A 247,768-nucleotide genomic window follows, 5' to 3' on the forward strand; every position below is an offset into this window, starting at 1 on the left:
CACCTAACATTTTATTATAAAAATTCTTACATATACAGGAATGTTGAAAGAATTTTACAGTAAATACTCATGTCTATCATCTAGATTTTACAATTAATATTTTACTATATTTGCTTTATTACCTATCTGTTTACCTCTCTATTCAGCTATTAATCCATCTTATTTTAGATATATTTTAAAATTTAAGAAATTGGTGATTTCCCTTTAATATTTCAGTACATATGTCTCTATCTAGAGTTCAATACTGTACTTGTTTCTCCTTTCTTCTGAAGTAAAATTTACATGACTTGGACAAATGCATTCACAAACTTTTATCAAGATGTAGAGCTTTACAACCACACAGAAAGTTCTCGTGTCTTTTTCTCACAGAGTTGCCAAATTTCACAATTAAAAATAGAGGGTGCCAAATTAAATTTGAATTTCAGTGAGACAATGAATGAATTTTTAACATAATGTTTCAAATATTGTATATGACATACTTATACTAAAAAAAAAAATCTCTGTTGCTCATCTAAAATTCAAATTTAACTGGGAATTATGTATTTGATATGGCAATCAGGAAATTTCTAGTAATTTCTTGCCCCAACTTTCCAGAAGCAACCATTGTTCCATTTTTTTTCCACTACAAATTTTACCTGTTTCAGAACTTCATGTATATTCTTTTCTGGGTGGCTTTTTTTTTTCATTCAGCATAATGCTTTTGAGATACAGCCACATCATTGCATATATCTCAAGTTCTTTTTTATTGTGTAATAATATTCCCTAATATAGCTATAATGCTATTGGTTCAACTATTCTGCACTTTGAGGCTTTTCTCAATTTCTGTCCTTTATGAATAAATTCCTACAAACCAATACATTCTTAGAAACTCACTATGGCTGCCAGTTTTCACAAGGTCTAGACATAGTACAAACTCTAACATACTGAGTAGATACCGTATTATTTAGCTTTACTCACCTCTTCCTCGGTCTCACCTCTTGCCACTCATTTCTTAAGCTCACTACTCTCCAGTCATATTCCTCGCTGTACCCTGGAAGTTCCATGACACTCCCACAATAAGAATTTTATATGCAATTTCCTGTAGTTGGAATATTATTTCTATCTACTCGTTGCCTGGCATATTTTGCTCATGTTGCTCTATGTCCCTGATGGCGAACCTTTTTATAAAAACTGCCGACTTTTGTAGTGCTGGTCAATCTGGTCCCTCCCGCCCACTAGTGGGTGTTCCAGCTTTCATGGTGAGTGGTAGCGGAGCAACCAAACAGTGCCGCAATTGGCCCACCATGAAAGCTGGACTGCCCACTAGTGGGCGGGAGGGACCAGGTTGCAAAGCACTGCAAAAGTGGGTGGTTTTTATAAAAAAAAGTTCGCTATCACAGCTCTATGTACTACAGTGTGACTCTAAGCAAGGTTTCTAACCTCTATGCCACAGAATAATAATAGTTCCTTTTTTTCTGGAGGTTATTTTGAGTGTTAAAATAAATTATCATTTGAAAAGCACTTACCATGGCATCACTGAGTGTTCAGCCAATGTTTGTAATTGATGTTTCAGAGAGCCTCAAATTTTAGAAGCTTATGCTTTATGTATATTGCATTCTAAAGAAGAGGTAATGATTGAAGTAAGAGTAGTAGAGTGGAGGATAAATAAAGGGGAACTAAGCAAACAAGAAGGAAAAAAAAACAGATCAAAATTTATAGTAATAGTACACTCAGTGGGGGTTGGGTTAATGGCAGTGGGAGTTAAAAATGGGAGATAGATTTAGAAAATCTTTATGTTAGAGGCAGAACTGATTGAAAGAATGTCAACAAGTAAAGGAAAAGGTGGTGACATAGATGTCTCTGAGATTTGTGTCTTAAATATCTCTAATATGTTGGTGCCAAAAAACAAGATAAGGAATTTAAGAACAGGAGGAGGTTTGGTGAAAAATAAGTGTTCTTTTAGACATGGTAAATCAAAGATGTTAACTGGATATTGCTAGAAATGTATAGTAAAACCTCAAAAATAAAATATATTCCAAGGATGGAAATCTGAGGTTGATGGTTCAAAACCCTGTGCTTGCTCAGTCAAGGCACAAACGGGAGTTGATGTTTCCTGCTCTTCCTCCTCCTCCTCTCTCTCTCTCTCTCTCTCTCTGTCTCTCTCTGTCTCTCTCTCTCTCTCTCTCTCTCTCTCTCTCTCCCTCTCTCTCTCTCCTCTCTAAATTGAATAAAAATGTCTTTTAAAAAAAGCATGGATTATGTTCTGGAATAAATTATATCTTATATCATGAAGATTAGGCTTTCCTTTCTTATTTAGCAAATTATATTTAATGAAGTGACATTGATCAATAAGAGTACATAGGTTTAACATAAACATCTCTATAGCATTTAAACTGTTGATTCTGTTGTGTACCCATCAGTCAAATAATTGATACAACTTCTCATCTCTCCCTTCCTCTCTGTCTGTCCCTATCTGTCCCTCTCTCTTTTTTTCTCTAAAAAAAAGTAAATAAAGAGATGATTGGATAAAAAAGATGGAATACTACTCAGCTATAAGAAATAATGACATAGTGCCATTTACAACAACATGGATGGACCTTGAGAACATAACACTGAGTGAAACACGTAAATCAGTAAAAGCTCAGAACTAAGTGATTTCACACATAGGTGGGATATAAAACTAAGACTCATGGACATAGATAAAAGCAAAGTGGTTACCAGAGGAAGGTGTTGGGGAGGGTGAAGGTGGGAGAGGGTAGGAGAGGAGAGTAAAGGGGGATAAGTATGTGGTGATGGAGAGTGATTTGACTTTGGGTAATGGGTACACAAAACAATCAACAGTTCAAATACTATAGAGATGTTAATCTGAAACCTATGTACTCTTATTGAACAGTCACCATGTTAAATTTAATTTTCTAAATAAAAAAAGAAAACAGAAACATTAAGTAATGAAACTAAAAAAACCTATCTTAAACGGTGTATAGGAAATAAACAAATATAAATAATCAGGTTACTCATAGTAACCAGAGACATATAGAAATTCATTAATGTTGCCCTGGCCGGTTGGCTCAGTGGTAGAGCGTCGGCCTGGCGTGCAGAAGTCCCGGGTTCGATTCCCGGCCAGGGCACACAGGAGAAGTGCCCATCTGCTTCTCCACCCTTCCCCCTCTCCTTCCTTTCTGTCTCTCTCTTCCCCTCCCGCAGCGAGGCTCCACTGGAGCAAGGATGGCCCGGGTGCTGGGGATGGCTCCTTGACCTCTGCCCCAGGCGCTAGAGTGGCTCTGGTCGCAAAAGAGCGACGCCCCCTGGTGAGCAGAGTGTCGCCCCCTGGTGGGCATGCTGGGTGGATCCCGGTCGGGCGCATGCGGGAGTCTGTCTGACTGTCTATCCCCGTTTCCAGCTTCGGAAAAATACAAAAAAAAAAAAAAAAGAAAAGAAAAAAAGAAATTCATTAATGTAACTATTGACTGGCAACAAATTAGTAACTGGTACAAATAGAATCCATTAAAGAATCCTGAAATAATATATTTTTTCTACTTCACCAAAACACAGGTGATAAGAGCTCATAACAAACAGTAAAAGAGACTTAATTTAAGTTTCTCATTTTTATTCTCCCATGTTCTGAGGCAAATGTGAGTGAACAACAAAAATTCAAGAGAGCAATCACAGAAAAGATTTTTTTCAAAAAGGTGAAAAATTGAATCCAAATAATTCACAAAAGTTAATGTTCCTGGATAAATAAAAGTTGGTTAAAATTGTTAGAAAATAGAAATATTTTACAGTGTTTTTGATTCCAACAACAGAATATCAGATGAACTACAGATTGGCAAGAAGAGACCTCCCACTTACATGCATGTTCATACCAACATCTAGGCAGAGTAAGATTAAAATTTTGATTTAATTAACCAATGCTCTCAAAGTCTGCCCATGATGTCATAAATGGCAATATAAAAAAAAAGTAATAATGTTTGTTTGTTTCTTTGTTTCTTACAGAGACAGAGAGTCAGAGAGAGGGATAGATAGGGACAGACAGACAGGAACAGAGAGAGATGAGAAGCATCAATCATCAGATTTTGTTGTGGCACTTTAGTTGTTCATTGATTGCTTTTTCATAGGTGCCTTGACCGTGGGGCTACAGCAGACCAAGTAACCCCTTGCTCAAGTCAGCAACCTTGGGTCCAAGCTGGTGAGCTTTTGCTCAAACCAGATGAGCCCTCATTCAAACTAGCAACCTCGAGGTCTCGAACATGGGTCCTCTGCATCACAGTCGGATGCTCTATCCAATGTACCACTGCCTGGTCAGGCAAAAAAGTAATAATTAACAAATGCTTCAGAACATGGAGTAGCCCCACAGGACAGAAGCAGATTCATCCTTTCCCAGACTGGTTCTGGTGACATTTGATGTTTAACCAAGCATCAGGTAACACTAAATTTCTTGATATCAGGAGTCATGATATTTCTTTTTAGTACACATTCAGTTATTCCATGCTTTCTATCATCATCCTGGGGTTTCAGACATTTTTTTGTTTTGTTTTGTTTTTAGAAAATTAAATTTAATGGGGTGACATTGATCAATAAGAGTACATAAGTTTCAGGAAAATATTTCTATAGCATTTGAAATGTTGGTTATGTTGTGTACCCATCACCCAAAGTCAAATAATTTTGTCACCGTATATTTGTCCCTCTTTACTCCTCTTATCCCCACCTCCCAGGCCCACAACCCCCTCCCAGTGGTAACTACTTCAGCTTTATCTATGTCTATGAGTCTGTTTTATATTCCACCTATGTGTGAAATCATACAGTTCTCAGTTTTTTCTGATTTACTTATATACAGAGAACTCATTCCTTTCTCACATGCTCTGGATTTCTGATCAAATATTACCTTCTCACACCCTGGCCACCCCATATAAAATGTATTCACATAATTTCCTATTTCTCTGATCCTATGTTACTTTTCTTCAAAATACATATCACCATATTACTATTATTATTATTATTTCTGACAGAGACAGAGAGAGGGACAGATAGGGACAAAAAGACATGAAGGGAGAGAGATGAGAAGCATCAGTTCTTCATTGTGGCATCTTAGTTGTTCGTTGATTGTTTGTTCATTGATTGCTTTCTCATATGTGCCTTGACCTGGGGGCTAAGGCAGAGCAAGTGACCTTGGGCTTCAAGCCAATGACCTGTGAGCTCAAGCTAACAACCACGGGGTCATGTCTATGATCCAACGCTCAAGTCAGAGATTCTGTGCTCAAGCTGGTGAGCCTGCACTCAACTGGGATGAGCCCACGCTCAAGCCAGCAATCCTGCACTCAAGCCAAATGAGCCCATGTTCAAGCTGACCACCTCGACTGCAGGGCTTTGAACCTGGGCCCCCTGCGTCCCAGTCTGATGCTTTATCCACTGTGCCTCCACCTGGTCAGGCCACCATATTAATCACACTCATGTGTGAAAAATGAAGCTAAATAAAACCAGTGGAAGTAGATGAGTTTTTTCATTTAGAAAAAGAAAGGTGCTGAGAAAGAAGAAAATGAGACTGAGTAGAGAAATTTCATAGAACCCCCTTTTATCAGGTATAGATGAGAATTCATTTAAAGTTGTAGGGAACAGGCTATCAGGTAAGTAAGAAATGAACCTAAGGCACATAACTCAAAGGGGCAAAAGATGTTTTATTGAGCCAGATGAGGAGCAGGTAGATTGGAAGGCAGTCACTGATACCCTCTGCAAAACCAGTTGTGGAATAGTGGAGCAGAAACCAGGTGTCAGTACCTTGAGATGTGAAGAGGACAGGCTGAAAAGGTGCAGAGTCAAGATTCTCTTTTTGTGTTACCTGAGCCCCAAGGAATACCTGAAATACTTGTTAAATAAATGAATGAAGACAAGAATATTGTAATACATGAATACAACCTGACCTCTGGTGGCGCAGTGGATAAAGCGTTGACCTGGGAACACTGAGGTTGCAGGTTCAAAACCCTGCACTTGTCTTGTCAAGGCATATATGGGAGTTGATGCTTCCTGCTCCTCCCTCCTTTCTCTCTCTCTCTCTCTCTCACCCTCCCTCCCTCCCTCCCTCCTCTCTAAAAATGAATAAATAAAAATTTAAAAAAAAAAGAATATATAAATACAATTTTCTCCCCTGAGTCAAGATGGCACATAAATTTTGACTGAGGTCATGGGGTTAAAATGGTAAACAAAACACTCCTTTCAATAGCATATGTTGGGTAAAAATACTTCCCTAATCAATAAATAGCAACTTACTGAGCATTCTTTCTTCAGTTACTTACACCGTAACTTGTTTTTAATGAGTCTCTATGACTTTCAATTATTTTGTATAATATTTTAGTTTAACATGCATTCTCAGCTAATGGAGCTTTTAGAAAGGAACCTTGAGGCCCCCATCTCTGTCTCAGTGGGACCTGACCCTTGTATTCTTTGGAACTGAGGGCCTCTTAGTTGTGCTCCATTGATTTAGCTTCCCAGGAGCATAAAGGAGTGCATTCTAAAGTGAACTAATGAAAGGCCTAGTTAGGAAGGTAACATGATATGGAATATGAGAATCCACTCAGCTCTACAACAGAAGGACCACCAAATAGTTATATGAATAAATATATTTCCAGAGGGGTTTGAATTTAAAATTATCATTACATTTCTTGCTTTTCTGAGTGCACAGCAGAGCATATCAAAGTCGCTTGGAGGACTTCTTAAAGCAGATTGCTGAGCCTCACAGTGCCCCATTTCTGATTCAGTAATCTGGGGTAGGTCCAGGTAATTTGCATTTCTAACAAATTCTCAAGTGATCTGCATGCTGCTGAACACACTTCTAAGAACCACTGGTCTATGCAATCTATACGGCATACTTTTATAACTTCTTTTTCTACTTTTCTGTTCTCCTTCACAGAAAGAGATCCAAATTCTCATCTCAGCTGTATGGTCCTGGCTTCTCTCAGTTTCAATTGTGAGAAAACATATTAAAAATAAAACTTTAAAGGCAGAAACAAAGTGATGTTAGGAGCAACCAACCCTGGGTTTCCAGCCTTCTACTTATTTTTAAGAGGAATAAAGGTTTTCTGTTAGTCAATTGGAGGTTTGCGCCTCTGAAAAAAATAAGAGCTCAATGGAATTATACAATATGATACAACTGTCAAACACTAAAACTGATTCTCTTTCCATTGCAAAGCATGCAGTTTCAATTGCAAAACGGGTCTTCATGTGAGTCTCTCAATACTACAAAGGGAAAGTGGAGGTCATAAGATGACAGGAAAAAAACAACACTCACTTGACACACAGCTCTTTTTTCATTTATTATTTTTGTGTTTAAGTCAAAGAGGACACAGCACACCTAGCATCTAAACAATCTAGGTAGGTTGTCATGCTTAAATTGGGTTATTTACATGTAATTATTTTTATTCCTTTGACAAGGAGATGAAGACAAGATTGTATGTATGGTCAGAGCGGACAGGGCAAGTCATGTGAGGAAGTAAATGAGCTTCTCACCTGCTCTACACTTGAGCAATTCCAAACAGGTTAGGACCACGTTGATGAAAGCATTTGTAAGAACAAATTAATATTTGAAGAGGTACCAGCTGTAGATTTTTGCTTATCTTCCAGTTCTAAAATTAAAGATTAAAAGACAAATAAGGCATTCCTGAATAAATAGTTTGGAATAAAATAAACAGTAGTTTTCCCAGAGATTTTATAATATTGATTTCTATAGGACACACTATTCTATTTATTCTTGATTTGCTACTTCTCCCACACAAATAAAGTTAACTAGCTAAGAAAGGCATACTCAGCAAAAATAAAATTCAAATGATAAAAGATTATCAGTGCTTTTATCAAGCATATTATATTGTCTAGGCATTAAGTATTTGGGATGAAGGTAAATTACAGTATAGATTCTATACAAAACTGACTTCTGTCCCCTACAGGGATGGTCAATAGATCAATCAGCAGACATTCACTGAACTACTCAACGGACACCTTAGTTTTTCTGTCCTGCATCCATTTCTCGTGGAAATTAATCTTCCTGAAACACTTTGTTCACTATCTACAATGTTTATTAAGATCTTCTCCAGTTTGGTTTCAGGCAAGTTGTCCAATACATGGCTTAAGTTTCTGTACTTCAAACATCTCTAATCTCATTTTTTTTCCTTTTAACTAGACAAGGGGAGATAGGGAGTCAGATTCTTGCATGTGCCCCAATCACGATCCACCCAGCAACCCCTGCTTGGGGCTGATGCTTGGACCAACCGACCTATTCTTTGTGCTCAGGGCTAATGCTCGAACCAATCGAGCCACTCGCTGGCTGGGAGAGGGGAAGAGAGAGACAGAGAAGGGGGAGAATGGGGAGAGTGAGGAGAAGAGAAACAGATGGTTGCTTCTCATGTGTTCCCTGACCGGGTATCAAACCCAGGATGTTCATACGATGGGCTGACGTTGTCCACTAAGTCAACCAGCCAGGGCCACTAATCTTACCTCTTAATCCACAGAATAGGTAGTCAAAAACTCTGTTAGTCAACGGAGTGTTCTTACCACTACTATTGGAAATAATGGCAGCTTCCAAAGCATTCTATATTTATGCTTCACAAAGAACTCCTGAAGTCAACACAGTTCTCAGAGAATCCAAAACAGACTCACACAACTGGTAGTCTAATTGGTTGATAATGCTACTTAGTTTTATTATGAACCTATTGGGCCATCCTCACAATCCACAATGAGAAATTTCATTACTGTTCCGTTTAGTCACCCACAAAAAAAAAAAACAAAAAAAAAACACACACACAAAAAAAAACTGGAGGCTCATTTAAAAGTTCAAACACTTAAGCAGTTATTAATCTATGCTTGAGAAACTAACAACGTTACAACTCTGGTGATAAATCATTTGGAAGCCACAGTCATATATCATAGAACCTTCATATCCACTTTCAATAGTGATTATAAAGTGCTCAAAGGATACATGGCACTATTCTAATGATAAAGTATTTTAGATTAAGATGAATATGGTACAGAATCTCTACACACCTGACTTCTTTCCCAGTAAAAAAGTTTAGTTTATTAATCAGCAAACATTTCCTGAAATTTCCAATAGACATCTAATTTTTGCCTATCCAATATCAATTTCTCATTCTTCTGGATAATAATAATAATAATAATAATCACCTTTCCTTTTGAGACCCACCCATTCTCCAATATCAGTGTACATATTATGGGAGGGAGAGGGCAACTGAGTCAACTTCAATCCTGAAGACAAAGTCACATAACTTCGGCCCAGCATGTGACCCAAGACAGTCCAATAAAGCCAAACAGTGTCAGCCCCAGGGCTTTCCCTGGATGTATTGAGAAAGGAAAGTTCTCCCTTTACTGCCAGACAACACAATTTAGGGAGCTGCTGCTTAACTAATCCAAAAGAAATAAGGAAAGATAATATATAGAGAAGAATAGATTCCTGATGATAAACTTGGGTGCTTGACCCTGCATGACTAAATATTCTGCTAACCCCATCCCTAGGCCTTCTTTATTATTTGAATAAATGTGTGAGTTGGGTTTCTTTAACTTGCAACCAAATCTTGCTTATAGTTTTGATAAATTATAAGCAACCTAAATCCTGTACCACATTAGGCAAAGTTCCAAAAATGCAGATATCTATCTCTATATATCTATATCTATATCTACAGTATATAACATCCTTGCCTCTAAGGATCTTTTAGCCCCTATTTAGAAAGATGAGACATAAACAAACACACACACACACAAAATAAAATATAAACCTCCACCAAATGATAAGTGCCATGTGAGTGCAGAGAAGGAAGACACCAACATAGACTGCATATTAAGCAAGATTTAAAAATGTAAGACAATGCTAAGGTAGGTTTTGAGGGATGACTAGGATATGGCTGCCTGGAGAGAACATGCAAAGACACTTAGAAAGGGTGAACTATAAGAGCAGAAATTCAAGAATGTACATATTTTATTGGGGAAACAATATCGTATAAACAATTACATAGACTATAAAATGTTGAATTGTGGGATATCAAGAATAAATGCATTAGTCCAGGGCTACAAAATATTCGCAAGTAGTTTTACAATGATAGACATATTATGTTTAGAATTTTAAATCTACTCTGTGTGAGATCATACTGATTAAATAGATTAACTGTTGGAGAGTTTATTTATATGTTTGTGAAAAGATGGTGTTGAATACCAAAATAGCTATGTCATTTCTCTATTTAAAATTTTTTTTAATTCCCATTCACCCACCCATCTCCCTTTGATAACAAAAAGCTTGGTCTCTTTATCTATCAGCCTGTTTCTATTTTGTTTTATTTATTCAATTCTTTTGTTTTTTTAGACTCCACATATAAGTGAAATCATATGGTATTCATCCTTCTCTTTCTGCTGTATTTCACTTAACATAACACCCTCTAGTCACCCCCCCCTTTTTGTTTTGTAGCCATACACTGTCATATTTTAATGATGGGTTATAGACACGGGCTTTTGGCAGCATACTGTAGCAAACATGATTCCACACTTATTCTCTTTTAATCGTAGGATACAAAGGCTTATAGATATATGGCACCGTGCCTGAGAAAGAAAAATGATGGGAATATACATGTACTGTATCTTCTTTTTGGATTTAAGGCAGATATGCTTTTAATGTCATAAGATACATTATAATTTTTTATTTTTTTCAAAATGAGTCATGGCATTTATTAATAAGACATTCAACGTTAGCTCTTTTTGTTCAGCTTCATTAGCATTTGGTAAAGTAAGTTAATTTTTTATTAGATTTCTTAATGTATTATGTTAACATGGGTTCAAGTGTCTCACTGAATGTAACACCCTCAACCTCCAACAACGTGCCCCCATTAAACCCCTTTGTCCTCTGAATCCCTCTGGGATTTCCTGTTCTGTTATCTGTGTCTGTGTGTTATGTATATATAATTTCAATAAACCCTTCACCTTCTCTGATCCTATCCCCTCACTTCCCTTCCCTCTGACTGCTGTCCCTCTGCTCCCTGTGATCCCGCCTCTGCCTCTATTCCACTCCTTAGTTCACCGTGTTCATTCGTTTCTACATGTAAGTGAAATCATATATCTTTTCTTTCTTTGCCTGGCTTATTTTACTTAGCATAATAATCTCCAGGTCCATCTATGCTATCGCAAAAGGCAAGATTCCTTTCTTTTTCACAACTGCATAATATTCTGTTGTGTATATGTACCACAGCCTTTGTATCCACTTGTCCACTGTTGAACACTTGGGCTGTTTCCAGATCATGGCTACTGTAAACAATGCTGCAATAAACATGGGGGTTCATGTCTTCTTTTAAATCAGTGTTTTGGGATTCTTAGGATATATTCCTAAAAGTGGAATACCTGGGTCAAAAGGCAGTTCCATTTTTAATTTTTTGAGGAAACTCCACACTGTTTTCCACACTGGCTGCACAAGTCTGCATTACCACCAGCAGAGCAGGAGGGCTCCCTTTTCTTCACACCCTCACCAGCACTTGTGTGTTGATTTGTTAATGAGAGCCATTCTGACAGGTGTGAGGTATTATCTCATAGTGGTTTTAATTTGCATTTCTCTGATGATAGCAACATTAGACATTTATTCGTATGCCTTTGGCCATTTGCATGTCTTTGGAGAAGTGTCTATTCAGTTTCTTTGCCCATTTTTTTAATTGGATTGTTTATCTTCTTGGTGTTGAGTTTTTGAAATTCTTTATAAATGTTGGTTATTAAACCCTGATCTGACATATCAGCGAATATGTTCTCCCATTTTCTATGTTTTCTTTTTATTTTGTTGATGGTGTCTTTTGCCGTGCAAAAGCTTGCCAGTTGGATATCATCCCATTTGTTTATTTTGTCTTTTATTTTACTTGCCTGTAGAAATACAGAAGCAAAAATATTGCTACGAGTGATATTGGTGAGTTTACTGCCTACGTTTCCTTCCAAGATATTTATGGTATTGCAATTTACATTTAAGTCTTTTATCCACTTTGAGTTTGTTTTTCTGAATGGTGTTAGTTGGTGGTCTAGTTCCTTTTTTTTTTTTTTTTTTTGCATGTTCCTGTCCAATTTTCCCAACACCACCTATTAAAGAGACTGTTGTTACTATAACGTATATAGACTTTTGCTTCCTTTGTCAAATCACTGGGGAAAAGAATTTTTGTTGCATCCACAAAAGCACTTGTTCTTACCTAATTCGAGTGTGCTGATCTCAAATCTGACATTGGTTTTTCTCTATAAGCTACAGATTTTTGCAATTCAAGATTTTAAGTTTTCATCTTGTAAAATTTTCAACATTTAGTTTAACATGTTGAAGTAGAATGTCTTCTTGGGCATCATCTTTGTGAAAATATATTAATTTATATAATGCATTAAATATACTAATACACTAAAAGATATTATTGCATCAGAATTTGTCTACAAATTCAAAATAGAACATATTAAAGCATTTATTTTAATCATAAAATTTGCGCAAAACTTATTTAAATTCTATTCAGGCAAAAATTTGCGTTTGTAGCTCTTGTGTTTGTGTACTTGTTGAGGACAATCTCATTTGATGCTCCAGCAGTGGTCTGCTCATCACTAACAGATCCAAGATTTTCAGGAAACTTAACAAGGTGACTGTTCCGGAAGTGAATCATAATGCTCATTTTACATCCAATGTCGCAGAAAGCCAATAGCATCCTTTGAACTAGAAGTTCATAGTTTTCTGCTTTTTTTGTTGCCAAGGAAGTTCTTTGTAACTGCCACAAAAGACTGCCATGCTGCTTTCTCCTCCTTATTCATCTCCCTGGCAAATTCTTCATCACGTATGAGGGTTCAAATTTGAGGTCCATCGAATACACCTGCTTTTATCTTCTCAAAATACAAGGCAGGAAAAGCAGAAATAATATGTTGAAAGCATTCACTTTCTCTATTCAAAGCCTGAACAAACTGCTTCATTAAGCCAAGTTTGATGTGAAGTGGGGGGAAAATGATTCTGTCTCGATTAACTACAGGTTTATTCACAATACTTTGCATCCCTACTTCCAAAGCTTCACATTTTGGCCACTTCTTCTGTGTCCAGTGTTTCTCCCAAGCTCGGTTGTCCCACAAACACAGAAAGCAAGGATACTTAGTGAAACCTCTCTGTTGTCCTAGCAGGAAATTTACCATTTTAAGATCCACACAAATGATCCAGTTATGCTCCTCAAAGTTTGCCCGGGTGCTGAGGATGGCTCTGTGGCCTCTGCCTCAGGCGCTAGAATGGCTCTGGTTGCAACAGAGCAATGCCCCAGATGGGCAGAGCATCGCCCCCTGGTGGGCATGCCGGGTGGATCCCGGTCGGGTGCATGCAGGAGTCTGTCTGACTGCCTCCCCGTTTCCAACTTCAGAAAAATACAAAAAATAAAAAATAAAAAGCTGAAAGCTAGCCTGACCAGGTGGTGGTACAGTGGATAGAGCACCGGACTAGGATGCAGAGGACCCAGGTTCAAGACCCCAAGGTCGCCAGCTTGAGCATGGGCTCATCTGGTTTGAACAAAACTCACCAGCTTGGACCCAGGGTCACTGGCTTCAGCAACAGATTACTCGGTCTGCTGTAGCCCCACGGTCAAGGCACATATGAGAAAGCAATCAATGAACAACTAAAGTGCCACAACAAAAAACTGATGATAAATGCTTCTCATCTCTCTGTGTTCCCGTCTGTCTGTTCCTATCTCTCTCTCTCTCTCTCTCTCTCTCTCTGACTCTCATTTTGTCTCTGTAAAAAAAAACAAAAACAAAAAAAGCTGAAAGCTATATATGTTTTTCCCATTTTATGTAGTAGAAAACCCTCTCATTCAACAGGCCATTTCTGCCTATGTTCATCTAGAAATAAAGGCCTATCAAAATAAAGTCTTTTGTATACACTTCATTTAGCTCCTGTGTAATAAATGAGGACAAAATGTAGAGCCATGCACCAAGAGAAAAAGGTCAAATAAAGAAAAAGAAACCAAGGAAGCATGTGGAATCATAGTTTGCTTTTTCTAGTTTCTCCATGAGAATAAAACTTTATAATGGAAACAATTAAAAGCATTTTCTATTTCCACTGTGGTTTTAGGCATTGCTCTGTCTGGGTAGCTCAGCCAGTTAGAGCATTGTAACAATATGCCAATGTTGTGGGTTAGATCTCCAGTTAGGACTCATAAAAGAATCAACTAATAAATGTATAAATAAGTGGATTGACAAATCAATTTTTCTCTCTCTCTTTTTCCTTTATCTCTCTCTTTCTCTCTCTAATTACCAAAGAAATTAAATTTAATGGGGTGACTTTGATCCATAGAAACACATAAGATTCAGGTAAATATCTCTATGACATTTGAACTGTCCATTACATTGTGTTCTCATCATTTTCCATCACCATATATTTGGCCTTCTTTACTCCCTTTCCTCTCACTGCACCTTCTTTTCATAACCTCTTCCTTTTTTTCTATGTCAATGATTCTGTTTTATATCACACCTAAATTTGGAATCATATAGCTTTTAGCTTTTACTGATTTACTTATTTTACTCTGTATAATGTTCTAAAGGTCCATCCATGTTTTCTTTTATTTTATTTTATTTTATTTTTTTGTATTTTTCTGAAGCTGGAAACGGGGAGAGACAGACAGACTCCCGCATGCACCCGACCGGGATCCACCCGGCACACCCACCAAGGGCGATGCTCTGCCCACCAGGAGGCAATGCTTTGCCCCTCCGGGGTGTCGCTCTGGGGCAGAGGCCAAGGAGCCATCCCCAGCGCCCGGGCCATCTTTGCTCCAATGGAGCCTTGACTGCAGGAGGGGAAGAGAGAGAAAGAGAGGAAGGGGGGGTGGAGAAGCAAATGGGCGCTTCTCCTATGTGCCCTGGCCGGGAATCGAACCCGGGTCCCCCACACACCAGGCCGACGCTCTACCGCTGAGCCAACCGGCCAGGGCCCATCCATGTTTTCTTAAATGGCTGTATGTCATCATTTCTTATGGCTGAGAAGTATTCCATTGTGTATATGTACCACATCTTCTTTATTCAATCCTCTTTCAAAGGACATTTTGTTTCTATGTCTTGGCCACTGTGGATAATGCTGCAATAAACCTGGGGGTGCATATGTCTCTGGGTGCAGTTTTTTTTGGTAAATAAAAAATCAATAAAGAGATTGCTGGGTTATGTGACAGATTTATTCTTAACGTTTTGAGGAATAGCAGTTTACATTTCCATCAGCAGTGACCATGTAAAACACCATGTTAACAAAACAAAGGACAAAAGTCATATGATTCTGTTAATAGATGCAGAAAAAGTATTCAATAATGTACGACATCCACTTATGATTAAAACACTCAATAAAGTGTGTGTAGAAAGAGAGTACCTCAACCTAATAAAGGCTATATATGACAAACTGTCAGCCAATATCATACGCAATGGTGAAAAACTGATAGCTTTTCTCTAAAATCAGGAATATGACAAGAATGTGTACTCTTACCACCCTTATTCAACTTAGTTCTGGAAGTCCTAGCCAGAACAATCAGGCAAGAGTAAGAAAAAGACATCCATATTTGGAAAGGAGCAAAGGTATCACTTTTTGCAGATGGCATGATTCTATGTATTGAAAACCCCAAAGACTCCACCAAAAAACTATTAGAAACAATAAACCAATCGAGTAAAGTCACAGGATACAAAATCAATATACAAAAGTCCTTAGATTTTTTTATGCACCAACAATAAAACCTCAGAAAATAAATTTTTAAAAATATTCTCTTACAAAAAGTAAAATGCCTAGGAATAAAAAACAAAGTAGGTAAAGAACATATATGCTGAAAACTACAAAGCATTATTAATACAAGTTGAAAAAGACACAATAAAATAGAAAGATGTTTCATATGCATGGATTAGAAGAATCAACAAAGTTAAATTAGCCATACTACCCAATGCAATATACAAACTTAATGCAATCTCCACTAATATCCCAATGTCATTTTTTAGAGAAATAGGACAAAAAAACCTATCAGATTTATATGGAATCACAAAAGACCCTGAATAGCCAAAACAATCCCTAACAATTTTTTTAAAAAATAAAGCCATAGGTATCACACTACCTGACTTCAAATTATACTACAGAGCCATGATAATTAACATAAATATGTTGTTTACAAAAGATAGCATGTTGGTAGTGTTTGAGTTGGCTTTAATTGCAAGCAAGAATATAAAGTGCCTGTGTGCCTCTCTTTCCTGCTCGGGGTTAGTATTATTTAGTTAATTAGAATAATGGGTTTTATTTAACTTTTAAAGGGCTTGTTTTTACCACAGTCCTTTATCAGTTTTGCATTGAATATGTAAATATCATTCTAACTATTTTATATCTTAATTAGTATTTCTGATATATTTCTCAGTGCTATGATTTGTTTCCTGAAAATTTAACTGAAAACAATAAAATGATAGCTTTTCATAATATATTTTTTCTTCTATAGTCACTGGACTCAGTAATATCTGTAGGTATAAAAGACTCTAATATCTTACCTCTTGATATCAATTAAGTATATATTTCCATTTGTGCCACCATCACAATAGTTTTCCTGGTACAACTTATATTCATTTGAAATAAGCATTTAACAAAAAAATAAATGACAATGAGGCAAAAGAAAATGCAAAAGATCAATGAAACAAAGACCTGATTTTTTTTGTACTTTTCTGAAGTGAGAAGTAGGGAGGCAGACAGACAGACTCCTGCATGCACCTGACTGGGATCCACCCAGCATGCCCACCATGGGGAGATGCTCTGCTCATTTGGAGCATTGCTCCATTGCAACCAGAGCCATTCCAGTGCCTGTGGTGGAGGCCATGGAGCCATCTTCAGTGCCTGGGCCAACTTTTGCTCCAATGGAGTCTTGGCTGTGGGAGGGGAAGAGGGAAACAGAGAGAAACTAGAGAGGGAATGGTGGAGAAGCAGATGGGCACTTCTCTTGTGTGCCTTGGCCAGGAATCAAACCCAGAACTTTCACACGTTGGTCCAATGCTCTACCACTGAGCGAATGAGCCAGGGCTGCAAGATCTACCTGATTTTTTTTAAAAGGTGAACAAGATTAACAAACCTTAAACCAGACTCATAAAAAAAAAAAGAGGACTCAAATAAATAAAATTAGAGATGAAAAAAAATGTAACAGCTGACACCACAGAAATTCAAAGAATTATAAGAAAAAACTGCGAGGAACTATATGCTAAACCTTGGTGAAAGAGATAAATTATTATAAACAATCTTCCTAAACACAATCTGAAAGAATCAGAAAACCTAAGCAGACCAATTACAACAAATGAAACTGAAACCATTATCAAAAAAACTCAGCAAACAACAATCCTAGGTTGAATGGTTTCACAGGCAAATTTTACCAAACATTTAAAGAAGATATTACACCTTTCTTTTCAAGTTATTCCAAAATATTTCAGAGGAAGGAAGACTTCCAAGAATATTTTATGCAACAAGCATTATCCCAATTCCAAAACCAAGTGAAAACACTACAAAGAAAGAAAACTACAGTCCAATGTCCTTTATTAACATAAATGCTAAAATTTTCAAAAAAACATTAGCAAACTGGATTCAGCAATACATTAAAAACATCATATATCATGATCACATAAGATTTATTCCAGGGAAGCAAGAATGATTTGATATTTGTAAATCAATTAATGTGATTGATCACATAATTAAAATGAAGAATTAAAAATCACATGATCATATCAATAGATAGGTTAAAAGTATTCAATAAGATCCAGAACCCACTTATGATCAAAATTCTCAGCAAAGTGGAAATACAGGGAACATACCTCAACATAATAAAAGTCATATATACCAAACCAACAGCCAACATTATACACAAAGCCCAAAAATTAAAAATAATCCTCCTAAGGCCTGAAAAATACAGGAGTGTCTCCTTTCATCATTCTTATTCAACATAGTTCAAGAAATTCTAGTCAAAGCAATTAGACAAAAAAATAAATAAATAAAAGGCATCCAAATGGAAAAAGAAGTAATGTTGTTATTATTTGCTGATGACATGATGTTGTACATAGAAAACCCTAAAGTCTCAGTCAAAAAACTACTAGACCTGATAAATAAATTCAGCAAGGTAGCAGGGTATAAAATTAATATTCATAAATAAGTGGCATTTTTATACACCAACAATAAACTGTCTGAAAGAGAAATTAGGAAAACAATCCCCTTTACTATTGCAACAAAAAAAAATAAAGTACCTGGGAGTAAATTTAAACAAGATGGTAAAAGACTTTCATTCAGAAAATTATAAGATTTTGAAAAAAAATCAAGAAAGATACAAACAAGTGAAGCATACACCATGTTCATGAATAGGAAGAATAACCAAAATTTATAAAGAACTTCTAAAACTCAACACCAGAAGGTAAACAATCCAATTAAAAAATGTGCAAAAAAGCTGAATAGACACATATCAATGGCCAATAGGCATATGAAAAAATGTTCAATGTCACTAATGCAAATTAAAACGACAATGATATACCACCTCTCATCTGTCAGAATGGTGCTCATTAACAAATCAACACACAATAAGTGCTGGCGAGGGTGTGAAGAAAAGGGCAATGTTCTGCAGTGCTGGTGGGAATACAGAATTGTGCAGCCACTATGGAAGACAAGGTGATGTTTCCTCAAAAAGTTATAAATGGAACTGCATTTTGACCCATCTATCCCACTTTTAGGAATAAATCCTAAGAATACCAAATCACTGACTCAAAAGAAAATATGCATCCCCATGATTATTTTACCATTGTTTACAATAGCCAAGATCTGAAAACAACTCAAGTGTTCAGCTCAAGTGAACGAGTGGATTAAAAAGCTATGGTACATATACACAATGGAATACTATGTGGCCATGAGAAAAAAAGAAAATATTACCCTTTGCGATGGCATGGATGGACCTGGAGATCATTATGCTAAGTGAAATAAGCCAGGCTGAGAAAGACAAATATCATGTGATCTCACTAATGTGTGGAATCTAATGAACAAAGTGAACTAAGGAACAGAATAGACACAGAGGCAGAGGGACAGTGGTCAGAGAGAAAGGGGATGAAGAGATGGAATCAGAGAAGGTGAAGGGATTAGTAAAACTATATATACAAGGCCCTGGCCGGTTGGCTCAGTGGTAGAGCATCGGCCTGGTGAGCAGGAGTCCCGGGTTTGATTCCCAGCCAGGGCACACAGGAGAAGCACCCAACTGCTTCTCCACCCCTCCCACTTTCCTTCCTCTCTGTCTCTCTCTTCCCCTTCCGCAGCTGAGGCTCCATTGGAGCAAAGTTGGCCCGGGTGCTGAGGATGGCTCCATTGCCTCTGCCTCAGGTGCTAGAATGGCTCTGATCACAACAGAGCAATGCCCCAGATGGGTAGAGCATCGCCCACTGGTGGGCGTGCCAGGTGGATCCCGGTCGGGCGCATGCGGGAGTCTGTCTGACTGCCTCCCTGTTTCCAACTTCAGAAAAATAAAAAAAAAAAAAAAAAAAAAAAAAAACTGTACATAGCTACAGATAACAGCACAGGAAATTTCAGAGGGGTGGTGGAGGGAGTTAGGAAAAGGGGGGAAAGGCAGGTATAATGGGGACACAGAGTGGAAGGTGAGCATGTTATATTGAGTGGGACACTTGATTCCATGTTAACACAATAAATTAAAATTAAATTTTTAAAAAAAAATTGGACTCAGAAAATTATGACATTGCAAAAATGAATCAAGGAAGATAGATACAAGTGGAAACATATAACATGTTCATTGATAGAAAGAATTAACATCATTAAAATGTCTATAGTATTCAAAGCAATCTATAGATTCAATGCAATTCCTATTAAAATACCAATGGCATACTTGAAAGATATAGAACAAATATTCTACAAATTTATATGGAACCAAAAAATAAGCCAAATAGCCTCAGCAATCTTGAAAATGAAGAACAAAGTGGGAGGTATTGCACTTCCTGATATCAAGTTACCATATTATACCATTTTAATCAAAACAGCTTGGTATCAGCATATGAACAGGCATACAGATCAATGGAACAGAACAGAGAACCCAGAAATAAACCCACACCTTTATGGTCAATTGATATTTGACAAAGGACGCAAGAATATAAGATGAAGTAATGACAGTCTCTTTAATAGACGGTGTTGGGAAAACTGCACAGGTACATGCAAAAAAACCCGAACTAGACCACCAACTTATACCATTCACAAAAAATAAACTCAAAGTGGATAAAAGACTTAAATGTAAGTTGTGATACCATAAACATCTTGGAAGGAAACAGGCAGTAAACTCACCAGAATCTCTCGTAGCAATATTTTGGCTGATGTACCTACATGGGCAAGTAAAATAAAAGACAAAATAAACAAATGGGATGATATCCAACCAAAAAGCTTTTGCACAGCTAAAGACACCATCAACAAAATAAAAAGACAACCCAGACAATAGGAGAATATAAACCTGGAGATTATTATGCTAAGTAACATAAGCCAGGCAGAGAAAGACAAATATTATATGACCTATTTATGTATGGAATCTAATAAGTATGGTAAACTGCAGAATGGAATAGAGGCCGACGCAGGTTCACAGGGAGCAGAGGGAAAGTTGTCAGACATTAGGGGGATGAGAAGACGGGATCAGAGAAGATGAAGGGATTAGTGAATTTATATATACATAACATAGATACAGATAACAGGACAGCAAATCCACGAGGGAAAAGGAGGAGGGAGGAGGGAGAAGGGGGTAAATGGGGTTTAATGGGGAGTATGTTGTTTGGGTGGTGAGGGTGTTATATTGAGTGGGACATTTGAATCAATGTTAATACAATAAATTTTAAAATTTAATTAAGAAATAAAATGATATGACAAAAAAAAATGGGCAAAAGCCTGAATAGACAGTTCTCCAAGGATGGCATACAGATGGCCAATAGACAAATGAAATAACGCTCAACATCACTAATCATCACAGATAGAAATTAAAACACTGAAAGATTCTTTTTGTCAAGAAAAGGTCACAGGAGAAGGAATTAGTCTATGATTAGACATGCTTTCATTTTAAAAGCGTATTCTTTTAGCAAAAAGCTTTAAAACATGAAGTGTTATACTAAAATCTAATTTTTCACTTTTCACTATTAACAGTGAAATACAGGAATTAAGAAATAATTCCTAAAAGAATAAACATGGTTATAATTTCTCTAAAAAAAGGTAGTTTTGCAAATATTTTATGTCATTCAGTTCTTCCCCTTTTTTTTGTAGGTGGTGGTTTCTTTTCCAGTGGATATTTTAAGTTTAATATAGTCATGAATCATGACAATATATACCATACATGTGGGTTTCTTTCTGGGCTCTTAATTCTGTTCCATCGGTCTATATGTCTTTTTTATCTGCCAACACCATAATGTTTTGATTATTGTTGTTTTGTAATATAATTTGAAGTCTGGGAGTGTGATGCCTTTAGTTTCATTCTTTTTTTCTCAGGATTATTTTGGCTATCTGGGGTGTTTCATAGTTCCATACAAATCTGGTGATTTTTGTTTTGTTTTTAATGCCATTGAGCCCTGGCTGGTTGGCTCAGCGGTAAAGCATCAGGCCCAGCGTGTGGAAGTGCTGGGTTTGATTCCCAGCCAGGGAACACAGGAGAAGTGCCCACCTGCTTCTCCACCCTTTCCCCTCTCCTTTCTCTCTCTTCCCCTCCCACAGCCAAGGCTTCATTGAAGCAAAGTTGGCCAGGATGCTGAGGATGGCTCCATGGCCATCCTCAGGTGCTAGAATGGCTCGGATTACAGCATGCCCACTGGTGGGCATGCCGTATGGATCCCGGCGGGGCGCATGTGGGAGTCTGTCTGTCTGCCTCCATCCCGCCCCACTTCTCACTTCAGAAAAAAATACAAAAGAAAAATGCTGTTGGAATTTGGTGGAGATTGCATTCAATTTGCATAATATGGGCATTTTAACCATGTTGATTCTTCCAATTCATAAACATCATATATCTTGTGTGTGTGTGTGTGTATGTGTGTGTGTGTTCTGCAGTTTCTTCTAATAATGTCTGTAGTTCATGCATTTGTCCTTCACATCCTGTCTTATGTTTATTTCTAGGTATTTTATTCTTTTTGTTGAAAGTGCCAAAGAATTATTTTTTACATTTATTTTTCTAAAGTTTTTTTGTTAGTATATAGAAATGCAGTGGAGGTTTTTTGCATTGATTTTTGTATCCTGAAACTTTAATGTAGTTTTTTTTTTTTTTTTAAGTGAGAGGTGGAGTCAGGAAGGCAATGAGACAGACTCCCCAGGCACCCTGACCAGGATCCAACCAGCAAGCTCACTAGGGGGCAATGCTCTGTTCATCTGATGCCACTGCCCTGTTGCTCTGCAACTGATCTATTTCAGCACCTGAGACAAGGCCATGGAGCCATCCTCAGAGCCTGGGATCAAATTGCTTGAACCATTCAAGCCATGGCCATGAGAGAGAAGGGGAAAAAGAGAAATAGAGAGAGGGGGGCGGAAGGGGTGGAAAAGCAGAGTGTTGCCTTTCCTGTGTGTCCTGACCCTAAATTGAACCTGGGACTTCCACATGCTGAGCCAATGCTCTACCGCTGAGCCTACTGGTCAGGACCTACTATAGTTTTTATGTTCATTTGTTTCTAAAAGTACTTTGGTGAAGTCTTTAGAATTTTCTATATAATGAAATGTCTTCTGCAAAAAGTGACACTTTTTTCATGCCAAATTGAATGTTTTATTTAACATTCAGAGCTTTATCCAGTTGCTCTGGCTAAGACTCCAGAACAATATTTAATAAAACTGGTCATGGGGTACATCCTTGTCTTGTTCTTGAGCTTAGTGGAAAAACTTTCACGTTTTTTATCATTAAATATAATGTTAGCTGATGTCTTAATTATGTAAATTACTTTCTTTTTATGCCATTTTATTGAGTGTTTTAGTCATAAGTGGATGCTGTATTTTGTCAAATGCTTTTTCTGCATCTTTTGATAGAATCGTATTATTTTTACCCTTTACTTTGTTAATGTGCTAAATTACATTAATCAATTTTTATATGTTCAACCATCCTTGCCTCTGGAATGAATCCCTATTGATCATTATGTAGTATTATTTTAATGTATTGTTGTATTTGATTTGCTAGTATTTTTGTTTAGAGTTTTTGCATCTGTATTCATCAGATATATTGTTCAGTAGTTTTCTTTTTTGTGTTATTCTTGCCAGATTTTGGTATCAGGGTTATGTTGGCCTCATGAAATGTCTCAGGAAGTATTGCCTCTTTAATTTTTTGGAGGAATATGAGAAGGATGGATATCAAATATTTGAATGTTTTTTGGAGTTCACTCATAAGGCCGTCTGGTCCTGAAATTTTACCTTTGGGGTGAGGAGGTTGATAGTTGTTTCAGTTGACTCACTTTTGATCATTTTCTTTTGATTTTCCAGTTCTTTGTGACTCAATTAGGAAGACTATATCTTTCTAGCAACTTATTCATTTCCTCTAGGTTATTAGATTTGTTGGCATATAGTCTTTTATAGTATTCTTGTATGATCCTTTGTATATCTGTAATATTTATGGTAACTCATTCTTTTTATTTCTAATTTTGGTGATTATTTTCTCTTTTTAATTGAGTCTAGCCAGATGTTTGTCAATTTTATTAATCTTTCCAAAATACCAGCTCTTTGTTGCATTAATTTTTTGAATAATCTTTTTGTTCTCAATTTCATTTAATTCTACTCTAATTTTTATTATTTCATTTCTTCTGCTGGCTTTTTTCTTTGTTCTTCTTTTGCTCGTTTTTTAAAATTCAATATTAGATTGTTTACTTGGGACTTTTTCTTGTTTCTTGAAATAGGATTGTAGTAATATAAACTTTTCTCTCTTGCCGCATTTGCTACATCCCAACAGTTTTTGTTGTTGTTGTTGTTTAACTGTTATTCTCATTTGTCTCTATGTATCTTTTTTTTTTTTAAGATTTTATTTATTTTAAAGAGGAAAGAGAGTTAGACTGAAGGGGGTGGAGCAGGTAGCATCAACTCCCATATGTGCCTTGACCAGGCAAGCCCGGGGTTTTGAACAGGCGACCTCAGCATTCTAGGTCAATACTTTATCTACTGTGCCATTACAAGTTAGGCTGTCTCTATGTATCTTTTGATCTCTCCTTTTACTTTTTCTTTGACATGGACTTTTTAATTTATTTATTATTATTATTATTATTATTATTATTATTTTTAGAGACAGAGAGAGAGTCAGAGAGAGGGATAGACTGGGACAGACAGACAGGAACAGAGAGATGAGAAGCATCAATGATTAGTTTTTCATTGCACGTTGCAACACCTTAGTTGTTCATTGATTGCTTTCTCATACATGCCTTGACTGTGGGCCTTCAGCAGACTGAGTAACCCCTTGCTCAAGCCAGCGACTTTGGGCTTAAGCTGGTGAGCTTTTGCTCAAACCAGGTAAGCCCACGCTCAAGCTGGCGACCTCGGGGTCTCAAACCTGGGTCTTCCGCATCCCAGTTCGACGCTCTATCCACTGCGCCACCACCTGGTCAGGCTGACATGGACATTTTAGTAACATGTTGTTTAATCTGCACATATTTTTGCTTATTTTTCCCCACTTCTTTTTGCACAAGATTTCTAATTTCAGACATTGTGTTTGAAGAATATGCTTTGTATAATTTTAATCTTCTTAAATTTGTTAAGGTTAGTTTTGTGTCCCAACATATAATTTATTCTTGAGAATGTTTAATGTACACTAGAGAAGAATGTATAATCAAGTGTTCTAGGATAAAAGGCTCTGTAAATGTCAATTATGTTCATTTGGTCTAGTGGGTCATTTAAGGACAATATTTCTTTATTGATTTACTGGGTGGACAATCTATCCATAGATGTAAATATAGTATATAGATACCCAGTATGATTTTTTTAATTGTCAGTATCTCTCTTTAGTACTGTTAGTAATTGCTTTATATATTTCAGTGCTCCCTGAGTGCATATATATTGAGAAGTGTTATTTCTTCCTGATGTAGTATACTTTTTCATTATAAAATGTCCATATTTGTCTCTTCTTAACTTTTTTATCTTGAAAACTATTTTGTCAGATATAAGTATGGCTACACCTGTGCTTCTGGGGTGCCATTTGCTTAGAGAATAATTTTCCACTCTCTACTTCAAGTTTACATTTGTCTTTGGAGTTTATTTATTTATTTATTTTACAGGGACAGAGAGAGAGTCAGAGAGAGGGATAGACAGGGACAGACAGAGAGGAATAAAGAGAGATGAGAAGCATCAATCATCAGTTTTTCGTTGCGACACCTTAGTTGTTCATTGATTGCTTTCTCATATGTGCCTTGACCGCAGGCCTTCAGCAGACCGAGTAATCCCTTGCTTGAGCCAGCGATCTTGGGTCCAAGCTGGTGAGCTTTTTGCTCAAACCAGATGAGCCTGTACTCAAGCTGGAGAACTTGGGGTCTTGATCCTAGGTCCTCTGCATCCCAGTCCAATGCTCTATCCATTGTGCCACCACCTGGTCAGGCTGTCTTTGGAGTTTAGATGTGTCTCCTGAAGGCAGGGTATGGTTTGGTTTTGTGCTTTTTATCCAATCTGCTAATCTGTGCTCTGTATGTGTGTGAGTTCAGTTCATTTACATTTAGAGTGATTGATGTGTGAGGATTTCCTATAGCCATTTTATATTTTGATTTCTGGTAGCTTTCTGTGTCCACTGTTTATTTCCTCTTGTGTTCCTGTCTGTTGTTTTCATGGGTAATATTATATAATTGTTCCCTTTTTCTTCTTTATTTAAGTCATGCATCTCCATTTTGGTGTGTGTGTGCACGCACGCGCACGTATGTGTGCGGTGTTACCATTAGGTTAATGCAAAAAAAAGGTTTCATATATTGCAGTATTTTTCCTTCTAAATGCATCATATTTTTATTTCTATTTGAAAAGTTAGACCTTTACTCCCTCCCCTTTTATATTTTTGGTGTCACAAATTATTCCTATGTATACTAGGAGTTCATTTCCAAATTAAAATAGGTATTATTTTTTACTCTCTCTTTTTTAATGTTTTTACATCCTTTAAACTTTATGTGATATTTAAGAGTATGATGCCCTAGTTTTTTGTTTTGTTTTGCTTTTTTGTTTTGTTGTTGTTGTTTCTCTGAAGTGAGAAATGGGGACACAGAAAGACAGACTCCTGCATGCACCTGACCATATCCACTTGACAAGTCCACTAGGGGCTGATGCCCTGCCCATCTGGGGTTTTGCTCCATTGCAACTGGAGCCATTCTAGCACCTGAGGTGAAGGCCGTGAAGCCATCCTTAGCACCCAAGCCAACTTTGCTCCAATGGAGCCTTGGCTGCAGGAGGGAAAGAGAGAGATAGAAAGAAAAGAGAAGGGGAAGGGTAGAGAAGCTGATGGGAGCTTCCCCTGTGTGCCCTGGCTAGGAATCGATCCCACGACTTCCACACACTGGGCTGATGCTCTACCACTGAGGTAACTGGCCAGGGCTATGGTACCCTAGTTTTTATGGCTATGTACTATTCCATTGTGTAAATGTACCATGAGTTTTTATACACTTGTCTACTGAAGGACACTTGTGCTGCTTATAAATCTTGGTTATTGTAAATAATGCTGCAATAAACATAGGGTAGAATATATTCTTTCAAATTAGTGACTTGAGATTGCTCAGATAAATTCGCAAAAGTGCAATTGCTAGATTATAGGCAATTTTATTTTTAATTTTTTTCTGGTAACTCCATACTACTTTCCACATTGGCTGCACCAATCTGTATTCCTACCAACAGTGCGCAAGGGTTCTCTTTTCTCCACATCCCCCTCAACACTTGTTTTTGCTGATTTATTAATGATAGCAATTCTGAGTGGTGTGAGGTATTATCTCATTGTGGTTTTAATATGCATTTCTCTGATTAGTGACATTGAGCATCTTTTCATATAAAAATTGGCCATCTGTGTGTCTTTTTTTTGAAAAATGTTTATTCAAGTCCTTTGCCCATTTTTGATTTTATGGTTTTGAGGTATATAACTGCTTTATAAATTTTGTATATTAACCCCTTATCAGATGCATCATTGGCTAATTTCTTCCATGTAGTGCATTTTCTTTTCATTTTGTTGATGGTTTTCCTTTTGTACAGTAATATTTTACCCTGATGTCATTCCATATGTTTATTTTTTTTCTTATGGTTCCCTTGCCTGAGGCAACATATCAGAAAAAAATATTGCAACCATAAATATCCAATATTTTAATGCCAATGTTTTCTTTTAGGAATTATATGCTTTCTAGTCTTATATTTAAGTTTTTAATTCATTTTGAGATTATTCTGTGTATTGTCTAAGAAGGTGGTCCAGTTTCATTTTTACATGTTTTCCCAACACCATTTATTGAATAGACTTTCTTTACCCCATTGTATGTTTTTAAATTTTTTATCAATTGATTGATTAGTTGATTTTAGAGACAGAAAGAGAAAAGAAGAAAGAGGGAGAAGCATCCATTTCTTCTTCTACTTGGTTGTGCATTCGTTGGTCACTTCCTATATGTGCCTTAAGCAAGAAATGTACTTGCAACCTTGGTATCTCAGGACATCACTCTGAGAGACTGAGCTAACTGGCCAGGGGACTCTTGTATGTTCTTGCCAAATTCATCAAATATTAATTAACCATCTAGGCATGGGTTCATTTTTGAACTCTCTGTTCTGTTCCATTGATACATGGTTTTGTTTATATGCCAGTACTATGGTGTTTTGATTACTATGGACTTGTAATATAGTTTGCTGTCAGGTACTATGATTTCTACATTGTACCTTTCCTCAAGAATGCTAGGGCAAATCAGGGTTTTTTGTGATTCCATATAAATTTTTGCTCTAGTTCTTTCAAATACACCATTCTTAATAGGAACTGCATTAAATCTATAGATTTTTGTGTAATATGGACATTTTAATGATGTTAATTCTTACTATACATGAATATGGTATGTTTCCACTTATTTATATTCTTTAAATTCTTTTTTCAGTGTCTTATAAATTTTGAGTAAAGGTATTTTACATCCTTGGTTAAATTTATTTCTAGGCATTTTATTGTTTTTTAAGCTATTGTTAATGGTATTGTTGTTTTAGTTTCCCTTTCCGATAGATCATTAATGATGTATAAAAATACAACTAATTTTTGGATATATATTTTGTATCCTGCTACTTTAATGAATTTATTTATTATTTCTAGTAGTATTTTTGTGGGCTTTTTGTGGTTTTCTATGTACAGTATCATGCCATATACAAATAATGACAGTTTTACTTCTTTATTTCCAATATGGATGCATTTTATTTCTCTTTATCTGGGGCTAGGACTTCCCATACTATGTCAAATAAGAGTGATGGTGGTGAACATTCTGTCTTATTTCTGATCTTAAGGGAGTCAGTTGTAGTTTTTGTTCATTGAATATGTTGGCTGTGGGTTTGTCATATATGGCCTTGTTTAGGCATGTTCCCTGTATTTGCACTTCATTTAGAGTTTTTATCATAAGTTGGTGCTAGATTTTATCAAATGTATTTTCCACATCTATTAATATGATTATGTGATTATTATCCTTCTTTTTGTTTATGTAATGTATCACATGTACGAATTTGAAAATGTTGTACCAACCTTGCATCCTGAGAATAAATCCCACTCGATAATGGTGTATGACATTTTTAGTGTATTGCTGGATCTGGTTTGCCAATATTTTGTGAGGATTTTAGCACCTATAGATATCGGGGATACTGGCTTATAATTTTCTTTTTGTCTAGTTACTTATCTGGGTTTGGAATTGAGATAACTCTGGCCTCATAAAATGAGCTTGAAAGTCTTCCCTCCTCTTAAGTTTTTTTGGAATAGTTTAAAAAGAAGCGGTGTTAATTCTTTGAATGTTTGATAGTAGTCATCAGTGAAGCAACCCAGTACAAAAAAATTTTTTGTTGGGAATTTTTAAATTTTTGCTTCAGTTTCACTAGCTATAATCTGTTTGTTTGGATTCTCTAATTCTTTCTTATACAGTTCTGAAATATTGTATGTTTCTAAGAATTTATCCATTTTGTGCAGATTATCCAATTGCTTAGCATATAGTTGTTCATAATATTTTCTTACAATATCTAGCATATCTTTGGTGTTACTTCTCTTTTATCTCTGATTTTATTTGAGTCTCTCTTTTTTCTTTCTTTTTTTTTTTTTTTTTTTTTTTTTTTGTATTTTTCTGAAGTTGGAAACAGGGAAGATGTCAGACAGACTCCCGCATGTGCCTGACTGGGATCCACCCGGCATGCCCATCAGGGGGCGATGCTCTGCCCATCTGGGGCATTGCTCTGTTGCAATCAGAGCCATTCTAGCGCCTGAGGCAGAGGCCATGGAGCCATCCTCAGCACCCGGGCCAACTTTGCTCCAATGGAGCCTTGGCTGCGGGAGGGGAAGAGAGAGAGACAGAAAGGAAGGAGAGGGGGAGCGGTGGAGAAGCAAATGGGTGCTTCTCCTGTGTGCCCTGGCCGGGAATCGAACCCGGGACTCCTGCTCGCCAGGCCGATGCTCTACCACTGAGCCAACCGGCCAGGGCCCCTCTCTTCTTTTTTTCTTGATGAGTCTAGATAAAGGTTTGTCAATCTTTTTTCTCTTTTCAAAAGACCAGCTTTTGGTTTCATTAATCTTTTGTATTACTTTTTTAGGCTCTCATTTATTTCTACTCTGATCTTTATTATTTCTTTCTCTCTGTTCACTTTTGTCTTAGTTTATTGTTCTTTTTCAAGTTCTTTGATTATCAAGGTTGGTGGTGCCTTTGAGTTCTTGTTTCTTGAGGTAGCCCTGTAATGTTATTAATTTTCCTCTTAAGACTGCTTTTACTGTGTCTTATAGATTTTGTTTTGTTGTCTTCTTGTTTTCATTTGTTTTAAGATATCTTATTTGTTTCTTGATCTAGTTGTTTACTCATTCCTGTTTAGCAACATGTTATTTAACCTCCATGTCTTTGTGCATTTTTCAGTTTTTTTATTTTGATTGATTTCTAGTTTCATACTATTATGTTCAGAGAAGATGCTTGGTGTGGTTTTAATCTCTTTAAATTTTTCAGACTTTTTTGTGTCATAAAAAGTGGAGTATCCTAGAAAATGTTTTATGTGCACTTGAAAAAAACATATTCTGCTGCTTTGGGGTGAAGCACTCTGAAGATAACAATTAAATCCAGCTGTTATGTGACTTTTTTTATTTATTCATTTTAGAGAGGGAGAGAGAAAGAGAGAGGGAGTCAGAAAGAAAGAGAAAAGGGGGAGAATCAGAAATCATCAACTCCCATATGTGCCTTGACATTCAAGCCGAGATTTCAAACTGGCAACCTCAGCATTCCAGGTCCAAGCTTTATCCACTGTGACACCACAGGTCAGGTTGTTATGTATCATTTAAGGCTGCTATTTCCTTGTTGATTTTCTGTCTGGAAGATCTATCCATTTATGTCAATGGGGTGTTAAAAATTCTTTACTATGACTGTATTGCTGCTGATCTCTTCTTTTTGTCCATCAAGATTTGTTTTACATAGTTAGTTGCTTCTACATTGGGTTCATTAATGATTGCAAGCATTATTTCCCCTTGTTGGATTGTTCCCTTTATCATTATATAGTGTCATTCTTTGTCTCTTTCCACAGCCTTTGTTTTAAAGTATATTTTTTACCAGATATAACTATTGCAATCCCAGGTTTTTAACATTTTTTTAATTTCCATTTCTCTGAAATGTCTTTTCTCTCCTTTGTATTTAGTCTGTATGTATCCTTAATTCTGAGGTGGATCTATTGTAGAAAGCATATATATTGGCCTTAGTTGCTTGTAGATTCAGCTACCCTATGACTTTTGATTAGAACATTTAAGCCATTTATATTTAAAGTGATTGTTTATAGGTACATTTTTTGCCATTGTAGTTTTTAAACTATGTTCCTGTTTTTTTCTTTTCTTCTTCTCCTTCTTCTTTCTTCCACTTTTCTTCCTCCTCCTCCTCTTTCTTCTTCTTCTCTTCCTCCTCCTCCAACCCTTCTACCTCTTTTTCTTCTTTCTGCTTCATCTTCTTTGACTTTTTCCTCATCTTATTTTTCTTTTTCTTCTCTTTTTAAAGCAGGCTCTTTAAATTTCTTATAATACTGATTTACCTTTTTCTTCTTAATTTTTCCTTCAATTTTAAATGATAGCCTTATTGAGGAAGACAGTCTTGGTTGTAGTTCCTTGCTTTTCATCACTTTGAATATTTCATGCCAATCCCCTCTGGCCTGAAATCTTTCTGTTGAGAAATCAATTGACAGTCTTATGGGAGAGCCCATGTAGGAAACTGTCTGCTTTTCTCTTGCTGCTTTTATGACTGTCCCTTTGTATTTAACCTTTGCATTTTCAATTATAATGTGTCTTGGTGTGGGCCTCTTTGGGTCCACTTCAGTTTGGACTTTCAGCACTTTCTGGACTTGTGTGTCTTATTCCTTCACCAAGTTGGGAAAAATTTTGGTCATTATTTCTTCAAATCGTTTCTCAATCTTTCACCCTCTCTCTTCTTCTGGTGGAATTATGATACAAATGTTAGTATGCTTCATGTTGTCCCAAAGGTTCCTTAAGCTATTCTCATTTTTTTTAATTCTTTTTTCTCTTTCTGCTTCTCTGATTGGGTGTTTTTTTTTTTTACCTTGTCTTCCAAATTGCTGATTCAACCTTCTGCTTCATCCAACCTACTTTTTATACCATCTAGGGTATTCTTGATGTCAGATATTGTATTCTTTATTTCTGACTAGTTCTTTTTTATGGTTTCTATTTCCCTCTTTTGCTTACTCTTGGTTGAAATTTTACTTTGTTCCTTGAGCATCCATATAACCATTAATTTAAACTCTATATCTGATCAGTTGCTTTTCTCCGCTGTATTTAGCTCTTTTTCTGGAGATTTCTCTTATTTTGTCATTTGAGGCCTGCTTCTTTTTCTCCCCATTTTGGCTGCTTCTTTGTATTTGTTTCTATGTATTAAATAGATCAGCTATGATTCCCAGTCTTCATGTGGTGGCCTAATACAGTGTTCTGTTGGGTCCAGTGGTGCAGTCTCCTTTATCACCTGAGCTGGGTGCTTGAAGAATGTCCCTTGTGTGGGTTATGTGAGCCTTTCCCTATAATTCAATCTTGCTTGCTACTGGGCCATTCTGTGTGGGATTGACCCTCAGGCTGGCTGGCTGTGAGGCTTTTACTCTACTAAAACATGCCTGTGGCTATGTTGGTTCTGACCACAGGAAGCAAAATTTGCCTCAGCCTTCTTTAGTGCCTGACTAAATCTCCCTTTGGATATGCAGCTTGTGAAGCTAATTGATTCATGTGCTGATATTCTAAAGCTGCCCCTGGGTGTGTTTGTTCTCATCATTTTGGGAGGAAACCTGGTGCAGGCCAATGTAAAATATTGCTTGTGACTGACCTTCAGCCACCTCTTTGGAGACTCATGTGATCCACAGTTTCTGGCTGCTCTTGCTGGTCTTAGGTGCATAAAGAAAAGACCAAGCTTCACACCAAGGCCAGCCACTACCAGCACTAAACCCCAGAAAAGATCAGCAAAAGTCCCAAGGCACTCCAAGATCCACCTCTGCTGCCTCCACCTGCTGGCTGCCTGTTAGGCTCAGTCACTGAAAGAGCCTCTGGTGGAATCAAAAGAATAGAGTTAGTGGATCTCCCCTGAGGGGGAGGTGCTGGTCAGGCTTTGGGGAAGGTGGTGCTTCTGGTCACCACCCTAGAGCTACATGTCTCAGTCTGTCCCAGATTTTGCCCCAAAGTCAGTAGAGAAAAATCACTAACAGCGGGATGAATGAGGCCTCTTGAGCCTGGAGGTTGTGTCTGCAGGCAGCTAGGAGAGTGGTTCTATTGAAACTCCCAGAAAGGGAAAGCACCAGTCAGATTTATTGAAAAGTGTTAGAAATAACCTTGACCTCAAAGACAGACAACTGACTCACTGCCACCATCTCTACTCCCTGGCCAAGGCTGCTGACTTTCAAGAAGGGCCTAATCTACAAAGGGTGGAATAAAAGGAATTTCTGAGTTTGGGGCAATTAATTGCCTTCCCCCCCAGGCTGATGTCATGTGAAGAACAGTGCTCCACACAAGAATGATGGTAACTACAGTATTGGAGAATATCTTAGCACAAGGACCCTGGTGGCTGTTTTCCTTCATGTCTTTCCTTGGAGTTGTAAACCTCCAACTCTCCTCACATTACTCTAGTCCTCTCAGCTCTCCCTCTTCTGAAGCCCAGGGTAAATAGCTGTGGACAAGATTTTGTGATTTGGCTCTCTAGGAGTATGCCTATGTCTCTGTGGACTCCTATCTCTTTCTGGCAAACTTTGTTGCTTTTCACTGCCAAATGTTATGTGGGTGCTTCTTCTAGGCTCTGGTGTACTTAGCATGGAGACCAGCTTGAGTTTTAGATCCCACCTTTTCAGGTGGAATTCCCCCACAGCTAAGTTATCCCTCCAGGAACTCAGTTGCTGCTTGTGAGAACAGAGCCAGCCCTTTTCATGTCTCCGCTTTTCTTACCAGTTTTGATGTGGCTCCTTCTGTGAATCCTTGATTAGAAGATTCCTCTTCATTTAGTCTTCAGTTGGATATTCAGGATGATTGCTGTATAATTTAGTTATAACTCCAGCTTAGTCCTGAGAGGGGTAAGTGTAACAATATCAGTCTACTCTGATGCCATCTGGGATCACTTCTCATTAAATTTTTTCATAACTGCAGTCTTGAATATTTTGACACTAAATCATGTTTCTATTTTAATTTATTTTCTGGAGATATTATTTTCTTTCTGAGCTGCCTCATTACCTAGGTTATTCACAATATTTGATGGGTTCCTTTTCTGTCTAGGCATCTATATATGGGTGGCACTTCTTTAGTAGATTGATAAGAAGTCTTTCTATTGTTCTCTAGTAGGTGGTGCTGAAGCATGGTTTTTATTTCTTTGCACTGCTCTGGCTTCAGATCTCTGTGGAGCAGTGGAAGATGTCCTGTTATCTTGGGAGGTGGGCTTCTCTTCTATGATCAGATCCCATAGGTCTCAGGACACCAACTTCATCAGGGCATGTGATAGTGATGAGGTTCAAAGTCTGTGAAATATCTGTGAAATATCAGCACTGTCCCTTGCAGCCAGATATAGCTGGTAGTATAGCTATAATGGATAGGCATGATATGAGCTGGGGAAAGCTGGCTGGTGCTTTTGTGGTTTTGTTCTACTAGTAATGGTGACAGACAGATTTCCGTGACCTCATCTCACTTGTCCATGGGATTATCCACAGTGTCCCTGTTGCTCAGGCAAAAAAAAATATTTATGTGGTTCTAGTTCTCAGGTTTGTGTTCTGCAACCAGGCACATACTGCTACTACAGCTTCTTCTGGGGCTTGCTGCTACCTCTGGAGTGTAATGAGAGGCATTCAGGCTCTAGGGCTTTGTTTTACTAACTGGCAATGGCTATTGTCAGACAACTGTGACCTTACCTCTGTGTTTCAGGGCTGCCCAGGTCACTGGGTTTAGCCACAGCTTATAGTAACCACTGCTGCAGGAATGCTCAGTGAATTTTTCTGTTCTCCAAACTAAAAGAAGTGCCAGCAGCAACCTAATTTCCCCTTTTGACACTCACACTGAGCTCAGGGCTTTGAGCTATCAGTTGTGTCCCTGACACCATCTCAGTTCTTCTCCCTTCCCTCCTTTCCAGTTTGTTCCCACTTATAACCCTTCAGATGTTTTAATGCATGGATCTCTCAGATATACTTGCATGTTGAGCAGGGACTCTTTTGTTAAATCTTAGCTGTTCTATTTGTTGAAATTTCAAGGAGAGAGACCAAGGAGACCTTTAACACTGCCGTTCCTCTTATTTTTATCTTGTATTTCTACTGCTATACCTACACTGATACTTGGCATCCACTCTAATAAATATCTTTCTTTCAGCTTCTCTTCTCTTCAACTTCCAACTAATTCAGCATACTACTACCAAATAATTCCTTCTAAAGTACATATTTATATCATTGACTTGTCCTCACACATTCCATTTTACAAACAGGATCAATTTGACCGAATTATAGAATTTGATCTCAATTTTTAAAATAATATCTCCTTTTCCCACTCTCATCCACAAACTTAATTGATTCACTGCCCCCTGAACATGATTCATTCTCCTACATATCATTTTCTTCTGTGCTTTGTTCTCCATGTATCTAAATTCCACCTATGTTATGTTCTGAACAAATTCCAGCATCTTTCTAGGCACTTTCCAGGCCAGATAACTTATAGTAATCTCACTTTCAACTTTGAAGCCCTAAAGCAATTGGTTTCTACTACTCATTCAATAAAAAGTGTTTACTGCTAGTGTCTTTTACATCTTTACAGTTCATACTTTTGATTTTAAACAACTTGAGACAAACTAGGCTCCTTACTTATTTGCATTGTACTTAACACCCAGAGCCTCCTGCTTATTAAAGCGGGCCCTCAAATATTTATGGAATAACCTAATAATTTTTAAAATCTAGGATGAATGTTCAGAACGACAACTCTTCTGTGCCAGCAATGGTAAGCACCAGTAATGAGTACTACTCTAAAGTTAACTGCTCCATTTAGGAAGTGTAGCCATACATTCAAGTTTACCCAGGATAGTCCTGGTTACCTGCTGTTTATTCAGCTATTAATAATGTCCACTTCCATTTCAGAAGCATCTTGGCTTAGATGACACATTACATGGTCATTTCACCCTGAAGGAAGTTTGGGGTATGTTAATGGCAGAAACTAGAAAGAAAATCCTGCTCATGTTCCAGTCACCCAACCATTTAAGCAGCATTCTTTCTTCTATAGTATGATCCTGATCTTCAACACTACCTCTGCATAATCAATGTCCTTAATGTCCTTTGAATTCCACATAGGTGGTTCAAACATTTTGGTGATACACAACTTTAGATTAATGTACTGAAATTAAATACATTTAACATAAAAAATCATAGCTGAATACAACTGTGACTTTACCCAGCAGTTTAATAACTAAAGATAGAGTTCTCCAAAAAGAAAAGAGAATTCAAGAGTTCCCATCAGAATAGAAGTAATCAACACACAGTGTGTAACTTCATTTATACTATAATTGTTTTATTTTCGGACTAAAATAATAAGAAACATTCATACCACTTTAATTTTTCTGAACACTATATGCATATTATTTTCATAACTGTTTAGAATTAGAAATGAAATGCTTTCCAATCTTCTTAGTGCCCTATGCACACTAAATTGACTAACCACTGCATAACTGTTTCAAAACCTACATTCATTTTTATAGTTAAGTGGCTACAATGATCAATTCATAAATGAATTGAGTGGTATCTAAATAACTTTTTAGTTATTACTGCAAAGTAAGATTCTTTACCTATAAGTAATGAGCTTTAAATGTAATAAATTTTGTTTCATTATTGGCAGTTTGTCATATTAGCGAATTAAAGGTTGCAAGTTTTCATTTATTTTTATAAATTATATCAGCATTTTCACTCATTTTCAGTAAAGCCTACCCAATACGATCTCTTTTGAGAATGTTTTAGATTGCATTACATCATTCAATACAGTGTGGAAAGTCAATGTTTAAAATTATTTCTTCCCTAAGCTCTTCAACTTTAACAGAATCCTGGGAACCCTATTTCAACTAACATTACTATGCGAAATAAAAACTATCATATACATTTGAACACAAGATCAATTAAAAATTTGTAAAGAATTTTATGACACTATTTTGGTTACCTCTAAGTCACTAGTTCAAATATGGCCCAAGTATTTGGTAACAAAAAACAGGATTAATTTTTGATGCTATTATATTAGTAGTTAATACTTGAATATCAATTACATTGATATTATTGATAATTCTGTAATTGCTAAGGACTTTAACATTTGAAAAAAAAGCATCTGGATGAATTATAATAAAGGTTAATATTTGAGATTGAGTAAAATTTTTCATCAACTATTTTCCAACTCTCATTGTTACTTTATAAGATAACAATTGACACAATTTATACATTATCCTGAACAGAAGCAACTATAATTTGATATTTGATTGTGTCTAGTTGTTTCATATCCATTTGTTATCAAGTATCTCCTTTCTTCATCAGTGTCTTCATATTACAAATCCCATCAGAGGCAGAACATAAGATCTCCTTCATCATATAGTATTTGACCTTAAGGTTAAATTCTCTAAGATTAGTTTCTGAAAATAAAATTTTAATAGAAAGGGAAAGATCTAGGAAACTAGTTTTTGTGTAATGTCTCTCTACTTAAGTGGAAATCAGCATAAAACTGGAAATATAGATATAAAAGCAGCTGTTTACCAACCTGGTTAATTTGACTACCATACCAATATAGTTTGTGCATGTTACCAGGGATAAACAACCCCAATAAAATAACATATTTCTGCCTGACCAGGCAGTGGCACAGTGGATAGAGCATCGGACTGGGATGCGGAAGGACCCAGGTCCGAGACACCTGGGTTGCCAGCTTGAGCACGGGCTCATCTGGTTTGAGCAAAAAGCTCACTAGCATGGACCCAAGGTCACTGCCTCGAGCGGGGGGTTACTCAGTCTGCTGAAGGCCCACGGTCAAGGCACATATGAGAAAGCAATCAATGAACAACTATGGTGTCGCAACGAAAAACTGATGATTGATGCTTCTCATCTCTCTCCGTTCCTGTCTGTCTGTCCCTATCTATCCCTCTATCTGACTCTCTCTCTGTCCCTATATAAAAAAAAAAGTACTTTAAAAAGAAAAAAGAAGCCTGACCAGGAGGTGGCGCAGTGGATAGAGCGTCGGATTGGAATGCGGAGGACCCAGGTTCGAGACCCCGAGGTCGCCAGCTTGAGCGCGGGCTCATCTAGTTTGAGCAAAAGCCTACCAGCTTGAACCCAAGGTCGGTGGATCCAGCAAAGGGTTACTCGGTCTGCTGAAGGCCCATGGTCAAGGCACGTATGAGAAAGCAATCAATGAACAACTAAGGTGTCACAATGAAAAACCAATGATTGATGCTTCTCATCTCTCTCTCTGTTCCTGTCTGTCTGTCCCTGTCTATCCCTCTCTCTGACTCACTCTCTGTCTCTGTAAAAAAAAACAAACATATTTCAAAAGCACCTGGTACTTTATATTCCAATCATCTAAATTTTTACTATCAAATTTTTAACAATTTTAAATATCATGTTTATTTAGCATAATTTATCAATTCATACTATTCACTTATTCTAATTCCACTGTTATATACCTTTATTTATTTATTTATTTATTTATTTATATCATTCCTAGTTACAACATGGTTTGAAATTATTTAATTTATATTTAAGTCTTAGAACCTGCAAAACTTTGAAGATAGAGTAGGATTGCCTCTTGTGAAAGTTTCATTTATTTATTTATTTATTTATTTATTTTAGAAAATTAAATTTAACAGTGTGACATTTATCAATAAGAGTACAGTGGCCAAGACATGGAAACAATCAAAGTGTCCCTCAACAGAAGATTGGATAAAGAAGATGTGGTGCATATATATATACAACAGGATACTACTCAGCCATAAGAAATGATGACAGTGTCATTTATGACAACTTAGACCCTGAAAATATTATACTGATTGCAATAAGTAAATCAGAAAAAAATAAGAACTGAATGATTTCACATATAGGTGGGATATAAAACTGAGACTCATGGACATAGATAAGAGTGCAGTGGTTACCAGGGAGAGGGAGATGTGAGGGAGAAAGAAGGAGTTGGGGGAAGGGTGTAAAGAGAGACAAATACAAGGTGATGGAAAATGATTTGGCTTTGTGTGATGGGTATAAAACATAATCAACTGTTCAAATGCTATAGAAATGTTTACTGGAAACCCGTTATATACTTTTGTCACTGTTCGTATACTTACTAAATTTTACTTTGTTTAATTTTTTAAATTATTATTTTTTATCAAATTTATTGAGGCAAATTAGTGAACAAAATTATATAGACTTCAAGTGTACAATTCTACATCATCTGCACATTGCATTTTGCACTCACCATCTAAAGTCTAGTCTCTTTCTATCACCATTTATCACCCATTTATCTCTTCCAGCTGCCCCAAATTTCAGGTAATCATAATATTGTCTGTGTCAATAAGTTCTTAATCCCTTCACCTATTTCACCCAGCCTCTCAGAACCCATCCCTTCTGACAGATGTCAGTTTGTTCTCTGAATCTATTAGTCTGTCCTTATTTTGTTCATCAGATTCCACATATAAGTGAAATCATATGGTATTTGTCAATTTTTTCTATTTTCTTTTCCAAGTGAGAGAAAGGGAGATAGAGAGACAGACTCCCACATGCATCCCAACTGTGATCCACCTGGCAACCCCTATCTGAGACGGACACTGCCTATCTGGAGCCATGCTCATAACCGAGTTATTTTTAGTACCCGACGCAGAGGCTCCACAAAGCCATCCTCAGCACTCAGGCCCAGTGCACTCGAACCAACTGAGCCATGGCTGCAAAAGAGAAGGGTGATGGTGAGGGGTGGAGAAGCAGATGGTCGCTTCTCTTGTGTGTCCTGACTGGGAATCAAACCTGAGACATCCAAATACCAGGGCAACAATCTACCACAGAGCCAACTGGACAGGGATGTATTTGTCTTTCTTTGGTTGATTTTGCTTATCATAATACCCTCGAAGTCTATTTATGCTGTCATGAAAGGTAAGATTTCCCTTTTTATTATGACTGAGTAGTATGCCATTGTGTAAATATACTACAGCTTTTTTATCCTCTCATCTACTGATGGGCACTTGGGCCACTTCCAACTCCAGCACTGTGGTGAACAGAGATGCTTATGCTTTTTCAAATTAATGTATTGGGTTTCTTCAGAAAAAATCCCAGAAGTGGAATTGCTGAATCATAAGACAGTTCCACTGTTGATTTTTTGAGGAACCATATATTTTCCATGGCAGCTGACTAATATGCATTTTCACCAAGAGTGCACAAGGGTTCCTTTTTCTCCACATACTCACCAGCACTTGTATTTGTGGGTTTACTAATGAGAGCCATTCTGACAAGTGTAAAGTGATATCTCACTGTGATTCTAATTTGCATTTATTTGATGATTATTATTAACATTGAGAATTTTTTCATATGTCTATTGGCCACCTGTATGTTCTCCTTGGAGAACTATCTATTCAAGGCCTTCAACAATTTATTAATTGGCTTGTATTTTTCTTTTTTGCTGTTGAGTATTTTATAAATTTTGAATACTGTCCCCTTATCTAATGTATCATTGACAAATACGTCTCCCACACACTGGATTGTCTTGTAATTTGTTGATAGTTTCATTTGCTGGGCAAACACTTTTTAGTTTAATGTAGTCCCATTAGTTTATTTTTTTCTTTTGTTTCCCTTGCCCGAGAAGATGTATCAAATGTATATATTGCTATGTGAGAAGTCAAAGATTTTACTGCCTATAGTATTCTTTTTTTTTTCAAAATTAAATTTAATGAGGTGACATTAATCAGTAAGAGTACATAGGTTTCAAGTGAACATCTCATTAGCATTTGAACTGTTGATTGTGTTGGTACACATCACCCAAAACCAAATCACTCTCTGTCATCACATGCATGTGACTCTTTACTCCCCTCCCCAATCCCTCTCCCAAAAAAACCCTTCCCCTAGAAATCATTCACTTTTATCTATGCCCGTGAGTCTGTTTTCTATCCCACCTATGTGTAAAATCATATAGTTGTTAGCTTTGTCTGATTTACCTATTTCACTCAATATAATGTTCTCGAGGTCTATCCATGTTGTCCTAAATAGCAATATGTCATCATTTCTTATGGCTGTGTAGTATTCCAGTGTATATACGCACCACACTTTCTTTATCCAAATCTCTACCAAAGGACATTTGGTGGTTTCCATGTCTTAGCCATTATGAACAATGCTGTAATGAACATGTGTCTTTGCATACCAATGTTTTTGAGTTTTTTGAGGAGATACCCAATAGAGTAATTGCTGTATCAAATGATAGTTCTTTGTTTTGGGGGGAACCACCATACTATCTTCCATAATGGCTGTACCAGTTTACATTCTCACCAGCAGTGAATGAGAACTCCTGTTCCACCGAAACACTCTCCAACAACTGTATTGCCCATCTTGTTGATAATAGCCAATCTAACAGGTCTGAGTTGTTATCTCATTGTAGTTTTGATTTGCATTTCTCAAATATCTAGTGGAGATGAGCCTTTTTTCATATATCTGTTGAACATTTGTATGTCTTTTTTTTTTTTATGTGCCCTAGGCATGAAACAGCTCTGGCCACCAATACAGGCATCAAGCTAGGATGAACTAGGGCTGAACACCTGCTTTGCCCCTGACTGATATAAGAACAGGACCACCAATCAGGTGCCTCCTTGCCCATTGCCAGGGGCTCATTTGTATGTCTTTTTGGGAGAAGACTCTGTTTAAATGTTCTCTCCATCTTTTAATTGGATTGCTTGCTTCTTTTTTGCTGATCTTTGTCAATTCTTTACATACTTGCATATTAACAACTTAACTAAGCTGTTATTTGTAAATATCATCTTCCATTTGGTTGGCTCACTTTTTGTTTTGTTGTCAGTTTATTTTGCTGTGCAGCTTTTTAGTTTGATATAATCTCATTCATTATTGTTGCCTTTACTTCCCTTCCCTATGGGGTCAAATTCATAAAATTTTTCTCTGCAGCCAAAGTCCATAAGTTTAGTACTTATGTTTTCTCTTATGTGAGTTATTGTTTTATATCTTATATCTATGTCTTTTATCCATTTTTAATCATTTTTATGCAAGGAAACAAACTGTGGTCAAGTTTCCTTCTTTTGCATGTGGTTTTCCAATTTTCCCACCACCATTTATTGAAGAGGCTTTCTTTTCTCCATTGTGTGTTTTTGGTTCCTTTGTCAAAGATGATTTGTCCATATATACATGGTTTTATTTCTGGGCTCTTGATCCTGTTCTATTGGTCTCTGTGTCTGCTTTTCTGCCAATACCAGGCCGTTTTTATTATCGTATCTCTGTAGTTTAATTTGAAGTCAGGTAGTATGATACTTCCAGCTTTATTCTTTTTTCTCGGCAGTGCTTTGGCTATTTGGGATATTTAACCGCTTCATAAAAACCTGGTGATTTTTTCTATTATTTCTTTAAAAAATGACTATGGATTTTTTTATGGGGATTGCATGAAACCTGTATATTGCTTTAGGTAGTGTAGCCATATTGACTATGTTGATTCTTCTGATCCATGAACAGAATATTTTTTCCATTTCACTGTTTCATTTTAATTTCTTCCAATAATGCATAGTAGTTTTCAGTATACAGGTCCTTTACATCCCTTGATAAGTTTATTTCCAGATTTTTTTTTTATTTTTGTTGAAATTATAAAAGGAATTGTTTTTTTGAGTTCATTTTCTGAAGTTTCATTGTTGGCATATAGGAAAGAAGTACATTTTTGCTTATTAATTTTGTATCCTGTGACTTGACTGTATTAGTTTAAAGTTTCTAATACTTTTTGGTGGAGTCTTCGGGGTTTTCTATATATGGCATCATGTCATCTGCAAAAAGTGATACTTTTCCTTTTTGTTTCCTAATTGGGGTGCCTTTTGTTTCTTACTCTCACCTGATTGCTCTGGCTAAAACTTCTAGTACTATGGTGAATAAGAATGGAGAATGTGGCCCTGGACGGTTGGCTCAATGGTAGAGCATCAGCCTGGAGTATGGAAGTCCTGGGTTCAATTCCCAGCCAGGGCACACAGGAGAAGTACCCATCTGCTTCTCCACCCTTCCCCCTCTTTTCTCTCTGTCTCTCTCTGCCCCTCCCTTGCCACAGCCAAGGCTCCATTGGAGCAAAAATGTGGCCTGGGCAATAAGGATGGCTCCATGGCCTCTGCCTCAGGTGCTAGAATAGCTCCGGTTACAGCAGAGCAACGCCCACAATGGGCTGAGCATCACCCTCTAGTGGGGATGCCGGGTGGATCCCTGTTGGGCGCATGCGGGAGTCTGCTGTCCCCGCCTCTCACTTTGGAAAAATAAAATAAATAAAAAAGAATGGAGAATGTAAACATACTTATCTTTTTCCTAATTTTAGAGGAAAAGCTTTAAGTTTTTCACAATTTAGTATGATATTGGCAGATGACTTGTCATATATGGTGTTTAATTTGGTGAGTTACTTTCCTTCTCTACCCATGTTACTGAATATTTTAAATTAATGTTGTATCTAATCAAATACTTTTTCTGTGTCTTTGATAGAATTATATGATTTATGTTCTTTGTTTTGTTGATGTGGTATATTATGTTGATTAATTTACGTATGTTGTGCTCCTGGAATGAATAACACTTGATTGTGATATATTATTTTTTTAATATGTTATTGTATTTTATTTGCTAGTATTTTGTTTAGGACTTTTGCATCTGTGTTCTTTGTATATATTGGTCTGTAGTTTTATTTTTTTGTGTTATCCTTGTCATGTTTTGGTATCAGGCTTATGTTGCCCTCATAAAATGTGTTGGGGAGAATTGGTTCTTCTATTATTGGAAGATTTTGAAAAGAATAGGTGCCACATCTTCCTTAAATGCTTAGTAGAATTCTCTAGAGTAGCCATCTGGTCCTGGACTTTTAATTTTTTGGAGGCTTTTGATAGTTGTTTCTATTCCGTCCCTGCTTATGGGTATCTTTAGGTTTTCCACTTCTTCATGACTCAGTCTAGGAAGATTGTATATTTCTAGGAACTTATCTCTTTCTTCTAGACTGTTAAATTTGGTGTGGCATATTCTTTCATAGTATTCTACTATGATCTTTTGTATATCTATAATGTCTATGGTAATTTCTCTTCTTTTATTTCAGATTTTGTTTTAAATGAGGATTTTTTTTCTAGTGAGTCTAATCAAGGGTTTGTTAATTTTATTGATCTTTTCAAAGAACCAGCTATTTGTTACATTAATTTTGTTATACTTTTTGTTGTTGTTTTCTAATTCATTTACTTCTGCTTTTTTACTATCTTCTTCATTCTATTGACTTTGGGTTGCTTTTGTTCTTTTTTTAATTCTATAAAATGTGGTGTTAGGTTGCTAATTTGCAATGTCTCTTATTTCTTAATATAAGCCTGTAATGGTATAAACATCCCTCTTATTACTGTTTTTGCTTCATCCTAGAAATTTTGACATGTTGTGTTGTCATTCTCATTTGTCTGAGTGTATCTTCTGATCTCTGTTTTTATTTATTTCAACCAGTCATTTTTAAAACTATGTTGTTGAGAGGAAAATCAGAGAACTGGTGGCATGATACTTCTGACTTCTCCCCTTAAAATTTCAACAAATTGAACAACTATAATGCACAGAAGGAACTTCAACTGTGCTTGCAGGCAGGTCTGAAAAATCCACACAATGAATGGACTGAAGGTAAGATGGGTTGGAAAGGGGGGTGGAAGATAAATCACATCCATGGTCGGCTCTAAAGAGAAAGCAAAGGACTGAATTTTTCTCTATTTTCTGGATGCAGGAATAGTTTTATTCTGAGCCAGTAGAGGAAAGAGAAGGGGTAGGGGGGCAGAGGGAAAAGAACTGAACTAAGGTAGGCACAGTCAGATACAGGGTTACCAAGGATAGTCCACATCACTTGGCTTCCAATAAACTTCTGTGGGCCAGTGCTCACCCTGCAGCACAAGCTCCATCAGTCTGTGTGTTGAACCCAAAGTGCCTGGTTCTTGCAGCAAGGCTAGAGTTGCATCAGTGGGCACTGGGAAGTGCCTGAGTCTTGCAGCAAGGCAAGAGCTCCATCAGTGGGTGGTGGGAGGTGCCCGGCTCTCAAGGTAAGGAGCAAGTTCCAACAGTGGGTGCTTAACCCATGATGATCAGCCCCACATGGCACTGGTGCTGTGCACTGGCCACAGCCTGTGCTGATGCTCTACCAGTTCCCCACATTCTGTACTGTGTCAGGGAAAACAAAAGTGAACACCCTTACCCTCCCAAAACCCACCCCCCTCCCCAAGCAGTAAAAAGAGGGGGGAGGCTGGCCCCCCACAGCAGATTCTCTGGGGCTACTCTCTCCTCTGGGAGGTGGAAGTGTCCCACATCCGATTCCCCTGATTTTCTGAGACTTGGAAAAGAATGATGAGAAACCAGAAATTACCACTGCTAAAGCAGTAAATCCAGCCACAAAACAGCACCTACAATATGCCTCACCCACCAATGCAACTGCAGCACTGCCTTCATCACTGGGACAGCAGAGCTCTGCACAAGAATTACACAAAGCCAAAACTTGGCTACAGCAACAGCTTGTTGTTAGGGTTCTTAATACTACTCTCAACTACCATCATATATCATGGAAACGTAAGACAGAAAAATGGTTCAGATACATAATGAAAAATCACCCAAAAAACCCTCAATTACATGAACACCATGAAGTTAAATGACAGAGAATTTAAAATTGAAGTTCTAAAAAAAACTCAATAAGTTGCAAGAAAACAATGATAGGTGATTTAATGAAATCATAAAACGAATTAATGAAAATGAGTACTTCAACAAGGAGGTTGAAACTTTAAAAAAAGAATCAAACAGAGATTAAAAACTCAATACATAAACTGAAGATTGAGGTACCAAATTTAACTATAGAACAGGCCAGATAGAGGAGAGACTCAGTGACATCAAAGACAGGCAACTAGAGATACTAAAGAGAGAAGAGAAGGGAGACTCAAGAATTTTAAAAAATAAGAGAGCTCTACAAGTACTGTCTGACTTCATCAGAAAAAGCAATATAATAATAATGGCTATATGAGAAGAAGAGAGATAAAAGGGAATAGAAAACCTATTTAAACAAATAATTGAGAACTTCCCAAGCCTGTGGAAAAAGAGCATCAAATCCAAGAAGCAAATAGAACACCAAGTTACTTCAACCCAAACAAACCTACTCCAAGGCATATCATAATGAAATTGTCACAAATTAATGACAAAGAAAGAATACTCAAGGCAGTTAGGGAAAAGAAGAATATATCATATAAAGGAAAGACCATTAGGTTATCATCACATTTCTCAGGAGAAATTCTATAAGCCAGGAGACAGTGGACCAAAACATTCAAAGTACTGAAAGAAACAAATTACCAGCCAAGAATACTATAGCCATCAATGCTATTCTTCAAATATGAAGAAGAAATAAAAACTTTTATTGGCAAGCAGACGCTGAGGTAATTTATCATGAGAAAACTCCCATTTCAGGAAATACTAAAGGGGGTTATTCAAACAGACACAAAGAACAATAAAAAACAAAACTACAAGTAAAAGCTACAATAAGGCCTGACCAGGTGGTGGTGCAGTGGATAGAGCGTTGGACTGGGATGCGGAAGACCCAGGTTTGAAACCCTGAGGTACCAGCTTGAGCACGACTCATCTGGTTTGAGCAAAAAGTTCACCAGCTTGGACCAAAGGTCGCTGGCTTGAGCAAGGGGTTACTCTGTCTGCTGAAGGCCTGCGGTCAAGGCACATATAAGAAAGCAATCAATGAACAACTAAGATGTCACAACAAAAAACTGATGATTGATGCTTCTCATCTCTCTCTGTTCCTGTCTGTCTGTTCCTATCTATCCCTCTCTCTGACTCTCTCTTTGTCTCTGTAAAAATAAATTAATTAATTAATTAATTAAATTTAAAAAAAGCTCCAACAAGATCACAAAAACAAGGATATTCTGCAACAATAACATAAAAGGGGAGAGGATAAAGACCACCAGGAGCAAACAAGGATAGAGTACAGAAGCATTCACATGGTTATAGACTCTTGTAAATACGACAATTTTTCTTTCAATAACCTAAAAGTAACCACCCACAAAAGTGCCACTACTAAAACATGTAGCTGGAAAAAAAGAAGAAAAAATAAGGGTAAAGCATAAAATACCACCAAACAAAAACAATTGACAGAAAAACAAAAGAGACGAACCAAATTAGACAAAGACCTATCAGAAAACAATACATAAAACAGAAGAAACTTTCAAATGTCAATAATGACCCTAAATGTAAAAGGATTGAACTCACCAATAAAGAGACACAAAGTAGCAGACTGGGTCAAAAAGCAGAACCCAACAATATGCTGCCTTTAAGAGAAAGATCTAGGCCCTGGCCGGTTGGCTCAGTGGTAGAGTGTCGGCCTGGCGTGCAGAAGTCCCGGGTTCGGTTCCTGGCCAGGGCACACAGGAGAAGCACCCATCTGCTTCTCCACCCCTCCCCCTCCTTCCTCTCTGTCTCTCTCTTCCCCTCCCGCAGCCGAGGTTCCATTGGAGCAAAGATGGCCCGGGCACTGGGGATGGCTCCTTGGCCTCTGCCCCAGGTGCTAGAGTGGCTCTGGTCACAACAGAATGATGCCCCAGAGGGGCAGAGCATCGCCCCCTGGTGGGCAGAGCGTCGCCCCCTGGTGGGCATGCCGGGTGGATCCCAGTCGGGCGCATGCGGGAGTCTGTCTGACTGTTTCTCCCCGTTTCCAGCTTCAGAAAAATACAAAAAAAAAAAAGAAAGAAAGAAAGAAAGAAAGAAAAGAAAAAAAGAGAAAGATCTAAGCTGCAAGGACAAAAGTTGGCTCAAAATAAAAAGATGGAAAAACAACTCTACATTTAAATAATACCCAAGGAAAAGCTGGTATAGCATACTCAGATCTGACAATGCTAACTTCTTCAAGACAACAAAGGTAACCAGCAACAAAGATGGTCATTTCAAATGATAAACGGAACACTGTATCAGGAAGACATAACATTTCTTAACATATATGTACCAAATCAGGGACCACCAAAATATGTAAGACATCTACTAACTGATCTAAAAATAGTAACAAACACATATTTATACTTAGAGATCTCAATAAATAATTAATGGCTCTAGATCAATCATCGAAAGAGAAAATCAATAAAGACATATTGGACTTAAATGACACACTAGACTAGGTGTCCCCAAACTATGGCCCGCAGGCCACATGTGGGCCCCTGAGGCCATTTATCCAGCCCCCCTCCGCACTTCCGGAAGGGGCACCTCTTTCATTGGTGGTCAATGAGAGGAGCACTGTATGTGGCGGCCCTCCAACGGTCTGAAGGACAGTAAACTGGCCCCCTGTGTAAAAAGTTTGGGGACCCCTGCACTAGACCAAATGGATATAATAGACATTTGCAAGGCATTTCTTCCCAGAACATCAGACTACAAAATTTCCTCTAGTGTACATAGAACATTTTCAAGAATAGAACATATTTTGGATCACAAAACTAACATCAACAAATTCAGGAACACTGAGATTATACCAAGCATATTCTATGACCATAAGGATTTAAAATCAGAATTCAATTGTAAAACAGAAGTAAAGAAACCCATAAATATGTGGAAATTAAACAACATACTTCTAAAAAAATGACTGGGTCAAAGAAGAAATGAAAGTAGATATCAAAAGATATGTACAGACTAATGAAAATGACAATACGACATATCAAAATTTCTGGGATGCAGCAAAAGCAGTAATAAGAGGGACGTTTATGTCATTACAGGCTTATATCAAGAAACAAAATATACTAAATAAACAGCTTAACATCACATCTTATGGGACTAGAAAAAAAGAACAAAGGCAACCCAAAATCAGCAGAAGAAAGAAAATAGTAAAAATTGGAGCAGAGATAAATGAAATAAAGAACAGAAAAACTATAGAAAAAAATTAATACAAGAAAGAGCTGGTTCTTAAAAAAAAATCAGTAAAATTCATAAATCCCTGGTTAATTAACATCAGTAAGAAAAAAAGAGAATGGATTCATATAAACAAAACCCAAAACAAAAGAGGAAAAATTACCACAGATATCATAAACATACAAAGGATTATTGTAGAATATTATGAAAAATTATATGGCACTAAATTCAACAATTTTAAAAAATAAAAAAATTCCTAGACCTATACAATCTGAGTCACCAAGAAGTGGAAAGCCTCAATTGTTCTATAAGCAGGAAGAAAATAGAAACAACTATCAAAAACCCCTGAAAAAATAAAAGTCCAGGACCAGAAGGCTACACTAGTGAGTTCTACCAAACATTCAAAAGATTTCGTACCTACTCTTCTCAAAGTTATCCAAAAATAGAAGAAGCAACACTTCCTAACACATTTTATGAAGTCAACATAATTCTCATACCAAAATCTGGCAAGGACATTGCAAAAAAAGAAACCTACAAACCAATATCTCTAATGAATACAGATGCAAAAATCCTAAGCAAAATATTAGCTAATCAAATACAAAAACACATTAAAAAATTAATTCATCATGATCAAGTGGGATTCATCCCAGAAACACAAGGATATAAAACAATTAATGAAATACACCATACCAACAAAACAAAGGACAAAAACCATATGATTCTATCAATAGATGCAGAAAAGGCATTTGATAAGATAGAACATCTGTTTATGTTTAAAACAATAAAATGGGTATAGAAGGAAAACACTTCAACATAACAAAGGCCATATATTATAAAGTATCAGATAATATCATACTAAATGGTGAAAAACTGAATACATTTCCTTTAAAATGAGGAATGAAACAAGGCTGCCTATTCTCTCCATTCCTATTCAACATAGTGCTGGAAGTTTTAGCCAGAACTGCTATCAGACAAGAGATAGAAATAAAAGGCCATCAATCCGATTGGAAAAGAAGAGGTAAATGTTTCACTTTTTGCAGATGACATGATCCTATATATAGAAAAACCCCAAAGACTCCACAGAAAGACTAATAGAAACAATAAACCAATAAAGTAAGGTCACAAAAAACAAAATCAATATACAAAAGTCTACTGATTTCTTATATGCCAACAATGAAACTTCAGAAAATGAAGTAAAAAAAAATAATCCCTTTTACAGTTGAAACAACAACAATAAAAAAGTACATGGGGATAACCTTAACAGAGAATGTAAAGGATCTATATACTGAAAACTATATATAAAGCATTATTAAAGGAAATTGAAAAAGACAAAATGATATGAAAAAATATTCCACATGCATGGATTGGAAGAATCAACATAGTTAAAATGGCCATAATACCCAAAGCAATATACAAATTTAGTGCAACTCCCATAAAAATTTTTATGTCTTTTTTACAAGATATTGAATAAAAATCATCAGGTTTGTATGGAATGATAAAAAACCTTAAATAGCCAAAGCACTCTTAAGAAAAAATAACAAAGCTAGAGTTGTTACAATACTTCAAATTATACTACAGAGCCAATCAAATAACATGGTATTGGCAGAAAAAGACACACAAACCAATGGAATAGAATTGAGAGGCCAAAAATAAAACCACATATATATTATGGTCAAATATTTTTGACAAAGGAGACAAACACACACAAAGGAGAAAACAGAGCTTCTTCAATAAATGGTGCTGGGAAAATTGGAAAGCCACATGCAAAAGAATGAAAATTGACTACAGTTTGTCCCCCTACACAAAAATCAATTCAAAATGGATCAAAGACCTAAATATAAGATCTGAAACAATAAATTACATAGAAAAAGCATAGGCAGCACTAAACTCATGGACCTTAGCCATAGAGAACAATTTATAAATTTGACCCCAAAGGCAAGGGAAGTAAAGGCAAAAATAAATGAATGGGACTATATCAAACTAAAAAGCTTTTGTACAGCATAAGAAACTGACAACAAAACAAACAGCCAACAAAATGGGAGATGATATTTGCAAACAACAGCTCTGATAAGGGTTAAGATCTAAAATATACACAAAAACTCACAAAGCTCAGCGACAAATAAGCAATTCAGTTAAGAAATGGGGAGAGGACATGAATGGACACTTCTTCCAAGAAGACATATAAATGGTCAATAGATATATGAAAAAATGCTCATCTTCACTAGCTATACAAAAAATACAAATCAAAGCTATGGTGAGATACCACCACACACCTGTTAGATTGGCTATTATCAACAAGATAGATAATAAGAAGTGTTGGAGAAGATATGGAGGAAAAGAAACCCTCATTCACTGTTGGTCGGAATGTAAATTGGTACAGCTATTATGGAAAAAAGTATAGTGGGTCCTCAAAAGTTTAAGAATAGAATTAACATATGACCCAGCAATGCCTCTACTGGGTATATACCCCAGAAACTCAAAAACATTGGTATGTGAAGACACATGCTCTCCCTGTTCATCACAGCATTATTTACAATGGCCAAGACATGGAAACAACCAAAGTGTCCCTTGACAGAGGATTGGATAAAGAAGAGGAGATACACATACACACACACACACACACACACACACACACACACAATGGAATACTACTTAGCCATAAGATATGATGACATAGGGTCATTTACAACAACATGGATTGACCTTTAAAACATTATACTGAGTGAAATAAGTAAATCAAAAAAAGCTAAAAACTACGATTTTACACATAAGTGGGATACAAAGCTGACACTCATGGACATAGATAAGAGTGCAGTAGTTGCTAGGGTGGAGGTCAATGTAGGGGAAGGGGAAGAAAGGGTGAAAAGGACAAATATAAGGTGATGCAAAATGATTTGCATTAGTTGATGGATATACAACATAATTGACTAAATAAATGATGGAGTGATGTTTGCCTGAAATCTATGTACCCTTATTTATCTATGTCACCCTGTTATAATTAATTTTCTAAATAAATATATTAAATAAATAAATACATGTATGTTGTTTAATTTCTACATTTTTATAGGTTTATTTACTTCCTTTTTGCAGTTGAATTCTAATTTCAAAGCCTTATGGTCAGAAAGTATGCTTGGTATCATTTCAATCTTCCTGAATTCATTCATGCTAGTTTTGTGGCCCAACATATGGTCCATCCTTGAGAATGTTCCATGCACACTGAAATAGAATGTATAATCTATGCTCTGAAATGAAATGTCCTATAAATGTCTATGATTTGGTCTAGTTTGTCATTTAAGTCTGATATTTCTTTATTGATTTTCTATTTGGATGAGCTATCTAAAGCTGTCAGTGCTGTGTTGAAAGATAAACATTTTTTAAAAATCCCACTCACTAACCCAGAAAATATAATAAGGTTCTTAAGACTAAATTTACCAAGAAGATGCAAGATCTGTTCACCAAAAACTATGACTTTGATGAAAGATATTGAAGAAGACACAAACAAATCAGAACAAATTCCATGTTCATGGATCAGAAGAAACAATAGTGTCAAAATATCCACATTACCTTAAGTCATCTCTAGATTCAGTGCAATCCTTAATAAAATTTCAATGGTGTTTTTACCATATGTAAAAATATCCTAAAATTTACACGAAACCACAAAGGACCCCAAATAGGCAAAGCAATCTTAAGAAAGAACATAGTCAATAAATCACACTTCTTGATTTCACACTGTACTAGAAACACATAGTAATCAAAACTGTATGAGGCCCTGGCCAGTTGGCTCAGTGGTAGAGCGTTGACCTGGCATGCAGGAGTCCCAGGTTTGATTCCTGGCCAGGGCACACAGAAGAAGCGCCCATCTGCTTCTCCACCCCTCCCCCTCTCCGTCCTCTCTGTCTCTCTCTTCCCCTCCCACAGCCAAGGCTCCATTGGAGCAAAGTTGGCCCGAGCGCTGAGGATGGCTCCATGGCCTCTGCCTCAGGCACTAGAATGGCTGTGGTCACAACAGAGCAATGCCCCAGATGGGCAGAGCATCGCCCTCTGGTGGGCATGCCAGGTGGATCCCTATTGGGTGCATGCGGGAGTCTGTTTGACTGCCTCCCCATTTCCAACTTCAGAAAAATACAAAAAACAAACAAATAAACAAAAAACTGTATGATTCTGACATTAAAATGGACACATAGACCAATGGGACAAAAATCAAAAGCCCAGAAATAAACTTACACAAGGGAGCCAAAAACACTGAATGAAGAAAAGGTACTCTCTTCAGTAAGTGATATTAATAAACTGAATAACCATATGCAGAACAATAAAGTTGCACCTCTATTCTACATCAGTGACACACACATACACGAAAAAGATCATAATAGTCTGACTAGGAGGTGGTGCAGTGGATAGGGCGTCGGACTGAGTCGCAGAGGACCCAGATTTGAGACCCAGAGGTCGCCAGCTTGAGTGTGGGCTCATTTGATTTTAGCAAGGCTCACCACCTTGAGCCGAAGGTCACGGGCTTGAGCAAGGGGTCACTCAGTCTGCTGTAGTCCCCTGGTCAAAACACATTTGAGAAAGCAATCAATGAACAACTAAAGTGCCACAATGGAGAATTGATGTTTCTCATCCCTCTCCCTCCCTGTCTGTCTGTCCCTATCAGTTCCTTTCTCTGACTGTGTGTGTATCAGTCACACACACACAAAAAAGATCAAAATATATTAAAAACTTAAATATAAGAGTTTGTTTATAAAACTCCTGGAAGAAAACATAGAAGGGAAATCTTTTTGACATTGATCTTAATATTGATATCCTGGATATGACAGCAAAAGCACATATAAATAAGTGAGGCTACATGAAACTAAAAAATTTTGTACATCAAAAGAAACTCAACAAAATGAAAAGGCAACCTACAGAATGGGAGAAAATAGTTACAAATTATATATTTGATTGAGGTCAATATAAAGAACTCATATAACTCAGTAGTTAGAAAACTAACAGCTTAATTTAAAAAACTGGCAAAAGGACTGAACAAATATTTTTCCAAGGAAAACATACAAATAAACAGCAGGCACATGAAAAGGTGCTGAATATCATTCATCATCAGGGTAATGCAAATTAAAACCATAATGAGATAATACTTCACTTCAGTTAGATAGCTATCCTCAGAAAGACAAGAGATAAATGTTGGAGAGAACATGGAGGAAAGGAAATCTAGTGCACTAGCATGCAAATTGATACAGACAGTATGAAAGCAGTATGCAATTTACTCAAAAATTAAAAATAAAACTAAAAGCATGATCCAGCAATTCTACTTCTGAGTATATAGCCAAAGAAACTGAAATCAAGACCTCATAATGATATCTGCACTTTCATGTTCACTACAGCATTACTTACAATAGCCAAGATATAAAAACAACCTAAGTGTCTGTCAACAAATAAGTGGATAAAGACAATGTGATATTTATACCAGGAACTATTATTCAGCTGTGAAAAAGAAGAAAATCTTTTCATTTATGACAACTTAGATGGATCCTAAAGGTATTATGCTAACTGAAATGAGTCAGATAAAGAAAGAAAAATGTTGTGCAGCATCACTCATATGTGAAATCTAAAATTGACAAACTCAGAGTAACAGTAAAGTAGTGATTACCAGGGGTTGAAATGGGGAAAATATTCAAAAGGTACAAACTTCCAGTATAAGATTAACAAGTTTGGGCACCTAATGTACAATATGATGATTATAACTGAAACGCTTTATCATACATGTTGCTAGGATAGTAGATCCTAAGTGTTTTCACCATGAATATAAAATTTTAACTATGTGATAGGATAGAGGTAGTAGCGAACATTACAGTGGTAATGATTTTGCAGTTTATAAATGTATTTAACCAACATGTTGTATACTCTAATTTACATAATATCATGTGTCAAGTGTATCTCATTAAAGCTAGGAAAAATCATTGTTATTGAAATCAATCCTTATATACAATTCTAGATAGTATAGATTAATTTAGATAAGAACAAAGAATAATAGGTGGTCTTATGCTCATACTTCCACAAAAAGCACAATTTACCTTTGATGGAGAAACAAATTCAACACATTCCAGCCATACGGATAAAAATGACTTTCCACATATTGCACATTTTCTTCCCTTAGAGATTATGTTCCTGACCTGTGGGTACCATTCTATGGCTTGCATTAGGAAAGGATTCTTTTCTGTTAGCTGATTCATTATAAATCTTGATGTTATTTCCTAGATTTAAAAAAGGATATTGTTTCTCAGATAATTTTCAAAATAACTTTTATATTACATTGCTTCTCATTTCAATACATATTTCTAGCTTATTCCTCATAGTTTCTGTTAAATTTCCATAGTCTATATAATAAAATATATTATTAGTAACTGGTATTGTAAGTAAATTTAGTTTTCAACAATATAAGAAAAGTAACTTACTCCCATTTTAATATAACCATGTCTTTTATAAACAGAGATCCAAGTTATAATAAATTTACATTAGATAAACTTTAGTTTAAAATTTTTACCTCTCATTACAATAAGCAGACTGTACAAATATTCTGACTACTCAAAAATTGAATGTATTGTATATATTATACTAATGCCTAAATCCTTATTATTAAAATTGTGAATCATGAACCAGTAAAATTTGCATCACCAAGAAGCTTATTAAAAAGTCAGACCTTCAGATGCACTCCAGACATACTGACTCAGAATCTATAATCAACAAGTTTCCCCAGGTAATCCCCTTTGCATGTTCAAGTTTGAGAAGCATTAGGGTAAATTAACTACTGCCTGAGTAACTGAATAGAGCCATGTTGGTAAAGAATACTAATTTCTGTTAACCAAATCTCTGAATTCAATCTGTTTTAAACCGATCTACATAGGTATGTCGAGAAACTTTACTTAAAGCAATAATAATATTATACCATTAAATAATAAAAGAGGTGGTGAGAACATCATATAAGCTGACTTTCATCATGACTATCAACTTCACCTTCTTAAAGTAGAAAATAAAAAGAAATTACATAATAATTAAAATTATATCTTCACTGATCAAGCAAAAAAACAAAAAATAAACATTTGATTTATTCCATTAAGTGCCCACCACTACCCTGCCATTGTCTGTGCCAGTAGCCTGGAATATTATTCCTATATAAATGTTACACAAGCACTGCATGAATTTTATTATATGTGTGGAACTTTTTTTTTTACTAAAGTAAAAGAATTTCCAGTCATATTAAAGTAGTCCACATCAGGCTCTGAAAAAGAATCTTTGGGAATACACACACATATACACACACACACATGATCTTTTACTCATTCACCCCAATTAAAAACTTTTCAATATAAACACAATCAGGAAATGACATCATAGTAATGGCAGCATGAGAGATAGCCTTCATCTCTCCCCTTGAAACTTCAACAAAATGAACAGCTATAACTCAGTAAAGGAATCCAGCTGGGCTCGCAGTTTTGCTTGAAACATTGGTGCATGCAATCTACTAAAGCCTGTACTCACACAGAGACAGAAAAATACAATATTTCCCCCTCACCCCAGCCTCCCAGATATGTCTCCCACCCCTCATCAATATGAAAAGTAGCAAAGACATATTGCACAGCTGAAAGAGGTGTTCTGTGTCTGGTCCCCTGCTCCATTTGGATGCAGGGAGGAGTACCCAGAAGCCTGAGATTGCCATTGCTAAAGCCCTCACAACTCCCACTCATTATCACGACTGCAGCCCTGCCTCTGCTTTTGCAACAGCAGCTTCTCAGCAGAGTTCAGACTGAGATTTTATAGAACTAAAACTTGTAATCCAGTGATACCTACTGAAAAAAGATAGAAAAACATCTTGTAAATATTTTCATCTAATTTTTTTGTTTTTCTTTAGTTATTTTTTGTGGTGGTTGTATCATTTGTGCTTGATTAATTTTCTTATTTTTATTTCCTCTTTATTGCAATTTTTCTTAAATTTTTTATTTTATTTTATTTTTAAATTTATTTTTATATTTTTGTTGTAATTCTTTGCTTAATTTTTAACAATACACTCTTAAATGCCCTCAAGGCAGAAAAAAGGTATACCATAACTACCCAGAAAAGAGACACAGTTCAGAAAGAAAATGAAAAATTTCCAGAAAGCAATCTCAATCACATGAAAACCTTGAGATTAAACAATAGAGAATTCACAGTGAAGTTGTAAAAATATTCACCGAGATGTGAGAACACACCAACAGAAAATTTAGTGAGCTCAAAAACAAAACAAATACTTCTACAGGAAGATTGAAACTTTAAAAAATGAATAACTCAAACACAGGAAATGCAAAATGAAGTAGCAAGTTTAGCTAATATACAGAATAACCAGCTAAAGAAGAGAATCAGTGACATTAAAGACGGGCAACTAGAGATGATACAGCAGGAAGAAGAGAGAAATTCAAGAATTTTTAAAAACTGAGAGAACTCTACAAGAATTGTATGTCTATCAGACAGAACAATATAAGAATAATGGATATTTTAGAAGAAGAGAAGGGAATGGAGAGGCTATTCAAACAAGTAATTGATGAGAACTTCCCAAACCTATGGAAAGAATTAGCTCCTCGAATTCAAGAAGGAAACAGAATGCTTAGTTACATCAACACAAACAAGTCTTCTCCAAGGCATATTACCAGACTTCAAATTATACTATAAAGCCAAGATAATCAAGACAATATGATATTGACAGAAAAACAGAGATACAGACCAATGTAACAGAATTGAGAGCCCAGAAGTAACACCACATATATAGGGACAATCTTTGACTAAGTAGAAAAAAGCACAAAATGAAGAAAAAATAACCTCTCCAATAAATGGTGCTCAGAAAATTGGAAAGCCACATGCAAAAGAATGAAACTTGACTACAGTTTGTTCCTTTGCACAAAATTAATTTAAAATGGATCAAAGACCTAAATATAAGAGCTGAAAAAAATAAACCACAAAGAAGAAATAAGAGGTACTTGGCTGAAGAGAAAATTCTATGAATTTGACCCCAAAGGCAAGGAAAGTAAAGGCAAAAATAAATGAATGAAATGATATCAAACTAAAAGCTTCTGCACAGCAAAAAAAAACCTGACAAAGCAAAAAGGCAGCCTACCAAATGGGAGATGATTTGCAAACAACAGCTCTAATAAAGGGGTAATATCCAAAGTACATAAAGAACTCACAAAGCTCAGCAACAAACAAGCAAACAATCTAATTTAAAAATGGGAAGAGAACTTGGACACTTTTCCAAAAGGGCATACAAATGGCCAACAGATATATAAAAAGATATTTATCTCTGCTAAGTATTAGGGATATGCAAATCAAAACTACAATGAGATACCCCCTCACACCTGTTAGATTGGCTGTTATCAGAGACAGGTAATAACAAGTGATAGAGAGGCTGTAGAGAAAAAGGAACTCTCATTCACTGCTGGTAGGAATGTAAACTGGTATAGCAATTATGGAAAAAAGTATGGTGGTTTCTCAAAAAACTAAGAACAGAATGACCATATGACCCAGCAATTCCTCTACTGAGTATCTACATCAAAAGCTCAAAAACAATGAATGCAAAGACCCATGTACCCCCATGCTCATCGCAACATTATTCATGGTGGCCAATACATGGAAACAACCAAAATATCCTTTGATAAAGAATAAAAATATGTGGTACATATATACAATAAAAAACTACTCAGCCATAATAAATTATGACATATTGCCATTTATGACAACATAGATGGATCGTGAGAACATTATACTGAGTGAAATAAGTACAAATATTGATCGACTTACGACCTATGCAACTTATGACCATTCAACTTTACAACTACAATAGCTAGCCACGACTGCTTCGCATCTGGCAGCGCAAGCGTTGCCCAGCTGGGCATACAACAGTGCAGACCAGCTTCCAGCAGCACTACCATCTCCATGTGCAACATTTCAACTGTTATCCCAGACTTGGTACAGCAATTTGTGTTTTATATCTTGGATATTTTTCATCAAATCCTTCCCAAGATGTCTACCAAGAGGAAATTGTCTTTGTAAATATTAAACCAGTTGTACTGGTAATGCAGTGTTTAACTTAAATGTGATGAATGTAAAAATAAGAAACAAAATGGTGTAGAGATTATACAAATGGCATAAAATGAACAAAGAAAATTATAATATACGGTGTGTCTGTAAAGTCATGGTGCACTTTTGACCAGTCACAGGAAAGCAACAAAAGACTCTAGAAATGTGAAATCTGCACCAAATAAAAGGAAAACTCTCCCCGTTTCATACCTATTCAGTGCAGTTCGATGTGGGCTCACACACAGATTTTTTAGGGCTCCTTAGGTAGCTATCCCGTGTAGCCTCTACAGACTCGTCACTGACTAATGGCCTACCAGAACGGGGTTTCTCCACCAAACTACCAGTTTCCTTCAACTGCTTATCCCACTGAGTAATGTTATTCCTATGTGGTGGCGCTTTGTTATAAATGCGCCGATAATCACGTTGCACTTTGGTTACAGATTCGAATTTAGCGAGCCACAGAACACACTGAACTTTCCTCTATACCATCCACATCTTTTTTTTTTTTTTTAAACCAAGCTCTGGCCAGTTTTATTACAGAAAAATTTTGCATGATTTACTTTTCACCAGTCTGTTCTGGCATGCTTCTAATGATATCAGAATCACCTGGATCAATGATAGCCAGGGTGCATACTCTGTAGTACTTCCCACACGCTGTGCCCAATTCAATATTATTGCCGCTGTAGTGGTGGACACCAGTCTTGGCCAACATGGCATAGTATTCTATTTCAGATTTCCTCAAGGCTGGGCAGTTGTTGGCGAGGATGACCAGTTTCGCTTTGCCTTGTCTGATCATCTTCAGAGTCTGCTTGTATCCCAGCACGTACTTCCCACTTTTCATAACAAGTTGGAGCCTAGAGTTGATGGACTCCAGCGACTTTTTCATCTTCTTTGCGGCCACCATCTTTCCGCCTTAGGTGCGGGACAGCCCCCAACCTAGAGAAGCCGCCAAGATGGCCGGGGAGGGAGAAAGGGCCATCCACATCTTGACTGGCATGATGATGGGCTGCTCCACTGTATACACAGTGTTACACCATCATCTGCACATAAACACATGCTGCCACATCATCCAACAGAAACTGAGAGGGTTTTCCTTTTATTTGGTGCATATTTCACATTTCTATCGTCTTTTGTTGCTTTCCTGTGACCGGTCAAAAGTGTACCATGACTTTACGGATACACTGTATAAGATTAATGAAAGAAAATTAAGATAAAATATGACTTAAAGATTTTTATAACATCATTTCACAGTACTGTGCATAGAGCCTACTCAACTTACAATCAAATTGTGTTACAACCAGTCTGTTGGAACCAATCGTGGTCGTAAGCTGAGCACTAGCTGTAAATCAGAAAAAGCTAAGAACTGTATGATTTCACACATAGGTGGGATATAAACCTGAGACTCGTAGACATAGATAAAAGTAAAGTGGTTACCTGGGGGATGGAAAGGGGGAGAAACGACAGACAAATATGCAGTGATAGAAAATGATTTTAACTTTGGGTGATGGGCATGCAGGGCAGTCATCATCTTAAAGGCTATAGAGATGTTCATCAAAACCCTAGGTACTATTGTTGATCAGTGTCATCTTGTTAAATTTAATTTCAAAATTTAAAAATCAAAAATTATGCCTGACCTGTGGTGGTGCAGTGGATAAAGCGTCGACCTAGAAATGCTGAGGTTGCCGGTTCAAAACCCTGGGCTTGCCTGGTCAAGGCACATATGGGAGTTGATGCTTCCAGCTCCTCCCCCCTTCTCTCTCTCTGTTTCTCCTCTCTCTCTCTGTCTCTCCCTCTCCTCTCTAAAATGAATAAATAAAAATAAAAAAACTAAAAAAAAAATAAATAAATAAAAATAAAAAATTAAAAATTAAAGACAGCCTGACCTGTAGTGGCGCAGTGGATAAAGTGTTGACCTGGAACGCTGAAGCCGCCGGTTCAAAACCCTGCACTTCTCTGGTCTAAGGCACATATAGGAGCTGAAGCTTCCTGCTCTTCCCCCCTTTTTTCTCTCTTTCTCTTTCTCTCACTCTCTCTCTCTCTCTCTTCTCTAAAATAAATAAATAAGTAAAAAGAAAAAATTAAAGACAAAATCTAATAGATTGCTGTCTTCCTGCTCATTATTACTTTATCCCTTCCACTTAACAATCATCTGAGAAAGCCTACTTTATATGGGTTTCTTAAATGTCAGATCCTTCAAACAGCATAACCTCCTACCCACTTCAGTTTATTCTCCTGGGTGATCACATAACTGAAGTCATCCTTTCTGAAATAAATCACCCTTTCATGCTAATATTACCAGGATTACTAAATTAATGTCTATTATCACCCATATTTTACATATTTACAAATAGCTTAGCTTCTGATTCTGAATAAAATGTTAATTTTTAAGGTAAATTGTTATCTAAAGGAATAAAAGTCTAGATCTCACTATAAAGCTCCAGAAAACTAATGAAAGATTCACTCCACAAAATCACAGATGGTATGAATGTTTGCTGAAATACATGAAACTTATAAAGAGGTCCCAGTTCACATAGTTCACTTTTTAGATTTATGATTTGGAACCAAACATGTTTGCTGTATTAAGTATGTCTCTTAACAACTCTTATATCACCTATTATTGATATTCTTATCCTACTTGTTGTCAATGTGTTACTTGGAAAGATATGTAATTGAAATATAAAGCTATTACTTGGAAATGTGAGTACACATAAAGAATATATATTGGCCATAATAATATTGTCTTTTAGGACACCTCTTAAATGTATATGCAATACAGTCTTTTAGAATATACAATTTAATGCTAACCTAATTCCAGTGTTATTTAATAGTCAAGAAATCTTTTACAAACAAATCATTTTCTGGATTAGTTTACATGCTATTTTGTTAGAATATTTGTTAGCTAAGTATATATAAGTCAGAGATTATTCCTATGTTTAAACTATGATGTTAAAATTAGTTTTATATGTATTCTTCTATTATTCTTTACCTATAAATGTTTAATTTTAAATATAAACCTATCCATATACAGATTATATTTAAAAGTCAAAACCAGGGGTCCCCAAACTATGGCCTGCGGGCCACATGCGGCCCCCTGAGGTCATTTATTCGGTACCCCCGCACTTCCAGAAGGGGCACCTCTTTCATTGGTGGTCAGTGAGAGAAGCACAGAATGTGGATGCAAAGCGCTGCGTCACTCACATACAGTAATACTTTCGGTGATGCGGGATGCACGCGTCATGGCTCCAGAAGCGTGTCATATCACTTGTTAGGGCTAACAGTGACAAATATGGAACTGGGCAGTGACCATCTCATTAGCCAAAAGCAAGCCCATAGTTCCCATTAAAATACTGGTCAGTTTGTTGATTTAAATTTACTTGTCCTTTATTTTAAATATTGTATTTGTTCCCATTTTGTTTTTTTACTTTAAAATGAGATATGTGCAGTGTGCATAGAAACTTGTTCATAGTTCTTTTTATAGTCCGGCCCTCCAATGGTCTGAGGGACAGTGAACTGGCCCCCTGTATAAAAAGTTTGGAAACTGCTGGTCAAAACCAAATATAAGTCCTTAGAAGAAATAATGAATTTGGAACTATTGTATGATCAAGTGATACTCTGTGTCACACTAAAATATAGCATTGACAGCAAAGATAGAGAACAGATGATTGGTTGCCACGGGGAGGAGAGCTGAGGGCGATGTGGAAAAGGTAAAAGGGTTAAAAACTACAAATTGGTAATCACAAAATAGTTCTGGGAAGTAAAGTACAGCATAGGGAATATAGTCAATATTGTAATAATTACATATGGTGTCATACAGTGTTGGGCAGATAAAATATATTATGCTCACTTTGTTAGAGATGGTGCTGCCCACATGGAAGTCTGTCACCCAGGTGATTGCTTGGGATGGGCGTGATTGTATTAATGTGTGTTGGGGGTGGGCGTGGGCAGGCAGGATCCTTGTATCCTGGGGCTTGGTTTTAGGACTAAGCCTTTCCCACCCTTTCTGATATGGGGTGGTGTACTCATGAGGAATCCCATCATGCCTCAGATGAGTGACTTTGTATTAGAGACTTCCCTATTTGTATATTGGATTAAAGGTTTGGATTTCTACACTATAAAGTGGAGCAGACCGGGAGCTTGCTCTCTCGGTTCCTGAGATTAGCATTAGAGAGGAGAGCAGAGAAAGGCCACATGGAGGAGGCCAGGAGAAGCAGCCAAGATGGTGGAGTGCTGTGGGAGAAGCCAGTTTGTGCAGAGAGAAGGAGATGGGAAACAGAGGTGAATAAGGCTGGTGAGCTAGAAACATTTGATTCTAGGAATCTCGGATAAGTCAGTAGCTTTGTGAGCACTGAATGAGTGGTTTTTGGAGCTCAGTGTGTGTTTTTACTTGCCCGCCGGGTACAAGCTAGGATTAAAGCTGATGGCCCACCAGTTCATGACTCTGTTGTTTCATCACCGTCTGTCCGAATCCAATGAGAACCTGCATGAGCCAGACTGCTGTGATGGTGGCTGTGGATACTGGCTTTACAATAGCAGATACTCCTTTCAGCTGGGCTATCATCTTCTGGAGACTGTGGATTGCGACTCCAGCCTGATTCTCCTCATCCTCCAAAGAGGAACTGGAAACACCAGCTCCTGCTGCCAGAATTGAGAATCGGGCCACTGCTGCCTTCTGCTCCGGAGACCTTGCAGCTCCATACCTGGCTGTAAAGCCAGAAGCCAAGGCTACTATCAAAGCAGCCTGGCCCATGCAGGTTCGCATTGGATTCGGATAGTCGGTAAAGAAACAACGGAGCCACAAACTGGTGGGCCATAGTCTTTAATCCTAGCTTGCACCCGGCGGGCAAGTAAAAACACATACTGGGCTCCAAAACCCAATCACATTCAGTGCTCACAAAGCCACTGACTTATCCAAGTTTCCTAGAATCAAAGGTTTCTAGCTCGCCAGCCTTATTCTCCTCAGTTCCCCATCTCCTTCCTTATCCCAGATACAAACTCTGTATAAACTGGCATCTCACTCAGTACTCCGCCATCTTGGCTGCTTTTCCTGGCCTCCTCCACGTAGCCTCCTTCCGCTGCTGGCTCTACTCTCTCTGCTCTCTCATGCTAACCTCAGGAACCAAGAGGGCAAGCCCCCGTTCAGCCCCCATTTTATAGTGTAGAAATCCAAACCTTTAATCCAATATACAAAACAGGGAAGTCTCTAATACAAAGTCACTTCTCTGAAGCATGATTGGATTGTACCACCCCACATCAAAAAGGGTGGGAAAGGCTTAATCCCAAAACTAAGCCCCAGGCTACAAGGATTCTCAACACACATTAATATCACCTGAGCTACGGCCTCACGTGGGCAGCGCCGTCTTTAACAAAGTGAGCATAATATATTTTATCTGCCCAACACTGGCCTCAGCGTCAGCCCCAGCCTCCTGCTGCTGCTGACTCTCCACAATGTCCAGGGTAAGCTGCAACTCACGAACCTGTGATTAACCTTCTCCAGCGTCTGCTCCATTTCCAAAGGAATCTCACGAACCTGGTCGGCCGCCTCCAGTGCTTGCTTCAGCTCCAGGGTTGGCATCTCTTTCTCCCATGTTTCCTCCAGCTCCTTCCACTGCTCAGTTTGCAGGTCCCAGGTAGCCTCTTCCACAGAGCTCTTGGTTTCCTCACATATGGCTATAAAAGTCAGCCAGCCTATGGTCCCCAAAAGGACAGCCATGGGAAACCATAACAGCAGCCAGTCCTTTACTCCACCGCTCAAAAGTGGTGGTGGCTCCTTGCCAATCTGTATTGAATCCTGCCACAAACTACGCCAAATGTAAGGCCAGGAGCCACCATCGTGGCCATTCACATGCAGGTTCCCATTGGATTCAAACAGACAGTAATGAAACAATGGAGCCAAGAACCGCTGGGCCATTACCTTTAATCCTAGCTTGCACCCAGCAGGCAAGTAAAAACACACACTGGGCTCCAAAACCCACTCATTCAGTGCTCACAAAGCTACTGACTTATCTGAGTGTCCTAGAATCAAAGGTTTCTAGCTCACCAGACTTATTCACCTCTGTTCCCCATCTCCTTCCTTCTGCCTGCACAAACTCTGCACAAACTGTCTCCTCACTCAACACTCCGCCATCTTGGCTACTTCTCCTGGCCTCCTCCACATGGCCTCTCTCGGCTCTCTGCTGTCTCCTCTAATACTAATCTCAGGAACTAAGAGAGCATGCTCCCGTTCTGCCCCCCTTCCATAGTGTAGAAATCCAAACCTTTAATCCAATATACAAATAGGGAAGTCTCTAATACAAAGTCACTTATCTGGGGCATAATGGGATTGCACCACCCCACATCAAAAAGGGTGGGAAATGGCCTGACCTGTGGTGGCACAGTGGATAAAGCATCGACCTAGAAATGCTGAGATTGCCGGTTCGAAACCCTGGGCTTGCCTGGTCCAGGCACATATGGGAGTTGATGCTTCCAGCTCCTCCCCCCTTCTCTCTGTCTCTCCTCTCTCTCTCTGTCTCTCCCTCTCCTCTCTAAAATGAATAAATAAATAAATAAACTAATCTTTAAAAAAAAGGGTGGGAAAGGCTTAATCTCAAAACAAAGCCCCAGGCTACAAGGATCCTGCCTGCCCATAGACCATCCCCAACACACATCAATATCACCTGGGTGATGGCTTCTATGTGGGCAGCGCCATCTTTAACAAAGTGAGCATAATATATTTTATCTGCCAAACACCATCTTAAGCAAAAAGGGCAACCAATATCATCACCTGGGCAACGGGTCTCCACATGGGCAGTGCCATCTTTAACAAAGTGAGCATAATATATTTCATCTGCCCAACAACAACCATCTCGAAAAACCAACTCAGGACTAAATGAAAAGTAGTCTATAACCAAGGATTCACAGAAGACACCATATTGAGATTGGTAGGAAGGGTGGAGGTGTGAAAGAGCTGCTCCCATTCCCAAGAGTGAGCAGCAGCTGAGGGTTCTGAGGTACATCTCAGGTAAAGGGGAGATTAGCCCTGAGAAATTTAGGTCCTAAGCCCTAGGCTGGATGCCCCAATCTGGAGGGCCAGAGCCTAGAAGAGGTGCCCACAGCATTTGGCAGTGAAAAGAGGCAAAGTTTTGTCACCAGAAAAAGACTGAAGTTCTAAGACACAGGAACCCTTTCAAATGGTCAGTGCAGAAAATCTGTTCACAGCCACTTATCCTCACGTTGGTCAGATGGAGGGCTGAAAGGACTAGAGTCGCATAAAGAGAGTGTAAAATTGGCAGCCCAGGGAAAGACACTATGGGGAATAGCCACTGGAATCACTGTACTGAATCATTCTCCAATACCACTGATGAGCTCTCCCTTTGGATATGAATATTTTTCTTGGGTGGAACAACCCCTCCTGCAGCGTCAGCCTAGGGTAAAGCAAGTGCCCCACCCTTGGTAATCTCTCTTACCTCACCCTAAGGAGATTGGGCTCCACTGAGAAGTACACAGCCTTAACGAGGAAGCAGGGGGCATGAAGTGACTCTGTTTTCTGGCACTTACACTGGAGTTTTTCCCCACACTCTCCCAAGAGTATGACTGGTGCTTCTGCCTCATGGGAGATTCTGTAGAATCTGTCCAGACTGTGGGAAGACCAAATCTCTGGGTTTCAGAGGCCACACCCACTGAACTGCTAGTGGCCATACTCTACTAAGACCTGTGAAAAAATTAATGATAGACTGATACCTGGGACCATGGGTGAAAGCCACAACCACCACCTTTTCTAATCCCTGAATAGCCCAAGACTCAAGACTTTACCAGAAGTTTTTTTAGTGGTTGTGCCCAACAAGTAGCTAGCAGACAGAGGCAGCAAGAAAACAATCTCAAAGAACCTTGGGCCTTTTGCTGATGCCCCCAGGCCTGGGGCTGTTAAAGCCAATCTAGGGGTGCAGCTTGGTCCTTTCATGTACACATAAGCCCAGCAAGGCAGCCACAAACTCTGGATTGCATATAGCACCAAAAAGTTTACTGAGGGTCAGTGATGAGCAGTTTCTTACACTGGTCTGCACCAGGTTCCCTCATATGAGAGCTAGAGCAAACAAATCCAGTGGCCAGGCACAGACATCAGAGCAAGATCCAACTAACATTACTAATAGCATATTCAAAGGGAAAGCTCATCAGGCATCAAACCCAGCTGAAATAAATTCTGTTTTCTGTGATCAGCACCAGCACAGAAGCTTACATGCATTAGATGAGGTAGAGCCTCACAGTCAGCCAGCATAAGTTCCAGATACCCTGCCCATCTGGGCTAAGCTCCACAGGGGGAAGAGTGTGAGGCTCAGAGCTCATACTTTCAGGGTGTGGGTTCCTTGGAGCCTATTGGTGGGACCAGATGAAAGGCTTAGCCACCTCCTGTGGGAGACCTCACAATCAGCCCAAGTGGAAGTCTCTCTCAGAGACTTCCTTCCAGAGACCACAGGCTACTCAGCAGAAAAAACTTCTACAGTGGAGCTGACAGTTCACCCAATCTGAATCTGCTGCTGAATTTCTGGGGAGAAATAGAACTGGATTTCCAATAATGGCTGAGGGATTAGGCTCTAGAGTAGGGGCCACTTTCCCCATGCCAAGCTCCTGACAAATACAGTCCTCAGAAGGGGGTCTCACTAACATCCTTTTGATCTCAGTTGCTCTAACCCACCATGCTTGCAACCTGTGGAGGGGTTGGTGGGGTGAGACCAGTCTGAGCTCTATAATCTTACTATAGAAGACTCTGCAGGAAATACCAGGCAACTACAAGAAGTGGAGGAGCTGAAAAGTGGAGGAAAATCTTAAGAAACTTGGGTCCTTTCAGGAAGCTGCTTTCAGCTCTAACAGGAGGAAGTCAACCCTTATACACAGGTTCGCCTCTCCTGCACACATCCAGGCACATAAAATGCAGACACCAACAGTGAACAGAATGGTAGCTTCAGACAGGTAGCCCTGAGTGGGTTATAAACAACTTCAAACATCAACACTTACTGGAACCCTACCCCAGAAGACCCAGAAATAACACAATCAGTAGTGAGCTGCAGACCACAGCAACAATAGATTCAACTAGCCACACAAGCAGCAACCCCAAAGGAAGAGTCCAGCAGGCACCAGACTGCTGAGAATAACTATGACCCATAGAACAGACACTGCACAGTGTCTAATGCATATGATCAAGGTTGACCCTTAAAGCCAGACAGCCTGAAGGGTTAACTCCACCCACAAAAGGACAAACAGCATTCAATATATACATACAACAGGAAGGTAAATATTCCCCTCAAGAAACATTCCTAGAGCAATGAGCTCAGGTGGTCTGGACATAAATACCACTGAGCTTACCTTCCTCATAAAGACACCACAACAAATTCCAAAGTCAGAGCAGAGATACCTAATACACAGACAAAATGGGCAGACAAAGAAATATGACCCAAATGAATTAACAAGGAGAAATCCTCAGAAAAAGAACTAAATGAAATGGAAGTAACCAAACTATAAGATGCAGAGTTTAAAATAATGTTTACTACAAGGTTTAAGGAGCTTAGAGTAAGAACGGATGATCAAAATGAGAACTTAAAGAAATAGTAAGCATTAAAAAGAACATAGAAACCAGAAAAAAGAACCAGTCAGATATGGCAAATACAATATCTGAAATGAAGACCACACTAGAAGGATCAACAAGAGGTTGGATGAAGCAAAGGACTGAATCACTGATTTAGAGGACAAGATAAACTTAATTCCAGAAGCAAGCCAAACAGCAACAAGAAAAGAGGCTCAAGAAGACTGAGGAAACTTTCAAATCTCTGCAACATCATGAAGCAAAGGAACATTCAAATCATATGGGTTCCTGAAGGCGCAGAGAAAAAACAAGGAATAGAAAACTTTTTTGAAGACATATTTAGCTAGAAACTTTCTTAACCAAATGAAGGAAAAAGTCACACAAGTTCAAGAAGCAGACACAATCCAATAAAGATGATCGCAGAGACCTACATCAAAACATCATAATTGAAATGCCAAAGATAAGAGACAAAAAAAGAATACTAAAAGTTGCGAGAGAAAAGCAATTAGTTACCTATAAAGGAGCTCCCATAAGGCTGACATCTGTCTTCTCAAAAAAAACATTTCAGGGCAGAAGGGAGTGGCAAGAAACGTTCAAAGTGATGCAAAACAAGAATCTACAACCAAGACTACTCCATTCAGCAAAGTATCACTTAACACAGGGGTCGGGAACCTTTCTGGCTCAGAGAGCCACGAACGCCACATGTTTTAAAATGTAATTCCATGAGAGACATACAATGACCCATGTATGTTACACATTATCCAATAAAGATTAGGTGTTGTCCCGGAGGACAGCTGTGATTGGCTCTAGCCACCCGCAACCATGAACATGAGTGGTAGGAAATGAATGGATTGTAATACATGAGAATGTTTTATATTTTTAACATTATTTTTTTTATTAAAGATTTGTCTGCAAGCCAGATGCAGCCATCAAAAGAGCCACATCTAGCTTGCAAGCCATAAGTTCCCAACCCCTGACTTAACACATTGTTGACCAGCAATTTTATGTACAAGTTATCTCATGTCACCGGTTATTTTTTTATAATTGAGTATGTGTAAAGCCAGTAGCCGCGGCAACCATCACAGCCACCTGGCCCATGCAAGTTCACATTTGATTCGGACAGACGGTAATGAAATAACAGAGCCAAGAACTAGTGGGTCATTACTTTTAATCTTAGTTTGCACCCAGAAGGAGAGAAATACACACAGTGGGAAAACATTTCCCTTTCCATTCAGGGCTCCCAAAGCCACTGACTTATTCAAATATTCTGAGAATCAAAGGTTTCTACCTCACCAGCCTTATTCACCTTTGTTCCCCATCTCCTTTTCTCTACACAAACTCTGCACAAACTGGCTTCTCCTTCAGCACTCCATCCACCATCTTGGCTGCTTCTTCTATGCAATGTTAATTTCAGGAACTGAGAGAGAGAAAGAGAGAGAGAGCGCCTCTGGTCTACTGCCTCATTTTATAGTATAGAAACAAAAACCTTGAAGCCAATATACAAATAAAGAAGTCTCTGATAAAAAGTCACTTATCTGAGGCATATGGGATTCCTCATAAGAGTGCACCACCCCACATCATGCAACAGTCAAGGGTGTGAGGAAAAGCTTAGTTTTGAAAAGATCTTAGTATTAAAAGGGCGAGAAAGGCTTAATCTTAAAACTAAGCCTTATGCTATAAGGAAGGACCTTGCCTGCTTACAGCCTGTCCCCACACCCAATGCAAACTATAAACAAGCAAACACATATATCATATTTTCAAACGTATTTGACTGACAGTATGAAAGTGAAACAATCTAAATAAACCTCAGTATACTTTATTTATACATAATAAATTTAAATGAAACTTTGTACATATCTGCTACATATTATATTTTATACATATTATATATTTTAGTAATTTTTTTTTGGTGTGGTATACTGTATAGCAATCACCTACATGTAATGGTATGCAATATGTTTTGAAATATATCTAGTCTTGCTGTGCTTCTTTTTGAAACAAACTTTACATGTTCTAGTTGGATTGAACACAACAAAGAAAGATTTTACAGTATCCTTGATATGTATGTTCAAACTGCGAGTGGTTAGAAGATAGTTCAAGTTTATAGATGGCTGGACACTGTGATTGTTTTTGTTTACTGTACCTTTGACTTTCGGTCTCAAACCGAAGAAAAGCAGTCCACATGATAATATAGAACCTTGTGCTGTTTTTTGAACTTCCACCCTCCAGGTGAAGAGTCACAAATACAATAGTCCTATATTACCCTGAGTTTCAAAAATTAAAATAGTTAATGTCAAGTGCAAACATGAGTTAACTCATGAGTGGTCAACAATGTATTAAGGAAAAATACAGACCTTCTTTGACAAAAAAAAAAAAGCCAGGGTGGCTCAAGGAGTTCATTTACAAAAATTCAGGATTTCAAGAAATGATAAAGGGCCTGCTATAAAAAGAGAAAAGTAAAAAGAATTCGAGAGAGGATTGTAAGTTTAAAGAATAAAATAGCAATAAAAAATACATGTCAATAACAACCTTAAATGTAAATGGTTTAAATGCTCCAATTAAAAGACATAGGGTAGCTGAATTGATAAGAAAAACATATATTTGTGCTATCTACAAGAGACTTCCCTCAGAATAAAAGATACATTTAGGCTGAAGGTGAAGGGACGGGGGAAAGTATTCCATGCAAATGGAAACAAAAATGAAACTGTAGTAGCAATACTTATATCTGATAAAATATGTAGTCTTTAAAAGAAAGGCTACAGTAAGAGAAAAAGAAGGACATTACATAATGATAAAGGGAGCTATTCAACAGGAGAATATAACCATTGTAAACATGGTTTACACCTAACTACACAAAGCAGATTTTAATGAACAGAAAGGGAGAGACCAACAGCAATACAATAATAATAAGGGAATTTTACACCCCACTGACATCAAAGGGGTGTTATCAGACAGAAAATCAAGAAAGAAACAGTAGCCTTAAATGACATACTAGATCACCTGGAATTAATTAATATCTTCAGAATATTTTACCCCAAAGCAACAAAAGATACATTTTTTTAAGTGTATGTGGTACATTTTCTAAGATAGATCACATTTTAGGACACAAAACAAATCTTAATAAATCTAAGAAGAGTGAAATCATATCAAGCATTTCTGATCACAATGGCATGAAACTAGAAGACAACTACAATAAAAATAAATAAAAAATATTCAAACACTTAGAGGCTAAATAGCATATTCTTAAATAACGAATGGGTTAACAATGAGATCAAGGAAGAAATAAAAAATTTTCTAGAAACAAATAAAAATGAACATACAACAACACGAAATCTATGGGACACAACTAATGCCCTCCTGAGAAGTAAGTTACAGGCATAATTTAAGCAAGAAAAAGCTAAAATAAATAATCTAAACCTGCAATTAAAAGAAATAGAAAAAGAACAATAAGCAGGGCTCACAGGAAGTAGAAGAAAGAAAATAATAGAGAACAGAGCAGAAATAAATGACATACAGGCTAAAAAACAATACAAAAGATCAATGAAGCCAAGAGCTGGTTCTTTGAAAAGGTAACTGCTAATCCATTGGGTTAACTGCTAATCCAGCCCCATCCACAATCCAGAAACTCCTTCAATGAGGCACTACCCCTGTTTCTTTTTCCCTCCAACCCCTTTTTGATGTGATACTGCTGCATGGAGTCTGGGCCCCAGCTACTAAGGTTAACATCATATTTTCAACATTTATTACTCTGTCAGCCATGACAACTTAATTATACTCTCTGTGACTCAGTTTATCTACAAAAGAGAATCAATAATGGTACCTTTCTTTTTATGGTTCCTGGGTGATTAAATTAACTCATTTCTGTTAAGTGCTTAGAACAATGCCTTGCTCATAATAAGCTTAATAGGCATTTGTTTTTGTTATTGTTATTGCTATTTTTATTATTCTGAAATGATTCATTCAAGGAGAACAAACAGATTATAAGGGATTAAACAAATTGATTCCTGTAGTTTTTAAAATCATTTAAAATTAAATTTCAAATAAGATTTTTTTCACACAAGAGTAAAAAATATTACTGTTTGTGGAAATACAGATTAACTCTCTAGAAGCAAATTTGAAAAGACCTAGTTGAACTTTAAAAAATGTCAATTCTGGCCTGACCTGTGGTGGCGCAGTGGATGAGGCATTGACCTAAAAATGCTGAGGTCGCCAGTTCGAAACCCTGGGCTTGCCTGGTCAAGGCACATATGGGAGCTGATGCTTCCAGCTCCTCCCCCCTGTCTCTCTCTCTCCCTCTCTGTCTCCTCTCTAAAATGAATAAATAAAAAAAAAATTAAAAAAAAAAATGTCAATTCTGGTTCACGTCAGAGTAATGGCAGGGTAAGAAGTGATACCGATAAATCTCCCCCAAAACTCAACAAGATCTTCAACCAGAAACAGAAAAACCTATACTTGGAGCTTCCAGATGCTTCGCAATACACCCGAAGGTATGGTCGAGTGAAAAATTGTCTAAATATATAACCAAACCCCGAAGGAATTAGGGAGTAAGAAATGCTCCGCCTTCCTCACTAACCTAAACAGGGCGGCATTCTCTGGTAACTGTGAATATAGAAACTGAGGCGGGCAAAGGGGGTGAATAGATCCAGGCCGCGGCACAAACGGCCGAACCAGGCTATGGCACGGAGATCAAAGCCGAGGAAAATCTGATCCTGTGGCAACCCGGGCAATACAAGCTAACACTCGCGCCAAACCCAAACAAAGAAAGACAAGCGGGGCAGCCATTTTATCCGATCTCCTGGTCGGTGCGCAGGTAGTGGGCGAGAGATTTCTTCCTAAGACCCGGGAGTGGGTGCCCGTGTTACCCCACAGAGAGGCAGAGTCAGAGGCCTTTCTGTGGGCTGAGAGCAGAATCTCTGGGCAGCCCCAGCACCCTGGGAAAGCCGCACACAAGAGGGAGCGAGAACTAATTCCAACGGTGGAAATTTTCCGTGCTGGTGGGGGTTTCACTAAGAGGGAAACGCGGCCGGCCTCATATCCTGGTCTGCGCGCGCAGATACTGAGTGAGAGATTCCTCCGACTGCTTCGGCAGTGTGCACCCGTGTTATCGCACAGAGGGGCAGAGTCAGGGGCCTTTGTGTGGGCCAAAGCGGAATCTTGGGCTGCCCCAGCACCTTGCAAAAGCCGCGCACAGGGACGGAGTGAGAGCCAATTCCAACACTGCAACTTTTCCATGCAGTTGGGGGTTTCACTCAGAGCATGAGACTGCTGGCCGGATATCCTGGTCTGTGCACGCAGATTCTGAGCGACAGTTTCCTCCAAGAGCCCCGGAAGTGGGCACCCGCCTGTGTTACCAGACAGAGTGGCAGAGCCAGAGGTCTTTGAGTGGGTGGAAAGCCCGCCTGATTATGCTAGCAGCTCTGACTGACTGAGCCTTACCCAGAGCCCTGTGCTGAGTGGAAATAGAGTGGGGAGTTGCCAGCTCTTTGAGCCTCTTACTATCCAGGCAGAGGCAGCAGCAACCCCATAGCTGGATTATCAGGCTACTAATTGAGGAAGGAAAGACTAGGAGAAAGGCTCCAGGAACACGGACTCTCTCACTGTCGGAGCCTATAAATGCTAATGAGCCTCGACTGCCAACGAGACTAAAGCACAATACATGACATTGCCATAGAGACTTATCAACTGCAAACCTCTACCTGAGCGTGCCAAAAAGGCAGAACCCGGGGTACAGAGTCACCGACCAGGAAGAGGGACAGAAAAGAAAAAGCAAGAAGGGGAGATGATGTCAGAGTAATGGCGGGGTAGGAAGCGATACCGATAAATCTCCCCCAAAACTCAACAAGATCTTCAACCAGAAACAGAAAAACCTATACTTGGAGCTTCCAGATGCTTCGCAATACACCCAAAGGTATGATTGAGTGAAAAATTGACTAAATATATAACCAAACACCGAAGGAAATAGGGAGTAAGAAATGCTCCGCCTTCCTCACTAACCTAAACAGGGCGGCTTTCTCTGGTAACTGTGAATATAGAAACTGAGGTGGGCAAAGGGGGTGAATAGATCCAGGCCGCCGCGGCACAAACGGCCGAACCAGGCTGTGGCACGGAGATCCAAGCCGAGGAAAATCTGATCCTGTGGCAACCCGGGCAATACAAGCTAACACTCGCGCCAAACCCAAACAAAGAAATACAAGCGGAGCGGCCATTTTACCCGGTCTCCTGGTCGGTGCGCAGTTAGTGGGAGAGAATTTCTTCCTAGGCCCCGAGAGTGGGTGCCCGTGTTGCCCCACGGAGAGGCAGGGTCAGAGGCCTTTCTGTGGGCCGAGGGCAGAGTCTCTGGGCAGCCCCAGCGCCCTGGGAAAGCTACGCATGGGAGAGAGTGAGAACTAATTCCAACGGTGGAGATTTTCCGTGCTGGAGGGTGTTTCACTCAGAGGGAAACACGGCCGGCCTCATATCCTGGTTTGCGCGCGCAGATAAGGAGTGAGCGATTCCTCCGAGTGCCTCGGCAGTGCGCGCCTGTGTTATCGCACAGAGGGGCAGAGTCAGGGGCCTTTGTGTGGGCCAAAGAGGAATCTTGAGCCGCCCCAGCACCTTGCAAAAGCCGCGCACGGGGACGGAGTGAGACTCAATTCCAACGCTGCAACTTTTCCCTGCGGTTGGGGGTTTCACTCAGAGCGTGAGACTGCTGGCCGGATATCCTGGTCGCAGACAGTGAGTGAGAGTTTCCTCCAAGCGCCCCGGAAGTGGGCGCCCGCTTGTGTTACCGGACAGAGTGGCAGAGCCAGAGGTCTTTGAGTGGGTGGAAAGCCCGCCTGATTATGCTAGCAGCTCTGACTGACTGAGCCTTACCCAGAGCCCTGTGCTGAGTGGAAATAGAGTGGGGAGTTGCCAGCTCTTTGAGCCTCTTACTATCCAGGCAGAGGCAGCAGCAACCCCATAGCTGGATTATCAAGCTACTAGTTGAGGAAGGAAAGACTAGGAGAAAGGCTCCAGGAACACGGACTCTCTCACTGTCAGAGCCTATAAATGCCAATGAGCTTCGACTGCCAACGAGACTAAAGCACAATACATGACATTGCCATAGAGACTTATCAACTGCAAACCTCTACCTGAGCGTGCCAAAGGGGCAGAACCCAGGGTACAGAGTCACCGACCAGGAAGAGGGAGAGAAAAGAAAAGGCAAGAAGATAACCTCTCAAAATCAAGAATAATCTGCAGACTTTATAACCTATCCCATTTTATTATATTTGTTCGTTTGTTTCTCTTATCTTCATTCTTGATACTTTTTTTTCCTCCTCCAATTTGGCCGATTAACTCTCTACCGGTCTTACTCTCTCCTCTCCTTGAACTACACTACCCATAAGTGTTACATCTCCCATTATCTTTTCTCTTCTCTTCCTTTCTCTCTATGAGGGTTGCACTCTAAAACCCTTAACTCTCTCTCTCTCTCTCTCTCCTTTCTTTTTTCTTCTTTTAGTGGTTCCCTCTTTTTTTCTCTCTCTCTCTTTCTTTTCTCCCTCTATATTAGTTTCTTCCTTTCTCCTTTACATCTCCTCTCATTCAAACCTCAATAACAAACAAATTATCTTATCTGGGACTCAAACCTATGTTTGTGGCATTTTGGGGGAGGGTTTACTTCACCTTTTTAACTCACTAGCAGTGCTCCCATCCCTGGCTCTCCATATTATCTAGTTCTTGATCCACTAAATACAATACTAATTTTTTAATTTGTCCCCCCATTTTTCCATTTTCCTCTTATTCCTCTCATCATAACTCTTAGACAACCAGCACCTAAAAGCAAATCATTTTATTCTTGACCCAAATTTTTTCCTTATTTGCTTTTTGAGGGTCCATACGCTCTTTTTTTTTCTTTTTTTTTTTTTTTTTTTTTTATTTTTTTTTTTTTTTTTTTTTTTTTTTTTTTTGCCCCTTTATTACTTTTCCCCAATTCAAACACTCCATCACAGGCATTGTTTGTTATAATTGACAGTCCACCACAAGATTTTCTCAAGAAAGAGGGGAGAGGAGAGGAGAGGAAAAAAGGAGGGGGGGGAATAATTACCTTTTTTAAAAAATTTTTATTTTATTTTATTTTTCTTTATTTGATTATTAATTTTTTTTTAAAAAACAACTCTTCGATTTTTTATTTTTTTTATTTTTTTTAACTTTTTATTCTTTATTAAATCTCATTAATGCTATCAACAAAACCACCCTCAGATGCCATTAAGGAAGAGAAAATCGAATATCATGGATACAAAAGAAAGAGAGGTAACACAGCTAGATGAGGAAAAATCTATAGAGAAAAAATTTAATATATTGGAAACCTTGGAGCTAAATGACAGAGAATTCAAGATAGAAATCCTAAAAATCCTCCGAGATATACAAGAAAACACAGAAAGGCAATTTAGGGAGCTCAGAAAACAACTTAATGAACACAAAGAATATATGTCCAAGGAAATTGAAACTATAAAAACAAATCAAACAGAGATGAAAAACTCAATTCACGAGCTGAAAAATGAAGTAACAAGCTTAGCTAATAGAACAGGTCAGATAAAAGAGAGGATTAGTGAAATAGAAGACAAGCAACTTGAGGCACAACAGAGAGAAGAAGAAAGAGACTCAAAAATTAAAAAAAAAATGAGATAGCCCTACAAGAATTATCTGACTCCATCAAAAAGAATAACATAAGAATAATAGGTATATCAGAGGGAGAAGAGAGAGAAAATGGAATGGAGAACATACTCAAACAAATAATAGATGAGAACTTCCCAAGCCTGTGGAAAGAACTAAAGCCTCAAGTTCAAGAAGCAAACAGAACTCCAAGTTTTCTTAACCCCAACAAACCTACTCCAAGGCATATCATAATGAAATTGACACAAACCAACAGCAAAGAAAAAATTCTCAAGGCAGCCAGAGAAAAGAAGAATACAACATATAAAGGAAGGCCCATTAGATTATCATCAGATTTCTCAGCAGAAACTCTACAAGCTAGAAGAGAGTGGACCCCAATATTTAAAGTCCTGAAAAAGAGGAACTTTCAGCCACGAATACTATACCCATCAAAGCTATCCTTCAAATATGAAGGAGAAATAAAAACATTCACAGATACAGAAAAGATGAGGGAATTTATCATCAGAAAACCCCCACTCCAGGAATTACTAAAGGGGGTTCTCCAATCAGATACAAAGAACAAAAAAAAAAACAGAGCCACAAGTAAAAGCTCCAAGAAGAACACAATAAAACCAAATTTAAACTGTGACAACAACAAAAAGAAAGAGGGGGAGAAGATGGAGATTAACAGTAGCAAAGGACGATGGAGTGCAAAAGTACTCACAAAATAGTTCGCTACAATGAACAGGGTAGGGACCCTTTTCATTACTCAAAGGTAACCACCATTGAAAAAACCACCACAGAAGCACATGAGATAAAAAAGATAGCAACAGAGGAAAGATGTATGGAATACAACCAAATAAAAACAAAAGATAGAAAAACGAAAGAGAAGGATCAAACAAGACACAAAACTAACAGAAAGCAAGATATAAAATGGCAATAGGGAACTCACAAGTATCAATAATTACACTAAACGTAAATGGATTAAACTCACCAATAAAAAGGCACAGAGTAGCAGAATGGATTAAAAAAGAAAATCCAACTGTATGCTGCCTACAGGAAAATCATCTAAGTAACAAGGATAAAAACAAATTCAAAGTGAAAGGCTGGAAAACAATACTCCAAGCAAATGATATCCAAAAAAAAGCAGGTGTAGCAATACTCATATCGGATAATGCTGACTACAAGACAGCAAAAGTACTCAGAGACAAAAATGGCCATTTCATAACGGCTAAGGGGACACTGAATCCAGAAGACATAACAATTCTTAATATATATGCACCAAACCAAGGAGCACCAAAATATATAAGACAGCTACTTATTGATCTTAAAACAAAAACTGACAAAAATACAATCATACTTGGAGACCTCAATACACCGCTGACGGCTCTAGATCGGTCATCCAAACAGAGAATCAACAAAGACATAGTGGCCTTAAACAAAACACTAGAGCACTTGGATATGATAGACATCTACAGGACATTTCATTCCAAAGTGACTGAGTATACATTTTTCTTCAATGTACATGGAACATTCTCAAGAATTGACCATATGTTGGGCCACAAAAACAACATCAGCAAATTCAGAAAAATTGAAGTTGTACCAAGCATATTTTCTGATCATAAAGCCTTGAAACTAGAATTCAACTGCAAAAAAGAGGAAAAACATCCCACAAAAATGTGAAAACTAAACAACATACTTTTAAAAAATGAATGGGTCAAAGAAGAAATAAGTGCAGAGATCAAAAGATATATACAGACTAATGAAAATGACAATACGACATATCAGAATCTATGGGATGCAGCAAAAGCAGTGATAAGAGGGAAGTTCATATCGCTTCAGGCACATATGAACAAACAAGAGAGAGCCCAAGTGAACCACTTAACTTCACACCTTAAGGAACTAGAAAAAGAAGAACAAAGACAACCCAAAACCAGCTGAAGAAAGGAGATAATAAAAATCAGAGCAGAAATAAATGAATTAGAGAACAGAAAAACTATAGAAAAAATTAATAGAACAAGGAGCTGGTTCTTTAAAAAGATCAACAAAATTGACAAACCCTTGGCAAGACTTACCAAGGAAAAAAGAGAAAGAACTCATATAAACAAAATCCAAAATGAAAGAGGAGAAATCACCACGGACACCGTAGATATACAAAGAATTATTGTAGAATACTATGAAAAACTTTATGCCACTAAATTCAACAACCTAGAAGAAATGGATAAATTCCTAGAACAATACAACCTTCCTAGACTGAGTCAAGAAGAAGCAGAAAGCCTAAACAGACCTATCAGTAGAGAAGAAATAGAAAAAACCATTAAAAACCTCCCCAAAAAGAAAAGTCCAGGCCCTGACGGCTATACCAGCGAATTTTATCAAACATTCAAAGAAGACTTGGTTCCTATTCTACTCAAAGTCTTCCAAAAAATTGAAGAAGAAGCAATACTTCCAAACACATTTTATGAGGCCAACATAACCCTCATACCAAAACCAGGCAAGGATGGCACAAAAAAAGAAAACTACAGACCAATATCTCTAATGAATACAGATGCTAAAATACTAAACAAAATACTAGCAAATCGAATACAACAACATATTAAAAAATAATACATCATGATCAAGTGGGATTCATCCCAGAATCTCAAGGATTGTTCAACATACGTAAAACGGTTAACGTAATACACCATATCAACAAAACAAAGAACAAAAACCACATGATCTTATCAATAGAGGCAGAAAAGGCTTTCAATAAAATACAACACAATTTTATGTTTAAGACTCTCAACAAAATGGGTATAGAAGGAAAATATCTCAACATGATAAAGGCCATATATATGATAAACCATCAGCTAACATCATTTTAAATGGCACTAAACTGAAGGCTTTTCCCCATAAATCAGGAACAAGACAGGGCTGTCCACTCTCTCCACTCTTATTTAATGTGGTACTAGAGGTTCTAGCCAGAGCAATCAGACAAGACAAAGAAATAAAAGGCATCCATATCGGAAAAGAAGAAGTAAAGGTATCACTTTTTGCAGATGATATGATCCTATACATCGAAAACCCCAAAGAATCCACAAAAAGACTACTAGAAACAATAAGCCAATACAGTAAGGTCGCAGGATACAAAATTAACATACAGAAGTCAATAGCCTTTCTATATGCCAACAATGAAACAATTGAGAACGAACTCAAAAGAATAATCCCCTTCACGATTGCAACAAAACAAAATAAAATACTTAGGAATAAACATAACAAAGAATGTAAAGGACTTATATAATGAAAACTATAAACCATTGTTAAGGGAAATCAAAAAAGATATAATGAGATGGAAGAATATACCTTGTTCTTGGCTAGGAAGAATAAATATAATCAAGATGGCTATATTACCCAAAGCAATATACAAGTTTAATGCAATTCCCATCAAACTTCCAATGACGTTTTTTAAAGAAATAGAGCAAAAAATCATCAGATTTATATGGAACTATAAAAAACCCCGAATAGCCAAAGCAATCCTAAAGAAAAAGAATGAAGCTGGGGGCATTACAATACCTGACTTCAAACTCTATTATAGGGCCACGACAATCAAAACAGCATGGTATTGGCAGAAAAATAGACACTCAGACCAATGGAACAGAATAGAAAGTCCAGAAATAAAACCACATATATATAGTCAAATAATTTTTGATAAAGGGGCCAACAACACACAATGGAGAAAAGAAAGCCTCTCCAATAAATGGTGCTGGGAAAACTGGAAAGCCACATGCAAAAGAATGAAACTGGACTACAGTCTCTGCCCCTGTACAAATATTAACTCAAAATGGATCAAAGATCTAAACATAAGACCTGAAACAATTAAGTACATAGAAGAAGACATAGGTACTCAACTCATGGACCTGGGTTTTAAAGAGCATTTTATGAATTTGACTCCACAGGCAAGAGAAGTGAAGGCAAAAACTAATGAATGGGACTACATCAGACTAAGAAGTTTTTCTCAGCAAGAGAAACTGATAACAAAATAAACAGAAAGCCAACTAAATGGGAAATGATATTTTCAAACAACAGCTTAGATAAGGGCCTAATATCCAAAATATACAAAGAACTCATAAAACTCAACAACAAACAAACAAACAATCCAATAAAAAAATGGGAAGAGGATATGAACAGACACTTCTCCCAGGAAGAAATACAAATGGCCAACTGATATATGAAAAGATGCTCATCTTCTTTAGCTATTAGCGAAATGCAAATCAAAACGGCAATGAGATACCACCTCACACCTGTTCGATTAGCCATTATTAGCAAGACAGGTAATAGCAAATGTTGGAGAGGCTGTGGAGAAAAAGGAATCCTCATACACTGTTGGTGGGAATGTAAAGTAGTACAACCATTATGGAAGAAAGTATAGTGGTTCCTCAAAAAACTGAAAATGGAACTACCTTATGACCCAGCAATCCCTCTACTGGGTATATACCCCAAAAACTCAGAAACATTGATACGTAAAGACACATGCAGCCCCATGTTTATTGCAGCATTGTTCACAGTGGCCAGGACATGGAAACAACCAAAAAGCCCGTCAATAGATGACTGGATAAAGAAGATGTGGCACATATACACTATGGAATACTACTCAGCCATAAGAAATGATGACATCAGAACATGTACAGCAAAATGGTGGGATCTTGATAACATGATACGAAGCGAAATAAGTAAATCAGAAAAAACCAGGAACTGCATTATTCCATACGTAGGTGGGACATAAAAGTGAAACTAAGAGACATTGATAAGAGTGTGGTGGTTATGGGGGGGAGGGGGGAATGGGGAGGGAAAGGGGGAGGGGGGGCACAAAGAAAACAAGATAGAAGGTGACAGAGGACAATCTGACTTTGGGTGATGGGTATGCAACATAATTGAACGACAAGATAACCTGGACTTGTTATCTTTGAATATATGTATCCTGATTTATTGATGTCACCCCATTAAAAAAATAAAATTATTAAAAAAAATGTCAATTCTTTGACCAAGCAATTTCACTCAAAGGGATACTATGGACATAAGAAATTTACTATAAGTCTGACCTCATTGTAGCCTTAGCTATAAAAGCCTCAAAGCCGAAAATTGTTAATAATTAAAACAGCCAAAAGGAGGAAAGTAGTTAAAATTATTGTGGTGTAATATATCAGAATACTGTGCATTCATCAAAAAAATAAAATATAAATTTATTTTTTATTGATTAAAAAGTTATTCACAGGACTGTAAAGGAATAAACAAGTCTCTAAATATACTATAAACAAGTCTTTAAATATACTCTAACTAAACATGCTGCTTCATATGAAGTGATAAAATATCACCTAATATTTTGAGCACTATAGTATGTGGAGTTTAAACTTATCTTTAATTAAAAATAAATACTTCTGGATGCTTGGAAAATACTAGCAAAATAAATGTCAGAGAGAACAGTGGCAATACCTCTGCGTACTGCATTTCTATGTATTTTTAGCGACTTTTCCTTTTTTATTTCTCTAAATGAGCTTGTATTCCTTTTATAATATTCTTTTAATCAGTATGGCATTGAAACTAATTTTAATGTTCTTTGTTGGCCATCTGCAATTTCTAATTCTGTATTAGACATATAAAACCTATGCAACAAAGGAACACGTTATTTACAAAAAAACAAACAAAAAACTAAACCATTCAACAAGATTGGTTGTTTCCTGAACCCACAAAATTCAAATCCAACACAATTCTTAAAAAATCTTAATCCTGCATGTTCACTTATAGACTTAAAAGAACCTGAGAAGTTCAAATTTATGATGGTGACATACTCAAATAGAAGAGAATCTGCAACATTTAACTCATCCAACACCAAAGAACACACAAAGAGAATTCTCAAATATGCTTTCCTACTCCTTCTGGAGGTAGAGGCCATGGATCCATCCTCAGCACCTGGGCCAACTTTGCTCCAATGGAGCCTTGGCTGCGGGAGGGGAAGAGAGAGACAGAGAGGAAGGAGAGGGGGAGGGGTGGAGAGGGGGAGTGGTGGAGAAACAGATGAGTGCTTCTCAATATCACCAACTTATTGACTAGAGTGAACATGATTTCTAGATCATATTCTTTCATCCATTTGGAATGGGGTCAAGTGAAAAGGTGATGAGAGAGGCAAAGGTCTTATTATTTTCTACATTCCTAGATAATAATGAAAAACTACTTGGAAAGCAAAAGTTAAAACAAATTCCTCTGTTCTCTTTTCATGCAACAAAATGTTTCCATTTCTCTGAAATTACTCACTTGGGAAATCATATATGATGACATCAGATTATATAAGACAACCAGAGAGATTCTGTCTAGAATTCATTTGCCAAAAGACTAGGACAGTGGTTCTCAAATGTTTTGAAGTAGGGGCACACTTAAAATCCTACAAATAATTGTAGGCACACTATATACAAATTTCTGAGAAATATGTTATAATAATTAAGTCAAATATTTAAAATATATATATAAAGTCTAAGCATGCTTTTATGGTAATTAAACAAAATAAATACTACAAAATTAAATTTACTGACATTAAAAAACATTTTTATGTTACTTTTTTTTTTTGTATTTTCTGAAGTTGGAAACGGGGAGGCAGTCAGACAGACTCCCGCATGCGCCTGACTGGGATCCACCCAGCATGCCCACCAGATGCTCTGCCCATCTGGGGCGTTGCTCTGTTGCAACCAGAGCCATTCTAGCACCTGAGGTAGAGGCCATGGATCCATCCTCAGCACCTGGGCCAACTTTGCTCCAATGGAGCCTTGGCTGCGGGAGGGGAAGAGAGAGACAGAGAGGAAGGAGAGGGGGAGGGGTGGAGAGGGGGAGTGGTGGAGAAACAGATGAGTGCTTCTCCTGTGTGCCCTGGCCGGGAATCGAACCTGGGACTCCTGCATGCCAGGCCGACACTCTATCACTGAGCCAACTGGCCAGGGCCTTATGTTACATTTTTTGAGTTATGCTTTTTAGAGTTCGTGAAGAAAAGGGGTTAAAAGTTTTTTAAATGGCAAAAAATTCTTTTTATATATATAGATACATTCTTAGTAAAATTTAGTAAATTCGGCAGGTCCTGGCATGGATGTGTTAAGATTTTTCATTCTTGTGTTTATGAGAAACATAAGCCTGATGTGTCCTAGCGATTTCTTCAATGTTTGGGCATATATTTGAAAGGCAAACTCTTATTTCCTCATCAATACATTGAAGAATCTCTCTCTTTTTACTCTTAATTGTGTTGAGTGCAGAAAACCCCTACCATACAGATCATCTTAACTTTACACCAAACAAAGGATAGAAGAAACTTGCCTCCAGTCTTTCTGGGGAACATGGGAGGTGGTGTAAACAATCCAGCACCACAGCTTAACAGCCTTTTGCTACCTAATCAGGCCAGTGAGGTGGGGGGTTGGGCAGACTGTCAACTTATAGCCAGTTCCCTATACTTCTGTCCCCCAAAATTCTAAACTCCAAAAACCCTGTTGGTCTTTTGGTCCCAAACAGGCACATATTTCTCTGGAATACCATAGGGCACACCTGGAATTTTCTAGGGCGCACCAGTGTGCTCTGGTGCACATTTTGAGAACCACTGGACTAGGGTGACATTAATCATTTGCTGATTTAGATGGAATGTTTTTAAAAAAAATTCTTTAAAACTTAAATCAGGGCTTTAGTTTGGAGACCTGTGAGAATCATATAAGGCTCTACCTGTAGACTCCAGATGTCTTCCTGTTTCACAGCAGTAACAGGCTGCTTCAGGAATAGTGGGTTTCCCTCACAGTAGAATTCCCTCAGCTTCAGATGTTGAAACTTTCAAAACAAAATAAAAAACTTAATTTCATGACAAAATAACAAACTTCACTCCTGAGGCTACATCTGCAAACAAAATTAGATTAAAAGTGCTTTATTTAGTAATTATATTCCACATTACTTTTTTAACAGCTGGAAATTTTTAACTACACAGTCCAGGTGTTAGAAGCATAAGAATCTTCACGCTGTCATGAATGGCATCACTCATGACCTTAGAGGTCACTGGTAATATCCCTTATATTATACAGCTGAAAAAATGTTTTCAAGATAATAAAATTTATTAATAATAGAATAAGGGTTAATTAATCAAAAGCTGAAAACATTTTGCAAGTAATATTTGCTAGAAAACCAAGTCTAATAAAAAATAACATTCTAATATACAGCAAAATCCAAGTCTTAAAGACTGTATTATAAATTTTACATTCAATGTGGAAGAGAATCATCAACATGTTCTCATTGTAACCTCTTGTGCACAGTGAGAATTTTTCAAAAGGAAAATATAATTCACAGAATATTCACTCTTCTATGAAGAAAAGCTAACCTCAACTAGAGTCTACAATTTGAGTAGAAAAATTAAAAATTATCTTACATTAATATTATGCCTTGACTCATTTAGGGAACTACTTTTCTAAGCCTTAGTTTTATCTGAAAAAATGATGAAAAAAAGACCTATCTTCAGGTAAAACAGTTCTCTAGAAATTTAAAAAAAAAAAAGTCTTCATTTGTGGCATATTCTGATTTCATGGTATAAATACACTTACACTGGTTGATTCCAGTCACTGAACACAGAATTGAAAAGAAACATGGAAAATCAAATCTTGTGTGCCAGGATAACCTGGCTTTTATACCACCATAACTCACATCTTTAATTTATTTTATTTTTAATAGAAAATTAAATTTAACGAGGTGACATTGATAAATAAGAGTACATAGGTTTCAGGTAAACATTTCTATAGCATTTCAACTGTTGATGGTGTGGTGTACCCATTGCCCCAAATCAACTTGTCCCTCTTTGTTCCTTGTCAATCGACTACTCCAAAATCCCTTCCCCCTGGTAACCACTTCACTTTTATCTATGCCCATGGGTCTGTTTTATATCACTTATGTATGAAATCATATAGTTCTTAGATTTTACTGATTTATTTATTTCACTCAATATAATGTTCTCAAGGTCCATCCACATTGTCATAAATGGCAATTTATCAGCATTTCTTGTGGCTGAGTAGTATTCCATTGTATGTATGTACTACCCCTTCTTTATCCAATCCTCCATTAAAGGACAATTTGATTGTTTCTATGTCTTGGCCACTGTGAATAATGCTGCAATGAACATGAGGGTGTATGTGTCTTTACATACCAGTTTTCAAGTTTTTGGGTAGATCCCAGTAGAGGGATTGCTGGGTTATATGGTAGTTATATTATTAGTTTTTTGAGAAATCTCCATACTTTCTTGCATAATAGCTGTACCAGTTTACATTCCCACCAGCAGTGAATGAGGGTTCCTTTTTCTACACAGCCTCTCCATCTCTTGTTGATAATAGCCAATCTAACATGTGTGAGGTAGTAGTATCTCATTGTAGTTTTAATTTGCAGTCCTCAAATAGCCAGTAAAGATGAGCATCTTTTCATGTATGTTTGCCATTTGTTCAGCCTTTGGGAGAAGTGTCTGTTCAGGTGCTCTCCCCATTTTTTAATTGAATTGTTTGAATATTTGTTGCTGAGCTTTGTCTGTTCTTTATATATTTTGGATATTAACACCTTATTGGAGCTGTTATTTGCAAATATCATCTCCCATTTAGTTGGTTGCCTATTTGTTTTGTTGTCGGTTTCTTTTGCTATGCCAAAGCTTTTTAGTTTGATATTGTCCCATTCATTTATTTTTGTTTTATTACTTTGCCTTTGGAGTCAAATTCATAAATTGCTCTCTATGGTCAAGTTCCATAACTTTAGTACAGGTTTTCTTCTATGTATTTATTGTTTTAGATCTGTGATCCATTTTGAATAATTTTTTGTGCATGGGGAGATATGTGGTCCAGTTTCATTCTTTTGCATGTGACTTTCCAATTTTACCAGCAACGTTTATTGAAGAGGCTCCATTGTGTGTGTTTGTGTCCTTTGTCAAAGATTATTTGTCCATATACATGTGGCTTTATTTCTGGGTCCTTGATTCTGCTCCACTGGTCTTTCTGACTGTTTTTCTTCAAGTACCATGCTGTTTTGATTATCATAGCTCTATAATATAATTTTAAGTCATTCTTTTTCCTAAGGATAGCTTTGGCTATTCAGGGCTTTTTTGGTTCTATACAAACCTGGTAATTTTTTGTTCTATTCCTTTAAAAAAAATGACATTAGGATTTTGATGGGGATTGCGTAAAATTTGTATATCGCTTTGAGTAATATGGCCATTTTAACTATGTTGATTCTTTCAATCCATGAACATGCAATATTATTCCATTTCATTGTCTTTTTCTATTTCTTTCAATGTTTTCTAGATTTCAGTATATAGGGCCTTCACATCTTTTAAGTTTATTGCTAGGTATTTTGTTGTTGTTGTTGCAATTATGAAAGAAATTGTTTTTTTATTCATTTTCTGAAATTTCATCATTGGCATATAGGAAAGCAATACACTGTTGTATATTACTTTTGTATTCTGAGACTGTACTGTAATGGTTTATTGTTTCTAAGAGTTTTGGTGGAGTCTTTGGAATTTTCTATACACAGGATTATGTCATCTGCAAAAAGTAATACCTTTACTTCTTGTTTCCCAATAAGGATAGCTTTTATTTCTTTCTCTTGCCTGATTGTTCTGGCTAAACTTCCAGAACTATGTTGAATGAGAATGGAGAGAGTGGACAGCCTTGTCTTCTTCCTGATTTTAGAGGAAAAGCCTTCATTATTTTTTTCACCATTTAGTATGATATCCACTGATAGTTTGTTTATATATTGCATTTATTATCTTGAGGTGCTTTCCTTCCATACCCATTTTATTGACTGTTTAAAGCATAAGTAAATGTTGTATCTTATTGAATGGCTTTTCTGCATTTATTGATAGGACCATATAATTTTTATTCTTTGTTTGAACCATCTTTGTCCTCCTGGAATGAATGCCACTTGATCATGATATATTATTTTTTAATGTGTTCTTGTATTCTATTTGCTAATATTTTCTTTAAAATTTTTGCATTTCTTTCATTAGAGATATTGATCTGTTATCTTGTGTGTGTGTGTTGCCCTTTCCAGATTTTGATATCAACGTTATGTTGGTCTCATAAAATGTGTCAGGAAGTGTTGCTTCTTCTTCTTTTTTGGGGGAAGACTTTGAGAATAATAGCAACTAAATCTTCTTTGTTTCATAGAATTCACTCATGTAGTCACCTGTTCCCAGACTTTTATTTTGGAGGAGGCTTTTGATAATTGTTTTTATTTCCTCCCTGCTTATAGGTCTATTTAGGCCTTCAACTTCTTTGTGACTCAGTCTAGAAACAGTGAATAGTTCTAGGAATTTATTTACTCTAGAGTGTTCATTTTGGTGGCATATAATCTTTCATCGTATTCTAGTATTATCTTTTGTATTTCAATGATGTCTGTGGTAATTCCTCATTCTATTTCAGAATATTTTTATATGAGTCTTCTTTTTTCCTTAATGAGTCTAGCCAGAGGATTGTCAATTTTATTGATCTTTACAAAAAAGAGACAAAACACCCAGCTCATTGTTTTATTAATTTTTTATACTTATTTTGTTCTCTATTTCATTTAGTTCTGCTCTAATTTTTACTATTTCCTATTTTCTGCTGACTTTGGGTTGCCTTTGTTCTTCTTTTTTTAGTTTTTCATGATGTAATGTTAGGTGTTTACTTGGTATCTCTCTTGTTTCTTGATATAAGCCTGTAATGGATAAACTATTCTCTTATTACTGCTTTCGCTGCATTCCAGATATTTTGATATGTCGTGTTGTCATTTTTTTTTTGTATTTTTCTGAAGCTGGAAACGGGGAGAGACAGTCGGACAGACTTCCGCATGCGCCCGACCGGGATCCACCCGGCACACCCACCAGAGGCGACACTCTGCCCACCTGGGGGCGATGCTCTGCCCCTCCAGGGCATCACTCTGCCACAACCAGAGCCACTCTAGCGCCTGGGGCAGAGGCCAAGGAGCCATCCCCAGCGCCCGGGCCATCTTTGCTCCAATGGAGCCTCAGCTGCGGGACGGGAAGAGAGAGACAGAGAGGAAGGAGGGGGGGTGTGGAGAAGCAAATGGGCGCTTCTCCTATGTGCCCTGGCCAGGAATCGAACCCAGGTCCCCCGCACGCCAGGCCGACGCTCTATCGCTGAGCCAACTGGCCAGGGCCTCGTGTTGTCATTTTTATTTGTCTGTATATATCTTCTGACCTCTGTTTTTATTTCTTCTTTGACCCAGTCATTTTTTAGAAGTATGTTGTTTAATTTCCACATTGTTGTGAGTTTCCTTACTTCCTTTTTGCAGTTGAATTCTAATTTCAAAGCCAACCTTATGGTCAGAAAATATAATTGGCATAATATCAGTTTTCCTGAATTTGTTGATGTTACTTTTGTGGTCCCACATATAATTTATCCTTGAGAACGTTCCATGTACACTAGAAAACAATGTATAACCTTATGTTCTAGAATGAAATGTCTTGTAAATGTCTGTTATGTCCATTTTGCCTAGTGTGTCATTTAATGTTGATATTTCTTTATTGATTTTGTTTGATCTGTCTATAGCCTACCATGATGTGTTGAGATTTCCAAGTATGACTGTGTTTCTGTCTGTTTTTATTTTTACTGCAGTTAGTAGATGTCTCATATATATTGGTGCTTCCTGATTTGGTGCATATATATTAAGAAGTGTTATGTCTTTTTGACACAATGTATCCTTTATCATTATAAAAGGTCTATCTTTGTATCTTGTTAACTTTGTCATCTTGAATTCAGCATTGTCAGATATGAGTATGGCTACACCTTCTTTTCTTTGGGTTTTATTTGCTTGGAGAATTTTTTTCAACCTTTTACCTTGAATCTACTTTTGTCCTTGCAGCTTACATGTGTCTCTTGAAGCCAAGATGGCACTGGGTGTTGCTTTTTGATCCAATCTGCTACTCTGTGCCTCTTTATTGCTGAGTCCAGTTCATTTACAATTACGGTAATTATTGATGCTTAATGATTTCCTATAGCCATTTTATGTTTTGTTTTCTGGTAGCTCTGTGTCTCCTTTAGGTCTTCTCTTTGTGTTTCTGTCCGTTGTTTTTGTTCATGGTATTCCATGCTTCTTTCCCTGCTTCTTCTTTTTTCAAAAGCTATCTGTTTCAGTAGTGTCACTTTTGTGGGTGTTTACTATTAGGTCATTAAGAGAAAAAAATGTCCATATGTACAAGAGTCCTCTGTCTTATGAGTGCTTCTTCACTCCATCCTCTTTTTCCATTGTAGATCTTTATCCTTTTCCCTTTTGTGTTATTGTTATCAGAAATTACCCTTGTTTTTGTTGTAACCTTGTTGGAGCTTTTACTTGTAGTTTTTCTTCCTTGTGTCTAGTTGAATAACTCCACTGAGTATTTCCCACAGTGGGGATTTTCTGGTGATAAATTCCATCACCTTCTGTATGTCTGCAAAAGTTTTTATTTATCCTTCATATTTAAAAGATAGCTTGGAAGGATAAAGTACTCTATCTAGTCTGGTAATTCCTCTCTTTCAGGACTTTGAACATTTAGGTCTACTTTCTCCTGGCTCGTGGTATTTCTGCTGAGAATTCTGATAAAAACCTGGTGAGACTTCCTTTATATGTTATGCTCTTTTTTTCCGTAGCTGCCTTGAGGATTTTTTTTTTGTCACAGAATTTTGACAACTTAATTACAATGTGCCTTGAAGAAATTTTATTTGCATTGAGGTAACTCAGCATTCTGTTTACTCCTTGGTTTTGAGACTCTCTTTCCTTTGGCTTGGGAAATTCTCATCAATTATTTGTTTGATTAGGCTCTCTATTCCCTTCTCCCTCTCTTCTGCTTTTGATATACCATTATTCTTTTATTGTTCCATCTGATGGAGTCAGACGATTCTTATAGAGCTCACTCATTTTTAATTTGTGAATCTCTCTCTTCTTTTCTCCATTGCACCTCTAGTTACCTGTCTGATGTCACTGATTCTCTCGTCTCTTTGGCCTGTTCTTTTAGTTAAACTTGCTACCTGGGTTTTCAATTCATATTTTGAGTTCTTCATCTCAGTTTGGTTCTTTTTGAAAGTTTCCATTTCCTTGGTGAAGTACTCATTTTGTTCATAATTTGTTTTTTGAGCTCATTAAATTTTCTATCATTTTCTTAGAGAATTTCCCCCAGTTTAAGTCCAGGATTTGAAATATAATAAGCAATCACAAAATTAAAAATAATTGATTTATAACATCTTTCCAGGGCATCATGTCATTGATCTCAAATGTCTCAGGAAATTTCTACAACATTGACGACTTAAAATACAGAGCTGAAGACCACGATGGAATTGCCTTTTCTCCTAGCCCCACAACAGATATTCTGACTTCTCTAATTCAGTTCTACCAACAGAGAGCAACCTAGAGAGTTGAATTCCATGGTAGCCCAAACTCAGTGCTGAGTGTGCTGAAATGAATAGACTCTTGTGCTTAATGAAACTTCTGTCATAAAGAATAACATCCTATTGTTCATACCTAAAGTCACAGTTCTTTTTTCTTTCAACACTGATACAAATTTGAACATCTTGGTATACATGAATATCATTAACATATTAGGAACCTCAATTCAAATAAGCCCATGATTCAAAGTCCTACATTTCTCTTTAGGCAGTGGTTCTCAATCTGTGGGTCGTGACCCCCCGCCAGGGTCGTGACCCACAGGTTGAAAACTGCTGTCTTTAAGGGTCATGTCTTTCTACCTTCAAATCCTGTCATTATTCTTCTATCAAATAGGGTAATGCATTGTCTAGTATTGGTCAAATATGTTTGGAAATATGATATATAGGTTTGCTCGCTTATAGTTTGCATTGGGAGTGGGGGACAGGCTGCAAGCAGGCAGGTTATACCCTAAGGCTTAGTTTTAAGACTAAGCCTTTCCCACCCTAAGAGATTTCCTTGTTTGTATATTGGATTAAAGGTTTTGATTTCTACACTATAAAATAGTGCAGAGAAGCCCATGCTGTAGTAAAGCAGAGAAAGGCCATGTGGAGGAGAGGAGGAGTATCCAAGATGGCAGAATGCTGAAGGAGAAGCCAGTTTGTGTAGAGTTTCTGCAGAGAAAAGAAGATGGGGAACAAAGGTGAATAAGGCTGGTGAGGTAGAAACCTTTGATTCTAGGAAACTCAGATAAGTCAGTGGCTTTGGGAGCCCTGAATGAAAAGGGAACAGTTTTCCCACTGTGTGTATTTCTTGCCTGCTGAGTGCAAGCTAGGATTAAAGCTAATGGCCCATCAGTTCTTGGCTGTGTTGTTTCATTACCATCTGTTCAAATCAAATGCAAACCTGCACTAGCCAGGCGGCTGTAATGGTGGCCGTGTATACTGGCATTACATCCAGCTTGCTAATTTATTACATATAATGTATCAGAAATAATTTATCTTAATAATAAATAAATAAATTTACAGCAGGTAAGTTTCAATAACCTGAAGCCACACAATCTCTCAATGTCCACTCTGAATATTCCCCTGAGCAACATTTTTTCATACCTCCTCTCTACATGTACTACTGGGTTTCCTTTTCTTAATAGAATGATATTATCTGCTCTAGTTGTCACTCTGGTAGTGTAATCAGTTACATCCTCTCCTACCAATAAAATGTTTCAACTTTACAGAGTCTTTTCTAACATGCCTACTCAAACAATCAATATTATATGTTTAATTTCAATGGGAAAAATTTTGCCCTTCCTCCCAAATGTGTTTAATGCAACTGAGCAAGGGGGGAGGCATCTATTAGTAAAGACCAGGGATGCTGCTAAACATCCAACAATGCACAGACAACCCCCACAACAAAGAATTACCAGGCCCAGAATAGTATTGAAAGTGGAAAATCCTGGTTTAGAGGCACAATAAACATTCACTGGCATATGTAAACATCCCCCTATGTCATCTGGAGAGAAGATTTTTATTTTTTAAGATGAAGAAGACTTAGCCTGACCAGGCAGTGGTGCAGTGGATAGAGCATCAAACTGGGATGTGGAGGACCCAGGTTCGAGCCCCCAAGGTCGCTAGCTTGGGCACGGGCTCATCTGGCTTGAGCAAAAAGCTCACCAGCTTGGACCCAAGATTGCTGGCTTAAGCAAGGGGTTATTCGGTCTGCTGAAGACCCATGTTCAAGGCACATATGAGAAAGCAATCAATGAACAACTAAGGTGTTGCAACAAAGAACTGATGATTGATGCTTCTCATCTCTCTCTGTTCCTGTCTGTCTGTCACTATCTATCCCTCTCTCTGTCCCTATTAAAAAAAAAAGACTTAAACATGTAGAAGGTAAGTGTCAACACAGAGATTAATGTAGAAGAGAATGAAGGAATACTTGAAAGTAATGATAAGGTAAAGATATTCTTTTTGAATATTAACATATTTGAATTATCTTATCCTCTGTGATCTGGAGAAAGGAGGTGTAAATGTGGGAATAGATAAGTTTGAAGGTGGTGATTGGATGGCTGATGTAGAAGAAGGCCTGAAGGAAGATAATGAAAATTTAAATAAGCTCTAGGTTTTAGAAGAGGAATCTGTTCAGGGACAAGCAAAAACTTATACAGATGTGTTGAGGAACCCACTAGAATCCACACATCTATGGTGGACCTTGTCCATATATTGTGTACCCTTTAGTACGCAGCAGCCTAGATCCAATGTTAAAAACCTGGAGAACAGATATGTCAGAAAGGAAATGGCCACATTGTGTGTACTGAAGTTGAATTGATTTGCATTGCGTCTTTTAGGGTCTAGACTAGATTTTTTAAAGACCAGTACAAAGTTTTACTTTTCTTTTTTTTAAAACTTTATTATTTTTTTTCAATTATAGTTTACATTCAAGGTTATTTTGTATTAGTTTTAGGGATACAGAATAGTGGTTAAACTATTATATTTTTTACAATGTGTTCCCTTGATATATCCAATACCCATCTGGTACAAAGTTTTGATGAACTAGAAGTAAAAGGAGAAATAGAGAGACATGAACGCTCAGTGATTTAAAAGAAAATATATGTCCATAAAGCAATAGGGAGCTGGAACGTAAGAGGAACCAGTGGTCAGGTTGACATACTGGACTTTAATTATTCAAATTTAGAGTAGGCAAATATAATGTTAAGATCAAGACATTACTGTGGAGATGGTTTCTTGAGGTGAAGACTGGGAAAGCTCATTAAAATTAAGGATTCAAGTATCTTTGGTCTTAAATTGTTTGTATTGACCACCTTTACAAAGCAACTTCCTGAATAACGCTCTTAAATATTTGGTAGCTTACTGGACATCTCCAGCTGGAAGTCCCACAATCATCAAATTCTAACATTTGAAACTCAAACTCATGTTTTCCACAAATTTTTCTCTTCTTCATCACTAACATCAAGTCTCCCATCATTTCTTTTCAATTTCACCTGATTAAAACTTCTCTGATCTATCCTTTCTTTCTATCCCACTCACCTTCTCACCATCTCTGCACAATTTCTTCATACTCCCCACCCCACCCACTAACCTCTCTGCCTGGATTAAGACCCTCACCTTCCACAAACTATTGCAAAAGTACTCTAATTGATCTCAGTGAAAACCTTTGCTGCTAAATTGGTCTTTTAAAATGAGAATCTGATCATAATACAACCTTGTTTAAAACTTTACAAAGCTCCTTCTTGTTCACAAGATATATCCAAAACCCTAAATATGCTGTATTTGGCTTTCCTCAGCTGATATTTCAAACCATACATCTGGTAAGTCCTGCCTTCACCCTTATAAACTAGCCAACCTGCAGCACTCAGGGGTCTCATCTCATAGTTATTACTAAAGCTGTGTCCTTCTACTTACTTACCCTATTCCTGGATTATCTCCTCAAGACTAAAATGTCGTCCCTTCAAACTTTTTCAGCCTCTATTAAGTGTTTACCTCTCTCCTCCTTGGGCCTTATATATGCTATGCAAAGTCTACCTTTATCTATTAGGTTTTGTTCTCTTTAAGAACTTTATCCTAAGTGACTATATAATGCAAGATCTAAAATCAATACCTAGTGCATAGCTGATACCCAATAAATAATTTATATTTATATAATATATATGTGACTGTCTTCTCACAAACCCAAGGCACAAAAAGTTCTCCTTACACAGGTCTTCTTCTTCAGATCTGGTCAGTTATTATAACTGGTTTTTAAAGCTTCATGCCTCAAGAACAATGTATAAGTTCAGTAATATAAAAGCCCTCTGCTGCTTTGAAGTAACCTAAAGTAATCAGAAGGAGGCTGAAATTTCACATGAATTCAAAAATAGAACTGATAAATTATGGCAATGAAAAGTACCACTTCAGGCTATCTCAAAACTCACAGGGTTGGTCTTAATTTTGGAATTTCTAAATAAGCTAATGGTCAAGTTGTGTGGAGGGTAATATTTTAAGTGTGGGAGTAATGGCAGCCAAAAAAGGAATTAGTTAACAATTCTAAAGATAGGACATGAAAAACAATTATAACCAATGGGAACTTCAAGAAAATATATAACTTTATATTTAAACAGAATTTTAGAATAAGATTGATGATATCCTCTGAATATAAGAAAGCCAAAAAATCTGTTCTGAAAACTCCTCTGTCACATACCCTGCATGAATGGGAGGGAAACAGAAAGTGATCTAGCATCAGAATCCTTCAGTATCTGCTGGATACTTGTCCCAGGAGAAGACCCTTAAAGGTAACTGAAGATAGAAGACCAAGAGAAGCCTAGAGGACAGGAGATAACTGAATATCCAGGCTCTCAACACACACACACACACACACACACACACACACACACACACACACACACACACTTTCCTCACTCTGGCCAGGTAGAAGCAGCTGAAGGCTCCCAAGTCCAAGACTCTCCCCGCCTTCAATAAGCTGAGCCTTAAAGCTAACGGGACAGTGGCTCCAGCATCTTCTTCAGGCCTCTCAAATGAAAAATCACTGTAAAAAGAGCAACTAATGTGCGAAAGCTTATAAGTATGTCCTCACAATCCCTATCCCATACCTGCTTTAGATACCACTTGAACTACCTGAGAATCAGCAGCTGAACAGGTCTCTGTTTCTATTCTACACTATAAGTGCCACCCCCGCAGGGGTCCCCAAACTTTTTACACAGGGGGCCAGTTCACTGTCCCTCAGACCGTTGGAAGGCCGCCACATACAGTGCTCCTCTCACTGACCACCAATGAAAGAGGCACCCCTTCCGGAAGTGCGGCTGGGGCCAATAAATGGCCTCAGGGCGCCACATGTGGCCCATGAGCCGTAGTTTGGGGACGCCTGCTTTAGAGTGTAAATCAGAATACATCACTTCTCTTGCTCAAAATCATCCAGTGACTATCCTCTCACTCAAAATGGAATGCAAAGTCTTCACACTAGTTGACAAAATTCAGTTATGAGTGAACCCTATACTATGTCTTTTATCTCATCTCCTTGTGGTTACACATATACTGTCTTTCTTTCTCTGTCTCTCTACTCTGGCAACATTAGCTTTCTTCCAAGCATTCTTTATCACTGCTTTTGAACATTTCTCTTCTTTAAATATTTGGTCTCAAATTTATCCATATCATTAAATTTAAGAATAAAATAGAATTATGTTCCATTGGTCTGTGTGTCTATTTTTCTGCCAATACCATGCTGTTTTTGATTATCATGGCTCAGTACTATAATTTGAAGTCGGGTATTGTAACACCTCCAGGTTTTCTCTTTTTACTCAGGAGTGCTTTGGCTATTCAAGCTTTGTTATGGTTCCATACAAATCTGGTGATTTTTTGTTCCATTTCTTTAAAAAATGACATAGGGCTTTTGATGGGGTTTGCATTAAATTTGTACATTGCTTTGGGTAATATGGCCATTTTAACTTTGTTAATTCTTCCAATCCATGAATATGAAATATTTTTTTATTTCATTGTGTCTTTTTCAACTTCCTTTAATAATGCTTTATAGTTTTCAGTATATAGATCCTTTACATTCTTTGTTAAGTTTATCCCCAGATATTATTTTGTTGTTGTTGCTGGAACTGTAAAAGGTTTTTTTTTAATTCATTTTCCAAAGTTTCATTGTTAGCATATATGAAAGCAATAGACTTCTGTATATTGATTTTGTATCTTGTGACCTTACTGTATTGGTTTATCATTTCTATTCGTCTTTCTGTGGAGTCCCTGGGGTTTTCTATATACAGGATCATGTCATCTGCAAAAAGTGAAACATTTACTTCTTCTTTTCTGATATGAATGCCTTTTATTTCTTTCTCCTGTCTGATAGATCTGGGTAAAACTACCAGCACTATATTGAATAGGAATGAAGAGGGTGGGCAGCATTGTCTTGTTCCTGATTTTAGAAATAAAGCTTTCATTTTTTTCACCATTTAGAATTGAGAGCCCAGAAACAAAACCATATATATGGACAAACCATCTTTAACAAGAGCCAAAAACACACAATGGAGAAACAAGCCTTCTCAATAAATGATGCTCAGAAAATTAGAAAGCCACATGCAAAAGAATGAAACTTGACTACAGTTTTTCCTCCTGCACAAATATCAATTCAAATTGGATCAAATACCTAAACACAAGATCGGAAACAATAAATTATGTAGAAGAAAACATAAGCAATAAACTTGTAAACCTTGGCTGTAGAGAGCAATTTATGAATCTGACCCCAAAGGCGAGGGAAGTAAAGGCAAAAATAAATGAATAGGACTATATCAAACTAAAAAGCTTCTGCATAGCAAAAGAAACTGACAACAAAACAAACAGACAACCAACAAAATGGAAGATGGTATTTGCAAACAACAACTCTGATAACGGGTTAATATTCAAAATATTTATATATAAAGAACTAACAAAGCTCAGCAGCACAAACAAGCAAGCAATCCAATTAAAAAACAGGAAGAAGACCTAATGAGACCCTTCTTCCAAGAGGACATACAAATGGCAAATAGACATATGTAAATATGTTCAACTTAAATAGCTATTAGGAAAGTGCAAGTCAAAACTACATTGAGGTACCATCTCACAGCTGTTAGATCAGCTATTATCAACAAGACAGGTAACAACAAGTGTTGGAGAGGCTGTGGAAAGAAAGGATCTCTCATTTACTATTAGTGGGAATGTAAATTAGTAAAACCATTATGGACGAAAGTATGATGGTTCCTCAAAAATTAAGAATAGATTTATCATATGATCCAGCAATCCCATTATTGGGTATCATCTACCCCCAAAAAACTTGAAAACATTGACACATGGACTCCCATATTCATCACAGTACTATTCACAGTGGCCAAGCCATGGAAACAACCAAAATGTCCCTCAGCAGAGGATTGGATAAAGAAGATGGGGTACATATATACAGTGGAATACTACTCAACCATAAGAAATGATGACATATTTTCATTTACAACATGGATGGACTTGAGAACTTTATACTAAGAAAAATAAGTAAATCAGAAAAAGCTAAGAACTATATAATTTCACACAAAAGTGGTATATAAAACTGAGATTCATGGCCATATATAAAAGTGAAGTATTTATCTGGGGGAGAAGCTGGAGGGAAGAGAGAAAATAGCAACAAATATATGGTGATGGAAAATGATATGACTTTGGGTGGTGGGCACACAATGTAATTCACCATTTAAATGCTATTGAGATGTTCAATGAAATCCTATGCATTCTTGTTGATCAATGTCATCCCATTAAATTTAATTTCAAAATTAAAAACATTTTTTTAACTATAGTACCATAATAATTTTTATTCCTTGACATTATGTACAGACAGCTTTATAATCATTATATTACTTAACAACTTTATGAGAATAATGGTATCAACAATTCATTTTATAGACAAAGAAATAGTCACTTGGAGGAGTTATGAATCTTGTTTAAGATAACAAAGTTAGTAAATTAAAAATGAGAATTTCAAATCTATATGACCCCAAAGTCCATGTTCATCATTTCTATACTATTTTGCTTCCTAAAAATCATGGATTGTTGTAAAGTTTACTACCATTACTTACAAACTTACTTTATTTTCACTGATCACAGCAGTATAGAGTCAGCCATGTATTCTTTATATTCATCATTTTCCCCATTAGATGTCCCATCTATCAAATGTGGGAAATGTATTAATTTGGACCAGCTGAACCAAAGCTCGATGAGTTCACAGAATATTTCATTTCAGAGTTTTCACAGAAATTTCAACAATAAGTGCTACCAAGGCAAAACTGACTCAGGTCCTGTCAAAATCTCTCTAAATTAACATAATCTAAGTAGTGGTGTTTTATCAAAATTGTAAGTACAGATTCATTTTATAGAAGAAAAAGCAAATCAATAACCCTATTAATATTATGAATACTAAATGTAGCTTAAGAACATTAATATTTACTAAAATGAAATTCAAAACACTGTGGGATACATGTGAAAAACAGTATTCCTTCTCTGAAAGTTTATAGTTCAATGGCAAAACAGACTTGAAAAGAATTACTCCACTATGTGGTCCAAACAACAATGGTACCATGGAAGATGCAGAAACCAGGTAGATGTTTTGGGAGTCAAGGAAGGCTTCACAAGGCAGAGAGAGTTGAACTAAAACTTTCAAGATAAATAAAATCTTGTAGCATTTACCAGGTCAATATCAACAACATCCAATTCTTATTAAACATTCAAAACTGTAAATTTTTTTTTAAAAAGTTGCTTGGCCAGTCTTCAAAAAACATTAAACATACAATTTCCATATGACCCAGTAATTCTACTATTAGGCATATATCCCAAAGAAGTAAAAACAGGGATTCAAACAAATATTTGTATACCCATGTTCATAGCAGCATTATTCTCAAGAGCCAAATGGTAGATGCAATCCAAGTGTCCATTGACAAATGGATAAACAAAGAAAATGTGGCATATATATATATATATATATATACAATGAAATATTATTCAGTCTTAAAAAGAATGAAAATTCTAGCACAGGCTATAACATAGATAAACTTTGAAGACATTATGCTAAGTGAAATAAGCCAATCACATAAGGACAAGTACTGTATTGATCTACTTATATGAGGTACCTAGCCTAGTCAAATTGGAGATACAGAAGGTAGAATGGTGGTTTCCAGCACTGGGGAGAGGTGAGAATTGAGAGTGAATAATGGTAATAGTTTTAGTTGGAGAAGATGAAAAACTCCTAGAAACAGATGGTCATGATGGTTGTGCGACAACATGAATATATATACTTTGTCATACAACTGTACACTTAAAAATGTTTAAAAGGATACATTTTATGTCATATTTATTTTACCACAATAAGAAAAATCTGTATTTTTTTCTAAAACATAGACATTATACTCATTTTTCATATCTGATACATCTTCGGTGTCAAACAATTGCTCTAAGGCAGGTGTGGCCAACAGTTTTTGCCCCCCAGGCCAGATTAGAAAGAAAACTTTTTTCACGGGCTGGACGAAATATTAGAATTAAAAAATGTTAAATGCAAAAATGATTCATTTAAGTAAACAAAATTTTATTATGTAATTTGTTTATAAATAAATGTTAAGTGAGTGAAAAGAATTTTAACATACAATATTATTTTAATAAAAATATGTATATATTTTAATAAAAATATAATTACATACTGTATAAATATCCAAACTGTATCAAATCAATCAAAACAATATTTAATTAATAGAATGAGCTGGAAGGGGTTATATCGCAAATAAAACAATTATTTTGCTTTACAAACAGCCTGGACACGTTTTCAATTATCAACTGCAGCCATTGTCTATGCTACAATGCCACTTGATTCAGCACACTTGACGACAAAAATAATGGTTTGACCTTGGGTGTACACTGGCAAGCTCTGCTTAAAAGAATGTGGGTTTCACATCGCCACTAAATGTCAAACAGTTTATATCGAGTACAGACGAGTACAAAAGTTGTAAATCTTTATGAAATATTTTTTAAAAATAAAAGAAGTGGCCCTGGCCAGTTGGCTCAGTGGTAGAGCATCGGCCTGGCATGCAAGGGGTCCCGGGTTCGATTCCCGGCCAGGGCACACAGGAGAAGCACCCATCTGCTTCTCCACCCCTCCCCCTCTCCTTCCTCTGTCTCTCTCTTCCCCTCCCTCAGCGAGGCTCCATTGGAGCAAAAGATGGCCCGGGCGCTGGGGATGGCTCCTCGGCCTCTGCCCCAGGCGCTGCAGTGGCTCTGGTCACAACAGAGCAATGCCCCGGAGGGGCAGAGCATCGTCCCCTGGTGGGCAGAGCGTTGCCCCCTGGTGGGCGTGCCGGGTGGATCCCGGTCGGGCGCATGCAGGAGTCTGTCTGACTGTCTCTCCCCGTTTCCAGCTTCGGAAAAATACAAAAAAAATAAAAAAAATAAAAAATAAATAATAAAAGAAGTATCGCAAATCCATTGGACCAATTATTGGAAGTTAACCCTAGATTAGTAACACGCGGAATTCTTTTCCACATATCACTATTTTTTTAAATATTTCGATTTCCAATAATGAAAGACACTTCCACTTCTGAGTAGCTGAGATTTTAAAGTAGCAGAGAATATTAAAAATTTAATCACAGGCTGCATAAACTCATTACACAGGCCGTATCTGGCCCACGGGCCATATGTTGGCCATGCCTGCTCTAAGGGGTAAAAAAGAAAGACTGAAATCTTAATTTGGAGTTGATCAATCAGAAAAAATAATTAATGGACTAACAACTATTTATTGAATATCTTCCAGATTAACAGGTTTCTAATTATTACCTTGTATGTAGAAATATTCACTAGAATATAAAAAGTAAAACTGCCACTTCTTTCCTAAAAGTTATAATTTGCCAAGACCAACTGCTTCTCTGCTATTTGAAATAAAGCAAAATCAAAATTTATTTCCAAATGCAAACACTCCAAAAAAAGTATGTTTTTCATTGTTTATGTCTTAAAAACAATTATATAAAGTTTTACCTCTGGATTTATTACAAGGAATAAAAATGTATGCTCTGGAAAATAATATTTTCAAAAAGTCTAAGGTGACCCAAAACAGTACCTAATAACAAAAAACACTAACCTTAAAAAATATTTTTAAAATTTTTATGACAGTAAACAGAGTTCACTTAGTTCAAACAAGTTCAGTAGGCATAGTACACTAAGAAATGAATGAGAAAGAACAGGTTTTGAAATTCTAAAAAAGAAAAATCATTAAGTCACTTATATAATTCAAGGTTCCAATTACTGTAGATTTTACTGGCTGTCCATATTTTTCTAATCCCATTAGCATAAAGAAAATTATTATTCAATTATAACAGAAGTTGACTCTACTTACTCCTGGTGGAAATATCTGAATAATATTTCCAGCTATGTCAAGGATTCTTAGGTTTATGAGATCACAAAGTCCCTGTGTAAGAAAACAAAAGAGATATTTTTCAAATCTGTAAAATATGTAAAATCATAAATATTTTTTCTAAATTTGAACTTGATGATGTTGACCATTTTTCCTAATTATCTGACCAATATTTCAGAACATCTTCCCCAAGGAGATTACTATGTCCTGGATTTCCAAATTCTTTGAGTTTTCCATTCCCTCTGACCACTCAGGACAACATAACATGATGGCCAAGAGTTAAGCTCTTTGGAGGTTCAAATTTCATGTTATTATGTGACTTCGGGTAAATTTCTTCATCTCTTTGTACTTCAACTTCTCCATTTGTAAGATAAAATTGCTAATGTCGTCAGCTCCTACTTCAATGATTGTTGAATCAATTAAATAAGTTACTAAGTGAGCAGTAGGTAGACAAAAACAAAAAGACAAAACAAAAAGAACCTTTGAGAAACAGAAAACAGATGTAGTCTTAGAAAGTTGTCTCTATTGACAATTCCATATATATTGCTCATAAAAATTAGGGCATATTTCAAAATGAATATGAAGCAATAAAAAAAGCATTTTTTTAATTAAACAAGAACATCAGAAAAGCAAACAACAAGCCAAAGAAAGTTGTTCAATTATGCAAATGAGATGCAAAATCAAATTTTATTTCATTGGTGCAAAGACACTATACAAAAGGCTGAAAGTACTGGAGTATCTGCACATTCCCTGATCCATCTAATTTTTTAGGATTTTGTGTATTTCTTATCTCCCTTTTTCTTAGCACTACACTAAAAGAACCCTTTCCTTTTGAAGAAAAAAATCTGTTGGGATCTCCATCAACATGCCCACTGTGACTGGATGCACATATACATTCATATACACGTGAAGAACAAACACAGAGTTTATAATGTACCAGTAAATGATTCACAATATTTCATTACCAAAACAAATGAATATTTTCTATAATACCTTATCATTTATAATGTGACCAAAAAGAACAATTGTCTGAATCATACTAAATGTGCCAGGATATAAATGATCATAGACATTCCTTACAAAATAATTCAGGATAGGATGTATTAGCATTTCAATTTTTGAAGTCTAAACTCCTTGGGATTTATAAAATTGTAGAAAGACTACTTTTAAGTTACAAAGATATGGATTTGAGTCCCTTCTCTGACCTCTGCAAATTGTGTACAAGTCACATAATCTTTCTTTCTTATTCTAAAGTGGGTATAATAAGAAGACCTACATCATAAAGTTGTTATAAACTCTATGCTTCATGATGACAATCATACTGCTGCTGGTAGAGTTTTTCCCTCAAATAAAGGAGTTATACTTTTAATAATTTTTTTCCTGCAATTTAGAGATATTTTTTACTTGTTTATAAAAATTAGAATTTTTAAATAATTTAAGAATAACAGTTTTGAACTATACTTATTTATAGCCTACTTCCTGGTATATTTTCACAAATCACATTATTGTATGCCAGAATTTTTAAAGACAATATTTCATTGAAAGAAAAATGAAAGAGCAAGAATTAGTCTGATTTTTTATCTCTCAATTTACTGTATGGCATTCATTCCCTTCTGCCAAATTGATTCTAATTTGCATAAGGAAGGGAAGCAAATCCATTGACAGGTCCCTATCAAGAAACAGTATTCTCAAACTGAGAAATTAGAGGAGAGTTTAGTAGTCACTATTTATAAAAGTTTGACAGGAGTTAGGAAAACCTAAACCACAAATGGTAGTTCCCTAAACCCACAAAGTTCCCAAAAGCTATTAACAACAGGAAGTTTTTTACTACCATAGGCCTAAAGAGCCAAGGGGAGATAGTAATAGTCTATTCGAGGATCACCTGCTGGCTATTAGCTGTGGCTTTCCAAAAAGGTGAGCAGGAAACTCATTGTGCCCCATTAGGCAAGGTACCAGAAGAATACCATCTGATAACTCAATCTCCTTCTGTCCTTTCACCTGCTGCTAGTGCCTTTCCTTGGCTATGTCCAGGAAAAAGCCAGAGGACAAGGGGAACTCAGTGAAGCTGATGCAGGTGAGTCTACCAGATGCAGAGTAGGTTGGAAAGAATAAAAGTGAATATGAAGAAAAAAATGAAAGATATATAGCACATATTCCAAAACTAATATGTACTTATATTAATATGTTGTGCAGGATATTGGATTCTAGATATAATATAGGAAGCTCAAATAAATTTTAATTTCAAACAATGAATTTTTTAGTGTAACTATGTCCCATGTAATATTTAGAATGTTCTTATACCAAAAAATTGTTTTTTTGAAATTCAAATTTGAGTATCCTGTATTTGTATTTACTAAACCTGGCAGCCTTAGCTGTGTGATATAATCCAAATTATAACCCTCCTTTGTCACAAAAATTTGGGAACTGGCTACAACTAATGATAAGGAAAGCAAATGATGGTTTGCACTTAGATATCTAAATCTATTCTATAACTCCTCCCAATTGTGTTATAATGAGCGATTTTCCCCCAAAAAAGAAAATGTTGTTCCATGTTTTGCTTACCTCTGGCAAAACTTCAATGTTGTTTCTGACTAGAAGAAGCTTCTGGAGCATCTTCAAGAACTTAATCTCTTCAGGTATGCAAATGAGCTGATTGTAGTTAAGTTGAAGTTCAGAAAGATGCTCAAGAAAACAAAGTTCTTTAGGAATACTGGCTAGCTGGTTATGATTTATACTCAAATGTGTAAGGCTTTTTAATCTAAAAAATAAACAAAGTATATGAATGAAAGTCACAAAAATAAGAAAGTGTATAGTACGGAGACTGATTATCAGAAGCCATGTGTCAATTCATCTTTTTGTAGCATCCGAGCCTTCAGTCAAGTGCTCACAACTACTGTGAATCATGTAAACACAAAAAATCTTTGTTGTAATCAAACACTCAAAAATATTTAATATTCAGATGACTTACATTAAAAGTATTTTATGTAATAAAAACCTAAATTTTAAAGAAATTAAGTTCTACTTTTATTCTTTGTGTGTATGCATTCGCTACATTGAAGAGGAAGCCAGGGGACCAAAGAGGACATATACATACAAAAATGTACACATGCATATGAACATATACATTGATATAGGGATAGGTATATATATATATAGATACTTATTTATAGATTATATATCTTGTATTAAATATTTGTGAACACCACTTAGCTCCTGTGAAAGATGCAAAGATGGATCAAACACAAATTCTGCCTTTATGTATATATCATGGTCTAGAAGGAGATATTATACAGAGCCATAAAATGAGAATAAAAAAGGCCAATGGAGAGAGGGGAAAAGATTAAGGAAATTTGAGTCTATAATTACAGATATGAAACCTAAGATATATCACAAGCATTTTGGAAAAACTGACATTGAACTTGGCCTTCAATAAGAAAACTTGTAAAATCAGGGCAACAAGAGGGCATAGTAAGCTAAGAAAATATCAATATTTTGAATAAAGAAACAGAAAGAAATTAACATTAAATATGTATCTGTGCACTTAATCATCAGCACAGCTCTACAGTTGGAATTATTAACTTTAATTCAAAAATGAGAATAAAGAGGTGGTAAATACCTTGCCCAAATTACCCATCCAGCAGATAACAGTGTCAAGATTCAAATGCAGATGCAGCTGCTAGGGAAGCTAGTTACTAATATAGATAATGCTCACTTCGCAGCACATGTATTAAGATTGGATTGATACAGAGATTAGGATGTCCTCTGCATAAGGATGACATGCAAATTCATGAAGCATAAAGAAAGAAAAATACATATAATAATCTCAAAGCTGAATGTGTTGAGTTTAAAGTAATAACAGAATGAGGTGACATCTTTAGACAGTTAAAATGGGGAACTAGAAGTTAGGTTAGGGGAGTAGCCGGCGTTGACCAAAAGGATTAGGAGAAAAACTGTAAAATGACAGTAGAAGCCATGTGGATAGGTAAGACCGACATGAAATACAACAGCAAAAAGGGGGAGAAGAGAAAGAGGAAGCCAATGGAAAGGCTCTTGAGAAATTTGATCATCTGACAATAAAAAAGCACAATTCAAGATTAATATTAAGTCTCAGAACAAGACTTTATAAAATAGAATGCACACCAATAAAAATAAGAGCACCCAGAGAAGACATGAATAGAGAAACAGAAGATGAACCAGGCTAACAAGGAATTTCTGAAGGGAGAAGAGTATTAAAATTAAAGAGCTAGTCAAGAATCTCAGCAACATGATGGCATGATCGGACCACCAACTCTCTCCCCTTGAAGTCACAAGTTGGATGGCTATAGTTACCTATAGTTCATGAAAGGGCTGAGGTACTGGTCCCACAGGGCAGACAAGATCGGAGAGGAAGAAACAACAATCTGGCCTGCATAGCTGGCACAAACTGAGTATTTGGCCCAGGGACAGGGGCAGAAAAACAATACAAAAAAAACTGCAGCGCTCTAAAGCCTCCCAGAATTGAATAAAGGATTCTAAAGGGAATTCTGCCTATCCCATTCCTCTGTGACCCACACAGCAGCAAGCTAATGGTGAAAGGACAAAAACAAAGAAAAAAATCCAGCCTAAGAGGTTTGTACTCATTGCTGCTAAACCCACAAGGAACAGCAGAACTTGGGCTCTGGGAACTAGCTACCCTCCTACCCAACCATCCTGGCCCCTTGTGGCACATGCTAACGGAAGCACATGAATCAACTTGAAACAGCCCTGCCAACAGCTTCTGACTACAGGAGAGTGGCACAAGGAACACACAGAAGATCCATAGCCTACTTCATCCAATCTACAGGAGTGGTTCCTGAGGCTAAAATGACTGAGTATTGGGGGGGCTGCCCACCTACTGGGGAATACCAAAAAGTTTTGCACAGTTAAGGCGGCACTGTCCCACAGAGATCCAGGCAACACTTCCAATGCAGGTAAGAGAAAACAAAAATTAATACCTCAGGACTAACTACTGGAAAACAAAATAAAGACTTTTATCAACTAAAATTATTTTAAAACATAGCTTTCATTTCAACAAGTGCCAGGGCAGAGAATTAATCCATCTAGTACAATGAATAACCATGATAACAAGGAAATTCAGAAATAAAATGAAAAATCTCTACAAAACAAACTTAAAGACATGTGATTTAAGCGACAGAATATTCAAGATTTCAGTTTTGGAAAACTCAATGAGATACAAGAAAATCAGAAAGGCAAATCAACAAATTCAAAAATAAAATCAGCAAACAAAAGGAGTACTTTATTAAAGAGATTAAAAACTATATTAAAAAAAAGAACCGCCTGACCAGGCAGTGGCGCAGTGGATAGAGCATCGGACTGGGATGCAGAAGACTCAGGTTTGAGGCCCCGAGGTCGCCAGCTTGAGCATGGGCTCATCTGGTTTGAGCAAAAAGCCCACTAGCTTGAACCCAAGGTCGCTGGCTCCAGCAAGGGGTTACTTGGTCTGCTGAAGGCCTGCAGTCAAGGCACGTATGAGAAAGCAATCAATGAACAACTAAGGTGTTGCAACGCGCAATGAAAAACTAATGATTGATGCTTCTCATCTCTCTCCGTTCCTGTCTGTCCCTGTCTATCCCTCTCTCTGACTCACCCTCTGTCTCTGTAAAAAATAAATTAAAAAAAATAAAATAACAACAATAATAAAAAAAAAAGAACCAAACAAACTCTGGAGCTGACGCACTCAATAAAAATGATGAAGAATAAACTAGCAAGCTTAGGAAATAAAACAGACAAGATGGAATAAGGAATTAAAAATATTGCCTGACCAAGTGGTGGCACAGCTGATAAAGCATCAGATTGGGACACAGAGGACCCAGGTTCAAAACCCCAAGGTCAGCGGCTTGGGTGCAGTCTCATCCGGCTTGAGCACAGGCTTACCAGCTTGAGTGCGGGGTCGCTGGCTTGAGCGTGGGATCATAAACATGACCCCATGGTCGCTGGCTTGAGCCCAAAGGTCATTGGCTTTAGCCCAAGGTCACTGGCTTGAGCCCAAGGTCACTGGCTTGAGCAAGGGGTCACTGCTCTGCTGTAGCCCCCTGGTCAAGGCACATATGAGAAAGCAATCAATTAACAACTAAGGAGACTAAGGAGCCACAACAAAGAATTGATGCTTTTCTCATCTCTCTTCCGTCCTGTCTGTCCCTCTCTCTGTCTCTCTCTCTCTCTCTCTCTCTCTCTGTCTCTGTCAGAATAAATAAAAGCATTAAAAATATCAAAAGTAGAAATCTAGAAATGAGACAGAGAGAAAAGGGAGAAATTTGAGTGTAAAAACAAAAAATGAAAGAACTCTATGAGACTATATCAGAAAGAACAATATAGTAATAATGGCTATACCAGAATGAAAGGAGAATGAGAAATGAATAGAGATCTTATTCAAATAATAATTGATGAGAACTTCCCTAACCTATGGAAAGAACTGAATCTGTGAACCCAAGAAGCTAACAGAACACCAAAATACCTAATGATCTCAATCCAAAGAACAATAAAAACAAAGCCTTCTCTAAGGTATAGCATATTGAAACTGTCAAAAATTAACACAAAGAATTCTCAAAGCAGCCAGGGAAAAGAAGTCAGTAGCCTACAAAGGAAATCCCATTAGATTATCATCAGATTTTTCAGTAGAAACTCCCACAAGTTAGAAAAGATTGGAATCAAATATTCAAATTATTGAAACAGATAAATCACCAGCCAAGAATAATTTATCCAGCAAAGTTATCCCTTAGATAAGGAGAAATAAAGGCTTTTCCAGACATACAGAATCTGAGGGAATTTACCCCCATAAGATCTGCATTACAGAATATATTCTACTTGACACAAAAAGAAAAAAAAAGGGTATAAAACTATGAGTAACAAACATGACTAACACAGAGAGACAGGTAATAGCAACCCATCTTTAGAATAGGCTATTAATTAAATACTTAAATGTAACATAAAGGTTAAAGGAGGTAAAAACATTTTTTTTTAAATAAGAAAATAGCTACTACAAGTTGGAAATGAACTCACAGCATAAAAAGGGATAATTTGTGACAATATAAACATAAAAAGGAAGGGAAAATTATTGAACTTGTACAGGGGAATGGAAAAAAATGCAATCAGAAGAAAAAAGACTACTGTATATATGCAACTTTCTTTTACATAAACCAAGTGGGAACCACAAAATAAAATCTAGAACTGAGACACATAACATAAAATATAGAAAAGAGGGAAAAATCATAGAATATTACCAAACTAAAATAACAAAAAGAAACACAAGAAAAAAGAAACAATGGGAGCACAGATCTACCAGAAAACAAAAGATAATATAGCTATAAGAAATCTTCATCTATCAATAAACACTCTAAATGTAAATGCGCTGAACTCAACTATTAAAAGGCATAGAGGAGTTAGTTGGATCAAATACAAAGCCCAAGTGCCTGACCAAGCAGTGGTGCAGTGGACAGAATGTTGACCTGGGATGCTGAGGACGCAGGTTCAAAACCCCTGGATTGCTGGCTTGAGCACGGGCTCACTAGCTTGAGGACAGGGTCATTTGAGCATGGGATTCATGACCCCCAAGGTCACTGGCTTGAGCAAGGGGTCACTGGCTTGGCTGGAGCCCCATGTCAGAGCACATATGAGAAACCAATCAATAAACAACTAAGTTGCTGAAGAATTGATTCTTATCTCTCTCCGTTCCTGTCTGTCTGTCCCTATCTATCCCTCCTCTGTCTGTCTCTCTTGCTAAATAAATAAAGCAAATGCATCTCTAAGCCCTTAAAACTATTTCTTTAAAAAAAAAAAGTCCAAGTATAGTATGCTACCCTGAGCAAACACATCTCAGCTACAAGCACTGTCATAGATTCAAAGTCAGGGGTCCCCAAACTGCAGCCCCCTAAGGCCATTTATCCGGCCCCCGCCGCACTTCCAGAAGGGGCACCTCTTTCATTGGTGGTCAGTGAGAGGAGCATAGTTCCCATTAAAATACTGGTCAATTTGTTGATTTAAATTTACTTGTTCTTTATTTTAAATATTGTATTTGTTCCCGTTTTGTTTTTTTACTTTAAAATAAGATATGTGCAGTGTGCATAGAGATTTGTTCATAGTTTTTTTTATAGTATGACCCTCCAACGGTCTGAGGGACAGTGAACTGGCCCCCTGTGTAAAAAGTTTGGGGACCCCTGTTCAAAATGAAAGGATGAAAAATATTCTCCAAGCAAATGACATTCAAAAAGAAAGCATATGCCCATATTATATCTGACAAAATAGATTTAAAGATCAAAAAGTTAACAGAAGAAAATGATGGACATTTACAATGATAAAGAAGAAAATACAGGGATGGGCAAAAGTAGGTTTATAGTAGTGAGTTTAGTCTTATATTATCACTTACTTATTAGTAATAATAATAACCTGCATGTCTTTTTCCACATGAACACTGTTAACCTATTTTTGCCAACCCTTCTATATCAAGAAGACATTAATACTTATTACTATATATTCTCCCAACCTGAGAACCCTGAAATACATAAAGCAACTGCTGAAGAACTAAAGGTAGAAACTGAAAAAAATACAATTATAGTAGGAGACTAAAATACCACAATAACAGCTATGGGTAGAGCATCAAAACATAAAATCAATAAGGACATAAAGATCTAAAATGACACATTAGACCAAATGAAAATAGTCAATATTTACAAAGCTCTTTATTCCAGAAAAACAGATTATACATTTTGCTCTAGTATCCATAGAATATGTTCAAGGATAGACAGTATGTTGAAAACACAAAATGAGCCATAACAAATTTAAGAAGACTGAAATCATACCAAACATTTTCTCCCTCCACAATGCTTTGACATTGGAAATTAACTGCAAAAAGAAAGCAAGAAAAAAGTACATATATGTGGAGATAAACAACATGCTACTAAACAATGATTGAATCAAAGAAAAATAACTAATCAAAAGATACATAGAGGCCCTGGTCTGTTGGTTCAGTGGTAGAGCATCGGCCTGGCTTGTGGATGTAGTTGTCCTGGGTTCGACTCCCAGTCAGGGCACACAGAAGCGTCCATCTGCTTCTCCACCCCTCCTCCTCTCGCTTCTCTCCCTCTCTCTTCTCTTTCCCTCCTGCAGTCAAGGCTCAATTAGAGCAAGTTGGTCCCGGGGGCTGAAGATGGCTCCATGGCCTCTTCCTCAGGTGCTAAAAAATGGCTCCAGGTTGCAACAGAGCAAGGGCCCCAAATGGGCAGAGCATTGCCCTCTAGTGGATCCCAGGTGGGGTGGAGTATGTTTCTGCCTCCCTCCTCTCACTAAATGAAAAAAAAAAGGATAGAGACAAATGAGAATGACAATATGGCCTATCAAAATATTTGGAATACAGCAAAAGCAGCAAGCAATAAGAGGAAAGTTAATATCATTACAAGCTTACAGCATAAAATAAAACATCTCAAACTTAACATTTCTACTTAGAGAACTAGAAAAAGTAAAACAAACAAAACTCAAAATCAGTAGAAAATAATTAGAGCAGAATTAAACAAACAAAAAAATCAAAAGACAATAGAAAAAATAAGGTAAAAAAATATAAAGCTGGTTATTTGAAAAGAATAATAGAATGGATAAGAATCTGGCTACATCCACTAAAAATAAAAGACAATTCTGAAATAAACAAAATTAGAAATGAAAGAGAAGTTGCAGTGAACACTACAGGAATACAAAGAACTATAGAAGAATACTATAAAAGACTGATATGGCTATCAGGGGGAGGGGAGAATAAAGAGTGACAAATACATATCCTACATAGGTGGGATATAAAACTGAGACTTGTTGACATGGATAAAAATGAAGTGGTTACCTGGGGGAGAGAGTTGGGAGAAGGGAAGTAAAGAGGGACAAATAAACGGTGACTGAAAATGATTTGACGTCCAGGGATGAGCACACAACACAATCAACAGTTCAAATGCTACAGAGATGTTCACCTGAAACCTACGTACTCTTATTGATCAAAATTACCTTATTCAATTTAATTTCAAAATAAAAAATTAAAATTAAAAAATGATTATATATCACAAAATTCAATGACCTGAAAAAAATGAACAAGTTCTTCAAAACCTTTCTAGTCTGAAGCATAAAGTACTAAAAAATCTAAACAGATTAATCAGTTATAAGAACATTGAAAAAAATTATCAAAAACTTTCCAAAAGTAAAAAAGTACAAGACCAAATATCCTTTATAAGAAATTCTACCATTCAAAGAAGCTGTCTCTTTCATAAAATTGATGAAAGGCAATACTTCCTAACTCATTTTATGAGATCAACGTTATCTTGATACCAAAACCTGGCAAGAACAACACACACAAAATTACAAATCAATATCTCTAATGAACACAGATGTAAAACTCCTAAGCAAATAGTAGAAAATCAAACATAACAACAGATTGAAAAGATAATACATCACGACCAAGTGGAGTTCATTGCAGGTGTGCAATCAAGGTTTCACTAATGCAAATCACTTAATGTGATACATCACATTACCAAATAAAAGGTTAAAATTATATGCTCATAACAGTAGATGCAAAAAAAAGCATTTGACAAGATACACATTCACTTACAATTAAAACACAATGGGTCCAAGGGGTCCTATACTGCCCCTTCATTTGGAGTTAACCCTCAAGGACCCCTACCAAGACAACTTTGGCAGATGGATGTTACTCATATACCTTCATTTGGCAAACAGTCATATGTCCACATTACAATAGATACATATTCCGGATCTATAGTAACCTCTGTCAGAACAGGAGAGGCTGCTAAGCATTATTATAGCTCATTGTCTGTATGCATTGTTCTATTATTGGATTTCCTAAACTGGCTAACTGAAAATGCTCCTGCATATGGAGCAAAAGCATTTACTGTATTTTGTCATGCTTACAATCTTTAAAGTTAAGGTATTATTAAAGTGTACTCAGCAAACATTTTAAGGTCAATTTAAAAAAAAAATTTAAAAGAGGGTAGTCATATCCTGGAACTCCTACGGGTCTACCATATCATGCTTTTCACTTAAAAAATAAAATAAAAAAATTTACATTTCTTTTGAATGCTGATGACCAGGAGACACCAAATCTTTTTTGCCTGCAAACTACTACCTTCTTTATTAGATCCAGCTAATAACACTGTTTTGTCTTTTTCCAAATAGCTCCAGATATATGGAAAAGATTTATATAGGCGGATGGGGATCCTCAAACCCCTCAGTGAGATCTTCTGAGCATGGCTTTTAAGATACCTAAAGGCAAAAAAAAGCCCAATAGAGATCAGGGGAACTACCAGCTTTTAGGATACACCCTTAAAGGCTCCAACACCCCAAAGGCATCATAGAATGCCATCTGGGTCCTGCTTCAATAGTGGAAAGGAAGGTCATTGAGCTAAAGCTTGCCAGGCTTACATGCCTCTGCTGTGAGGAAACAGGGACACTGGAAGGTAGGCTTCCCACTCGCTCCTCTAAGGGAGGGTTCAGTCTCTTCCAGCCCTGCTCCAGCCACCTATGACCTAACCTTGCCCAGAATGCTGGGGTTTGCCACTGAAGGCTGAAGGGGCCCAGGGCCGTCGGCCCCATCTACAACACTGTGGACGAGCCTAGGGTATTTCTTCCAAGAAGCAGGTAAACTGATCTCATTTGCACAAGGGCCACTAACTATGTTTTGCCTGAATAGTCAGGTTTTTTATTCTTCCCTCAAAGATCTCTGTTGTGGGTGTTGATAGTCCTATTTTCTGCTGCTTTGCTTAATATATAGTGTTTCCTTTATCCCTCCTACCTCAATGCCCCACTCATATTTCAGGCTGGGACCTACTCCTAATTTAGAGCTCTCTTTCCCCTTTTGCCAACTTCTATTATGAATCTACCTGGATACAGCAGTGTATCCCAAGGTTCTCTTTACCATGCCACAGTCACAGAGCTCCAGGGAAAAGCAACCTGGTCTCATCTCTCCAGGCAGAGAAGAACAGAAGCTCCATATCCACGCATGCTGCAAATGGCTTTTCCAGTCTACCTGAATCATTACCAGCTAGAAGCAGCAGTCATTGGGACTTGGACATGAACTGCAAAGTATAGAATGGTGACAACAATTCCAGTGCCATGAGGACTTTTCCTGGATGTGGACTTTTCTGGACTCCTGCTCCCTGTGACAGCTCCTAACAGACTGAACTGTGGTTGGGTTGCATTTTTCAGGGATTTGGCATGGTGATGGGGCCAACTTGGACTTGGTGAACATGTTAAGGACACTACTCTTTTATGGATTCTTGCTGTATTGGCCAAGAGTTTGCTTAAAGGCTTTTAATCACTGTAAAAAAAAAACCCAGAAGACTGGATAAAGAAGATGGGGCACATATACACCATGGTATACTATTTAGCTAGAAGAAATGATGACATCGGACCACTTACAGCAGAATGGTGGAATCTCGATAACAGTATGCAGAGTGAAATAAGTGAATCAGAAAAAAAACAAGAACTGCAGGATTCCATATATTGGTGGGACATAAAAACGAGACTAAGAGACATGGACAGGAGTGGGGTGGTTATGGAGGGTGGGGGAGGGAAGGAGGAAGAGGGGGAGGTGGAGGGGGAGGGGTACAAAGAAAACTGGATAGAGGGTGACGGAGGACGATCTCTCTTCGGGTAATGGGTATGCAACAGAACTAAATGACAAGATAACCTGGAAATGTTTTCTTTGAATATATGTACCCTGATTTATTGATGTTACCTCATTATAATAAAAATTTATTTATAAAAAAAAAAGGGCCATGAATGCCACATATTTTAAAATGTAATTCCATGAGAGCCATACAACAACCTGTGTACATTACACATTATCCAATAAAAATTTGGTGTTGTCCTAGAAAAAAATAATAATAAAAAAATTTAAAAAAACACAATGAAATGTAAATAAAAGGAAAGGAAAGTACTTCAATATAAAGGCCATATATGACAGACCCTCAGTTAATATTATAGTCAATGTTGAAAACCTGAAATATTTTATTCTAGGATAAGGAACAAGATAAAGATGCCCATTTTTTTACCACTGTTATTCAACATTTTACTGAAATTCCAGAGCAATCAGGACACAGAAAGGAATAAATAGCAACCAAATTGCTAATGAATAAATACAATTGACACTTTTGCAGATATGATACTTTACATAAAAAATCCTAAGAAGCTATAAGGAACAATACAATATATAGTCAAGTTGCAGGATACAAAATCAATGTACAGAAATTCATTGCATTCCTCTACATTTACAATGAAATTTCAGGGAAAAAATTTTAAAAACAATTCCATTTTCAATTATTGTAACAAAATAATAAAATACCTAGAAATAAACTGAACAAGGGAAGTGAAAGAGCTAAACAATGAAAACTACAAGACATTATTGAAAGTTTTTGAAGAGACACTAAGAAAATAAAAGATATTTTGTATTCATGGATTGTAAGTATCCACATAATTAAAATGGCCATATTACCCAAAGCAATATACAGATTTAATGTAATCACTATCAAAATCCCAATGTAATTGTTCAAAGAAATAGAAAAACAATCATATTTGTATGACACTACAAATATTCCAAATAGCAAAAAAATCCTGATAAAAAAAGAACAAAGCTAGAGATATCACACTCCCTGACTTCAACTCATACTACAAAGCTACAACAATCAAAACAGCACAGTATAGCAGAGAAAATAGACACAGAGACAAACCGAACAGAACTGAGAATCCAGAAATAAACCCACATATACATATATGAGTAACTAAAGGAGCCAATAATACATTGTAATTGGGAAAAGAAAGCCTCTTCAATAATGGTTCTGTGAAAATTGGAAAGCCCTTGCAAAAGAATGAAATTAGATTATTAGTCACTGTACACAAAAATTAACTCAAAAGGATCAAAGACCTAAATATAAGACCTGAAACAATAAAATACATAGAAGAAAACATAGGTACAACTTACTAACCTTCATCTCAGAGAAGGTTTTGTGAACTCCATCCCAAAGGCAATGGAAATAAAAGCAATAATAAATAAATGGGACTAAAGAGGTTCTTCACAGCAAAAGAAAGCATCAAAGAAACAAAAGGCAAACAACCAAAGGCGAGAAGATATTAGCAAACAATACTTCATATTAAAAACTAACATCCAAAATATATAAAGAACTTATACAACTCAACAATTTTTTAAAAAATGGGCAGAGGACCTGAACAGACATTTTCCCCACAAGACCTGTAGATGGCCAACAGTTACTTAAAAAGATGTTCAACTTCACTAGGTATACAGGAAATGCAAATCAAAATGCAAAACCACAATGAGGTAACATTTCACACCTGTTAGAATGACTGTTATCAACAGGACAAGAAATAACATGTGTGGGAAAAGTGGGGAAAATGGAACCCTCATGTACAGCTGGTGGGAACATAAATTGTTATAGTCACTATGGCAAACAGCATGGAATTTCCTCAAAAAATTAACAATATAACTATCACATGATCCAGTAATCACTCTTCTAGTTATCTTCACCCAAAATTTAAAACACTTATTTGTAAAGATATATGTAACCTTATGTTCACTGCAGCATTACTCATGGTAAACAAAACTTGGAAACAACTCAAGTATCTCTCTCAATGAATGATTAGATAAAGAAGATTTGGTACATATATACAGTGGAATACTATTTGGCCATAAAAATATGAAATACTATCATTTTGACAACATGGATGAATGTTGACAGTATTATGCGGAGCAAAATAAGTCAGATGGAAAAGAACAAGAATCAAATGATTTTACTCATACATGGGAAATAAACAGAAAGCAACCAATAAAAAAACAAAAAATTCATTGACATAAACAATAGTATGCTGGTTACCAGAGAGGAATGAGGACGAGGAGAGGTTGAAGAGGTAAATAGGGTCAAATATATGGTGATGAGAGGAAAATGAATTTTGGGTATGAGCATACAATGCAATATATAGATGACATATTTTAATATTGTACATTTGAAATCTATATAATCTTATTAATCAATGTTATCCCTTTAAACTTAATGATGAAAAAAATAAAATACAATAAAAAGAAATCAATAAATAAAAGGGGTAATCAAACTTCAAGTGTTAAAGAGAAATCATGCAGATTAACAAACCTAGTAAAATTCTAAGGGTCACAGACTACAAAATCATTATTTAAAAATCTATTTTACTTTTATATTGCATCCACAAACGATTGGAAAATAAATTTTAAAAACTCCATTTACAATAACATCAAAAGAAAAACATAAAATGGCCCTGGTGGCTTGGCTCAGTAGATAGAGCATCTGCCTCAAGTGTGGACATCCCCCGTTCAATCTCCAGTGAGGACACAAATAAGAAGTGACCATTTGAGCCTCTTGCCCTCTCACAGCCAGCAGCTGGTTCAAGCATCGGTCCTGGGCACTGAGGATACCTCCATTGATTTGAGCATCAGCCCCAGATCAGTGGATCTCAACTGAGGTAAATGCAGGAGTTTGTCTCTCTACCTCCCCCTCCTCTCACTTAAAAAACAAACAAACCATAAAACAGTTTAGATTACATTTAAAAAAAGATATTAGAGACCTCTACACTGAAAACTAAATCATAACTCAGAAAGTATAAAGGGGTTCAAATTAAAACTAGAGATAATATATCTTGATTATAGTATATAAAGAAACAATACTTTAAGATGTCAACTCTCACAAAATTCATAGATTCAACTAAGTCAAAATAAAAATTTTGACTGTGCAAAAAATGACTAGTTTTAAAATATATACAGAAATTCAAAGTACCAAAAATTATTATAAAGAAGACAAAGTCAAAGAACTCACATTAACTGATTTCAAAGTCTACAATACACGTACAGTAATCAAGATAGTATGTTTTTGAAAACATGATAGAAAAAATAGATCAGCTGAACAGAATGGAGAGTCCAAATAAACCCAAAAATGGTCACTGACTTTGACAAAGCTTTTAGGACAATTCAATTAACAAAAATCCAATTAAAAAATGGGGAGAAGGGCCCTGGACGGTTGGCTCAGTGGTAGAGCGTCGGCCTGGTGTGCAGGAGTCCTGGGTTCAATTCCCGGCCAGGGCACACTGGAGAAGCACCCATCTGCTTCTCCACCCCTCCCCCTCCTTCCTCTCTGTCTCTCTCTTCCCCTCCTGCAGCCAAAGCTCCATTAGAGCAAAGTTGGCCTGGGCACTGAGGATGGCTCCATGGCCTCTGCCTCAGGCGCTAGAATGGCCCTGGTTGCAACAGAGCAACGCCCTAGATGGGCAGAGCATCGCCCCCTGGTGGGCATGCCAGGTGGATCCCGGTCGGGCGCATGCAGGAGTCTGTCTGACTGCCTCCCCGTTTCCAACTTCAGAAAAAATACAAAAAAAAAAAAAAAAATGGGGAGAGGACCTGAACAGACACTTTTCCCAAGAAGATATAAAAATGCCCAATAGATATATGAAAAGATACTCATCTTCACTAGTTATCTGAGCAATGCAAATCAAAAATAATGAGATACCACCTCACACCTGTTATTTTGCTATTATCAACAACAACAAAAAAAAATTTATATATACACATATATATATATATATATATATATATATATATATATATATTAGAGAGTGTTAGAGAGGGTGTGGAGAAAAAGGAGCCCTCATTCACTGATGATGGGAATGCAAATTAGTACAACCCTTATGGAAGAAAGTATGGTGGGTCCTCAAAAAATTAAGAAGAGAACTACCATATGACCCAGCAATCCTTCTACTGGATATCTACCCCCAAAACTCAAAAACATTAGCATGCAAAGACACATGCACCACTTTGTTCATCACAGCATTATTCACAGTGGTCAAGACATTGAAATAACCGAAGTGTCCCTCGATAGAGAACTGGATAGAGAAGATGTAGTACATATATACATTGAAATACTACTCAGCCATAAGAAATGATGACATAGTGCCATTAATGACAACATGGATGTACCTGAGAACATTATACTAAGTAAAATAAGTAAATCAGAAAAAGTTAATTATAATTTCACACACAGGTGGGATATAAAACTGAGACTCATGGACATAGATTAGGGTGAAGTGGTTACCAGGGGGAGGAAAATATGGGGGAGGGGTGGGGAAAGGGAGTAGAGAGGGACAAATATATAATGACAAAAAATGATTTGACTTTGGTTGATGAGTATACAATATAATCACATTTCAAATGCTATAGAAATGATCATCTGTAACCTATGTACTCTTATTGATCAGTCACCTTGTTAAATTTAATTTTCTAAGTAAAATTTAAAAGAAATTATAGTCTTTCAATAAATGGTGCTTGAATTGGATAAAGTTTAGAGAAAGTTCTTTAGAGAACTTTGGTTATGAAGGAAAAGAAAGAGAATAGAGAGTAGGCAAGAAAGGGCAACAAGTAGACTTTTCCTTAAGGTCTATTTAAGATTAAGAGGCTGAAGAGAAGGGAATTAGGGAGACAAAATTTCTCAGTAAAAAAGAGAGCAAAGTCATTTGCAGAGTATCAGGGTAAAATAAGAATGACCCAGAATTGAAAGAGAATAATATATAGAATTCATTTTCCCTTTTCTATTCATTTTGGATGCTTGCAACTGTCATAATTAAAAAGAAATTTTTATGCCCTTCTTATTTATCTCTAGAAAGAGGGAAGGATAACACGTTTGCTTTCTTATGTGACGCTTTTTGAAAGTGTGAAGCATGAAGTTCCTCAAAAATAAAATTTTAGGTTTAAAATTAAAAAAAATGTATAAAAGTCTTATGGAGAAAAGAATGGGGCATTTTCTCTACTGATAATTGTTATAATCATTATTTTAATTGATTCTACTCTGAACAGAGTAGTTAGCTTTTAATTTTTCTGTTGTTATTTCCAGGGACTGAACTTAGCTCAGAGGCTATTGTAAATGTGTCTGTCACTCATTTTGTGGAGTAAAATAAAAAGCAGAGAAGAGAAAAAAGATATCTCCCATTGCTCCCACTTCAGAGAGCAGGAAGAACTACTCTTCCAAAAGAAAACTACAGAAGATACATTTACAGCTTCTCCCTGCCCTTCTTCCTCATCAGTGCATTGAAGAATAACTTCACTGATTGGCAAGTTTGAAGAAAGACCTGAGCCTGTTGGCTTAGTCCTTGTTCCTCTCCTCTTTTTCCTTTCGGAGAGATCCCTTTCCCAGGATGTCCATGTTCTCCTCTTCCGGTGGTTGTACAGCTCCGCTAATGAGTTGTTAAGGGGCAAAACTCTTGCCTGCCCAGATTTGACTCTAAAACCTTGAACCAATAATCTGTAGTTTAAGCCAATGAATAGAATTCCTCTCCACCTCCCTCCCAGATTCTGAACAAATTGACAAATAAGAAATGGGATTCAGAAAGAAGGGAATCAATCATGAGCACAGAACTAACATGACCATTCTCAGCCTCCCTCTCAATCCTTCCCTGAATTAAACATACCTATCCAGTTATAGACTCTTCTGCCAAGGTAGCTGCTTAACTGATGGCAGAGCAAAAGGAGGATACTGAGACAAAAAGCTTGATGCTTTTCTCAAATTCAACACTAAGTCAATCTTTTGTATCTAAAAAAAATGAATGAGGAAAAGATAAAAAATAACAACCAATAATAATAAAAGCACTTGCTATGTCCCAGGTTCAAACTTAAACGTCTTTGATGGGTTAGCATATTTAACTATCAAAACAACCTTGTGAGGCCCTGGTCAGTTGGCTCAGTGGTAGAGCGTCAGCCTGGCGTGCAGGAGTCCGGGGTTCGATTCCCGGCCAGGGCACACAGGAGAAGCGTCCACCTGCTTCTCCACCCCTCCCCCTCTCCTTCCTCTCTGTCTCTCTCTTCCCCTCCCGCAGCCAAGGCTCCATTGGAGCAAAGTTGGCCCAGGCACTGAGGATGGCTCCATGGCCTCTGCCTCAGGTGCTAGAATGGCCCTGGTTACAGTAGAGCAACACCCCAGATGGACAGAGCATCACCCCCTGGTGGGCATCCCGGGTGGATCCCCGTCGGGCACATGCAGGAGTCTGTCTGACTGCCTCCCCGTTTCCAACTTCAGAAAAATACAAAAAAAACAAAAACAAACAAACAAAAAACCTTGTGAAATAGGAACTACTGTTGTTCTCATTTCACAGATGAAGACATCAAGCTATAAGAAAGTAAAAAGACTTGCCCAGGTCAGAAAATAGAATCATGCATGGGGAGGGAGCCACTCAGCTTACATCTAAGGCACAGCTAGAATACAGACAATCCAGAATTAACTGTAAAACAGTATAAACCTATACATTTTCTAATTACACTCTTTCCAGTAAAAGTTTTCATTCACTTTTCTGACAAATCACCATAGACTTATATAGTTCCTTTAATATTGCTTTTTGTACTCCAGAGCTTCCTAAATTGTGAAAACATAACGTATTATAGCTGCAAAGATTTTGAAGTTTACTACTCAAAATTATTCCTTTACAGATGAGAAAGCTAAAGTATGAGAGTTAAATTACTTGCCCCAAGTCATAAGGCAGGTTATACAAATGTATGAACCTGAACCTAGTTCAGATCTTCCAAGTTGTCTTTTTTTCATTATATCAATACAACAATCAATTGAATAAGTGAAAACGCAAGCAGACAACTATTGTCATTTTATTGCTTTAAATAATTCTCTTCTTAGAAAATTAGATTTCTTCTATTATTTTTTTAGTTGCTCTGACTCAAAGCATTACTTTCTCTGTAAAAGTCTAACAGGGAAACAATACATTTGCTAGAGGTATGTACAAGTGAATAAGAATAGACTTTAGGTGCTACAGAAAATCCTTTGTTGAGGACTGTTGTTCATTCTGTAATATGTCTGTTTCTGTTTACCAGGCAATAAAGAGAGGCTATAAAGTAAACCTGATTAGAGTTTTCTCTCCATCTGTCAGAAGAAAAGCTCAAGACAGTAATTTGCCTAAAGAAGAATTAGGCCCTCAGCTGGCTCCAGAAAGGCACTGTAATGGCAGCTATCTGTGCAGATGTGCAGGAAGCATTTTTTTTGTTGTTGCTATTAAAATAAAATGTGGAGTTTTTTTCTAAATGAAAATGACACTTTGATTTTAAATCCTTTGCTTTTAGAATACCCTTTCTATCATGCTAAAAATGATTTACAATACTCCTATGAAATAAAATTTAATATCACAAATTCTGTAGTGGAACAAGCTCCAAGAACCACAGAGTAGGAAGATCAATAACACAATCAACTTTAGAACTTTATGTTTAAACCCCCACTTCTACACTTCCAAGCCATGCTGTTTCCCATTTGTCTGAAGTGTTTAAAGAATCATCTGTTTTACATTCCCACCAACAGTGGATGAGGGTTCCTTTTTCTCCACAGCCTCTCCAACATTTGCTATTACCTGTCTTGTTAATAATAGCTAATCTAACAGGTGTGAGGTGGTATCTCATTGTAGTTTTGATTTGCATTTCTCTAATAACTAAAGAAGATGAGCATCTTTTCATATATCTGTTGGCCATTTGTACTTCCTCCTGGAAGAAGTGTCTGTTCATGTCCTCTTCCCATTTTTTTATGGGATTGTTTGTTTGTTGTTGAGTTTTATGAGTTCTTTGTATATTTTGGATATTAGGCCCTTATCTGAGCTGTTGTTTGAAAATATCATTTCCCATTTAGTTGGCTGTTTATTTTGTTATCAGTTTCTCTTGCTGAGCAAAAACTTCTTAGTCTGATGTAGTCCCATTCATTAATTTTTGCCTTCACTTCTCTTGCCATTGGAGTCAAATTCATAAAATGCTCTTTAAAACCGAGGTCCATGAGTTGAGTACCTATGTCTTCTTCTATGTACTTTATTGTTTCAGGTCTTATGTTCCATAGTACAACCATTATGGAAGAAAGTATGGTGGTTCCTCAAAAAACTGAAAATAGAACTACCTTATGACCCAGCAATCCCTCTACTGGGTATATACCCCCAAACTCAGAAACATTGATACGTAAAGACACATGCAGCCCCATGTTCATTGCAGCATTGTTCACAGTGGCCAGGACATGGAAACAACCAAAAAGCCCGTCAATAGATGACTGGATAAAGAAGATGTGGCACATATACACTATGGAATACTACTCAGCCATAAGAAATGATGACATCGGATCATTGACAGCAAAATGGTGGGATCTTGATAACATTATACGAAGTGAAATAAGTAAATCAGAAAAAACCAGGAACTGCATTATTCCATACGTAGGTGGGACATAAAAGTGAAACTAAGAGACATTGATAAGAGTGTGGTGGTTACGGGGGGAGGGAGGAAAGGGAGAGGGAAAGGGGGAGGGGGAGGGGCACAAAGAAAACTAGATAGAAGGTGACAGAGGACAATCTGACTTTGGGTGATGGGTATGCAACATAATTGAAAGACAAGATAACCTGGACTTGTTGATCTTTGAATATATGTAACCTGATTTATTGATGTCGCCCCATTAAAAAAATAAAATTATTAAAAAAAAAAAAAGAAAATAAAAAAAAATAAAAAAAATAAAGAATCATCTGTTTAAAATGAGTGGCTTGCCTAAGCCTTTCAAATGTTTCTTTGCTATGGTCAAATCCTATAAGGACTTGAGGCTAGGGCCAGGGGTCCCCAAACTTTTTACACAGGGAGCCAGTTCACTGTCCCTCAGACCGTGGGAGGGCTGCCACATACAGTGCTCCTCTCATTGACCACCAATGAAAGAGGTGCCTCTTCCGGAAGTGTGGCAGGGGCCGGATAAATGGCCTCAGGGGCCCACATGCGCCCCGCGGGCCGTAGTTTGGGGATGCCTGGTAGCCATAAGGTTTTCAGTTGGCTCATGTAGGCTGGAGTGGCTGATTTAACTAAGTCTCACAATAAGCCATATTACCTGCTGATTTCTTCAGGAATCCATGTGAGTTGATTGTTGTTCAGATTAAGCAGGATCAACTTTTGTAAGCCATCTATTAGAAAATAATTTTAGTCATTTTAGCTATATGTTAGAAAATAACATTTAGCCACTTTTCTCTCTCTCTCTCTCTCTCTCTCTCTCTCTCTTTCTTCACAGAGAGAATCAGAGAGAGGGACAAACAGGAAGAAAGAGAGGTGAGAAGCATCAATTCTTCATTGCAGCTCCTTAGTTGTTCACTGATTGCTTTCTCATATGTGCCTTGATCGGGGGGCTACAGCAGAGCAAGTGACCCCTTGCTCAAGCCAGCGACCTTGGGCTTCAAACCAGCAACCTTTGGGCTCAAGCCAGTGACCTCGAGGCTTCAAACCTGGGTCCTTCACGTCCCAGTCCGACACTTGTCCACTGTACCATCGCCTGGTCAGGCTTTAGCCGCTTTTCTATATAACTTTGTTTTCCTTCTGATTTCTTGCCTCTTTAGGTTGCTGGTAACAGATAACCTCTTAAGTTGGTTTAAACGAAGAAGATGAATTTATTATAGTAATAATGCTAAGTCATGGCACCTGAGGACAAACGGTACAGCCAACCTACCACAAACTAGAACCAGAAAGGCATTGTAAAAGGCGCCAGAACACAGGATTTTTTTTTCCCTGCTCTGACTGGCAGTACAATCTTGTTGAGCAAATGAAGTCCAAAAGTTCTTCTTTACTAGCTACATTCATCCACCCCAAAAAAACAACTGGAAAATCAGTCAAACACCCTGTTCCCATCCATGTCTGTGAAGAGCTGGCACACTCAGCTCTGAGAGAGCCAGCACATATACTCACCCAAGCAAACCAATGTAGGCACAAGTAACACCATCTCTCTGAACATGGGCACATCTGTCTGTAGCTCATCTCTCATGCTAGCAGTTCTATGCCTTGTGCCCAGCCGTTACACAGTAACTTTGTGTGATTGCCCATGACAGTAGTTTCTTAAGAGCTGAGCAGGTTAGACTCCCTGATGATGAGGAGAAAGTAAACACAGAGTGTGTTCAAGTGCCTGTGCAGCTCCAAAACCAGGATTTTCTTGAAGTGGGATGACTAGATTTACACTGGGAAATGAAACACATACTTGTCGGTCTTCACCAGAGACTTGAAGGAGCTGTGAAGGTCTTTGCCATATCTCATTGGAGAACATATCCTCATCAGTCACCAGCTTCTGCATGGAGCTCAAGACTAAGCCCGTGTACTAGGGGCTGTGCAGTTGATCTTTCCCCCACTCTCAGTACTATTATTACTGGGTGTCACACTTGGCCATCGCTAGCACAACTCTCCTGTGCAGAATTCTGAGATGATGCTATACAGCAAGATGACATGGTAGAAAAATGCTATGGCTCACTGAAAGGTCAACTTTCAGGGTAGCACCACCAGTTGCTTGAACTCAAAGTTGGCGATTTCAGTCTTGGTGATTCCTGTTCCATGTATACCTTCTTCCCTCCATCAGGCTCCTTCCCATGGGGCTTCTTTTCAGATTTCCACTTGAGCCAATACATGGCTGTGCAGGCCCACTGCTCTCAATGCTGAGCCTACCCCTGCTACTGGGCCTGCCCCTACACCCAGGCAGCTGGGCCCTCCAACCACAGCAGCAGTGGTGACCATAAGTCATATTAATATAAATATATTTTACTATATATGCAAATAATATACACATGATGTTATATAATTATAGGCTCTTATTATATGTATTGGCAATGTATATGGCTGCTCTTAGTAGTCACAAAAATGTTCATATTAAAGTTTCCTGGGCTTCTGGACAACTAAACCAGTTTGTGATGTCCAAAGAGACCCAGGCCATGCTCCAGGCTAACAGTCTGTCTTCTTCACCCTGAGCTTCTCAAAGTCTGGTAGATTGCATGTTCTCTGAGAATCTCTGCAGCACATAGAGTACAAAACATAATTTCATTTCTCATTACAGCTGCTCTCAGCTTCATATCATTTTCTCTCGTCTCACCCAATTCCTTCTCTTTCAAACATATTCTCTCTGACTTTCCATGTCTTCATAGCCATCTTACAACTCTGACTTTTAAATGTTCACAGTCAGGATAAACAGAGTTCTCAAACTGAAATGCCTACAGGAATCAAGAAGATCACTCAGAATACAGCACAGGGCCCAATGGAAGTACACCTGGCTCAAGTGTGCTTACTGGAAACACATGCCTTGTCTAACAGGGCAGCAGCCATTAATGCAGCTCCTAGCAATTGCTGTCACATGGCAATGTGATTCCAGTGTTGCCTAATCTTTCTTTTTTAAACAGAAAAAAAGAGTCTGAAATCCAAACTTTAATATGAATTCTCTTGATCTGCAAATCTTGGCACTAAATTCAAACTTTTAATAAACCAGACAAAACAGAACCAACCTATTTGTGAACTATGTTCAGTCCATGAATCACCAGTTTAAAACCTGTCTTAGTTCATGTGATTAGCTCAAACCAATTAAACTGTTTTAGAGTTTAGCATAATCCCCAATAAAAGTTATATGACTGACCCAGCTTAGGACACATATCTAACCCTGGTTCAGCCTGCTCTGGTCATGCATGGGACAGGGTCATGTAATACATGCTGGACAAGGTTCAATTCCCTGACACAAAACTGTTTCTGCAGTTGGATAATCATGATCTGACATAGAACATAATTTATGTCAATCACACGGGATTTTCAAAGTTCAACAGCCCAAAATTAAGACATACAGAAGCTAAAGATTCAGGAACAGTGTGCACAGATTACATATATATTATAAACCTTACATTTAAAGCCAACATGAGAAAAAAGTATTTACAGAAATCTAAATTAGCATTAACTAGGTTGCTTAATATCATATACATATATATATATATCAGATTATATTTCAATTTGTTTCCTCAGTATTAAAGAATATTGTCTACTTGTTTCCATGTGCTGAATTTTTTCCTGTGTAAACTGTTTTCTTCCTAAGTAAACTGTAACTGAATGCTGAATCTATGGCTTTGTATACATAATGTGCATTAGCACTGATAAGTGTTTGTCACAGTTGTGTTTTTTTTTTTGAGTAAAAATATTTCTCCAACACACCAGACATCAGATTAGGCCACATGATCTAAGACAGTAAAGTACTTTAAGGAGATGGTACCAGAGTCTATTTGTGCTATTTGCCAAATATACCCCCAATTTAGTGTCTCATGCAATAATAACCTTAATAAAGGCTGCTTGTTGATGACAATGATTATATATAGTACCCAAGCCTCAAAAGTTCACAGAGCCTTATAAATTCTAATATATCTCTAGTTTTACTACTGGGGAAAAAAGACATAGTATGATAAAGTACTTTCCATGAGTTAATAAAGCCATAAAAATTATCTTATTTTCTTTGCCATGGATTCTGTCCTTAAACCCATTCTATTATATTAATAGGTAGAGTTTAATTTTGAATAAAAAAAATTATAGACTTAAAGAAAATACCAAAAAAATGTAAATCATTAGATCTTCTATCTTTTCTTTAAAATTCTTCTCAAATTTATTTAAACCTAGCATCTTGATCAAAGATTGTGACTTAGTATCAAAAACAGAATAAAAAATGTAAAGAAAAAAGAAAGTTGTGAAAAGCTGTTCTTGATTTGATATTCACCTACTTTTCACTCTGGCAGAAAGAAAGGGCCCACAGATTCAAGGGCCTAAATGTACACTCATTCGAAAAAGAGGAAAATTCACTAAACTATGCTTACTTATTCTCTTAGATCTATGTGTAAAGAAATAAATTATACAATAGTGGTAAGTCTCTCAAATTCTTTAATTTAAAGAGTAGTATATACATATCTAAAAAAAAGCAAAACATGTAAAATTACTTTTTAACTTTAGTTCCAAATTGTTATATATAATATATAAATTAAGTTTGATATTATAATATTGCGTTTCTTTGACTAACTTACCACATGCTCCAGATGCAAATCTATGAATCCTATTTCCAAATAAATGGAGTTTCTTTAGGGATATAAGGTATTTCATCTCTTCTGGAACTTCTTCTAAAAGGTTGTTTCCCAGATTTAGTACTGTCAACTGCAAAAAAATATACAGATTTAAGAGACTGATATATTATCTACCTTCAAATAAGAAAAAAAAAAGGAAATAATTAAGCTCCTATTCTGAGATCCATGTAACCTAAGAAAACTTCAACACGAATATAAACAATTATTTCACATATACCTAAAATAATCTTTATAAACTTCCTCTGAGATTATGTTCAAACACTTTATGTTAATCAAAGCAAATTTAATTTCAATTAAAGCATTTATTAAAATTGTATTACAAACCATTCCAAAGATACTCAAAAGCACAATTAATTTATTTCTCATTGAGCAACTAAAAAATCTTCTAACATTGTGACCCACAGACTCAAAAGCATTAAAAAAATTACTAAAGGCATTAATTTCCCGAAATATAGCCAAAGATCTAAGCTCGTCCTGCAATACTACTCCAAAATCCTTTTTTTTTCCATTAAGACCAATATAGACCTGGATAAAGTCACAGTAATGGTAGCAAGAGAGATACTCCTGAACTCTCCCCTTGAAATTTCAACAAACTGAACAACTATAACGCAGTGAAGGAATCCCAGCTAGGATCAATGGCATGCCTGAAAGATCTGCGAACTGAATGGACTAAAGGTGGGACAGATTGAAAAGCAGGGCAGAATATAAAATGCATTTGCAGTCAGCAGGAGAGCTGAAGCTATAAGGCCAAAGCCATAAAGAACTCACACTATACCTCACCCATTATCACTAAAGCAGCACAAACTACATCACTATGACAGAAACAACTCAGCACAGAAGAGTCCAAAAATTTAAGAGTTAACCCTTATAATAAAGTGACAATTACTGAAATAAAACAGTAACCTCTCAAAACTGATATTTATTTTTCCTTTTCTTCTTTATCCTTTTATCCCTTCTTTCCATCTTATTCTTTTTTTCTTTTTATCTTTTGGCTTTCAATTTCTTCAATTTTTATATTTTTTATTCCTACTTTTTATGCATGTTTTCTTCTTAATTTTTTTTTTGTTTATAATTTTTGTTTTCTGTGGTTTTCTTTTTTCCTTCTCATTACATTTAAAATTTTTATATTTTTAAAATTTTTAATATTCACTTCATTAGTTTTCTTTTAGTTGGAATTCTTAACAATTCCAATCTCTTGCCTGAGCTGTGGTGGCACAGTGGATAAAGCGTTGACCTGGAATGCTGAGGTCACCGGTTCGAAACCCTGGGCTTGCCCAGTCAAGGCACATATGGGAGTTGATGCTTCCTGCTCCTCCCCCCTTCTCTGCCCCTTCTCTCTCTCTCTCTCTTTCTCCCCCTTCTCTAAAATGAATAAATAAAGTCTTTTGTAAAAAAAAAAACAATTACAATCTCAAATGCCATAAAAAAAGAAATTAAATAACATGGCTACATAAGACAGATGTAGTTCAGAAAAAAAATGAAAATTCTCCAAAAAGAAAACTCAAACACATGGAAACCTTAAAGTTAAATGATAGAGAATTCACAATTAAAGTTCTAAAAATACTCAAAGAGATGCAAGAAAAAATCAACAGGCAATTTAATGAGCTCAGCGAGAAAATGAAACTCTCAAAACAGAGATGAAGTGCCCAATACATGCTCTGAAAACTGAGGTAGCAAGTTCAACTACTAAAACAAGCCAGTTAAAGAAAAGAATCAGTGACATAAAAGACAGAAAACTAGAGATGCCCCAGAAAGGAGAGAGACTCACAAATTTTTTTTTATTATATTTACTTATTTATTTTTAATGGGGTGACATCAGTAAATCAACATACATATATTCAAAGATAACATGTCCAGGTTATCTTGTCATTCAATTATGTTGCATACCCATCACCCAAAGTCAGATTGTCCTCTGTCACCTTCTATCTAGTTCTCTTTGTGCCCCTCCCCCTCCTCCTTCCCTCTCCCTCTCCCCCCTACCCCCATAACCACCACACTCTTATCAATGTCTCTTTCTCTCACTTTTATGTCCGTTCTACGTATGGAATAATGCAGTTCCTGGTTTTTTGATTTATTTATTTCACTCCATATAATGTTGTCAAATTCCCACCATTTTGCTATAAATGATCCGATGTCATCATTTCTTATGGCTGAGTAGTACTCCATACTGTATATGTGCCACATCTTCTTTATCCAGTCATCTATTGACAGGCTTTTTGGTTGTTTACATGTCCTGGCCACTGTGAACAATGTTGCAATGAACATGGGGCTGCATGTGTCTTTTCGAATCAATATTTCTGAGTTTTGGGGGTATATACCCAGTAGAGGGATTGCTGGGTCATAAGGTAGTTCTATTTTCAGTTTTTTCAGGAACCACCATACTTTCTTCCATAATGGTTGTACTACTTTACATTCCCACCAACAGTGGATGAGGGTTCCTTTTTCTCAACAACCTCTCCAACATTTGCTATTACCTGTCTTGTTAATAATAGCTAATCGAACAGGTGTGAGGTGGTATCTCATTGCAGTTTTGATTTGCATTTCTCTAATAACTAAAGAAGATGAGCATCTTTTCATATATCTGTTGGGCATTTGTATTTCTTCCTGGGAGAAGTGTCTGTTCATATCCTCTTCCCATTTTTTTATGGGATTGTTTGTTTGTTGTTGAGTTTTATGAGTTCTTTGTATATTTTGGATATTAGGCCCTTATCTGAGCAGGTGTTTAAAAATATCATTTCCCAATTAGTTGGCTGTCTGCTTATCTTGTTATCAGTTTCTCTTGCTGAGCAAAAACTTCTTAGTCTGATGTAGTCCCATTCATTAATTTTTGCTTTCATTTCTCTTGCCTGTGGAGTCAAATTCATAAAATGCTCTTTAAAACCCAGGTCCATGAGTTTAGTACCTATGTCTTCTTCTATGTACTTTATTGTTTCAGGTCTTATGTTTAGATCTCTTATCCATTTTGAGTTAATCTTAGTACAGGGGGACAAACTGTAGTCCAGCTTCATTCTTTTGCATGTGGCTTTCCAGTTTTCCCAGCACCATTTGTTGAAGAGGCTTTCCTTTCTCCATAGTGTGTTTTTGGCCGCTTTATCAAAAATTATTTGACTATATATATGTGGTTTTATTTCTGGGCTTTCTATTCTGTTCCATTGGTCTGAGTGTCTATTTTTCTGCCAATACCATGCTGTTTTGATCGTTGAAGCCCTATAATATAGTTTGGAGTCAGGTATTGTAATGCCCCCAGCTTCATTCCTTTTTTTTTAGGATTGCTTTGGCTATTCAAGGCTTTTTATAGTTCCATATAAATCTGATGATTTTTTGCTCCAGTTCTTTAAAAAATATCATTGGAATTTTGATGGGAATTGCATTAAATTTGTATATTGATTTGGGTAATATGGCCATCTTGATTATATTTATTCTACCTAACCAAGAAAAAGGAATATTCTTCTATCTCATATCTTTTTCGATTTCCCTTAACAATGCTTTAGTTTTCATTGTATAAGTCCTTTACATTCTTTGTTATGTTTCTTCCTAGGTATTTTTTTGTTGTTCTTGCAATCGTGAATGGGATTATTCTTTGAGTTCATTCTCAAATATTTCATTGTTGGCATATAGAAAGGCTATTGACTTCTGTATGTTAATTTTGTATCCTGCGACCTTACTGTATTGGCTTATTGTTTCTAGTAGTATCTTTTTGAGGATTCTTTGGGGTTTTCAATGTATAGGATCATATCATCTGCAAAAAGTGATACCTTTACTTCTTCTTTTCCGATATGGATGCCTTTTATTTCTTTGTCTTGTCTGATTGCTCTGGCTAGAACCTCTAGTACCACATTAAATAAGAGTGGAGAGAGTGGACAGCCCTGTCTTGTTCCTAATTTAAGGGGGAAAGCCTTCAATTTTGTGCCATTTAGTATGATGTTAGCTGATGGTTTATCATATATGGCCTTTATCATGTTGAGATATTTTCCTTCTATACCCATTTTGTTGAGAGTCTTAAACATAAAATTGTGTTATATTTTATCAAAAGCCTTTTCTGCATCTATTGATAATATGTGGTTATTGTTCTTTGTTGAGTTGATATGGTGTATTATGTTAACCGTTTTACGTATGTTGAACCATCCTTAAGATTCTGGGATGAATCCCACTTGATCATGATGTATTATTTTTTTAATATGTTGTATTCAATTTGCTAGTATTTGTTTAGTATTTTAGCATCTGTATTCATTAGAGATATTGGTCTGTAGTTTACTTTTTTTGTGCCATCCTTGCCTCGTTGTGGTATGAGGGTTATGTTGGCCTCATAAAATGTGTTTGGAAGTATTGCTTCTTCAATTTTTTGGAAGACTTTCAGTAGAATAGGAACCAAGTCTTCTTTGAAGGTTTGATAAAATTCGCTGGTATAGCCGTCTGGGCCTGGACTTTTATTTTTGGGGAGGTTTTTAATGGTTTTTTCTATTTCTTCTCTACTAATAGGTCTGTTTAGGCTTTCTGCTTCTTCTTGACTCAGTCTAGGAAGGTTGTATTGTTCTAGGAATTTATCCATTTCTTCTAGGTTGTTGAATTTAGTGGCATAAAGTTTTTCATAATATTCTACAATAATTCTTTGTATATCTACAATGTCCGTGGTGATTTCTCCTCTTTCATTTTGAATTTTGTTTATATGGGTTCTTTCTCTTTTTTCCTTGGTAAGTCTTGCCAAGGATTTGTCAATTTTGTTGACCTTTCAAAGAACCAGCTCCTTGTTCTATTAATTTTTTCTATAGTTTTTCTGTTCTCTATTTCATTTATTTCTGCTCTGATTTTTATTATCTCCTTTCTTCAGCTGGTTTTGGGTTGTCTTTGTTCTTCTTGTTCTAGTTCCTTAAGGCGTGAAGTTAAGTGGTTCACTTGGGCTCTCTCTTGTTTGTTCATATATACCTGAAGTGATATGAACTTCCCTCTTATCACTGCTTTTGCTGCATCCCATAGATTCTGATATGTCGTATTGTCATTTTCATTTGTCTGTATATATCTTTTGATCTCTGCACTTATTTCTTCCTTGACCCATTCATTCTTTAAAAGTATGTTGTATAGTTTCCACATTTTTGTGGGATTTTTACCCTCTTTTTTGCAGTTGAATTCTAGTTTCAAGGCTTTATGATCAGAAAATATGCTTGGTACAACTTTGATTTTTCTGAATTTGCTGGTGTTGTTTTTGTGGCCCAACATATGGTCAATTCTTGAGAATGATCCATGTACACTGGAGAAAAATGTATACTCAGTCACTTTGGAATGAAATGTCCTGTAGATGTCTATCATATCCAAGTGCTCTTGTGTTTTGTTTAAGGCCGCTATATCTTTCTTGATTCTATGTTTGGATGACCGATCTAGAGCCTTCAGTGGTGTATTGAGGTCTCCAAGTATGATTGTATTTTTGTCAGTTTTTGTTTTAAGGTCAATAAGTAGCTGTCTTATATATTTTAGTGCTCCTTGGTTTGGTGCATATATATTAAGAATTGTTATGTCTTCTTGATTCAGTGTCCCCTTAGCCATTTTGAAATGGCCATTTTTGTCTCTGAGTACTTTTGTTGTCCTGTAGTCAGCGTTATCAGATATGAGTATTGCTACGCCTGCTTTTTTTTTGGATGTTATTTACTTGGAGTATTGTTTTCTAGCCTTTCACTTTGAATTTGTTTTTATCCTTGTTACTTAAATGAGTTTCTTGTAGGCAGCATACAGTTGGATTTTCTTTTTTGATCCATTCTGCTACTCTGTGCCTTTTTATTGGTGAGTTTAATCTGTTTACATTTAGTGAAATTATTGACACTTGGGAGTTCCTTATTGCCATTTTATATCTTGCTTTCTGTTAGTTTTGTGTCTTGTTTGATCCTTCTCTTTCGTTTTTCTATCTTTTGTTTTTATTTGGTTTTGTTCCATACATCTTTCCTCTGTTGCTATCCTTTTTATCTCATGTGCTTCTGTTGTGGTTTTTTCAATGGTGGTTACCTTTAGGTAATGAAAAGGGTTCCTACCCTGTACATTGTAGCACATTATTTTGTGAGTACTTTTGCACTCCATCGCCCTTTGCTACTGTTAATCTCCATCCTCTCCCCCCCTTTCTTTTTGTTGTCATAGTTTAAAGTTGGTTTTATTGTGTTCTTCTTGGAGCTTTTACTTGTGGCGTTGTTGTTGTTGTTGTTGTTGTTTTTTATTCTTTGTATCTGATTGGAGAACCCCCTTCAGTATTTCCTGGAGTGGGGGTTTTCTGGTTATAAATTCCCTCATCTTTTCTGTATCTGTGAATGTTTGTATTTCTCCTTCATATTTGAAGGATAGCTTTGATGGATATAGTACTTGTGGCTGAAAGTTCCTCTCTTTCAAGACTTTAAATATTGAGGTCCACTCTCTTCTAGCTTGTAGAGTTTCCGTTGAGAAATGTGACGATAATTTAATGGACCTTCCTTTATATGTTGTATTCTTTTTTTCCCTCGCTGCCTTGAGAATTTTTTCTTTGCAGTTGGTTTGTGCCAATTTCATTATGATGTGCCTTGAAGTAGGTTTGTTAGGGTTAAGAAAACTTGGAGTTCTATTTGCTTCTAGAATTTGAGGTTTTAGTTCTTTCCACAGGCTTGGGAAGTTCTCATCTATTATTTGTTTGAGTATGTTCTCCATTCCATTTTCTCTCTCTTCTCCCTCTGATATACCTATTATTCTTATGTTATTCTTTTTGAAGGAGTCAGATAATTCCTGTAGGGCTATCTCATTTTTTTAAATTTTTGAGTCTCTTTCTTCTTCTCTTTTTTGTGCCTCAAGTTTCTTGTCTTCTATTTCAGTAATCTCTTCTATCTGGCCTGTTCTATTAGCTAAGCTTGTTACCTCGTTTTTCAGCTCGTGAATTGAGTTTTTCATCTCTGTTTGATTTGTTTTTATAGTTTCAATTTCCTTGGAGATATACTATTTGTGTTCGTCGAGTTGTTTTCTGAGCTCCCTAAATTGCCTTTCTGTGTTTTCTTGTAAATCTGAGTATTTTTAGGATTTCTATTTTAAATTCTCTGTCTTTTAACTCCAAGGTTTCCAATATCTTAAATTTTTTCTCCATAGATTTTTCCTCATCTCTCTGTGTTACCTCTCTTTCTTTTGTGTCCATGATATTCCATTTTCTCTTCTTTAATGGCATCTGAGGGTGGTTTTGTTTATAGTATTAATGAGATTTAATAAGGAATAAAAAGTTAAAAAATAAAAATAAAAATAAAAAATTGAGGGTTTTTTTAAAAAAATTAATCATTAAATAAAGAAAAATTTGAGAAAAAAAGGGAATTATTCCTTCCCCTCCTTTTTTCCTCTCCTCTGCTCTCCCCTCTTTCTTGAGAAAATCTTGTGGTGAACTGTGAATTATATTGTACTAAATAGAACAAACAATGGAGGGCCTGAATTGGGGAGAAGTAATAAAGGGGTAAAGGAAAAAGAAAAAAGAAAAAGAAAATAAATTTAAAAATTATATATATATATATATATATATATATATGGGGGGGGCGGCATAGACCCACAAAAAGCAAATAAGAAAAAAATTTGGGTCAAGAATAAAATGATTTGCTTTTAGGTGTTGGCTGACTAAGAGTTATGATGAGAGGAATAAGAGGGAAACAGGAAAAAGGGGTGGAAAATTAAAAAATTACTATTGTATTTAGTGTAACAAGAACTAGATAAAATGGAGAGCCAGGGATGGGAGCACTGCTAATGAGTTAAAAAGGTGAAGTAAAAACCCCCCAAAATGCCACAAACTTAAGTTTGAGTCCCAGATAAGATAATTTGTTCGTTATTGAGGTTTGAATGAGAGAAGACATAAAGGAGAAAGGAAGAGACTAATATAGAGGGAGAAAAGAGAGAGAGAGAGAGAGAGAAAATGGAACCACTAAAAGAAGAAAAAAGAAAAAGGAGGAAAGAGAGAGAGAGTTAGGGGTTTTGGATTGCAACCCTCATAGAGAGAAAGGAGGAGAAAAGAAAAGATAATGGGAGATGTAACACTTATGGGTAGTGTAGTTCAAAGAGAGGCGAGAGTAAGACTGAGAGAGAATTAAATGACCAAATTGGAATAGGAAAAAAAAAAATCAAGAATGAAGAAAAGAGACACAGACGAACAAATATAATAAAATGGGATAGGTTATAAAGTCTGCAGATTATTCTTGATTTTGAGAGGTTATCGTCTTGCTTTTTCTTTTCTGTATCTCTTTCTGGTCAGTGACTTTGTACTCCGGGTTCTGCCCCTGTGGCACGCTCTGGTAGAGGTTTGCAGTTGATAATTCTCTATGGCGATGTCATGTATTGGGCTTCAGTCTCGTTGGCAGTCAAGGCTCATTAGCATTTATAGGCTCCAACAGTAAGAGGGTCTCTCACTGTGCGAGTGTTCCTGGAGCCTCTCTCCTAGTCTTTCCTTCCACAATTAGAAGCCTGATAATCCAGCTATGGGGTTGCTGCTGCCTCTGCCTGGATAGTAAGAGGCTCAAAGAGCTGGCAACTCCCCACTCTATTCCCACTCAGCACAGGGCTCTGAGTAAGGCTCAGTCAGTCAGAGCTGCTAGCATAATCAGGCAGGGCTTCCGCCCACTCAAAGTCCTCTGGCTCTGCCCCTCTGTGGGATAACACAGGTGCCCACTCCTGAGGCGTTTGGAGGAATCTCTTGCCCACTCTCCGTGCACACCAACCAGGATGTCAGACCAGCCACGTCACACTTTGAGTAAAACCTCTGCCCACATGGAAAAGTTCCAGCATTGGAATTGGCTCTCACTCTCTCCCTGTGGCGGCCCCCTCAGGGTGCTGGGGTGGCTCGGAGATTCTGCTCCTGGCCCAATCACAGGCCTCTGACTTGCTCCTCTGTGGGAAAACATGGGCGCTCACCCCTGAGGAGTTCGGAGGAATCTCTTGCCCACTCTCCGTGCACGCCGACCTGGATATCAGGCCAGTCGTCTCTCACTCTGAGAAAGCCCTCCGCCCGCGCGGAAAAGTTCCGGCATTGGAATTGGCTTTCGCTCCATCCCCGTGCGTGACTATCCCAGGGCGCTGGGGCGGCCAGGAGATTCCGCTTTCAACCCACACACAGGCCCTGACTCTGCCCCTCTGTGGGAAAACACGGGCGCCCACCCCTGAGGAGTTCAGAGGAATCTCCTGCCCACTCTCCATGCGCGCTGACCAGGATATCAGGCCAGCAGCCTCTCACTCCAAGAAAGCCCTCCACCCGCACAGAAAAGTTCCAGCATTGGAACTGGCTCCAGCTCCCTCCCCATGCCCGGTCCCCTCAGGGTGCTGGGGCTCCTCGGAGATTCCGCTTTTTGCCCACACAGAGGACTCTGACTCTGCCTCTCTGTGGGTTAGCACAGGAGGCACCCACCCCTGAAGTGTTCGTAGGAATCTCTCGCCCACTATCCACGCGTGCCGACCAGGAGATGCGGAAAATGGCTGCCCCACTTGTCTTTCTTTGTCTGGGTTTGGCGTGCGTGTTAGCTTGAATTGCCCAGGTTTTTTCTCGGCTTGGATCTACGTGCCACAGCCTGGTTTGGCTGTTTGTACCGCGGCCTGGATCTATTCACTCCCTATGCCCGCCTTAGTTTCTATATTCTCAGTTCTCAGTGAAAGCCATACTGTTTGGGTTAGAGAGGAAGGTGGAGCATTTCTTACTCCCTATTTCCCCCGGGGTTTGATCATATATCTAGCCAATCTTTCGCTCGACAATACCTTCGGGTGTGTTGCGAAGCATCTGAAGGCTCCAAGGATAGGTTTTTCTGTTTCTAGTTGAAGATCTTGTTGAGTTTATGGGGAGATTTATTGGTATCGCTTCCTACCATGCCATCACTCTCGAGACTCACAAATTTTTAAAAAAGAAAGAGCGCTGAGAGAATTGTCAGACTCCACCAAAAAAAGAGCAGTATAAGAACAATTGGTATATCAAAAGAAGAAGAGACAGATAAGGGAATGGAGACCTTATTCAAACAAATGATTGATGAGAATTTCCCAAGCCTATGAAAAGAATTAGAGCCTCAAATCCAAAAAAGAAACGAAATGCCAAGCTACTTCAATCCAAACAGACCTATTCCAAGGCACATTGTAATAAAATTGTCAAAAATCAATGACAAAGAAAGAACCATCAAGGCTACTACTAGGAAAAAGAAAAACATAACATATAAAGGAAAGCCCATTACATTATCATCAGACTTCTCAGCAAAAACTCTACAAGCCAGAAGAGAGTGGACCCAAACATTCAAAGTACTAAAAGAGAGGAATTACCAGCTAGGAATATCTATCTAAGCTATCCTTAGACATATAAACATTTTTTTCCTAATATAATGATAATAACTCATAAAAAAAAATAAATAAAAGCCCTATTGAAACACATAGTTTGAAAAAAGAAGACACAAGGGAAAGATTTATAGAATATTACCTAACAAAAACAACTGACAAAAGCTCTAGCCAGTTGGCTCAGTGGTAGAGCATCAGGGGCATGTGGAAGTCCCAGGTTTGATTCCCAGCCAGGGCACACAGAAGGACCCATCTGCTTCTCTACCATTTCCCCTACCTTTCTCTCTATCTCTCTCTTCCCCTCCTTAAGCCAAGGCTCCATTGGAGCAAAGTTGGCTGAGGCGCTGAGGATGGCTCCATGGCCTCCACCTTAGGCGCTAGAATGGCTCCGGTTGCAACAGAGCAACACCCTAGATGGGCAGAGCATCAACCCCCAGTGACCATACCAGGTGGATCCTGGTTGGTGCATGCAGGAATCTGTCTCTCTATCTCTCTGCCTCCCTGCTTCTACTTCAGAAAAATAAAAAAAATAAAATGACAGAAATAAAAAAGAGAAGAACCAAAGAAGACCAGAGCTACTACAAAACATAATATGGCTATAGAAAATCCTTCAGTGTCAATAATTACCCTAAATGTAAATGGACTAAACTTACCAATAAAGAAGCAAAGATTAGCAATTGAATCAAAAAGCAAAACCCAAACATATGCTGCCTTTAAGAGACTCCTCTACTGCAAGAACAAAAATAGACTAAAAGTGGAGAGTTGGAAACAATTCTTGAAAGAAATATATCCAAGGAAAAGCAGGTGTAGCCATTCTCATGTCAAAAAATGCTGACCTTAAGAAAACAAAGGGGTCTGACAAGGCAGTGGTGCAGTGGATAGAGCATCGGACTGGGACCAGGTTCAAAATCCCAAGGTCATCGTCTTGAGTGCGGGCTCCTCTGGTTTGAGCAAGGTTCACCAGCTAGAGCCCAAGGTTGCTGGCTTAAACAAGGGGTCACTCAGTCTGCTGTACCCCCTGGTAAAAGCACATATGACAAAGCAATCAGTGAACAACTAAGGTACCACAAAAAAAAATTGATGCTTCTCATCTCTCTCGATTCCTGTCTGTCTGTCCCTATTTGCCCTCTGTCTGTTTCTGTCACAATAAAAAAAAGAAAACTAAGGGGCCTAACCAGGTGGTAGAGCATCAGAGTAGGACACAGAGGACCCAAGTTCAAAACGCTGAGGTCGCAGGCTTCCGCGCAGGCTCATTCAGTTGAGCTCAAGCTCACCAGTTTGAGCGTGGGGTCACCAACTTGAGCATAGGGTCATAGACATGACCCCATGGTCGCTGGTTTGAGCCCAAAGGTCACAGGCCTTAGTAAGAGGTAAATCACATGCTATAGAACCCAGACAAGGCACATATGAGAAAGAAATCAATGAACAACTAACTTGCTACAACAAAGAATTGATGCTTCTCATCTCTCTCTCCCTTCTTGTCTATCTGTTCCTCACTCTGTCTCTAAGTCACTGTCAAAAAAAACCAGGAAAGAAAGAAAACAAAGAGAACCAGAAACAAAGATAAATATTTCATCATTATAAAGGGGATACCGTATCAAAAAGACATAACAGCCTGACTGGGTGGTGGCACAGTGGATAGAGTGTCAGACTGGGATGCGGAAGACCCAGGTTCGAGACCCCGAGGTCACCAGCTTGAGCGAGGGCTCATCTGGTTTGAGCAAAAGCTCACCAGCTTGAGCCCAAGGTTGCTGGCTCGAGCAAGGGGTTACTCGGTCTGCTAAAGGCCAGCGGTCAAGGCACGTATGAGAAGGCAATCAATGAACAATTAAGGTGTTGCAATGCGCAACGAAAAACTAATGATTGATGCTTCTCATCTCTCTGTTCCTGTCTGTCTGTCCCTGTCTATCCCTCTCTCTGATTCTCTCTCTCTGTCTCTGTAAAAAAAAAAAAAAAATTTTAAATAAAAAGACATAACATTATTTAATATATATGTACCAAACCAGAAAGTATAAAAATATATAAGACATCTTCTAACTGATCTAAAATAGAAGCAAACAAATACAAAACAAAAAAATACACAATTATATCTGGAGATTTAAACACACCACAGCATTGAGAACTTTGGATAGACAGATCATTCAAACAGAAAATCAATAAAGAAATATAAGCCTTAAAAGATACACTGGACCAAACAAACATAATAGACATTTACAAGACACTTTATCCCAAAATATCAGATTATGCATTCTTCTCCAGTGTGCATGGAGCATTCTCAAGGATAGACCATGTGTTGGGCCACAAAACTAAAATCAATAAATTCAGAAAGATTGAAATTATACAAATATATTGTCTGACCATAAGGCTTTGACATTAGAATTCAAATGCAAAAAGAAAGTAAAGAAACCCTCAAAAATGTGGAAATTAAACAACATACGTCTAAAAAATGACTGGGTTAAAGAAAAAACAAAAACAGAGGTTAAAAGATATACACAGAAAAATGAAAATGACACACGACATATCACAATTCCTGGGATGCAGCAAAAGCAGTAATAAGAGGGAAGTTTATATCATCATAGGTTTACAGCAAGAAACAAGAGAGATCTCAAGTAAACAACCTAACACCACATCTTAAGAAACTAGAAAAAGAAGAACAGAAGCAGCCCAAAATCAGCAGAAGAAATGATATAGTAAAAATTAGAGCAGAACTAAATGAAATAGAGAACAAAATAAAAAAATTATAGAAAAAATTAATACAACAAAGAGCTGGTTCTTTGAAAAGATCAATAAAATTATCAAACCACTGGCTAGACCCATAAGAAAAAAAGAGGAACAACTCATATAAGTAAAATCCGAAATGAAAGTGGAGAAATTACCATAGATATCATAGAAAGTTCTTAAAAAATTATTGTGTCAAAGAATAAATAAAAACAGATACCAAAATATATATTCAAATAAAAGAGAATGACAACTTAACATATCAAAACTTCCTGAGATGCAACAAAAGCCCTAATAAGAGGAAAGTTATTACAGGATTATAGCAAGAAACAAGTGAGATCACAATTAAACAACCTAATATATATTAAGAAACTAGAAAAAGATGAACAAAGGCAACCCAATGTGAGCAGAAGAAAGGGAATAATAAAAACTAGAGCAGAACTAAATGAAATCAAGAACAAAATAAATAATAGAAAAATTAATGCAAAGAGCTGGTTCCTTGAAAAGATCAATAAAATTGACAAACTCTTGGCTAGACTCACTAAGGAAAAAAGGGAAAAGACTCATATAAATAAAATCAGACATGAAAGAGGAGAAATTATCACACAGACCACTGGCAGACAACCTAGTCCCTACCACCCACTAGTGGGTGTCCAGCTTTCATGGTGGGTGGTAGCAGAGCAACCAGTATATAAATAAAAAGATAGATTTAACTATAATAAGTTGTTTTATAAAGATTTATTCTGCCAAACAGCGTAATTATTATTATATGCTTTAACTTGCTGTAACTCTGCTTTATAAATTTTATAAAATAAAGTTACTTCCTCACTTTATAAATCACCATTACTGTGGAACCAGTGGTGGTTAAGAAATTTTACTAACAGAAATACAAAAGTGGGCAGTAGGTATAAAAAGGTTGACTACCCCTGACATAGACCATAGATAAACAAAAGATCATACTACTTTACTATGAAAGACTGAATGCCAACAAATTTAACAATCTAGAAAAATGAATAAATTCCCAGAACTATGTAATCTTCCTAGCCTGAGTCACAAAAAAGTAGAAAACTTCAAAAGACCCTTAGGGGAGGGAATAGAAGTAACTATCAAAACCCTCCCCAAAACAAAAGTTCAGTACCAAATGGTTACATTACTGAATTCTACAAAACGTTCAAAGAAGAATTGGTACCTATCCTTCTCAAAGTCTTCCAAGCAATAATCCCTAACACATATTATGAGGTCAACAAAACAAACCCTCATACCAAAATCTGACAAGGACAACACAAGAAAAGAAAACTACAGACCAATATTTCTAATGAATACAGATGCAAAAGTCCTAAACAAAATACTGGCAAATAGAAAACAACAACACAATAAAAAAAATAATACATCATGTTCAAGTGGGTTTCATTCCAGGAACACAACAATAGCTCAACATATAGAAATCAATCAATGTAATACACCACATCACAAAACAAAAAAGAAAAATCGTATTACCCTATCAACAGATGTAGAAAAGTCATTCAGTAAGATACAACATCTTTTTGTACTTAAACACTCAATAAAAACAAAATAGAAGGAAAGTACCTCAACATAATAAAGGCCATATATGACAAATCATCAGCTAATATGATACTAAATAATGAAAAATTAAGGCTTTTCCTCTAATATCAGGAAAAAGACGAGACTGCCTACTCTCTCCACTTTTATTCAACATAGTTCTGGAAGTTTTTGCCAGATCAATCAGGCAAGAGAAAGAAATATAAGGCATTCATATTGAAAAGTAGAAGTAAAGGTATCACTTTTTGCAGGTGACATGATCCTGTATATAGAAAACCCCAAAGACTCCACTAAAAATCTATTAGAAAAAAGAAACCAATATAGTAAAGTTGCAGGATATAAAATCAATATACAAAGTCTACTGCTTTCCTATACACTAATGACACAATGTCAGAAAATAAACTTAAAAAAATACTTTTTTTACCATTACAAGAAAAAAATATAAAATACCTAGAACCTATATACAGAAGACTAAAAAATATTATTGAAATAAATTGAAAAAGAAACAATGAAAGGAAAAAATATCCCATGTTCATGGGTTGGAAGAATCAACATAGTTAAAATGGCCATATTACCCAAAGCAAAATACAAATTTAATGCAATCCACATCAAAATCCCCATATCATTTTTTAAAGAAATAGAAGAAAAAGTCACCAGGTTTGTATGGAACCATAAAAAATCCCAAATAGCCCAAGCAATCTTGAGGAAAAAGAATGAAGCCAATGGTATCACACTACCTAACTTCAAATTATTCTTAAAGCGATGATAATCAAAACAGCATGGTATTGGCAGAAAAACAGACATAGAGACCAATGGAATAGAAAAAGATCAGAACTAAACCACACATATATGGAAAAATAATATTCGACAAAGGAACCAAAAACACACAATGGTGAAAAGAAAGCCCCTGCAATAAATGGTGGTGGGAAAATTAGAAAAACACATGCAAAAAAAAAAAAAGAAAGAAACTTGACTACAATTTGTCCCCTGCACAAAAATTAATTCAAAATGGATAAAAGACCTAAATGTAAGATCTGAAACAATAAAATACATAGAAAAAAATAGAGGTACTAAACTCATGGAATTTAGCCATAGAGAACAATTTATGAATTTGACCCCAAAGGCAAGTAAAGGCAAAAATAAATGAATGGGACTATATCAAACTAAAAAGTTTCTGCACAGCAAAAGAAACTAACTACAAAACTAATAGGCAGCCAACTAAGTGGGAGATCTTTGCAAACAAAGCTCCAATAAGTGGTTAATATCCAAACTATATAAAGAACTCAGGAAGCTCAGCAACAAACAAGCAAACACTCCAATTAAAAATGGAGAGAAGACCTAAACAGACACTTCTCCCAAGAGGACATACAAATGGCCAACAGACATATGAAACAATGCTCATCTTCACTAGCTATTCAAGAAATGCAAATCAAAACTACAATGAGATACCACCTCACACCTGTCAAATTGGCTATTATCAACAAGACAGGTAATAACAAGCGTTGAACAAGCTGTGGAGTAAAAGGAACCGTCATTCACTTCTGATGGGAATGCTAATTATAATTAGTACAACCAGCATGGATGAAAGTATGATGGTTCCTCAAAAAATTAAGACTAGAACTACCATATGACCCAGCAATCCCCTTACTTGGTATCTACCCCCCAAAATAAAAAAAATGGTATGTAAAGACACATGTACCACTTTGTTCATCACAGCATATTCACAGTGGCCAAGACATGAAAACACCAAAGTGTCCCTTGATAGAGGACTGGATAAAGAAGATGTGGTACATATATACAATGGAATACTACTCAGCCATAAGAAATGATGACATCGTAAAATTTATGACAACATGGATAGACCTTGAGAACATTATACTGAGTGAAATAGGTAAATCAGGAAAAACTAAGAACGCTATGATTTCACATACAAGTGGGATATAAAACTGAGACTCATGGACACAGATAAAAGTGAAGTAGTTACCAGGAGCAGGGGGTCTGGGGGATGTGAGGGAAGTGGTACAGGGAAGGGTGTAAAGAGGGACAAATATAAGATGATGGAAAATGATTTGGCTTTGGGTGATGAGTATACAACATAATCAACAGTTCAAATTCTTTAGAAATGTTTACCTAAAACCTATGTACTATTATGGATCAATGTCACCCTGTTAAATTTAATTTTCTAAATAAAATTTTTAAAAAGAATGTAAGTTCAATAAAGGCAGGATTTTGAATCTTTCATTTATTCTTAAGTCACCAGTTCCTAGTGCTTTAAAAACAAGTGGTGCTCAATGCTTATGTTGGGATTCAATAAATGAAGTCAGAATTGAGGCCCAATAAGATTAAATCCCTAATACACAGCTAGTAACTGGCTAAACCAGTTAAGGTGTCTAGGATTCCAAAATCGCATACAGGGCTTTTTGCAACCATCTTAACTTTCTCGTTTCTTAAACCTTAGTCCACCCTTCTATTAGCAACTGTGAGAATGACTGAGCAGTATTTCTCAGCTGTGTACATTATCTGTATCTATCTTTTGAGAATTTCTAATAAACTTTATTCAAGCTGATTCTAGAACTCCAATTATAAAGGTAAAATAAGTTTTTCTTCAAAAGTTCACAACCTTGGAGACTATAGGAGAAAAATTCTTAGTTCATAAACAGCTAAACAATAATACCATTAGCGTAAACCTGCTTTAAATACAGAGGTGGCTCAGCTTAGCCCTTACATTTAAAGGAAAAATTATACCTTACTTTTTGATAAGTGAAATTTAACTGCTTTGAAACTACTTCAAAATAAATGAATGGCCCCTCCTTCCCATTCCCTGCCAACACTCCATTTAAAAAATGCAGCAGTTCAGCCTGCTGTAGGAAACTGAAAAGGAACCCCTTTCCTATACCCGATATGTTTCTTCATTCCATATGTAAAAGCTTCATAGTCTCCAGGATAAGCAGCACCTCTGGGACCCTCAAAACCAGTTTCAGATGGAGCCCCAAATTACACAAGCAGATCAAGACTCCCAAGCCTTTCCAGAAGACAGGCTCCAGAAAGATGAGTACAGGCGAGACCTAACCCTCTCATTCCAGATGTAGGCCGAAGAGAGCATGAGTACATTAAAACAGTGGTCCCCAACCCCCGGGTTGCGGGGGTTATTTATAGAAAGAATAAATAACTTACATTATTTCCGTTTTATTTATATTTAAGTCTAAACGATGTTTTATTTTTAAATAATGGGCCCTGGCCAGTTGGCTCAGCGGTAGAGCGTCGGCCTGGCGTGCGGGGGACCCGGGTTCGAGTCCCGGCCAGGGCACATAGGAGAAGCGCCCATTTGCTTCTCCACCCCCTTCCTCCTTCCTCTCTGTCTCTCTCTTCCCCTCCCGCAGCCAAGGCTCCATTGGAGCAAAGATGGCCCGGGCGCTGGGGATGGCTCCTTGGCCACTGCCCCAGGCGCTAGAGTGGCTCTGGTCTCGGCAGAGCGATGCCCCAGAGGGGCAGAGCATTGCCCCCTGGTGGGCAGAGCATCACCCCTGGTGGGCATGCCGGGTGGATCCTGGTAGGGCGCATGCGGGAGTCTGTCTGACTGTCTCTCCCCGTTTCCAGCTTCAGAAAAATACCAAAAAAAAAAAAAAATTACCAGATTCCCTCTGTTACATCCATCTAAGACTCACTCTTGATGCTTGTCTTGGTCACGGATACATTTATCCATCCCACCCTAAAGGCCAGTCCGTGAAAATATTTTCTGACATTAAACCGGTCTGTGGCCCAAAAAAGGTTGGGGACCACTGCATTAAAACATCTTCCCCTACCATATGTAATACCCAAAGGAAGAAAGCCTCCTGATGCTTCTCTAATAATACTCCACAGTAGGTCTTCAAGAAGCTGAATCTCCACTGATCAAAGCCTTGTTGTTCTCTTACCTCTTTTCCCTCCTCCTGTTTTCCATCAATTCAAAAAGATATGCTATTGCTCACCTGGGTCAAGGTGCTTATCTCTGAGCACACTTTGGGAATTAGGTTATTCTGAAGGTTTAGAGTCTTCAGGCCAGGCAGTTTTTCTAATGTTATGGGCATCTTTGTCATCTTCTTCCCATTCAAGGTAACAATTCTAGTGCTTTTACCGCCTTTCAATGCTCTTACTAACAACTTTTCAGCCATGGGCTTAGAAGAGAAAAAGAAGAGAGAAAAGGTAACCATTAGGAATTAAGTTACTTATTATGCATCTTTAGAACCTCTAATTGCAGAATTGCTGTCATAGAAACGAAAACATTCTGAGATCTACCATGTTGAAGATAGGAGGCATCAAATAACTTCCTGATAAAAGGTAGGGAAGAAAAATAGCTCATTCCAGGTTTGGGGCAAAAAAAATGTACAGGATGAACCTAGGATATCTCATGCCAGAGACATGGAAGTTATCAAACACTAAAGAGATCACATTTAAAAAAAATAGAAACCAATTTATAAGGATTTCCACTTATCTAAAATGGGAATATTTGAGGATCAGAAAGAATAATTGTGAGTGGACTGAAACACAAATGGCCAAGAGATACATGAAAAAATGCTCCTCTTCACTACCTATTAGAGAAATGCAAATCAAAATACGATGTTCACATACTGTATTTGGCTGTTATTTTTCTTAAGTTTCATTTATTTCATAACAGTTTCCCTTATTTTTATGAATGCCACTGACTTAACTAAACCTTGTGTCATTTGCCGTAGAAAGTCTCATGTTCTGGATTTGGCTGACTGCTTCCCTGAGATGAATTTAGCTTTTCTCTAGTCCTTATATTTTCTGTAAGTGGCAGTTAGATCTAGAGAAATGATTAGATTTAGACTCAATTCATAAGCAGTTCTGTGTACTTTTTACTGCATCACATCATGAGACTTATGACATGTGATTAATGATCCTAAAATACATTACTGGGTTATTCGTCTGATTTTTTTATTCAGAAAATTTAATGGGGTTACACTGATTAATAAGAGTACAAAGGTTTCAGGTAAACATTTCTATAGCATTTGAACTGTTGATTATGTTGTATATCTGTCACCCAAAGTCAAATCATTTTCCATCACTGTATATTTGTTTCTCTTTACTCTCCTCCTCCACAACTCCCTCCCCGATAAACATTTCACTTTTATCTATGTCCATGAGTCTTACTTTTATATCCAATCTATGTGTGAAATCATATAGTTTTTAGGTTTTTCTGATTTACTTATTTCACTCAGTATAATGTTCTCAAGGTCCATCTATGTTGTTGTAAATGGCAATGTCTTCATTTTTTTCAAATGTACTTAATATTTAGAAATGCATCTAAAATTTTCAGGTAAAATTTCATGTCTTTAAATTTCTTTAAAATAAATGAAGGGGAGTGGGGTGAGGAGTGAAAGAAATGAATCAAACAAAATTGACCAAACATTGATAATTATTGATCTCAGTAATTAGTCATAAGGATTAATTATACTATTTTCACTGTTTTTGTATATATTTAAAATTTTTCAAACAAAAGATAAAGACAAAAAGAAGGGAGAGGAGCTGAAGCCAATTACATTTGATTACTGTTAGAACCCTGTTTAGCCAGTTATGAGTCTTGGACTCATTTGGGTTACATATATGTGTAACATTTAGGTTATTGATGTACAAAAACTTGAAAACTATAAAATATATTTTGGATTAAAAATATTCAGGCCTGACCAGGTGGTTGTGCAGTGGATAGAGCATTAGACTGGGACGCAGATGACCCAGGTTTGAAGCCCCAAGGTCACCAGCTTGAGCGCAGGCTCATCAGGTTTGAGTGTGGGGTCACTGGCTTGAGTGTGGAATCATACACATAACCCCATGGTCACTGGCATGAGCCCAAGGTCGCTGGCTTGAAACCCAAGGTCACTGATATGAGCAAAGGGTCACTCACTCTGCTGTAGTCCCTGGGTCAAGGCACATATAAGAAAGCAATCAATGAACAACTAAGGAGACTAAGTAGCCACAATGAAGAATTGATGCTTCTCATCTCTCTCCCTTTCTGCCTGCTTATCCCTATCTATCCCTCTCTCTGTCTGTCACACACACACACAAAATGTTGAGAACATAATTCAATCCTCCCTTTGTAATTCAAAAATTACTTTAGTCATTTATTCAAAAAATATTAGGAGCACTACCTATTGTGCTTGAAACTGTTAATGACACTGGCGATAAAGGAGTGTATTAAAAAAATAAAAATCCGCCAGATCAGGCGGTGGCGCAGTGGATAGAGCGTCAGACTGGGATGCGGAAGGACCCAGGTTCAAGACCCCAAGGTCACCAGCTTGAGCGCGGGCTCATCTGGTTTGAGTAAAATGCTCACCAGCTTGGACCCAAGGTTGCTGGCTCGAGGAAGGGGTTACTCGGTCTGCTGAAGGCCGTGGTCAAGGCACATATGAGAAAGCCATCAATGAACAACTAAGGTGTTGCAACACGCAACGAAAAACTAATGATTGATGCTTCTCATCTCTCCGTTCCTGTCTGTCTGTCCCTGTCTATCCCTCTCTCTGACTCACTCTCTGTCTCTGTAAAAAAATTAAGTAAATAAATAAATAAATAAAAACATATTTAAAAAAATAAAATAAAATCCCTCTCTCATTGAAATTACTTTCTAGTTGGAGGAAGAAAAACAATCAAAATACATAAGTAAATCAAGTATGTTACATGGTATTAAGTGCTAAGGAACAGGAAAAAAAGAAAACTAATAAAGCCAGTAAGGAAAATAAGGAGGGTGGGAATAAAAAGTTTGCAATTTCACATAGATGACCAGAGAAAACCTAGATGACAGGATGCTATTAGAGACAAGAGCTTTTCCAGTATGAGGGTAAAGCAACTGCCAAAATCCTAAAGAATAATTAAATTCATAAAGGGCAATGTAATGAACACCAATATCATAACAGTAGAACAAGAGGTGATGATTAATAGTGACTTCCAATTGCTAGTATAAAATGATTTTTCAACTATTTAATCAAGTGGTTCTCAAACTTTTTGAAGTCAGGGCACATTTGAAACCCTACAAATAATTGTAGGCACACTCTATACAAATTTCTGAGAAATATGTTATATTAATTAAGTCAAATATTAAAGAAAAAGATATAAAGTTCAAGTGTGCTTTTATGGTAATTAAACAAAATAAATACAAAATTAAACTTATTCTGACATTAAAAGACATTTTTATGTTACATTTTTTGAGTTATGCTTTTTAGTTTTTAAAAAGGTTAAAACATAAAAAAGGACAAAAAATTATCCTTTTATATATATAGATACATTCTTAGTAAAATTTAGTAAATTCAGCAGGTCCCAGCACGAATGTGTTAAGTTTTTTTCATTCTTGTGTTTATGAGAAACATGAGCCTGATGTGTCCTAGCGATTTCTTCAATGTTTGGGCATATATTTGAAAGGCAAACTCTCATTTCCTTGTCAATACATTGAAGAATTCCTCTTTTTACTCTTAATTGTGTTGAGTGCAGAAAACTCTCACCATACAGATCATCTTAACTTTACACCAAACAAAGGATAGAAGAAACTTGCCTCCAGTCTTTCCGGGGAACATGGGGGTAAACAATCCAGCACCACAGCTTAACAGCCTTTTGCTACCTAATCAGGCCAGTGAGGTGGGGTGTTGGGCAGACTGTCAGCTTACAGCCAATTCCCCACACCTCTGTCCCCCAAAATTCTAAACTCCAAAACCCTGTTGTTTTTTTGGTCCCCAACAGGCACATATTTCTCTGGAATACCATAGGGCACACCTGGAAATCTTCTAGGGTGCCCAGTGCGCCCTGGAGCATGCTTTGAGAACCCTGATTTAATCACTAGTTTTTGTCTTTTCTGATCCTATTTTCTAACTTTACTCTGTTAACATATATTTTAGTTTCCTTAGAACAATCATAGTTACTATCTAAGGAAAGTGATCATAAGGCTTTGCTTTAAGAAATATCTCATGGACACTCATCTCCTCTAAAGTAATTCCATGTGGTTAATACCTCAGCTGACACTATTCAAACACTAGTAATTTCTTAATGCTTTAAATGGGTAAGCAGGTCACTACTATCTGATAATACTTTCTATTAATTTGCTTAACCTAGATAATCTGGTAAACATTTTTGACTCCTCCTTCTCTTACTTTCAACATGCTTTCAGTCCAATTAATATCATCTGTTCCAGTTACCTATTACTGGGCAGCCATTGTAAAATTTAGGGGCTTAAAAAATAATTATTCAAAAATCTACAATTTGGACAATGTTCAGTGGGGAAAGCTTGTCAATGTTTCTCTTGGCAACAGCTGGGGTGGCTCAGGGCTGGGGCAGAAATCATCTAAAGGCTTATTCACCCACATCTGGTGGTAGGTGCTGATTGTTAACTGGGAGCTTAAGGCTACAACACCTACCTGTAGCCTCTCCACTGTAGCTAGAGCTTCCTCCCAACATGGTGTCTTGGTCCAAAGGGTTAGCATCCCAGGAGAGAAAGTGGATGAAGCTATATCACTTTCATGACCTAGCTTCATAAGTCACACAATATCACTTCTACCACATTATACTTCTTAGAAGCAAGTCACTGAGTCCAGCCCCTGCTCAAAGAAAAAGTAGATCCCAACTCTTGATGCTATGTGAACATGTCTTAAATCATACTACAGTTCATCCTCTGACTACGAGTCATTCACATTCCTCTAACACACAAAATAGTGATACTTTCTCCCAATGGCCACTCTTCCCAAAAATTTCATCCTGTTAAACCATCAGATCCCAAGAGCTTGTCTTCTAAAAGTGGGTACAAACATTGGTGGAACTCCTTGGGACAGTTCCTTGAGTCCAACTCATGTACAGTTCATCCTTTTTGTTTTGTTTTATTTACTCATTGATTTTAGAGAGAGTGGAAGGGAGACAAAGAGCAATAAAAACACTGATTTGTTATTCCACCCATTTATGCATTGATTGGTTGATTCTTGTAGGTGCCCTAACTGATAATCAAACCCACAACCCTGGCTCAGGGAGATGACGCTCCAACCAACTGAGCTACCTGGACAGGGCTCTCATAAAAATAAAATTCGGTTCACACATAGGCTAAATAAAGCATGACAAACACTTTGTGATTGTTTGTCACAATACACATTACAACATTCAAAGAGTTCTTGTTCTGATAGGATGATCTGATACAGTTATCAGATTCTTTTGGTTTCCAGAATGGAGGCTAATTAGTAAACATGCATATACAATAATTTCCTGCACTCAGGGATTAGTTGTCTATACTTTCTCAGATCACTTTTATTTCAACTACATCAACTAATATTCATCACCTTTTTATTTTAACTATATCAACTAATATTCATCACTTCTATGAATACTATAAAGGTACATCAGGATTTTAATGAACTGCCACCATATTTTCCTTATTTTCCTTATAGAGTAATTGGTAAAAGTAGTTAAAATTCATAATGTTCCTGTCTTACATTAATGGTAACAAAAACGATGCCTTTTTATGGTGACATACATCAATATTCTAAGTCAAACACAAACAGCATCTACATTTAGATTTTCTTCAACATTGTGCATCACAATGTCTTCAATCTTCACTGGTAAAACAGTTATGAATAAAACCCACCTAATATACACAGCTCACAGATCTTTAAGGTAGCAATATTCAACCTCATTTTATACACACACTAGGAATAAAAACTTACTAGCATCAACTAATATTGTGGTAGGCAGGCTAGACAAAAAAAAATCTTACTTTTTGTGACAGTATGGATGGACCTGGAGATCATTATGCTAAGTGAAATATTCTAGATATTTTATATGGATGGCCTCAACAATATGTGGTCTTTTGTGAGTCTGTCACTTGCATAATACTTTCAAGGTTCATTCATGTAATAGCATGTACTAGTATGTCATTACTTTTGATTGCCTAAAGATATTCCATTGTACGGTTATACTATATTTTACTTATCCATTTATCAGTTAATGGACATTTAAATTGTTTCTACTCCTTGGCTATTACAAATAATGCAATAAACAATTGTCTTGACTATATACTTAGTGAGAAATTGCTGGGTCATATGGTGACTTTGGGGAAACTGCCAGACTCTTTCGCAAAGTGGCTGCATCAGTTTACCTTCCTACTAGCAGTTTGTGAGGGACCATCTTTTCTTCTCATACTGTCACTTTTTATCTTAAACTGATATATAATCCCTTTAAAAACTTTGTACATTTATCTTAAAAGTTTGATTCATTCCATCAGATAAAAGCCACACCCATAATCTCTTTGCATATCTTTACTCTATTTTGAGGTTCCATATAAAACCACTGTAGGACAATAGACTAAAGAACTTTAGCCTGACCAGTGGTGGTGCAGTGGATAGAGCCTAGACCTGAGATGCTGAAGACTCGGATTTGAAACCCCAAAGTCGCCGGCTTAAGTGCAGGTTCACCAGCTTGAGTGCAGGATTGCAGGCTTGAGTGTGGGATCATCAACATGATCCCATGGTTGCTGGCTTGAGTCCAACGTCACTGGCTTGAGCAAGGGGTCACTTGTTCGGCTGGAACCACCACCACCCCCGTCAAGTCACACATAAGATGCAATCAATGAACAACTAAAGTGACACAACTGTGAATTGATGCTTCTCATCTCTCCCTTCCCGTCTCTCTCATGCTTAAAAAAACAACAAAAAAACTTTAGAAGCTCTCTCATCTGTCAATTGAAAAACATATTTAATCTTCCTGGTCTTAAAGGGTTTTAGTCATGCCCTTGACTTCACCTTTTAGGTTTCATTTTCCTGGCTGTTCTCTTGTCTGTAATTCATTTCTTAATTTTAGCATCACTTACTGTCTGGAGAGACTAGGAATGAGAAAATCTTATTTTTCAAGACCAAACTGTGTGGCTCATTTATATTTAATTCTTACTCCTGCTTGCCTTTCTTCTTTTTTACTATTCAATATAAGAGCCAGAATCCAGATAGCATCTCCAATACTGTATACAAATACTGTCTAAACATACTGTCTAGAAATCTCCTTAGCTATATCATCCAGCTGATCATATGCCTTTTATTTTCCATGTTAATGCTGCTTGCTGGCAGCACTGTTAAACTTTTGGCTATTAATAGAAGTCATCTTTCTTCCTGGTTCCAATAACATTTTCATCACATTCCTTTAAACCCTCACCACAACCCTCCTGGAGTGACATTAGGCTCCAGCTTAACATTCTTAAGGCCTTTGTAACTCACACCCAAGTCCAGTCCCCCAAACCCTGTTATATATGGTTTAAATATTTTGCTATAGCAGCAAGTTCTATTTTAAGATTTGGAAAAAAAAGACCAACTAGGAATCACATAGACTTTGACCTTAGGTAACTGTGGGAATTTGTTCAGCCATCTATGTTGGTCTGTACTTTTGTCTCCAAAATCCTATCCCAGGATTCAGAAATGCTGAAGGAGGTCTGGTAGAAGTGGGTTAAACTGTAGATTTACTATTAATTCATGCCAATGAAGTGAGCCAGCAGATTAGCAACGGTTGCATGATATTAACACTTGATTCCTCCATGCTAACCTTCCTAGCTGCCACATCACTTCCGCCTTCCAAGTTTTGTGCAAAATGTCTGGTGGGCAGAACTCCCCTGAAACTATACAGGGAAGGAAATTCTGTGATAGTCTGAGCTTAGCTAAATCCACACCACCACCCTTCACATTTGTCTGCTTTTCTCTCCAGTTACTATCCTACTCCAGTCTCACCATCTCGACCTGTACTTACTTCAATTTTATACTCTCTACCATTACATACATTGTCACTGTTATCAATTACCATCTAACAATAAATCTATAACTCGAAAAATCTTTTAAAAACTGGCCGGTTGGCTCAGTGGTAGAGCCTCGGCCCACAGTGTGAATGTCCTGGGTTCAATTTCTGATCAGGGCACACAGGAGAAATGTCCATCTCTTTCTCCACCCCTTTCTTTCTCTCTCTTCCCCTCCCACAGATATTGCATTATTTCAAGCACATCAGCCCCAGCGCTGAGGATGGCTCCATGGCACCTCTACCTCGGGCACTAAGAATATCTTGGTTGCAAGCATGGCCCCAGGTAGGGGTTGAGCGGTGGATCCTGGTCAGGGTACATGCGGGAACCTGTCTATCTCCCTTCTTCTCACTTGGAAAAGAAGAAAAAAAGTCTTTTAAAGGCCTCTTATTGCTTATAAATTAAAATCACAATTATTGAGATGGGATTCAAAATTCATCATCGCCTAGCCCCAGTTTCAGCACATCGTTTCCTTTCACAAACCCTGTACTCTCCTTTAGGGGAATAGTTGCTATTCCTCAAAACCACCCAGTACATTTATCCCTTTAGTTGATGCTGTTCATTTTTCCTACAGGCCTTTTCCACTTGTCTACCAGCCCAACTGCTCCTAATCCTTTGAAGAATCTGCTAAAATATTTCTTCTATCATTTTCCTTGAACCCTAACCTTCTATCCAAGCAGAATTGCTTCTGTATCTATGTTTACAGACATCTTTATAGAAACTCTAGCTTTGCATTTAATTCTTTGTTCTTTTCATGTTTCCCTTGCAATGTTTTAGCTGCACTCTCTATAACACACCTGGCATAGGGCAGGTACACAGTAAATATTTATTAAATTGACAACACTAAACTTTAGTGTTGTCTGAAAGAAGACCTCACATAAAGTCCATCATCAGCATAAACTGACAGCCATTCACTATAGGAAAAAAGAAATATGAGCTTCACAAGTTAAAAACACTAATTGATTCTTTGTCAGGCACTATCCAAAATGTTTAGTATATAAACATGAGTTAAATCATACTCATTGTCCTCAAGGAGTTTAGAGTGTAGAGGGAAGTTAAGATATATAAACAGGTCATTCATTCATCAAATGTATTTTCCAGTTTACTGAGATATAAGTGATGTGTAAGATTGTATTAAAGGTACAAAACATAATGATTTCATATATATAGATGTTATAAAATTATTATCACGATAATCAAGTATTTATTAAATGGCAATTACATGTTAGGCACCATTACAGCAAATGCACTGGGGACATAATAATGAATAAGATTAGGTCACTTCTCTCATAAAACCAACAATTCAATAAAATAAATGCTAACTTAAGTAAGCACACAAAGTGACAACCTAATTTTTTGGTTCAAGGAAGATTTCCTGCAGTTGACTAAAATTAGTTAAAAAGAATTAAGCAGTTAATTTTAAAAAATGTAAGGGGAAAACATTTAATAAAAGCATGGAAGAAATTGTTCACAGGCAAAAAATATATAGGGCTATGGGGGATATAATTAATTCTAGTGTGTAAGTTTAAAGAAAGGATCCTGGAAAGGTGCATAGGACCAATCATTAAGGAGCTCTCTTAAATGGCAGGAGAGTATACTTCATCCTATATAATTGGGGAGCCAATGGAAAGTTTAGGTTAGGAAGACAGTAGTCAGATTTGCATTTCTGGCAGTTCACTTTAGCAGCATGAAGAGAAAGTCTGAGTAAGAGTAGAGGCAGAAACAGCACTTAGAAGGCTTCTGTACTATTCCAGATGAGAGAAAACAGGATAGAAAGGAAATAATAGGGTATAATGTGAATACAATTGTGTCTAGAACATGGTATTACAGGTACACTAGACAGGATGAACCACAACTTAAGATGTGAAGTAGGGGAATAAGAGGTGGATAGTATTTGGCAGGTTAAGGCCGTGGCACTGGCCCAGGTTTGGGAAGACATAAGAAACTGAGGCAGAGAAATATAGAAAAGGAGATGGGTCTACTATTTCACACATGACTTTTGACCTGCTTCTTAAATGCACTCACTATGAATGCCCAGCTGAGGGTCCCTAAGCTCTCTGCTGCATGGGTTAACCTCATGGATGACAGCATCCACAGCTTTTCCAGCCACCAGAAATCCACCTATTTGGCAGGAAAACTGGAAAAAAAAAATCTTTATTTATTTATTTTTATTTATTTTTTTTTTTTTTTTGAGAATGTATCATCCTATGAACTCAGAACAGGACTAAGAACCTTAAGTTGAATGTTAATCCAGAGCAATTGATTATTTATTTAAACTTAAACAAGTCAAACTGACTATATCTCTCTTCTCATCAGCAACAAGATAGAATACCAATCTATACCACTGAGATTACATGGAAAATACCTAATGATTATAAACTATCTTGGAAGTATAAAGTGTTATACAAATGCTAACCTATGTAACATCCCAGAATCTCAAGAACTTTAAAGAATAATCAATTTTATTCACATACAGAGGACTTGTTCTATATTAACATTCACTCCCTAATACGAAAGAACCTAATTCCTACTATGGCTGGGGCCCCTGCAACAAATTAAAGGATTTTGAAAGTTGCAATAATGCAGGGAAAACAGTTTATAAATAGAGATTATTGCATAAACCAATGAATTTACTTGTTCTGGCAAGCTTATCTTATGATTATATTTGGCCTGAGACTTGAGGTAAAAGTTTCCAAACATGAGGAGACACTTCTTTGTTAGAATTCTATAGAAATTCTCTCCTGTAATAAAGAATATTATGTTTCTCTTGGTCTGTTTTCCTTTTAAATATGGAAAAGGAAGTTATGATTTAAAACATTTTGAATCTTCAAAGACCCACCTTCTAGGATCAGCCTCACCATTCACTAGCCCTATGGCTTAGCGAGTTATTCACTGTTAACTTCTTCAAGTCTCATTATCATGGTCTATAAAACACGGCTGAAAATGCCACTTATATAGACTAAACAAGCCCACTTAAGTAAAGCCTTTACCACACTGCCTACCACAGTAAATGCTCAATAAAAAGTAGTTATGCTTTCTTTTGCACAACTATAGACATAAAGATCACTATTGTTTCATTAACAAATCTCAAGTATGCAAGCATTACTCTGCTCTTGTAACTGATACAAGGTAACATCTCTACTATGCTAAGGACCTGTCTCCCTACTTCAACTTGCACTCCACTATCTTCTTCCATTACTTCATCTTCTTAATATCTGAAGGCACTATCATTGCAGGCGTTCAAATGAGGGGCTTGGTGAGAATATCTAATTTTCAGTTGGTCATGAGATCAGAAATATGCTAGGAGTTCACAGACTTTATTTATTTTTATTTTGAGAGTACATTTATTAAAGCTGGGGACAGTGAAACAAGGAAGGGTTTGGGATAGAAGAGCCTAGGCAAGGCTGCTTTGGCTCACTGGGAAGTCAGAGAAAAGGGGACCCTTGGAGGCAGGTTCAAGGGGTTTGCCTGCAATGAGCTGCTGCTGCCCATTGCTCCCCTGGTTGCAAGTCTGTGGGGACCCTTAAAGTTTAGGAGGTGCATGTCTGTGGGGGAGTAAGAGGAAAAAGGGAAAGGCCTAGGCAAGCTCTAGAAAGGGAAAGCAATCTAGGGGCTCACACTTTAAAAAGAGGAAGCAATTTGTGAGAAATAGTTACCAATTCCTAATTTTGGCAAGGCACTTGAAAAATCCACTCTCATCTTCTAGCACCATAATTTCATTTTAAAAAGATATTTTCAACCACTCTGCTAAAAGAATCTAACCTATAATACATTTATTTTAATTGAAATATATATATTTTATTAAAAATTCATTACCTTATATCAAATTTTCTTATTTTGTCAATGCTTTCAACTACAGACCAATATCTGATTACTACTGGGTTGGATGAACCTCTCAGATTCTACTTACACACATACAAATACATATACATTACACATAGTTTTTGGAAGCTTCTATAAAAATTAAACACAGGAAACAGAAGGAAATAACCAATTAAAAAAAGTAGAAAGAAACAGTAAAAAATAAAAGTGAGGTAAAATCAGGTCCAGTAAGATAGTTAAATATCTATAAGTCTAATTAAAAAAGGAATTAAAAAGCAAAAGAGGAGCAGAAAGGGGAATAGTACAAGATAATGCCAAGCAAGAGTGTGGCTTGGGAAACAGGCATTCTTGACAGAGAAAATGAAGTAGAAGTCAGCAGACCAGGGAGGAGAGGTGGGGAACGAGCTGAAAATGTGCATTCCCTCTCTAAAGGCCACAGCCACTGCTCAGCCCTGAGTGCTGCCAAGAGGAAACTCTGACCTAGTGTTGACCATTCTCATTTTTTCTGAGAACTGTGAAATATGGCTTTTGAATGAAATCTTCCAGTTCTTAAATGCTACCAACTAAATGACTTTTTTTTGTTTAAAATGACTACACAGTTCAAATAAAATATAGCTCTGGGCCACACATAGCCCTTGTTGGGCAAATGAGTTTGTCAAATTTGTTTTTTGAGTTTGCTCACTTTTTAAAAATGGTGCTGGGCAGCCCCAGGTATGTGATCTGTGAAATTGCTAATTACCTTCCTGCTTAGGAAGGGCCATTGTAATGCTAATGTGTACAGGAGGAGAGGTTTTGGTGCCAGAAAAGTTTTAAAAGGAGAGGAGGAGGAGAGGCCAAAAGAAGCCGAGATGGCAGGGAAAGAGAGAGAAGCCAGTTTTGCAGAGTAAGAGCCATGTTGGCAGATAGGGAACTGAGGTGAGGACTGCTGTGAGCTCCGCTGAGACTGCTGGGGCCTTTGATTCTAGGAAAAATCAGAGAAGATTCTCCTGGTTGTGGAACCAAAGAATGTGTCAGTGGCTTTGGAAGCCCTAAGTGAAAGGGAAGTGCTTTTCCCCTGTGTTTGCTCTTCGACTGGTAGGAGACTTGAATAAAGGAATGGCCCACCATTTTTTGCCTCCACTGTTTCTTTACCATCTGCCTGAATCTAACGAGAACCTGCATGTGCATGGCCACCACCACGGCAACTACTGGCCATCCAGCCTTCAAGTTTGAAAGTTCTGGTGTAGTGTGAGAAAAAAAAGAGGTCAAGGATAACACCTGAAAGAAAATCAGAAGAAGAGGAACAACCCAGACCAAAGACTAAGGAGGAGAAACCAGCAGAGTAGTGTTATGAAAAGTAAGAGAATTTCAAGGTACAAACAATCTACTGTTAAATACAGCAGAAATTTCAAGTAAGATAATGACAGGTAAGTGGTCACCGGTTCTATTTTTGGAAGCTGTTTCACTGAAGTGGAAGAATAAAACACTGTTAGTAGTTGAAGAATATATACATGTATTTCAAAAGCACAAGGTTAAACAAATAGCAATGTGTGGAAACCTTCTTCCTCTCATATCTGCTACTAGCACTTAATTGGTAGAGACCAGAAATGCTGCTAAACATCTTATAATGCACCAGATGACCTCCACAACAATGAACTATCCAGCTCAAAATGAAGGCCCTGGCCAGTTAGCTTAATTGGTTAAGAGCGTCCTCCTGAAAAAAGTTGCAGGTTCAATCCCCAGTCCAGGCACACAGGGAAAGCAACCAATGAATGCACGATTGAGAAAAACAACAAATGAATGCTTCCCTTCCCCTTCCCTCTCTCTCCTTTCCCCACCCCTGTCTCTGAAAAAAAAAAAAAGTTAAGACCTGGCCAGATAACTCGGTTGGTTGGAGTGTTGTCCCAGAGCATGGACAGAGCATGGACAGAGCATGGAGGTTGCAGGTTCAATACCCTGGTCAGGACACATACAGGAGCAGTTCAATGTTCCTGTCTCTCTTTCACTGCTTCTCTCAAAAAAAAAAAAAAAAAGTCAACAGTGTCATGGTTGAGAAATGCTCTCATATAGGTGCATAAAGCCTTTCTGATTTCAAGGGTCGGGGGAGGGGAGAATTGCCTGTTTCAAAAACAGCAATTTGGGTCATTATTTTTGCTCATCAAACTCACACATTCAGGTTCTCGCTAATTCTCATGTTGATACTGTATTGGTTAAGATTACGAACATAAATAGTTTTCTTTTGTCAAGACAAGGATGATATAGATAAGAAAAACCAAGAGAGCCTGACCAGGCAGTGGCGCAGTGGATAGAGCGTCAGACTGGGATGCGGAGGACCCAGGTTCAAGACCCTGAGGTTGCCAGCTTGAGTGCGGGTTCATCTGGTTTGAGCAAAAAGCTCACCAGCACAGACCCAAGGTCGCTGGTTCGAGCAAGGGGTTACTTGGTCTACTGTAGCACCCCCCCAACCCTCCACCCCAGTCAAGGAACATATGAGAAAGCAATCAATGAACTAAGGAGCCCCACGAAAAACTGATGATTGATGCTTCTCATCTCTCTCCGTTCCTGTCTGTCTGTCCCCATCTATCCCTCTCTCTAACTTTCTCTCTGTCTCTGTAAAAAAAGAAAAACCAAGAGAAAGATTTTAAGTCATCCCTGTTCAGAGAATTGATACATTCACCAACCTTGTAAAAAGGCAGTGATTGTTTCAGTAGGGCATACTGGTCATCCTGATTATACCAAAATAAACTCTATGTCCAGTATATTTAATAAAGTTTTAAATGTTTTCTTAGTCTGTATACTTATTTCAGAGAACCTTTGTATTTTACAGATTCATTAAAATCATACTGTCCTAATTGACACATTAAGGTAAATTAACCAGAAATTAAATAAAAAGAAAGCTCTTAAGTTCCATTTCTCCCTTCAATAGACCAAAAGACTTAAGAATTCATCTAAGGGCAATGTAAATTAGAAACAACCCTTTTAGGAACAAGCACTATTATAAGTCAATACCTCTCTCTATACCAAATGTCCATTAACCTAATGACAACTCCTCAGTCATACACTGTCCTCTCAACTGATCTTAAGATTGTCAACAAATATTTATTAAGCACTTGGTATACAGACCAGGCAATGTACTAGATATTGTAACAGTCAACAAGTTCTTATTTCTAAGCACTTAAAAGACTAGGGGAAAATAATAGCAATAATAAACAACAGTAATAATAAACTAAATACAAATAGCTAATTACAAGTGTGTATGTAGTCACTGGAAACATGCATGAACTGGAGTAGCTAACCCAATCTGGGTGGGAGGAGTCTGGGTACCTTGCCAAAGCAGATGTTATTTAAAGTGCTATTTACTAACCAGGAGAACAGTAGGTGAAACAGGGTAGGTGAAACATTCAACTTTGTATGGCAGTTCAAATGCCTTCAAGTAGGAGGGGAAAATAGTGAGGTAAAGAACAAAAATTTTGTTTGCTTCCTAAAACTTACCTTGAAAAAAATTAGAAACTCCATGAGTTCTATTTTTTCTGCAAGATGGAAAGAGACCGTTTTGAACAACACAAAGTAGAAGAATCAATGTATGCTAACACATACTGGAGAAGAAAAAACTCATTTGTTCAATAAAAGTAACACAGTAGGAAATTGCTAATTAAACTCTTAGAAAAACAACTGATCTGCTAGTTCATGACAACCTGCACTAAGACAATATATTAACAAATGTGTACCAGCATTAATTTGCACAAGCTTCCTTCCTACTGCTTCACATTCTTGGACACAGATGTTTATTATTTGTCTTTTCTCTTTAACATCCATGAGTCTAAGAATATTCTTTTAATTGACTTGTCCTAAATAAATCTTTCTTATTCTAAAAGATCCTAAATTTTAACCTGATTTCTAAGAGCCATGTCTTAAATGACTGTTATTTTACTACCCCTTTCATTCTGTTTGGGGCATAATATATTTATTCCAAATCTTTTACATTTAAGAACATGTTTTGTATTCTTTTCAATTATATGTGAGGACAATATACAGGCTGAATAAAATTCTAAAACAAAATGAGTTTTCTCTGTTTCTATATTCTCAAATTGTTAGAGAGAGGAGAGAGAAAGACAGACAGGGACAGAGAGACAGGAGGAAAGAGATGAAAGCATCAATTCGTTATGGCACTTTAGGTATTCATTGATTGCTTTCTCATATGTACCTTGATGGGGGAGCTCCAGCTGAGCCAGTGACCCCTTCTTGCTCAAGCCAGCAACTTTGGGATCAAACCAGTGACCATGGGCTTCAAGCCAGCAACCTTTGGGCTCAAGCCAGTGACCATGGGGTCATGTCTATGATCCCATGCTCAAGCCAGATAGATACCCTGCGCTCAAGCCAAGTGAGCCGGCAAAACCAAATGAGCCTGCACTCACACTAACAGCCTCGGGGTTTTGAACTTGGGTCCTCTGCATCCCAGGCCATCACTCTATCCACTGTACCACTGCCTAGTCAGGCAATGAATAACAATTTAAACAAATGTTTATTTAATTCATCTTTTATTCTTCTTTTGGCAAACATAATATAAACAAAACTATTGCTTGCTATAGTCATATACACTCTTTTTTGCTTTATACAAGTTTTAAACATATTAAGTGGATAAAATTCTTGGCTTAACATATATTCCAGAACTCCAACATACTTTTTGAGTTAAGACAAAAGCTTATGAAATTTCCATTAGACTATCATCTTACAGCAAACTAAATTATTATACCTGCTTTTAAATTAACACCTGTCATTTTTTTAAATAATTCAATTTTAGGTTACAGCTAAAATAATTTTTATCTGAAGTTTTATGAAAGAACAGAAGCAAACCATACAAATGTTGTTCATAACCATATCGACCATTTAAAAATTAAAGGTCATAAAATAAAAAAAATAAACCTATAATCAAAAAAATGCCACTTGTCTTGTTAGGGGGAAAAATAGCTACCAATAAAATATTATCCTATATTTTAGAATTTATAATAACTAGGTTTCATGATACTTTGTTTCAGTACTTCTTAAAGTAATGGCTTGCTTTAAAATAAAGCCAAAGTGTTTAGTATGCTATAACTTCATTATTTTATCAATTTCAGACCCCCAAGAAAACTCAGATCACAGATTACAAAACAAGCAGCCTTAAGAATATATTCTGTTTAACAAGCAGAAAGTGTTTCATCTTTTGACTCTAGTTGACCAGCTTCACACATTATCACTTGCTAGGCATAAAATTAAAACCTCCTTTTTAATATATTATAAACTCAATATTTAACTGCAAAAATTAGTTGCATTAAGAAGGCAAAAATTCAAATACTATAAACTTCATGCTAAATATTACTATTTATTTCTAATTGGATAAAAATAGATACAACCAAAAAGGTCTCATCTTCTTAATACTTCCTTATATATCAAATTATCAGACATATTTGTAATATTTAAGTACGATCTTCTTAGAACGAATATTATTATGTGTGTAACCTGAAATCTGAGCTAGGTTTCACATCAAAAAGAATTGTGTATTGATTTTTACTATACAGTCTCAGCTCCCAAAGAGTTGTTCTCAACTTTATCTAAATATGTAATATAAAAATTCTCAAATAAAACTTGAGTTACAGAAAGATGACAATAAAACGCTAACAAAATAACAAGCAAAAAAGGCTTTCATTTAATCCTACTAGAGAATGAAACAAAAAGAGAACTATCTTATAAGACAAATTGGAAAGGAGAAAGAAACTGAAGTAAATTTGGCCTTAGACCCTTTTACATTGCTACTCCTTCAATGTGTATAAATTAAAAAATAAAAGAGGTCACAAATTGCTTCTTAGTGGAAAAAGCTGCAAGGAAAGTGAAGCAACTGAGCAGTAAAGTATAAAATACAACAAAAAATGTAAAAATTTGTCATTATGAAAATAATCAAGAAACAATGGCATTAATTCCATTCTGAGGAAGAAACATCAAGTAACAAATGAATTAGACATTAAATTGTTGGATCTTTTTAAATGACACATAAATAAAAGGCTAATCTGTAATTCTTTAGGTTTAAATCTGATAGGGAACACCTATTTATCTTTGGATTTGTCTCATTTCCTAAAGCTTAACAACTGATTTTCAATCTGAAAAAAATTTTTTAATTCTTAGTCATTAAAACAATCTTCATTGCTATACTTTGATGGGGTTATAAAAAAGCTTCACAGCATTAATCCTATCAATACCGATGTTATTGCAATCTAGTTTATAAGCATTAATTAAATTTGTTATCACTATCCCCACATTATTGCAATGACAAAAAGACTGAGTCATTTCATTTCTCCAAGAAAAATTACATTGAAATGGTTATTAAATCCTTTAGTAAAACATTTACGATTTATTTCAACAGAATGCTCAGGATCCTATATTAATAAAAATATAAGCAAATAGGTTGCATCGTGGTCTATGAATGATATTCTCCACAATGGACTCATAAGTGTTTATAAAAAACCACTGAGAGGACACTGGTTAAAGTTTATCTCTGACATTGTTTTAAAAACCTGTTAGCAGCTTTGCCATAAAACTGATGTAAGGTAGTTGTGTTTTTCTGTAATGTTTAGAACAATCCAGCACTTGGTATAAATAATCATATTGACATACTGTACTAAAACAGAATTGTTCAATATTTTGTAAACTAGCTGCAATTCTCAGTAGCTCTGTTCACCAACCATGTAACAGAATTGTAATGTTCTCCTAAGCCATATGCATGTCTCATATATCTGAAATAAAAACAAAAAAAAAGAAATGAGTAGTTTTGATGAAGGTAATTCCTCATCTATGTTTACTATGCATATAAAACCAAGCATTGAATGAATCACTCCAGAGAGGTACCATTAAACTATATAATCATATTACTTAACAGTTCAATACCACATGAAAAGCACAGGTAGTAGTAATAAGTTCTTTTACCCTGTCTGCTGAGTATAAGTTAAGGTAATACACAATCATTGTAGGGGAAAAATAAAAAAGAATGAAAAGCTAAGTGCTCAATAAACTTAAAATTTTTACCTAAATCCAAGTCACTGATGACAAACTAAAGCCAAAAGCAAACTCTCCATGCTGTGTTTCAGAGATTTCTCGATCATGTAAACTAATTTTACAATAAGGAAAAAAATCTCTAAGGAATAAACAGGCAACATGAATATAGTTCTACTTTTTCACTTGTTAAAACTTTTAGCATTATTAATGTCAAACCAGGATAATATGCAAACTAAGCCTAAAATGCTCTAACCTTCATAATTGACTTTATTCTTAACTCATATACAAATATTAATCACTATAAATTTAAACAATTATCTAACATACTTTAACAATGCCTTATAATTCTATAATTGCCTTTAACATAAAATATAATTAATTCTGCTGAAGATAGTTTTTCTGATTAATCAACAACCTAAACTCTTTTAATAATCCTTTTTGTTAATTACAAAAAACATAACAGTAGACATTTCTAGGTACTTACACAAGTATTACTGGGTTTTTTGGATATTCTTCGCCAATTACAATAGGAGGAGAATCTGCCTGTATTATCTCTATTGGTGTTTGTAAAATATGAGACAAGGCTCTTAGCTATAGGAAAGAAAATGTATTAGTAAAACAATTACAATGTAAATCTTACTGAAATCATAAACTACTAAGGTAATCAGTCATACAGAGATCCTCTCTGTTCCTCCTCACTCTACTCTGAGAGCCTGGCACATAGTAGACAATACATATTCATTAAATTAACAAATAAATATAATATTTATTATATTGAATACAGAAGTTTCAAGCACTGGCTACATAATAGCTTCTTAGAAATATCAATGTCATAGTAAATAAGTCAGGGAATGGGTAGATTGGGTTCACTATACTTTGAATGTAATTGAAAATTTCCATATTAAAAAGTTTTTAAAAAACCATTGTTAAAGCATCAGACTAAATCATTTACAATTTTGGAGAGGGTGGAAGGAAGGAATAATGCAGAACAGGAGGTTTATTTTTCTTAAAACTTTTCAGATGATTCTAATGTTTAACTAGTGTTAACAGCCACTGCCTTGTAATTTTCAAGGCACAGATAAAATGAGTTATGTATATGAATTGTACTCTCCTGTCACGGAATTTCCATCTACTTAATACACAATTTTAAGTAATTTTATACCATAAAATATAAAATTAGAACTTAAAACTGAATGAGTAATAGTTATTAATGCATTCAATCCTCACATAACCTTATGTATAGGTACCACTGGTATACTCTAAAGACCTAGGATCTCAGGCAGAGAACGGTTAAGAAGCCTGCCTAAGTCAAACAAAGAAAATAAAATGACCTGCAAACTGAGGAAGATTGTAAATTCATCATTTGGTAGTCTTTAATATAGGGCCCTGATCTATGTATCTGCCCTACCATAAGATCATTCTGTCTAAAATATGGTCCTTTCAGAAAGTTTTAAACAAAAGTAAGACACTACTCCAGAAATATTTCTGAATTTAGAAAAAGACACTTAGGTTTCTAATTCTTATATTAACTTGGGATTCGTATAAGAAAGTTCAAGCACCTTTAATGACTCCTAAAGTAGTCAACAAAAAAAACAAACTACTATGAGAACTTCCTGAGTTTGAAAAACCCCAAAGAGATACACAAAACGAATAGACAGAGTTCCCTCCAGTGGCTCAGAAGAGGTACAAATATAGCACTACTCAGAAAAAGATTCTGAAGAAGCATTCATTTCATACCTTTAAACATAGTTCTTAAAGTGAAAAACTCAGAGCCATAAACTATTCAGGATGACTAATCACTATACTATTATAATAATACTGCAAGATTTATTCAACTGGCATTTTAGCTTACAAATTTCTATGCATACACTCCCTGCCTTATTTAGTGTATACACCTGAGTGTATACAGGGTTTTTATTATACCCATACAATAATTAGGAAACCCAAGCTCAGGAGACTGACCAACTCCCTCAAGGTCACGCAACTGAGAAGTGGAAGGAAAAGCCAGGAGCCAAATCCACAACTTTCCCTCTTATCTCCTGACTTTCTAATAATCCAGGCTGCTTTATCATCACTTAGAGTCTTAAACCATTTACATGTTTTATTTTAATAAAACAGAATTAAAAGATAAATAATGGAACCTAAAAAAAATAATCCTGATTAACTCCCTACAAGTGACTAAATGTACTGTTTTCTTAAATATGCATTTTAATGCATTGATACTGCTTTTAAGTCAATCAGTCATTATCAACTAGGAATTTCTAACACATTTTTAATAGATCTGAGTGGTAGGGACTTGACCTGTAATTTCATGTAAAAATACTGTTTATATTTCTGATGTAATAGATAAATTACTTTTCCAATACTGACTTTCATCAGTTGAGCTACTGGGGTAATTTCACTGTACCTGAGTAAAATTTTAATTTTCATAAGTCAAAAAAATTAAACATACTGCCAGCAGCAGCATCACAAATAAAACATGTAGATGCAACATGGTCCTCACCAACCCACAGATCAAGTACTCAGCTATTTAAAACAAAATAGTGTATCACTTCCTGAAGGTACAGACAGTACCTGAAAGCCTAAGAATGTTAACCCCCTACACTTCAATGCTTTGTCAGTAGAGAAATAGCAAGTACATAAAGAACAGGAATCTACAAAGAAAAATAGGGATCATCTGAAAAATATCTGAAAATGTGATTTAGAAATAATTTAACAATCCACAATCACTATGAATAATTATGAACTTACCTCAAGCTGACCTCCCCATGCAGCTGTGTTTATAATATCGTCACAGTACTTTCCAAACTCCTCTGTAGAGAACAGAATATAGCACTTCATAATTCTTAACTCCTGTTATAAAAATCCCTTTTATAGCTCCCATAACTACTGAAAAAACTGTTCAAGATATGAACTTCCTCCTTCTCTACCTGTACTCTCCAGAATTTAATCTACTTCCTAGATCCAAACTTAGCTCACAATTTCCCACTACCTTATCCAAGAGCAAAGCATTTCTGCCTCCCTCCCTAAGTCTGAGACCCAATGACCTTAGCTACATAACAAAACTGCTTCCTTCCCTTAATCCCAAGCAATGACTCCCCAAAATTGTTACCTTAGTCACTATTTAACATGTATTTTAAAACTTAAACCTACATCTGAAAGAATACACCACAAGAATAGGAATGTACCCTCTATGCAATCAGCTCCACTGTAAGACTATAAGAAATGTAAAAGAATCAGAGTAAAAATGCAAATGAGTTAGTTGAAACTCCTTTCCCAGAGATAACATCAAACAGTGCCTCTGCTTGTTACTTTGCAAGCATTTGCCTTATTTGCATCAGTATCTTATATAAAATGATTAATATATCTTAACTACAAAATAAGTACTTAATAAAGCAAAATATACTACTATCTATTAAAATGTACTACTATCTATTAAAATTATAGAAAATATGCCCTGGCCAGGTAGCTTAGTTGGTTAGAGTGTCATCTGAATACACCAAACAAAAGCAACCAATAAATTCATAAATAAGTGGAACAACAAATCAATATTTTCTCTCAAAAAAAAATATGTATCTATAGAAAATAATTCTACCTAAATTTTGAGATTTTTTTTTCCCAAAAAAGACTACTCCAGTTTTTCTTAGTCTCGGTCCCAGGAATTATTTGATTTAACAAGGTCAACCACCACAACTGCGACAAAACACAGTAAAGGAAAATAAATTACCTGGACTATACCTATCTCCTGTATTAGGGTTTGTTAAAAATGGCAGAAAATCTTCCATATGGCTTTGCATATACTTAGCAGTTTGACTTCTTAAGGCAGATACAGTCAGAGAGCATTCCTGGTCTTTCAGTTGATCTTCAATGGCTCTATACATACAGTGGCCATCAGACGGAATCTGTTTCATTTCCAACTGTCTAGCTGCCAATATTTCAACAAGTTTTTCACTTTCAACATGTCTAGCTCCATAGAGGTTCTCCATTTCAGCTTCAGCTATCCTTTCTTTCTGTTCCTTTTCCAATGCAGCCTTTTTATCCTAAAAAGAGGACAATGTAGAAAAGTTAACTCATAATAATTAGGATTAATTTACATTTATTAAGGACATAGAAATAAAAGATTCTTAAAACATTTTTGCCATTTTTCACCCTTCTCCCACAAGCACTATCATATTGATGATCTCATTACTTGTAGAATCTTCTATCCTGTGAACTCCTTTGAAGACAAGCAACCTTTCTCATCTGTTTATACCCAGCACCTAGCTCTGTACTAGGACAAAAAAACCTCCAATTTTTCTTTGAAAAATTTAAAAACTACATGCCAAGGTTCTAAAAACTTTACTTACTGATTTCAATGTCCTGCCTTACTACTGACTTGTCCTAGGCCTTAAAGCACACCATGTCATATTTAAGTCCAGGCTAATGCCAAGCCTTGTAATTTACCACTCCACTAGTGAGACTAGACTTTCATACTACCATAATGTCAAAAAATTTAAATTGAACCACTGCAAATTGGGAACCGTTTGTGTGTACCTATCTCTTTTAGCATTTTAAAATGCTAAAAGCCTTTAGAAGGCTACAGGAATTCTTTTTACATTTATCTAGCTTTAAAAAATGTGTAAGCATAGACACAATATTTTTTCCATATAATAGATAAAATATTCTTCTATATAAAAATTTAAAATATTGCCTGACCAGGTGGTGGCGCAGTGGATAGAGTGTTGGACTGGGATGCAGAGGACCCAGGTTCAAGACCCCAAGGTTGCTAGCTTGAGCAAGGGCTTATCTGGTTTGAGCAAAAAGCTCATCAACTTGGACCCAAGGTCACTGGCTCGAGCAAGGGGTTACTCGGTCAGCTGAAGGCTCCCCGATCAAGGAACATATGAGAAAGCAATCAATGAACTAAGGTGTTGCAATGAAAAACTGAGATATAGTTGGGGTAAAAAGAGATAGGTACACACAAACGGTTCCCAATTTGCAGTGGTTCAATTTAAATTTTTTGACGTTATGGTAGTATGAAAGTACACACATTCAGTGGAAACCTTACTTCAAATTATGAATATGATCTTTTCTCAGGCTAGTAATATGTGGTAGGATCCTCTCATAATGGCTGGGCAGGGGCAGCAAGCCAGTTCCCAGTCAGGCACATGACCATGAGGGTAAACAACCACCCTCTACAGTGTTAGGATGGTTTTGCCCAATAACAGGTGAATATTCTGAGCATGTTTAACATAGGTTAAGTGAAGCTGATATTTAGTAGGTGTGTTTAAATATCAATTTATGATATTTGCCACTTATGATGGGTTTATCAGGACTTAACCCCATCATAAATTGAGGAGGATCTACCATTAATATACATTAAGTCTATGCATACATAGTTTAAGAAAACACTAGAAGGACATACACAAAAATATTTACAGTACTCTTTTCTGGATGGTAGGATTACAAAGTAAGTTGTATTTTTCTGGGTGTGTATGTATGTGTTGCACTTTTCTGCATCTTTCTAATTCTCTACTGTATGTTTTACTTGTATACTTGGGGGGGAGAATGTTTTTCTATTTAAGAGAATAAAAATAATTAAATTAAATTAAATTCTAATATTGGTAGCAAATTACACAGTTAACCTAGAAAAAGGTAAAAATTTTCATGTCCCTATCTCATGTGTGTGTGTGTGTGGTGTGTGGTGTGTGTGTGTGTGTGTGTGTGTCACAGAGAGGGATAGACAGGGATAGACAGACAGGATGGGAGAAAGATGAGACACATCAATTCTTCACTGCGGCACCTTATTTATCAATTGCTTTCTCATATGTGCATTGGTCGGAGGCTACAGAAGACCGAGTGACCCCTTGCTCAAGCCAGCGACCTTGGGCTCAAGCTGGTGAGCCTTGCTCAAACCAGATGAACCTGTGCTCAAGCTGGCGACCTCGGGGCCTCCTTCTCATCCCAATCTGATGCTCTATCCTCTGTGCCACCACCTGGTCAGGCTCATGTCCCTATTTCTTCACTCCTCCTTGGGACAGACAAAGCAAATGGAAAGACAAATTTAACACAATGCTACATGTTGTGCTTACTACATGCCAGTTAAATGCCATGATAGATAAACCTCAAGTGACTTCTAAGTTACCTGAATCAAAAGCAATTACCTCCCCAATAAAATATAAGCCTATTTAAGCTTTTCTTCCAACCATTCCAGAAATTACATGAACAAATTCATCTCTCTGCAACTGTGGATCACCGAAGTGTAAAATCTTAAAACACAAGATGGCACTATGACTTTATAAAAGACTAAAAGAACATTCCAGAGGGAAGTATGAGGATTCTAAAACTCATTTTCCTCTTTTGAGGAAACTATGCCAAAAGATTTCCAAAGATCATATAACTGGGGAGAGCAGAGAAGAGACAAGGACTACATAGAGTTTCTTCTATCCAGGTACCGGAACCATAATAAAAATTATAGCACATGTGAGCTGGACTTCATAATGTTATGTATACATACTATACTGCTTACAAAAATTAGGGATATTTCAAAATGAATATGAAGTGATAAAAAAAAAAAGCATTTGAATTTTTTTATTAAAAAAGTACAGAAAAGCAAACGACAGTCAAAAAATTGTTGATTATGCAAATGAGATGCAAAATCAACTTTTATTTCATTGGTGAAAATGCACTATACAAAAAGTTGAAAATACTGGAGTATCTGCATGTTCCCTGATCCCCTAATTTTTGTGAGCAGCGTAGTTACCTCTAAAATACTAATCCAATCTTTTCCGTTGTTTTCCCTTATGCTCTGCTTCAATACAACAAAGTAACTGTCTTTCCTTTCCAGGGCACTAAATCAGATATCCATTGGATTATTTTCCCAGCAACAGATTGCAGACCAAAAAGGAGTTCTATGGAAAGTAAACTCACAGGGCCATCTAGTCAGAAATTCCTAAGTGTGCAGGTCATGGTGGGTAGTCACTCCCACTAAAATCACAAATTCTTTAATAAAAGACTAATCTTTGCTTTAAGCATGCCCTGTCCATTGTTCCTGGGCATCTAGGTTAGCACACCCTTGAAATGCCTTTCAGACCTCTCCTTCTAAAGCAATGACCACACTCAAGAGAGCATACCTTAACCATACTAAAATGGATCCTTGACTTGCTTTCTCTCACCTTCCTGTAATCTTCCTTATACAATACATTTTTAAATAAAATATGTATTTCCTATGGCTTTAGGCGACCCCTGTGTTTTGGTTGTTGGACCCCTGCCAGGGTCGCGACCCACAGGTTGAGAACCGCTGCTCTAATGCATAACAAAAACTACAAACTGTTATTCTCCATAGCATTTGAGATCTTGCTCCCAGGTATATATCCCCAGTTCAGTTCAAATAAACCCTTAAAAAATTCTCTACATATTTGAACATTTCTTACATCAACAGTATAATTTCTTAATGGAACTAGGCACTTTGGTTTCTACAAGCCTACTAGTAGAGATTAAACGGTGCCAATAAAATCTAAAGAAAACATATAAAAGATAAAAATAGTACAAAACTCATAAATATATTATCAGTTAAAGTAGACTCATGTTGCTATAGTACTACAGCAAACTATGAAAAGGAACCTTAAGAACTAACTGGGTACTAGCCAGGGTTTGTATCAAACTTTCAGCATGCCGTCTAGACAACTTGTGCTTCAGTTTTCTCATCTGTAGAATTAAGAAACTGAACTGGATCTCATTCCAACTCTCAAATTTCATGTTTTTGGGACCCAGTTTTTTAAGTTCATTTCCAGCCTACCAAACAGAAGCACTGAAGTTCTTTGAATTAAATAAATACTCCCTATGCTTCTCTAGATTAAAAATAAAAGATTTGCTACATACCATTCTAAGAATAAATCTTCATAAAATTTTGTCATGATTTTCTACCAGAGTTGTATCTCTCCCAAAGATAAACATTAGCTAATTGGCTTTTCAATACTTGTTGCTTTTGGTCAAAAAAGGGAAAGAAAAAAAAAGAAAGAGGTTCAAAACAAATCTAATTCATAATTATCCACCCTGTTTTCAGGTTTCATTTTCTTCAGTATGTATTATAAGCTTTTACTGTTTTCTATTCCACAATCCAATTAATATAAGAAAGCAAGACTTTTGGCATTACTTCTAGGGTATTTTCTCTCCCAAACATTAAACTAGTAGACTATAAAAGATACAAACATTTTTGAGAAGGTATAGCTAGAAAAAGTAAGAATTTCTGCAGTAATTTAGGAGGAAAATTACAAAATGTTTGATAAAGTCAAGGAATCTAATTTGTTTTAGTTTGTACGGTTGTCTAAGGATCCAGAACGGATGAACAAGTTTTGATAAAGACAGAAAGGAATTGTTTCCTTATGCTGTTCAAAATTAAATAGGCTGCCCAACATGTATCAATTACTAAGTAGAGGGAATTTTAACAAATATTTTGTTACACTACAGCCAAGCAAAAATTCTGCCCTTCATTTCTAATCTATAGATCACGAATATAAGGCCATCACAAAAAATTTTGTTCAACATGAGTAAGGAGTTGAACTAGATAACTTTCAAGATACCACAAAATCTAAATTTTACTTTTTTTTTTTAATTCACAATCATAATACTTACTACTCAAGAATAAAATTTTAGGCCCTGGCCAGTTGGATCAGTGGTTAGAGCGTTGGCCGGCATGCAGATGTCCCAGGTTTGATCCTAGTCAGGGCACACATGAGAAGTGACCACATGCTTCTCTTCCCCTCCCTCTCTCTCCCCGTTTTCTCCTTCTTCCACTCTTGTAGCCAGTAGTAGATCCACTGGTTCAAGCATCAGCCTCAGGAGCTGAGGATAGCTCAAGTTGGTCCGAGCATCAGCCTCAGGCACTGAGAATAGGTTGGTTGATTTGAGCATTGGCCCCAGACGGGGTTTGCCAGGTAGATCCCAGTCAGGGAGCATGTGGGAGTCTGTCTCACTATCTCCCCTTGTCTCAATTGAAAAAAAAAAGAAAGAATAAAATTTTACCTAAGTGCAAAAAATGTTTGATAATTTGAACTTAATCAACTTTCAAACAAAAAGGAAAAGATACTGGTCTTAGGTTGAATTTTTTAAGATTGAATTTAAGCTTCTTTTTGAAAGTAAAAAGGCCTTATCTGATTTTTTTCATAATTTTGATATTATGAACTCATTAATTCCAATAAATCACTTTCCTTATAGATCTGATATTATATTTCATTTCCACATTTTTTCTATGATATATTTCTTCTACTTTATCCTAACTAAATTGTTTTTTAATTCCAACTCAATATTTAACACTTAGCACAATGAACTTTTTGTTCTACAAACAAGAAGGAGGTACTCTGGAAAGCCTGATATGCTTCATAATTGAAAATAATCATATGGGATATCTTGATCATAAAAAAAAAAAATTTCTAACTGAGCAAGTTATAGAGGGAGGTTATGTTCTAAGGCCTGTATGATAGATGAATACCTAAACTGAAAAAGCCCTGTCCTTTATTTATATGCATCTAGAACAGGGGTCGGGGACCTACAGCTCACAAGCCAGATGTGGCTCTTTTGATGGCTGCATCTGGCTCACAGACGAATCTTTAATAAAAAATAATAATAATGTTAAAAATATAAAACATTCTCATGTATTACAATCCATTCATTTCCTACCTCTCATGTTCATGGTTGAGGGTGGCTGGAGTCAATCACAGCTGTCCTCCGGGACAACACCAAATTTTTATTGGATAATGCCTAACGTACAGGGGTCATTGAATGGCTCTCACGGAATTACATTTTCAAATATGTGGCGTTCATGGCTCTCTCAGCCAAAAAGGTTTCTGACCCCTTATCTAGAATAATATCTAAAAACATCAGAATCATTTCTTCTCTAGACCTTCAAAGATAAACACTCTGGTATGGGGCCAGATGACCCCAAGATTCCTCATTTTTATCTTTTACCCACATAACTGTGTAAACTATGTTTATTAAATATTAACTATCCACCTATGTAAAAACAAAACATGTATCTCTATTTTATTTTTCCAGTCCTAGAGATTTCCTGCTTTACTTTCTTCTGCCTTCTTAATCTACCACCAGTGGACTTCACATAACCTTTATGTCTTCTCCTTTAATTTTAATGTATGAAGTAAACTGCAGAACTGCTACTCCGTGGAATATTACCTCAATCCTTTGAGATACTGTTTCTGGGATTAGCTCCAAAACTTGGGCTCAACATAAACTTTCTTTAGGTTTGGAATTTATTTCATCAACGTGTCTCTGAATTTTCACCATAATTAACCATGACATAAGTACCCATAAATCTCTGAGAATTTGGTACACCTTTATATCTTGCTTAACTTCTAGGTTCAAATCCTTGTTTCAGCACTTACTGCTATAGTTTTTAACCAAAGTTGTGCACCAGAATCACCTCAGTCCATACTGTGAAGATTCTGCATTATTAAGAATGTGATCACGGGGGGAGGAGGGAAAGGGAGAGGGAAAGGGGGAGGGGGAGGGGCACAAAGAAAACTAGATAGAAGATGACAGAGGACAATCTGACTTTGGGTGATGGGTATGCAACATAATTGAAAGACAAGATAACCTGGACTTGTTATCTTTGAATATATGTATCCTGATTTATTGATGTTGCCCCATTAAAAAAATAAAATTATTAAAAAAAAAAAAAAAAGAATGTGATCATATATTTGTAAGAAATATCCTTTGTACATCCCACTTTCTAGCCCCACCCTTCTATAAGAACTGTAAACTGAACATGTTTTTTTATACTACCTTACTAACCTACTTCATCAAATGGGGATAAGAAAGAAATCCTACTTCACAAAATTATCAAGACTGAATGAGATTTCTTTTTTTTTTTTTTTTTTGTATTTTTCTGCAGCTGGAAACGGGAAGAGACAGTCAGACAGACTCCCGCATGCGCCGGACCCGGATCCACCCGGCACGCCCACCAGGGGCGACACTCTGCCCACCAGGGGGCGATGCTCTGCCCCTCCAGGGCGTCGCTCTGCCACGACCAGAGCCACTCTAGCGCCTGGGGCAGAGGCCAAGGAGCCATCCCCAGCGCCCGGGCCATCTTTGCTCCAATGGAGCCTTGGCTGTGGGAGGGGAAGAGAGAGACAGAGAGGAAGGAGGGGGGGTGGAGAAGCAAATGGGTGCTTCTCCTGTGTGCCCTGGCCAGGAATCAAACCCGGGTCCCCCGCACACCAGGCTGACACTCTACCGCTGAGCCAACAGGCCAGGGCCATGAGATTTCATCTAATTGCTAAGCCTAGCATAGTAGCTGGCACATTATAAGTGCTTCATAAAAATGTTATAAAAGGTCCTTTGTCAAGGAACTCCAACATTTTTTTTTCCAACTCTCTTCTTATATAACACAAGATAGTACTGGACACAAGCACTAACGTAAATACTTGGTGACATGACTTTCATACCCGTCTCTTTTGTGCTCTTGATATCCGAGGGGGTTGATTCTCAAGAACCAAGTTGGAAATGTTAACAGCATCAAAATCTCTCTAAAAAAAACCAGAAAGCATTAACCAGTTAATGAAAAATACTTTTATTAATCAAAAAGTCAGATTATTAAATTATTATAGAAAATCACAAATATGTGTAATCCCACAATTCAAATCTGAGTAACAGCACTAGATAAATATTACATAGCATACTCTTGTCTCCTGTCTCTATTTGTAAGGAATTTATCAGATTCTCAAGAAGTTTCCTAATAGCTCTTCAAAGATAATACTCATCCCTGCATGCTTTTCTTCCTTCTTACATGTCTACTCAAGTAACCTAAAAACTTCTTGTAAGAACCAACTCACCTGGCACTCTACCCCTCTCTTCTCTAAATTTTGATAACACTCATAGGATATACAAGATTCTGTGCTGACTCAGTTCATTATTATCTTCATAACCTCACACATTGCAGAGGAGCTCTTTTCCATCATAATTAACCAAAACCTAATAAGCACTGCTCCTTCGCCGATTAACAAGTTGAGCTTTTTCTGTCCTTATCCATTGATAACTATAGATACAATTTAACTGATAAGTTGGACTTCAAACTAAGGGTGGTATGAGAGATTTACCTTGATCTCAACCCTTGAAATGTCAACACAATGAACAGCTCTAACTCAAGAAGGAACCCCAGCGGGGCTCGCAGTCTTGCCTGAAAGATCTGCATGCCAAAGGGACTAGAGGTGGAAAGGGATGAGAAGGAGGGCAGAAGACAAGATGTACTCATGGTGGGCTCCAGAAAGGAGAGAAGCCTGGACTGTCTGGGTTTTTGCCTGCCAGAGAAACCTCGAGTGACTGAGTCTCCTTCTACAGGGATGAGCAGAAGAATGGTGGGAATCTGAGGAGATACTGAAGCAAAGTGGTGGCAGAACACGGAGGGCAACACCGCAGGTGACCCGATGGTCTGCTAGCAAACCGCACTCCAACAGCGTCACAAAAATAAAAAGTGCAGCCTGCCAGCAACCAAGATCCTGCCTCCCTAGACTTGCGGGTATGGAGAGTGGCAGAGACATACATCACAGCTAGTTCTACAGAGCCACTCTTTCCATTGAGGAGGAGAAGTGCTGTGCCTGGGCCTCTGGTCTGTTGAAACACAGGGAGGAACACTCCAAACCCTGAGATCATTGCAAAAAGCAATAAATCTCACAACATGCCCCACCCATCATCACGACTGCAGCCCAACCTCCATCATCCCAACAGCAGCGTCTCAGCAGAGGCTACCCTTGGAATTCATCGACAAGCCCCACCTAATGAAAAAGAAATGTAAAACCTCCTTTTGATTGGGAGTTTGGAGGCATTTTTCTTCTATTTTTTTCTGTTTTCCTAGGTTTTCTTTGTTCTTATTGTCTTGTTTTTTATTATTTTTTTGGGTTTCTGTTTTTTGGGGTTTTTTTGTGAAAGAGACAGAGAGAAAGACAGAGAGGGTCAGACAGGTAGGAACAGAGAGAGATAAGAAGCATCAATTATTTGTTGATATTGCTTTCTCATATGTGCCTTGATGGGGGGGCACTACAGCAGAGCGAGTGACCGCTGTTTAATCCAGCAACCTTGGGCTTCAAGCCAGCAACCTTTGGGCTCAATCCAGCCACTATGGGGTCATGTCTATGATCCCACACTCAAGCCAGCGACCCCATGCTCAAGCTGGTAAGCCCACGCTCAAGCTGGATGAGCCCGCGCTCAAGTCAGCGACCTAGAAGTTCTGAACCTGGGTCCTCTGCATTCCAGTCCTACACTCTATGCACTGTTCCACCACGAGGTCATGCTGGGTTTTGTTCTTTATTTTTTGGTTTTTCTCTAATCTTTATTTTTATTTTCAATTTTCAGTTTTTTCCTTGTAATTTATTTCTATTTTAAACTTTTCCATTGTTTTTAGCATTATTTTATAATAATACCACTCTCAACTAATCTCAAGGCAGAAAGAATGGAATACCATAGCTACCCAAGAAAGAGACACACTTCAGAAAGAAAACGAAAAATCTCCAGAAAGCAATCTCAATCATATGGAAACCTTGGACTTAAACAACAGAGGTTTCAAAACTGAAGTTCTGAAAATACTCAATGAGATGCAAAAACACACTAATAGGCAAATTAGTAAGCTCAGAAAACAAAATGAGGACCTGACTAAGGAAATTGAAACTTTAAAAACAGAGATGAAAAACTTAATACATGAATTGAAAAATGAGCTAGCAAGTTTAGCTAATAGAATAGGCCACAGAGAGGAAAGAATTAGTGACACCAAAGACAGGCAATAAGAGAGGCTACAGAGAGAAGAAGAGAGAAACTCATGAATTTAAAAAAATAAAAGAGCTCTACAAGAATTGTTCAACTTCACCAGAAAGAACAATATAAGGATGGGTATTTCTGAAGAAGAGAGGGGGAAGGAAATGGCGAGCTTATTCAAATAATTAATCGATAAGAACTTCCCAAGCCTACGGGAAGAGTTAGATACTCTAATCCAAGAAGCAAACAAAATGTCAAGTTACCTCATCCCAAATATACCTTGTTCAAGGCACATTATAATAAAGCCATCAAAAATCAATGACAAAGAATCCTCAAGTCAACTAGAGAAAAGAAGATCACATATAAAGGAAGGCCCATTAGGTTACCAACAGAATTCTCAGTAGAAACTCTACAATAAACCAGAGAGAATCCGAACATTCAAACTACTGAAAGGTAGGAATTACCAGCCAAAAATACTATACCCATCAAAGTCATCCTTCAAATATGAAGGAGAACCTGACCTGCAATTTTGCAAATATACAGATGCTGAGGGAATTTATCACCAGAAAACATCTACTGCAGGAAATGCTCAAGGGGGTTATTCTACTAGATACAAAGACCAAAACAAACAAACCTATAAGTAAAAGTTTCAACAAGGTTACCATATAAATAAGGAAAACCTGAGACAACAAAAATATGAAAGGGAAGAGGATAAAGGTCTCAGGTAGCAAAGCAGAATAGAGTGCAGAAGCACTCATAAGACAAAGGACTCTGTATATATGAAACATTTTTTTCCGGCCTGGCCGATTGGCTCAGTGGTAGAGCGTCAGCCCAGTGTGTGTATGTCCCGAGTTCGACTTCTAGTCACAGCACACAGGAGAAGCAACCATATGCTTCTCCACCCCTTCCACTCCCTCTTTCTCTCTCTCTTTCTCCACCTCCCAAAACCATGGCTAGATTGGCTCGCGTACACTGGCTCTAGGCACTGAAGCCTCTGCCTCAAATGCTAAGAATACCTCAGTTGCAAGCATGGGCCCAGACAGGCAAAGCATCAGCCCCAGACAAAGGTAGCCAGGTGATCCCACTCAGATAGTCTGTCTATTTCCCCTCCTCTCACTTGGAAAACAAAAAGAAAAAAAAGAAAAAAAAATTTTTCCTAATAACCTAACAGTAACTACCAACAAAAAAAAAATCTGAAACACATAGCTTCAGAAAAGAGGAAACAGTAGAAAAAAGTGTGTGATACTAGCAATCAAAAACTGACAAAACACGCCCTGGCCGGTTGGCTCAGCGGTAGAGCGTCGGCCTGGTGTGCGGGGGACCCGGGTTCGATTCCCGGCCAGGGCACACAGGAGAAGCGCCCATTTGCTTCTCCACCCCCCACCCCCTCCTTCCTCTCTGTCTCTCTCTCTTCCCCTCCCGCAGCCAAGGCTCCGTTGGAGCAAAGATGGCCCGGGCGCTGGGGTGGCTCCTTGGCCTCTGCCCCAGGCGCTAGAGTGGCTCTGGTCGCCGCAGAGCGACGCCCCGGAGGGGCAGAGCATCGCCCCCTGGTGGGCAGAGCGTCGCCCCTGGTGGGCGTGCCGGGTGGATCCCGGTCGGGCGCATGCGGGAGTCTGTCTGACTGTCTCTCCCCGTTTCCAGCTTCAGAAGAAGAAGAAAAAAAAAAAAAAAAAACTGACAAAACACAAAACAGAAGAAGCACAGAAGACAGAGACCTACCAGAAAACAAAACATAAAATGGTAATAGGATATCGAGTGTCAATAACTACATACCCTAAATACAAATGAACTGAACTCACCAATAAAGAGGCAGAAAGTAGTGAATTGGATCAACAAGCAAAACCCAACCATATGCTGCCTCCAGGAGACACATCAAAGCTATACAGACAAAAGCAGACTCAAATTAAAAGTCTGGACAACAATTCCCCAAGCAAATAAGACCCAAAGAAAAGCAGGTGTATCCATACTTATATTTGACAATACCAACTTCAAGACAAGAAAGGTCCCAAAAGACAAGGATGGATTTCTATAATAATAAAGGGGTCACTATATCAAGAAGGATCACACTTAATATCAGGAACATCACAAATCAGGAAGCATCAAAATATATAAGAGATATACTAACAAAAAAAAAGTGATAGACAAAAACAATCATACTTGGAGTTACCAAAATACCATTGACAGTTTAGATAAATCAATCAAAAAGAAAATCAGTAAAGAAGTATCAGCTTTAAATGACATACTAGACCAGGGGTCCCCAAACTACAACCAGCGGGCCGCATGTGGCCCCTGAGGCCATTTATCCAGCCCCCGCCGCACTTCCGGGAGGGGCACCTCTTTCATTGGTAGTCAGTGAGAGGAGCATATTGACCATCTCATTAGCCAAAAGCAGGCCCATAGTTCCCATTGAAATACTGGTCAGTTTGTTGATTTAAATTTACTTGTTCTTTATTTTAAATATTGTATTTGTTCCTGTTTTGTTTTTTTACTTTAAAATATGTGCAGTATGCATAGGGATTTGTTCATAGTTTTTTTATAGTCCGGCCCTCCCAACGGTCTGAGGGACAGTGAACTGGCCCCCTGTGCATAAAGTTTGGGAACCCCTATACTAGACCAACAGGACATAATTGACATTTATAGGACATTTCATCCCAGAATATCAGATTATACATTCTTTACCAGTGTGCATGGAACATTCTCAAGAACAGATCATATGCTGAGTTACAAAACTAACTTCACCAAATTCAAGAAGATTGAAATTATACCTAGCATATTCTCTGAGCATACAGCTCAGAAACTGGAATTCAACTGCAAACAAAAACGAACAAAACTCATAAAAATGTGGAAATTAAACAACATACTTTTAAAAAATGACTGAGTCAAAGAGGAAATAAAAGCAGAAATTAAAATATATATATACACACAAACAAGAATGACAACATGAATGCAGCAAAAGCAGTAATAAGAGGGAACTGAATAACATTACAAGCTTTTATCAACAAACAGGAGATCCCACGTTAACAACATAAAATCACATCTGAAAAAAAAAATAAAAAAATAAAATAAAATAAAATAAAATCACATCTGAAAGAGTTACAAAAAGAAGAACAAGGGCAACACAAAGTCAGCAGAAGAAAGGAAACAGTAAATATTAGAGAACTAAATGAAATAGAGAATAAGAAAACTATTTTTAAAATTAATACAACACAGAACTGGTTCATTAAAAAGGTTAAAAAAAAATGACAAACACCTGGCTAGACTCACTAAAGAAAAAAGGAGGAAGGACTCATATAAACAAAATCCAATATGAAAGGAGAAGTTAACACAGATCATAGATATACAAAGGATCATACTAGAATACTATGGAATATTATATGCCACCAAATTTAACAATGTAGAAGAAACAGACAAATCCCTAGAACTATATAATCTTCCTAGCCGGAGTCACAAGAAGTGGAAAACCTAAACAGACCTATAAGCAGGGAGGAAATAAAAACAACTATCAAAAACCTCCCCAAAAATAAAAGTCCAGGACCAGATGGCTACACTAGTGAATTCTACCAAACATTCAAAGAAGAATTAGTATCTAGCCTTCTTAAAGTCTTACAAAGAGAAGAAACAATACGCCCTAACAAATTTTATGAGGCCAACATAACCCTGACACCAAAACCTGGCAAGGACAGCTCAAAAAAAGAAAACCACAGATCAGTATCTCTAATGAATATAAATCCAAAATTCCTAAGCAAAATACTAGCAAATCAAATACAATAATACATTTAAAAAATACGCCTGACCTGTGGTGGCGCAGTGGATGGAGCATCAACCTGGAGATGCTGAGGTCGCCGGTTCGAAACCCTGGGCTTGCCTGGTCAAGGCGCATGTGGGAGTTGATGCTTCCAGCTCCTCCCCCCTTCTGTCTCTCCTCTCTCTCTCTGTCCCTCTCTTTGTCTCTCCCTCTCCTCTCTATAATGAATAAATAAAAAATAAATTAAAAAAAATTAAAAAAAAAAAAAAAAAAAAAATACATCATGATCAAGGAGCATAAGAATGGTTCAACATACGTATTATTCATCAATGTAATACACCAAATCAACAAAACAAAGAATAAAAATAATATGATTTTATCAATAGATGAAGAAAACACATTCAATAAGATCCAACATGCATTTAAGTTCAAAACACTCAATAAAATGGGTAAAGAAGTACCATAACATAATAAAGGTCATATATGGCCATCAGCCAATAGCATACTAAATGGTGAAAAAAAATCAAAGCTTCTTCTCTAAAGTCAGGGAAAAAATAAGGATGCCCACACTCTTCACTCGTATTTATACTAGTACTGGAAGTCCTAGCCAGAGCAATAAGGCAAGAGAAAGAAATAAGAGACATCTATATTGGGAAAGAAGAATAAAGGTATCATTTTTTGCCAACAACATGATCCTGTAACAGAAACCCCAATGACTCCACTGAAAAACTATTAGAAACAATAAGCCAATACAGTACATTTACGGGATACAAAATCAATATATAAAAGTCTATTGCTTTCCTGAATGTCAACAATAAAACTTCAGAAAATGAACTAAAAAAAAAAAATCCCTTTTACAGTTGCAACAAAAAAATAAAATACATAGGAATAAACTTAAGAAAGGATGTGAAGGGTCTATACACTGATAGCTAAAAAGCTTTACTGAAAGAAATTGAAAAAAGACATACTAAATCAGAAAAGTATTCCATGTTCATACATTGGAAGATTCAACATAGTTAAAATGGCCATATCACCCAAAGCGATATACAGATTTAATGCAATTCACAAAATCATTTTTAAATTTTTTTATAATTTATTTATTTTTACTTTATTCATTTTTAGAGAGAAGAGAAAGTAAGAAAGAGAGAGAAAGAGAGAGAGAAGGGGGAAGGAGCAGGAAGCATCAACTCCCATATATAACTTGACCAGGCAAGTCTAGGGTATCAAACCGGTGACCTCAGCATTTCCAGGTTGACATTTAGCCACTGCGCCACCATAAGTCAGGCCCCATGTCTTTTTTTTTTTAAAGAGAAATAGAATAGAAAACATCAAATTTGTATGGAAACATAAAAAACCCCGAAGCCCAAGTAATTCTGAGGAAAAAGAATAAAGCCAGAGATATCACACTACCTGACTTCAAATTATACTATAAAGCCATAATAATCAAAACAGCAAGGTAATGGCAGAGGAGCAGACATATAGACCAATGGAACAAAATAGAGAGCTCAGAAATAAAAAACACATATATAGCGACAAATAATCTTTGACAAAAGAGCCAACAAATCACAATGGAAAAAACAAAGTTTCTTCAAAGAAAGGTGCTGGGAAAACTGGAAAGCCACATGCAAAAGAATAAATTTGACCAAAATTTGTCTCCCTGCACAAAAATTAATTCAAAATCGATCAAAGACCTAAATATAAAGTCTAAAACAATAACTCACCTAGAAGGAAACACAGGTACTGAATTTATGAACCTTGGTGATAGAAAACAATTTAGGAATTTGACCCAAAAGGCAAGGGAAGTAAAAGCAACAATATATGAATGGGACTATAATAAACTAAAACGCTTCTGCACAGCAAAAGAAACCAACAACAAAACAAAAATGCATCCAGTCAAATAGAAGATGATATTTGCAAGAGCTCCAATAAGAGATTAATAACCAAAATATATAAAGAACTCATAAAGCTCAGTAACAAACAAGCAACAATTCAATTAAAAAATGGAGAGAGCACCTAAACAGACACTTCTCCCAAGAAGACATACAAACAACAAATAGATGTATGAAAAGATCATCTTCCCTAGCTATTAGAGAAATGCAAATCAAGGCTACAATGAGATACATCCTGTCTGTTAGATTGGTTGTTATCAAGACAAGTAGTAACAAGTGTTGGAGAGGCTGTGGAGAAAAAGGATCTCTCATTCACTGCTGGTGGGAATGTACATTGGTACAGCCCTTATGGAAGAAAGTATGGTAGTTCCTCAAAAAATTAAGAATAGAATTACCTTATAATTCAACAATCCCTCTACTGGGTATCTACCCCAAAACTCGAAAACACTGCTACACAAAGACACATGCAAACCCATGTTCATCGCAGCATTATTCACAATGGCCAAGACATGGAAACAACTAAAGTGCCCTTCGGGAGAGAATTGGATAAAGATGTGGTCCATATATACTATGAAATACTACTCAGCCATAAGAAATGATGACATATGCCATTTACTACAACATGGGTGGACCTTGAGAACATTATATTGAGTAAAATAAGAAAATCAGAAAAAGCTAAGAACTACATGATTTCACACATAGGTGCGATATAAAACTGAGACTCATGAACACAGATAAAAGTAAAGTGATTCCCAAGGGGAGAAGCTATTGCGGAGGGACAAATAGGGACAAAAATACAGTGACAGAAATAGATTTGACTTTGGGTGATGGGCACACAACACAATCAACAGTTCAAATGCTATAGAGTTGTTTACTTGAAATCTATGTATTCTTGTTGTCACCCAATTAAATTTAATTTCTAAATTAAAATAAAGTCTATACCCTAATATCTAAAAAAGAAAAATTTAATATATATGTATGTATCATTAAGATATCACAACCAACTTTAATCATTAAATGGGGATTATGTACTATATTTGCTGAAGTAAATAGGTGAGGATTAGTAACTAGTATTGATAAAGGAGCCCAAAAGTTAAAATTTTGTCTTCAGTTAATAGTATCTTTTAGTTGTAGTTAATTGGATATACCTAAGGGTTAGGAAATAGTTAATCTCCTTGCTAGTCTTCCCTAATGGCTCCCTGACCTTTACCTTAAAATATAGGGAAAAGTTTATCTTTGCAGGAATTTTTGGGAAAGCTCACATTGGGGAAGAACCTGACAATTAGGGGAGTTTAAATCACAATAGTTGTTTATAAAAGCCTAGGAGCAGGATTTACTGTGAAAAGTCAAGGCCTATAAATTAGTTCATCAATCTTAAATCTGTACTTTGTATCGCAGGGGTCCCCAAATTGCAGCCCCGAGGCCATTTAACTCCCCCTCCTCCCCCCCCACACTTCCGGAAGGGGCACCTCTTTCATTGGTAGTCAGTGAGAGGAGTACTGTATGTGGTGGCACCGCACAGCGCTGCGTCACTCACATACAGTACTACTTCCGGTGATGTGGGACATACACATCATGGCTCCGGAAGCGCATCATATCACTTGTTACAGCTAGCAGTGACAAATATGGAACCGGACATTGACCATCTCATTAGCCAAAAGCAGGCCCATAGTTCCCATTGAAATACTGGTCAGTTTGTTGATTTAAATTTACTTATTCTTTATTTTAAATATTGTATTTGTTCCCATTTTGTTTTTTTACTTTAAAATAAGATATGTGCAGTGTGCACAAGGATTTGTTCATAGTTTTTTTATAGTCCGGCCCTCCAATGGTCTGAGGGACAGTGAACTGGCCCCCTGTGTAAAAAGTTTGGGGACCCCTGTTCTATCCTAAGAAAACAGGGCATCTTTTCACAGATAATTCCCAGAGGCAGATAGTCCCAGAGGCACCAGGTATTGGCTGTTCGCGGGAGATACCTGACCTCAGCTGTCTTGAAGATTTACCAAGGACACTAGATAGGGCCATATGATTGGGCCTGTGTTACCTCAAAAGTTGCAGAAGATATGTTTCTGCAGCTGAACCCTATAAAAAAAATAAAAATAAATTTTAAAAAATAATAAAAAATAAAAAATAAAAAAAAAACAGCACCAGGAGAGTGTTAAGGCAGTTCTTTTAGACAGGAATCACCTGCCTTCTCAAGTTGCTAAAATTTGACTACACACCTTATACCTACTTGGTCCTTTTCTCTCTTTATTGGCATTAAGGGGAGAGTAACCCCAAATCCGGCTTTGTTTTCTGCTTATAGTATTTTATTACTACAAATAAGCTGAGCTAGTTTTTAGTATGACACACACAAAAAAAATATCAATTCCCCTAATAACTTCAAATTCAATCAGCACTCTTCAAGGCTATGGTCCAAATGATCCAAATATCAAAATCAGATTAAGATTTCAAAGAATGGTTGTCAACCTTAGTGAAATTAGTATCTTACATATTTCAGAGAAATCTGTTCAAATTTATATATTGGCATATTGACAACAGGCAAGATACAGAAAAGCATCTGGAAAAAAAGAGAAAGCAATGACATAAGAATTCAGGCAGCTTTCAGAAAAAAAAACAAGCTTAAGTTAATGAAAAAGATAATAATTCAAAACAGAATGGCAGTTTGTATTTTTAACAGTTGGACAATATGTAGCCTAAGAATCAAACACTTTTGCCCCTGGAAACCTAGGAAAGAAATTCAAAACTGAAAGGCCTGAGAGAACAAACAAAACTATCTCAAAAGAAAAGACCAGGAGAAGATTAGGAATACCATGATTGTTGACAACACAAACACCCTAAGCAACCAAGCCTTTTTATTTGGAAATAAAGTATGTTAAGGGTACGATGCACAGGATCTTGTTAACTGGCTAATAAACTTAAAGAAAATAAGACTATGTTTAATATAACCACCATTGTAAATCAGTACAAACTGTGTTCCCTGTCAACAGCAGACCAAAAACAAAACAAATAAAGTAAAATTTAATTATGGTAGAAAAAATTTGCATAGACATAAGAACTTTCTAACTACCAAACTGAAGTGAGGTTATAGAGTCTGATCCTTAAAACCCAAGCAATAAGCTTGCTGTTAGGTAGAATGACCCCAGCTCACAGTTATTTTCCTCCGAGCCCATTCCTCCCAGCCTATTTCTCCAAGCCTATACCTAGGGCAATTACCCCTAGGTGGTTTTCCTGCTATTCAAGTTTCAGGGTTCTAAGTCTCAGAGCACAGCGGGAAGGCTGTGAAGACCTGTCACATAGTGCTGCTACAACCGGATCCAACAGCCAACAGCGCACGGATCCTGTTGCACTCTGACCCCACCGCCCACTGAACATGGACATTATTTCTCCCAGACACCTACATCAGGCTTTTCTATAAATGAAGCCCGCCCCTCTTACACCTCGCAGCTGATGCCATTTTGGTCTCAGGACCGTCTGCTTGCCAAGTGCCTAAATATAACTTTTCCTCCCTAAACCCTGATCCGCCTAGTTCCTCTCAGCATCTAACCTAACACTATCTACCACACTATACAATGTTATAATAGAACTCAGTATTCACCTCCGGGAGTAAGACAGCTCTGACTCTTTGGCACTTAATAGTAGATGCTATGAATTCAGTACAATATTCTTATTCTCTCAGAGCCTGTTTCCCACTTGAAAATGGAGTTATCTACACTTACTTCATAGGTAATACCTAATAGTGTGTTACTATAAGAATTATATAAGCTATTACATGTAATATGTTAAATGTGATAGGCACACAAGACATTAGCCACAATAATAAAATAAACATTAAGTTAAAACGATGAATAGTATGCTCCAGTCTAATCCAGAAACATCAGCAAATTCTCATTCATTACATACAACTTCATAAAGCACTTTTGTACCTTAAAAATTATTTCACATTCATTGTCCCATTTGATTCATACAAAATCTTTACTGAAACAGGTGTACTTGTACCATTATCTGTGGAGAAATTTATGCTCCACATAAAGTAACTTTACCCAGGTTATAATCATAATTAATGGAATTTTGCTCCTCTTCTGGGCAAGTAAATAAAGTGTACTTTCTTGGCTGATCTCCCTTACAAAAACACACTACCTGATCACAAAAATAATGAAGGTAATGCATGAGCATGACTAAATGACTTCATTTCCCTCCAAATTTATGATTTTATATAGTAAACAGTTTAACAGAAGTAGACAGTTGCTTTCAAATGCTGTAGGCAAAGAAAAACATACTTTACTCTCTTTAGAAGTCAGCTTCAATTGCTCTAGTTCCTCTCTATGTTTCTGTTCCATTTCTGCCTCCAACTTAGCAATATCTTCTGTAAGTTGTTTTCTCCTCTTTTTGTCATTCTTGGGAACAGCATTCTTCATACCTTGAATTTTGGCTGAAAAGCCACAAACGCTTTAAGTCAAAAACTCAGGGGTTAAGAGAAAAAGAGAAACAGGAACAATAGGGGATGGAAAAAGTAATTATGTAAACAAGAATATTTTTTTTTAACAAGAATAATTTCATAACAATCAGACAATTACAGAGAAGAGCCCAGACGAAATTGAGTCAACCCCTAGGTCCCCACCTCGCCCCAAGTCTCATTAACATAACCGTGAGTTTGCTGTGGTAGGAGACAAAAGAAAAAGACGAATGAAATTTCTAAATCTTTCCAGTACCTCTTTTAAGCCATCAAAATTGAGGTAAGGTATACTGCTCACAAAAATTAGGGGATATTTCATATTTCAAAAAACACCCTTCGGGCCAAGTGTCGGTGACTGGAGTAGGAATGAGCAAGGGAGACGGAGAGAGGCGTCACAGCGCGATTCCCCCTCGGTGGTTGGGAGGTATTCTCAGCCATCAGCATTCCACGAGACGGGGTGGGGGAGTGAGGGAACGCGATGGGCCTGAGACAAGAAATCCACTGAAGATTTACAGGATTTAAGGGATCGCCGGGGAAGGGGGAGTGAAGAGGGATGAACGGGGAAGGAGAGTGGAGAGGTAAAGGCCACTGATTACTTTCAAGAAGTCTAGGAAACGCCGATTCAAAGTCTAACAATCCCCAGAACGGGCCTGCCTGGTGACTTCTAGGTTCCCACTCCGCCAGCACCTTGCAACTCCTTCTTCTCTTTGCGATGCCTTCTCACCAGCTGCTCCTCTTCATCAAACGCTTCCGCCAAGACCACCTCCATGACCTCCAGGTAGCCCAGCACACATGCGGGAACAATCTTGCACCACCGGCTAGCAGGCACCTCCTACCTCTCAACCCTCACCCTGGGCTCCATTGGCCAGGCTGAAACCCAGCCCTGCCTTCTAGGCGGTACCGGATTTAAGCCGAGTCTTTGGAAGCAGAGGGGGGCGGGGATATGGAATATGCGGGCATGCGCAAACCTGAGACAGGCACACGCGCGCGCGTGGGGGCGGGGCTTGACTGACTGAAAGGCTGCGAGCATGCGCAAACGTGCGACAGATTTACACACGGATACACACAACATTCTCTTTCTCTCTCTCTCTCTCTCTCTCTCTCTCTCTCTCTCTCTCTCTCTCTCTCTCTCACTAATCATGGATCAAGAATAGGGACTTGTGTATATATAAGTCTGCTCTCCTCCAGCTCCAGTAATGCATTTGGTAACCAATCGTCCTCCTTTAGGGAGGATAGCCCTTCTTTTGTAAGTTATGTCCTCCCTCAAAAAGTGTCTTTCTACATGTCCTCCTTTTTGATATTGGAAGAGTAATCTATAAATGTCCCTATTCGATCGATGCGGAGTTGATCCATTGCGTGTGATATCACGTATTTGTATCTAAATGAGTACTTTTTTCTTACAATTATTAAAAATTAATAAGCATGTAAGCATAATTATAATATAAAATATGACAAATGTTTTATTATGCATTTATCATATTATAGTGTATTATTGTTGCAGTGAATAAAATGTTTCTTTTATTTACGATATTGTTTTCTTCAATTTATTTTTGTCCTTTTCATTGTAAAAAAGTTGGTCTCCTTAACTTTCCCTTTCCACTGTAGATTGCATTTCACCAGCTGGAGCTGAAGGACCCAAGACATTTCAGTAGACCAGCATGAGGCAGACTAGAGGAGGGCAGAACACAACTGTTTAACTGGAGGGGGGCCTCAACCCAGGCCTGTCTCTCCCCAGAGCCGCCTTACCTCAGGGCTTCCCCACAACCCTGCTGCTTCATAACTGAACTGTTTGCACTGAATAAAATTTCCTTCTTCACCCCCCAAATTAGGAATTCCTATTGGCATGGAATTAGTGCCAATGGCCATAGCTTAATGTATTGAGGCAGCAGACCATTGGGGATGGGGCAAAACCACAGGATCTGGGTTATGACTGAATCTCCCTAAAAATGGAAGCATGGTTCATAAAAAGCAGTCAGGTCATATGGTTCTTTCCTGAAGAAAAAACACTTTGAATTATTTTTATCCTATGAAAGATCATGATCTCAGTTTTGCATTGTCTCATTTTTCTGTATTTTACATCAAGTGTAACATTTACATAAGCCATGAAAAATATGAACAGCTATAAATATTCAGTAATCATAAACAGTTGGACTATATAGAATAACTCAAAAAACATGTATAGCTATTACTATGATTGATACATTGATATAAGAAATCTTCAACTTATAGAGAATTTGTATGAGTTTATTTGAGCCAAATTGATGACAATTCCTGGGAAGCAAAGTCTGAATGGATTGAAAAAATGCTCCTGAGAATGCCAGTTTTGCAGCTTATTTTATACATCAGAAAATAAGGAGGAGACATTAGCAGGGCTACATGAAATCTATGGGTGGTAGTTTAAGAGAGCAGGAGGAAGCAAAGCAGAGAAGTCTCTGGGACTGAATAAAAAACAAAACGTAGAGACACATACTTCTTTTACATTGGTAGCTACTAGATAATAAACATTTATAGTACATAAAGATGGCATATGGGGAACAAAATAACAGTTGAGGGCTTCTGTGATCTCCTGTTCTGGTGTTGGAAGTTGTGACTTGAGGGGTCTGAAAAGAATATTACTCTGACATTTCAAAGGTATAGTATCTTAGATGAAAAAACACAATAGGCGGATTTACTTTTGTCAGTGAAGCTACAAGCCTAGTACGTGACTCTACCATGAACTGCTTTTACTTATGAATATTTATGTTAAAATCATCCTAAGTGGTTACTTTTGGTCTCTGAATTTGTGAGGTCTGTTCAGGCCTCCTCTGAGCTTGTCAGGCTTAGTATGTGACCCCTTTTTCATTCACAAATATCACTAGCAGACAGATAAAAACAATCAAATGATGAATAATGAGTTCAAAATCAATCTGCAGGTGTACAGGCCTTGTTGCTGTCTTAGAATAGCAGTCTACTTCTGATGTTGGTAACTTATCCCTGGAGGCTTTGTCGATGTCTCAGGATAACAGTCTACTTCTAATATTAGTGACTTCTCATCCTAGGGGAGACTTTGATTGGTATCTGTTGTAGGCAAAGTAAATTTCAGAGACAGGAGTAAATCTTCCCTTATGATTGGGTGCCAGATAAGGTCACTTCTAATGAGATTGGACAGTGTCTTATTGCTGACCTTTCCCCAAGAAAAACTAAATCTTGTGCTAGTCAATGAACTCTAGAGTTTTTGTCTCCAGGGAGCTCACTGTCAAAGGAAGTGGTTACCTATCTGGCATTTTTTGCAGTAATGTTATCAAACCGTACCAATATGTAACATGTTTCCTTTTAATAATATTAGCTCATAAGTTTCTTCATCTAATTTAAGTTCAGCATAAATGCATTATGATGCATAAAAGAATGTAAAAACCCAAAAAAAGGGGGGGGGGATTTCCAGGGAGTTGGGAAGAACCAAGCAGCTGTCTTAGGTTTCTTGTAGCCATGGCTATTTTGTTTAATTTAGAAACATAGTTTACCCATATAATACTATCACTAATTTTACAGTGCTTCCCATGCAATTTAACATGAAAAAACAAACCTGGTTAGTTTAATATTTTCTTTTTGTGAAAAAGATAAAACAAATCTTTTTGTTCTTTTGGTTTTTGTTCTGGAATACCACAAAATTATTCCTTTGTATATTGAGACTTTAACCCTTAAAATCTCAATTTCTGAAAATTAAGAGGTGATCAATTAGCATTCTGTAGCTTGGCAAATGAGTAAAGATATTTTATAACCCTAGAAACCTATTTCATAGACATCAAAGTCAATTATTAACATGAACTTATTTTTCTAAAAACTGGGTAAAATATAAATATTATATTTAATATCAGTAATTCAAAAGATGTCTATTGTACTTAAACCAACAAATTTAAACTTTTAACCAAAGACTAAACTTAGATTATGTAAAGTTAAAAAGCATTAGAATTAGTTACTATATTTCTGAGAATTTTAGAATACCTAATTCTTACAAGCACTTGCCTTTAAAATAATTTTAACAAAACCAACTGGAGACAGAAAATTATTTCACATTACAACATAAATATATAGACATATACAGACACAAACAGAGACTTTTAGCCATGAAAAATACTCAGTAGGTTATAAAAAAAAAAGTGGATCCAAATTTTCCTGGGGAGGCATTTTTAATTTATGTCCGACCTTAGCAAATCAAGTTCCAAATGACAAATGATTTTTTTTTAATATTAATATTTTTTTATTAAATTTAATGCAGTGACATTGATAAATCAGGGTACATATGTTGAGAGAAAATATCTCTAGATTATTTTGACATTTGATTGTGCTGTATACCCCTCCCGCAAAGTTAAATTGTCTTCTGTCACCTTCTATCTGGTTTTCTTTGTGCCCCTCCCCTCCCCTAACCCCTCTCTCCTTCTTCACCCCCTCCCCCCTCCCCCAACCCCCCCCCCCCGCCCCTGTTGCCATCACATTCTTATTCATGTCTCTGAGTCTCATTTTTATGTCCCTTCTATGTATGGATTCATCTCAGTTTTTTTTCTGATTTACTTATTTCACTCTGTATAATGTTATCAAGGTCCATCCATGTTATTGTAAATGATCCGATGTCATCATTTCTTATGGCTGAGTAGTATTCCATAGTATATATGTACCAAAGTTTTTTAATCCACTTGTCCTCTGACGGACACTTGGGCTGTTTCCAGATCTTCGCTATTGTGAACAATGCTGCCACAAACATGCCGGTGCATTTCTCCTTTTCGAGCCGTTCTATGGTGTCCTTGGGGTATATTCCTAAAAGTGGGATAGCTGGGTCAAAAGGCGGTTCGATTTTCAGTTTTTTGAGGAATCTCCATACTGTTTTCCACAGTGGCTGCACCAGTCTGCATTCCCACCAGCAGTGCAGGAGGGTCCCCTTTTCTCCACATCCTCGCCAGCACTTATTCTGTGTTGTTTTGTTGATAAGCGCCATTCTGACTGGTGTAAGGTGATATCTCATTGTGGTTTTAATTTGCATTTCTCTAATGATTAGTGATGTTCAGCATTTTTTCATATGCCTATTGGCCATCTGTATGTCCTCTTTGGAGAAGTGTCTATTCATCTCTTTTGCCCATTTTTGGATTGGGTTGTTTGTCTTCCTGGTGTTGAGTTTTACAAGTTCTTTATAAATTTTGGTTATTAACCCCTTATCAGACGTATTGTCAAATATGTTCTCCCATTGTATAGTTTGTCTTTTTATTCTGTTCTTGTTGTCTTTAGCTGTGCAAAAGCTTTTTAGTTTGATATAGTCCCATTTGTTTATCCTGTCTTTTATTTCACTTCCCCGTGGAGATAAATCAGCAAATATATTGCTCCGAGAGATGTCGGAGAGCTTACTGCCTATGTTTTCTTCTAAGATGCTTATGGTTTCACGGCCTACATTCAAGTCTTTTATCCATTTTGAGTTTATTTTTGTGAGTGGTGTAAGCTGGTGATCTAGTTTCATTTTTTTGCAGGTATCTGTCCAATTTTCCCAACACCATTTGTTAAAGAGGCTGTCTTTACTCCATTGTATTTCCTTACCTCCTTTGTCAAATATCAGTTGTCCATAGAACTGTGGGTTTATTTCTGGGTTCTCTGTTCTATTCCATTGATCTATATGCCTGTTCTTATGCCAGTACCAGGCTGTTTTGAGTACAATGGCCTTGTAGTATAACTTGATATCAGGAAGTGTGATACCTCCCACTTTATTCTTCTTTTTTAAGATTGCTGAGGCTATTCGTGTCCTTTTTTGGTTCCATATAAATTTTTGGAATATGTGTTCTATATCTTTGAAGTATGTCATTGGTATTTTAATTGGTATTGCATTGAATTTATAAATTGCTTTGGGTAATACAGACATTTTAATGATGTTTATTCTTCCTAACCATGAGCACGGTATATGCTTCCACTTGTTAGTAACTTCCTTGATTTCTTTTATCAATGTTTTGTAATTTTCCGAGTACAAGTCTTTAGTCTCCTTGGTTAAGTTTACTCCTAGGTACTTTATTTTTTTGGTTGTAATTGTGAAGGGGATTGTTTCCTTAATTTCTCTTTCTGACTGTTCATTGTTGGTGTATAAAAATGCTTCTGATTTCTGAGTATTGATTTTATATCCTGCCACCTTCCTGAATTTATTTATCAGGTCCAGTAGTTTTTTGACTGAGACTTTAGGGTTTTCTATATACAATATCATATCATCTGCAAATAATGATAGTTTTACTTCTTCTTTTCCAACTTGAATGCCTTTTATTTCTTCTTCTTGTCTGATTGCTGTGGCTAGGACTTCCAGGACTATGTTAAATAAGAGTGGTGAAAGGGGGCACCCCTGCCTTGTTCCTGATCTTAAGGGTATTGCTTTTAATTTTTGCCCATTGAGTATGATGTTGGCTGTGGGTTTCTCATAGATGGCTTTTATCATGTTGAGGTATGTTCCCTGTATTCCCACTTTGCTGAGAGTTTTGATCATGAATGGGTGCTGGATTTTATCAAATGCTTTTTCTGCATCTATTGAAATTATCATATGGTTTTTCTCCTTCTTTTTGTTTATGTGATGAATCACATTGATTGATTTACGAATATTGTACCAGCCTTGCCTCCCCAGAATAAATCCCACTTGATCATGGTGTATGATTTTTTCCATATATTGTTGGATCCGGTTTGCTAATATTTTGTTGAGGATTTTAGCATCTATATTCATCAGAGATATTGGCCTATAATTTTCTTTCTTTGTGTGGTCTTTGCCTGGTTTTGGAATCAGAATTATGCTCGCCTCATAAAAGGAGTTTGGAAGTCTTCCTTCCTCTTGAATTTTTTGAAATAGTTTGAGAAGGATAGGAGTTAGTTCTTCTTTGAATATTTGGTAGAATTCCGTTGTGAAGCCATCGGGCCCCGGACTTTTCTTTGTTGGGAGTTTTTTGATAACTGTTTCGATCTCCTTTGGTGTAATTGGTCTGTTTAAGTTTTCTGATTCTTCCAGATTGATTTTTGGAAGATTGTACATTTCAAGGAATTTGTCCATTTCATCTAGGTTGTCTAGTTTTTTGGCATACAGTTCTTCATAGTATTTTCTTACAATATTTTGTATTTCTGTTGTGTCAGTTGTTATTTCTCCTCTCTCATTTCTAATTTTATTTATTTGAGTCCTCTCTCTCTTTTTCTTGGTGAGTCTACTTAAAGGTGCATCAATCTTGTTTACCTTTTCAAAGAACCAGCTCCTAGTTTCATTGATCTTCTGTATTGTTTCTTTAGCCTCTATGTCATTTATTTCTGCTCTGATCTTTATTATTTCCTTCCTTCTACTACATTTGGGCTTTACTTGCTGTTCTTTTTCTAATTCTTTTAGATGCAGGGTTAAGTTGTTTATTTGAGCTTTTTCTAGCTTCTGAAAGTGTGCCTGTAGTGCTATGAACTTCCCTCTCAGCACTGCTTTTGCTGTGTCCCATAAATTTTGAGTTGTTGTATGCTCATTGTCATTCGTTTCTAGGAATTTCTTTATTTCTTCTTTGATCTCATTCTTAATCCATTCATTATTTAACATCCTGCTATTTAGTTTCCATGTGTTTGAGAATTTTTGAGCTTTTCTGCTGTGATTCATTTCTAGTTTCATGCCGTTGTGATCGGAGAAAGTGCTTGATATGATTTCAGTCTTCTTAAATTTGTTGAGAGCACTTTTGTGCCCTAACATGTGGTCTATCCTAGAGAATGTACCATGAGCACTTGAAAAGAATGTATATTCTGCTGCTTTAGGGTGAAAGGTTCTGAAGATATCTATTAAATCGAGTTGATCTAGTGTTTCCAATAAGTCTGCTGTTTCTTTGTTAATTTTCTTTCTTGAGGATCTATCTAGTGATGTTAGTGGGGTATTGAAATCCCCTACTATTATAGTATTGCTGTTGATCTCGCCCTTTACATCCATCAAAGTCTGTTTTATATATTTGGGTGCTCCTATATTAGGTGCATAGATATTTATAATAGTTATATCTTCCTGTTGGATTACTCCCTTTATCATTATGTAGTGGCCTTCTTTATCTCTTACTATATCCTTTGTTTTAAAGTCCAATTTGTCTGATATAAGTATTGCTACCCCAGCTTTTTTTTCATTTCCATTTGCATGAAACATTTTTTTCCATCCTTTTACCTTCAATCTGTGTGTGTCTTTTGTTCTAAGGTGTGTCTCTTGTAGACAACATATGTATGGTTCCTGTTTTCTTATCCACGCAGCTACCCTATGTCTTTTGATTGGATCATTTAATCCATTTACATTTAAGGTTATTATTGATATGTAGTTGTTTATTGCCATTTTCTTCTTTAAAGGTGTATTCCTTTTTCTTTTGTTTTTTTCTGTATTCTTTTCCCACTTTATCTGTTTACACAAGGCCCCTTAATATTTCCTGCAGCATTGGTTTGGTTGTAATGAATTCCTTGAGTTGTTTTTTGTCTGGGAAGCTTTTTATTTCTCCTTCAATTTTAAACGATAGCCTTGCTGGATAAAGTAGTCTTGGTTGTAGGTTCTTGTTCTGCATTACTTTGAATATTTCTTGCCATTCCCTTCTGGCCTCAAGTGTTTCTGTTGAGAAGTCAGATGTCATCCTTATGGGGGCTCCTTTGTAGGTGATAACTTTTTTTTCTCTTGCAGCTTTTAATATTTTCTCTTTATCGCTTAGCTTTGGTATTTTAATTATGATGTGTCTTGGTGTAGGTTTCTTTGGGTTTCTCTTTAATGGAGTCCTCTGTGCTTCTTGGATTTGTGAGAGTTTCTCTTGCATTAATTTAGGGAAGTTTTCAGCTATGATATGATTGAACAAAGTCTCTATCCCTTGTTCTTTTTCTTCTTCTTCAGGAACCCCTATGATGCGGATGTTATTTCTCTTCATGTTGTCACAGAGCTCTCTAAGAGTTTCCTCTGACTTTTTGAGTCTTTTTTCTCTTTTCTTCTCTGCTTTCATGCCTTCATTCCAGTTGTCTTCTAACTCGCTGATTCGATCCTCTGCTCTATCTATCCTGTTTTTAATTCCTTCCATTGTGGTCTTTATTTCTGATATTGTATTTGTCGTCTCCAACTGATTCTTTTTTATACTTGCTATTTCTTTATTTAGGTTTTCAAACTCCCCCTCCATTGTTGTTCTAAGATCCCTAAGCATCCTTACAATCATTATTTTGAACTCCGCATCTGGAAGTTTGATTATTTCCATATCACTCAGTTCATCTCTCGAAAGTGTCTCTTGTGGTTTCATTTGGATTGCACTCCTTTGTTTTCTCATCTTCTTCCTCTTTTTTTTTTTTTATTTGTAGAGTTGATTGAGTCTAGGCTTGGTGTTGTCTGCCTCCAGTTTTCAGTTGTGTTATTTTTAGGTCTTCGTGGGTTGGTATCAGCTATTATTTGTAATCCACTTTCGGATTTGGGCAGCTTTGAAGTCTTGATTTGTTTGTTTTCTTAACAGGTGATAGTCTTGTTAACTGATCTCAGCAGGGGGCTTCCTTGAAACTGTATCCAGGAATGCTGTGGGTGTAACCTGAGACGCTGAAGGTCTCTTCCTCCAACTAATCTCACTGGGGGCAGGGTTTTTTCTCTCAGCTTCAGTAGGGGAAGGTGTATCTCAGATCTCCATGGAGACCTGAGTTACTGCCCCTCCTCCCCACTTCTTGTTTTCAGCTGTGTCTTGTTGTGCTGATTGGAGCTGGATAGATATCCGGAGATCTCTGATCCGGAAGCACTTCAGCTCTGTTTTGTGAAAGGTTCAGTACCTCCCCCAGCTATGGCCGCCTCCAGCACGAATGAGTCAGCTTTTTTATTTTGTTTCTTGCATACCTTAGCCCCTTACAGTCTGTCCCTCTCCCTGTCTTTTCCACTTGGGAGATAAGCTGGTCTTTTCAACCCACCTTGCTCCCTGGTCGCCAGGTAAGTGGCTGTGAGCAGTAGTTTCTGCTCTTTTTCCTCTGTGAAATCCTCTCTGGGCTCTCAGCCTCACCCCCCTCCTTCCCTTCCTGTAAGCAGAGGAGATTCAGGCACTCCTTACCAGGATTATTGTGGCTTCCTCTTTGCTCCTTGGTTTTTGAGAGCTGTTCTTGCAGTTCAGTGTTGGTTTTTCATGCTGATTTTTTCTAAATTGATTTGTATTCCAGTTTGGTGTTGAGAGCTGGGTGTCAGTGCATCCGCCTACTCCGCTGCCATCTTCTCTCTAGACAAATGATTTTTAAAATAAAGACAGCCATTTTAAAATTTTGTTTTTCAATTACAGTTTGCATTCAACATTACTTTTGTATTAGTTTTAGCTGTACAGCATGTCAGTTAGACAATCATATACTTTACAATGTTCCCCTCAATATTTCCAGTACCTACGTGGTGCCATACATAGTTATTACAATATTGTTGACTATATTCCATATGTTTTACTTCATATCCACATGACTATTTTATAATTAACAATTTGTATTTCTTAATTTCTTTATCCTTTTCACCCAGACCCCTTCCCCTCTGCTCTGGAATCCATCAATCCATTTCTGCATTTATAAGTCTGTTTCTACTTTCTCTGTGTGTTCATTTTGTTCTTTAGATTCCTCATATATGTAAAATCATATGGTGTGTATCTTCTCTGTCTAGCTTTTTTTGCTTAGTATAATACCCTCTAGGTCTAGCTATACTGTTACAAATGGTAAGATTTCATTCTTTTCTATGACCAAATAATATTCCATTGTATATGTGTTCCAGCACCTTTTTATCCACTTGTTCTTAATGGGCACTTGGGTTGCTTCCATATCTTGGCTATTGTAAATAATGCTTCAATAAACATAGTGATGCATATATTCTTTCAAATTAGTGTTTGGGGTTTCTTTAGCTATATGCCCAGAAGTGGAATTACTTCGGTGATAAGGCCATTTTGTTTTTACCTTTTGAGGAATCACACTGTTTTCCATAGTGGCTGCACCAATCTGCATTCCCACCAACAGCACACTAGAGTTTCCTTTTCTCCACATCCTTATCAACATGTGTTGTTTGTTAATTTATTGATGAAAGCCTTTCTAACAGGTGTAAGATGATATCTCATTGTGATTTTAATTTTCATTTCTCTGATGATTAATGATATGGAGCATCTTTCCACATGACTATTATTCCTACCAAAATACGGTGGCATTTCTCACATAGATAGAACACATAATCCAAAAATTTATGTGGAAATACTAAAGGTTCAAAATAGTGACAGTAATCTTGAGAAGGAAGAACAAAGTTGGAAGGATCATGCTACCTGATATCAAACTATATCAGTCTATAGTAATCAAAATAGCATGGTATTATCATAAAAACAGCCACATAGATCAATGAAACATAATAGAGAGCCCAGAAATAAACCCATATCTTTATGGTCAATTAATATTTGACAAAAGAGGCAAAAATATACAATGGTGTAAAGACAGTCTATTTAATATGTTGTGTTGGGAGTATAGACAGATATATGCAAATATATATGGTATATGAATAAAACTAGACCATCTTTTTACACCATATATAAGAATAAATTCAAAATGGATTAAAGACTTAAATGTAAGACTTGAAACCATAACACTCCCAGAAAAAAAATGGGCAGTAAAATCTCTGACATTATTAGTACTTTTTTTTTTTTTTTAAGCGAGAGAGATAGAGACAGAGAGAGGAACAGATACAAACAGACAGGAAGGAAGAGAGATGAGAAGCATCAATTCTTCGTCGTGGCACATTAGCTGTTCATTGATTGCTTTCTCATGTGTGTCTTGACCAGGGGGCTCCAGCAGAGCGAGTGACCCCTTGCTAAAGCCAGTGACCTCTACTCAAGTCCATGACATTTGGGATCAAGCCAGCAACTATGAGGCCATATCTATGATCCTACGCTAAAGCCAGTGATCCTACGCTCAAGCTGGTGAGTCCACAAACAAGCTGGAGATCTCTGGGATTTGAACCTGTGTCCTCTGTGTCACAGGCTGATGCTGTATCCACTGTGCCACTGCCTGGTCAGGCTATAACATTATTCTTAGCAATATTTTTTCTGACATATCTCCTCATGCAAGGGAAATAAAAGAAAAAAATAAACAAATGGAACTACATCAAACTAAAGAGTTTTTGCATAGCAAAGAAAGCCATCAACAAAATGAACAGACAACCTACTAAATGGGAAAAGATACTCACCAATGATACACCTAATAAGGGGTTGATATTTGAAATTTATAAAGAACTCAGATAATACAATGAAAAATAAAAAACAGTTAACAAGTGTGCATAGGACCTGAATAGACACTTCTTCAGGGACAGCCATGTCAATACCTCAAAGAATTCAGTTGCCACTTAATGTCATAGGTTTATTTATCAAAATCCTCTTTTTTGAAGCTTCAAAAGACCTAATAAATATGGTTTTCTTTCATTCTGTCTAATTTAATCCTGAACTTTTTCTAATTGGATGCACAAAAGATTAATTTAGAAGTATCAAAGGATCCTCATCTTGGCCATCATAGTATTAATGGAAGGCTGACTGTCATGGAAATTGTCAGGCATGGAAGGAAAATTTCTCATGTTAATTTTGAGAACTGTAAAGTGTCAACAAACCTCCAGGGATAAACAACCTTTATGTGCAGTCTCCAGACATGCCAGGTGGATATCCCTATAGAACTGCTTAACATCCTAGAGGTAATTTTCTTCAGGCAGTGCCACGAAGATTTTTTAAAAATTTTATTTAGAAAATTAAATTTAGTGGTGTGACTTTGATCAATAAAAGTACGTAAGTTTCAGGTAAACATTTATATATCATTTGAACTATGAGTCAATAGCCTTTTGTTGTGTTGTAACGGAGGTGACAACATCATTATCAATGTTAACTAAGTTAATGAAGAGATTTCTAATCATATGTTCATGAAATGCAATACCACACCATGGAAGAAAAGCTATCCCAAACAAGTATAATGTGGCATCCTTTAAGTTTCTTGGTAGACTTTCAGCAGTTTTAAGAGATTGTAAAATTCTGATTAAGGAGTGCTTTCCATGCCTGACTAAGGTAACTGTCACTGTTACAATAAATATGCTACTGTTACTGAAATTATGTATATATATTTATATATATATACATATATACATATTTCTCCTTCAGTTTTAAATGATATCCTTGCTAGATAAAGTAGTCTTGGATATAAGTTCTTGTTTATAAATATTTATATATGTGTGTGTGTGTGTGTGTGTGTGTGTGTATATATATATATATATATATATATATATATATATATATATATTTGACCAGCTTGGCATAGCAAAATCGGAATTATCAACAATCCTAAGAACAAGATTAATATAGTAACTATAAAATGAGCATAGGAATTATGTATATCAAGGTTCAGTATTTAAGGTTTACATGGGCCTGGTCCAGACTCTTAAGCAGTAGCAGTTTACTTTGGAATGTCAGTGGCTCCTCTTCTGGGCAGAAGAAGCTTGACATCAGAGACGGGTGTACAAGACCATTCAGGTAGATTGTCCTTTTTAAAGTAAAAAACATGACTCAAGGAATTCATTGAGCTTGGCTGCACAGTGATTTATATGAAGTACCTGGAAAGGCTATTTTGTCAGATATAAGTATTGCTACCCCAGCTTTTTTTTCATTTCCATTTGCATGAAATACTTTTTTCCAATTTTTACTTTCAGTCTATGTGTATTTGTTGTTCTGAGGTAGCTCTCCTGTAGACAGCATATATACAGATCCTGTGCAGCTACTGTATGGCTTTTCATTAGAGCATTTAATTCATTTACATTTAAGGTTATTTTTGACATGTACTTATTTATTTATTGCCATTTTATTCTTTAAACCTACCATCCTCTTTCTCTCAATTTATTTTTTCCTTTGCTCTTTATAGCAGGCCCCTTAACATTTCTTGCAGTACTAGTTTAGTTGTAATGAATTTCTTGAGTCTTTTTTTTTTTTTTTTTTTTTGGTCTGGGAAGTTTTTTATTTCTCCTTCAATTTTAAATGATAGCCTTGCTAGATAAAGTAGTCTTGGTTATAAGTTCTTGTTTTACATCATTTTGAATATTTCTTGACAATTCCTTCTGGCCTGAAGTGTTTCTGTTGAGAAGTCAGATTTCATCCTTATGGGGGCTCCTCTGTAGGTAAATAACTGCTTTTCTCTTGCAGCTTTTAGTATTCCTTTTCCAGCTCTTAACTCTGGCATTTAATTATGATGTGTCTTGATGTTGGCCTCCTTAGGTTCATCTTTAATGGGATCTCTGTGCTTCTTGAGCTTGTCTGAGTTTTTCCTCCATCAATTTAGGGAAATTCTCAGCTATGGTTTCTTCAAATAGGTTCTCAATCCCTTGTTGTTCTCTTCTCCTTCAGGAACTCAGATGATGCGGCTGTTGTTTCTGTTCATGTTGTCACAGAACTCTCTTAAAATTTCCTCTGACTTTTTGAGTCTCTTTTTTTTTTTTTTTTTTTGCTGCTCTGATTCTGTGCTTACATTTTCTTGTCTTCTAAATTGCTGATTTCATCCTCTGCTTCATTCAGCCTGCTGTTGATTCCTTCTAGTGCAGTCTTCATTTCTAACATTGTTTTTGTCATTTCTAACGCTATTTTTTTTTATGATTTCAATGTCCATTTGGATGCTTGCTATCTCTTTGTTTACATTATTATTGTGATCATCCATTGTTGCTTTAAGGTCCTTGAGCATCCTAAAAATCATTAGTTTAAACTGAGTCTGAAGTTTTGTTACTTCCATTTTGCTTAGTTCTTTTTCTTGGGATTTCTCTTGTAGATTCATTTAGGTAATATTTCTATAACTTCCCATAGTGTCTGTGTATTAGTTAGCACTGTCTGACTTCAAAATTTGTTGTGATGCCTTTATGAGGAAGACAGGTTCAGTGTTACTGACCCCCAGCCACCTGAGTTTCTTTCTCTAAGAATGCTTCTTGAAGGTAGTATTTACCTTTCTGTTGTATGTGAGTACTGAATACAGTTGGTCCTTCCATGGATGAGATTATCTCTTTAGGCTGGCTAGCTCTAAGGGTCAACCTTGATCATGTGTATTAGACACTGTGCAGTGTCTGTCCTATTGTGGGTATTTATTCTCTGCAGTGTCTGGTGCCAGCTGGACCCCTCATTTGGTCTTGCTACTTGTGTAGCTAGGTAAGTCTAGTGTTGGTGCTGTCTGCCACCAACTATTGGTTGTGTTGATTCTGGGTCTTCTTGCGTTGCTATCAGCAATTATTTCTAACCTGCTATGGTCTACTTATCTGGAGCTACTGCTCTGTTCACTATTTATGTCTATGTTTCCTGGGCCTGGGTAGTATGGGCGGGGCCAACCTGTGTATAATGATCAGCTTCCTCCTGCTTAAAGATGACAACAGCTCTGTAAAAGCCCCAAACTACATAAGATTTGCTTCACCTTTCAGCTGCTCCACCTTCTCCTGCAGCTGCATGGTCTTCCCACAGAGTCTTCTGTAGAATAGTTATAGTATGAGCTCAGACGAGCCTCACCCCACCAACCTTTCCACAGGTTGCAAGCCTAGTGGATTAGGGCAGCTGAGGTTGGGAATATGTTTATGGGAAACCCTAATTCAGGGGTCTCTTGGTCAGGAGGTCAGTATAGGGAAAATGGCCTTTACCTTAGAGCTACATCTTTCAAACACTGCTTGATACTTTAATTCTATTTCTCCCCAGCAAGATATGCAACAGGTTCCAAATGGTAGGACCAACAGTCCCCTCTGCCAAAGTTCTTTCAGGTGGGGAACCTCTGGTCTCAAAGAGGGAGACTGAAAGTGTCCTCCCCTAAGGCTGAGTGTGTCCCTCTGCAAGAAACTGGTTAAGCCTGAATCCAAGGGCAGTGGCAAGATGGCGATGGAGTAGGCAGACGTACCAACCTTCATCTCCCAGAACCAAAGTGGATTACAACTTAATTTTAAGAACCATCATCTGGATAAAACAACTTTGGACTAAACTAAGAGGACTCTTTAACCAAGGAACACCTAAGAAAGAAGCCACACAGAGAGTGGTAGGAAAAGCGGAAATGCGGAGAGGGCTGCCCAGCTTCTGGGAGTGAATGACAGCCTGAAGGGACTTGTGTGGTAGGAAGTGAGTTTAGCAGAGAGGGGAGGGTCCTGGGCCCCAGGAACAAAGCCCAAGCCTGCAGCCCCAAGCCTAGAAGTGTATGGACAGTATTTAGCTGCAAAAAAAGTCAGGATACTGTTTGTGAGAAAGAGGCAGATTTCTTAGACACAAGATTCTTTTTAAAGGTACAGTGCAGAAAACCTCCCTCACAACCTCTCACCCAGGGCTCTAGGGAAACAGAGAGAAAGCAGAGAACCGGAGTAGCAGGAAGAGAATATAATCTAGGAGGCACAGGCAGAAACACTTTGAGGAACAGCCAACCTAACCCCTGGGCTGAGTCACTCCCCAAATCTGAAGTGAATATTTCACCTGGAACCAGCAATACCAGCAAAGGGAAGCAGAACACCAGCCAAATAAGCTCTTCCGTGGCACTCAGAGCAGAATCACATAGAAGGAGGGAGCCTTAAGGAATACAGTACTGAGTGCCAGGCTCTGAAGTGCAGTGGCCTCAACCACACTGCTGAGGACTTGCAGGAGGGCAGGCAGAGGCAGGATGCATAACAGCAGTCCCATCAGTGGGAGCAGAAGCTGGGTCGGCCATGATTAAGGCCCTGTGTGAGCTCAGCCTCGCCTAGTGGGTGCGGAAGAGGCACACAAAAGTGGTCTGACCAGCTATGAGTTCGCCTGTAATCCCACCCACAGGGGAAAGGTGAAAACATGGGATGTGCAGAGACCCACGGCTGAGCACAAGCATGCAGCCCCACCCAGCCCACAGAGCTGGGGCTTGTTGCCCTACACGGAAGCGCAATTCTGCCCAAGGGGGCGGCGCAAAAGCCTGGGAACAAATGGAGAACCATGGCTGAGCAAAGGTGCTCACACTTGCCTGCAGTGCAGAGGCTTGCAGTACATGGCGTGGTGTACAGCCCCACCCATGGCAGCAGAGCAAAGGCCGAGGCTTGTAGACCCGGGCACCTGGACACAGCCCTTCCCATGAAGGAGAAGCGGAAACCACAGTCACAGCTGCAGCTGGCCAGCAGCAGCAATGCCCATATTCGAACACCCAAAGCAGCAGCAGAGGGGGTGGTCGGCCTGCAGAGAGAACACACCTAGGGAACACAGAGGCCACATTCATTGGACTACAGTGGCCAAACCCTTCTAATACACAGACAAAATGGGAAGGCAGAGAAATGCAACCTAATTGAATCAAGAGAAATCCCCAGAAAAGGACTTGAATGAGGCAGATATAACCAAATTACAAGATACAGAGTTCAAAATAATAATTTTTAGGATGCTGAAAGATCTTAGAACAACAATAGATGATCATAATGAACAAATAAATAAAGAGATAGCAAGTATAAAAAAGGACATTGAAATAAAAAAAAAATAAGTCAGAAATGACAAATACAATATCAGAAATGAGGACCAAATGGAAGAAATTAAAAGCAGGATGGATGAAGCTGAGGATCAAATCAGCAAGTTAGAAAAAAAGATAAATAAAGACATGAAAGAAAAGCAGCAAAAAGAAAAGAAACTCAAAAAGTCTGAGGAATATCTAAGAGAGCACTGTGACAACATGAAGAGAAATAACATCCACATCATAGGGGTTTCTGAAGAAGAAGAGAAAGAACAAGGGATAGAGACTTCGTTCAATCAAATCATACCTGAAAACTTCTCTAAATTGACGCAGGAAAAAGTCACACAAGTTCAAGAAGCACAGAGAATTCCATTAAAGAGAAACCTAAAGAAACCTACACCAAGACACATCATAATTAGAATACCAAAGCTAAGTGATAAAGAGAAAATATTAAAAGCTGCTAGAGAAAAAGAAGGCTATCACCTACAAAGGAGCCCCATAAGGATGACATCTAACTTCTCAACAGAAACATTTGAAGTCAGAAGGAAATGGCAAGAAATATTCAAAGTAATGCAGAACAAGAACCTACAACCAAGACTACTTTACCCAGCAAGGCTATTGTTAAAAATTGAAGAAGAAATAGAAAGCTTCCCAGACAAAAAAAAAAAACAACTCAAGGAATTCATTACAACCAAACCAATGCTATAAGAAATGTTAAGGGGCCCGTTTTAAACAGATCAAAGAGGGGAAAAAATACAGCAAAAAAGGAATACATCTTTAAAGAATAAAATGGCAATAAACAACTACATATCAATAATAATCTTAAATGTAAATGATTTAAATGATCCATTCAAAAGACATAGGGTAGCTGCATGGATAAGAAAACAGGACCTATATATCTATTGTCTTCAAGAGACACACCTTAAAACAAAAGATGCAGGCCCTGGCCATTTGGCTCGGTGGTGGAGCGTCGGCCTGGCGTGCAGAAGTCCCGGGATCGATTCCCGGCCAGGGCACACAGGAGAAATGCCTATCTGCTTCTCCACCCCTCCCCCTCTCCTTCCTCTCTGTCTCTCTCTTCCCCTCCCACAGCCGAGGCTCCATTGGAGCAAAGATGGCTCAGGCACTGGAGATGGCTCCTTGGCCTCTGCCCCAGGTGCTAGAGTGGCTCTGGTCACAACAGAGTGATGCCCCAGAGGGGCAGAGCATCGCCCCCTGGTGGGCAGAGTGTCGCCCCTGGTGGGCGTGCCGGGTGGATCCCAGTCGGGCACATGCGGGAGTCTGTCTGGCTCTCTCTCCCATTTCCAGCTTCAGAAAAATACAAAAATACAAAAAAAAAAAAAAAAAAGATGCACAAAGACTGAAGGTAAAAGGATGGGAAAAATATTTCATGAAAATAAATGAAAAAATGCTGGAGTAGCAATACTTATATCAGAAAAAATGGATTTTAAAACAAAGGCTATAGTAAGGGATAAAGAAGGTCACTACATAATGATAAAAGGAGCAATCCAACAGAAAGATATAACCATTATAAATATCTACACACCTAACATAAGAGCACCTAAATATATAAAGCAGACTTTGATGGATATAAAGGACGAGATCAACAGCAATACCATAATAGTATGGGATTTCAATACCCTACTAACATCACTAGATAGATCTTCAAGAAAAAAAATTAACAAAGAAACAGCAGACTTAAAGGACACACTATATCTACACGATTTAGTAGATATCTTCAGAACCTTTCACCCTAAAGCAGCAGAATATACATTCTTTTCAAGTGTTCATGGTATATTCTCTAGGATAAACCACATGTTAGGACACAAAAGGTGTCTCAACAAATTTAATAAGATTGAAATTATATCAAGCATCTTTTCTGATCACAATGTCATGAAACTAGAAATCAATCACAACATAAAAAAATGAAAAATACTCAAACACTTGGAAACTAAATAACATGTTATTAAATAATAAATGGGTTAACAATAAGATCAAAGAAGAAATAAAAATTTTTTAGAAACAAATGATAATAAGCATACTACAACTCAAAATTTATGGGACACTGCAAAAGTAGTACTGAGAGGGAAGTTCATGGCATAAGAGGCATACCTTAAGAAGCTAGAAAACGCTCAAATAAACAACTTAACCATGCATCTAAAAGAACTAGAAAAAAACCAGCAAATAAAGCCCAGAGTTAGTAGAAAGAAGAAAATAATAAAGATCAGAGCAAATATAAATGACATAGAGGCTAAAGAAACAATATAGAGGATCAATGAAACCAGTAGCTGGTTCTTTGAAAAGGTAAACAACATCGATGAACCTTTAAACAGACTTACCAAGAAAAAAAGAGAGAGGACTCAAATAAATAAAATTAGAAATGAGAGTAGAGAAATAACAACTGTCACAACAGAAATACAAAGGATTGTAAGAAAATACTATGAAGAACTGTATGCCAAAAAAGTAGACAACCTCTATGAAATGGACAAATTCCTTGAAACATATAATATTTAAAATCAATCTGGAAGAATCAGAAAATCTAAACTGACCAATTACAACAAATGAGATTGAAACAGTTATCAAATAATTCCCAAAAAACAAAAGCCTGGGACCTGATGGCTTCACAAGTGAATTCTACCAAATATTCAAAGAAGAACTAACTTCTATCCTTCTCAAGCTATTTCAAAAATTTCAAGAGGAAAGAAGACTTCCAAGCTCATTTTATGAGCTGAGCATAATTCTGATTCCAAAACCAGGCAAAGACAACACAAAAAAAGAAAATTATAGGCCAATATCCCTGGTGAATCTAGATGCTAAAATCCTCAACAAAATAATAGCCAACCAGATCCACCAATATATGAAAAAAATCATACAAGTGGGATTTATTCTGGTGAGGCAAGGCTGGTACAATATTCACAAATCAATCAATGTGATTCATCACATAAACTAAAAGGATAAAACCACATGATAATTTCAATAGACACAGAAAAAGCATTTGATAAAATCCAGTACTCATTCATGATCAAAACTCTCAGCAAAGTGGGAATACAGGGAACATACCTCAACATGATAAAGGCCATCTATGACAAACCCACAGCCAACATCATACTCAATGGGCAAAAATTAAAAGCAGTCCTCTTAAGATCAGAAACAAGGCTGGGGTGCCCCCTTTCACCACTCTATTCATCGTAGTACTGGAAGTCCTAGGCACAGCAATAAGACAAGAAGAAGAAATAAAAGGCATTCAATTTGGAAAAGAAGAAGTAAAACTATCATTATTTGCAGATGATATGATATTGTATATAGAAAACCCTAAAGTCTCAGTCAAAAAAACTATTGGATCTGATAAGTGAATTCAGCAAGGTGGCAGGATATAAAATTAATACTCAGAAATCAGAGGCATTTTTATACACCAACAATGAACTGTCTGAAAGAGAAATTAAGGAAACAATCCCCCTCACTATTGCAACAAAAAATAAATAAATAAAGTACCTAGGAGTAAATTTCACCAAGGAGATTAAAGACTTGTACTCAGAAAATTATAAAACATTGATAAAAGAAATCAAGGAAGATATAAACAAGTGGAAGCATATACCATGCTCATGGTTAGGAAGAATAAACATCATTAAAATGTATATATTACCCAAAGCAATTTAAAAATTCACTGCAATACCAATTAAAATACCAATGACATACTTCAAAGATATAGAACACATATTCCAAAAATTTATATGGAACCAAAAAAGAATACGAATAGCCTCAGCAATCTTGAAAAGGAAGACTAAAGTGGGAGGTACCACACTTCCTGATACCAAGTTATACTATGAGGTCATTGTACTCAAAACAGCTTGGTACTGGCATAAGAATCAATGGAGCAGAACAGAGAACCCAGAAAGTAACTCACACCTTTATGGACAACTGATATTTGACAAAAGAGGTAAGAGCATACAATGGAGTAAAGACAGACTCTTCAACAAATGGTGTTGAGAAAATTGGACAGCTACCTGCAAAAAAATGAAACTAGACCACCAACTTACACCATTCACAAAAATTAACTCAAAATGGATAAAAGACTTAAATGTAAGCCATGAAACCATAAGCATCTTATAAGAAAACATAGGCAGTAAGCTCTCTGACATCTCTCACAGCAATATATTTGTTGATTTATCTCCACGAGCAAGTGAAATAAAAGACAGGACAAACAAATGGGACTATAGCAAACTAAAAAGCTTTTGCACAGCTAAAGACAATAAGAACAGAATAAAAAGACAAACTACACAATAGGAGAACATATTCGACAATAGTCTGATAAGGGGTTAATAACCAAAATTTATAAAGAACTTGTAAAACTCAATACCAGGAAGATAAACAATCCAATCAAAAAATGGGCAAAAGAAGTGAATAGACACTACAGAAGAAGAGGACATACAGATGGCCAACAGGTATACGAAAAAATGTTCAACATCACTAATCATTAGAGAAATGCAAATTAAAACCACAATGAGATATCACCTCACACCAGTCAGAATGGCGCTCATCAACAAAACAGCACACAATAAGTGCTGGCGAGGATGTGGAGAAAAGGGGACCCTCCTGCACAGCTAGTGGGAATGCAGACTGGTGCAGCCACTGTGGAAAACAGTAGGGAGATTCCTCAAAAAAGTAAAAATCAATTCGCCTTTTGACCAAGCTATCTCACTTTTAGGAATATACCCCAAGAACACTATATAACTGTTTCAAAGGAGAAATGCACCCTTACGTTTATGGCAGCATTGTTCACAATAGTGAAGATCTGGAAACAGCCCAAGTGTCCGTCAGTGGATGAGTGGATTAAAAAGCAGTGGTACATATATACAATTGAATACTATAGGGCCATGAAAAAGAAGGAAATCTTACCTTTTGCTACAACATGAATGGACATGGAAACTATTATGTTAAGTAAAATAAGCCAGGCAGAAAAAGAAAAATATCATATGACCTCATTCATTTGAGGTATTCAATAAACAATGTGAACTGAGGAACGGAATTGAGACATCAAAGGGACTAGAGGAAAAGAGGACCGAGGGAAAGGGGATGATAGGATAGAATAAAGCTGAAGAGAAGGGTGGAGAGAAGGGAGGGGGGCAAGGGAGATGTTGAGGGGAATACAAGGGAGGGGGTATGCATTCAGGGCAATACTAGAATCTATGTAAACACAATAAATTAAAATTTTAAAAAATAAGAAAAAATAAATAAAACCATAAAAGAGAAAGTGGCTAAGCCCATAGATCAGACCCAACAATAGGCTTGTGGGGACCCACACTTTAAATCTCTGTGCTCCAAGTCTCTCTCCCTTCCCCTTGTAAAACCTAGCCCAGTACGGCATGACACTCAGCACCTGGGCTGGCTGGCAGTAAAACTCCACCCTGTCCATTGCATGTGAGTTGTTGTGTTGGTACTAACCAGAGAGAAGAACTTGCTCAGCTGGGCCCTGAGTCCAATGAGCCCTACCTTAGGACATGCCTTCAGCAAGGGTCATTAGGTTCTGAACCGAAGTTCTCTGCAGCAGGCCACTGCATGTGCCAGCCCTAGGCCTCCCTGGAGGGAACTTGGCACAGACCAGTGGGAGACATTATTTGTGACTGGCCCTCAGCAACCTTCTTGGAGCTACGAGGAATCCAGAGTTTATGGCGACCTCTGCTGGGCCCAGGTGCACATATAAATACCAACCCACACATCTAGGCTGGCTTTTACCCACACTGGATCTGGGGGAAGGCATACAAAAGGCCAGGGTTCCCTGAGACCTCTTCCTACAGCCTCTGTCTGCTGCCTGCTTGCAAGCCTCGGCCAGTGAAATAAAACTTCTGGTAGAATCTAGAGCTTGCAGCAATTCAGGGATTGAGAATTTTGGTGAGTGTCACTTCACCCCCGGGCCCCAGGTGTCAGTCTGTCCAGACTTTTTTCACAGACCTCATTAGGTTGTGGTCCCCAGGAGTTCAGTGTGTATGGCCTCTGAGACCCAGAGATGTGATCTGCCCACAGTCTGGACAGTCTTACTGAGTCTCCAGTGAGGCAGAAGCACCACTCATAGATTCCGGAGAGTGTGTGGGCAATCTGCAGCCTCAATGCCAGAGAACTGTGTCACTGACACATCGCCTGCTTCCTGGAAGACTTCTCAGAATGGCCCAGTCTCTATAGGGTGGGGCAGGAGAGATTCTTGAGGGTAAGGCAATTGCTTTCCTCCAGGCTGCTGCTACACAGAAGGGACTGCTATACTCCAGAAAGATTGCAACTGCAGTATTAAAGATGACTCAGGGCCCTGGCCGGTTGGCTCAGTGGTAGAGCGTCGGCCTGGTGTGCAGGAGTCCTGAGTTCGATTCTTGGCCAGGATACACAGGAGAAGCGCCCATCTGCTTTTCCACCCCTCCCCCTCTCCTTCCTCTCTGTCTCTCTCTTCCCCTCCCGCAGCCAAGGCTCCATTGGAGCAAAGTTGGCCTGGGCACTGGGGATGGCTCTATGGCCTCAGCCTCAGGCGCTAGGACGGCTCTGGTTGCAACAGAGCAATGCCCCAGATGGGCAGAGCATCACCCCCTGGTGGGCATGCCGGGTGGATCCCGGTCGGGCGCATGAGGGAGTCTGTCTGACTGCCTCCCCATTTCCAACTTCAGAAAAATACAAAAAAAAGAAAAGAAAAAAAAGATGACTCAGCACCGTGGTTCCAGTGGTCATCCCCTACAGTGTCTCTATCTGAGCCACCAACTTCATACTCTTCTTCTGCAAATCTAGTCCTCTCAGCCTTCCATCCACCAGAGCCCCGGGTTAGTGGCTATGAATGAGATTTTCTACCCTGGCCCTTTAAGATGGAGCTAGCATCTCCAAGGCTCCATCTCTTTCTCCCAGACAGAAACCTCAAATCTTTTCACTGCCAAATGCTATGTGGGTGCCTCATCTTGGCTCTGGGGCTCTAGGCTGGGGTGTTGGGCCTGGGGCTTAGGACTTGTACCTCTCAGAGCAACTTCTCCACAGTTAGAGTTTCTCCAGACCTGACCCTCGCTGTTGCTTGCTCCTGCAAGCAGGGCAACCCTTTACGCATCTCTGCCCTTCCTACCAGTCTCAATGGGGCTTCTTCTGTGATCCTTCGTTATAGACTCTTCTTCGTTTAGTCCAAAGTTGGTTTTTCAAAATGATTGTTCTTAATTTAATTTGTAATCCAATTTGGTCCTGAGAGGTGGCAGTTGGAACATCTGCCTACCCCATAACTATCGTGGAATCCTTCATAATCCTAATTGTTAAAAATGGTATCAATGTTAATCCAAATCATATTAACCCAAAACCTACACTGAAATTAAACTTAATTCTGAACCTGGCAGTCTTTCTAACACTAACTCTAATAATAAATCTAATTTTAACTTCATACCTGACACTAATACCAAGTCCTCTACTAATGTAACCCTAAATTCTTGTTATAAACTCAAACTGTGCCTGACCTGTGGTGGCGCAGTGGATAAAGTGTGGATCTGGAATGCTGAGGTCACTGGTTCAAAACCCTAGGCTTGCCTGGTCAAGGCACATATGGGAGTTGATGCTTCCTGCTCCTTCCTTCTCTCTCTCTCTCTCCTCTCTAAAATGAATAAAGACTTCAAAAAAAATAAAATTAGTAAAAAAATAATAAAAAATAAATAAAATTGCCATAGTTAAAAAATAAAATTAAAATAAACTCAAACCAACCCCAGACCAAAACATAAGCAGAGTCACAAAGCTAATTCTAAAATAACCAAAATATTAATTCTAATCGAATTATCAACCCAAACTGAATTACAAACATGACTATAACCTAAATTATAATGCTTGCATAAATAACAATGCTAAACATATTCTTACACATAGAGGTAATCCTATCTCTGGTTTAGGCTTAAACCTAACAATAACACGAACTCTAACTTTAAAGTCAAAATGTAAACTAATCTTACCTCTAAAGCTAATCTTATTTGTAACCTTAACCCAAAGCTAACATAGTAACATTGACTTTGAAAACAATGGGAAACACTCTGCAGGTAACTTTTAGACTAATAGGTTTTCATTATATGCGAAGTCATAAACATTCATTGCTTAATTAATAAGAATTTCCCTCAGCAGTTGTAGTTTTGCTGAAAAGAGTTTGGAAAACTCCCATTTGGTAAGAATTAATTTTAAAAATGAAGTGGTTACCAGGAGAGGAGGTAGAAGTAGGGGTGGGAGGAAGGGAGTAAAGAGGGACAAATATAAGGTGATTGAAAATGTTTTTACTTTGGGTGATGAACACATACATAGTCAACAGTTCAAATGCTATAGAAATGTTTACCTGAAACCTATGTATTCTTATTGATCAATGTCAGCCCTTTAAATTTAATTTTCTAAATACATTTTTTAAAAAAGAATGTTCAAACCCTTCATGCCTAGTCTTTCTCAAAGTAAAGCAGATTAAATATTAAAAGTACACTGTTCTAAACAAAATGTGCTCTTCATGTTTAAATGGGTGTTGATTATATGTTATGTCATCAACTACTACATCCATTCCCTAGTAGATATGTATTTTACTATTAGAAAGAATACTCTGCAAAATGTAGTGTGCATGAATGCTGGTAGTTTCTATGAAATATCATTAGAACTTAATGGCATATATTGTGAGAGCATAAAGACAAATATACTTTGCAATTAACTCTTTAACAAAGTATTTGGTACACACGTACACTCATTGAATAACACAGTGTGTAATGACATTTGCAAGTGACTACATTTGCAAGTACTTACTAATTATGAGCCAAGTATTTTATTACATTCATTATAGAATACATAAGGATAAGTATCCTTTAGTTACATTTAATGAGTTATACTTCATAATATACTCTCTGCATTGTAAGATATGTTTCAGGTTTGTTTACTTTGCAGATCACAATGAGATCCTAACTGGTTGCAACACTACTTTTCACAGGGTAGGGCTACCGCTAAGGTTAGGGTTAAACCTTGGGTTTAATCTAGTGCTAGTATTATAGTTAAGTTTAGGGTTAAGGGTAATGTTATGATTAGGGTTATCATTAGGTTTAGAGTTAGGGATTGTGTTAGGACTAGGGTAATGTTTACTCTTAGACTTAAGCCCAGGGATAGGTATAAATTTATAATTAAGGATAAGATTAGGGTTAAGGCAAAGGCTAGGGTTATTTTTGGTGTTAATATTAGTTCCAGGACTTGGTCTATAGTTAGGGTTTGGGTTAAAGATAGACTTGGGTTTAGGTGTAGGATTAGGTCTAGGGCTACAACTGGGCTAGGTATAGAATTAAGTTCAGAGTTAAGGTTAAAGTTAAGGCTACAGCTATTGCTAAGGCTAAAGCTAACTTTAGGTGTAAGCATTAGGGACAGGACTAAGTCTAGGGTAACCAAGGGCTCTTGAATGTGCTAAGACTTTCTATGAAAAAATTAACAAAATAGAGATAAGCAATCTACCATATATGAAATTCAAGAGAGAAAACAGAAAAAAATAGAAGAATTCAGTGAGAACCTCAACAAAGGGATAATAAGCATAAAAAGGAATAGAAGCCATTAAAAATAAAAATTACACTAACTAAATAAAGACTACAATAACTAAAATAATGACTATATTAGAAAGAATTAAAAGAAGATTACATAAAGCAGAGAAGGAAATTAGCAACTTTAAAGACAAAGAGCAGCTCTGGTCAGGTAGCTCAGTTGGTTAGAGCATCATCCGACATGCCAAGGTTATGGCTTCAATCACTGGTCATGGCACATACAAAAATCAACCAATGCTTGACTTGTGGTGACAAAGTGAATAAAGTGTCAACCTGGAATATTGAGGTCCCAGTTTTAAGCCTCAAGGTTGCCAGTTTGAGTGCTGGGTCATCCAGTTTGAGCAAAGGTTCACCAGCTTTAGCATGGGATTATAGACATCATGCCATGGTTGCTGGTTTGATTCCAAGGTTGCTGGCTTGAGCAAGGGATCACTGGCTGTGCTGAAGACCCCCAGTCAAGGCATGTATGAGAAGTAATCAATGAATAACTAAAGTGTTACAACTATAAGTTGATGCTCCTCATTTCTCTCCATTACTATCTCTCTGTTTCTATCTCTTTGTCTCTGTCTCTCTCTTGCTAAAAAAAAGAATCAACCAATGAATCCATAAATAAGTGGAACAACAAATCAATCTGTCTTTCTTTCTCTAAAACTAATAAATAAGAAAAAAGACTAAAGGGCAGAAAACATTAATTAGAGCAGCAAAAAGTATTTTTTAATGAGAACAGTTTAAGAGACCAATGGGACAACATCAAGTATAGCATCATTTGCATCATAGAAGTACCAGCAGAAAAAGGGAGAGAGTAAGTAATTAAGAACCTATTTGAAGAAATAATGACTGAAAACTTTCCTAACCTGGTGAAGAAAGATATACAAGTCCAGAATTTTCATCTCAGCCAGACCCAAACAAGATAAACCCAAAAAAGGCTCACACCAAGACACATCATCATTAAAATGTCAAGGACAAAGAGAGAATCTTAAAAGCAGCAAGAGAAAGACAGTTAATTATTTAAAAGTGAGCTCCCACTCAACAGAAACTTTACAGACCAGAGGGATTGACACAAACTATTCAGTGATGAAAAGTAGGACCTACAACCAAGACTATTCAATCCAGCAAGATTTTCATTTAAAATTAAAAGAAAAATAAAGAGCTTTTCAGACAAGAAAAAGCTAAAGGAGTTCATCATCACCAAACCAATATTATAAGAATTGTTAAACAAACTTCTTTAAGTGTAAAGTAAAGACTATATACTCAGTAATATTGTAAGTGGTCCCTCATCTGTCGTGGGTGTTAGGTTCCAGAACCCTCAGCAATAAGCGAAAATCCACAAAGTAGCAACCTTATATTTATTTTATTATTTATATATATTTGAAGGCTTTATAAACCCTCCCCACACTCTTATAAACATTTCTCACACTGTTATTAACCTTTCTTACACTCTTTTCATATTGTTTTCAATTTTTTAGGCTAGAAAATGCTTATTTTACCATAAAAATAATTAAAACAATAAATATATAAAAATACCTATATAGGCCCTGGCCAGTTGGCTCAGTGGTAGAGCGCCAGTCTGGCGTGCAGAAGTCCCGGGTTCAATTCCCGGCCAGGGCACACAAGAGAAGCACCCATCTGCTTCTCCATCCCTCCCCCTCTCCTTCCTCTCTGTCTCTCTCTTTCCCTCCCGCAGCCGAGGCTCCATTGGAGCAAAGATGGCCCGGGCGCTGGGGATGGCTCCTTGGCCTCTACCCCAGGCGCTAGAGTGGCTCTGGTCGCAACAGAGTGACACCCTGGAGGGGCAGAGCATCGCCCTCTGGTGGGCAGAGCGTCGCCCCCTGGTGGGCGTGCCAGGTGGATCCCGGTCGGGCGCATGCGGGAGTCTGTCTGACTGTCTCTCCCCGTTTCTAGCTTCATAAAAATGCAAAAAAATCGCCTGACCTGTGGTAGCACAGTGGATAAAGCATCAACCTGGAAATGCTGAGGTTGCCGGTTCAAAACCCTGGGCTTGCCTGGTCAAGGCACATATGGGAGTTGATGCTTCCTGCTCCTCCCCCCTTCTCTCTCTCTCTCTCTCCCCTCTCTATAATGAATAAATAAAATCTAAAAAAAAAAAAAAAATTAAAAAAAATGCAAAAAATAATAATAAAAATAAAAATACCTATATACCTCAAAATCCCGTGACATAGCGAAAAATCCACAATACAAAGTTAGATGTATACAAGTTAAAGATCCCGATACAGTGATACCGTGAAAAGTGAACTGCGATATGGGGAGTGATGACTATAACTATATATGGTGCCAGGTGCATACTGAAAATATTAAGGGAAACATTTTGTAAAGTATATGATTTTCCAACGTTGTGCAATACAACTGAAAATAATACAAAATAGTATTAAATATAAGCTTTAATTAAAAATAAAATAAATTGGGCCTGACCAGGTGGTGGCACAGTGGATGGAGTACTGGACTGTGACACAGAAGACCCAGGTTCGAAACCCCATGGTTGCCAATTTGGGCATGGGCTCATCTGGTTTGAGCACAGCTCATCAGCTTGAACCCAAGATCCTTGCTTGAGCAAAAGGTCACTCACTCTGTTGGAACCCCAGTCAAGGCACATATGAGAAAGCAATCAATGAACAACTAAAGTGCCACAATGAAGAATTGATGCTTCTCAACTCTCTCCTTTGCTGTCTGTCCTTATCTGTCCCTTTCTCTGTCTCTGTCACAAAAAAAGGAGGAAAAATAAAAAAAATAAATTTGGCCAGACCAAGCAGAGTTGCAGTGGATAGAGCATGGGACTGGGATGCAAAGGACCCAGGTTTGAAATCCCAAGATTGCCTGTTTGAGCACAGGCTTATCTGGCTTAAGCGTGGGCTCACCAGCTTGATCGCAGGGTCACTAGCTTAGTATGGGATCATAGACATGACCCCATGGTCGTTGGCTTGAGCCCAAAGGTCGCTAGCTTAAAGCCCAATGTCGATGGTTTGAGCCTAAAGTCACTGGCTTGAGCAAAGGGTAACTTGCTCTGCTGTAGTCTCCCAGTTAAGGCACATATGAGAGAGCAATCAATGAACTAAGAGGCTGCAGTGAAGAATTGATGCTTTTTATCTCTCTCTCTTCCTGTCTTCATCTGTTCTTCTCTTTGACTCTCTGTCTCTGTCACACTTAAAAAAATTAAAATAAAATAAATGTAATGTTGCCTGGCCTGTGGTGGCGCAGTGGATAAAGTGTCGACCTGGAATGCTGAGGTCGCCGGTTCAAAACCCTGGGCTTGCCTGGTCAAGGCATATATGGGAGTTGATGCTTCCTGCTCCTCCCTCCCCCTTCTCTCTCTCTCTCTCTCTCTCTCTCTCTCACTCACTCTCTCTCTTCTCTAAAAAAAAATGTAATGTTAACAGATTTTATAAAAAACTCCTTTAAGAAGATGAAAAAGAAATATAAACATAAGTAAATAAAATAGCAACAACTATGCACCTATCAATAATGACTTTAAATGTAAATGGAGTAAATGTTCCAATCAAATGACTGAAATAGAAACTGAGATCCATTTATGTGCTGTCTATAAGAGACTCATTTCAGATAAAAAAAAATACACACACACACAAAGTAAAAAGTAAAGGTGTAAAAAATATATTATGCAAATGGAACAAAAAATGGTGAGGTAGCAATATTTATACTAGAGAAAACAGAATTTATTTTTTATTTCTTTTTTATTTATATATTTTTGTTTTTTAGACAAAATAAAATTTAAAACAAAGGTTATAACAGAGACAAATTAGAACATTACATAACAATAAAAGAGTCAATCCAACAAGAGGATATAACTCTTGCAAACTTTTAACACCCAACATGGGAGCGCCTAAATATATAAAGTAAATATTGATAGACATAAAGAAGAGATCAACAGTAATAGTCAGGTTTGGGGATTTTAATACTCCATTTACATAAATTGATAGATCTTTCATAAAAATAAATAATCGAGCCTGACCAGGTGGTGGCACAGTGGATAGAGCATCAGACTGGGATGCGGAGGATCCAGGTTCAAGAACCCGAGGTTGCCAGCTTGAGCTTGGGCTCATCTGGTTTAAAAAAAAAGCTCACCAGCTTGGACCCAAGATGAATGGCTTGAGCAAGGGGTTACTCAGTCTGCTGTAGCCCCATTGTCAAGGCACATATGATAAAGCAATCAATGAACAACTAAGGTGTCGCAATGAAAAACTAATGATTGATGCTTCTCATCCCTCCATTCCTGTCTGTCTGTCCTTAAATATCTCTCTCTGACTCTCTCTCTGTCTCTGTAAAAAAAAAAAAAATCGAGGAAGCAGCAATCTTAAAAAACACATTAAACTTGGTAGATTTAATTGATATTTTTAAAGCATTTTACCCAAAGCAACAGAATATACATTATTTTCTAAGTGCACATGGAACATTTTTTAGGATAAACCATATGTTTGGCCACAAAACAAGTTCCAATAAATTTAAACAGGTTGAACTTATATCAAGCATCTTGTCTTACCACGATGGTATGAAACTAGAAATAAACTACAAAGATAAAAAAACTAAAAAACACATAACACATAGAGGCTAAATAAGAGTTTACTAAACATTGATACTAGAAAAAGACAATAAACAAAGTTCAAAGTTGGCAGAAGGAAGAAAATAGAAATAAACAAAATAGAGTCTAGAAAAACAATTCAAAAGATCAATAAAACCAAGAGTTGGTTTTTTGAAAAGATAAACAAGATTAACAAATATTTAATCAGACTCATCGAGGACCCAAATTTTAAAAATCAGAAATGAAAGCAGAGAAGTAACACTGCAGAAATACAAAGGATTATAAGAAAATACTGCTAGCAATTATCTACCAACTAATTGGACAATCTGAAAGAAACAGATAACCTCCTAAACATACAATTTTTTAAAAACTAAATCAAGAAGAAATAGAAAATCTGAACAAACCAATTACAATCAACAAAATCCAAACAGTAATCAGAACTCTCAATAATCAAAAGTCTTGGACCAAATGTCTTCACAGGTAAATTTTATCAAACATTCAAAGTAAAATTAGCACCTATCCCTCTTAAATTATTCCAAAAAATTCAAGAGAAGGAAAGGCTCTCAAGTTTATTTTTAAAAGCCACCATTATCTTGATTCCAAATCCAGACAAAGATATTCCACAAAAGAATTATAATTTAATTATAATTATAATTATGTTTATGCCTGATAAACATAAACATAAAATTTCTCAACAAAAAATCAGCAAACTGAATTTAGTAATATATTTAAAAAATCATACAGTATGATCAAGTGGTATTTATTCCTGGTATGCAAATTGGGCTCCCATTGACAAATCAATTAATATGATACACTACATGAAAGAAAGAAAGAATAAAAATCATATGATCCTATCAATAGCAGAAAAAAATTTAACTTAACCCAACATCCATTTATGGTTTTTAAAAGTCTCAGCAAAAAAACCATATCAATATAATAAAGACCATATATGACAATCATATAGCTAACATTATATTCAACAGGGAAAGCTAAAAATGTTCCTCCTTAGGAACAAGAACAAGAGGTACACTTTGACCATTTTATTCAGCATAGTATTGGAAGTTCTAACCACAGTGATCAGACAAGAAGAAAAAAAAGGCATCTAAGTTAGAAAGGAAGAAGTAAAACTGTCTTTATTTGCAGATATACAGATATACAGAGAGGACCTTAATTATTTATTAGCTGATTTATGACCTCAGCAGAGTAGCAGGATAAAAAATTAATATGCAGAAGTCAATTGTATTTTTATACAATAACAAATACTCAGAAAGAAAAATAAAGAAAAATTTAAAATACCTATAAAGAAATTTAAACAAGGAGGTAAAATACCTGTAGTTGAAAAAATTATACATAAAAAAATTAATGAAGATACAAATAAATGACAGCATATATCAGGCTCATGGATAGGAATTAACATTGTTCAAATGTCCATACTATTCAAAGCAATGTAGATCCAGTGTAATTCCTATCAAAGCACTAATGATGTTTAACACAGAATTAGAACAAATAATCCAAAAATGTGTATGGAACCAATAAAGACCCCAAATAGCCACAGGAATCCTAAGATAGAAGAACAAAGTTGGAGGTTATTAAACTATGATGCAAGGATATAGCAATCAAAACAGCATTGTATTGGCATAAAAACAAACACATAAATCAGAGACACAGAATAGAGAGCCCAGAAAGAAACCCATGCCTACATAGTCAATTAATATAAGACAAAAAGGACAGGAACACATAATGGGATATCTATAGTCTATTCAATAAATGGTGTTGAGAAAATTGAACAAATACATGTAAAAAATAAAACCACCTTCTTACACCATATACAAGAATAAATTCTAAATGGATTAAAGGCCTATGTGTAAAACTCAAAACCATAAAACTTCTACATAAAATATAGGCTGTAAACTCTCTGACATTTCTTTTAGTAATATTTTTCGGATATATTTCCTCAAGCAAGGAAAATAAAATAAAATAAACATGTGGGCTTTATCAAACTGAAAAGTTTTTCATAGAAAAAAATGATAGGAACCTAATGAATGGGGGAAGATATTCACCAATGATACATCTGATAGGAGATTAATATTCAATATTTATAAAGAAATCATATAACTCAACACAAGAAAAACAAACAATCAAATTAAAAAATGAGAAGAGGACCTGAATAAACATTTCATTAAAGAGGACATGTAGATGGCCAAGAGACATATGAAAGATGTTCAACACTACTAATTATCAGAGAAATGTAAACAAAAATAACAATGAGTGAGGTATCATCTCAAACTTATGAGAATGAGTATCCAAAATAAATCAACAAACAATTGTTGGCAAGGATGTGCAGTAAAGAGAACCTTCATGCACTTTTAGTGGGTTTGGAAGTTGGTGCAGCCACTATGGAAAACTGTAGGAGCTATAATAGTAGGGGATTTTAATACCCCGCTAACATCACTGGATAGATCCTCAAGAAAGAAAATTAACAAAGAAAGAGTAGACTTAAAGGATACATTAGATCAACAGGATTTAATAGATATCTTCAGAAATTTTCACCCCAAAGCAGCAGAATATACATTCTTTTCAAGTACTCATGGTACATTCTCTAGGAGAGACCACATGCTAGAACACAAAAAGAGTCTCAACATATTTAAGAAAAATGAAATCATATCAAGCATCTTCTCAAATCACAATGGCATAAAACTAGAAATCAGTTACAATAAAAAAAACTGGAAAACACTCAAACACTTGAAAACTAAATAGTCTGTTATTAAATAACAAATGAGTTAACAATAAGATCAAGAAAGAAATCAAAAATTTTATTGAAACAAATGAAAATGAACATATAACAACTCAAAATTTATGATTTATGAGACACAGCAAAAGTAGTACTGAGAGGGAAGTTCATAGCATTACAGGCATACATTAAGAAACGGAAAAAGCTCAAATAAACAATTTAACCCTGCATCTAAAAGAACTAGTAAAAGAACAGCAAGTAAAACTCAGAGGAAGTAGAAAGAAGCAAATAATAAAGATGAGAGTGGAAATAAATGAGATAGAGGCTAAAAAAAAATATGGAGAATCAATGAAACCAAGAGCTGGTTCTTTGAAAAGGTAAACAAGAGTGATGAACTTTTAACCAGACTCACCAAGAAAAAAAGAGAGAGGACTCAAATGAATAAAATTAGAAATGAGAGAGAGAAGTAACAACTCACACACCAGAAATACAAAGGATTGTAAGAAAATACTATGAAGAACTATATGTCATAAAATTAGACAACCTGGGCAAAATAGACAAATTCCTCGAAACATATAATCTTTCAAAAATCAATATAGAAGAATCAGAATATCTAAACATACCATTTTATCAAACGAGATTGAAACAGTTATCAAAAAACTCCCAAAAAACAAAAGTCCTGGGCTAGATGGCTTCACAGTCAAATTTTACCAAATATTCAAAGAAGAACTAACTCCAATCCTTCTCAAGCTATTTAAAAAAATTCAAGAGGAGGAAAGACTTCCAAACTCCTTTTATGAGATGAGCATAATACAGATTCCAAAACCAGGCAAAGACACTACAAAGAAAGAAAACTATAGACCAATATTCCTGATGAACTTAGATGCTAAAATTCTCAACAAAATATTAGCAAACCAGATCCAGCAATACATGGAAAAAATCATACATCATGATCAGGTGGGATTTATTCTAGGCAGACAAGGCTGGTACAATATCAGCAAATCAATCAATATGATTCAACACATAAACAAAAGAAATGATAAAAATCACATAATAATATCAATAAATGCAGAAAAAGCATTTGATAAAATCCAGCACCCATTTATGATCAAAACTCTCAGCAAAGTGGGAACACAGGGATCATACCTCAACATGATAAAGACCATCTATGACAAACCCAAAGCCAACATCATAATCAATGGGCAAAAATTAAAAGAAATCCCCTTAAGATCAGGAACAAGGCAGGGGTGCCCCCTTTCACCACTCTTATTCATCATAGTTCTGGAAGTCCTAGCCACAGAAATCAGACAAGAAGAAGAGATAAAAGGCATTCAAATTGGAAAAAAAGAAGTAAAACTACCATTATTTGCTGATGATATGATACTGTGCATAGAAAACCCTAAAGTCTCAGTTAAAAAACTACTGGACCTGTTAAATGACTTCAGCAAGGTGGCAGGATATAAAATCAATATTCAGAAATCAGTGGCATTTTTATACACCAACAATGAACTGTCTGAAAGAGAAATTAAGAAAACAATCCCTTTCACTATTGCAACAAAAAAATAATGTAGGAGTAATTTTTTTTTTTATTTATTCATTTTTAGAGAGGAGAGAGAGAGGGAGAGAGAGAGACAGAGAGGGAGAGAGAGGAGAGAGAGACAGGGAGAGAGAAGGGGGGAGGAGCTGGAAGCATCAACTCCCATATGTGCCTTGACCAGGCAAGCCCAGGGTTTCAAACCGGTGACTTCAGCATTTCCAGGTCGACGCTTTACCCACTGCGCCACCACAGGTCAGGCTGTAGGAGTAATTTAACAAAAGAGGTTAAATACTTGTACTTGGGAAATTATAAAACATAGATAAAGGAAATCAAGGAAGATACAAACAAGTGGAAGCATATACCGTGCACATGGATAGGAAGAATAAACATCATTAAAATGTCTATATTACACAAAGCAATCTATAAATTCAATGCAGTTCCTATTAAAATACCAATGACATGCTTCAAAGATATAAAACAAATATTCCAAAAATTTATAGGGAACCAAAAAAGAACATGAATAGTCTCAGCAATCTTGAAAAAGAAGAATAAAGTGGGAGTTATCACACTTCCTTATATTAAGTTATACTACAAGGCCATAGTACTCAAAACAGCTTGGTACTGGCATAAGAACAGGAAAACAGATTAACAGAATAGAACAGAGAACCCAGGAATAAACCCACACCTATATGGACAATTGATATTTGACAAAGGAGATAAGAGCATACAATGGAGTAAAGACAGTCTCTTTAACAAATGGTGTTGGGAAAATTGAACAGGTACTTGCAAAAAAAATGAAACTTGATCACCAACTTACACTATTCACAAAAGTAAACTAAAAATGGATAAAAGACTTAAATGTAAGTCTTGAAATCATAAACATCTTGGAAGAAAACATAGGCAGTAAACTCTCCAATATCTCTCGTAGCAATAATTTTGCTGATTTATGTCCTCGAGCAAGTGAAATAAAGGATAGGATGAACAAAGGGGACTATATGAAACTAGTCTTTTGCACAGCAAAAGACATTATTGCCTGACCTGTGGTGGCGCAGTGGATAAAGCGTTGACCTGGAATGCTGAAGGTGTTGGTTCAAAACCCTGGGCTTGCCCTGTCAAGGGCTTGCAGATATGGGAGTTGAAGCTTCCTGCTCCTCCCCCTTCTCTCTCTCTCTCTCTCTCTCTCTCTCTCTCTCTCTCTCTCTCCTCTAAAATGAATAAATAAATAAAAATAATTTTAAAAAAGACATTATTAACAAAATAAAAAGACAACCCACACAATGGGAAGATATATTTGCCAATACATCTGATAAGGGGTTAAGAACCAAAATTTATAAAGAAGTTGTAAAACTCATCACCAGGAAGATAAACAACCCAATCAAAACTGGGCAAAAGAAATGAATAGACACTTCTCCAAAAGAACATAAAGATGGCCAATAGGCATATGAAAAAATATTCAACATCACTAATCATTAGAGAAATGCAAATTAAAACCACAATAAGATACCACCTCACACCTGTCAGAATGGCACTTATTAATAAAACAACACATAAAAAGTGCTGGCGAGGGTGCGGAGAAAAGGGAACTCTCCTGCACTGCCGGTGAGAATGCAGACTGGTGCAGCCACTGTGGAAAACAGTATGGAGATTCCTCAAAACATTAAAACTGAAACTGCCCTTTGTCCCAGCTATCTCACTTTTAGGAATATATCCTATGAATACCAAATCACTGATTCAGAAGAAGAAATGCACCCCCATGTTTATTGCAGTATTGTTTACAATAGTGAAGATCTGGAAACAGCCCAAGTGTCCATCAGTGGACGAGTGGATTAAAAATCTGGTACATTTACACAATGGAATACTATGCAGCCATGAGGAAGAAGGAAATCTTACCTTTCGCAACAACATGGAGAGACCTGTAAACTATCATGCTAAGTGAAATAAGCCAAACAGAGAAAGAAATAGATCATATGACCTCATTCATTTGAGGAATCCAATGAACATTGTGAACTGAGCAACGAACAGAGGCAGAGGCAGGATCAAAGGGATCAGAGGGAAAGTGGTCAGAGGGAAAGTAGAAGAGAAGATGAGATCAGAGAAGGGAAAGAGATTAATGAAATGATATATACATAACACAATGCCTTACCCCCTTCCCAGCAAATCCTGGAGGGAAGGGGGTAAGGCATTGAACAGAAGGGGTATGGGGGGGACCAAGGGGAATAAGGGGGTGGAGGGAGATATATTCGGTAGGACACTTGAATATATGTAAAAACAAATTAAAATCATAAATTTTTTTTAAAAGATCAAAAAAAATGTCCATATTACCCAAAGCAATCCACAGATTCAATGTAATCCCTATCAAAATTCGAATGGTGTTTGTCAGAGAAATAAACACATGACCCTAATGTTAAGGAATCACAAAGGACCAAGAATAGCCAGAGCAATCTTCAGAAACTGCAAAGTGGTAGGCATCACGCTTCCTGACTTTATACTATATCACAAAGCTCTAGTAACCAACACTGTGTGGTATTAGCATTTAAAAAAGAAAAAAAGAAAAGACACCTAGGTCAAGGGAGCAGAATAAAGAGCTCTAAATGAATGTGCATAAATGGTGCTGGGAACAGTGAGGAGCCACATGTGAAGGGACTCTGAAACATCTTATACTACACAAAAAAACTGACTAAAAATACCCATAATTTTCTACATGAGCCCCTCTCTGCTTGGTCCTCTGATGACTGAAGGCCTCTCAGCAGTCTGCCATGCACAGGAAGCTGCTTCTCACTTTTCCCTATCCTTTTCCTCTCTCAGAGATGTCTCCAGAAGGGCTCCTGAGGAGCACAGTTAATGTCACCCTAAACGCAGCTCCACTTTGTACCAATGCGACGGTGTGGCCTCCTCATTTGGTCCTGAGGACAGAGAGCTCTACTAAGCATATCCACTGACCTCAGTCCACAGGCAAAAGGTGCAGACATACTTAGAGGTCAGAGAGAGGCCAGCATAGATGCCCTCTGCAGCCTGTAGGGGCAGTGCAGGTCACATCTCAATCACAGTTTAATAGAAGCAGCACCCCCCTCCCTGCAGTAATGCTGAATAAATTATTGTATTTATCTATGTATAAGACACACATTTTTTTTTGAAAAATTGGGGGTCTAAAAACTGGGTGCATCTTATACAGTGGTTGTACATTTTTTTAACTTGCATTTTCCACTTTTTCATGCTTGCTTTTGTGTTCATTGTTGAAGACAGTGATTCGTCATCAGACATAGATGAGGAAAACTAAATAAGAGTTTTGACAGTGATGAGGAGTTGTATGAATTTTATGATGAATAAAACTTGAGTTTAATAACTTTATGTAATACATTTTTTTTTTCAAATTTCTAGCCCCAAAATTAAGGTGTGCCCTATACATGGGAGCATCTTATACATGGGGAAATATGGTAAATTCTGGAAATTCAAACTGAAATGGAGCCAAACTGCCCCATGATCTCTCTGAAATTAATTAAGTAATAATTCATGAGAAACCGTATGGAATTAAATAAATATGTACACAAATTTCACAACTTACACCAAAATTCATTTAAAATTGTTCATAGACAAATTTAAAATGTAAAACTACAAAATTTCTAAAAGAAAACATAGAGTAAAACAAACATAATCTTGGGTTTTATGAAAAGTTTTAACCTGCAACACCGAAAGTAAATCCACAAAATTAAAAATTTATCAGTAACATTCACTATATAAAATTTAAAATCTCTATACAGTGAAAGACCCTGTTAAGTGAACCAAAGACAAGCCACAAACTGAGAGAAAATATTATCAAAACACATATTATCTAATAATTTCTACTCAAAATCTACAAAGAGTGTTCTAAAACAAATAAGCCCAAAAATAAGGGTAAATTTCAAAACAGTCATTTTGCATGCAGGTGAAAAATAAGCATAGAGAAATATGTTCAATCCAACATCATATATCATTGAGCTATTACAAATTAACACAATGATGAGATAGTACTACACAGCTATTAAAACTGCTAAACTCTAAAACAGTAAAATTCCAATTTCTGAAGCATGAGGAATAAGAATTCTATTTATTTCCGGGGGAATACATGTACAGCCACATTGGAATATAGTTTTGCAGTTTTTTCAAAGCTGCACAAGCCCTACCTTATGATTAACAATCGCACCTCTAGTATGAGAAAATTTTAAAAGCTAGTACTAACTCCCTGTTGTTTCATAATTACTCTTGCACAATTAATTAATTATAGTTTTCAGAATTATTATGTCATTCCCTATTGCATGATACTGTGATATAACATATGTTCTTTTTTCAATGTACTAGGTTTTTAGAGCATCATCAGAGAAACTGTGAAATTTACAAAGCATGTTCATTTGATAGAAAAACATATTTGTCTTAGGCTGGCAAGTTTAAAAGGAATTGTTCAATGAAAACACAATGAAGTTTCAGGCATGTAAAGCTTTATTTGCCCAGGCAATTGTTGCTGTGTGTAGAAAGTTATGTTTATTTAACACTCTGAAAAACCTACCATCTCACAGCAACATGAAGTTCTTTAATATTCCGTAATGTCATATTTGAAGCTTACCAAGAGAAATAAAAGGAGCCTCATATTCACCTGGGTTCAGAAATTCTGGTGATGGGTAAATGCACTATGAGACTCTGCTGTTGTATAGCCCAGGCGGCAGAGCTGGCTTTGTGTCTTTTATTTATTGGTAATATTACAGTTGGAACTGCCTGTGGCCAAACAAGGTATTTTGAGAGCACTGATTTTCAGAGAAAACACAGGAAGTTTTTTGGCATTGTCGGTATACTCTCTCTGCTCATTGTCAGAGTGGAGGGCAGGGAGAAATTACTTGTTTATTTCAATGACTGTTCTCACAAAGTTTATTAAGGCAAAATACATACAGAAATAAAGGTAAACCTAAAACTAGTAGTAAGAAAATCTTAAAAAATTATAAACTTAAATATAGTCCATTTCTGCTTTACATAATTTATTTATTTAAAACTTTTTATTTCAAAAGCATTGGCCTGGACTCTGGAGATACTAAGGGGAATAAGATACCATCCATGTTCTCAAGGCAGCTGAAAGACTAGTGACCATGAAAGACACTAGGGAAGACATAACTTTTTATGGGACTTACCTGCCTAACCTGTGAAATTTGAGGTCTTCAACAGATAATTCTTAAGGTGTCCTTTATGTAAAGAATATTTAAAAGAAGCAAATAAATAATAAAAACTTTCTCATTCTAGCCAGTCTTGAAAGCAGACTTATTTTTACCTTAACTTATACAAGCTTTTCAAAGATAGTTTTAAACTTGAGAGAAAACTTACATACAGTCACATTATTTGGAATTTTCTGGTATTTGTTTCAGAATTTTGTAGTGTATGTGTGTATATGTATGTGTGTATCCCACTGATCAAAGAATAGGTAGTGTCTCTTACCTGGAGTTGTGACTGATGCAGCAATCCAGACAGTGCTAAAACCAAGAGCAAGACAATGGCAAGCCAACTAGAGATGGGAGATTCCATGAGCTTCAGTCAGAGGTGTACCCTAAGACCTAGAGAAAATAACCACATGTCAGGAAAATCAGGGAGGCCAGAGTAAAGACAAGAAGGCAAAGTCTGACTGGTGATAGTATAGTGGATAGAGCATTGCTCTAGGATGCTGAGGACCCAGGTTTGAAACTGTGAGGTTGCTGGCTTGAGCACAGGCTCACCTGGCTTGAGCACAGGGTCACCAGCTTGAGCCCAAAGATTACTGGCTTAAAGCCCAAGGTTGCTGGCTTGAGCAAAGGGTCACTGGCTCAGCCTGAGTCCTCCAGTCAAGGCACATACAAGAGGCAATCAATGAATAACTAAAGTGACGCAATTATGAGTTGATGCTTCTCATCTCTCCTCCTCCCTCTCTCTTTGTCTCTCACACACACTATAAGAGAGAAAGATAAAGAGAGAGAGAGAAGGCATAGCAGAATAGCAATCCCATGAAGTCCCTTGAACAAATTCCATCCTATCTGAGGGGCGCTATATAAAGCCCAATCACTAAATCACCTGGGAGGGAACAAAGCAGCCTAGCTTTCACAAACTCATATCTGAACAGCTCAGGAGAGTTTCAATTTTATTTTATTTTATTTTTATTGATTTTTAGAGAGAGAGAAAGGGAGGGGCAGGGAGAGAGAAACATTAATTTGCTGCTCCACCTATTTATGCACTCATTGATTGGTTCTTCTCTGTGTTCTGACCAGGGATTGAATCTTCAACCTTCGAGTGTAGGGATATCACTCTAACCACCTGAGCTACCCAGCCAGGGCAGGAGAGTTCCAACTTTAAATACTTTCTCAAACTTGTGATTTTTTTTCTCCCCTATTGACTAATTGCACAGTGTGTGGCATGAGTTCCCTGCCAGGTGCTGGACTATAAGCTTGAAATATTCCCAGAACTAAGGTGTAAGCTTTGCTCTCAGATATCCAAGCAAAGATGACAATATCAGAAACAAAGAAAAACTCTTGTAGACAGATTTTCAGATCAGTGTAGTCCTAACTTTATTTCCTTCACAATAGTATAACCATTTTTTACTATTGTAACCCTGAAGCTCTTTTAGAATATCAAAAAATTTAACCATGTTTTCAGGGCAAAGCAGATTCAGTGATTGCCATATAGTATACTGTGTGGACCTAAATTTGGCTGTGCTGAACAAAAGATATCCCACTTGGACAGACTTCTGCTGAGATCCCTGCCCAACACATTCATCATGTCCTCCAAAGGTTCAGAAATGTTTCCGTGATCTTACGAATGAAGAAAAGATTCATATCACAAAGAATGCCAGGGCATTGGCCTAGTAGCTCAGTTAGAGCATTGTCCCAGAATGCCAAGGTTGCAGGTTTGATTCCCAGTCAGGGAACATACAAAAATCAACCAATGTGAGGAGCCACTGCGACACCTCACCCGCAGGTGTTGTAAAGTACCAAAAGCTACAGAATTAATATTAATATTTTGGGAAGCTTGAAGAACATTTTATTAATTTGAGTTAAGGTGTGCAGAGAAATTGTGAGAAATAGTCTCTGTACTGTGTGATTAGCATGACCAGGATGGCCCTTGGCATTGTATTGTAAATGCAAAGGGGTGAATGGCTAGCTAGGTACAGGGAGAGAAAAGCCAAAATAAACCTTTTCTTATAGTAATGAGCCATTTGTGGGCATTTGTCCCCACGGAAACTACCTCTCCCATATGAATGCATATAGTTAATGTGTGTGACTCTGGACAAAGAGATGGTGATAAACACTAGAAAATATAGGAATGCCTTTTAATATGTAAAGAGACATCTTTCTATCATTGTGTTGGCTTGTAAATTTTGTTTTCTCCAAAATGATGTATGGCTTGCAAATTGAACATGGTCCTATCATGTTAAAGGACATATGACTATAACCAATAGTGGTAAGGGGCTCCTAATTGCAATTTTTGCTTCTGGACTTCCCACTTACAAAACTATAGAACAGGTGTCCCCAAACTACGGCCTGTGGGCCGCATGTGGCCCCCTAAGGCCATTTATCTGGCCCCCACCGCACTTCCGGAAGGGGTACCTCTTTCATTGGTGGTCAGCGAGAGGAGCATAGTTCCCATTGAAATACTGGTCAGTTTGTTGATTTAAATTTACTTGTTCTTTATTTTAAATATTGTATTTGCTCCCGTTTTGTTTTATTACTTTAAAATAAGATATGTGCAGTGTGTATAGGGATTTGTTCATAGTTTTTTTTATAGTCCAGCCCTCCAATGATCTGAGGGACAGTGAACTGGCCCCCTGTGTAAAAAGTTTGGGGACCCCTGCTAGAGAAACTAAGTAGAACAAAGGGCTGGCGCATGCTCTCCCTCAGACCACTGTTGGAGTTGCCACCGCTTGGCCAAGCTAGACAATAAAGCTTTGATGTTTCAGGTCCTTCCAGATTAGGATTAACATTTTGGGGGCTCGTCCGGGATCAAGGGACTGCCGTCGGTCTGCACACCGGAGCTTTCTTGTCCAACCCTGGGTAAGTAAAACAAGGTCGCAACTGTTTGTTGCCACACAAGCCCTGGCTGATGAGCTGGGAAGGGGCCAGTGGCTGTCTCCCCTTGGATGCAAGGTTGGGAGATTTGGGAGGGCATCCCGTTTTTAGGGAACCCCTTTTGAGTTTAGATATTTCGAGCTTGAGGGAAGGTGGCACCTGTTTGTCTATCTGTTTTTGCTGTTTGTCTGGGTTTTTTGGGGGTTTTTTTTTGCCGTTTGTCTATCTGTTTGTGTCACTGCATTTATCAAAGCTTTTAGAGAGTGAAGCTTTTAAGTACAGTGTGGGGAAAGGGGGCAGGCAGCGGCTTCCCCTCACACCAGACGCGCGGGCATTCACTCGGTCTGGCTGCCTCCTCCCAGCACCCGCTCGCTCTCCCTTCCACTGGTTCGCACCCACGGCAATCCGGCCTGCAGGCGAGGGAGGGGCCCGGGCCCGGCTACTGCTGCAGAGGAGAGGAGGCGGCTTGGGGAGAAGGAGCAGCGAGCTGGATCATGGAGCTGGATCATGGAGCGTGAGTGAAGGAGCCCAGCCACTTGCACGCCCGCCGCTGCCACCTCCCCTCCGTAAGCAAATAAGCTGTTTAATCAGAATGAGGTAGAAACAGAGGAATGTAAATATAAAAGGCTTGGAGTCTGAGAGTAACTCGGAAGATGGAAATATCAGGGCTGTGGTCATTTTAAACTTTGTGGCACTGCAGCCCTCTGCTCCCAGGGCCTTTTTCTCAGGCCCTTGGAGGTCTCGGCTGCGGGGCGTGGAGGGCTGGCCTCCCCAGGAAGGGGCAATGGGCCGAGGGCTGGTGGAGCTGTGGGGACAGGGCCGCCCACGGACTGGATTTTGTGCTGGCCTCGCAGCTTGCCCTGCCCCGTGCCTCCGAGGCGGAGCGGGAGAGGGCTCTGGCCGGTGCTCAGAGTCCACATACAGAAAGTGTGCGGCGAGGAGGGTGCGCCCCAGGTACAAGACTCTGGACACCACCTTGGGTCCCAGCGGCCGCCACTGTGGCCGGGCCATGGTCCCCTTTTGGATGGGCAGGCGGCCACTCGCGTGGGTGGTGAAGAACGCAGGTGCGTGGGAGTGGTGGACAGGATGTGTCTCACAGGTGGTGCAGGCCTGGTGCACAGCGCAGCCTTCTTTGCTGGAATTTGCAGCTCCTACGAGCTTGAGGAGCAGCAGCAGAGAAAGTGCCTCCAAGGCCTGGGGCCCCAGGTCCCTGTGGCCGTGGGGGTAGCGGCTCTACTGCTGGCTGACCTTTGTGCGAGCGAGGTTTGGCTCTGCTGAGGCCCCGGCCCCAGGGGAGGAGCGGGGAGAGTGTTCCCCTCCCAAATGGGATGGACCTTCCTTTCAGCGAGGGTTGAAACGGATTTTGGCTGCTGGTTGTTGCAGCTCTTGGAATTTGTGAGTGATTGGAAGACTAAGATGCTTTTTGAAGTTGTGTTATTGTCTGATTCTCTTTGGTAAATGGAAATACTTAAGAGTTTGGGAAAGTTGCAGATTTTTTCGGTTATTCTCTTTCTCTAAACTCATTTTATTTCTTTACTGTTCTATGTCTGAAATGAGAGCAAAAGGAATGCCTGTTTGGATGTAGCTAAACAGAATCTCATAAATGGCTGTTCTTGAAACTTTTCGAGAGAGTTCTTTTTAGTTTCTATCCTTTTATTCCTATCATAATAGCCCTGCATAAGAATCAAGCAGGCCACGTTCTAATCTATAAAATCCCAGGTTTCTCTCTGATTTGTCTACCTTGTCTGATCCTCGTTTATGTTTTGTCTTTGCATGCAAGAATTGGAAATGCTGATTTAATATTGAAAAATAAGATGATATCATTCCTACAAAATTCTAATTTTAATTGGAGTAAATATAGCGTGCTCATTTAAATTTCAATAGAATAAAATGTGAATCCTAAAAACTTGCTAATTTTGGCTAAACTGCTTCAAACTTCAGGCTGCTCAAAGCTTGAAGCAGAGTAAATTTACCTAACAAAGTTGTAGATTTTTATTAATAATATAGAAAAATAATAAAAGCCACACTGGAATTTTCCAGCCTTATTGTGCACTTTAATTTGCCTATTAATTAATAGGATAGAAATGTTTTAATAAGTATGGAAATGTTACCTGAAAATGCATTTACTATGTTTTGTTAAGTTAACATAAAGACAAGTATTTCTTACAATTTTGAAGTATAGGTATTATAAAGTATACTCAACAAATGCTTAAAAGTCTGTGTGGTGACAAGGGGGAAAGAAGAGCGACCCCAAGCAAGGCTCTGATCCCATTGGTAAATATAGGAGAGAATTAAGATTCTGGTAAAATCTAAACTTGTTTCAGGGGTTAAGCTGTCTGACATGACAATTATTTCTGCAGGAAAGTGGATGTTGAATGCACCTTTTAAAACTTCTTGCATATGTTTGTACAAAAATTATCTTCATCCTTGTGGTGCTTATTCATCTGAGCCAACTTCACAGTCCCCATGCTCTGCTCTGTTCTTCTTTTGTAGCATAAGGCTTTTGCTTTTGCCTTAAGGTTTCCCTGGAATAGCAGGTCTTTTCGTTTTGTATAGATTTTCAGCATGACTCAAACAGTGGCTTTCTATGCTAATGTGTGAAGAAAAAAATTATCTAAAGCAAGTGTGCTTTAATAAACAAATGTATATTTTCTCTTAGTTTGAATAGGGTGTGTGGATATTTTTTGTTTTTTTTTTAATATATATGAAGAAAGTCCAGTTCTCACAAATGTTAATCAGTTAAATTTACAAAAAACTCTCATTCTTGAAAAAGCGCAAATGTAAAATTTAGAAAAATAACTAGAACCATAAGAAAAATGTTTACCAACAGGTTTGCTAATTATTTTGGAATTGGGACTTTGTTTTTGTGTGTTTTTTTTAATAGTGATCAGAATGGTGTGGTACTAGGAAAGTTCTGGGAAATGTCAGTTTTGCTTTAAAATGAGAATCTGGTATTTCTGTATTTTATTGTTTTCAATAAAACTTCATATTTTAAACCTTTTTTTAAAAAGTTTTTTTTCTTTTAAATACTAATGTACAGGTTTATTCAGCAGCTGAAAAACTCTGGAATCCTACAAGAGATGCCAAACTTCTTTTCTCTTCCTGCAAACTTCTACCTTCCTTTATTTAATCCAGCTGATAATGCTGTTTTATCTTTTTCCAATCAGCTCTAGGTATATGGAAAAAATTTATATAGGCAGTTGGGGACCCTCAAACCCCTCAACAAGATCTTCTGAGCATGGCATTTAAGGTCTATAATGACCAAAAGAAGAACAGAAAAGGCAGACAGAGCCTCCCTCCCCTCCCCCACAAAAAAGAGATCAGGCAAAATACCAGCTGTTGGCATACACCCATAAAGGCTCCAATGCCCCGAGAGACTTCATAGGACTCCATCAGGGCCCTGCTTCAAGAGTGGAAAGGAAGGTCATTGAGCTAAAACCTGACAGGCTTCTCAGCCCTCACCAGGGACATTCCTTTACTATGGGAAAAAGGGACACTGGAAGGTAAGCTGCTCCCTCACTCCTCCAAGGGAGGGTTCAGTCTCTTTGAGCCCTGCTCCGGCTACCTGTGACCTGACCTTGCCAGCCTACTGAGGCTTGCCACTGAAGACTAAAGGTGCCCAGGGCCATTGGCTCCATCTCACATCGCTGTGGACAAGCCTAGGGTATTTCTTCCAAGTAGCAGGTGAACTGATCTCCTTTCTTGTGGACACAAGGGCCACTTACTATGCCTTATCTGAATATTGTTTTTTATTCATCCCTCGAAGATCTCTGTTGTGGGTGTTGATAGTCTTATTTTCTGCTGCTTTGTTTAATATTTAGTGTTTCTTTTATTCCTCTTGCTTCAACGCCCCATGCCTATTTTAGGCTGGGACTTATTCCTAATTTAGACGAATTTACCTCTGCTACCCAGGATAGTGTATCCACAGGTTCTCATCACCATGCCATGATTGCAGAGCTCCAGAGAAAGGCACCCTGGGTTCACCTCTCCAGTTTAAAGAAAACAGAAGATACATTTCTATACGTGCTGCAGACGGCTTTTCCAGTCTACCTAAATTGTTACCAGCTAGAAACAGTGGTCACTGGGACTTGGACTCTAGCTGCAAAGCATGGAAATGTGACCACAACTCCAGTGCCTTGTGAACTTTTCCTGAATGTCTGTGACTCCTGCTCCTTGAGACACCTCTCAAACTGAAGTGGGGTTCGGTTTCATTTACAAATAATACGAAGCAGTAATGCTGTCAATAGGGACTTGGTGAAATTACATTAACATGTTAAGGACATTTAAGACTAAAAATTTTATTTTAAATCCTGTTGTATTAGTTAAGACTTTACTTAGTATTCTAATAGGTTTTAATCACTTCATTATATTAGGACACTTGTTATAATATCTGTTAGCATTGGCTGTTTTAATATTGTTGTTTATTTTATATTTTTCCAGTTTGTTTCCAAATCCGAACATGGGAATTCAGATAAGTAAAAATCACAACACACAAATGTGAAATTTTAATATCTGATGAAAACCGAAATATAAACAGGATGTTTTTTTTATATCCAGGGGGCAGGTGCTGGGCCTAACCACCCATCTCACCTGCCCAGTTAACAAAGAGCAATACCTGATTATTGTTTATCCCACCCTGGTCAAATGCCAGCTAGGAGCCACCAACCTTCTGGTCCGTCGACCTACATTTCAGTCTACCTACCAGCCTCTCCTCTCAGTAGATACCACATCTTATCCTCCCATTCAGAGGGGGGAATAAAGAGCCACCGCACCACCTCACCTGCAGGTGTTGTAAAGTACCAAAAACTACAGAATTAATATTAATATTTTGGGAAGCTTGAAGAACATTTTATTAATTTGAGTTAAGGTGTGCAGAGAAATTGTGAGAAATAGTCTCTGTACTATGTGATTGGCATGACCAGGATGGCCCTTGGTATTGTATTATAAATGCAAAGGGGTGAATGGCTAGCTAGGTACAGGGAGAGAAAAGCCAAAATAAACCTTTTCTTATAGTAATGAGCCATTTGTGGGCATTTGTCCCCACGGAAACTACCTCTCCCATATGAATGCATATAGTTAATGTGTGTGACTCTGGACAAAGAGATGGTGATAAACACTAGAAAATATAGGAATGCCTTTTAATATGTAAAGAGACATCTTTCTATCATTGTGTTGGCTTGTAAATTTTGTTTTCTCCAAAATGATGTATGGCTTGCAAATTGAACATGGTCCTATCATGTTAAAGGACATATGACTATAACCAATAGTGGTAAGGGGCTCCTAATTACAATTTTTGCTTCTGGACTTCCCACTTACAAAACTATAAAAACTAAGTAGAACAAAGGGCCGCATGCGCTCTCCCTCAGACCACTGTTGGAGTTGCCTCTGCTTGGCCAAGCTAGACAATAAAGCTTTGATGTGTAATCACGGACTTTGTTCATGTCTTCAATGTTTCGGGTCTGTAAAGCCAGAAGCCAAGGCCAGGGCCACTATCACAGCAGCCTTCTGGCCTATGCAGGTTCGCATTGGATTCGGACAGTCAGTAAAGAAACAACGGAGCCACAAACTGGTGGGCCATAGTCTTTAATTCTAGCTTGCACCCGGCGGGCAAGTAAAAACACACACTGGGCTCCAAAACCCACTCACATTCAGTGCTCACAAAGCTACTGACTTATCCGAGTTTCCTAGAATCAAAGGTTTCTAGCTCACCAGACTTATTCTCCTCAGTTCCCCATCTCTTTCCTTATCCCAGATACAAACACTACACAAACTGGCATCTCACTCAGCACTCTGCCATCTTGGCTGCTTCTCCTGGCCACATGGCCTCTTTCTTCTCTGCTCTGCTCCCTCTGCTCTCTCCTGCTAATCATCCCAGGAACCAAGAGCTCAAGCTCCCGTTCTGCCCCTATTTTATACTGTAGCTTCACAACCTTTAATCCGATATACAAAATAGGGAAGTCTCTAATAAAGTCACTTATCGGAGGCATGATTGGATTGTACCACTCCACATCAAAAAGGGTGGGAAAGGCTTAATCCCAAAACCAAGCCCCAGGCTACAAGGATTCTCAACACACATTAATATCACCTGGGCAACGGCCTCATGTGGGCAGCACCATTTTTAACAAAGTGAGCATAATACATTTTATCTGCCCAACAGGGTCGCTTCGGATTAGGATTAATACAATGAATATATAAATAAGTGGATAAACAGGTCAATGTCTCTCTTTTTCTTTATCTCTTCCTCCCTATAAAAAAATAAACAAAAAGAATGCCACATTGTGGACAATTATGTCTAGTATATTACACAATAGGTAAATTTTTATTTTGCACATAAATTTACACAGGACTGGAGGGATGGAGGGAAGGACAAAGATGAACACAAACAAGGGTTAAACACATTATTTTACATGTCTGTTTCTGTGGGTTTTTTTTTTAGGAACTCACCTTATATTTGGTACTTGCAGTAGATTTTCAATGGCATCAAATAAAGTTAAAGAAGAAAAGCAAGTTTTAGGGAATCACCCATCTAACCTTGAACCCTCTATGACTTGAATTGGGGAACTTTAGTTAAAAGCTTTGAGTGAATGTCCTTGGGATGCAAACACCAAGAAACTGTGTGTGAGTGACCCTTGTGCAGACTCAAAGGAATGCATGTGAATGGGCTTTAGAAAATTAGCCTAGAAGTTCTAGATTGCCCCTTCCATTGTGCTTGTTAATTAGCAAAAGAAAAGAATGTACTGACCCAAATTAGCCCTTTCTCCATTGTCAGCAACATGCCCATTAGTCATTCTTTCCCCTTATCACCTGGCCTCCTTCCCTTGAAATAATACTGTTACCTCTGTTCTGCCTCTGATCAATAAAACCTAAGGGAGAAGGAAATTCAAGAGGTCTTGTTTGCCTCCTTTGTCAGACCTCCCCCTCTCCCTCTTGACATAAGTTTGTGTCTTGAGTAGATTTCTTCCACAGGACACTGGTAGTTCCCAGCGGACTGGAGTATTACAGTAAGTAAATGGATCTCTAAAAAATTCCCTAAGGCTAGCTACTAACAAAACATTGAAAGCAAAGCAGTGTTTATTGTCCCAAGCAGACACACACTACATCTGGATCTAATAAATGGCACTAGTGCTACAAGGGCTCATGTTTCTGTCAGCAACAAAAGCCAACACTGAACTGAGACATATTCCTAGCCTTGCCTTTAGACCAAATTACATTCTGTAAGATTCAAACTTATTAGGGGGCATTCTAGTGGAAGTAATTGTCTTCTAATTTCTCACTGTGAAAAACATAGGCCAGTTCCCAAATGCAGAATTTTAGATAGTATTAATTGGGCACGTTAGCAAGGCCCTGGGTAACAGCAGAGCAAATAAAGAAGGAAATTTGTTAGGAATAACCTGACTACCATACAGCCTGCTTTTAAAAATATTAGTGTAGGCACTGCCTGGGTAGCTCAGTTGGTTAAAGCATCATCCCAACAGGCCAAGGTTATAGGTTTGATCCCTGGTCAAGGTACATGCAAGAATCAACCAATGATGGCATGCATAAGTAGAACAATAAATTAATATTTCTCTCTCTCTTACTCTCTCTCTTTCTCTATATCTAAGAATTAATAAATAAAAAATTTAAAAATATTAGCATAACACACAAAGCATATTTATGATGTGATAAGCAATAAGGAACTACAAAATTGTTAACATTAATATTTTAATAGGAAGAGTCTGGCCCCCTTACCCCTCCTTTCTGAGGCAGAAAAAACAAGAAGAATGCAAAAAGAAAAGCTTGCAGGGGCAAAAGTAAGCTAGTCATAGTTTAACTATTTCCTATAGTTCTCTGGAAGAACTGACGCCACTTGCTAGACAGAGCAAAGAAGAGAGAACCTATCTGAAAACCCCTTCCTCTTCTCCTTTCTTAAAAACCTCCAGGAAACAATGTTTACATACCTTAAAATTTTCTACACTAATCCTGACTCTTCCTCCCATCCTGGAGCATGAGAGTGACATATACCTCTAGACAAAGGGATCACGAGCCCCCCCCCTTGCATGAAAACCTGTATTCTGTAACATGTTATATGCTTTCTAATAATCATCATTTTGAAATTCTTTGTATGTACAAACTTGTAAACTAAGCAAGTGGGGGCTAGCTTTAGACTTCCTAGTAAGCTAACCCCAACACTCTTAGCAAAAGTACCTTCATTTAGCTTCTCTCCTTATCCTAAACTAAACATTTCCCACTATTGTGGAGACAGGGATAGGTTGTAAATCCTAGAATGTTTGGGAATGTCTTTGCCAAGTATGTGAAACATTTATCACTACTGTGTTATCTTATGGTCTTAGTGTGTAGAAACTTAGTGTTTTCTTTTTAATAGGTAAACATTGTAACAAGACAGTAAAATTTAATGAGATTGTTAGTGACTTTTGTACCATGCTCCCCCTCCTTTTCCACCAACCAGTATGTGATTTTGTCTATAAAAACAACCTCAGAACTGTGTTCATAGCTTTGGGATTATGCCACATGCACCACGTGTTTAATAATAAAACTCCTTCTAAAATTTCTTCTGTAACCTACCTTGGTGTCTCTGTGAAACTCACTGGTTACATTACATTACAACAATGAAATCCTCTAAATCATATCAACTGTAAAGCCAGTAGCTATGGCCACCATCACAGCTGCCTGGCCCATGCCTGTTCAAATTTGATTTGGACAGACAGTAATGAAACAATGGAGCCAAAAACTGGTGGGCCATTATCTTAAACCCTAACTTGCACCTAGCAGGCAAGAAATACACACAGTGGGAAAACACTTCCTTTTCTATTCAGGGCTCCCAAAGCCACTGACTTATCCGAGTTTCCTAGAATCAAATGTTTCTACCTCACCAGCCTTAGTCACCTCTGTTCCCCATCTCCTTTTCTCTGCACAAACTCTGCACAAACTGGCTTCTTCTTTAGCATTCCGCCATCTTGGATGCTTCTCCTCTCATCCACATGGCTTTTCTCTGTTCTCCCCCAGCATGGGCTCCTCTGCCCAATTTTATAGTGTAGAGAAATCAAAACCTTTAATCTAATATACAAACAAAGAAGTCTCTGATACAAAGTCACTTATCTGAGGCATAATGGGATTCCTCATAAGAGTGCACCACACCCTATATTGCAATAGTCAAGGATGTGGGGAAAAGCTTAGTCTTAATACTAAAGCCTTAGGCTATAACGACCCTGTCTGCTTACAGCCTCTTCCCATACCCAATGCAAACTACAAGCAAGCAAACATATATATCATATTTACAAACTTATTTGACCAACATCAACAATAAAATATTTTTTAATTGGATGTATAACTCAATATATCTGTACAATGCCTTTTAAATTCATAGAGAGTTTTTGTGAAACAAAACACCCTATATTACTGGTCAATTTTTCATTTCATCTAACCCATTATTCCATTCCTTTTGATTTCCACAAAATATATTTTTTATTGCTGCCTAGTATTTTTTCTAAAATTTTGTAAATGAATAACCTGCTCTATCATTCCTGCTGCCATCTTTCTCCAGCCATTTTCCTCTGAAAGTAGACATTACTTCCAGTCATCTCCAGCCTGCTTCCAAATCTAGAATTATTCACTCAACTTCTGGGGCCTTTCCACTTGATCGTTTCCTACAAGAATACCAGGTACACCACACGTCTTATCATATCTATTCTATGTGGAAGGTCGCAGAGACAATAACTACTCAGAGACCAGCTGGAGTACACCGAGAGACCTAGGGAAGACTGTCTCACAATCCCCTGTACAGGTTTTATGAGAACAGCCTGGACCCCCAGTCCCTATGGGTATTTACTGATACACACAAATAGAAGCAGAGAAGGAGATTGAGGAAGTCAGGAAAGGGAACTTCTTTAGAGCAGACAAAAGAGCAAGAGAAGTAGCCCACTTTTGAGATATCTATCCTGTCTACCTATTAATCAGAATTGCTAATTCTATCCCCATTGTGTGCTGTGTTCAGCCAGGTACTGTGTACAGTACTTCCAGTTAGTGACGTCACTGTGCCTTTGCCTCAGGGCACAGAACTGTGTCCCTATTCTATGTTCCTATTCAAGACCTTGACAGTGGAGCTTCTCCCAGGCAACTGGTGTTCAATCAAATTGTACTTCAGTCCTTAGTATGATGCTTGGCATTCAGTAAATACTCATTCTTGGTATGAAAACACTATGAATCTGAATGAGTTACTCACTGTGGCTGAGAACTTTAGCTCTCTATCAAACTCCATTCTCCTCTCTTGGAGTCCATGCCTCAACTGCCTCTCCCAGCCCTCCTAGTGGCCACATAACACGTCCAATTGTTGTCAATACAAGAGTAAAGAAAATAGTGTGTGCTATTGTAGACCTCGCTCATGAAATTCTCACTCATGCATTTCTCATGGTTTCCCTACTTCTGCAGATGAAAAAGGCATCAATTTCTTAGGGATGGGAAAGGCACATAGTAGAAGAACTATGGCTTCCTTAATAGCCGTATGGAAAAGTGACATGTCTCTGAGTTCAATACCTACCCATCACTGGTTTTTGCAATCATATACAGTGATGTGCTGCTACAATTATGAAAGTTACCTAAAATGTGAACGTGATTTAGGCTGCTGCTAGTGCAGCCCTCTGGTGTCAAGACATGGCCTTGAAGATGGACACCAGATAGTAAGTGCTGAGAAAGACAGATGATGACCTCCAGTTAAGGTGGGAAGTTAATGCTCAGCAAGGACTATGTCCACAGTTCTAGCAGTATGTCCACAGTTCTCTCCCATGACAATTACATAGATCTTTATTTTGTATGTAAATGTATCATCCTGGGTTTTCTGCTATGTGTAGGGAAATTCAATCTCAAGGGAAGTACTATCTTTGCCTTAAATCACTGTATAAATCTGAATGAGTCACTTCCTATCCCTGGAATATATCATCAGTCAACCCTGATAGACACAGGGTGGCATCATGCATAGAATTCTGAAGACACAGGGTGACATCATGCATAGAATTCTGAAGACCCTAATGTTGTAGTAATATAATGTTATAGTAACTAAATATATAGAAATATAAAAAATATAGAAGATATATAAAAGTAATTAAGATATAATATTAGAATCAATTAAGGAAATTAAATAAAGTTATGCCATCTGGATAGGAACTAATTTAGTATGTTCAAATATGATAAACAGATTTTGACTTTCCAGCAGGGCCCAGTTAGTGTGTGTGTGAAGTTATACATAGATAAGAAGTGGCTTGATTTCATAACTCTGTAAATTAACACAAACAAGAAGCTTTCCTAGGAACATCTTAAAAGTGGGTTAATGCAACATTTCAGTAGATTAACATAAAAAGGGCTCACTGTGAGTAACTCCCAAAAAGGTGGTTTGAGGTGATAATCCTGTAAATTGACACCTGTTAGAAGGTGGGTTGAGATAATAATCTTGTAGATTGACACCTGTTAGAAGGCATGGGCCAGAAAAGGTAGGAAAGCTAAGGGGCCCCCTGCTGCCGTGGTCGCCCAGACTCTAACATGAACATGAATATGGACTGTCTCCATGCCACTCTGAGCTCTGATCAAAGACAGCCGAGTGGAGCACGCCGATGGGGCCCCCTTAAGCATGCCAAAAGGATTTGTGAGTAATAAATTTCCTGTGTGATTCTTGCAACTAACTTGTGTGTTGGTTGTGTTTTTCCTCTGGTGGCAGTTAGTGTCAGCACTGATAAGTAGCATCCTCATAGCCACCTCAAGAGTAGTCTCAAAGAGGCTGCTGGCTCTGCTGATAAACAGGAATGTCGCACTGCATTGGGGAAGTTGAATCAGGGATGCCTGATCAACGTAGAGCTTGGGCTCTACTGGGACACCTAAGGTTTTGCCTGCTCATATCCATGTCATCTTCTAGTAGTTGCCAAGCCTTAGTTTCTCTTTGGAAAGCTATCCCTCCTTCCTTGGTCCACAAGGTTAAGTGAGGCTGAAGCCCTTTCTTGGTTGTAGGGAAGAAAGGCTTGCAGATTTAGGGAAGCAACTCTACACTTTGAGGAAGCCCAGAGGGGGCTCCTGGAGCCTACACAACCCCAATTACAAAGAGTTGAAATCTGGGTGGCCTTGGAAAATTGAGGCCCTGAGGGAAGCAGAGACAGTTCAGTACCACCAGGGGAAAGAGTCCTTAGATAAAAAGAAATTAGTGCCTCACAGCGTATTACTGAACTCCACCCAGGAGATTATCTTAAGGAATGAGGGTGGCCAGGATGCTAGCCTATCCAACCACGCGGGGTCTCTTCCACCAAGGAACACAACCACACACAACTACACACATCAAAGGAGAGGACTTTAAGGGATGGTATTATACAGGTAATGTTTGGACAGGTGAGAAAGCCAAAAGAAGAAAGAAGTTGGAGACAGCTCTGCTATGGAACAGCAGCAATCATTCTTTCAAAACAACACCAAGTTCTTCAGCATTGAAAGGGAAAAGATGCCAGGATGACTGGCATGATGACTCCCAATGTACCAGAGGTCTGCCTCTGCAAGGACCATGACCAGGGCTAGTAGAAGATGACAGGTCTTGGGGTCTGAAATCCACAGCTCTAGGTAGAATAAACTAGGAAAACTCACATCCCCTCTTTCTCCACCACACCCAGAATAAAAAGATATAAGGAAAGAAGACCTCAGTTTTCTCATGAAAAAATTGAGGGCTTGCAATAGAAAAACCCCAGAGTTTCACAGGCTTGGGAATGTTATTGTCAGTTCTGTGTCTATGAGTCCTAATCTCCCAAGAACATGGGAGTATGCTTTTTATGCTGTGGGTATCTTTCTGAGCAAAGGTATACTTGCCACCTTTGGGGCTATAGCAGCCAGTGGGAGAGCACTGGACAGTTCATCCTTGGATGAGTCTGAGTATCTGTACCTCCTTTAGAATCAGGAACCAAACCACCAGCCTTCATCTGGTGAGGCTTTGTGAGTGACCTAGACATTTCAGAGCAATGCAGGCAGGGGGGAAGAAAAGGAAAGCTTCTAAATTCCTCTTAAAACCTTGTGGATTCTTCAGGTCCTACTCTTTTTTCCTCCTGGAGCCAGGGATGCCCATACCTTACAGACTCAATGAAATGCCATGTAATTTCCTTGCATTGAGTGCAATGCCAGCATTGACCACCAGAGTTATTCTGGGTCCAGTAGGTTCAACTGGACTAACTAAAGCAGAGCTGTTACACAACCCCTTGCTGCCAATTTCCCTGCCCAGATCCCCCACACACTTTCTATAATCAGCATCATTCTCTAATATATGGACTGGTCGTTGATGGGATGGGTCCTCCCTTCTTTTGCTTCATCAATGATGCCCTGAGCATGCAAATTGTATCTGTGTTAACAGATTAACAGCATTCTTGTTCTCTAAGCATTTACAGTGTGAAGATCAAGGTGAACCAATCCAAACAAAAATGAATGAAACAAGGGAGCAGGTGCTACTATAGAATACAACAAGGTGCCACCAGGAGTGTTGATCTGTATCAAGTGAGGGGGTCTGAAAAGGCTACACTGAGGTAACATCTATATTTCCAGAAGCATGGCAAGAAGGAGACAGCTCTGCACAGGTACCATATTTTCCCATGCATAAGATGCTACCATGTATGAGATGCACCTTAATTTTGGGGCCCGAAATTTGGGGGGAAAGTGGATTACATAAAGTTATTGAACTCAAGTTTTATTCATCATAAAATTCATACAACTCCTCATCACTATCAAAACTCCCATCCACTAGTTTGTCTTCATCTGTGTTTGATGACAAATCACTATCTTCAACAATGAGTGCAAAAACAAACGCAAAAAAGTGGGAAATGCAAGTAAAAAAAATCCAGAACCACTTTATAAGATGCACCCATTTTTTAGACCCCAAATTTTTCAAAAAAAGATGAGTCTTATACATGACTCATGTATAAATAAGGGAAATAAGACATTGGAATATTAGCCTAAAAAAAGGCACAACTGAGAAGAGATTGAGATGAAAAATGAGTTTGGTCAGAGAGGAGATCAGAAAGGAAGCCACTGGCTACAGGGACTTAGGAGGAGATAGAGGGACAAGAGAGAAAAGGTAGGGTCAGGGCCTGGTGTGGGTACAGACATACGCTTGATCTATTGCTGTGTGATATTATTCTATTCTTGGTGTCTTAACAAGATATATTCTCTCACAATTTCTGTGGATGAAGAATCAAGCATAGCTCAGTACATGCTTCTGCCAATGCCTTTGAAGTGCCTGAGATTTTGGTCTCAAATATAGCAGAATCTGCTTCACTTGTATTTGAGCTCACCTAGGAAATACTGGTGGAACTCAGTGTGAATTGAAGGCCTGACTTCCTTTCTGTGTGCTGTTCTGCCTCAGATTGAGGTCACATGTGTCTCACCACATAGCAACTCATAACATAAAGAGACTCATTCCCCAGGTTGATGAATTTGAGAGAGAGACTGAGAGAACACAGACCTGAATGAACTACGAGTTTAGCACTGACTTTTTATAACCACAACTTGGAAATAACATTGGATAATGTTGTCGTCCTCTCTGGAATCACTGAATCCAATCTGCACTTAAGGTAAAAAAGATTACATGAGCATGAGTCCATGAGCACATGGCGATCATGGAGAACCACTGAAGGGATGAAGGCCCCGAACAATTTATCCTTGACCAGAATCACAGACTGGTCAGAAGAAAGACAAAGTGG

The 247,768-nt window shown here is 37.4% G+C and overlaps 2 protein-coding genes, 2 non-coding genes and 1 pseudogene across 4 annotated transcripts; 1 reads left to right on the forward strand and 4 right to left on the reverse strand.

The window, feature by feature from the left end:
• Positions 1–7,478: 7,478 nt before the first annotated feature.
• Positions 7,479–151,218, reverse strand: LRRC69 (leucine rich repeat containing 69). Its single transcript, XM_066266088.1, has 9 exons — positions 151,187–151,218; positions 146,759–146,944; positions 128,181–128,307; positions 124,220–124,292; positions 104,847–105,042; positions 102,267–102,338; positions 84,681–84,782; positions 54,757–54,936; positions 7,479–7,592 (listed from the first exon to the last, which is right to left on the reverse strand). Exons 2-9 carry the CDS (start codon positions 146,939–146,941, stop codon positions 7,482–7,484), a joined length of 1,044 nt encoding a protein of 347 aa, XP_066122185.1. The 5' UTR covers positions 146,942–146,944; positions 151,187–151,218; the 3' UTR covers positions 7,479–7,481.
• On the reverse strand, positions 41,312–41,455 carry LOC136332421 (small nucleolar RNA SNORA48). Its single transcript, XR_010730686.1, has one exon. It is a non-coding gene; the product is annotated as a small nucleolar RNA SNORA48 (small nucleolar RNA).
• On the reverse strand, positions 59,342–59,756 carry LOC136328510 (large ribosomal subunit protein eL30 pseudogene; annotated as a pseudogene).
• Positions 105,989–106,091, forward strand: LOC136332745 (U6 spliceosomal RNA). Its single transcript, XR_010730897.1, has one exon. It is a non-coding gene; the product is annotated as a U6 spliceosomal RNA (small nuclear RNA).
• A 12,506-nt stretch (positions 151,219–163,724) lies between the features above and the next one.
• Positions 163,725–190,135, reverse strand: OTUD6B (OTU deubiquitinase 6B). Its single transcript, XM_066266090.1, has 7 exons — positions 189,923–190,135; positions 189,060–189,211; positions 176,847–176,927; positions 169,136–169,448; positions 168,160–168,221; positions 165,893–165,999; positions 163,725–165,149 (listed from the first exon to the last, which is right to left on the reverse strand). Exons 1-7 carry the CDS (start codon positions 190,002–190,004, stop codon positions 165,065–165,067), a joined length of 882 nt encoding a protein of 293 aa, XP_066122187.1. The 5' UTR covers positions 190,005–190,135; the 3' UTR covers positions 163,725–165,064.
• Between the last annotated feature and the right edge of the window lie 57,633 nt (positions 190,136–247,768).

Source organism: Saccopteryx bilineata, chromosome 3, assembly GCF_036850765.1.
Source record: "Saccopteryx bilineata isolate mSacBil1 chromosome 3, mSacBil1_pri_phased_curated, whole genome shotgun sequence".
Classification (NCBI taxonomy): Eukaryota; Metazoa; Chordata; class Mammalia; order Chiroptera; family Emballonuridae; genus Saccopteryx; species Saccopteryx bilineata.

What these genes read in the sequence shown, in the direction of transcription:
- LRRC69 (XM_066266088.1), bottom strand. Translation starts at nt 146,941, where the DNA reads ATGGCTGAAAAGTTGTTAGTAAGAGCATTGAAAGGCGGTAAAAGCACT. An exon ending in ACATTGAAGTTTTGCCAGAG is followed by an intron (nt 102,339 to 104,846) that starts GTAAGCAAAACA and finishes TTTCTTACACAG; the next exon opens with GGACTTTGTGATCTCATAAA. An exon ending in TTCAGATATTTCCACCAGGA is followed by an intron (nt 84,783 to 102,266) that starts GTAAGTAGAGTC and finishes TTGTTTTGAAAG; the next exon opens with TTTCAACATCTGAAGCTGAG.
- OTUD6B (XM_066266090.1), bottom strand. Translation starts at nt 190,004, where the DNA reads ATGGAGGTGGTCTTGGCGGAAGCGTTTGATGAAGAGGAGCAGCTGGTG. An exon ending in TGACTTCTAAAGAGAGTAAA is followed by an intron (nt 176,928 to 189,059) that starts GTATGTTTTTCT and finishes GGTTTTTTTTAG; the next exon opens with AGAGATTTTGATGCTGTTAA. An exon ending in AAAAACCCAGTAATACTTGT is followed by an intron (nt 165,150 to 165,892) that starts GTAAGTACCTAG and finishes TTTTTATTTCAG; the next exon opens with ATATATGAGACATGCATATG.